The sequence below is a fragment of the Heterodontus francisci genome, chromosome 9 (genome assembly GCF_036365525.1).
Source record: "Heterodontus francisci isolate sHetFra1 chromosome 9, sHetFra1.hap1, whole genome shotgun sequence".
Lineage (NCBI taxonomy): Eukaryota > Metazoa > Chordata > Chondrichthyes > Heterodontiformes > Heterodontidae > Heterodontus > Heterodontus francisci.
Genome location: NC_090379.1, coordinates 90,669,623 through 90,948,526, shown reverse-complemented (window position 1 = coordinate 90,948,526; position 278,904 = coordinate 90,669,623). Strand labels below are relative to the sequence as shown.

The following is a 278,904-nucleotide window of genomic DNA, read 5'->3' as shown; positions in this document are numbered from 1 at the left end:
TCCCTCGGGTTGCAAATTGGAGTCACGAGCCCTGTCATCAGCAGATGGCCCTTGTCACCCAGCAGCCACTCTTTGGTTTCCCTGCTGGCTGAAATGCAGCTGGCACACTTTCTGGTACATGACAGAGCTGATATGCGGTGCCTGCAAAGCAAGGTGCATGCAGTCAATGGCACCCTGTACCATGAGGAAGCCTCAAACCTTGTAAACCCTCGCACTCATTCCACCTGCTTGTCTCTGACAAGGGGGAATAAAATGAAGTTATTCTCTTTGAATAGAGAGTTTCAATGCCCTCCCGTATGTCACAGTGGACTGCACAATGTTGTTAATATCTCCATGACCACCCTGGAAGAAGGCAGATGCATAAAATGTCATAGCCTTGCTCACCTTCACAGCCACTGGCAATGCAGTCCTTGCCCTGTGCTAAGATTGGAGTTGTGGCTGCAGCAGTTGGCAGATTTCACTGAAACCCTCTTTAGTGAAGATGTCTCAAACATTGGTAGTCGCTGAGTTTCATGTAGGAAAATTTCTCCCTGAACACCTGGGTGGATATGGCATCCTGCTGAGAGCCCTACTTCTCTCTCCCCTCCTCTCTCTTCGAGCAGCTTGTCCTTTTCTGGGCAGCTTCTGTTCATTCTCCCAGTTGTGTTTTATTCCAAGAAGAAGGCCTATTATTGCACCCATGTCTTGGAGCATTGGTTTGTGCAGAAGTCTTGAAATCAGCAAAACGTACTTCCACACCTGCCCCACTACTCCCTTTGGACCTTTGAAACAACCTTGAAAAGCATCAAAAACGTGTACAATTCTATCAACAGCCAGATGAAATCAACCAAAAACTAATCTGTAAGCAGCTGATGATCCCTTTAAATAGCACTGGTGGAGGGTGGGGGATCCTTCATGCTGCTGAAAGCATGTTCAGTTGTGCGAGCTTAAGAGCGGGCATGGAGCATGAAGCTCCAAAATGGCAGTGTTGGTGTCAAATCAGCATTGCATGGTAATTTAAGTCATGATATGCTGTGCTGCATACCTCTGGCAGGTGTTAACTTCTTGTGCTAATGCTTTGACCAAGATGGCATCTAGTACACTTCACATTAGAAGTGTGCATGTGCCTTGGGCAATATTTTGGATCCCTAATGGAATTCATAGTGTTCAAAAAAATGGGCGCTATCGGGCCCAATTTCTCATCCAGTTGATCTTAACTGTAACAGGTAGGCTAAAATAACTATTACTCCTAGATGAAAGTTCTATTCCACCATATGTGCTGAAGCACAACCCCTCCCACAACAAACCTGAGTAAAAGATCTATGGAATATATGCTAATCTGAGCGGGTATCAGACAGGCTGCCTTTATTCAGTAGCTCACAAGACTCAGACACCCACTAACCATGCCCAGTCTACCTTCCAAGCTCAGAATGAGATCACTAACTAACACTCTGCAGCACCCCACAGAGCTGTTGTGACCAATACTGCAGGTAGACAGAATCTTTGATAGCATTCTTGCTCAGTAAGTCACCAGATACTCATCAATTATCCTGACCCTAAATGTGTAGTTCTCAGTATGCGCACAACTAATGATAAACCTAAATGTGGCAACGCATTCTCTTCTATATGCGTGTGACAAAATGTACAGTGACTTTACAAAATAGATGTATTTATTTACCTCAAAGAATATGAAGAAAAAAGGGTATTTTGATCCATATAACTTTAAGAATCATCAAATACAATTGTATTTTCTAACAATATGAAAAATATTGTTTGGACTAATTTGAAGGCAGTGAATTCTGCTTGCTACCCTGCTTTTATAGGTGAATCCAAAAACAAAGCAGTACGGAGGGGAAGGAGGGCACTGTGTCATTGGTTCTTCAGCAAAATTAGAAAAATCAAATGATTAAAAATAAATTAAAAATCTGAGAGGATTCAGAAAAATTGCAGGTACTTCAGTTGAAATCTCATATTTAGTGAAAAGTACACAACTACATTATAGTTCCTACATTACAACAGTGACTACACTTCAAAAGTACTTCATTGGCTGTAAAGCACTTTGGGATGTCAGGTGGTCATGAAAGGTGTTATGTAAATGCAAGTCTTTTTTTCTTTTTTAAAATAGCCAAATACACTTAACTGCAGCTCAATGTAATATAACTCCTGTTTTCCTAAAATTTTTACCCATACAGTAAATTCAGTCAATTTTCCACCACACATGTCCATATACCAGCGGCACACACTGTGCAGACGAATGAATACCTTTAATCATAAAGTATTTCATCTCTATCTGCAAGTCAGATGATTGATTTTCTGACTTTCTCCTCTTGCCCAGGTCAGCAGAGAATAATACAAAATGGAAGGCAGACCTTCTATACAGAGAGGGAAAGAAAATCTGAAGGCAAATCACCTTGACCTGCTGTTCCAAAAATTCTAGCTCTTAGCAATGGTTACCATGAAAAAAGATGCATGTTGAGAATTCCTCTCTGTTGCTACCTTGTCAGGTTCTAAGAGTGACTTACAGGAAACCAAATTTTAGACATTACACAAAAGAAAACATGCATTTGAAAGCTGCACAGGTGGTCAATGACACATTGGGATAATGCAATATGGGCAAAATCCATAGTGAAAAGAGCTGCAGGCCTCAGTGGTGGGGGAGGGGGAATTTTCACAAAATACAAAAGGTTAATTAGCATCTGCTATATTCGTTTATTTTGTAATTAGTTTCCTGAGGATGATTTTTGTTTTTACTGGCTGACTTCCCATCTCTTTAAAGCTGCATTTAGGGCTGTATAAAAGGATCCATGAACTCGGTGTTTAGCTGCGACAGATTAGCGCTGACATTGGCAATACAACTAATTTTCTGCAAGTATACGTTGATGTGTCATTAAAATGCAACAAAATATTCACTGCTTATTTATTTGCAACTTCTGATGCTGTGATTAATTTACCTTTCACTAATTATTTTAAAAGTAGAATCTGACTCACTTTGAAGTCCTCCGCATAATGCTCCATTCCCAGCTGAGAGAGCAACAAAGCAATGAGATTCTGGGAACGTGTTGATGTTTCTTTTTAGCCTGTACTCGGAGGAATGCAAGAGACTCCTAGGTGATCAATCTTCTGATTCACTCTTCCTTGCTCACAGTGAGAAAACATATTACATCCATTGCGCATCTTCCCAGGACTCCTGACCAAGATCTGCAACTCACTCTGTGGAGAATCATGGATTTTCCCAACCAAAGCATAACACAGCACAACACATTGGAGTATCAATGCAATACCTTCAATTTAAAATTAATGGTTGAAGACTGAAATTAAAGATTGAAATTTTTCCATTGCCCCTTGCATGATAATGGCATCAATAAAATAAATGAAAAAGCCCAAACAAAATAGCCTGGAAGCTCAAAAATGAAATGTTAACTTTACATCTCAGTGACTGAAGAGCAAAATCCGAGCAGAAGCAGATAATTCAGCCTTCCTGCTGTCTGATAATGAAACTCACTGTTTTTCAACGCACAACATTACAATAGAACTTTCTGCTTATAGAAAAATGTAATCTTCAGGACAATGCCCATCAACTGGAGCTCTGTTTTACCCACGTGAACCCTCAAACCGGTCAGCATCAGACTTTTGTTGCAGAAAAGTTAAATCTGTTTCTTTCACATTTTCCCCTCGGAATTCTAGAGAGTATTAGTTGATTTAATGAAACTTGTTCTTGAATCTTATTTTTAGGGTAGACATCTGGAATATGGGTAGACATCTGGGCGGCGCAGTGGTTAGCACCGCAGCCTCACAGCTCCAGTGACCCGGGTTCAATTCTGGGTACTGCCTGTGTGGAGTTTGCAAGTTCTCCCTGTGTCTGCGTGGATTTTCGCCAGGTACTCCGGTTTCCTCCCACCACCAAAGACTTGCAGGTTGATAGGTAAATTGGCCATTATAAATTGCCCCTAGTATAGGTAGGTGGTAGGGGAATATAGGGACAGATGGGGATGTGGTAGGAATATGGGATTAGTGTAGGATTAGTATAAATGGGTGGTTGATGGTCGACACAGACTCGGTGGGCTGAAAGGCCTGTTTCAGTGCTGTATCTCTAAATTAAAAATAAAAATATATTGTCCATTAGAGATACCATTCTAATTTGCATCAATAGGTGAATAGATGATTGAATTAGAGAACCATCTGGCTTTGAAATAAGTATTAATTTGACAGAAAAGTAATATCTCAGCTCGGTGAAATATGAAATTACTGTTAAGTTATAAAAACAGAAAATGCTGGAAATGCTTATCAGGTCTGGCAGCATCTGTGGACAGATAGACAGAGTTAACGTTTCAAGTTGATTAACTTAACAGTTCTCGCGAAAGGTCATGTTGCCTGCTGTGAATCCATTGAACAAATCTGACACAAATAAATTGACTCAGTATAAGGAAAAGCAAAGAGTTCTCCCCCCACCCCCACCACCCCTCCCCGAACACTTCACTATACTGTGTATTTTTATGGAAGTTGTGTTGATAGTCTTCAACTACCTCACAATCCCTGCAAATTCTCTGATCATTATATTCATCTGCGAGTCTTGCCGAGTGAAGGGTATAATCTACGCTTTCTATTTGGGAGCAGAAATGTTTATAATTTTTGATTTAGATGCATGGTTGAACTATGTCCGAAGCTCAGTTGATGCCTATCAAAGTCCTTCTTTTTTTACTATTAACCATGAGTAAATTGCCTTTGAGGTGTTACGACCGGGTGAGGAAGGGGTCTCAGGCTCCCCTCTTGCCCCTTTCCTGGTTTGGCCGTAACAGGGTTCATCTTTTAAAATAGTGTTTTTAGCTTACCACCTCAGTGAGTCCTTGCTCACTGCTAATTGTAATTGCAAATCAGATAGGTTTTCTTAGCTTTAAACAATAAAGATGTAAGTTTATTAGCCTGATCACTATAACTCAATTAAAATTACTAAAATACGCGACGCAACCACGCTAGCATGCATACGAGATAAACACACACACAAATAGATACAGAGGAGGAGAAAGAATTGGTGCGGGGGTGCGTTGAAGCAGGGATGGCAATAAATAGAATTCAGTTACTGTCTTTTGTTTTTGCTGTAAAGTCCTTGGTTGAAGTTGAGTTTTCGCTAGGGTCCAATGCACAATTTCCGACTTTCTTCTCTGGTACCAGAAGGCTGAAGAGGTGATCTGTCTTGAGGCTTAAGCTGCTACCGTGGGTCCCTGGGACTTTTCTGGAGAGAGAGAGACCAATGGAAAGGGGCTTTCTCCTTTTAATTCAGTTGCAATCTCCCAAAAAAACCTTTCTGTGAGGCACAATTCCCAGTCTGGCCAGCAGGTAAGCCATGTGACCATCTCTTTGTTTGAGACAGCATCTTCTGGGAGGGTTATTGATTCTCAAAGCTCTCCAATCACACTTGATGGGGTGCAGAGTTCTGGCTCTTACACAGACAAAGAACGTTGATTATCATGATTGCCCAGACCAATCTTGTTAATTGAACGAGTGAGCATTCCCATTGTCTCTCTATTCAACTGTCTCTCAGAATGCAAATGTGCAACCATGTTTTCACTGTTCAACTCTGTGGTCTTTTTTTAAACAAGTTATGTGCAATGCCCAGTAAAAATGGTTCAAGTAGTGTTCCATATGACACAATTAATATGTTTCCATTTGGCAGGTGTGATTTCTGTCACAGAGGAGTGCATGAAGCAAATTGTTCTTCAGTGCCTTGGTTACCTGGTAGCTTGATATCCTTAAACTCTTAATGTTACGTTAGAAATTAGAAATATGCATAAAACTGAAATGCAGATAATTGATGATTATATTAGAGGATACATAAGAGAATATGCTGTAAGGGTATAATTGATCAAGGACAGAAAGGACATGCAATGGTTATAGAGGCCCATGAAAGGTGGGAGATAACATAAGGGTGGGCTCATCTCCATGGTTTAAACAAAGAACTCGACATTCCATTGGGCACCTTGTATTGAAGAGGAACCTTTATAGGACAATGCGGTTCTATCAATATAATACCCTAGGTCCACCCCTGAAAAAGGGTGTAAAGGAAAAGTTTTTGAAAGAAGCCATTGCAGTGGGGGGTGGAGAGGAACTCCTGAGGGTGGATCCATACTGATTTCAGTCTAACACTCTTGGGTAATTTGAGGAGAGTTTGAAAGAAGCAAGGCACAGAGAAGGGAAGAAAGAAAGGGAAGAGCTGTTTAGAACAGCTGACATGCACGCTCAACCTGGATCAGTACTCACTACTTGTCATGGTTGTATGTTTTTTGCTGTATCACATCTTATACTCTGATTAAACTCAACATACCTACCATATTAGTTGCAGTCGATCCCGATTTATTGAAACAACAAATTGTGCTTAAATTGAAACTCAAGAGATAAGAAATAAATTCTGGAAAAAAACATACATATGATGACTCACAATGGCTTCGAGGAACTCCACAGGGACACACCTTTTCAAGGTTATTTTTCTTTTTCTGGGCATTATGCTGGCTTTCCTGTATCTTTCTTCAGTCTATAATCATTATGTTGTGCACACCAAAAAGCAAAAATTTGAGAAGTATGGAATGAGTCCTAGATAGTTTCTTAAATTGTAAAGGAATGCAAACTACATGTGTCCCCAACACTAATCGCCCCATTACATCAGACGAGGAACACCATTGCAAATCTCCATTCTAGATTGTGGACATTCACGGAACAGGAAACAAGGGAACTCCATTGCAAATTGGACAAAATCTCCTACAAAATGAAAAAATCCACGTTTTCTTGTACATGTATCTCTGTGACCTCTCTCTTTTGTCACATGTGGTGAGCTCAAGCGGTAAGCCTCTATCAATGTTAATCCAAAGTAGGCACTTGTGTTAACTCATTGTCCAGTTTTCGATTCCTTAAGGGAGGGAAATCTGCTGTCCTTACCTGGTCTGGCCTATAGATGGATCTAGTCCCACACAAATGCAGTTGACTCTTAACTGCCCTCTGAAGTGGTCTAGCAAGTCACGCAGTTGTGTCAAACCACTTGCGGTTCAAGGAAGTAGCCCGTCACTACAACAGCACAACTAGGGATAGGCAATAAATACTACCCTTGCCGGTAATGCCCACATCTCAAGAATGAAAATTAATTTTAAAAATTCCACCTTATGGGGGAGTATCAGCCCTCTGCTCTGTGCATTTCCCAGTGTTTTAGATGGAAGCATCAGTACGTGAAAAATTATGGGGTCAGAATTACCATTCCATGATATTGTACATTGGGAAACCAACTTGCTGCACCATAAGCCATCCTGTTTGACTGAGTGTTAAATATTATTTGGAATTATTATTTTATAATAATTCAAGGGGTGAGTCCATGACCCCAGTGGAAAGTCACATTCACAGTGCGAATAAGTCGATAACGGGGACTCATTGTTATAGAACTATCTCCAATCTGCACTCCATATAAGCACAGTGTCCCATTGGGAGGGCAGGATTGTGGAACACTGCTTATGGGGGAAATCAGGTTGTTTCCTACATTTAACCACGTGTTATCAACATCTCTTATATCACAAGAAAAAAGTCAAAAAGTCAAAAAAGAAAAACGTTGAATGTTACTTGTACCTGAAACAGAGATAGTGCTACAAATGCAAGCCTTAGAGGGAATATGCACTACACGCTTTCTTATTTCATTCAAAAAATACACAGACATATATGTTTACAGTTTTGACACATTGTACTTAGTGGAGAATACAATAGAACACTACAGTTATCAATGTGCTTGTGCAAACAATGTGCACTGGTGGGAGGATCATTTAGCAAAAATTCCAGGAGTGTAGTTACATCAGGAAGGGGCCTTTTGGGCTTGGGTCATTGCTCTTTGTGGTTTTAGAATGATAATAGTTGTTAAAATGTGACCACTTCATACCTACTTGAGGAGGGAGGGAAGGGTCTTGCTTACATTATGTTAGCTCCAAAAAAAAGGCTCCAGTCAGCTTAGTACATCCACAGTGACAGGTTGAGTCCTCACTGAGGATGCTTTCTAACAGAACCATTGGTTCTATATCCAATTCTGGAGTTATTTTTTGCTCTGGTGTGTTCATCTAAATCTGAACACTGCACCTGAACAACATCGCAGATATGCCAAGCAATACAATTAACAAACTAAGTGTTTCAAAATACACATTATGAAATCTCTGCAAGAATTGCAACAAGACGGCCAGCCGCCCACACAGTATGAAACATCACCTAGACTCTGGTTTTCTAATTTCCTGAGCTGCCTTTTATATGTTGTGCACGAACACACAAGATATGACTCATGGTATTTAGCAGAGGGGTAATCGCACTTATCTCCGTGCAAAATTACCTTCATGCTGAACACAGAGATCATATCTACCACATTATGAAGAAGGTGATGTGCAATCTCAGAAGTAAACTTAAAATCCCAGCATGTAGTCTAGTTCTTTGCTGAATTCCTATGATCAAATGTTTCAAGAACCCTGAGATTTCCAGTCTTTTTTTTTAGGACTGGTAATGGTTTCAAGTGGCTTCTGACAATATACCCAAAGCCAATTAGCCCCCTCATATTTTTTGGGTTAATTATTCACTCATCAGTATTGGGATGTTCGGGCAAGGAATGGAGCACTTTCCACTGTTGATATCAAAAGCATTCTCAAGTCTGGTATAGTTCAGTTAAATAGAGAATAATATTTTATAAATTCTGCCCCAACAGTGTAAAGAAAGACAGAAAGACATGCATTCATATCACGCCTTCCACGATATTGATCTTAAAGCACTTTGAGATGTCCAATGAAGTACTTTTGAAGTGTACTCACTGTTGCAATGTAGGGAACACTGAAGCCAATTTTCACATAGCAAGCTTCCACAAACAGCAATGTGATAACGACCAGATAAGATGTTTTTTTGTAATGTTGATTAAGGGATAAATATTGTCCAGGACAGTGGGGATGACTCCCCTACTCTTCTTCGAAATAGTCCCATGGAGGTCAGATGGGGTCTCGGTATCACAATTCAAACCTCAGAAGAGCCCACCTACTGCACCAATGTGACAAATTTCCATTTCCCACACCAGCCATCTTGCAGCCTGTCTCAATGAAGATTGAGAGAGATGCAAAATGGGCAGCTGATTCACTATCGTCCATTTTACACCAAGGTCAAAAGTCAAAATGATCACCCTACTGTGCTATTAGTGAATTTGCCAACCTACATGGTCTTCCACAGGTATAAGTTTTCATAAACAATGAAAAAATACCTCATAAAAGACTCTAAAGTTCATTGTTTATACAGTTTCCAGGTTTTTATTTTAAAATGTCTCAAAAAATGTCCAGAGGAGAAAGATTTTTTTAACTAAATTTTCAACAAACTAAAGAGGGGAATGGCTTGCCATACCAGCATGGCCAGCAGACCATCTCGAGGAAGCTAATTTATCTTCCAACTGAATTTAAACCTCTTTGAAAAACAAGACAAGATCCCTTTTCAGTATTTCCAAGGAGAAAAAGAAACAAGTTTTCAATAAATAATGTCAACAAAAAAAACTCATAGGTTTCGTGTGCAGCATAAACACTGGCACCGACTTGTTTGGCCGAATGGCCTGTTTCTGTGCTATAAATACTATGTAAGACTAGGTGCTGCTGGTTGCTATCCCTGTGAGCGGTTCATAGCAGAAAAGGAGTAGTTAATATTTTAAATGTGAGACTTGCTTGAAATAAAGCTTTGAGAATTCAATCTCCAGTTTTTTGGATAAAGCAATACAACTGACAAATCTCCACCAGATGAGGAGATACACCATGTCCATCAATTCATGCTGGTAGTACATACTGGAAAATTCAGAACATTGCTCATGTTCTGAATACATAGTGATGCAAAATTTGAGAAGAGAGCATAGGACATTGTTTGGCTGGGGCTCTCTTTGAACGATGGCTTGGGATCAAAGTTCTTAAGTTTGAGAATTAAGGAACATTTTTAGTTGGTAGCAGATGTGTGAACGTCACAGCCAACAGCTGCAAGATTGCATGTTTTAAATATTTCAAAGCCAGCCTACAGCTGAGCTGAGCTGTTTTTCAAAAAGTCCTCTGTTTCACAAGGTAGGAAGTGAGTCTATATTTGAAGTCCATTTTTAGAGTGAAATCAAGTAGCACATTGATAATTTTTATTTGTGGACAATATTTGCAGACTTGTATATTTGATGGTGTAATATAGTTTATTGCTGATTCATTTGCCTTATGTAAATAAATCTATTGCTTTGTTCAAAACATGATTTATTGAGATAGGAGAATCAGGTGACAGCACATTATACATTCCACTAGCTAGGCTCCAGAGGCCAGAAGACTGGCTTTAAGTCATATGCATAAAACCTGGACTTTTTCACCACTTGTGGACAATGGTTGCAATTGCAAGTAATGTTTTGCTCACCACTGCTTTCAAGAATGTTCTGAAGGTTGCTGGATTTAGAGTGATGGGACATGGGTCTGCTTCTCTTCTATACCTGAAGGTCAAAGGGTGGCACTGGCACCCCAACAGAATATATATTCCTAGCAAGTTGTTGCTGTGTGCTTCTCTCTCATTTCTTTCACACAGAAGCTGAGGAAAGCAACGAGTAATATATTAAAAGTCTTTCGTTTGGCATATGCTTCCAGTCCATATTAACTTTACTTCATGACAAAAGAGCTGAATTCCAGAAGCGAGGCAAGAGTGACAGCCCTTGATATCAGGGCAGTATTTGACCGAGTTTGGCATCAAGGAGCCCTAGCAAATCTGGAGTCAATGGGAATCAGGGGGATAGCTTTCCGCTGGTTGGAGTCATACCAAACACAAAGGAAGATGGTTGTGGCTGTTGCAGGTCAATCACCTCAGTCCCAGGACATTACTGCAGGAGCTCCACAGGGTAATGTCTTAGGCCCAACCATCTTCAGCTGCTTTATCAATGACCTTCCTTCAATCATAAGGTCAGAAGTGGAGATGTTCACTGACGATTGCACAATGTTCAGCACCATTCGCCACTCCTCAGATACCGAAGCAGTCTATGTAGAAATGCAGCAAGATCTGGACAATACCCAGGCTTGGGCTAATAAGTGGCAAGTAACATTCGTGCCACAAAAGTGCCAGCAATGACCATCTCAAACAAGAGAGAATCTAACCATCTCCCCTTGACGTTCAATGGCATTACCACTATCAACATCCTGGGGGTCACCATTGACCAGAAGCTGAACTGGAACAGCCACATAAATGATGTGGCTACAAGAGCAGGTCAGAGGCTGGGAATTCTGCAGCGAGAAACTCACCTCCCTGACTCCCCAAAGCCTGTCCACCATCAAAAAAGTCAGGAGTGTGATGGAATACACTCCGCTTATCTGGATGGGTGCAGTTCCAACAACACTCAAGAAGCTCGACACCATCCAGGACAAAGCAGCCCATCCACCATCCTCAATATTCACTCCCTCCACCACCGACGCACAGTGGCAACAGTGTGTAACATCTACAAGATGCACTGCAGAACCTCACCAAGGCTCCTTCGACAGCACCTTCCAAACCCTTGACCTCTATCACCTAGGGCAAGGGCAGCAGATGCATGGGAACACCACCACCTGCAAGTTCCCCTCCAAGCCACAAACCAACCTGATTTGGAACTATATCGCTATTCCTTCACTGTCGCTGGGTCAAAATCCTGGAACTCCCTTCCTAACAGCACTGTTGGCATACCAACATCCCAAGGACTGCAGGGGTTCAAGAAGACAGCTCATCACCACCTTCTCAATGGCAATTAGGGATGGGCAACAAATGCTGGCCTAGCCAGCAACGCCCACATCCGCTGAATAAATTTTTAAGAAGTGTTACGAATCACACTTTTAACGTGAATATTTATCATGGGAAAACTATTTGTCAACATATCAATATTTCATGATGAGAAAATTCTACGCTAATATTTTGAAGCACACATTGCTGCTGCTCCAACTCAGTCAAAATTGTTGTTTGAGAAAAAAAAGCCAGTATTTTTTCTCAGTAACTGAAATTCTCAAGCCCCAAATTTTTTTTAAACAAAGTCAAAAATTATATATTCCATTTTGTGTCTTTCAATGCCTTCCTTAAATATTTTACTTCAAAGCTCAAAATGACATAAACAGAATTTCCAATCACATTTGTGCATTCTGAGCATGTACAGTTTGCAGACTGTCCCAGCAATGCTCTGTGTATTCTGAACATGTGCAATGCTCTGAATTTTCTAGTATGCACCCGCACAAATTAATGTACAAAGTGCATCCCCTTATCCTGTGAGGATATGTGAGTTGCTTTGCTTTTTCTAAAAGACTGAAGATTGAATTCTCAAAGCTTTATTTCAGGGGTGCCTCACATTTCAAGTCATATTTGGCCCCATTTCTGGTGTTTCTAGTAATAAGACTGTACATGTTGAATAAAATTCAGCGCAAATCCTTGACCAGTATGTTCTTGGGCCAACGAGAAAGGTGGTTTTGCTGAATTTGATACTGGGAAATGAGCTGGGTCAAGTGGACCAAGTGTCTGTGAGGGAACACTTGGGTAAGAGTGATCACCACATCCATTACTAATCTAAACCTTATGATAAGAGCGAGGAACAATCTAAAGTCGAACTTCTAAAGTGGAAGAGGGCTAATTTCAAAGGATGAGAGGGGATCTAGCCAATAGAAATAGAACCAAAGGCTGACAGGAAAAACAGTAACGAAACAATGGGTGATCTTTAAGGAGAAGATGTTTCAGGTACAGGCTAGGTACATTCCAACAAAGATGAAAGGTAGGGATGAGAGAGAGATAGAGAATATGAAGAAACAAAATAGAGGGTGTATGATGCATGTCAGGTGAATTCTTCAAGTGAGAACCAGGCTAAATACTCTCAGCTGAGAGGAGAAGTGAAGAGGAAAATAAGACTGGCAAAGAGAGAATATGAGAATAGAATAGCAAATAACATAAAAGGGAAGCCAAAAATGTAAACAGTAAGTGGTTAGTAAGAGACTGGGTAGGGCCTATTGGGGGAAAAGGTGATAAATGCTTGAGTGTAGGGTAAGGCTAGAATACTTAATGTGTACTTTGTATTGGGCTTTATTAAGGAAGAGGATGCTGAAAAAATATCAGTGGAAGCGGAGATGATAGAGGTAATGGATGGGGTGAAAATTGATAGGCAGGATGTCTTGGAAAGGTGGCTGCGCTTAGAGTGAACAAGTTGCTTAGTTCAGATGGCTTGCATCCAGGTTGCTAAAGCAAGTGGGCATGGAGATAGCGGAAGAGCTTGCCATAATTTTCCAATCTTCCCTTGATACAAGGGAGGTGCCAGAGGATTGGAGAGTGGTAAATGTGGCATGCTTAGTCAAGAAAGGATATAAGGACATTCCTAGTAACCACAGGCTGGTCAGTTTAACGTCAGTAGTGGTTCAGGTTTTAGAAACAATAATGAGGGGAAAAAATCAACAGGCAATGGAGAGATTTGAGTTAATTAAGGAGAGCCAGCATGGATTTGTAAAAGGCAGATTGTGCTTGACTAATTTAATTGATGAAGTAACAGAAGATTGATGAAGGGAATGCAATGGATGTTGTCTATATGGATTTTAAGAAAGTCTTTGACAAAATATCACTTAAAAGGATGGATAACAAAATTGAGGCTTGTGGAATAGGCGGGTGAGTGTCAGCTTGGATAAAAAATCTGGCTTCAGGGTAGTAAACAGCGTGTCATGGTAAATGGCTGTTTTTCAGGCTGGAGGATAGTGGATAGTGGGCTGAATTTTACCAGCCCTTTGGAGACGGGCTGAGAAGCAGGAGGGCTTGTAAAATGGTGGCAGAAGGCGTCAGGAGGCAAGCCTGATGTCTTCCCGCCACCACGAGATATTGCCAGAAGCGGAAATGGCAGCAGCATAGTCACATGCCAACCGGAGGCGGGCGGCCAATTAATTCAATTGTGGTCAATTAACAGCCAATTTTCATCCCCACCATGAGGGAGATCGCCAGGTAAATCATGGTGGTCTCGCAGTGGTTTCCAGGGGAGGTAGTGTGGGGGCCTTCCTTTCTGGGTACTGTGTGGCCCATGGAGGAGCCTCCCGGTGCCAATGGCCACTCCCCGCCCACTTGGCTCCGATGCTACCGCTGGAGGGCTCACCCCTCTGATCGCAGGGGCCTGCATGCTTAGCCTTACACATTAAAATAATTTCTTACACGCCCTTCTAGGGTGTATCAGCAGTGAGGCATTATCTCCTTCTCCCTGCAGCCTCAGCAGCACTGTGAGAATAGTGGGGGCCTCTTAATTGGCTGCCGCCTGGGAGCGGGACATCACTCTTGCCGGTAAAATTCTAGCCAGTGCTATTCCCCAAGGTTCAGTGCTCGGACCACTGCTGTTTTTTGACATATATAAGTGACTTGGCTATTGGAATACAGAGTAACATTTCAAAATTTACCAATGATACCAAACCTGGAGTTTGGCAAACAGTAAGGATGATACCAATCGACTGCAGTAGGACATAAATAGATGAGCAGAATGGCAAACAAATGGCAGATGGAATTTAATACAGGCAAGTGTGAGGTGATGCATTTTGGCAGAAGAATAAGGAGACGCAATTTAGATTTAATGGCACAGTTCCAAAGAGTGTTCAGGAACAGAGGGACTTTGGGGTCCATGTGCATTCACCTTGAAGGTGGCAGGACACATTGAGGGAGTAGTTAGCAAAGCATATGGGATCTTGGGCTTCATAAATAGAGGGAAGCTATGCTGAACTTTTATAAAGCTAAGGTGCTATATAAATGCAAGTTCTTCCTTTTGCAGCATGACTGGCATATTCCATGAAGAATGTACCAAATAAGGAGTTAATTCACAGCAGTCAGTTTAGGTTTCATGATCATAGGTCAAGTGACTGTTCGTTAGCATACTTAGCCATTATTAAGTAATTATGACCAATGCCAGTCCAAGATTAATGAAGTGTTACACTTTACCAATGTCTCTTTACAAGGAATGTGTGTGATTGGACACGAAAGTACATGTGGTTATGTGAAAAATAGATACAAAGAAAGAGTTGCATTTATGTAGCGCCTTTCATGACGCCAGGATGTTCCAAAGCCAATGAAGTACTTTTAAAATAAAGAACAGAAAATGCTGGAAATGCTCAGCAGGTCTGGCAGCATCTGTGGAGCGAGACAAAAAGTTAACATTTCAGGTCGATGACCTATCAAAGCAAAAGACTAATGAAAGTTCATCGACCTGAAATGCTGACTCGGTTTCTCTCTCTGTCAATGCTGCCTGGCCTGCCGAGTATTTCTAGCACTTTTTGTGTTTTGTTTCAGATTTCCAGCATCTGCAGCATTTTGATTTTGTTGAAGTACTTCCTGAAGTGTAGTAACTGTTGTAATGCAGAAAACACAGCAGCCAATTTGCATAATGTGATAATGACAAAATAATCTTTTTTTAAAAATGTTGATTGAAGGATAAATATTGACCAGGACACCAGGAAAAACTCCCTTGCTACTCTTCAAAATAGTCCCATGGGATCTTTTGCACCCACCTGATAAAGCAGACAGAGCCTTGGTTTAACATTTCATCCAACAATTCTGACAGTGCAGCGTTCTCTCAGTGCTGCACTGGACTGTCAACCTAGATTTTTGTGCTCAAGTCACTGGAATGGGACTTGAATTCACAATGTTCTGACTCAGAGGCAAGAGCCACAGCTGACAGCGATGTAGTTTCACTTTGGTATATACAGAGCGTCACTATCGGAACCACTTTTACTTTCCCTGCAATTTTCTTCCTCAAATTCCTTTCTCTTCATGCAGAGATGCAATTTGACTGATAGCAGTCATGGTCCAATATCTTGCCTGAGTAACCATTTTTCGTGAGTGCATGTGGCAACCGAATCAATGGTGGAGCTTACAGCCAAATCCCCCTGACCTCACTGGACGTCCAAACACATGCATGTTACAGCAAGGACCACTGATAGCTTTTAGCAGTGAGAACTGATTTTTAAAGAATTAAGTTTGAGATCCAAAATCCAGGGATAACCAGAAATTTGATCAATTCTCAGCAGAGGTTTCTGTTACATGTCTTGCGAATATTAAAATAAATTCTTAGCTTAATTCAAACACTTAACAGATCTTCAATAAGTAGATATTGAACTTGCATGAACAGGACTATGTCTTGGAATGTATAGATAGTGAGATGAGCAAGACTGAGATGAAAAGAATATTCCACTGAGAACAAAGAGTATCACAAAATTTGACAGTAAAATTCAGGATTTTAAACCTTTCAGCAATTGTGAGGCAGAGAGTTACTGGTGCATTAAATATGTGTGAACAGCAAGCTCGGGGTCTAGTAAGCTGTGCCAAGAATTGGTAGGACACAAACACTTGTTATTCTTAGGGCTATCATAGAAGGAGTGGCATTTATGATCAGTAAAAGTGATGCAGCTTACAAACCTGTTTATATATATTGAACAATAATATCTTTTAAAACAGGCTGTCTTTCTTCGCCAAAATGTACGAATCGCATCCATAAGAAACAACAATTGGTAGATCAGTGGATTCCTAACATGTTAGTTAAGCTTACACTCTCTGCTGCACTGGGGCATGGCCTATTGATTAGCCATGGAGAAGGAAGTGAAAGTCTTGAGGAGTCAACTAGAGAGGGGTTCATGCACTTCATTGCACAAAGCAGCACTGCAGAGGGCAGAGGTCTATGAGCAGATTAAGAGGGGAAATATGTGGAGAAAATTATTGCAGAAAAAATGTTTTTTATTGCAGTTATAAGGTAGACAATATAAAACAGTAAAACAAGTGTAAACTTGTTAATGTATTTATATTGAGCTTGACTGCAATGATTCCTATTGTTTCAAACGCCCCCTCCTGGAGGTTTGTCTAGCAACTCCACAGCTGACTTTAGACCCCAATTGTGCACTGTCTTTTTATTCTGTAGAAAACACGAGTTCAGATGACTCCATATGTGTTTTTTCATTCTTTCATGGGATGCGGGTACCACTGGCAAGGTCAGCATTTGTTGCCAATCCCTAATTGCCCTTGAAGAGGTGGTGGTGAGCTCCTTGAACCACTGCAGTCCATCTGGTGCGGGTACACCCACAGTGTTGTTAGGGAGAGAGTTCCAGGATTCTGATCCAGCGACAGTGAAGGAACAGCGATATAGTTCCAAGTCAGGATAATGTGTGGCTTGGAGGGGAACTCACAGGTGGTGGTGTTCCCATGCATCAGCTGCCTTTCTCCTTCTAGGAGGTAGTGGTCATGGGTTTAGAAGGTGCTGTCGAAGGAGCCTTGGTGAGTTGCTGCAGTGCATCTTGTAGATGGTACACACTGCTGCCACTGTGCGTCGATGGTGGAGTAAGTGAATGTTGAAAGTGGTGGATGGGATGCCAATCAAGTGGGCTGCTTTGTCCTGGATGCTTCGAGTGTTGTTGGAGTTGCACCCATCCAGGCAAGTGAAGAGTATCCCATCACAGTCCTGACTTGTGCCTTGTAGATGGTGGACAGGCATTGGAGAGTCACGAAGTGAGTTACTCGACGCAGAATTCCCAGCCTCTGACCTGCCCTTGCAGCAACAGCATTTATGTGGCTGTTCCAGTTCAGTTTCTGGTCAATGGTAACCCCCAGATTTTGATAGTGGGGGGTTTGAGTGATGGTAATGCCGTTGAAAGTCTAGGAGAGACAGTTAGATTCTCTCTTATTGGAGATGTTCATTGCCTGGCACTTGGGCGGTGGGAATGTTACTTGTCATTTATCAGCCCAAGCCTGAATGCTGTCCAGGTCTTGCTGCATATGGACATGGACTGCTTCAGCATCTGAGGAGTCGCGAATGGTGCTGAACCTCGTACGCTCATCAGCGAACATCCCCATTTCTGACCTTATGATGGAGAGAAGGTCATTGATGAAGCAGCTGAAGATGGTTGGGCCTCAGACACTACCCTGAGGAACGCCTGCAGCAATGTCCCAGGTATGACTCCAACCAGTGGAGAGTTTTCCCCTTGATCCCCATTGACTTCAGTTTGGCTCAGGCCTCTTGATGCCATACTCGATCAAATGCTGCCTTGATACCCAGGGAAATCACTCTCACCTCACCTCTGGAGTTCAGCTCTTTTGTCCAAGTCTAGATCAAGGCTGTAATGAGGTCAGGAGCCGAGTGGTCCTGGCGGAACCCAAACTGAGCATCGGTGAGCAGGTTATTGCTATTTAAGTGGTGCTAGATAGCACTGTCAACGACATCTTCCATCATTTTGCTGATGATTGAGAGTAGACTGATGGGGAAGTAATTGGCCAGATTGGATTTGTCCTGCTTTTTGTGCACAGAACGTACCAGGGCAATTTTCCACATTGTCGGGTAGATGCCAGTATTGTAGCTGTACTGGAATAGCTCGGCGAGGGGCGCAGCTAGTTCTGCAGCACAACAGCAGAAATGTTGCCAGGACCCATAGCCTTTACAGTGGCCAGTGCCTTCAGGAGTTTCTTCATATCACACGGAGTGAATCAGATTGACTGAAGACTAGCATCTGTGATGCTGGGGACCTCAGGAGGAGGCCGAGATGGATCACCCACTTGGCACTTCTGGCTGAAGATGGTTGCGAATGCTTCGGCCTTTTACTTTGCACTGAAGTGCTGGGCTTCCCCATCATTGAGGACGGGGATATTTGTGGAGCCTGCTCTTCCTGTTAGCTGTTTAATTGTCCACCACCATTCAGGACTAGGTGTGGCAGGACTGCAGAGCTTTGATCTAATCCGTTAGCTCTGTCTGTTACATGTTGCTTCCTCTGTTTGCAAGTAGTCTTGTTTTATGGCTTCACCAGGTTGACACCTCATTTTTAGGTATGCCTGGTGCTGCTCCTGGCATGCTCTCCTGCACTCCTCATTAAACTAGACCCCTGCTTGATGGTAATGGTAGAGGGTGGGATATGCCAGTCCATGAGGTTACAGATTGTGTTTGAATACAATTTTGCTTCTGCTGATGGTCCACAACACCTCATGTATGCCCAGTTTTGAGCTGCCAGATCTGTTCTGAATCTATCCCATTTAGCATGGTGGTAGTGCCACACAACATGATGGAGGGTATCCTCAGTGTGAAGATGGGACTTTGTTTCACAAGGATTGTGCGGTGGTCAGTGGCCAATTTAACCAATGCTGTCATGGACAGATGCATCTGCAACAGGTAGATTGGTGAGGACAAGGTGTAGTAGGTTTTTCCCTCTTGTTGGTTCTCTCACCGCCTTCCACAGGCCCTGTCTGGCAGATATGTCACTCAGGCCTTGGTCCATTCAGTCAGTAGTGGTGCTACCAAGCCACTCTTGGTGGACATTGAAGTCCCCACCCAGAGTACATTGTGTGTGCTTACCACCCTCAGTGCTTCTTCCAAGTGGTGTTCAACATGAGTCATCAGTTGAGGGAGGGCGTTAAGTGGTAATCAGCAGGAGGTTTCCTTGCCCATGTTTACCTGATGCCATGAGACTTCATGGGCTCCACAGTCAATGTTGAGAACTCCCAGGGCAACTCCCTCTTGACTGTATACCACTGTGCTGCCACATCTGGTGGGTCTGTCCTACCGGTGGGACAAGACATACCCAGGAATGTAATTGTGGTGTCTGGAACACTGGGTGTAAGATATGTTTCTGTGAGTATGACTATGTCAGGTGGTTGCTTGACTAGTCTGTGGGACAGCTTTCCCAAACTCGCAAGTCTCCCTTCACTAGCTGCAGTCCGTAGTGCAAACAATCCCATATTTCTTGTGTGGGCAGCACTGTAGACCTAGGGAATGTGGATCTACAACTTTGCTGTCAGTTTAAGATGCCTGTTGGAATAAACAGATGAGCCCAATTTTACTATCTTGGTCTCTGTATTAATGGCCGAGCCTAGGATGCCCACAGAAAAGAGTTTCCGGTGTGGAAATTAAAAGCAAAAAAGCAGCATCTGGAGGTTGCTCCTGTAACAGGATCATTGAACTAGAAGTTTAAGTGCTTAAGTAAAAGTGCCTCCAGAGAAATGGGAGGATATAGAAGGCTCTCTCTATATATATGAATATAGAATTGATATGATAAATAACCACCTGTATAATCATCAGAACCCAAAATACTAATGGATTTGATGAAAACCTTTAATTCAACCAAGTGGGTTCTGATGACTATGCAGACTGTTCTTGGGTAGTCTTAGATCTGTAGCAAGGTCTGATATTAAGTTGTTACCCGACCTGTATGTTCCAAGCCACCACCACCACCACCTTCTGCAAAAGGCAGCTTCCATAATCAGGCCACTCCACTTGGGTTCCTAAACTTAGCCTTCTGCTTGTACTTAGCCTTCTGCTTGCAAATGGCCACGGGACTAACAATGTGCCCTTTTGCTGCTCTGTTGGGTCGTAAGTATTATCTCTTGCATAATCCTGATCTCTCCAATAAGTGAAAAAACTGCATGCTGACAAATGCAAGAAGTATGTGCAGAAGCAAGCTGAGTCACCAGAGTAAGGAAGCAATAGAACACTTCCATTGGCACATCAAGCAGATTCAAAACAAAAGATGTTCCAAGACACAGTTCTCTTAAGTAACTTTTGAACACAAGATGACAAGCTTCGTGTGAGAAATGATTCCTTGTGGCGTCTTGATTCATCTGTTGTTTGATGCAGCACAGCAAAAACAGGAAAGCTGAAGAACTTGGGGCACCAGCACAGATCCCTCTTCTCTTTGATATCTAAGCTTGCATTATGAAAGATAAAAAGATATCCTTCACAATTAATACGAACTATCCCACTTCAAATTACTTCATGCAGTGATGAACCAGAGATAAAAGGAACTTGCAAATATAAACAACTTTAACAATGAGCCTTGCCAAGATTTATCTTGGACAATATTTATCCCTCAAATAACTTTGTTAAAAACAGACTGATCAGTATCTCACTTGCTGTGTGAAAGTTGCTACCATATAGACTACATTACAACAGTAACTACTGCAGAAGTACTTTGTGCGCGTAAAGTGCTTTGGGAAGTGCTTTGAGGTTGTAAAAGGTGCTATATAAATTCAAATTCTTAGTTCACCAACCTAGATTCAGATCATTGATAGTTGTTTGTGGATTCCCATTCTGATTCATGGGGCTGAATTTTATGATTTGCGGTGCACTCTGATCTCGGTCTGCCTGCGCGGATCCGCCATCTCAGAGACCCCGCAATATTTTGCACAGGAGCTCATTTAAATGGAGGTGTGGAATGACCGCTTCTGATGACGTCAAGGGGGTGGTTGATCCGTTCCTGACAACGGCATCCGGCACCACTGCGCAGGTGTGGCGCCATTTTTAAAGGGCTTCAAGCTCTTCAGGTGAATTAACATTTTTAAAGAGATATTAATTTGACATGGAGTTACAAATGTTCAATAAAAGATGAAAGCCCCTCTACCACCTGCCCAATGATCTCACACTTTATTTTTGGATCATTCCCACCAAAAAAAAAACTTTTTTCCCATCCCAAACTTTACCCCCTGAAATTAGTCACCTTTGCCTTCCCTTTCCCACCATCCCCTCAGCCAATGGAATAAGTTTTCTCTGCTTCCCCCACCTCCCGAACTGAAAATTAAACTTCTCCCCCCTCACCACCAATGTTTCGCCTCAAATCCCCAAATGGGGATCTGAAGGCGCGGGACTGCCGTCCACTGGCCGAGATATGGGCGTGGGAGGCCGCCTGGTCCAGCTAAGTTAATTTACATTTATTAGAATTAATCTGACTACGTAAATGAAGGCTCCGCTGCAGTGCAGCCAAGGGCCCGCATCGAGGCCTCATCGCCGCCCGGAAAATGCGGCGGGGCCATCTTGGCGTCGGGGTCGTGGCGGGCCTCTCCCGGAAGAATTTTCCGGGCCCCCCCCCCCAGCTACAATCCCCGACATTGGAGGGCTCGTAAAATTCAGCCCATGGTATTAAATAGTATAATAGTATTTACATCACAGGAACAGGCCATTCAGCCCAACTGGTCCATGCTTGTGTGTATGCTCCACATGAGCCTCCTCCCAGCTTACTTCATTAATTCCATTTAAGATATCCTTCTACTACTTTCTTCCTCGTGTGTCTATCTAACTTCTCCGTAAATGAATGTTTGCTAGTTGCCTCAACTACTCCTTGTGGTCGTGAGTTTTACATTCTAACCACTCTCTAGTTAAAGAGGTTTCCCCTCAATTCCCTATTGGAGTTATTAGTGATCGTCTTATATCTATGGCCCTTAGTTCTGGTCTCACTTGAAAGTGTAAACATCTTATATACCCTTTAAAACGCTCATAATCTTAAGGACTTCTATCAGGTCACCCCTCAAGGACTCACTGACAAAAGTCAATAAATCCTTCCCTTTCTTAGTTCACTTATGAAACATAAATGAATGGTCTCAAGCAAATAAGAAGCAATCCTTTCCACAGCCTAACATACCCTACCAAAGCTTTGAAATGACTTTGATATCGCCAAAATGCTCTGCAATTCAAAATGCCGATTTTTGCTTAAATAAAATCAAACAGATTAATCTCAATTACAAATACTGAGACACAGATCCGTTCATTACAATTGAGTCCCATCAGGTTTTACGAACAGTGACGACAGTAGGGAAAGCCACTAGTGCATCAATCCAATGTGCCTTGTACAGAGATTCATGTTCACAATTCTACACATAAATAGCTTACAACCTCTGACTGGGTTTTAGCTAATGGTGAGGGATGCGTTAGGAGGAGGGGTGAAGACATTAGATAAAGACAAACAGGAAAACAAGTTAAATCAAGCAGTGAATGTGCACTTCACAGTGGCTGGGTACAGAGCTATGCTGGTAAAGAATGGTCATCTGCCTTTATACATTCATCTAATAAATTATACAAAACCCAGGTATAATTTAAAGCAGGAAAATTATTGCAAAATAATAGTCTAATACATTTAAAAAATAAGTAGCTTTCAAAAGAACCACACTAAAATATACCTTGCTTCAGGGGAGAAACATTAAGAGGTTATAATTAATAACATTCCAATGTTTGTAAATGAGCCTTTACAAATATTCTCTTGAACAACAGGCACACGAAACACAGGAAGGCAAAGATTTCAAATTAAGATTAACAATTAAAATTGTTAAAAAATACTATGACTTACTTGTCATTCCAGGAACCAGTGCATTAGTGGGAGAAATTACTTTAGAAACAGGGAGTGGTGAATGCAGTGGTGTGGCAGGAGAAGCAGACGCAAGAGAAATAGGGCTGCACGGAATCTTCTGTGGCAGTGAGATGTTGCTCAATGATGGAGTTGCTATGGCGGCGGTGGGGTGGTTGACGGCAGCATATCATATTTTTGCAGCTGAAGGTAGTAGGCATCTGACCTTGGAACAGCAGCCCAACACACTTCAAGTGAATTTGTCTTGGCTCTGACCAGTAGTAGTAGTAGGCGCCTGTCCATCTCTGAAGACAATGACTCTGGCCAACTGCACTGGGAAAGACGGAGGGGACTTTCCTAAGGACAAAAGAAACTCCATTTCAAGTTATATTTAGGAAAACTGCATTTTAATATTTTTCTCACATCCCTCAGCCCAGACTCACATTTCTTAAGCCTGTATTTCCAAGAATTGCTGGCAAAGAAAACATGCAAGTAAAATTGCTGTCCTCCTTTATTCCAATGCCAACTTTATCCCAAACTGATTAGAAGTAGACTGGTACAGATGCACCATAAAACACTTATGTTTCTGATCTAAATTCCAACTCTCATACAATTTTCTACTTTGACGAACAGCTTTTATAACGTCATGTTACATTCCAGCCTCTGCGGCTTATACATTTATGGTCATGAGAAAGAATGCATCCCTTCTTTTGAAATAAAAGCTAAGCAGCTGAAATAGATATGGATACATACAAAATAGTTACAGATGAGAAAGGTCATTCTTCCGTCCAGAATTACCCTTTGGTTCCCTCCAGTGCAGCACCTAATTTTTTTTAAATGATTCCAGGATTTTTCCCTCCACTACTTATTCAGGGAGTCTGTTCACTTTGTGAGTGAAGAAGAATTTCCTGATATTAGTCCTAAAATTTCCCCTTGCCCGATTCTCACAATTTACTTTAAAGCAATTTTAAGCCCATTTTAACCAAAAAAAATTGTTCAGCTCAAGTTTAGCTTTAAGGACTAGGCAACACCCACCAGTTGCCAAATACCAAAGGTCTTTGCAGCAGACTTGATTGTTCCAAGCCTTTTGGTAGCCATCTCTTCCACTCCAGATATAAAGACGAGAGTGATTGGCAACAGCACAGTGGCTACCCCTGGCCCTTGGTACATTGTGCTCCAATGTGTTCGAAATTACAGGTGTCTAGATATTGTATCTAAATGCAAGTAAACAATTCAAACCAATTAGTTCTAGTTAAAAATGCAATTAACAGAAACCAGTTTATGTCTGTCTTTATTATGTAATGCTGTCATACAGAGGGGTGTATATTTCACCTTACCTACATGAGGCTGAAAGAGGACCTAACAGAAATGCAACCATGCTTTCCACTTTAAAAATCTCTTAGCCTGACCTTGTTTCAACTTAACTGAAAGAATATAACAGAAATGTTTAATATATTATAAAGATTTTATCTGATGAAACAGGGTGGATCTCCATTTCTTCAGATGTGCCTTCACTAACCTACAATCAGAATTTCTAAAAAATACTGTGCAATAGATTTAATAGCCCCATTGAACTGCCTGTTTAATAATTCGAAGCTGACACCCAATTGTTAAGTTATGTTTTTATTTAAACGTAAAACTTAATAACTGTAGTATTTGAGCAGCAGTATACAAGGCACAATTGAGAGTTATATTACTCCAGTGGGCCTTGGGTAGGGCTGTGATTTAGTTCCTCTAAATACCTTCATAAGCCTATATTCTAACAACTGTTATGACTAGAAGGGATTTTTTCCCTCTTTTAAATAGACAAACTTTTTTTGGGGGGTGGGCACCTCTGTGATCATCAAAATGAGGGATGACCATGCAGTGCAATGGTACACTTTCTGTTTCTATACTGCTACATCCTCATTAATATATAAAGGCAAGTTATAGCTCCAAGGTGCTGAAAATGCACTGTGAAGATTGTGAGAAGTTTTTGTAAAGCCATCATGGGTACAGTAATACTGTGACATAATTTATAGGAGAGTATAGTAAGCAATTTATTCATCAATTGGGAAGCAACAACATGCCACTGCTGGACTGCTGGAAAAGTTATACATTTAGCAAAAATGATCAGGCTAAAGCATTTGAACCAATAAAATTTTACTGAGCTTAAGAGAGCTCCACAGGCCTACAATGGTCAGTGGTTGGTCATTTAGCTGATCTTAGCTGTGCAGTATTAGGAAGGGGCAGCAGGTGGGGGGGTGGGTGGGCAGCGCTGGGGGTTGTTGGTGGGAATCGATAATTACCTTCAGCACCTCCGGATTAGGGAAGAGAAAAAAATTGACCATTATTCTCACTCCTGATGACTGTTGAAGGATTCTACTGGAAGTGCATGAGTGTGGATGTCAGGTGAGAACAGATTCAAGACTGTAATGCCCCGCCCCTGCTTACTGACACAGGTTAGGCTCACAAATAAAGAATTGTCTCTTGGATAAGTAGATGCAGAACCTTGTGAATTGCTGACTCCTGGAGTGGATAGTGAGAGTGAGAGAAAATGTCAGCAGAGTCAGTCTTATCTCCTTGTGATTGGTTGTAGTACAGGAGAAAGCAGCAAACTGCAATCTAGGCTCCCAGCAGAACTGTACATCATTAAGGAGTCAAGTAAGGAAAGATGGGGAAGATGAAAATTAGAGTGAGGAATTTTTAAAAACTGTATAGTTACAGGCTTTGGAATAAACCATCTAGCTGCTCTCTCAACTTTTAGACTTGAATGGAGACCAACAGAGATGAATAAAAGTAGGTGGTTGCATAGGATTATGTTACTGGGAGGATCAGGAAAACGATCAGTGTAGCAATCATGCTATAATCAGATGGGATGACTATGGAAGTGACAGACAATCATGTGAGGGTATTGCAGTATAATCCTTTACTGCGTTCTATCCCCATGCACAGTAATTTTAGTTGATGCCTCTATCTTAGAAACTAATAAAAGGAAATCATGAAAAAAAGCTTCTAGCATTTTCTGAAAGATGTTTCTATGTCTCTGCAGTATATATTTTAGTAAACAACTGTTTGACGTAATTGCATTTCTCCAGCTCTTTCTTCCTTCTCTTTTGTCTTCAAAGCAGTCTCTGTCCTCAACCTGTCCTGTGAGCACAATTCAAAAACCTTGGGCCAGCAGGTTAGTCATGTGATTAAAAAAAAAAACTCTCCTGCATTTTTGTGGCTTCCTTTCATCTTAGCAGACACCCGCAGTGTGGGGTGGTGGGGGGGGGGGGGGGGGGGGGGGAGTTCCACTTTCAATGTCTGGTCATCAAAATCCATTTGGGTTAATTGGATCAGGGAGCAGTTCCATTGTCTTTTCCTAGGCAACTGTCTCTTAGAGTGCAATTTTTTCCAGCCACTGCTGATGTCTTTAAACAATTCATCTCTTCAGTCCAGCAACAGTTTAAAATTAATGTTTCATATGATAAAATTAATATGCCTCATTCGTGGCAGGTGGGGTCTTCATGACATACCAGAATAACACCAAACTACTTAGGTGATTGAAAGACACAGAAACACCGCACCACACCCAAAGCAAATTTTAATAATATGAGCAATTAAAATACTCTGTTGCATTAGGTGCTTCTTCATATCTCAAATACAAGCCTTCCTCCCAGTTTAATGCAGGACATATATTTCACTTAAGCACTTCTTTATGCCATTTAGATTCTCTGAACTGTTGTTTCATGATACCACTATTGGTCTTTCATCTACGAGGTTGTGAGCAGGATAAATGCCCTGTATTGTTGATATTTCCTGCTCTCGCTGCTGTTCCACATTCAGCTACCAGGAGGTAGGCTGATTTCCTTTCCCTCCTACCTGTTCCAGATGAATTTACCTGCCACTATAAAGTAGTGCATCTGGTAACCATGCTGAAAGCCACCTTAACCCCACTTGAGTTCAAGTGTCATCTGAGACAAGAATTCGAACACAGGCTCTTGGACTGAGCTGTGATGCTGAAACTGATAAACTGCCTACTAATAGTGAAGGTCTTAATAAAGGTCATTTAGTCTGAGTGTTCACGAGGTTCTAGGAGATTAGAATAAATTTCCTTGGGAGCATTTACAAAGAACTTGATGACAAACATTCACAGAGCTGCATTCAGACCAATGAAGAAAAATTAAAATACCAACATTTTTTTACTGCAGAGTTCCAGACTCAAATAAGCTGTTATTAACAATGGCATGTATGCTAAATCATATCGTACATCAATGATGCTCTCCGTTCTCCTACTGAATGTTGGGAAAAAGAGAAATGCACCTTGCAAGGTAGTACTCTGCGATCTCAGCTGTGCAACCAAAGACAAGTGTCAAACAGAGGTGACGTTTCTTTTTGCTGCAGAGATATAGTGTTACTCCAGACCACACTTATCCCCTTGCTGGCAGGCGATTTCAGATTACCATTGGCTACAGGCTTAGAAACGGGTCAATTATCTCCTCGATAATAAAAGCAAAATACTGCTGATGCTGGAAATCTGAAATAAAAAGGGAAAGTGCTGGAAATACTAAGCAGGTCTGGCAGCATCTGTGGAGAGAGACAGAGTTAACATTTCAGGTCTGTTATGATGAAAGGTCACAGACGTGAAATGTTAACTCTGCTTCTCTCTCCACAATTATCACCTCTTCTGCCTACAAATAGTGCGTGGTGTACTGAAATCAATAGAAATATTCATGGAAACTCTTCTGTCCATGATATAGAACAGAGCTTTTTAATCACAGACATATTGTCCGCAGATTTTTTTCACAAACCTTTTTACCTTTTCAGTCCCATTTTACTACAAGAGGAACAAAATTAAGATGACGTCCTCCGAACAGCATTTCAGGGGGTGGTATAGAACAGTACCACAGGTAGAATGAGAGAGAGGAACCAGACTCTTACAAAAAAAAAATCCTGCGGATGAAACTGCCCTGCAGCATCAACATTGTCTATTGAAGTTAAAAATATAATTTTGTCGCTTTGCACTACTACCCAACTGGGGCCTCACCTTGTTTCCCAGATGGGTGCACTACACTGACAAGATGCACTTGGCAGATGCTGGGTGTTTCCAGCATTTTTCGTTTTTGTTTCAGATTTCCAGCATCTGCAGTTTTTTTTATAGTTAGGGGGACAGGCCTGTTATTAAAAGACATTAAAAAGACAGATTTTGGAAAACAGGAACAGCAGCTTGTATAGGTAGGACAGTCAGCAGACAAACAAAATGCATAGGCCACGTAATTCCATAAGGAAACAAGCAAGGGGTACGTGATGCACGATTAACATATGCCCGTTGCTTCTGACGCCGCCAGCATGCAAACGTCTTGATGCCTGCTCATTTGAATGAATGTAGCATGCAGTCAACATTAAGCATACTGTTGAGTGGCTTCACGCCTGAGCAGGGTGCGCAAAGCTGAGAGGCGCTGGCACCACATAATGTTCACCTGCAATACTTAAAGCCTGCACCTCTTAAAAGGGAAGTTCATTCCGGCTGGAGCAGGTACTAGAACTGGTTGCAGTAGACAGTGTGGGCAAGAAGAACACTGAATGATGCCACAATGTGGCAGACAGCAGGCCCCAAAATTATCCAACATTGCACTGAAGGCCTTGGTCTCGGAGGTGCTGAGGAGGAGAGATGTCATCAATCCACAGGGGCCATAAGGCCCTCCAGACAAACTTGCAAAAGCCAGTGGGAGCAGATTGCCGTGGCCATCAATGCCAGGAGTCGAGACCCGAGCATCTGGATGCAGTGCTCCAAGAAGTTCAAAAATCTCACGAGTGATCAGGGTCAGTGAATTCATCTTCAAATGCCATATCACAGCAACTGCCCCACTAGCCTCCCACAATGCTCAGTTCACCACATCCCCATCACTCACCTACCAACAATCTCTATCAATCAGGACTCAAACCTAATGTTCAGGTGCTTCACCTCACCCTCACACACTTAGCACTGCCGCAAGTCTCACACACACCTCTCACAGCTTGACACACTGACAGCTAATCAACCATGACAGCCACATCACCCAAACACATTGCACCACACTGACTGACACACTTCCGTCTCTCTTGCAGGCCAACTGCAGCATAAACAGAGAAAGCTGGTGTTACCCAATGAGGCACTCCCAGGGCAACTCCTTCCTGAATGTATACCACTGTACCACCAACTCTGGTGAGTCTGTCCTGCCAGTGGGACAGGACAAAGCCAGGGATGGTGATAGTCTGGGGCATTAGATGTATGGTATGTGTTCGTGAGTATGACTATGTCAGGCTGTTGCTTGATTAGTCTGTGGCACGGCTCTCTCAATTTTGGCACAAGCCTCCAGATGTTAGTAAGGAGAACTTTGCAGGGTCGACAGGGCTGGGTTTGACATTGTCATTTCCGGTCAGAGTAGCGAAAAATGGTAAAAAGACCATGTATGCAGCATTCGTAAAAAGATACATGAATTGATGGCACAAATAGGAATAAATGGATATGATTTGATAATCATTATAGAGACAGGGTTCCAAGGTGACCAAGGCCGGAAACTGAATATTCAAGTGTATTTGACATTTCAAAGGGATAGGAAGAAAGGAAAAGGAGCTGTGGTAGCACTGGTAATAAAGGATGAGATCAGTTCAATAATGAGAAATGATCTTGGCCGCGAAGATTTATAATCAGTTTGGGTCGAGATAAGAAATAGCAAGGGAAAGAAGTCACTGGTGGGAGTAGTTAATAGGTTCCGCAACAGTAGCTACACCGTAGGATAGAGTATAAATCAAGAAATAATGGAGGGCTGTTAGAAAGGTACTGCAATAATTGTGGGTGATTTTAATCTTCATATAGATTGTACAAATAAAATTGGCAAAGGTAGCCTTGAGGACAAATTCATAGTGCGTATTCAGGACAGCTTCTTAGAACACTACATTGTGGAACGAACCAGGGAACAGGCTATTTTAGACCTGGGAATGTGTTCTGAGACAGAGTTAATTAATTATCATAGGGAAGAGTGATCATAACATGATAGAATTTCACATTCAGTTTTTGGGTGAGAAACATAGGTCTAAAACTAGTGTCTTAAACTTAAATAAAGGCAATTACAAAGGTTTGAAACAGAGTTGGCTAAAGTGGACTGGAAAAATAGGTAAAAGCTAAGATGGTAGATAAGCAGTGGCAGACATTTAAGGAGATAATTCATAATTCTCAACAAAGACATATTCCATTGAACAAGAAAGACTCTACAAGAAGAATAAATCAACCATGGCTAACTAAGGAAGTTAAGGATGGTATTAAATTCAAAGAAAAGGCATACAATTCTGCTAAGATTATTAGTAGGACAAAAGACGGGGAAAATTTTAGAAACCAGTAGATGATGGCTAAAAAAAAAGAGGAAGAAATTAGAGTGAGAGTAAACAAGCAAGAAATATAAAAACAGAGAATAAGAACTTCCACGAGTATAGAAAAAGGAACAGAGTAACTAAAGCAACCATTGGTCCCATGGACAATAAGCCTGGGGAATTAATAATGGGAAACAAGGAAATGGCAGAGACTTTGAACAAGTATTTAGTATCTGTCTTCACAGTAGAAGACACTAAAAGCATCCCAAGAATAATAGAAAAATCAAGGGGCAAAAGGGAGGGAGGAACTTGAAACTATCACTACAGAAAAAGTATGAGGAAAACTAATGGGACTAAAGGCTGACCAGTCCTCCGGACGTGATAGCCTGCATCCTAGGGTTTTTTTATTCATTTAATGGGATGTGGGCGTCACTGGCCAGGCTAACATTTATGGCCCATCCCTAATTGCCCATGAGAAGGTTGTGGCGAGCTCAACCCAGCTGTTGTGACCAAGTGAGGAAGGGGTCTCAGGCTCCCCTCTTGCCCCTTTTCTGGTTTGGCTGTCACAGGGTTTATCTTTTACAACACAGTGATTTTTAGCTTACCCCCTCAGTGAGCCCTTGCTTACTGCACTTGTAATTGCAAATGAACCAATCTGACATGTTTTCTTAGGTTTAAAGAAGAAATATGCAAGTTTATTAGTCTTATCACTCCAACCCGGTTTAAATTAATAAAATAGGCTACACAACCAAGCTCACATGCATACGGAGGAAACACACACACACACACACACACACACTAATGGATACAGAGGGGAAGAAAGAGTTGGGGTGGGTTGAAGTAGAGTTGGCAATAAATGGAATACAGGTACTGTTTTTTGTGTCTTTGATGTAATGTCTTTGATTAAAGTTAAGGTCTTGGAGGTATCGCTGGGGGCTGGTGCTTCTCTGGTAACAGAAAGCTGAAGATATGATTTGTCTGTAGTCTTGCTGTTTACGCTGCCACCATGTGTACCCTGGGACTTTGCTGGAAAGAGAGAGAGAGGGCTTTTTTCTTCTGTCGGTCTAGTTGCAATCTTTTTCCTTTCTATCAGCACAATTCAAAAAACCCCAGTTTGGGCAGCAGGTAGGTCATGTGACGATCTTTGTTTGAAACAGCCACTTCTTAGAGGGTGGTTGGATTTCAGAGCCTCCCAGTCAAACTCGATGGGGGTGGAGTTTTTTCTCTTACAAAGTCAAAAGCTGTTGGTGTCTTTTGATCATCACTATTGTCCAGGCCAATCTTGCTAATTGAATCAAGTTGCACCCCCATTCTCTCTCCATTCATGTCTCTCAGAATGCAAATGTGCAACCATGTTTTCAGCCGCTCAGTTATTTTTTTTCACCAAGTTCTTTGAAACTTTCAAGTAGTGTCCGATAAGACAAAATTAATATGTTCCATTTGGCAGGTGTGATTTCTGTCATACAGTGGACTCCTTTCATGATATCCACTGCCGACAGTCAGTCCAACTCGTCGTGAGGGAAAGGTTGCTGAACGACATCTTAATTACATAAGCCGAAATGCATTGCCAAAGTCACTAGACATATCTGACATCAAAGCAACAAGACGAGGATTTGCAACTATATGTGAAGGCTATGGAATCAGGAAACTGTAGAGATGTGATTGAGCAAGTATCTACAAACGAAATTGCTCACACGCTACAAGATCTTTGCAATGTTTGAAATGAGCTCACAGTTACAAAAGTGTTTCTATATTTTTTGTTAAGTAAATGTTTTTGATAACTTGTATTTAAATTGTGGAGCTGGATTCATTGGAAGACTGAAGATTTCATAGAAGCTGGACTTTGCTTTGTTGTTGACAGTTCATTGAAAGGACACTGAGATGTTGTTTAAATACAGCCTTGCTGGAAGTCACGTTTATTTAAGCAATAAACAACAGAAACCTTGGTGACGTGGGGAGGATGTTTACTGAGAAGCGACAAGTCAAGATTTATAGGGGTCAGGAAGCTTGACTTGAGATATTGTTTTTGGTTTCACTTTGGACAGTGTGTTGAGGTGTGAACTGTTTTGAAGACAGCCAAGAGAGCAGCCACCATCAGCTCACCCTCTTCTATCTCTTTGAGAACTTCCTGAGAATCAAGTGTAAGAAATAGAGAAACTGATGCTGCATTTCTCCTGAAAAGACTGCCAGAAACTTCTGATGCTGCATTTCTCCTGGAAAGCCTGCAAACTGATCCTCAACGTCGCCTGAAAAGAACTGCTCTAGAAAGATCCCCTTGACAGCCGTCTACGTGTATTTGGGACGCCAGACCAAAAAGGGATGACTGACATCATTCTATATCTTTTTTTTTCTTCAAGAATTAGCAAGTATTTGGCCAAAGTATTTTGTGTTTTTTTTTGTAATAGACTGCGAGAGACAATTTCTGTATTTTTACCCCAGTGTGTATGTTAATTTGTGTGTGGGCAATTTAAAAAGGGAACTTTCATATGTCAATCTGTGTGTTAATGATTTGCTTCATTACTGGTTAAGTCTTGTTTTATAATAACCTGATCATTTTGTTCTTTGTTAAACCTGGTCGGTGTATTTTATTCTGGGATATGGAGTATATGATTGACTGCATCGGTAACTGGGTACACATTGAGAAAAATATGTTGTGACCTGTGGAGAAATGGAGCTAAAAAAGCCAGTGCACTCCTCCCAGCTCGCTTGTAACAACAACCACATCTGATCTTGTATTAAGCAACAACTGTACTGTCATTCCACACTCATTGAGAGAATGTGTTGTTGATACAGCACATAAAGGACACCAGGGCATAATCAAAACCAAACAACTCTTTGGCATGGCATGGTTCCCATGAATCAACCACATGGTAGAGCAAAAAATCAATCTGTGTTTGCCCTCTCAAACGGCCACAATGTCAAATTTTCATGATCCTCTCAAGATGTCCAAACTACCTCGAGATGATAGATTGAAGTCAGCTTTGATTTTGCAGATTTGCCGCAGGTACACACCTGCCTGTTGTCACTGACGACGACAGCAGATTCCCAATCGTGGAATTAGTTGTGTCAACTTCAATGAAAGCAGTCATCTTGACCGGATCTTTGCCTAGTTTGGAATCCCTCAAACGCTAAGAAGTGACAGTGAACCCCCATTCAACAGCGATGAGTTCAGTAAATTCGTAAACTACCTAGTGGAGAGATTTATGAAAACCTTGTAAAAAGTGATATATATAGCTACAGCTGAGAACAAGTCATGGGAGCAAAAGCTATATTACTTTCCTCATAATTACAGAGCGGCACCTCACTCAACTCCTGGAAAACCACCAACATTCATTTTTGCACATCCTATGCGCACACGTCTCCCTGAACTAACTAATGATCAATATGTACGTGACTGTAATTGAGAACAGAAGGATCGAAACATGAAATTTAGAGCTACACCGCTTAAGCCAGGAGATAAAGTACTTGTGAAACATGATGGTCATGTTAGAAAACAAGTAACCCCTTATGACATCCAACCATTTGTTGTGACCAATACAAAATGATCAATGATCACTGCTAAGTGTGGTTCACAAACCATCACAAGAAACAAGTCATTATTCAAAGCACTGAAAACACCACTTGTAAGTATTGAATCAGACTCTAACATCAACACCTCAAATGAAGAACATGAGTCAAATGAGACTACATCTGATGTCAAACATTATCCTACTCACGAGAGAAAATGCCCAACATACTTAAGTGACTATGTTATGACTATTTATGTTTAAGTTTATTGTTTACACTTTTGGAAACAAACCATTGAAACGTGCTATGTCTCTCATTTACTCAGAAGGGGAGGGATATAGTGTACTAATGTTTTGAAATTACAATTGAATTTTTCTTTGTGCACACTTGGGGCTGCTGTAGAACACACATGCTCTCAAAGGGAAAGTGAAAGTAAAACAGAATAAAGAAAACTCCATCATGTTCAACAGCTTGCTGCTTCTAAATCAATCTCTGTCTCACATATCGCACACTAAACTCTGCTAAACCTCAGTCCAGTCCTGAGGACATCACACTGAAAGGGCAAAATGGCCTACTTCTGCTCTGTGTTCTTCTTGTGTTATCTGAAAGCAGTTGACAATCTCCTTAAATAGCACTGGTGGGGATCCTTCCTGCCGCTGAATGCATGTTCAGCTGCGCATGGTGAAGCAATCGTGTTGGCTGGAGTGTTGAGCTCCAAAATGGGAGCGTGGCGTCAAATAAGCTTTCAACATTGATTCACATCACAATCTGCCTGCTCAATATACCTCTGGCGCCAACCTCCCTGTGCATGTGTGAATGTCCTCACCAAAATGGGGTCCAGCATGGCTGGCATCTGAAGTGTGTGTACGCTCTGCGGATGCCCTTTTGCAGGCAAACCTGCACCCATACAACCAAAAAAACTGGGGCAACATTCTGAATTTCTGCAGAGTGTTTAACAAGGTGGAGAGGTGATTACACAGCAGGAAGAGGAATTTGAGGGGAAGGGCAAGGGACCAAAGGCATAGCTGACAAGATGGTGTTTGCAGAGTTTTGTAGGCTGGGAAAGAGGAAGTAAGGAAATAAGTTTCAGGAAAAGAAGGGGCACATTGAAGATTCTGCCATCGTGGAGTGAGGAAGAAAAGAACATCCAGAATCAGAGGAGAGGGATGTATGGCTGAAGAAGAGTGATTTTTTAAAACTATAACTTGATGAGGAATGAGAGCACGTTAAATTAGCATATACAATAGGCCTTAAATAAATAAACATAACCAACAGAAATACTGCGAAAGACGGGGCAGGAAAAATCGCAGCAACTTTCAAACTCATAATAAATTCCACTGCAATTTTCTAACTTATCTCGAGTTATTCGTCAGGAGCAAGATTTTCCTCAAGCTACTTATTCAAGAACAACAGGTGTCCCTCACACAGCAGGGACAGCGAGTAACACAGCAGCCAAGAGACTGACAGATGTGAAAATGCCCACAAGAGGCGCAGAACGCGCTTGCGTATTTGTCGGGTGGTTTGTCCCACCCGAGCTTCTGTCCGAGCTGCCGGGTACTGGAAGGGATGCGGAGCAGAAGCTAAGCGTCCACGATCGATCCGCTCCTCAACCGCGCTCCCTTCGCTATGGCGGAGGCAACCAAGCCATTGAGATGCTTCCGGGAGGACCACTTCAAAGAGAAATTGAAAGACGACAATGTGGTGACGGTAACTTCGGTGGAGCAGGTGAGAAGAGGCGGGTGATTGGGGCGTGTGATGTGGGGAGGCCGGGTCGGGCCGTGCGGCATTCTGGGAAGTGTAGTTCACTCGCGGCGGAATTGCTGCCTGTTGGCGGGGCTGGGGACTACACTTCCCAGAATCCCCATCGCTAGTTCCCAGTCCTCCCTGGTGAAGTTCAGCAGTTCAAATGTGCTCCTCTTTTACAGAAAGGCAAACTAATGGGATTGGAGTTTCATGATAAAATGCTATTGATCTATTTGGATCTGATGAATTCACTGCAATTTACCTTCTTTGTCCAATTCTTTTGCGTGCTTAAATCAATTTAATTCAACAACTCTTTTGCCTGGTAGTCACAAAATCGCCATTGTTAGTTTTCTTAGCAGGATATCTCAGAATGCTTTATACGCGCGGAGAGAATAATACGGAGTAAGAGATGGGTGGAGGGGGGAATCTATAAAGCTCAGTCGGAGATTGGTCGTTACAGTAGGGGTGGGGGGGAAGAGATCACAAAGCAGAGGGGTAACTGAAGTAGTTGATGGACGACCGCAGAAGGTGGAGTGGCAGTCAGCAGGAAATAGTTTGAGGAGAAAGGATGTGGGCTGTCTGGCTGGTAAAGATAACTTGGAGCAGGAAGGGACTCTGGCAAAAAGTTCTGAGTTAACTAGTTTACGTAAAGTGGAAGAGGAGACGCTACATTTGAGAAATCTAACCACGCCAATCAATTATATTGCTGTAAATGCTTGTTTATAATTGACAATAACTGAACTGTGTGTGCAGATTGTTGATTTAGATCTACTGGACATGACCAAATGTAATGTATTTCTATTTAGCAACACATGCAAGGAGCTTATGGATTTCTTTGTCACCTAAAATTGAGAACATCTGATCAGCTGCCTCTGACACTTCCTGCCCATCCCCCTAACCCACCAGGCAAAGCTTTCTCTAAAGATTCTTCCCTGCTGTAGCACTGACATTGCACCATTTTCCAGTTTTTCTATCTTCCCTTATGCCCTCTCTGATCTCATTTTGTCAATGCGACCCATCTCTTCTCTCGACCCTACTCCCACTAAACTGCTGACCACCCAACCTCCCCTTCTGGTTCCCATATTAGCTGATATTGTTAATGGTTTGCTCTCCCCAGGTATTGTTTCCCCAGTCCGTCAGACCTGCCATTGTCACCCCTCTCCTTAAAAAGCAACCCTTGATCCCTCCTCCTTGTAATCTATCACCCCATCTCCTATATCCTTGAATATGTTATTGCTTCCCAGAGCTCATTATTTGAATCCCTCCAATCTGCCCCTGCCACAGTACTGAAATGGCTCTTAGCAAAGTCTCAAATGACATCCTGTGTGACTGTGACCAGGATGAACTATCTCTCCTCATCGTTCTCAACCTGCCTACAGCCTTTGGCATGCTTGATCACGCCATTCTCCTCCAGTGCCTCTCGACTGTCGTCCAGCTGGATGGGTTGCACTTTTAAATGGATTTCAACAGTAATTTCTACTTGTACAACACCTTTTACATATTCCTGGTTCTTGCATATTTGAGAAGCTATCTTTTTTCCCACCGTGTTGCAAGCAAGGTCTTACAAAGCTCTGCCTCATATAGTTTTTTTCTGTTTTGTGCAACTTTTTATAAATTTGATGATTGTCTTATGTTGACAGTGCGTCAAGAGTGGAGATTCCATCTGTAGATTTTACCCACAAGGTTAAGTTTCTGATCTTGGCCATTCCACCCAGAGGAAGTGCCCAGCAATAGTTCTATTTCTTTTGGACTGAGTGTGTTCACTTTTTCCAATTAGTACTTTTTTTTTTGCTCTTGTGCAAATCAGTCGCTAGCCAAAAGGATGGCCACTTGACTGATTTATTGGTATCAGTACTACTGGTTATTGTTGGGAAGTACGGAAGAGCACTTGAAATACTTGAGTTATAAAATGACTGTACTCAGCCTTCTATCTGATAAGCTGAACATTCCATGAATATCATTTCGCAGATATGCACCAATGCCTAACCACTCCATGTTCCAGCTTTTGGGTCACTGGTGTATTTTGTTTATGTGGTGGGGATGGGGTTTGGGGTGGGGTGTGGGTAGGTGACTGCAGTGGGTCAGGAGGAAATAATGTCTTTCAAAATCATGCAGAAAATAGTTTCTGCTTCCTGTTGTGAAAATTAGGATCCATGAACACAGTATTTCATCCTTATCTGTAAATAATTCTTGTGATGTGTGCCAACCGTATTTCCTTGAAAGAAATGTTTTTTTTTTTAAAAAAACGTTTTAATAAAAATGAGACTATGCTGCCACAAAACATGTCCATGGAAAGTGTGCCTTATTACCTGGGTTCAGTGGGAGTATGTGAGTTGTAACAAATTTTTTTTTCCTGAAGTGTATCCTCCATATCATTCCAGTTCAAGTCATTAAGAAGGTTCTCAGAAAAGCTACCATTTAAATGGTGAATAAAAATAAGCTTTTCAACAAATGTAAATTAAACATATCTTTCAGATGATAGATAATTCCAAAGAATTCATGAATTTTCTAGTTACAACCATCTACCAGTTGAATTTTGGACTCCAGCTTGTGATTGCTCCTTTTCTGCATACTTTGCTTCAAGAAGAACAGTTAAGTACTGTGCCACTTCCTTTCAAAACTGCTGTCATGACCTCCTTCAAAAAATCTACCTTTGCCCTCTCTGTCCTTGCAAAGAACTCCAGCCTCCATAAACTTCAGCTCATCCAAAACTCTGCCTGTATCCTATCCTGCACCAGGGTCTGATCACCCATATCCTTGCTGACTTACAAAACTACCAATTTAAAGTTCTGATTGTATTTAAATTGCTTCATGGCCACCTAATCTCTGTAATTTCCCACAGTCCTATAATTCTCCACTCCAAATTCTGTTACTTTGCCCTCTAGAGTATCCTCCTTCATTCTTCCTACCATTTGCTCTTATGCAATAAGCGATCTAGGCCCCATAGTTTGAAATTCTCTCCCCTACCCCTCCAACTGTTCGCCTCCCTACTCTCCTATGAGGCCCTCTCAAAAACCCAATTATTTGACTAAAGTTTGGCGAGCCAGTGCCCACAATATCTCCTTCCTTGGCTTGGTGTTCATTTTGTCTGATTACGCCTCTGTGAAGTGCCTTAGGATGTATTTCTCTGTTGAAGTCTCTGTAAATTGTTGAATGCTCCCAGTGATTTTACTGAAGATTTAAAGAGCGTTTTGTTCTGTAGTCCATGAAATCTTGCAGTTTGAAACATGATATAATTTACCACAAAACATTGAAGACCATAATTGCAAAAGTTAAATAGATTTTGTAGGAACTCAACCAAGTTGATCCAGCAGTTTGTTCACTGTGGCAATGGGTTTAAAGAGCGGGTTGAATGTCAGAAAGAAAGTTGCGAAAAGTTTTTTCACCTGCAGAGTAATAAAACAATGGAATAATGTACTATAGAAGATCATTGAAACAGACAGTACAATTGTGTTCTTGAGGCAGTTAGTTTTGTTTCTGCAGCGAGAAGGAATTGATGGATATAGTGAATAAAAAGGCAGATTATTATTTAGATGGAGAAAGACTACAAAATACTGCAGTACAGAGGGATCTGGGTGTTCTTCTACCAGAAACTCAAAAAGTCAGCATGCAGGTGCAACATGTAATTAGGAAGGCAAATGGAATTTTGGCCTTTATTGCTAGGGGGTTAGAGTTTAAAAATAGGGAAGTCTTATTACAACTGTACAGGGTGTTGTTGAGGCCACACCTGGAGTTCTGCGTACAGTTTTGGTCCCCATATTTAAGGAAGGATATGCTAGAATTGGAGGCAGTTCAGAAAAGGTTCAGTAGGCTGATCCCTGGGATGAAGGGGTTGTCTTATCAAGAACGGCTAAACAGGTTAGGCCTTTATTCATTGGAGTTTAGAAGATTGAGAGGTGATCTTATTGAAACATATAAGATTCTAAGGGGGCTTGTCAGGGTAGATGTTGAGAATATGTTTCCACTGGTGGGGGAATCTCGAACTAGGGGACATAGTTACAGAATAAGGGGACACACATTTAAAACTGAGATTCAAAGGAATTTCTTCTCAGACGGTAGTGAATCTCTGGAATTCTGTACCTCAGAGAGTTGTGGAGGCTAGGTCACTATTTAAGGAGGAGGTAGATAGATTTTTGAAATCTCGGGGAGTCGAGGGTTATGCAGAGCAGGCCTGAAAGAGGAGTTGAGGTCTGGGACAGATCAGCTATGATCTTATTGAATGGCGGGGCAGGCTCGAGGGGCTGAATGGCCTACTCCTGCTCCTACTTGTGTTCTTGTGTGAGACCATGGATGGTACTGATCTATCAAGGAATGAATGGGCATAGTTGTTTAAGGAAATAAACAATTATACCAAAGGGACCAGGAAGACTCCCAATGTAATCCACACCTAAATTAACTCAGTTGATTTTGATTTGGGCTGACAGTAATTGGCCTTTGCTTCCATGGATGAGGGAGGAGAAAATTGGCTGGGGTATCTCACTATCAGTAACCCTCTGTTGGTGGTATGCCCATGTGGATATCAGGTAAATGAAAAGATCAAGTTTGTTGTGATATCCTCCTTGAAATGAATAGCACACAGACACTTACATATGTCCACACACAGGAAGGCTGATACAAGAAGATAAAGCCTGGCTATCCGACCCGAACCCGACTAGACCTGACTACATGTATCGGGTTTGGGTCGGCTCGAAATTCCGAGTCCAGCATTCGGGCTCGGGTTGGGTCGAGTCGGGCTGGACACTGTTTCCGGAGGTCACGGGATCAGGCTTACCCATGATTCCCCGCAACTCCAGCTGCAGAAATAGCCTGCTGCCGGATCAGATGAAGGAGTTTCGTGTCATGTCGGGTCAGGCGCGAAGAAAAATTAAAGGACTCTGGTTCGGGTTGGCTGTGGTTGAGTTGGGCCCGGGTCAGGTTTTAATTTTATACCTGAGCCAGGCTTTACAAGAAGAATGTCCTATTTAGCGTAATGTTGACCTCTGGAACCGGCAATGATATCATTCCTTTCAGAAAAGGAGAAAGGGGAGGCGGCGGTTGGGGTTGAGAAAAATAGCACACAAATGAAAAGAATATCTTGTTTGTAATGCTTTTCTTCCCCTTTAAATAAAAGGCATATTGTGATTTGGTTATGAAATGGTTTACAGTAGATGTTTGAGGAATACTTGAAAAGACCTTGTTCACCATTTTTTTCTTGAGTTTGTTTCTCAAAATTCATAAGCAAAATGAAAGGATTTGTTAACTATTTGAGTGCAAAGGAGAGTTTTTTTAAATTTGGGGTTTACTTTAATTATTTTAAAGCTGTATATATTACAAGGGCACAATAAGTCAACGCTTGAACAGATGAAATATTTGACTCAGAGCAATCGTGCAGGGAATGGGAAAATATTTATGAGAGCATTCTATACTTGATACATTTCAGTTGAAAACGTGTGAAATGAAAATATTGAATACCTGGTGTTATTATGTCTGAAAAATATTGAACCATCGTAGCATATAATTGATGGTATGTTAAAATTGTGCTGTGCCCATCTATTTAGAACAGTACCTGCTGCTGATGAAAATGCTCATTCCTCACCTGTCACCATTGATAAGATTGTATTAATGTTTGCATTGCAGTCTTCCACAGAATGTACTACTTGTTTGTAAAGAACTTGAGAGCTGAAATTAATACTTTTAGTTCGTTGTAAATTTCCTATCATTCATGCTGTATATTGTAGTGATATTAAAGAATTTCATGGAAATTGTTTGCAAGGCAGATATGCATGTGTTTTTTAAATAAAGCCACTTGAAGAGGCAGAAAAAGTCATAATGCTATTATAGGATTGTGTGTTACAAAAAAAACCACATTTATCATACAATTCTTCTTCTTCTTTGGGCCTCCTTATCTCGAGAGACAATGGATACGCGCCTGGAGGTGGTCGGTGGTTTGTGAAGCAGCGCCTGGAGTGGCTATAAAGGCCAATTCTGGAGTGACAGGCTCTTCCACAGGTGCTGCAGAGAAATTTGTTTGTCGGGGCTGTTGCACAGTTGGCTCTCCCCTTGCGCCTCTGTCTTTTTTCCTGCCAACTACTAAGTCTCTTCGACTCGCCACAATTTAGCCCTGTCTTTATGGCTGCCCGCCAGCTCTGGCGAATGCTGGCAACTGACTCCCACGACTTGTGATCAATGTCACACGATTTCATGTCACGTTTGCAGACGTCTTTATAACGGAGACATGGACGGCCGGTGGGTCTGATACCAGTGGCGAGCTCGCTGTACAATGTGTCTTTGGGGATCCTGCCATCTTCCATGCGGCTCACATGGCCAAGCCATCTCAAGCGCCGCTGACTCAGTAGTGTGTATAAGCTGGGGGTGTTGGCCGCTTCAAGGACTTCTGTGTTGGAGATATAGTCCTGCCACCTGATGCCAAGTATTCTCCGAAGGCAGCGAAGATGGAATGAATTGAGACGTCGCTCTTGGCTGGCATACGTTGTCCAGGCCTCGCTGCCGTAGAGCAAGGTACTGAGGACACAGGCCTGATACACTCGGACTTTTGTGTTCCGTGTCAGTGCGCCATTTTCCCACACTCTCTTGGCCAGTCTGAACATAGCAGTGGAAGCCTTACCCATGCGCTTGTTGATTTCTGCATCTAGAGACAGGTTACTGGTGATAGTTGAGCCTAGGTAGGTGAACTCTTGAACCACTTCCAGAGCGTGGTCGCCAATATTGATGGATGGAGCATTTCTGACATCCTGCCCCATGATGTTCGTTTTCTTGAGGCTGATGGTTAGGCCAAATTCATTGCAGGCAGACGCAAACCTGTCGATGAGACTCTGCAGGCATTCTTCAGTGTGAGATGTTAAAGCAGCATCGTCAGCAAAGAGGAGTTCTCTGATGAGGACTTTCCGTACTTTGGACTTCGCTCTTAGACGGGCAAGGTTGAACAACCTGCCCCCTGATCTTGTGTGGAGGAAAATTCCTTCTTCAGAGGATTTGAACGCATGTGAAAGCAGCAGGGAGAAGAAAATCCCAAAAAGTGTGGGTGCGAGAACACAGCCCTGTTTCACACCACTCAGGATAGGATACAATAGAAAAGCAGATAATCACCAATAAATCCAATAGGGAATTCAGGAGAAACTCCTTTACCCAAAGAATGGTAAGAATGTGGGACTTGCTACTGCATGAAGTGAGTAAATAGAAACAAGATAAGCACTTGAGAGAGAAAGGAATAAAAGGATATGTTGATCAGGTTAGAAGATGAGGGGTGGAAGGAGGTCAGTGCCGATTTCGATCAGTTGGGTGAATGGCCTGTTTCTGAGTTGTAAATTCTATGTAACAGCGGTGGTAGTGCTGCTGCAAATACAACTATTTTGTGGTAGTAATGATGGTGAAACTGTCAGTGTTCGCCATCATTACTCCTCCTGAAACTAGCAGTAACATCTGAAGTCTGCACATGTGCAGTTAAACATGGAAGTACAGAAGTTGCTGTAAGTAATTCTGTGCTTCTGCATAGGGTGTGCCAGAGTCCCCAGAGACTGCAATCAATTAGAAATCACTGAACTGATGGGAGCTTCCCTTTTTACGCTGTAATATTGCTGTTAACCCCCTCCCCCAAAATAGCTACGCCTTGTTAATGAGATGTAACTGGGCTTTTAACGGTATACTGAGTCATAATTACTTATGAAGAACCTGATAATTCCAAGTTTTTAAATTTTTAAAAGTTTTGTTTGATATTTCAGCTTCTAATGTGTATGTGCCAATCTTTATTTTTCTCCTTTGTAAAATTTTTAAAAAGTGAAGGATCATCAGTGCATCTTATTTCATGGTTTGTTGTCCGTGGGGATACGTCAATGTGATTGGCTGCTAACCCTGCTTGATTACATCACTATTGCTCGTGTTTGGAGAGCCCCTTGATGTTTTGACTTGGTATTATATTCAAGTTAACTTCAAGAAAGGTGAAATCCATGCCACAAAGATCTGTAGACCTTTGCAGGCAACATTCTTTGAAGTCATCATTGAGCCCTGTTGCTTCACTGCTGACATGGGCTTTTTTTTCAATTGTTGTGATAAAGAATCTGACCGAAACAAATATTATTATCTTGGTTTTATTGCATTCTGTCATGGATCAGAACTGTCCAAAATGCATCATGAATTAAGTTGACATGTGCCAAATAAAATTATTCTTCCATTATTTTCTAATTGGAAACTGACAATTCATTAGGCTCATCAAAGCTTATGACATTTATTTTTCATGAACTTGGCATTGCTTTTTGAGATCATGGCAGGTGTTATCACATTTTTCATTACTTAGGTCCAACTCCAAATTTGTGAGGCTGTAAATTTTGAGAGATGCCTATCCTCTAATATCACTTTCCTTGGTCGAATGCTCTGAATCATGCTAATATGTTGAAAAAGAAATGACAGTTGTGTACGTGTCCTTTTTTAAAAAATCAATGGAAATGATGTGGTTATTTTGAGAAGATTTACTGTAGATTGCTAAATACTGTTGTGCTTCCAGATATGACTTTCCTTTACATGGCAGGCTTATAATTAATTTATGCACTTGGAACACTGTATAGCAAAAGTAATTTAAATAAAAGTATACAAATAGCATTGGTAAAAAAGTAGATTACTTGCTAATGGCAAGTTTTCCACATTGAGTAGCTTTGCCGCGATGTTACTTTGACACTTGATATAAACTGGTGTGAGTCAACAGCTGTAGAAGCAACCTGGGAGACCAATGAAGTTGTGTATTGCTACTGCAACCAAATGTTAGGAAGACTGAAGCCATTGTTTTTGTACCCTAGCTGCCGATTCCAGCCCTCTCCCTGGCAACTGCCTGAGGCTGAAGCAGGCCATTCACAACCTTGGTGTCAAATTTGACCTGGAGATGAGCTACTGGCCATATATCCGCACCTTGACTAAGACCGCCTGTTTTCACCTTTGCAGCATCGCCCGACTCTTCCCTTGCATCACCTCATCTACTGCTGAAACCGTCAACCATGTGAACATCTAGACTTGGCTATTCCAACGCACTCATAGCCTGTCTTCCATCTTCCACCTTCCATAAACTTAAAGTCATCCAAACTTAGACAGTCCGTATCTTAACTCTCACCAAGTCCCATTCACCCATCGCTCTTGTGCTTACTGACATACAGTGACTCCCAGTTAAGCAATTCCTTGATTTGAAAATTCTCATCCTTGTTTTCAGGCCCCTCCATGGTCTCGCCCTTCCTTATCTCTGTAACCTCCTCCAGCCCCACAATCCTCAGAGATCTTTACATTCCTTCAATTCTGGCATCTTCCAGTTCCCTGATTTTAATTGCTCTACCATTGGCGCCTGTGCCTTTTCTCCTTGCTACCTCTCTTTCTTTCCTTAAGACACTCCTTAAAACCTACCTAACTGCCCTAATATACCCTTATGTGGCTCAGTGTCATATTTTGTTTGACAATGCTCCTGCTAAAGATGCTATATAAATGCTCGTTGTTGGTGCAGTGTTAAGCGGCACATGCAGTTCTAAAATAATCACCTTACTCTGAGTAAAAGCAAAATGTGTGTAACTTTTAAAACAAATGCCAATTTGAGGAAAACCCAAAATTGGCATCAGAATTGATGATCAACTGAAATAAAAGATGTGTAAAACCTGAGTCAAGTGACTTCTTTGGGAGACAAAAATCCAAAGAAGTAATAAAAACTGAACTATTTGGTAGGTAAGCAAGGTCTTCTGCCTCATTTGGTACTGAACCAAACAATCTCGGAAGATTCCTAAGTGAGCAGATTTTCGCCTAGATGGTACTGGAATTTGGCATGACACATTGGCCTTCATTTTGCTAGGTTTAGGAGGGAGGAAAGTGCATATACTTGTAAAGAGAAAGACCGCGTTTGGCTCGGCTATGTTGTACCACCAGCAATAGGATTGCGTCTGCTATAAAAGCAGAAAATACTCCACAGATCAGGCAGCATCTGTGCAGAGAGAAACGTTAATTTTGCTTCTCCACAGATGCTGCTTGACCTGCTGAGTGGTTGCAGCATTTTCTGTCTTTAACCGCAGTATTTTACTATTTTTCTGGACTTAGTCCGTTGCCTGCCTGGAGAAAATAAACCATGCATTGGCTTCAAAACATGGTTGAGAATCAGCTGTTTAGAAAGGTCACAGATCCTTCTGCTTTTCAGGGATTCTTGAAGGGATAGCATTTCCAAAATGTTTTTGGTGCAGTCGAAGCATCTTTCTGGTGGATCTGCAGATTCTGACTTAATATGAGCAGGTTGAACAATTGAAAAATGAAAACCTTGTTTAAAATATTACTGATTGGACTGCGTTTGCTTGTGTTGTGTGCAGTGGATTTCTTGCTATGTTGCATACTATTTGATATGGAGCTATGTCCATATTTGAACATTTCGATATTTTTGTCTGCAAAATGAATGTATGTTTTGGTATAGGTGTTGGAACATTTAAACAAGGAGCGAAGGCCGTTTGATTTGTTGTGGTTTTCTTTGTCTTGACTTGAAAACTTTGAGACCAAATGAAACGTGAAGCTTTGTTTGGTCACCTTGTATATTAATGTCTAATTGAAAATGACAAATTTGAAGTGGTCCTGCTAACTGCATAGTTAAAAAATTAATTGGTTTCTGAGTCATAAGAGGGGAAACATACAAACTATGATCCAAGTTAACATCAAATTTAGCATGGAAGACTTGATACCAGTTCAAGTTGTTGACCTCTGATTCTTTTGTACATGTATAAACTGTCATTGCAGCCAATAATCTCAAGTGGGTCAATTTTGCTACTTCCGAAGGATGCTTTTTAAAAAATCTTCCATTGTGCCTCCTTTCTACATCAAAGCAGAGAGAGACATATAACCAAGTTGTTGCACCATGTTCTTCAGTTCACATCTTGCAACTATTTAACTTCACATTGTAACGGTGAGCCAACATTTGAAATACATTGGCTACCGTGCCATGGACCTTCTATGTGGGATCTTTGATCGTATCTTTAAGCTTAATTGAAGAATGTCGGAAGACTATTTTATGGATTCTGAACTGCTTACTATGTTGATAGAGAAACAGTTTTTAAGTACTGGTGAGAATGAGGGTATATTTTGTTTGCTTCTGTATAATACTGCTTACAACAAAACCTCATTGAGATTTTACCTTGCACTGCATGGTCATTCAGCATGGTGTTTGAAGCGATCTGGGCGCTAACTGAGCAGGGTATATTTTCAATTTATACCCTATGTGGATAAGGGTTTTGTCAATTACTTTGTGGCATGGTATCCAGTATATTTCACACTGAAGATTAAGTTTCAACTCTTAGTTCACAGATTTACATGCAGAGATTGCCTTTTGCAATGAGCACAGATAAATTTTAGGAAGAAGCTTGAATGCAACAGCTTACCAACTCTTCAGCATAAAGAAATAGATACTGTTTTATTTGTTTCTCCCTTGTTTTTAAATGTGCCTTTCACACGAGCATACAATACTGGTGACTATATTTATGCTGCACTGTTTCCTTTTGTGTGGTGCACTTTATAACAGTAAAAAAAAATAAGAGAAGGAAGAGAAAAGGATCTTTCTCTGCAGCCAGGTATGTGTATGCACGAGACTGTCATGAAACCAGTAATAATTGACAAAGAAAGTATTGTGATTAGAACATTGCGGTCGAGAATGCTGAAACCAAGAGTCCATTCAGACTTGTCTGGATTTCATAGACAAATACTGAATTGAAGGAGTCCAAATGAAAAAAACGTTAATACTATAATAATCTCTGTGCCTTCTGCACCCACTCATTGCAATCTTCAATACGCTTTGTAAATGCGGTGATTATACTCAAAATAAGTTGGTGACAGATCAATTTTTCACATCATTTATGACATTGAGACACCACACAGCTTGAAGCATTTATCTTTTACTTGAATATTTGACTGTCTTTTGGATCAGTGACTTAAAACTTAGTACAAAATGCAATACCATGGGACTTACAACGTCTGACTGATGCTTTCTAGTAATGAGAATTTCATGTTTACAGTTATTTATTTCCTGGATTCTTAAATGGTTTTATAATCGTAGTTTCATGAATGTTAACAAACAATTCCAAAGTTTGAAAGCAATTGATTTATGGTATTGTAACATTTTGTTGTGCAGGATAAATATTGAACTATATTTCAATATTCGATGTCCTCTTAGTCATGATAAAAACATCGAGACTAGAGAGAGGACGTTGACTGGGAGCTTGGTAAGTTCAAGAGAAAAGCATGGGAGGAACTAAAAATAAGGCAGAAATTGAAGTTTAATTATAACATAACTGAAAGAGTATAGCCAAGTAGCTTGCAGACTCTAGATCTGGCACAATAGTTTACACTGAATAAGAATCACATCAACATGATGTATGTTGAGACTAGAGTCTATGCATGATTTTTTTTTAATGGAGCCTCAATAACTCCTGTGGTCCTTGATGCAAATACAAATTAAATTAAACACAGCACAGAAAGTGAAAAATGCTGCCACATTACTGAGTAAAAGCATTTAGCCTTTCTGAATATTGGCCAAGAAATGGGGGCAAAAGTCTACATGAAATTGAGCAGCATGCAGGAGAAATGAAGTGAAATGAATTAAGACAAATACAGTTTCTATAAGTACATAATTACTTTGGGCCTTAAAACTACTAAGTGACCGAAATTACAGTATCAGCCTAACAGTTTTACCAGTGGTGCTCTATCATCAAAACTCCTGAAAACTAGTATTCAAAATTAACAGGCTTCACATAGACGTTCAGCTGTCTGTAAATGTTGATCTCACTGCTGAAATAATGGAGGTGCATGAAGTGTAACAGTTACACTTGCCTTAGCCTTGGGAGATTTCAAAGCTGAACCTTTAGTACCATGCAGTTTTGCTGAGCAAAGATGGACAGGAATTGTGCTTTTTTTTTCTGTTGACCTTGCAAGCCTCTTTCAATCCCCTGTGAGCCCCAGTTTAGTAAGAAAAGCTCCACACAGATGTAGATACTCAGACACATACATACTCAGACACATAAGTACACACTTACATACTCACTCAGACACATACAAATGCCGAGTGACAAACACATAAATTCAGACAGACATGCACACAAATATGGAAAACACATGCTGACTGTAATAAAGGCTAACTATCCCTCCTTGTCCTTCTCGACTTGTCTGCAGCCTTGACACATCTTTCCAGCTGGGTGGGACTGCGCTTGCCTGTTTCCATTCCTATCTAGCTAATCGTAGCCAGAGAATCTCCTGTAATGGCTTCTCTTCCCGCTACTGCACCATTACCTCTGATGTTCCCCTTGGCCCCCTCCTATTTCTCATCTACATGCTGCCCTCGGCGACATCATCCGTAAATACATCAATTTCCACATGTACGCAGACAACACCCAGTTCATCACCCACCTCTCAACTCCTCCGCTGTCTCTCAATTATCGGACTGCTTGTCCGACATCCAGAACTGGATGAGCAGAAATTTTTTCCAATTAAGTATTGGGAAGACTGAAACTATTGTCTTCGGTCCCCGCTACAAGCTCCGTTCCCTACCCACCAACTGCACCTCTCCCTCTCTGGCAACTGTCTGAGGCCGAACCAGACTGTTCGCAACCTCGGTGTCATATTTGACCTGAGATGAGCTGTCAACCACATATCCACACCATCACTAATACCGCCTATTTCCACCTCTGTAACATGACCCGATTTCACCCGCCACACATCTGTTGCTGAAACTTTGTTATCGTCAGACATGATTATTCTAACACGCTCCTGGCCAGTGTCCAACGTACTACCCTCCTCAAATTTGAGGTCATCCAAAACTCTGCTGCCCCTATCCTAATTCGCACCAAATCCCGTTCACTCATCACCCCATGTTCGCTGACCTATGTTGGTTCCCAGTTAAGCAACGGCTTGATGTTAAAATTCTCATCCTTGTTTTTAAACACCTCCCTGGCCTGGCCCCTCTATCTCTGTAATTTCTTTCAGTCCTACAACCCTTTGAGATCTCTGCCCTCCTCTAATTCAGGCCTCTTGAGCAACCCCGATTTTATTCTTTCCACCGTTGGCGGTCGTGCCTTCAACTGCCTCGGCAGTTCTAGAATCTAGAATTCCCTTTTGAAACGTCTCCGCCTCTCTATCTCACTTTCCTCCTTCAAGACATTCCTTAAACCTTCCTCTTTGACCAAGTTTTTGATTATCTGACCTAATATCTCCTCATATGGCTCAGTACCATATTTTGTTTTATAATGCCTCCGTGAAGTGTCTTGGGACATTTTATTACGTTAAAGGCACTATATAAATACAAGTTGTTGTATTATTCAACTGCTTAGCTGCAAAGCTGTACTTGGCTATTAAACTTCTGCATCACTGAACAAATTATGACAAAGAAAAAGATACGGCCAGAATTTTACGCAGGGCAGAGGCCCACCCACCGGTCAGAAAGTGGGGACGGACCCTCCTCCGCCGAGCCTGGGAGGCATGCCTTGATTTTATGTGGCCCAGGCCCTTAATTAGCCTTAGGCAGGACTTCTGCCCCTCCAACAGCTGCTGGCCAATCAGTGGGCCAGCAATGCCACTGGGAGCGGTGGCCACTGCTGGGACTGCCTCCAGCGAGAGGAGCAGCAATGGAGGAGGCCCCGGAATTAAGGTAAGGGTATGGGGCCTTGCTGGGAATAATTGGCTGGGGCCTGCCGAGGCAGGGAGGGTTGGCTGGTTGGGGGGGGGCGGGAGATGCTCCAGTGGGGGCGGCTTGTGCTGTGGGATGGGGGGGGGGCCTCCGTGGGGCAAAGGGTACCTGATCAGGAGGGCCCCCGAGCCTTTAGGAGGACTTACCCGCTACTGGTAAAGGTGAGAGGAAGACCTTAAGTGGCAAGTAATTGGTCACTTAAGGGCCTTGCGGCCTGGGGCAGACAGGCCTTTTGTCACCTTCCACATGTAAAATTGCAGCAGGGGTGGGAAGGAAATGGCACCCCCACCATCCACTCAATTTTACGCCCCCCACCACCACCACCACCTCCAGCTTGCTCCAGCGGAGGGTTGGGGTGGGGTGGGGTGGGGGGGGGGGTGCAAAATTCTGGCCTATATCCTAGTTTTAGCAGTATTTTTTGAAAAAAGATGCATTCAACTGGGCTTCAATATTTCTGAAATGCAGACTGGCACATTCAAAGTTATTTTATTGTTAATATGCACTGAAATCTCTTGACGTAGTAAAACAGGTTTTCTTTCAGACCTCATACATAGAAAATCATCGAATGGTTACAGCACAGAAGGAGGCCATTCTGCCCTTCATGTCCAAACCGGCTCTCTGTATGATCAACTCAACTAGTCCCACTCCCCTGCCCTTTCCTCTTAGCCCTACAATTTTTTTCTCTTGCAGGTACTTATCTGATTCCCTTTTGAGAGCCATGATTGAATCTGTCTCCACCACACTCAGGCAGTGCATTCCAGATCTTAATCACTCGCTGCAAAAAAAAGTTTTTCTTCATGTTGCCTCTGGTTCTCTTGCCATTCACCTTAGATCGGCGTTGTCTGGTTCTCGACTCTTCCATCAATGAGTACAGTTTCTCCCTCTCTACTCTGTCCAGACCCTTCATGATTTTGAACACTTGTATTAAATCTCCTCTCAATCTTCTCCAAGGAGAACAGCCCCAGGTTCTGCATTCTATCCATATAACTCCCTCATCCCTGGAACCACTCTCGTGAATCTTTTCTGCACCCTCTCTAATGCCTTCACAGCCTTCCTAAAGTGCAGTGCCCAGAATTGGACACAATGCTCCATTTGAAGGTTCATCATAACTTCCTTGCTTTAGTACTCTATACTGCAATTTATAAAAGCCAGAATCCTGTAAGTCTGATTAACTGCTTTCTCAACCTACCCTGCCACCTTCAACGATGTATGTGCATGCACCCCAGGTCCCACTGCTCCTGCACTCCCTTTAGTATTGTATCCTTTATTTTATGTTGCCTGTCCTCGTTCTTCCCATCAAAAAATGTATCACTTCACACTTCTGTGCGATAAAAATTTCATCTGCCACGTGTCCACCCATTCCATCAGCCTGTCTATGACCATGAAAAATGCATAGCATTATCAGACATGCTGTGGCTGACTGCCCACATTCTAATCTTTGGCATGCGCCCCATATGTGCTGTTTCACTTTAAATAAAAAAATCTGATCCTGAGCACTGTGCCACATTTTTTTATTTCAATTTGAAGATTGCATCTCCTTAAAATGTTTGTAGATTTGCTTCCTATTAGGAGGCGCCTTGCTAATTGTCTTAGTGGAATTGGGCCTGTGACCTATCTCACTAATTATTGGTCTGTGCAAAATACTACCTTTGGAAAAATTGCTTTCTGAACTGTTACCTTCTTGACAAATCATGGTACTTCCTATTTCTTGTAGTAACGGTGGTCAGTCCTCATGCCCCCGAGATTGTGTGTGATACCTAATCCTTTGGAGATTTGTGAAGGGTTTTGGTGATCCTTTATAGAATAGCTTTTCTGGGACAATAATATGGTTCTGAAATTATTTCTGAACATCACGTCGAATTGGGGAAGTTTGCTTAAGTGTTGTTGTTTTTAACACACTTGAAACAGAAAAGCAGTTTTTTTTACTTGCTAGCAGCCATGTATTCTTAACAATACTTCAACCTTTAAGTGGGATTCATCAGTGTACATTATTTACTGAATAAACTGTTGTGTTTAGCAAATGTTCTCTCTTCCTGCGTCCCAAAATAGTGGCGAGATAGAGGATATATTCATTTAAAAAAAAAATAGGCATTTTACTTTCTTTGAATCCAATTTTAATCTGAATAAAATGCGTAGAATTTACTTTTTCCTTTCTGTTTCCATATAACAGAAGACAGTAGAACTGAATGTGGAAGAGGCGTATGATGCCTTCAGAACTGATCGAAGCATGCTGCAGTAAGTACATGAATCGAAACTGCATCGACCCTGTAATAGTCCAAAATAATCACGAGGCAGTCTGTATATGTGCACTGGATTAACCTTCGAAGCACAGCTAACCCTAAATGAATTCACCAGTTTACCTTTCAAAGAACCTTGCATAAAAAATGTGCTTGCAACACTTGAAAAATGAAATATTTTGGTTACCTTATGATGTTTGAATTATTTAGTTTGTGGCATAGTTGGATCAAATAGCATAACACTATATTAACTGTGAAAATCATAATTTTGGCTCCAAGTTTTCTGCGGGTGGTGGCTGTGTATTTAATGTCAAACTGTCTGTTAGTAATTCTGATGCAGAGGAAATGCTCCCTTCAATCTGAGTGCAGACTTTGCTATTGTGCAAGGAAAAGTTATGTAAATAACCAGTGCTGCTGTATCAAACATTTCTCAAATAATATAGCAAGGTAATTGTACTTTCTCTTGGTTTACTCCTTGACCTTGAGGTAGACCATCCCTGAAATTTTTCTTGGAAAAAAAATTTGATGACTGTGGAATCACTGAGAGTGTTGAAGTTGTGAATATTCAAGTGAGAACTTCTGTTGTGTTTTCTGCCTGCCTCTGTGTTAAAACTATTTGAAACTCAGCTAGAAAATTGTTTAGCTTCATCACTGGAAGGAGTGACTCGGAAAATTGTTCCTAATGAGGCTATTTTGCCAGGTTCTTTCTACTTGACTATTAGTTTAAGTGACATATTTATATTTGTGTTTCTAATTTTTGTGAGAGTTCTCTCACAATTGATGTTTTTATTACTATAAGATTATTAATCCATGTAGGTGCACTCACTACATTCGGTGCAGCTGATCTGTGAGCAGTGTTAATATAATTTCTTATAGGGGTTGTATGCAGCATCTTAACTGAATAGATACAGTGAACTATTCCACTAAGTAGCAGATGTTTAGAACTCCAACCAGATGATCCATGTTGCTTTATAGAGCAACATGGTAAACTGGTTGAGTGTTTTCACAAAAAAAGGTCATTGTATGGATTAAAAACAGATAATGCTGGAAATACTTACCAGGTTAGGCAGCATCTGTGGAGGGTGAAGCAGAGTTCACATTTCAGGTTGATGAATTTTCGTCAGAACAGTGTTCAGCTACATCTTGGGAATTGTCTGATATCACTGCTCAACTTGGTAGACCATTCCAAAAGCTAAGTCTTTTGAGTAAATGCATTTTTTTTTTTTAGATCTGTTTTTAGGCAAGTCCTCTGGTCCAACCAGTCTGACTAACCTTAAGCATAATATTCTGTGTGTAACTTTGTGTTATCTCCTTTCCCTAACTGGCAGTTGGGCTTAAGCTTCTCTGACAGTTTCTTAGAACAATTCTTTCTGGAACCAACCAGGGGACAGACTATTTTAGACCTAGCAATGTAATGAGACAGGATTAATTAATGATCTCAAAGTAAAGGATCCTCTGGGCAAGAATGATCATAATATGATAGAATTTCACATTCCGTTTGAGAGTGAGAAACATGGGTCTGAAACTAGTATCTTAATCTTAAAACAAGGCAATACAAAGATATGAAGGCAGAGTTGGCTACAGTAGATTGGGAAAATAGGTTAAAAGGGAAGACAGTAGATAAGCAGTGGCAGTCATTTAAGGAGAAGAAAGAGAGAGTTCACTCAGACAGCGGGAAACAGCGAGAGCAGAGCCGGAGCACAAAGATACCGGGAAAGAGAGAGAGATAGAGAGTTCACTCAGACAGCGCCAGAGGTTTGAAAAATAGTCAACAGTGACATCATAGGAAAGCTGCAAGGTGATTGGTTGGTGAGTAACTGCTGTGAGGGAATAACTCCAAAGAGCTGGTTTTGTAACTAAACAGAAAGTTCTACAGGTAGTGTTTTTTGGGGGGGGAACCAAGGTACCTAGTGTAAGTCTAATTTTTGGGTAATTTAAGGGAGTAAAAACAGTGAGAGAAAAAAACAGTGACATCACAGGAAAATCGTAAGTTCGTTGGTTGGTAAGTAACTGCAAATTTGAATTACCTATTCTAAGTTGATTTCAGATTAAAGGTGAATAGGAGAAATATTTTAAAGATTATAAACTAAAGACCAGTCAGAAATTAAAAAAAAAAAATTAAAATCTAATTAAATAAAATAGAGATGCAAGGCCAGGCCATGTGTTGTACCTACATGATGTGGGAGCTGCTGCACCCATTGTGGTTCCTAGTGACCACATCTGTAGCAAGTGTTGGCTGCTCGAGGAACTCTGGCTCAGAGTTGATGAGCTGGAGTCTGAGCTTTGGACACTGCGATACATCAGGGAGGGGGATAGTTACCTGGACGCTGTGTTTCAGGAGGCAGTCACACCCCTTAGATTAACTACCTTGAATTAGGCCAGTGGTCAGGGACAGGAGGGTGTGACTGTGAGTGAGGCAGGTAAAGGGATCCAGGAGGTAGTGCTGCAGGAGCTTCAGCCATTGTCCTTGTCCAACAGGTTCGAGATTCTTGCTCCCTGTGTGGACGAGAGCAGGGACTGTCGGGAGGATGAGCAAACTGACCACAGCACCGTGGTACAGGGAGCTATTCAAGTAGGGGGAGAAAAGAGAAATGTAGTCGTAATCGGGGATAGTAGAGTTAGGGGCATAGGCACTGTTCTCTGTTGTCAGGATCGAGAGTCCTGAAGGCTCTGTTGCCTACCTGGTGCCAAGGTTCGGGGTGTATCATCTGGGCTGCAGAGGAACTTAGAGTGGGAGGGGAAAGATCCAATTGTCGTGGTCCATGTAGGTACCAACGATATAGGTAGAACGAGGTTAGAGGTTCTGCTGAAGAAATATGAGCAGCTAGGGGCTAAATTAAAAAGCAGAACCAAAAAGGTGGTAATCCCGGATTACTACCTGAGCCACGAGCAATTTGGCAAAGGGTCAATGAGATTAAAGAGGTAAATGTGTGGCTGAAAGATTGGTGTGGGAGAAATGGGTTTGAATTCGTGGGACATTGGCACCAGTACTGGGGAAGGAGGGAGCTGTTCCGACAGGAAGGGCTCCACCTGAATCATGCTGGGACCAGAGTCCTGGCGAATCGTATAACTAGGGCTTTAAACTAACTTCCCGTTTTTCCATGCAACTGAACCCTCCACCCCACTATTTAAAGGAAGAAGGTAGGAGTGCAGGTTCGTGGTGAGGCCGATTGTTACCAAATTGCAAGAAGTATACTGATTAAACCAGAAGAGAGAAATAATAAATGGGAGAATAAAGCATCAGTGCTGAGGGACAGGTTAGGGGGTATAGCCCAAATAAGAGTTCTGTGTACAAATGCACGGAGTGTAAGGAATAAATTAGATGAGCTGCAGGTGCAAATTCAAATGGAAGATTATGATGTGGTGGCCATTGCGGAGACGTGGCTGCAGGATGGTCGGGAACTAAATATACCTGGTTATAAAGTTTCCAGGAGGGACAGGGAAAATGGCAGAGGGGGTGGAGTAGCCTTACTGATTAGAAATAATATCACCTCATTGGTGAGGGAGGATATAATGAGGGGAAAGCATCCAGTGGAGACCTTATGGGTGGAATTGAGGAACAGAAAAGGATCTAAAACTGTAATAGGTGTTGTGTATAGACCCCCTGGTAGCAGTTCTGAGGTGTTAGATTGTATAAATGCACAAATTAGGCAAGTGTGTTACAAAGGCAGAGTAGGATTAATGGGGGATTTTAACTTACATATAGATTGGGAGAGGCAGGCTAGCACCTGTCAGAAATTTCTGGAATGTGTCCGGGATAGTTTCCTACAGCAATATGTCCTAGATGTAACAAGGGGACAGGCAATACTAAATTTAGTTATGAGTAATGAGCCACATTTAATTAGTAGCCTAACTGTGCGTGAACATTTATCAAATAGTGATCACAACATGACCGAATTCAAGGTAGCGTTTGAAAGTGAAAAGCACGAATCAGCTACTAGAATTTTAGACTTGGGTAAGGCTGACTTTACCGGGATGAGACCGAGACTGTCCACAGTAAACTGGGTAGATCTGTTAATGGGTCAAACGACTGAAGAACAGTGGAGAGTATTTAAAGAAACATTTAACGAAATACAGAGCGAGTAATTACCCCCGAGAGCAAAAAGCTCCACTTCACAGAAAAAAACAGCCATGGACAACTAAAGAGATTAGGGATAGCATAAAACAAAAAGAAATGGCTTACAAAAATGCAAAACGCAGCACAGATCCGGCTGAATGGGATCGATACAAAGACCAGCAAAGGGTCACAAAGCAACTTATAAGAGCTGCTAAAAGAGATTATGAAAGGAAACTTGCAAAGGACATCAAAATCGATAAGAAGAAATTTTATAGTTACATAAAAGGAAAACAGGTGTTTAGTTTAGTTTAGAGATACAGCACTGAAACAGGCCCTTCGGCCCACCGAGTCTGTGCCGACCATCAACCACCCATTTATACACATCCTACACTAATCCCATATTCCTACCACATCCCCACCTGTCCCTATATTTCCCTACCACCTACCTATACTAGGGGCAATTTATAATGGCCAATTTACCTACCAACCTGCAAGTCTTTTGGCTTGTGGGAGGAAACCGGAGCACCCAGAGAAAACCCACGCAGACACAGGGAGAACTTGCAAACTCCACACAGGCAGTACCCAGAACTGAACCCTGGTCGCTGAGCTGTGAGGCTGCGGTGCTAACCACTGCGCCACTGGTCAAGAGCAATGTAGGCTCACTAAAAGCTGAAAATGGAGGTACTGTCATTGATAATGGGGAACTGGCAGTCATGTTGAACAATTACTTTGCCTCAGTATTTACAGTTGAAAAGGAGGATAACTTGCCGGAAGTCCCGAAAAAATTAATAGCCGATAGAGGACAGGGACTTCATACAATTAACGTAAGTAAATCTTCAGTAACAAGGAAATTAATGGAACCGAAGAGTGGGAAATCCCCAGGACCTGATGGTTTCCATCCAAGGGTGTTAAAGGAAGTAGGGGAGCATATTGTAGATGCCCTAACGATAGTCTTTCAGAGCTCCCTAGATTCAGGAGTGGTCCCTCTGGATTGGAAAGTTGCACGTCACTCCACTTTTTAAGAAGGGTGAAAGGCGGAACCAAGGAAATTACAGACCAGTTAGCCTGACATTTGTGGTGGGCAAGTTGCTGGAGTCTATAATCAAGGATAGGGTGACTGAACACCGAGAGAAATTTCAGTTAATCAGGGACAGCCAGCATGGATTTATGATGGGAAGGTTATGCCTGACAAATCTCATTGAATTTTTTGAAGAGGTGACTAAGGTAGTGGACAGGGGAATGTCTGTGAATGTTATTTATATGGACTTCCAGAAGGCATTTGATAAAGTCCCACATAAGAGACTCTTGCCTAAGGTAGAAGTCCATGGAGTTGAGGGCAAATTATTGACATGGTTAGAAAGTTGGTTGAGTGGTAGGCGACAGAGAGTGGGGATAATGGGTAAGTACTCTGATTGGCAGGATGTGACTAGTGGTGTCCCACAGGGAGCTGTGATGGAGCCTCAATTATTCACATTATTCATTAACGACTTGGATGATGGCATAATAAGTCATTTATCCAAATTTGCTGGTGATACAAAGTTAGGCAGCATTGTAGACAGTCTAGATGATAGCATAAAATTGCAAAGAGATATTGACAGACTAGGTGAGTGGGCAAAACTGTGGCAGATGGATTTCAATGCAGGCAATTGTGAGGTTATCCATTTTGGACCAAAAAGGGTTACAGCAGGGTACTTTCTAAATGGGAAGAGGTTAAATACAGTGGATGTCCAAAGAGACTTGGGGGTTCAGGTGCATAGATCTTTAAAATGCCATGAGCAAGTGCAGAAAATAATCAAAAAGGCTAATGGAATGCTCGCCTTTATATCTGGAGGATTGGAGTATAAAGACACAGACGTTCTGCTGCAGCTGTACAAAACCCTGGATGACCCCACTTGGAGTACTGTGAGCAGTTCTGGTCACCACACCTTAGGAAGGATATATTGGCCTTGGAGGAAGTGCAACGTAGGTTTACAAGAATGATACCTGGACTACAGGGGTTAAGTTACGAGGAGAGATTACAAATTATGCCTGTTTTCGCCAGAAGTTTGAAGGTTAAGGGGTGATCTGATTGAAGTCTTCAAGATATTAACAGGAAAAGACAGGCTAGATGAAGATAAACTATTTCTACTGGTTGGAAATTCTAAAACTGGGGGGCCATAGTCGAAAAACTAGGACCAGACCATTCAGGAGAGATGTTAGGAAGCACTTCTTCACGCAAAGGGTGGTAGAGGTTTGGAACTCTCTTCCACAAACAGCAGTTGAAGCTAGAACAGTGTTAACAAAAATCTATCTATCTCAGATTTAAAATTAAGCAAAGATTTTAAGGGATATGGGCCAAAGGCAGGTATATGGAGTTAGGCCGTGGATCAGCCATGATCTCATTGAATGGCGGGATAGGCTTGAGGGGCTGAAAGGCCTACTCCTTCCTATATCTCATAACTGTCAACAAAGATTATGTACCATTGCAAAAGAAAGACTCCACAAGAAGGATGCACCATCCGTAGCTAATGAAGGAAGCTAAGAATGGTATCAAATTGAAAGAAAAGGCTTACAATACTGCAAAGATTAGTGGTAGGCCAGAAGATTGAGAAAAGTTTAAAAACCAGCAAAGGAGGACTACAAAAAGGGAGAAATGAGAATGTGAGAGTTAACTAGCAAGAAATATAAAAACAGACAGTAAAAGCTCTACAAGTATATAAAAAGGAAGATGGTAGTTAAAATAATCATTGCTCCCTTAGAGGATTAGACTGGGGAATTAATAATGGGAAACAAAGAAATTGCAGAGACTTTGAACAAGTATTTTGTATCTGTCTTCATGGACGAAAACACAAAAAAAACCCAAAATAGTAGAAAATGAAGGAGCAAAAAGGAGGGAGTAACTTGAAACAATCACTATCGCTAGAGGAAAAGCAGTGGAAAACTAATGGGACTAAAGGCTGACAAGTCCTCTGGACCTAATGGTAGTACCCTGGAAGTAGCTACAGAGAAATTGGATGCATTGGTTGCAATTGTCCAAAATTCCCTGGATTCTGAAAAGGTTCCAGCCTATTGGAAAACCGCAAATGTAACACCTCTATTCAAGAAAGGAGTGAAACAGAAAGAAGGAAACTGTAGGCCCGTTAGTCTAACATCTATCTTTGGGAAATTGCTGGAATCCGTTATTAAGGAATTAGTATCAGGACATTGTATTATGATTTTCTAAATCAGACAGATTCAACATGGTTTTGTGAAAGGAAAATAGTGTTTGTCAAATTTATTTGAGGACATAACGAGCAGGGTGGATAAAGGAAAACCAGTAGACGTAGTGTATTTGGATTTCCAAAAGGCATTCGATCAGGTGCCACATAAAAGGTTACTGCACAAGATTAAAAGCTTGTGGTGTTGGGTGTACTATATTCGCATGGATAGAGGATTGGCTAACTAGCAGGAAACAGGGAGTCGGTATAAATGGGTCTTTTTCAGGTTGGCAAACTCTAACTATTGGGGTGCCACAAGGATCAGTGCTGGGGCCTCAACTATTTACAGTCTATATTAATGACTTGGATGAAGGGACCAAGTGTATTCTCGCTAAATTTGCTGATCGAAAGATAGGTTGGAAAGGAAGTTATGAGGAGGACACAAAGAGGCTGCAAAGGGATTTAGATAGGTTAAGTGAGTGGGTAAAAATTTGGTAGATGGAGTATAATGTGGAAAAATGTGAGGTTGTCCACTTTGGCGGGAAGAATAGAAAAGCAAATATTATTTAAATAGAGAGACTGCAAAATGCTGCGGTACAGAGGGATCTGGGTGTGCTTGTATATGAATCACAAAAAGTCAGCATGCAGGTACAACAAGTTATTAGGAAGGCAAATAGAATGTTGGCCTGTATTGCAAGGGGAGGGTGAAGTCTTGCTGCAACTCTCCAGGGCGTTGGTGAGACCACACCTAGAGTACGTTGTACAGTTTTGGTCTTATTGTTTAAGGAGAAATCTATTTTAATTGGAGGTAGTTCAGAGAGGGTTCATGAGTTTGATTCCTTGGATGAAGGGGTTGTCTTATGAGAAAAAATTGAGCAGGTTGGGCCTATATTCATAGGAGTTTAGAAGAATGAGCGATGATCTTATTGTGGCATATAACATTTTGAGGGAGCTGACAGGGTAGATGCTGAGGGGATGTTTCTCCTCATGGAGGAATCTAGAACTGGGGGCACAGTTTAAAAATAAAAGGTCTCCCATTTAAGACCAAGATGAGGAGGCATTCTACCCCAACGAGCAGTGGGGGCTAGGTCATTGAATATATTGAAGGCTGAGCTAAACAGATTTTTGATCTTCAGGGGAGTAAACGGTTAAGGGGAGAGGGAGGGCAGGCAGGAAAGTAGAGTTGAGGCCACAATCAGATTAGCCATGATCTTATTGAATGGTGGAGCAGGCTTGAGGGTCCAAATGGCCGCCTCCTGCTCCAATTTCATACGTACTTATGCTTTTATATTTCCTTTATACTTAATGCCATTTGCATTCAGGATTATCCTAGCTGCTGTTCTCTGCACTGCCTCCAGTGCTTATATGTCTCTTTTGAAGTGTGGGGCTGAAAATTGAACATGCTGCTCCAATCGTGGTCTGTCCAATACATTCTAAAGCCTCAGCCTAATCTTTGTATATTTAAACTCCACTGTTGTGGCAATTTATCCCCATATTTTATTTGCATTTTTAGTTGCTTCTCCACATTGACATTGAAATCGACAAGCCCATTGTCACACACAGTTCCTTTCGGAGTGTCTCTCTGATAATTCTAAATCTTTCACCTCAGTCTTTGAATATGCAGTACTTGCACTTGAGAAGATTAAATTTGCATTATGTTGTCAGTCTTGGCTCAGTGCTAGCACTCTCATCTCTGATTCAGATGGTCATGGCTTCAAGCCCTACACCAGCACACATTTTTGTATCAACAAACGTGCTGACAGTGCTCCAGTGCCTTCATCCAGATTGTTAATATAGATAGTAAAATTCAATGCCGATCCCTGTGGGATTCCATTAGTAAACAGTCTGCACTCAGAACTACCACCATTAGTAACAACCCTCTGCCTATGAGAACGCACCTAATTCTTTTTATCCACCCCAGGACCTGCTTTCCAATCCCATTGGACTCATCCTATAAATTAACCTCGTGTGCGACACCTTGTCATAAGGTTTTTTGAAAATCCAAGAGTACTATGTTAGCTGAGCTAGTTTCACTATCCAACCTAAAAACCTTCTCAGAAAAGTTGAACTTGGTTGGTCAGACTTAACTTTTTCCAGAAACCATGTTGAGAATCTCAAAGCCCATTCCCTGTCCAGATGGACATGCAAAGTATGTTATATGCTCCCTTGCAACCTCGAACCAAACATTATAGAAAGCGGGTAAATAGAGTAGGTTTTCCTCCAACTAATTGTTGGAAGTTTTTGTTGAGTTTTTTCATCTTTTACCTCCCCATCCCCCGCCAAAACCCAGAACTTGGAGTGGATCAGTAATGTTTGGTATACTCCATGAGAACTACGCAGAAAATGAGGCACACCATGTACCAAAACACCCAGTGCTTCACACAAATGACAGAACTTGATGCATTTAAATTCAAATCTTTCAATTTGCTTTACTGTAAGTGTAGAACTTATCAACTGATTTTTGCAGCATATGAAATGTGCAGTAAATTAATGCACTCACTTGTCTTCGTATCTCTAGAATTTAATTTCTTCCTGGAAGTGATTTGATAGTATATCAATTAGGCTGCATTTGCTGACAACACAACCACTACGTGGCACTGTACTGGCACATGTGCAAATGTAGCCTGTTCAACTAAACCATCACAGTCTGCGACGTTCAGGCAGCTGCCAGGACTATAGATGGCGCTGCTCAAATAATCACAGAAAGCCAACGTAAACCCATGGCAGCACACAACGGCCAGACAGAGCGGGGGTGGAAAGCAGGGAGCAAGCGGCTGGAGAGAGCAGGCTGGGGTGCCAGGGGGAGCGAGCAGCCGGACAGAGCAGGGGAGTGGGGGGAGCGTGCGGCCTGCAGTCAGTGACCGGAGGGGTGGGTCGGGTGCTCTCTCCCCACGTTATGTGCTGAAATCGTCTGCGCATGCGCCAACGAATCCTGGCAATGTGGAACACAGCGAACGCACAGAGAGCAGGAGCCTGTTTGTGCATGTGCGCAGCTTGGTGCAGTCTGAGGATGTCTGTGGCCAGCTGTTTTGTCAGGAATCACTTTGCATCAGTTATGCTATTCTCTGCTTTGCTTGCATAATTCATTGTTGGCAGGCGAGTCTTTTTGATCATTTTTGGTCTGCGACTAAAATGAGTTAATTTTATTATTTTGAGTTCTTTATTATTTTAACTTGTCCTTGAAGTGCTGCTCTGCTGTAATGTCAACTTGTCAACCCTACTCTGACAATCATAATAGGGCGAAATTGGTTTGTAAGTTAGACACTAGCCTTTAAACTGGAGTGACTCCGTTCAGTTGCATTCCAGAGTGATGGGAAGAAAGTATTGGTGGGTAAAGTTCAGCTTTACTGCCACGCAGAGGCTGAAGGATGGTGATATAAAAGCAAAAGAATGCCTAAAATACTCTAGGTCAGGCAGCATCAGTAGAAAGAGACACAAAGTTAATATTTCAGATCAAAGACCTTTTGTCAGAACCTCTGATGAAATTCCATCAACCTGAAACGTTGGCCGGAATTTTACGTCCCCTGCAGGAGCGGGCTAGAGACGGTGGTGGGCGTAAAATTCAGTGGGACGCTGGGAGTACCGTTCCCATCGCCTTCCAGCCCCCGCAGCAAATTAACAAGCGATGGTGGAGGTGGCAAATGGCCCGCCCACCCGTGGCCCATTAAGGGCGTCTCCCGCTGCTGATGGTATATCAGCAGCAGGCGGACAGTTCAGTAGCTCAGAAGGCTGCCAGTAAAACCTAGTGGCCTTCTTGTGGGCTGTGGGGAGCCTCTCCTGAGCAGGCACCTTGTGCCCGACGGAAGGTCCCCACTGTGGCACAAGCCGTCCCTACTGGACCACCTCCATGGCCGCACCCTGAGCGACTGCCCCTTGCCTCGCTGGGGCCCAGCCAATTGTTCATGGCGAGGCCCAATGCACGTATCTGCATTCCAGGGCCTCCACTATGTTGCCAGTCCCGGCTGGGCTCAGTGCCAGCTGTGGCCACTGTTCCTGGTGGTGCTGCTGGGACTGAAGAGCTGCCGGCCCACTGATTAAAGTTGTCAGAGGGGCGGAAGTCCCCCCAAGGCCAATTATGGGACTGGACAACATAAAATCATGGTGTGGCTTCCAGGCACATAGAAACATAGAAATATTGGAGCAGAAGTAGGCCATTCGGCCCTTCGAGCCTGCACCGCCATTCGATACGATCATGGCTGATCATCCAAACTCAGTACCCTGTTCCTGCTTTCTCCCTGTATCTCTTGATCCCTTTAGCCCTAAGAACTATATCTAACTCTTTCTTGAATATATTAATGATTTGGCCTCAACTGCTTTCTGTGGTAGAGAATTCCACAGGTTCACCTCTCTCTGGGTGAAGAAATCCCTCCTCATCTCAGTCCGAAATGGCTTACCCCTTATCCTTAGACTGTGACCCCTGGTCCTGCACTCCCCCGCCATTGGGATCATCTTTCCTGCATCTGCACCTGCACGGCGGAGGTGTGCTCACCACCGACTTTTTCTGCCGATGGGTGGGACCTATGGCCCGATGTAAAATTCCAGCCGTTAACTCTGTTTCTTTGTCCACTGGTTCTGCGAGTCCTGAGCATTTCCAACATTTTCTGTTTTTATTTTTGATTTCCAGCATCTGCAGTATTTTGCTTTTGTGTGAAGCATTGTGGTATTGGAAATGGAAAATACTTGTGCTGGTGCTATGGAGGGTGTTTGTTTAGTTGGGGCAGACTAGATATCTTATTTTGATATGGGAGATATTGAGATTGAGTGGAAAGTGTTACCCAGCACTAACATTTCTTACCTGGAGATCAAAATTCATACAAAATTGCTGTAAAAAATCTGCAAACTCATTGCTTCAAGACAAGTAGGACACAACATGAGGCAGCTAGTGGAAGAATGTAGAAATGAATTCTAAGGTTTGGCCACTTAATTTGTAGTTGGTTGCTACCTATTAACTTAGTCTTGTGTAGTTAATCTCACAGTGCTGTTGTGTTAGGGATCGTACCTTTGACATTGTCGTTAGTGTCAGGACAATCTCTACATGTAAAGCAAATGCTATAACTATCCACAATGTGAATGCGGGCTTTAGTCCTGGTGTGGTGACCTTCAAATCCTGCATCATCTTGCAGCTGAACTTGTGCAAGATGGAAGACTTCTGATGGTTTTAGAGGGATTACTGTTCCTGTTGATTCCACATGGCATGCCACTGAGAAATGTGTCTGTGACCAGTCTGTTCATAAAGCTTCTCATCAGATGGAGGCAAAGAGGCAATTTACTTACTTTCTTAAACAAAAACAAGAAATGCTGGAATCACTCAGCAGGTCTGGCAGCATCTGTGGAAAGAGAAGCAGAGTTAACGTTTCAACGTTTCGGGTCAGTCACCCTTCTTCGGAACTGACAAATATTAGAAAAGTCACAGATTATAAGCAAGTGAGGTGGGGGTGGGGCAAGAGATAACAAAGGAGAAGGTGCAGATTGGACCAGGCCACATAGCTGACCAAAAGGTCACGGAGCAAAGGCAAACAATATGTTAATGGTGTGTTGAAAGACAAAGCATTAGTACAGATTAGGTGTGAATACACTGAATATTGAACAGCAGCAAGTGCAAACCTGAAAAAAACAGTGGGTAAGCAAACTGAACAAACTTAGATGAAATGAAATAAATGCAAAAAAAGATTGTAAAAAATGTAAAAAAGAATGTAAAAAAAATAACTAAAAATGAAAGTAAAATGGGGGGCTGTCATGCTCTGAAATTATTGAACTCGATGTTCAGTCCGGCAGGCTGTCGTGTGCCTAATCGGTAGATGAGATGCTGTTCCTCGAGCTTGCGTTGATGTTCACTGGAACACTGCAGCAATCCCAGGACAGAGATGTGAGCATGAGAGCAGGGGGGAGTGTTGAAATGGCAAGCAACCGGAAGCTCAGGGTCCTGCTTGCGGACTGAGCGGAGATGTTCCGCAAAGCGGTCACCCAGTCTGCGCTTGTTTGTTGTTTGTTTCTGTTTGTTTTACCCCTCAGTTGGATTTTGCTCTTAGAATTATCAGCTTGGTTTTAGGCAATCCTCGAATTGGTGCAAGTTTTCTCTTTCCGTATTGTTATCTGAAGTTATATTTCTTTTCATAAAGCAAACATTAGATCATTTTACGTTACGTTTTTCACTAATTGTGCCATTGATTTCTCCCAATTTTAGTAAAAAGACTCTTAAGCGAGGGTTAAACTGTAATCTTTGGATTTTCAGTCTAATGTTGATATAATTGGAATATATAAAGGGCATTGATTTCACCTGGCAGCAAGCTCGGCTTTATATCTCTTCTAATGAAGAAATCGAGACACTTGATGATTCGGTGAGTTTATTCACTTGAGACCAAGAATGCTCCAGGTTTGATTTCCCAGACTCTGCTAAGTTGAGTTAAGTTTCCCAGTGTTGGCTATCTAGCTGGCAGTAGGGCCATTACAATTGGCTTCAAAACCCTGAGGTTAGGAAAGGAAAAGCTGATCCCACTTGATTGCTAGCACCTGTTAAAAAATTTTTGTGTGTTGAGTTCAGCTGAAGGCAGGATTGAGCTGGGTTGTAATGCCCTTCGCAGTTTATTAGTCTACCAACAAATTAGTCTACCGACAGCAGCTGTCAAAGCCAAAGCAGGAATGATGGCCATTTGAAAAAGGTATTACGAGACGGTGACTGGTGCCTGTGGAACTGTACACTAGTGAGGATTCCATGCTTTTAGAAGAGAAGGGAGAAACTTTATAAGAAGGTTATGAAAAATCGCAAAACTAAATGCTTTCTGATTTTCATTCAAAGGCTTAAATATTTCAATTTGAGGAATCTGTATCTTGCCTGGTTTTAGAACCATTTAGAATTTCTTGTTATTGCCAATTTCATCTGTCAAGATTGTTCAGCATGTCCTATCAGAGCTGAAGTATTTTTAGCTCTGCACTACGTGAGTTAAATCGAAAATGCGTTGCACTGTAGGTTGCAAAGAAATTACAGTAACTCCACCAGGAGATACTTGGGTTGATGATGCTTTGCCATCATTAAGCTGCTGATGATTCATTTACCTATGTTGTCCCTCAGTAGAAGCCAAGCTTTTAAAAAGAGGAGGCTGTCACTGTGATCAGAAATCTGACGCTTCTGACCTTTCAGTTTCTATTAAAGCTGCCAAAATGCTGCAGATGAAACCATAAGTGACGTAAACTGGATGCTGGGCGATTACGCCACAGGCCACTATGATTCATGCAATGAACTGGGGATGGCAGTGTTGAGTTCCTGAGAGTTAGGACTGTGTGTTTCACTTTTCTTTGCCTTTATCTAAATTTTTAATTTTGTATTAATTAGAGAACTAAGATTGTCTGTGTAATTGGTGATGACGTTCAGAGAAATAACTGAGATTCAACTCAAAATGATTTAAAATTTTGAATAACTGTATGATACCACCAAGTAATGTTGTACTGCACCACAAAGACTTGGAAGGTCCCTAGGTTCAATTCTTGGTGCATGCTGTACCAATAAATGTCAAGGTAGTGCTTCAGGGTTCATGGACTAGGAAAGGAAAAAAAAATCCACAGGGGTTATTGCCTTCAATCAGTGTTAATAACCCTTGCAAAGAGAGTGGATGTCCGATTAAACATAATTGTACTTTGCTGCCCCTGATTTCTACTCTCAGAGAAGAATGTCCTCTCAAAATTCAGCATTTGGGCTCCCATGAAGGAAACACTTTGAAAGGTTGTCATTGTTTGTGGAACTGTGTCATGCCATGAATTACTACCTTCAAGAAAAGAGTGAGGAAATCTCAGCAGGAACTAATTTACTCAGTTAACTAAATTGATTTCAGAGTAATGTCATTCCATTCTATGGAACGGTTTGGCTTTGTCATCTGATTTGAGTTTATAAAGGTGCTCATTGACTTTTACTACACCACACAAAATAAGCACCATCAGCAGGAGGAAAAAACATTGAGTAAAATGGACCTATTTATATTCTCTGGAGTTGAGAAGAATGAGAGGTGATCTCATTCAAACATACGAAATTCTGAGAGGGCTTGGCAGGGCAGAAGCTGAGAGGCTGTTTCATTTGGCTGGAGATTCTAGAGTGTTAATTGTATATTACTTGTATATTAATTGTATGCAGGTGGTGGGCATTAACTGGGGATTCACTTGAGCACATATAAAGAGGCACTTATTGAAACTGTGGTTGGTTGAGTTAAGAGGTGTATGCTTGTAATATTTCACTCTGTAAATAAATGCAAGATTGTATAAAGATTGGCTCCATTACGATCCTTCACCAACTGGATTTCTGGATTAGAACATTGTAGCGGAGGATGGTTGCCTAAAGGTGAAGGTTGGAAGCTTAAAAAAAAAGACGACGACAATCCTAGTAGCCATTGTGAGAAATGGCAGAAAGTAAATGTAAATTGTTGGGGAATGAATATGAGGAAGCACTTTTTTACGCAGCAGGCAGTAATAACCTGGAACTCACTGCACAAAAGGATGGTGGAAGCAGAGACAATCAATGACTTCGAGAGGAAGTTGGATGGCCGCTTGAGGGAAATAGACTTGCAGGGCTGCGGAGATCGAGCGGGGGCGTGGGACTGACTGGCTAGCTCTGTGAAGAACCAACAGAGACTCGATGGGCCGAATGGTCTCCTTCTGGGCCTCCTTCGATGTTCTCAGAGTCTGAACCATATGACCAGTGGAAGAATGAAGTGAATATGTGGATAAGGGTTACGTCTCTACCAAGGAGGAAACAAGGTATGGCCTTGGCGTTGTCACTTCTTCCCAGAAGTAAAATCAGAAATAAAGTATCTTGTAAGCTGAATGACCATCAGTTGGATACTGATGCAGGTTTGGATCTTCTATTCGAATTCCTAGATGAAATTTTCTGGAAAGATGGTCTATTAAATGCCTACTAGGCATGGTCAGACTGCGATAGATTGCGGAAAACAAATGGTTATTCAATGGAGGAATCTATTGTGGACTTAAACAAACTGTGTAAAAGATTGAGGACATTCAATTTAGAGATCCCTGGTTCAGTGCTCGGATTTAAATTGCTAGATTGTGCTAAGGTGTCGCATATGTCCTGGTTCTAACTGGGGTTCAGTTCTCGGAGAGAGACTTCCTGTTGAATCAGCTGTCTGTTGCCTTGGAAAAAGATTCCTGGGGAACAATCATCTCGTGTCACCTTGAATGAACAAATGGGACATACCGCCATGACACAAGGAATACAGGACTCCGTGTTTGCTGGATTTCGAAATGGGCCAGATACTGGACGCAGGCATTAATACAATGGAGGTGTTACAGATAGGCAGAATTAGGATGAAAACACCTTTGGAAGATCAGGCTATTGCAGCTGAAAACAGATTTGGAATAGCGGTAATAGGCAAATGAATCCTAGGAATGCCCAAGGAACAGTTAATGGGTGCTTCAGTTGTGACTCAAAGTATCAGAGAGGCAGGATCCTTGAAATGACACATGACAAAGAGAATTCTGATGCATTCTGAATCCGAATGAATTGTACTAGTCACAAGGAGTTTTAGTCGTGGGCTCGTTCAACTGTGGTTAAAATGTTATCTAGATTCAGAAAGTAGTGAGGATTGATGCAAGTTAAGAAGTATAGAAATACTATTTGCTATAGGTTTAGTGATGACAACATATTGAGATCACCAAAGAGAGTTGTAATTCCATGCAAAATAGCTACTTTATCAGTATTGATGTAGTCTCTAGTGAGATACCTATTCTGTTGAGTAAACCTTCTATGAAAAAGGCACAAATGAAATTTGACATGGAACATGATGAGGCAATTATTTTTGGAAAGTCAGTGGATCTACAGTTTACTCAAACAGGATGTTACTGTATTCCCTTAACAAAACCTGATGCTTCTCATCAGAGTATTTAGACAAGTATTAATGGTGTCGGATGATAAGCATGAGAGAGTAAAAAAGCAAATTGTCTTAAAGTTGCATAAACAATTTGCTCACCCTACTTGTCAAAGATTGAAAACCCTGCTGAAGGATGCAGGTGTGGTTGATGAAGAATGTACGAGGCGAATAGAAGTTTGAAACCTGTTAAAAAAAAAAAAATAGTGGAAGACGCCGCCACATCCTATTGTAAGCCTTCCATTGGCACGGGATTTTAACCTTGCCATGGATCTAAAAGTATGGGACAAAGACAGAAATATTTTCACTCTATATTTTATGGACGTGGCAACCAGATTTGGTCTTTCTACAATACTGCTTAGTAAGGACAATAGGGTGATATATAGAAAAAAATCATGAGGTCACTAACACTCGAGAAAAATTACTAGGAAAACTAATGGGACGAAAAACTGACAAGTCCCTTCAACATGATGGCCTGCATCCTAGGGTCGTTAAAAGAAGTGACTTCAGAGATAGTGGATGCATTGGTTGTAATCTTCCAAAATTCCCTAGATTCTGGAAAGGTCCCAGCGCATTGGAAAACTGCAAATGCAACACCTTGGGCTGAATGTTATGAGCCCTCCAGCGTCAGGGATCGTGGCGGGGGCGGAAATTCCAGGAGAGGCCCACCACGACCCCCGATGCCAAGAAGGCCCCGCAGCATTTTACTGGCGGCGCAAGGCCTCTGTGCAGGCCCCCCCACCACCAAGCGGCGAGGCCTTCATTTGCCTATTAAAACTTATGCAAAAAAATGTTAATTAACTTAACTGGACTGGGTGGCCATCCCACGCTGATATTCCGGCCTGTGGCCAGAAGTCCCGTGCCTTCCGATCCCCATTTGGGAATTCGAGGCAAGACAGTGGTGGGGAGAGGGAAGGAGTGAAATTATCAGGGCGGGAAGCAGGGGGGAAAGTGGGAAAAACACTTTTTATTGGCCGTGGGGGTGGTGGGAAGGGTTTGAAGGACAAATATGACGAGGATATATTAATGCCAAAGGGATCAAGGGATATGGGGAGAAAGCGGGAACAAGGTACTGGATTAGACGATTAGCCATGATCTTTTTGAATGGCAGAGCAGGCCCCAAGGGCCAAATGGCCTCCTCCTGCTCCTATTTTCTATGTTTCCAGGTTGGTGGGGAAAGTTCGGTTTGGGAATAAAGTAAATTTTCGAGATATAGGTCAATTTAAAAAAAGCATTGTGGGGGGCGGGGGGTGGTTGGGAAAGGGTGTCCATCTTTTAATGATTTTTATAAAGAGAATGCACAGAAATGTAACTTCAAAAATTCAATTTTTTCCAAAGGGCCTGAAGTCCTTTAAAAATGTTGCCGCACCTGCATGGTGGCACTGCACACCGCAGCCAGGGTCAGAGCAGCCGCCCCCTCTACATCATTGGGTGTGGCCGCTCCTCCCCCTCCATTTAAATGAGTCCTCGTGTGAAATATAGTGGGGGCTCAGTGATGGTGCCTCCGCGCCTGAAGGCCACCGACTTCAAAGCGCAATGCCGTGATGTGTGGCGTGCTCATAAAATTCAGCCCCTTTATTCAAGAAAGGATTGAAACAGAAAGAAGGAAATATAGGCCAGCTAGCCAAACATTGTCAGTTGGAAAATGCTGGAATGCACTATTAAGCAAGTAGTAGCAGGACATTCAGAAAGTCATAATACAATCAAGCAGAGTCAACATGGTTTTATGAAAGGGAAATCATGCTTAACCAATTTATTAGTGTTCTTTGAGGATGTAACGAGCAAGTTTTTTGTGCCACGCTTCCCATCCGGCGACGAAGCCGCCCACCACATGGCAAATAGCGGCGGCGGTGGGCTAAGGCTCTTAATTGGGGATAATTGCTTAATTAAGGGCCTCAATTGGCAGTGGGGCAGGAAGATTGTTCACAGGCCTTCCTGCCCCGGACTAAATATTTGCGGAACCCCTGCTCCCCGCCACCGCCCCCTCCCCCCACTCCCCGGCACCATCCCATCCAATATTATGTTTTCTGCCCCTTCCAGTTGTGCCACAGGGGAGAGCATAAAATTCCCCCTGAAGCGTCTGCAAAGGGATATAGCTAGGTTAACTGAGTGGGCAAAAGTTTGGCAGATGGAGTATAATGTAGGAAAATGTGAGGTTGTCCGCTTAGGCAGGAAGAGTCGAAAAGCAGAATATTATTTAAATGGAGAGAGACTGCAGAATGCAGAGTGATCTGGGTGTCCTTGTACATGAATCACAAAAAAGTTAGCATGCAGGTACAGCACGTAATTAAGAAGGTAAATGGAGTGTTGACCTTTATTGCAAGGGTGTTGGAGTAGAAAAGTAGGGAACTCTTGCCACAACTGTAGAGGGCGTTGGTGCGACCATACTTAAGAGTACTACGTACAGTTTTGGTCTCCTTATTTAAGGAGGGATATACTTGCACTGGAGGCATTTTCAGAGAAGCTTCACTAGGTTGATTCCTGGAATGGAGCGGTTGCCTTATGAGGAAAGGTTGAGCAAGTTGGACCTATACTCACTGGAGTTTTGAAGAATGAGAGGTGTTCTTATTGAAATGTATAAGATTCTGAGGGAGCTTGATGGGATGGATGCTGAGAGGATGTTTCCCCTCATGGGGGAATTTAGAACGAGTGGCTACAGTTTCAAAATAAGGGGTCTCCCATTTAAGATGGAGATGAGGAGGGTCGTTAATCTTTGGAATTCTCTGCCCCAGAGAGCAGCAGAGGTTGGGTTATTAAATATGTTCACGGCTGAGCGAGACAGATTTTTGATCTACAAGGGAATAAAGGGTTATGGGGGACAGGCAGAAAAGTGGAGTTGAGGCCACAATCAGATCAGCCATGATCTTATTGAATGGCGGAGCAGGTGAGAGGGTCCAAGTGGTCTACTCCTCCTATTTCTTGTGTTCTTATGCTCTTGAATGGATAGGGACCGGACTTGGGACATTGTCGAAGTTCCTGTCTAATAATCAAGGTGAATTTGCCAGTGATGAGTTCAGAGACATTTGAAAACATGAACATTGTGGTCTTGAATACCACTGCTGAACGTTCTTCCAGCAAAGGACTCTGAAAGGAATCATGCAGTGATCGATGAAATGCTGCATAAAATCTTAGACTGATCAACCAGACTGCAAGTTGACAATGGGCGGTTTAAATAAAAAATTTGCTTCAGGTGGTTGGAGGGTCCAGTCCCTATCATTTGATCTTTGGGTGATATCCCAAATTGCCTTCTGTGCTGTGCAATAGCCTTCCTGCTCTCGAAGGGACTACAATTAGTTCCATTTTTTTATGCACATTTGAATGCTTTACATATGGGGAGATGGGCTTTCATCAAATCTGAGATGTCAGAGAAAATTCAGAGAGCTCTGAGGCATCATTTAAGACAATCTGAGACAGAATTTAATTTAGGAGGTTTGGTGTATTATAAAAGAGAGGGTCATAGTGGGAAAGCCATACTTATCAAACATGGCAAAGAAAATGTTACGGTTCGTTCCTTAAGACTAATTAGGATTAATCACAAAATCTTGGACTTTGAGCAGCTGATCGAAGTAAACGCGGCACCTCTACCTCAAGTGCTCATGTATTTTGTGATGAAGGTCCTGTGGAACAGAATATGGTCGATCATGGGCTAGATGGTGGTATTGTGAGTGATCATGACGTACAGGACCGAGCTATTGCATTGAAAAGCCAATTGCCTAGAGTGGGTACTCGGGTGACATATATTCCAGAGGGGTCGAATGAATGGAGGGATGTGACAGTTGTGGGACATAACTGGAAAATTAACTGGTAAGTTTAAATATTGGTTGAAGTTTCAGGATAATGGCCAAGAAGTGAACTCCATGGACTCGCAGAATGGGGTGAAAGTGGAGAATACTTAAGCGCATTGCAAGTTCTAATAGTGGCTCCAGAAGTGACTGTTGTGTCAGAAAACGATCACATACTGGAGAAAAAGTCTCCAGTCGTGTGAGAGGGAGATCTCACAGTAGTAGTCCCAACAGACATCAAAGTGCAAGTGCAGCCCGTACGTTGCTTGTATAGATTACACAATTAAATGAAGGCTACAGCACAGTCTCTGAACAGAACTAGAAGCAGAAGTCCTCATGACCATGAGGTTTTGGTGGCTGCCAATAAACTTGAGGATAAGCCAATAAACTTGAGGATTAGCTAATAAAAGAAGCAAAACAAAAGGAATTAGATAGTTGGATAGAGTTTGGAATATATTCTGAGGTACCAGATAAGGGGCAACCAGACTTTTCAAATAGGTGGATTTGTACTGAAAAAAGTCCTTGCAGGTGGGACTTATAATGCTAAGGCCAGGCTAGTTGTCGGGGTTTGAAGAGCAACTGAGTGATACAGCTGTCAGAGTGGCCTCTCCTACAGCTGGAAAAGTAATCTTGAAAATCCTTTTAACTCTTTTGACCACATATTTATGGAAGTGTAGATTCTATACAAGGTGCATACTGAAGATAGTATACTCATTGAATGTACATTCTATGAAAAGTGTGAGTGAGAAAAGGTTACAGATTGACCTGCTGGTTTGAAGCAAATACTGGAAAGAAAGGAAATCTCTTAAGTTTAAATGGGTGGATACAAGTCATCAATTGTACGATTGTTTTACAAAAAGAAGTACATGTACAAAGAGCTTGTTAGGGGTCCTAGAGAAGGGGCATCTTGCAATGTAATGCTTTGTATAGAATACACTTTTTTTGATCTGTCTTTAAATTTTGGTTGTGCATATTGTGATGGAAACCCCACCTGCCAAGAATGAGGCATATTAATTTCATCATATGAAACATTAATTTTAAACTGTTGCTGGACTGAAAAGATGACTTGTTGAAAGAGGTCACAGCAGTGGCTGGAAACATTTGCATTCTAAGAGACAGTTGGCTGGAGTAGTCAATGGACCTATTCCCTGATCCAGTTAACCTAAATGGATTTTGATCACCAGACATTGAATGTGTAAAAAGCCAGCATCCCATTTCCCCCCCCCCCCCACTGATGGGTCTGTGAAGATGGAGAATCCACAAAAACGCAGGAGAGTTTGTTTAAAAAAAAAAGCTGTTCACATGACTAACCTGCTGGCCCAGGTTTGGTTTTGAATTGTGTTAACAAGTTTGGGTCAGACTGCAACTGAACTCGAAGAAAGAGCATCTCTCCCTGGCTCTCTCTCTCCCTCTCACACAAAGACAGGGATCTATGGAAGAAACTACGCCAAGACAGAAAACCATTGATATAAGTTTGAAAGGGTACACTGCGCCCCCAACGAGACGGCATGATTGAGCTGCAATCAAAGATTCTACATCAAACTCAAAAGACAGTAAATGAACTCCAGCTATTGTTTCAAACCTTTTCCCCTTGATTCTTTCTCCCTTTTCTGTCTCTATCTGCGTGTATGTTTATCGCGTATGCATGCTAGCGTCCTCGCGTATTTTTAGTAGTTTTGACCGAATTAGAGTTTTAAGGTTAATAAACTTATACCTTTCTTGTTTAAATCTACGTAAACCTGTCTGGTTGATTTCTTTGCCATTACAATTGGAGAGCAGTGAACAAGGATTCACTGAGGGGAAGCTTAAAAACACGGTGTTTTAAAAATTAAGCCCTGTTAGGGTCAAACCAGCAAAAGGCTGAGAGGGAACCCCTGGACCCCTTTCTCACCTGGTCGTAACAAGATGAACTATTGTTTGAAGGGAAAGAAGGGAATCTGTTAATTGTATATAATTTGTGTTTAATTATATGCAGGTGGTGCGCATTAATTGGAGTTTCACTTGAGCACATATAAAGAGACAATTTTTGAAACCGTGGTGTGGTTGAATTAGGAGATGTATGCTTGTAACATTTCACTTTGTAAATAAAGGCACGGCTGAGTAAAAGATAGGCTTCTTCACCAACTAACTTTCAGGATTAGAACATAATGTTTCAGACTGAGGGGTTGGCCATTTAGGACTGAGATGAGAAATTTCTTCACTCAGTGGTTTGTAACTCTTTGGAATTCTTTACTCCAGAGGGCTGTGGATGTTCAGTTGTTCAACGTATTCAAGACTGAAATCAGTAGATTTTTGGACACCTAGGGGAATCAAGCAAAAGTGGAATTGCGGTAGATCAGCCATAAAATGAGTGGTGGAGTACGCTCAAGGGGCTGCATGGTCTACTCCTGCTCCTAATTCTTAGGTTCTTATGTTAAGAAGCAAACATCTTCCTGGCAAATTCCTAAAGGATTGTAACATCCTCATGAGGGCTGAGCTTTCTTTTCCAAATTGTGAAGTGCATCTCACTCCAGTATTATGCCCAGGCAAGGGGCGGGGGGAGCTCGGAACTCTGACCAGGTCTGTCTCTATAGTTTGTTTATGTAATTTATTTTGTATTAATGCAAGGCTATCATTTGAAAACTCTTGTTACTGTGCAATAAATTGGCTGTTTTATTCAAGTGATACTTCAACAAAGGCTCATGTAAATTGCATTTTTGCGCATCATCCCAGTAATTTAGTCTGCTAATGCTCGAATGTTAAGGCACACAGAAATATCATTAGATAACTGAATGCTGAACACTGAGTCTCTGATGTCCCAACTTGAACATGTACTGTTCCCCAGTAAATAAATCCTACATGTGGGTTGTTATGATCAGGTGAGAAGGGGTCGAAGGGCTCCCCTCTGTTCCCTCCTTGTTTGATGCCAACAGGTTTATTTCTTTTTGAAATGGATATACTTGCCAATTCAGTGACTTATGTGTGCCCGTGATCTTCAAAAAAAATCGTACAGGTTTTCCTGAGTTTAACAAAGAAAGAGAGTAGCTTTATTGTACTCAAACCTAAGTAAAATAATAAAATATGCTGCAACTTTCACACACACACTCGAAGATCATACACACACAAACACAAATAGGTTACAGAGTGGGGAAGGATAGATTGGTCGAATTAGAGTCTAGAGAAATAAAAGCGGTATACAATCTGTGGAGGTTGGTGACTCTGTTGGCTTCAGGCTGAATTCGGTGGTCGTGTGACTTTCCTTTGGTGGTCCTGACGCTTCCAATATGAAGATGAGGGTGGTTATCCTGGAGACAGCAACGCAGCTGATATTCTTCAAGGAGTGTCTGTCTGAAGCAGGGATATGCTTAGGCGGTCACGTTCAGCAGTCAGGGTTTGAAACGTCAATCTGAATTGGCGAAAGAGAAAGGAAGGAGTGACTCCACTTGGGCTTTCTTTTGTTGCTACCTAGCTGCTTGTCTCATTGCTGCAGGGAAATATCTGTCACCCAGTGATTCAAGCATGGTGGTTACCAGTATGTATTCCCTCTTGCAACTTAATCAGCCCATATCTAGGAATTTCCATCTCACAACCAGGGTCCCATTGTTCAAGTGATTAGGTTTGAGTGGTTCGTCTCCACCAGTTTAATATTCAGGTGATGGCCTTGACCTCCTGGAGAATCCTTGGCATCAGGTGGCAGGACCGTATCTCCAACATAGAAGTCCTCGAGGCAGCCAACATCCCCAGCTTATACACTCTACTGAGCCAGTGGCGCTTGAGATGGCTTGGCCGTGTGAGCCGCATGGAAGATGGCAGGATCCCCAAGGACGCATTGTACAGTGAGCTCATCACTGGTATCAGACCCACCAGCCGTCCATGTCTCCGCTTTAAAGACGTCTGCAAACGTGACATGAAGTCCTGTGACATTGACCACAAGTTGTGGGAGCCAGTTGCCAGTGATTGCCAGAGCTGGCGGCAGCCATAAAGGCGGGGCTAAAGAGTGGCGAGTCGAAGAGACTTGGCAGTTGGCAGGAAAAAAGACAGAAGCGCAAGGAGAGAGCCAACTGTGTAACAGCCCCGACAAACAATTTTATCTGCAGCACCTGTGGAAGAGTCTGTCGCTCTAGAATTGGCCTTTTTAGCCACTCTAGGTGCTGTTCCACAAACCACTGGCCACCTCTAGCTGCTTACCCATTATCTCTCGAGACAAGAAGGCCAAAGAAATAAAGAAAGAAAGATGGCTTTGATGCCTTGCTGATGGGAATAGGATAGGTAGTTCACTCAGATTCCCCAAGGTCATTGTTCTTGATGGGTCTGTGCAGACAATCCGTCTCCACCTCAATACATTGGAATGTGGAGTACGGTGATGCAAATTGGGGTGGCCATCTTCAGCTGCTAGAGTCACTTTTTATCTGTCTCTTTTTTTAAAAATTTACATCAGGTTTCCAGCCAGTGGATTCAAAATCATCATTCGACATAGCATGTTTTTGTGACACCTCAACACCATACAAAATGAAATGTGACAACAGGAATGGACTGTGACGATATCCCCTCTGAGATCTCTTTTTTTTTTACTTCAGGATTATGAGTCTATCGATATTCATTCTCTCAAAACCATTGATAATCTTGAAAACCTCTGTGTATATCCCCATTTACCTTTTCCAGTCTGATATAAATCATACCAATTTTTCAGGTATTTCTTGATAATGAGAATTTCTCATGCTTGGTATAATCTTGGTGTATCCTTCCTACAATAGCACACTGTGTTCCTGCTATGGAGTTACTAGTTTTGATTTTGGGACTCTACTGCCTGCTGTGATTGTGGAGAAAAGTTGAAAGTGGAACAAAACCAGTTCCACACACTTGATCTTTGTACATTTTTGTCATATTTGTTGTATAATTTTCCAAGCTCTCCTAGTTTAGGTAATAAATGGTTTGAGCTTTATTCTTGCAGGCTGTGACATCCTCTCAACCCATTTATGGATTTATATTTTGTAATACGCTCTAGCCTATGTATTGGCCAACATATGTATATTGTACTTTGCCAGGGTTAATTTCTTCTGCTCATACCTAACAATGGTGCAGTATTGCATGCTGTCAGTCGAGGTTCTGCTCTGAGATTTACAATGAACTGAACTGTGTGCTATCTATTTTGCTTGGACAGTTCAGCAGCTGCAGCACAAGCTCATCTTGTCTGATTAACTACAAGTGATGACCTCTTCAGATACTATTAAACTTTCAGTTACTTGAAACTAGTGCAATAAAATGAGATAGCCTTGGAAATAGCGACATATATAATTTGTTTCAGATGAATTATGACATCCTCACTCAAAGCTGTCGTGAATTCTGTGTCTGCAGTTCCATTTCTGAAACCTTTGAGGTGTACACTAAAAAATGCTCATTTATTGATAATTCCAGGAGGAAATTATATTTTATAATATTTTTCTTATTTTTTAATTAGTAATGGGTTGAAGGGTTATGGAGAACGGGCAGGAAAGTGGAGTTGAGTCCAAGATGAGATCAGCCATGATCGTATTGAATGGTGGAGCAGGCTCGAGGGGCTGAATTGCCTACTCCTGCTTCTAGTTTATTAAGGAAAAATAAAATGGGCAACAATATTGGTGAACAGCAATGGGAAACATTTATAACTGTTCAACAGAATGCAGGAAAAGTATATTCCCCTAAAAGGGAAGAACAAACTAAACACTGGTGAAACTTCATGGATGAATAAGGACAGAAAGGAACAGTTGAGGGTTAGGAAGAAGGCTTACATTAAAAGTACATAGACAGCAGAGGAGTGCATGATAAGAGAGCATCCTAAGATCTTAGGAGAAAAGTCAAAAATGCCATTAGGAAGGTAAAGAGGAACTATGAAATTAAATTATCAAGCAACATAAAACAAAATAGTAAAATATTTTACAGGCACATCAATTTTAAAAAAAATGGAAGGCTGGGATGGGAATTGGACCATCAGGCATAGACAGGATAATACCACAAGTAACAAGTAGAGAGATGGCAAAAATATTAGATAATTATTTCACTTCATTGTTTACCAGGGAGATAGAACAGGTAAACATGACATGGAATAATGAGATAAGTGCATTTAAAATAAAAAAGGGGATGTATTGAATTAACTCATCAAACTCAAAGAAGGTAAAGCCCCTGGTCGTGATGGATTGCATCTATGCATTTTAAAAGAATCTAGGGAAGAGCTAGCAGTGGCATTACTGAACATATTTAATAGTTCGTTAGAAAAAGATGTAATGCCAGAGGATTGGCAGATAGCTAACGTAATTCCGATAAGAAATTCTGATAACATGCCCAGGCAGTTATAGACGAGTCAGCTTGACGTTGGTGGGAGGAAAAATAATGGAATTCCTGCTGAAGGAGAGAATAGAAGAACATGCAGAAACAAAAAATATAATAATGAATAGTCAGCATGGATTTCAAAGGGAAAATCTTGCTTGACCAGCCTTATTGAATTTTTTGAGGCGGTCACAGAGTAGGTAATGGTAATGCAGGAGATGTAATTTATCTGGATTTTCAAAAGGCCTTCGATAAGGTACTCATTAATAGACTAATAAGATTAGAGAATGCGGAGTCAAGTGACAATGGATTTCTAGCTGATTTAAAGACAGCAGTTAGAGAGTGGGAGTAAAAAGTAGTTACTCAGAGTGGCAGAAGGTGGGAAGTGGTGTTCCACAAGTATCGGTGCTGGGACCACTGCTGTTCACAATTTACATTTGCAATTTAGACTTTGGAATCAAAAACCCCATTTCCAAATTTGCAGATGACACCAAATGGCGATAGTCAATACTGCGGACGATTGAAACAAATTACTGGAGGACATTAATAAACTTGCAGAATCAGCAAATAATTGGCAAATAAAGTTCAACATAGTTAAATATGAGGTAGTGCATTTTGGTAGGAAGAATTGGGAGGTCACTTATTATTTGGAAGGTGCGAGTCTGGGTTGCGTAGAGGAACAAAGGGATCTTGTGCAAATTCACCAATCACCAAGAGTTGTGTCACAGGTTAGCAAGGCCATAAAAAAAAAAGCAAGCATTAGATTTTAATTCTAGAGGGATAGAGTTGAAAAATAAGGAAATTATGTTAAACCTGTTTTAAACCTTGGTTAGACCACACTTAGAGCACTGTGTACAATTCTGGTCACCCTGTTATAAAAATGATTTAGAGGCATTGGAAAGGGTGCAGAGAAGATTTAGAAAAATGGTATCAGAAATGCGTGGGTATTCATATCAAGAAGAGATGAATAAGCTGGGTCTCTTGAAACAAGAAGGCTGAGGGGTGACCTCACAGAGATCTTCAAAGTTATGAAAGATTTTGATAGAGTGGATACCGAGGGAATGTTTTCAATTGTGGGGAAGAGCATAATTAGAGGACATCAGTAAAAGGTGGTCACCAAGAAATCCAATAGGGAATTCAAAAGAAACTTCTTTACCCAAAGAGTGGGAGAATGTGGAACTCACTACCGCAGGGAGTGGTTGAAGCAATGAGTCCAGATGCATTTAAGGGGAAGCTAGACAAGCATATGAGGAAGAAGGGAATCGAGGGTTACAAGGATATATTTAGATGAACAAAGACGGGAGAAGGCTTGAGTGGAACGTAAATGCCAGCATGGACTAGTTGGGCCGAATGGCCTGTTTCTGTGCTGTATTTCCTCTGTAAAGTTTCTAGTTTTTAAGAATTTTATGACCAGCCCCCTCTCTTTTATCAAGTAAGTCATGTATTCAATCTGTAACATACAGAGGGTATGAACTATCATTATGCTACAACCTAAATGCACTGTGTTTGGTCTCAGTGTCGCTGTGCAGCAATACTGTAATTTCTTTTATCTCACTTGGGTGTAAGAGAGCAAGATATTCAAGATTTACAAAATTGAATGGTAAAACGTTCAAAATTGAATGAATGCATCTATTCATGGTGTGGCTTTGGACCTTGTATTGCAGAACTGTGCACTTTGCAGCCTGCAACTGTCTGTTTATGAATCCTCAGTTTGAATATTGAGTATAGCCTTAATGCATTAATGAAAATATTAATTATACAGGAGTAGATAGTGCTGCCTAGATATCTGCATTGGTTCATTCAATTGTGTGTGCTGTTTTCCAGGCCTGTCCTTCAAAGGGAGAAACACTTCCAGTACTTGAAGAAAGGTCTGAGGCACCTCTCAGAGTCATATTCGGTAAGACTTCAGGCAAGGGAGGTGGAAGGGAAAGTATTGCATTCCTTGAATTTTTAATGTGTATGTTCAATGTGAAGTTTGGAACTTCGTAAAATGCATTGCTTTATGAGCACGTACTGATTTTCAAGTCCACTTTGAGTTCAGCTAAGGGGTTTTTGGATAGCCCAAATTTGAAGGGTTACAGTTAGCGTTGACTGTATTGAGAAGACTTTAACTTCTGATTTGAATCAAATTGAAATGCAAAAATATGTAACAAAAAACTAACCGATATTTTGTACAGACCTGATTCAAGAATAGTTGTTTATGTCTCTTCATACTCGATTTTAAGGAGGGTCTTAAAGGAGGAAAGTGAGGTGGAGAGGTGGAGAAGTAGGTATTCCAGAGCTTGGGGCCTAGGCAACTGAAGGTGTGGCCACCAATGGTGGAGTGATTAAAATCAGGGATGCACAAGAGGCTAGAATTACAGGAGCGCAGAGGGTTGGAGGGTTGTGGGGGCTGGAGGAGATTACAGACATAGGGAGCAGTGAGATAATAGAGGGATTTGAAAACAAGGATGAGAATTTTAAAATCAAAATGTTGCTTGACAGGGAGGCAATGTCAGTCAGCGTGCAAAGAGGTGATAGGGTAACAGGACTTGGTATGAGTTAAGGCAGTCATCAAACAGGCTGAGCACTTAATCAGATTGAAGAATTCCCTCAGAAGGCAAACTTGGAAGAAAAAAGCACTGGTTGTCATTCACCTTTTAATCACTTTACAAAAAGTGAAATAAAGATTGGGACTTTTTTTTATTGTATCATGGAATGTGAGCATCGCTGACAAGGCCAGTATTTGTTGCCCATCCCTAATTGCCCTTGAGAACGTGGTGGTGAGCTGGCTCTTGAACCTCTGCAGCCCATGTGGTGTAGGAACACCCAGAGTGCTGTTAGGAAGGGAGTTCCAGGTTTTTGACCCAGGAACAATGAAGGAACGATGATATAGTTCCAAGTCAGGATAATGTGTAGCTTGGAGTGGAACTTGCAGATGGTGGTGTTCCCATGCGTTTGCTGTTCTTGTCCTTCTAGGTGAATGATGAGTTGGTAAGGTGCTGTCAAAGGAGTTTTGGTGAGTTATTGCAGTGCATCTTGTAGATGGGACATACAGCTGCTACTGTGCACCACTGGTGGAGGGAGTAAACATTTAAGGTGGTGGATGGAGTGCCGATCAAGTGGGCTTTGAGTGTTGTTGTAGCTGCACTCATCCAGGCAAGTGGAGAGTATTCCATCACACTCCTCTCTTTTGCCTTGTAGATGGTGGCCAGACTTTTGAGAGTCAGGAGGTGAGTTACTCGCTGCAGAATTCACAGCCTCTGACTTGATCTGTCGCCATATTATTTATATAGCTGGTCCAGTTAAATTTCTGGTCACTGATGACCCCCAGGATGTTGATGGGGGTTTCGTTGATGGTAATGCTGTTGATTGTCAAGGGAAGGGGCGGGGGAGGTGTTGTTGGTTAGATTCTCTCTTGTTGAAGATGGCCATTGCCTGGCACAAATGTGACTTGCCCCTCATCAGCTCAAGTTTGAATGTTGTCCAGATCTTGCTGCATGTGAGCACGAACTACGTCAGTATCTGAGGAGTCTCAAATGGTACTGAACATTGTGCAATCATCAGCGAACATCCCCACTTCTGACTTTATGATGGAGGGAAGGTCATTTATGATGCAGCTGCATATGTTTGGGCTTGGGACGCTACCCTGAGGGACTCCCGCAGTGACGTCCAAGGGCTGAGATTGGCCTCCGACAACCACAACCATCTTCCTTTGTGCTAAATATGACTCCAACCAGTGGAGAATTTTCCCCCCCCAATTTTAATTGACTTCAATATTACTAGGGTTTCTTGATGCCATGCTTGGGTAAATGATCTGGAAGGGAAAAAAGGAGGGTGCGTCAGTATTGATCTGGCAGTGAAGATACTGTTGCCACACTAGAAACGGATGATGGCCTTGCGGGTTCAAAGAATCTATTTGGTTAGAAATGGGGGTACACTACAGACCACCAAATAGTGGGTAGGAGAATGGTGGGGATGTGGTAGGGAATATGGGGCTAATGTAGGATTAGTATAGTTGTGGAAAAGGACGAAGAAAAATCAAATGTGCAAATACTCAACTGGAGGAGGGCTAATTTCAGTGAATCAAAAAGGAACCTGTTCCAGGTGGATTGAATCAAAGGTTAACATATAAAACTATAAATGAGCAACGGGAGGCCTTGAAAGATGAAGTAGTTCAGGTACAGACAAGGCGGATTCCCATGAGGGGGGAAAGGAAGGGCATTCAAAGCTAGAGCTCCCTAAATGACTAAAGATATAGAGATTAAAATGAAACAGAAGAAGGCATGATAAGTTTGAAAGAGAGAATCAAGCTGAATACAAAGCGTACAGGAAAGAACTGAAAAAGGAAATAAGAGGGACAAAGAGAGCATATGAGGACAGTCTAGTGGGTAACATAAAGGTGAGCCCAAAAGTCTTTTATAAGCCAATAAATAGTAAAAAAGTAGTCAAAGGAAGGCTGAGACCAAATAGGGGCCAAAAAGGAGATCATATAGAGGCAGAGGACGTGGCTGATGTACTAATTGAGTACTTTGTATCTATCTTCACTTAACATGCAGATGCTGTCAATGGCACAGTACAGGATGAGGTCGTAGAGAAATTGGATAGGATAAAAATAAAGAGGAGATACTTAAAATATTGGCAGCACTCAAAGTCACGAAGTCACCCAGTCCGGATGGGATGCAGCCGAGGTTGCTGAGGGAAGTCAAGGTTGAAATTACGGAGGGTCTGGTCACAATCTTCCAATCCTCCTTAGATACGAGAGTGGTGCCAGAGGACTGGAGGATGGCAAATGCTGCACCCCCTGTTCAAAAAAGAGAGAGGGATTAAACCCTGAAATTACTGACCAATCAGCCTAACATTGATGGAAACCGAGAGACATTAATCTGGGACAAAATTAAAAGAAAAATATTAGTTAATAAATGAAAGCCACCACAGATTTCTTACAAGTAAATCATGTTTGACTAACTTGATTGAGTTCTTTGAACAGAGAGGGTGGATGAGGGTAATGCAGGTGCTGTTGTGTATTTGAGCTTTCAAAAGGCACTTGATAACCTTGATTACATAATACACTTGATAGCAAAATCGAAGCCCATGGGATTCAAGGGGCAATGGTTGCATGGATACGAAATTGACGAAGGGACAGAAAACGGGGAATGGAAGAATGATGAATGGATGGTTTCCAGACGAGAGGGAAGTGTGTAGTGGTGTCCCATTCTCCCACTCACCTTCAACCAGGGGTCAATGTTGGGACCACTGCTATCTTTGATCTGTATTAGTGACCTGAACTTGGGGATACAGGGCATAATTTCAAAGTTTGCAGATGACGCAAAACTTGGAAAGGTAGAAAGGTAGTAAACAATGAAGATGATAGCAACAGACTTCAGGAGGACATAGACAGATTGGATGAAATGGGCAGACATATGGCAGATGAAATTTAATGCAGAGAAGTGTGAAGTTATTTATTTTAGTAGGAAGAATGGGGCAAGGTAAAATAAAGTAAATAGTGCAGTTCTAAAAGGGGTGCAGTAACAGAGAAACCAGTGGGTGTATGTACTGAAGTCTTTGAAAGTGACAGGACAAGTTGAGAAAGCTGTTTTGAAAGTCTTATAGGATCCATGGCTTTTTAGATATGGCATATAGTACAAAAGCAAGGAAGTTATGTTGAACCTTTGTAAAACACTGATTAAGCCCCAGCTGGAGTATTGTGGCCATTTCTGGACACCACACTTTAGGAAGGAAGCCAAGGTCTCAAAGAGGGTGCAGGGAGATTTACTATAATGATACCAGGGACGAGGCACTTGGGTTATGTGGAGAGATCAGAGAACCTGGAGTTGCTTTCCCCAGAGCAGAGAAGGTTAAATGGAGATTTAATAGAGGTGTTCAAATCGTGAAGTACTTTGAGAGACTAAATAAGGAGAAGCTATTTCCTGTGGCAGGAAGGTTGGTAACCAGAGAACTACAATTTAATGTGATTGGCAAAAGAACCAGAGGTGACATGAGGAAACCTTTTTTCTTTTATTCAGCAAGTTATAATGATCTGGAAAGCTCTGTCTGAAAGGGGAATGGAAGGGGATTCAATAATAATTTTCAAACAGCAATTGGATAAATACTTGAAAAGGGAAAAGTTGCAAGGCTATGGGGAAATAGCGGAGGGAATGGATAATGACATTGCTCTTTCAAAGAGCCGGCACAGACACAATGGGCCAAATGGCCTCCTGCACAGTGTCATTCTATGATTCTACATAGTGTCCTCATACAAGCATCTCTGCAGATTTAACCGACAGCAGCACAGCTTTTCAAACTTAATTTGCTATACAGAGCAACATAGAAGTGATTACAATAAACTCATTTCCCTCTCTGGAGGAAATTAGAGGAGAAATGTTCAAGGTATATGTTATGGTACAGCACCCCATTATCTTCCTATTATTTCTCTCACGTGGACATGTTTCCATCTGGATTTATTACTTTTCTGGTCTTCAGTTTGTTGAAGTGTGAGAACTTGAGGATGGGCCGGTCCGATGTCTTAGACCTTCATTAGCTGCCATTTTGGAAGCATTCACTAAATATATTCTGTTTCGTTTACATTTTTAAGTTATTCTCTTGATCAGAGGATGTGTTTTGATCAGTATATGAGGACAGTTGATATGGTGTGGTTGCCTTATCTGATTAGTTTGAAATGTCTTAAGTCTACACATACTATATGTGACAGCAATCTGGTTCAGGAATTAGAAATAGTTAGCAGCGCAAAGATCAGAAATATGTAAGTACTACAATCAACTACCTCTACCAGTCAGCCAAGGGATAACCGTTGTTGAGAATGCAGCGGAGTAATGAGGTGATCAGCAATTTGTCGTATTTCCCAATTAGGTCTGATTGCATGACTGGAGACCAACACAACAATAATTAACACTTGGGAGTTCACAATCCAGTAAAAATTGAGTTCTAAAAATGTTAAGCTTGGATTTTGTTTTTCTTTTTCTCAACAACATCTCGGCTGGTGACCCTCCTTTTCCAGTCTGTACGATTCTGTGGGTAGTGAGAGGTGAGCAAATGTGACTTGTTACTTTTCACTTCCTACCTGAGGGGAATTGTTTGGCATCATTTTGTCCTGTTCAGATGCGACCACTAAGAGGTTACCCAGCCTATTGTTAATGCTCCTCCATCTCTTTTGTTACCCAAGGCACAAAGGCACCTTGGTGATTTGTTGAGCAGGTGGTTCAAGAGTAGAGATACTGGGCTATCCTTGAATCTTAAAGTCTTGATTGGCCTGAGCTTGTGTACTATCTCTAGCAATGGGTTTGGATGTAGATAAGTGTTAGCTGTTGAATTGGTATTTTCGCACGGAGGAAAGAAATTGCACAAACCCCCAAGTAAAGAAACTGGGCACTTACACAGAAAAAGCTTTTTTTTCAAAAGCAAAATACTGCAGATGATGAAAATCTGAAATAAAACCAGAACTGCAGGAAATACTCGGTTCAGACAGCATCTGTGGAGAGAGAAACAGAGGTCAGGATTGTTAGGTCCCAGTGGAGATGCCATGGCTGGCATGCCAGTTTTACATCATCTTCCTGCTGCTGGCAGTTTTCCTCAGGAAGGGGGAAGGTGGGCCCTGGAAACTTGCCCGATTTGAAGATGAGGCCAATTAATCTTGTTAACAAGCTCATTGTCAGCTCATTGAGGGCCAGTTTGGAATTTTGGTGGGGGTGCACAGGTTGCACGCTGGGTCAGGGACAGTCCAGGTGCATGGAGGTGGCAACACAGCGGAGCCAGTCGTGGCTGCACCATGGAATTAGGTGGGCCCATCAAAGGGAGCATGGCTGAGAGTGGAACTCTGCCATTGGCACACGGGTGCCATCAGGTGTGCAGAGGTTATGGCTAGTATGGTCTGCACGTGTTCGGGCAGTGGAGGGGGTCGTCACCCTCCTGGCATCACGGGGCCATGAGGAGGAGGTTAGGATTCCAAAAATTATTGCGAGTAGCTGAGTGCATTTAGGGCAACAGCTGGTAATGGAATTAGGGTTGTCAGATACTGCGTTGATTGGCGATGAGGATCAACATCCTCAGCAGCAGCAGCAGAGGAAGATCCCTGGGCATGAGGAGGGCAGAGGAGAGGATTGAAGGGCAGGAAGACAATGGAGGCCATTCCCTCAGCATAGGGTATACCGCCGAAGACGGAGCGACCTGGACATGTCAGAGATCCAGTGCTGCAGGAACCTGCACCTATCCAGGCAGATGGTCACTGAGATTTGTGCCCTTGTAGTGGAAGACCTCACATCTTGCAGCACTGCTCACCATGCCCTGCCAGTAGCCGTCAAAGTCACTGTGGCCTTGAACATCTTCGCCTCTGGCTTCTTCCAAGGATCAGCAGCGCACCTTGGTGGCATCTTTCAAGTGGCAGCACACCATTGCATCTCACAAGTCACTAATGCCCTAGTTGCAAAATCTGGGCAGTATGTACAATTTCAAACAGATGGGACCTCAGAGGCACAAAGGGCAGTGGGATCCACCTCTATCACTAGATTCCCGCAGGTTCAGGGCATCATCACTTGTACCCATGTGACCACCAATGCACCAAGTGGCTACCAGTGCGCCGAGTGAGCAACAAGTGAGATTCATCAACAGGAAGGGTATCCAATCCCTCACTGTGACCACAAGAGTTTCATGTAGTATGAGCTCACTATCCTGGCAGCTGCCATGACTCCTTTATTCTTCAGCAGTCTAGGGTGCCGCAGCTCTTCATTCCACCCCCCACACTTCGTGGATAGATTCTAGGGGACAAGGGATAGCCCTTGAAGAGATGGCTACTCATCCCTTTATGTGACCCTGGCAGAGCCATAGAGGTGCTACAACCGAAGCCATCTGCTCACAAGGATCAGCATTGAGCAGGCCAACAGACATCTAAAGATGTGGTTTTGGTGCCTGGATCGGTTGGTGGGGCGCCCTGTACTATACTCCTGCAAGTGTCTCGTTCATTGTGGTGGTCTGCTGCACTCTGCAGAACATGGCCCTCCAGAGAGGTGTGGATCTTGAAGAGGGTGAGGCCTGGAATGACGCAGCTCATTGGAGGAAGAGGAGAAACAGGCGGTCGAAGAGGAGGAAGATGCAGAGCAGAGAGATGCCCCAGTGCACAGAGAGGTGGGCAGGGCTGACGCAGGACTCCACGGTCTTGTCAGGATGCTGTCAACGTCAGGGAGCATCTGATCCAGGAATGTTTCAGCTGAACCCTTTGACCCAGAAGGATGGCATGCTCCAGAACTCACTTTGAGCTGCCTGTGAGAATACTTCCAGGGAAGTCGCAGCCTTGAATGGATCCATTCTTACTGCCAATGAATGATGCACATGTGGCAAGAGATCTTACTGTCCCCCTTCAAAGACCTTTGCTTCCCCTCACTGCTTCTTCCCTCTTTTCCAGTTTCGCCATTAAAGAATGGAAGTTCACATGTCTGGAGTCATGTATCAGTATTTAGTGTGTGTTCCAAAAATTACAAAGTGCAGATTTACAAGTGAAGCAAACCCCACTGACCCACTCAGTTCATTGCCTGACATGGTGACCTTCGCTCTTGTTCACTTCTACATGTTGCTCCCCTTGTGGCTTCAGATGAGGTGGAGGTAGCCTGCTTACCTATGTCTGCTTGCGGCTGAGATGCACGTGGCGGTCATACGCATTGTGGGACTGGCAGTGGAGGCACCTCCAGAGGCTGCTGCACTGGCGTCAGTTCAAGGCCAGCTTCCATTACAGCCCCCTGCTGGATAGATGGTCTCGCAGTCAGAAGGGCCAAGGAGGCCAATGATAATTGTAGTGTTTGATTGATATGGGTTTGGTTGTATTAGTCTATCCACTGATCAGTGTTCACTGTGTTTGATTGCTTAAGCTTATAAGTGGAGCTTAAGAGTTTGAAACTGAATCTAAAAAGAGACAGCCAGAATGTTCTACTAAACACAGACTGTTCTGAGAAGACATTGTACTAAAATCTTAAGTGCTAAGATATTTTAAGTACTGTAAATAAACCAGTTGGTGATTTAATAGAAGTGTGATAGCTACATCACTCTGAGATAAATCAAATATATAATACATCTAGCAACCTGGCGTAAACATAACAAAAACGTGGCTATGAGATGATTCAGCAAAGTTTAAGGTTATCTGCTCCAGAACCATTTCTTTCAATGCCGGGAAATCCTGGGAGCAATGGATTTCTGGGTTCAAGACCTACTTGCTTGCTACGGGGATAAACAGCCCAGAAAAAAACGTGGCTACGAGATGATTCAGCAAAGTTTAAGGTTATCTGCTCCAGTACTCAGCTGACTTGATGATGTCATCGTCCTCTGAAGGGACAAAGCTGAAAATGATCAATGCTTATCAGCAGTGCTCACTCGACGTGCAAAACACAATTTGATGCTAAACAAGGACAAATGCACATTTGCAGCACCCGAGATTGACTTTCTAGGTTAGAGAGTGACAGCAGCTGGAGTAAAGACAACACACTCTCTGACTGGAAAGATACCAGTCGAACTTACGATAGGTCATAACTTCCGCATGCCGCTGATTATTCTTAAGCCATCACGACCAGTTAACGAGAATGTCAGAGTGAAAGCAGATGACATTGCAAAGCGACAAGATAAAGTAAAAGCATACTTTGACAAATGTAGAGGTGCAGAGGAATCACAATTTAAATTTAGAGATTCGGTTTGAATCAAACAGTCAAATCACGACCACAAACTTGCTGCATCAGTATCTGGTCCAAAGCAGATTAAAAGTTTGCTAGATACCAATGCTTATCTGTTGGATGACAACACCAAGTGGAATGCGAGCCATTTGAAAGGGAGCAGACCAGGATATCTTGAGGTTAGTGGTTATGAGGATACATTTCTTTTTCCTATGAGTGATATTAATAATCGGTCTCATCAAGCTGATAAAACAGATCCACAACCTCAAATTCATAAATCAAACGCAGACCTAAGAGACCTTCCTATCTCAAAGACTATTTCTGTACTTAGAGAAAAGAGACCAGTTGAACACTAAGAACTTGATGCATATATGTTTGATGTTTAGAATACTTTAATTCAAAAATAATGTCTTCAGTCAAAAGGAGGGAAAATGTAGTGTTTGATCTGGGTTTGTTTGATTGGGTTTGATGTCCACTGATCAGTGTTCACTGTGTTTGATTGCTTAAGCCTATGAGTATAGCTTAAGAGTTTGAAACTGAAACTGAAAGAGACTGAGCTAGAATGTTCGACTAAACACAGACTGTTCTGAGAAGACATTGTACTGAAATCTTAAGTGTTGATATATTTTAAAGGGCTGTAAATAAATCAGTTGGTGATTTAATACAAGTGTGATATCTGCATTGCTTTGAGAATAATCAGAATATATATATATATAATATATGCAGCAACCTGGCGTAAACATAACAATAATGATGATGGTGCCCCATGAGGGGAGGCTCACTCATCCTCCTCGGTGTCTGTCTCAGCCCTTGAATTGTTGTAGGGGAGCACCAGCTTGGCCACAACTGGTATCCACTCCATGCATCTTCGCACTACCAGTACCATTGCATGCATCCTGTACATGTCAGTGCGCGGCTCCTGCATCCACTCAGAGTTCTGCAACATATGGCTCTCCATGAGGTTGGCCACTCTGTCAATGGAGGAGTTCATGCGTTCAAAGCCATGAACCATGGTGGCGCACCTGAGCTGAATGGACTCTTCCATTCTCAGTCCATGACTTTGCACTGCCTCAGGGAACACTGACATGTGGGTACACATCTGCTGTTGCTGGTCTAGGTAGTCTCCTTTCTTGTGACTCCTGATTCCTGCAACTGCAACCTGCTGGACATGGCTGTGTTGCCCTCCTGCCTCCGAGGGGGCTGCCCACTGCTGCCTCTGCCTCTCACACCTCCTCCTCACTAGTGCTGCGCTCTTCAAGCAGTGCCACCCTATCTAAAGTGTGTGTGAGGACCCACTGATGTGTGGTGCGCTCGTAAGATGTGATGGTGATGGCTCTGACGTCTTGGTTTCTTGAGGTGCCCCGGTGATGCAACAGAACTTGAGCGCTTGCCCTTCACGACTGACCCTGTGGGAGAAACAAGATGATGATCATGAGAACTAGCTATTGACAGCAGAAACCTCTACAGTGCTGAAGCTTCCCAATGCAGCTGAGTCTTTGGCATGCTGTCGGACAGGGGGGAGTGCACTCCACCCCCTTCAGAGAAGGGGAGAGAGAGCAGTGGGAGCAGTGCAGCGATTTTAAAAAGCGAGCCAAAGGATTGGAGGCCAGAGAGAGCACGGCGGGAGCAGAGCAGAGATGTAAAAAGCACGCCAAAGTGTCCGAGGCCGGAGAGAGAGCGGCAGGAGCAGAGAGGAGATTTAAAAAGCGCACCAAAGGGTCAGAGACCAGAGAGAGAGTAGCGGGAGCAGAGCAAGAGGGAAAAAAAATCACAACGTGACATCAGCGTGATGTCACAATCAACAGAGAGTGCAGGGAAACAGAAAGTAGCCAGAGTGAGTATACTGGTAAGCTTTTAATTTAATCTAAATCAATCAAATATGAAATAAGACCTGATCGATTCATTAGTATATAAACTTAAAAAGTAGGGCAGATTTGATAATTTATCAAGCAGAGTGAGAGAGACCAGCATGGAGTATATTGATTCAAATTAGGATCTGGGAAATTAAAAATATTCAACTGGGTAGTGTAACAGTAAGTGTTGTAATATGAGTATAAACACCCAGCATTAATACTAGAGGTATTAATTAAAATTGATGGTTTAAAGAGGTTATGAATTAGATTGTTAAAAAAGGGACTGAGTGCGACTTGAACAGAGTGCTGGGAGGTCGGTGAGTTGAGGGAATTGGGGAAGGAGGTGCTTCTTTGGTTTTTCTAATCTTTTCACCCTGTAGGATTTGGATCGTACTGTACTACAGGGGAAAAAAACTAGCTGTTTGGTGAGTATCTGCTAAGTGGTTAAGGTCTGTTCTATTTCGAAGGTTTAAAATAGTACAGGAGCTGCTCGTAAGGTAAATATATATATAAAAAAGGAAAATAAATAAGTGAATAAAATAATTAAGTAGTTAATTAAAGCACATTAAGGCTGGCAGGACAGGTGATGTGTCCCAGCTGCAGCATGTGGGAGCTCCTGGATGCTAGTGTGATCCAGGGCAAACACGTCTGCAGTAAGTGTTTGCGGTTCGAAGAGCTTCGGCTCAGTCATTCAGACACTGCGATGCATCAGGGAGGGGGAAAGTTAACTGGACACTTTGTACCAGGAGGCAGTCACACCCCTTAGGTTAGGGTCTTCTGATTTTATTTATTTTTTTATTTAGAGATACAGCACTGAAACAGGCCCTTCAGCCCACCGAGTCTGTGCCGACCAAGAACCACCCATTTATACTAACCCTACAGTAATCCCATATTCCCTACCACCTACCTACACTAGGGGCAATTTACAATGGCCAATTTACCTATCACCTGCAAGTCTTTGGCGGTGGGAGGAAACTGGAGCACCCGGCGAAAACCCACGTGGTCACAAGGAGAACTTGCAAACTCCGCACAGGCAGTACCCAGAATTGAACCTGGGTCCCTGGAGCTGTGAGGCTGCGGTGCTAACCACTGTGCCACTGTGCCGCCGTCAGTGGTCAACGACAGGCTGCAGCTGTGGCAGGTAAGGGGACCCGGAGTGCAGGAGTCTCAGCCTTTGCAATTATCCAACAGGTTTGAGGTTCTTTCAGCTTGTTTGGATGAGAGTGGGAGCTGCATGGTGGATGAGCTAACTGACCATGGCACTGTAGTACAGGAAGCCGTTCAAGTGGGCGAGCAAAAAGAATTAACAGAGCTGCCCCTCTACATTTTCCCTAGCTTCCTGTCATTCCTAAATGCCACGTATTTCAGGTCCCAATCTATGTCATCTTGCAGCCATGTCTCTGTAATGGCTATCGGATTGTACTTATGTATTTCTATTTGTGCTATCAGTGCATCTGTTTGTTTCAAATGGTAGTTGTAGTAGTGGTAGTAGGGGACAGTATAGTGAGAGGGATGACACTGTTCTCTGCAGCAAAGAGCGAGACTCCAGAAGCCTGTGTTGCCTGCCCAGTGCCAGGGTTCGGGACATCTGCTTGACGCTGGAGAGGAACTTATAATGGGAGGAGAAGGATCCAGTTGTCATGGTCCATGTAGGTAGAAACGAGATAGGCAGGACAAGGAAGGAGGTTCTGCATAGTCAGTATGAGGAGCTAGGCACTAAGTTATGAAGCAGAACGTCAAAGGTAATAATCTCCGGATTATTACCTGAGCCACGTGCAAATTAGCATAGGGCAAATAAGATTAGCGAAATGAATGCGTGGCTCACAGACTGGTGTGGCAGAAGTGAATTCCAGTTTGTGAGGCACTGGCACCAGTACTGGGGAAAGTGAGAGCTATACCGTTGGGATGATCTACACCTGAACCATCCTGGGGCTGGTGTTCCAGCGAGCCCCATAACTCGGGAAGTAGAGAGGGCAGAGAGCAGGCTATACTAGACCTGGCATTGTGCAATGAGAAAGGATGAATTAATTACCTCATTGTGAAGGCGGCCTTTGGTAGCAGTGATTATAATATAATTGAATTTTGCATTCAGTTTGAAGGAGAGAAGAATGGGTCCAAGACTAGTATTTTAACTGAAACAAGGGCAATTATGAGGGCGTGAAAGCAGAGTTAGCTAAAATGAACTGGTAAAGTAGGTTGAGGGATAGGTCAATAGAGATGCAGTGACAGACATTTAAGGAGATATTTCAGAATAAGGGAGGCAGTGGCATAGTGGAAATGTCACTGGACTAGTAATCCAGAGCCCAGGCCAGATGATCTGGGGACATGGGTTCGAATCCCACCACAGCAGATGGTGAAATTTGAATTCTATTCATAAATATGGAATTAAAAAGCTAGTCTAACAATGACCATGAAACAATTGTCGTTGATTGTTGTAAAAACCCATCTGGTTCACTAATGTCCTTTAGGTCACTAATGTCCTTTAGGGAAGGAAATCTGCTGTCCTTCCCTGGTTGTGACTCCAGACCCACAGCAATGTGGTTGACTCTTTAAAAAAAAAAAAGTACCCTCTGAAATGGCATAGAAAGCCACTCAATTCAAGGGCAATGAGGGATGGGCAACAAATGCTGGCGACACCCACATCCCACAAAACGAATTTTAAAAAAATACACAGAATAGATACGTCCCACTATCCGTTAATTAAAAAAGTTAATGATAGTGTCAAACTTAAAGAAAAAGCATAAAATTGCACAGAGATGGGTGGCAGGTCAGAAGATTGGACAGAATATAAAAAACAGCAAAGAATGACTAAAAGATTGATGAGGGAAAAATTAGAGTACGAAAGGAAGCTAGCTAGAAATATTAAAACGGATAGTAAGTGTTTCTGTAGATATATAAAAAAGAAAAGAGTGAGCATTGCTCCTATAGAAAGTGAGTCTGGGAAATTAATAAGGGAAAATAAGGAGATGGCAGATGAATTAAGCAGGTATTTTGCATCGGTCTACACCATAGAGGATACAAGTAACACCCCAGAAATAGCTGTAAATCAGGAAATGGAAGGGAGGGAAGAACTCACGAAAATTACAATCACCAGGGAAGTGGTACTGAGTAAATTGTTGGAGCTATGGGCTGACAAGTCCCCGGGTCCTGATGGACTTCATCCTAGGGTCCTAAAAGAAGTGGCTAGTGAGATAATTGATTGAGTTGGTTTTAGTTTTCCAAAATTACCTAGATTCGGGGAAGGTTCCATTAGATTGGAAAATAGCGGATGTAACTCCTTTATTCAAAAAGGGAGGGAGACGGAAAGCAGGAAACTGCAGGCCAGTTAGCTTACCATCTGTCTTAGGGAAAATGTTAGAAGCTGAAAGACATTATAGCAGGGCACTTAGAAAAATTCAAGATCAGGCAGAGTCAACATGGTTTTGTGAAAGGGAAATCATGTTTAACCAATTTATTGGAGTTCTTTGAAGAAGTAACATGTGCTGTGGATAAAGGGGAACTAGTGGATGTACTGTACTTAGATTTCTTGAAGACATTTAATACGGTACCGCATCAAAGGATATTGCGGAAAATAAAAGCTCATGGTGTAGGGGGTAACATATTGGCCTGGATAGAGGATTGGCTGGCTAACAAGAAAAAGAGAGTCGGCATAAATGGGTCATTTTCTGGTTGGCAAAATGTAACTAGTGGTGTGCTGCAGGGATCAGTGCTGGGGGCCTCAACTTTTTACAATTTATATAAATGACTTAGATGAAGGGACCGAAGGTATGGATGCTAAATTTGCTGATGTCACAAAGATAGGTAGGAAAGTAAGTTGTGAAGAGGACATAAGGAGGCCAACAAAGGGATAGAGGTAGCTTAAGTGAGTGGGCAATGATCTGGCAAATGGAGTATAATGTGGGAAAATGTAAAATTGTCCACTTTGGCAGGAAGAATAAAAAAGCAGATTATCTAAATGGTGAGAGATTGCAGAGCTCTTTGATGCAGAGGGATCTGGGTGTCCTAGTGCATGAATTGCAAAAGGTTAGTATGCAGGTGCAGCAAGTAATTGGGAAAGCTCATCGAATGTTATCGTGTATTGCAAGGGAATTGAATACAAAAGTAGGGAGGTTATGCTTCAGTATTGGTCTCCTTATTTAAGGAAGGATGTAAATGCATTGGATGCAGTTCAGAGGTTTACTAGACTAATGCCTGGAATGGGCAGGTTGGCTTACAAGGAAAGGTTGGACAGGCCAGGTATGTATCCGCTGGTGTTGAGAAGGGGAAGAGGTGACTTGATTGAAAGGTATAAGATCCTGAGGGATCTTGACAGGGTGGATGTGGAAGGGATGTTTCTCCTTGTGGGAGAATCTAGAATGAGCGGTCACTATTTAAAATTGAGGGGTCGCCCATTTAAGATTGAGATGAGGAGAATTTTTTCTTTAAAGATCGTGAGTCTTTGGAATTCTCTTCCTCAAAAGGCAGTGGAAGCAGAGTCTTTGAATATTTTTAAGGCAGAGGTAGATAGAGTCTTGATAAGGGGGTGAATGATACCGGGAGCAGGTGGGAATGTGGAGTCAATGTTACAATCCGATCAGCCCTGATCTTTTTGCATGGCGGAGTAGGCTTGAGGGGCCGAGTGGCCTACTCCTGCCCCTAATTCGTATGTTTATCTGCAGATTGCGGTATCTTTTCACTCTCTCCACCAGGAATGCCCATCTCTCCTTCCCAACTTGGTCCTGCGAGGCCACCGTAGCAATTTCCATGGCTCCTTCCCGCATGACAGTGACGATGGCTAGCTGGGACACTCCTCCTCCATTGAGAACCCTCTCCCTGACATCATGTGCCCTTTTGTCCTGCAATGACAAAAGAGAGATAAGGCAATGCTGGCCTCCCTGACCAATACCAGTGGCTCATATACCTAAGCAGCTGTACGTATCAGTGCTGGCAAGTCCTCAACAGGGCTAGGTCTCAGCCTTGCTGAGGCATCACTAAATACCCTTGGCACAAATTACTCTCCGGTTCAGGAGCAACGAGCACTGTCAGGCTCCTCGGTTGGTGTCTCTATTGGAGGTTTAATACCCAAGAGTCTTGTCAATGGGGTCTAGCATTGCACTCACCTCTCCAGAGCAAAGGTTCAATCTTTTCTGGCACTGCACCCAATTCATCTGGACTACTCTTCTGCTGCTGATTGTTTCAGCCAATTCCTGCCATGCCAGCCTTGTTTGACTGGATGGTCTTCTCCTTCCAACCTCTGGAAAGAGGACCTCCCTCCTCTGTCTCTCACACAGCCTCCATGAAGACTTTGAGGTCAGCATCTGAGAAGCAAGGTGTCAGGCCTCTGCTCTCCTTCTATCTCCCTGGTTCTTGCATTTCCTCTTTCAAATGGGTGCCGTGATGCCTTTAAATCGAGCCCACACTTCAACAGTCCCACCTCCATTCTGCACCCACAGCCAACAAGCCCTCCAGCCATTTAGCTGCCAGCCTCTGCAAAAATCACAGGCTGTGACTACTTCCACCCCCCCCCCCCCCTCCCCCTCTCAGGGTCAGGTCAGGACCCAGAAATGGCCCCAACGACAGTTTTCCTACCCCAGAGGCAAAATCCTGCCCCGAATTAACATTTCAGGTTGATGATCTTTCAGGTTTTTGTTTTGTTTGTCCTGCTCATTTTTGTGTTGAAGAAATATTTATCTTTTTCACAGGGCATTTCTTTGGACAAGCTTTACAACCTGAAGGTGCCTGATAGACATTATTAGACTAGCGATCAGAATAGAGGTCTCACAAGGTCAGAAACGAAGAGCAACTCTAGGCTTAGGTATGCAAGTGGTTGTGAGAGATAAGGAGAAAATACTGCCTTTTGCAATCTGTCTGCATGAGCCAACATATGCTAATGAATATAGGAGCAGGAGTAGGCCATTTAGCCCCTTAAGCCTGTTCGGCCATTCAATGAAATCATGGCTGATCTGTGACCTCACTCTATATACCTGCATTTGCCTCATATCCCTTGGTAGCTGTGGATAACAGCATTTTATCAATCTCAGCTTTAAAATTAACAATTGCCGTTTGTGCAAGAGCGTTCCAAACTTCTAATACTCTTTGTGTGAATAAGTGTTTCCTAATTTCACACCTGAAAGGTTTGGCTCCAATTTTTTGACAGTGCCCCTTACTCCTAGACTCCCCAGCTAGAGTAAGTAGTTTGTCCCAATCTACCCTGGGAATTTTGTGACAAGTAACCCACTTCCTGACTCCCCAAAACCTGTCCACCATCTGCAAGGCACAAGTCAGGAGTGTTTTGGTATACTCGCCACCTGCTTGGATGTGTGCAGCTCCAACAACACTCAAGAAGCTCGACACCATCAAGGACAAAGCAGCCTGCTTGATTGGCACCCCACCCACCAGCTTCAACATTAACTCCCTTCGCCACACCGTAGCAGCGGTGTGTGCTATCTACAAGATGCACTGCAGCAACTTGCCAAAGCTCCTTCGACAGCACTTTCCAAATCCATGACCTCTACCACCTTGAAGGACAAGGGCAGCAGATGCATGGGCACACCACCACTTGTATGTTCCCCTTCAAGTCTCACACCATCTTGACTTGAAGCTATATGGCTGTTCCTTCACTGTTACTGGGTCAAAATCCTGGAACTCCCTCCCCAACAACTCTTTGGGTGTACCTGCACCACAGGGACTCCAGCAGTTCAAGAAGGTGGCTGACCACTACTTGTTAAGGGCAGTTAGGATGGGCAATAAATGCTGGCCTTGCCAGCCATGCCCACGTTGCCATGGGTCTGGAGTCACATGTAGGCCAGACCAGATAAGAATGGTAGATTTCCTTCCCTACAGGACATTCATGAGGGAACGAGTTGGGTTTTTATGACAATCGATAGTTTCATGGCACCATTACTGAGACTAGCTTTCAATTCCAGATTTTTGTTAATTATTTGAATTTAAATTCCACCAGCTGCTGTGTCCCCAGGGCATTAGCCTGGGACTCTAGATTATTTGTCCAGTGACATTACTACTATGCCACCATCTCCCTGGGCTCCGAAGTCACTTTGGACCTTCGCTGTTTCTGGCTTTTCCCCATTTAGGAAGTACTCTGTCTATCTTTTTTAGGTCCAAAGTGGATAACCTCATATTTATTTACATTGTAATCCATTTCCCACAGTTTTGTCCATTCACTTAATCTATCTCTTTGTAATTTTATGCTTCCATTTACACTGCTTACGACACTGCCTATCTTTGTGCCATCTAGTCCTGTACATGATTTCCTCAACATGGGCATGATAAATTTCATACAAATATGTGCATCATTAAGGGTTCATCATACTTCATTATGTGTTTTTTTTAATGAAGGAAAATGAATCCACTGACCGCAGGACCCAAAAAGCTGAAGGCAATACTGAGTTATTTTGGCCATAACTCGAGCTTTCTTAATTCAAAAAATACCAAGTATTAATTTGTGTATGCAACAGGAATGACTACATTTTCCAATTTAAACTTGTTGCTGTTAAATGAGGATGTGGAGCGGAATGATGAAAGGGTTTATAAAAAATCAGAGGCATAAATCATTACCTTGCATACCATCTATACGTGTTATGTAAATGGAAATTCACAGCACTTTAGTAGTTCAATTTTGCTACAGCTGATGAAGGTCAAAATATTAGGCCTGAACATCATGACGTACTTGATCTTAAACAAGTTGCTAATGGTAAACAAACACTTCAGTAGTAACAACTAGCGCTCATGCAGTGCTTCATTGGTGGTGCGGGAGGTGGCTGAGAACATTTATTGAACAGTATTTGAGAGATATCCAAAGACTTGGTTAAGGAGAACGGCTTTGAGGAATTTTTGGAAGATTAGGAAGTATATAGCAAGGTAGGCCAGTTACAAACATGAAGTCCAGGGTGAGAAAAGGCCTTTCAGTCCATAATGCCTGCTTCTATTTATCACAGAATTGGCCCATTGTGTCTGCACTGGCTCTCCGAATGAGCAATTCACCTAATGCAATTCCCCTGCCTTCTCCCCATAACCCTGCTCATTCTTCTTTTTCAGATAACAGTCTCAATTGAACCTGCCTCCACCACACTCTCAGGCAGTGCATTCCAGGTCCTATTACTTGCTGCAGAAAGAATTTTTTCCTCATGTTGCTTGAAAGGCTCAAGCAACTGAACTTGTGTTTGCTGGAGAAACAAAAACTGTGGAAAGACATGGCACAGATCTTGTAACATAAGCTTCAGATAACAGTGAAGCAAGCAAATAATTTAACTTGGTCAGTGTGGATAGGACTGGAGGAAATAGTTACAAATTCATCAATCTCGAGTAAGGAAATAGAGTAGGAAAATAATATTCATGACCATTTTGTAGATATGTGGAACTTCTCCCAGCAAAAGTTGACTTGGGGTGAATTGAAACATTTAACAGAGTTCAATCAATATCCATGGAGGGTTGAAGGCTAGAGAGACCTGAATAGTATGAGATTTTTTTTCTCCAGGAAAATTTGGGGCAGAAAAATCATGCTGTTTAAAGAAGGGGGATCCACAGATGACAGTAATGTTGGCAGTGGTGCAGGGAGCAGGTGGGAAGTCCATGACCAGAAAGAAGCAGGAGGAGTGAGCACGTGAATTTGCCAAGGTGGTGGGTTTCCTAATGGCACAGGGTATAATTGACTCCATGCATGTGGCTCTGCGTGCTTCACGTTAACGGGGAGATGCTTCATAACAGAAGGGCTACCACTCTATTAACATTCAATTGGTATGTTGGTATGCCGCCATACCCAGAGATCCTCTCAGTGAATGCCTGCTATCCTGGCACCAACCATGACGCCGTCATCCTGCGACAGTCAGTTGTACCTGCCATCTGCACCACCATGAGAAATCAGACTCTGGTTACTGGGTGACAAGGGAGTTATGCTATCAACCTGGCTAATGTCTCCCCCAACCTGCCCCTTGCCAGTCAACCACATGAGGTTAGTGTGCCTAAAAGGAGAGCCCTTAGCAACACGGAATGTCCTGAGACGAGATTTCACTGCCTGGACTAGTCAGGAAGTGCCTTCCAGTGCTCACCAGAGTTAATATCCAAATTCATTGAGGTCTGCTGCATCCGCCCCAACCTAGCTATTATGAGGGTGCAGCCCTTGACGCCAGGCATTTGGAGAAGCAAGAGGCAGAGAAAGAAGAGGGAGAGGAGACACTGGAGAGGAATGCAGAACTCCTTCGCTCCAATCAGGCTGTCCGCAAGTGGATACTTGGACTCTGGTTCCCTAAGGTGATAGGAACAAGAGTGGGCCATTCAGCCCCTCGAGCCTGTCCCGCCATTCAATGAGATCATGACTGATCCGCGGCCTAACTCCATATACCTGCCTTTGCCCCATATCCCTTAATATCTTTGCTTAACAAAAATCTATCTATCTCAGATTTAAAATTAACAACTGTTCTAGCTTCAACTGCTGTTTGTGGGAGAGAGTTCCAAACCTCTACCACCCTTTGCATGAAGACGTGCTTCCTAACATCTCTCCTGAATGGTCTGCTCCTAATTTTTAGACTATGGCCCCTAGTTTTAGAATCTCCAACCAGTGGAAATAGTTTATCTTTATCTAGCCTGTCTTTTCCTGTTAATATCTTGAAGTCTTCGATCAGATCACCCCTTAATCTTCTAAATTCGAGCGAAAACAGGCCTAATTTGTGTAATCTCTCCTTGTAATTTAACCCCTGTAGTCCAGGTATCATTCTTGTAGACCTAGGTTGCACTCCCTCCAAGGCCAATATATCCTTCCTAAGGTGTGGTGACCAGAACTGCTCACAGTACTCCAAGTGGGGTCTAACCAGGGTTTTGTACAGCTGCAGCATAACCTCTGTGTCTTTATACTTCAATCCTCTAGATATAAAGGCTAGCATTCCATTAGCCTTTTTGATTATTTTCTGCACTTGCTTGTGGCATTTTAAAGATCTATGCACTTGAACCTCCAAGTCTCTTTGGCCATCCACTGTACTTAACCTCTTCCCATTTAGAAAGTACCCTGCTCGATCCTTTTTTGGTCCAAAATGGATAACCTCACACTTGCCCGCATTGAAATCCATCTGCCACAGTTTTGCCCACTTACCTTGTCTGTCAATATCTCTTTGCAATTTTATGCTATCATCTAGACTGTCTACAATGCCGCCTAACTTTTTATATTAGCAAATTTGGATATATGACTTACTATGCCATCATCCAAGTTGTTAATGAATAATGTGAATAATTGAGGCCCCAACACAGCTCCCTGCGGGACACCACTAGTCACATCCTGCCAATCGGAGTACTTACCCATTATCCCCACTCTCTGTCGCCTACCACTCAACCAACTTCCTAACCATGTCAATAATTTGCCCTCAACTCCATGGACTTCTACCTTAGTCAAGAGTCTCTTATGTGGGACTTCATCAAATGCCTTCTGGAAGTCCATATAAATAACATTCACAGACATTCCCCTGTCCACTACCTTAGTCACCTCTTCAAAAAATTCAATGAGATTTGTCAGGCATAACCTTCCCATCATAAATCCATGCTGGCTGTCCCTGATTAACTGAAATTTCTCTAGGTGTTCAGTCACCCTATCCTTGATTATAGACTCCAGCAACTTGCCCACCACAGATGTCAGGCTAACTGGTCTGTAATTTCCTTGGTTCCGCCTTTCACCCTTCTTAAAAAGTGGAGTGACGTGCAACTTTCCAATCCAGGTGGACCACTCCTGAATCTAGGGAGCTCTGAAAGACTATCGTTAGGGCATCTACAATGTGCTCCCCTACTTCCTTTAACACCCTTGGATGGAAACTGTCAGGTCCTGGGGATTTCCCACTCTTCAGTTCCATTAATTTCCTTGTTACTGAAGATTTACTTACGTTAATTGTATTAAGTCCCTGTCCTCTATCGGCTATTAATTTTTTCGGGACTTCCGGCAAGTTATCCTCCTTTTCAACTGTAAATACTGAGGCAAAGTAATTGTTCAACAGACTGCCAGTTCCCCATTATCAATGACAATATCTCCATTTTCAGCTTTTAGTGGGCCTACATTGCTCTTGACCAGTGGCGCAGTGGTTAGCACCGCAGCCTCACAGCTCCAGCGACCAGGGTTCAGTTCTGGGTACTGCCTGTGTGGAGTTTGCAAGTTCTCCCTGTGTCTGCGTGGGTTTTCTCCGGGTGCTCCGGTTTCCTCCCACAAGCCAAAAGACTTGCAGGTTGGTAGGTAAATTGGCCATTATAAATTGCCCCCAGTATAGGTAGGTGGTAGGGAAATATAGGGACAGGTGGGGATGTGGTAGGAATATGGGATTAGTGTAGGATGAGCATAAATGGGTGGTTGATGGTCGGCACAGACTCGGTGGGCCGAAGGGCCTGTTTCAGTGCTGTATCTCTAAACTAAACTAAACTAAACACCTGTTTTCCTTTTATGTAACTATAAAATTTCTTCTTATTGATTTTGATGTCCCTTGCAAGTTTCCTTTCATAATCTCTTTTAGTAGCTCTTATAAACTGCTTTGTGACCCTTTGCTGGTCTTTGTATCGATCCCATTCAGCCGGATCTGTGCTGCGTTTTGCATTTTTGTAAGCCATTTCTTTTTGTTTTATGCTATCCCTAATCTCTTTAGTTGTCCATGGCTGTTTTTTTCTGTGAAGTGGAGCTTTTTGCTCTCAGGGGTAATTACTCGCTCTGTATTTCGTTAAATGTTTCTTTAAATACTCTCCACTGTTCTTCAGTCGTTTGACCCATTAACAGATCTACCCAGTTTACCGTGGACAGTCTCTGCCTCATCCCGGTAAAGTGAGCCTTACCCAAGTTTAAAATTCTAGTAGCTGATGCATGCTTTTCACTTTCAAACGCTACCTTGAATTCGATCATGTTGTGATCACTATTTGATAAATGTTCACGCACAGTTAGGCTACTAATTTAATTTGGCTCTTTGCTCATAACTAAATCTAATATTGCCTGTCCCCTTGTTACATCTAGGACATATTGCTGTAGGAAACTATCCCGGACACATTCCAGAAGTTCACTACCTTTCTGACAGGTGCTAGTCTGCCTTTCCCAATCTATGTGTAAGTTGAAATCCCCCATTAATACTACTCTGCCTTTGTTACACACTTGCTTAATTTGTGCACTTATACAATCTAACACCTCAGAACTGCTACCAGGGGGTCTAAACACAACACCTATTACAGTTTTAGATCCTTTTCTGTTCCTCAATTCCACCCATAAGGTCTCCACTGGATGCTTTCCCCTCATTATATCCTCCCTCACCAATGAGGTGATATTATTTCTAATCAGTAAGGCTACTCCACCCCCTCTGCCATTTTCCCAGTCCCTCCTGGAAACTTTATAACCAGGTATATTTAGGTCCCAGTCCCGACCATCCTGCAGCCACGTCTCCGCAATGGCCACCACACCATAATCTTCCATTTGAATTTGCGCCTGCAGCTCATCTAGTTTAATCCTTACACTCCGTGCATTTGTATATAGAACTCTTATTTGGGCTGTACCCACTAACCTTTCCCTCAGCACTGGTGCTTTATTTGCCTGTTTATTATTTCTCTCTTCTGGTTTAACCAGTATACTTCTTGCAGTTTGGTAACAACTCACCACTAAGCTGTACTCCTACCTTCTCCTTTAACTTCCTGTTTCTCCATGCAACTGAACCCTCCCCCCCCCCCCCCCCCCCCCCCCCACTATTTAGTTTAAAGCCCTATCTACAGCCCTAGTTAAGCGATTCGCCAGGATCTGGTCCCAGCATGAACAGCTCCCTCCTTCCTCAGTACTGGTGCCAATGTCCCACGAATTCGAACCCATTTCTCCCACACTAATCTTTGAGCCACACATTTACCTCTTTAATTTTATTGACCCTTTGCCAATTTGCTCATGGCTCGGGTAGTAATCCAGAGATTATTACCTTTTTGGTTCTGCTTTTTAATTTAGCCGCTAGTTGCTCATATTCCCTCAGCAGAACCTTTAACCTCGTTCTACCTATATCGTTGGTGCCTACGCGGACCATGACAACTGGATCTTTCCCCTTCCACTCCAAGTTCCTCTGCAGCCCAGATGAGATATCCCGAACCCTGGCACCAGGTAGGCAACAGAGCCTTCGAGATTCTCGATCCTGGCCAGAGAGAACAGTGTCTATGCCCCTAACTCTACTATCCCCGATTACAACATTTCTCTTTTCTCCCCCTACTTGAATGGCTCCCTGTACCACGGTGCTGTGGTCAGTTTGCTCATTCTCCCTACAGTCCCTGCTCTCGTCCACACAGGGAGCAAGAATCTCGAACCTGTTGGACAAGGACAATGGCTGAGGCTCCTGCAGCACTACCTCCTGGATCCCTCTACCTGCCTCACTCACAGTCACACCCTCCTGTCCCTGACCACTGGCCTAATTCAAGGTAGTTAATCTGAGGGGTGTGACTGCCTCCTGAAACACAGCGTCCAGGTAACTCTCCCCCTCCCTGATGTATTGCAGTGTCTGAAGCTCAGACTCCAGCTCATCAACTCTGAGCTGGAGTTCCTCGAGCAGCCAACACTTGCTACAGATGTGGTCACTGGGAACCACAATGGGTGCACCAGCTCCCACATCATGCAGGTACAACACATGGCCTGGCCCTGCATCTCTATTTTATTTAATTAGATTTGAATTTGTTTTTTAAATTTCCAACTGGTCTTCAGTTTTTAATCTGTAAAATATTTCTCCTATTCACCTTTAATCTGAAATCAACTTAGAATAGGCAATTCAAATTAGCTGTTACTTACCAACCAATGAACTTACAGTTTTCCTGTGATGTCACTTTGGTTTTTTACTCTGTTTTTACTCCCTTAAATTCCAAAAATTAGTTTATTTACACTAGGAACCTTGATTCCACCCCCCCCCCCCCCCACCCCCGCCAAAAAGCACTACTTACTATATTAAAAAAGAACTGTGGACCTTTCTCTTTAGTTATGAAACCAGCTATTTAGAGTTACTCACCAACCAATCACCTTGCAGCTTTTCTGTGATGTCACTGTTGACTATTTTTCAAACCTCTGGCGCTGTCTGAGTGAACTCTCTCTCTTTTTCCCGGTCTCTTTGCGCTCCGGCTCTGCTCTTGCTGTTTCCTGCTGTATGAGTGAACTCTCGCTCTCTCTCCCAGTCTCTTTGTGCTCCGGCTCCGCTCTCGCTGCGTCCCACTGTCTGAGTCCTTTATTGGCCGAGGTATAGAATTCAAAAGCAGTGATGTAATGCTGGAACTGTATGAAACGCTGGTTAGGCCACAGTGGAGTATTGCGTACAGTTCTGGTCACCACATTTCAGAAAGGGCATAATTGCTCTGGAGAGAGTACAGAGGAGATTCACAAGAATGATGCCAGGGCTCGAAAGTTACTGCTATGAGGAAAGATTGGATCAGCTAGGATTGTTTTCCTTAGAACGGAGGAGGCTGAGGGGTGACTTAATTGAGGTGTACAAAATTATGAGGGGCCTAGGTAGAGTAGACAGGAAGACCTGTTTTCCTTGGCGGAGAGATCAATTACCAGGGGGCAAAGATTTAAGGTGATGGGTAGAAGGATTAGAGGGGACATGAGGAAAAACTTTTTCACCCAGAGGGTGGTGGGTGTTTGGAATTTGCTGCCAGGAACGGTGGTGGAGGCAGAAACCCTCAATTCTTTTAAAAGGTATCTGGACATGCACCTGAGGTGTTGTAACCTGCAAGGCTAGGGACCAGGTACTGGAAGGTGAGATTAGATTGGGTGGCTAGTTTTTTTGGCTGACATGGACACAACGGGCTGAATGGCCTTTTTCTGTGGTTCCATAACAACTTTATCCAACAATGTTTCCAATAAGACACAAAAAACAACTTTTCATCTTTGTGCATCCACTTAGTGCCTGTTTTGTGGGTGCCTTTGCCTGCCCTAGTGCTCCTACGCAGTGCTACCTGCAGCATGGCTGGTGGAAAGTTGCTGACTTTAACTGGGTGAGACTGCTGATAGTCTTGCAGGATGACCTCGAGCAACTCTGGGCCTGACTTCAGACTGCACCACCTCACCATGGGTGGCAGTAGTCTTAGCTGGCTGGCTGATAGGCAACAGCAAAAGCACTATAGAGTGGCAGTGGTGGGAGTACGAATGCTGTCAACCATTCAGTGGTTCAATGAAGAGTGCAGGAGGGCATGCCAGGAGCAGCACCAGGCATACCTTAAAATGAAGTGTCGACCTGGTGAAGCAACAACACAGGACTACTTGCATGCCAAACAGCGGAAGCAGTATGTAATAGACAGGGCTAAGCGATCCCACAGCCAACAGATCAGATCTAAGCTCTGCAGTCCTGCCACATATAGTCATGAATGGTGGTGGACAATTAAACAACTGACAAGAGGAGGCTTGACAAACATCCCCCATCCTCAATGATGGGAGAGCCTAGCACATCAGTGCAAAAGACAAGGCTGAAGCACTTGCACCCGTCTTCAGCCAGAAGCACCAAGTGGATGATCCATCTCTGCCTACTCCTGAGGTCCCCAGCATCACAGATGCCAGTTTCAGCCAATCCTATTCACTCCACATGATATCAAAAAATAGTTGAAGGTACTGGATACTGCAAAGGCTATGGGCCCTGACAAGATTCCGGCAATAGTACTGCCAGGAAAACCCTATATGTCAAATGGGAAATATTAATTTCATTGGTTGGAACACATTAGAGTTTTAAAGAGTCCTACAAGTTAACTTTTTTTTAAAAAAGCGACCCGGGTTCGGTTTTGGCTACTACCTGTGTGGAGTTTGCAAGTTCTCCCTGTGACTGCGTGGGTTTCCGCTGGGTACTCCGGTATCCTCCCACAGCCAAAGACTTGCAGGTTGATAAGGTAAATTGGCCAGTGTAAATTGCCCCTAGTGTAGGTAGGTGGGAGGAGAATTGAGGGAAGGTGGGGATGTGGTAGGGAATATGGGGTTAATGTCTTCTTTTTTTCTTCTTCTTTGGCTTCCTTGTCTCGGGAGACAATGGGTAAGCGCCTGCAGGTGGTCAGTGGTTTATGGAGCAGCGCCTGGAGTGGCTATAAAGGCCAATACTAGAGTGACAGACTCTTCCACAGGTGCTGCAGATAAAATTGGTTGTCAGGGCTGTTTGGCATTTGGCTCTCCCCTTGTGCTACTTTATTTTTACCTGCCAACTGCTAAGCCTCTTCGACTCGCCACACTTTAGCCCCACTTTTATGGCTGCCCGCCAGCTCTGGCGATCGCTAGCAACTGACTCCCATGACTTGTGATCAATGTCACAAGACTTCATGTCGCGTTTGCAGACGTCTTTAAAGTGGAGACATGGACAGCTGGTGGGTCTGATACCAGTGGCGAGCTCGCTGTACAATGTGTCCTTGGGGATCCTGCCATCTTCCATGCGGCTCACATGGCCAAGCCATCTCAAGCGCCGCTGACTCAGTAGTGTGTATAAGCTGGGGATGTTGGCCGCCTCGAGGACTTCTGTGTTGGAGATACGGTCCTGCCACCTGATGCCAAGGATTCTCCGGAGGCAGCGAAGATGGAATGAATTGAGATGTCGCTTTTGGCTGACATACGTTGTCCAGGCCTCGCTGCCGTAGAGCAAGGTACTGAGGACACAGGCTTTATGTGTTCTGTGTCAGTGCGCCATTTTCCCACACTCTCCTGGCCAGTCTGGACATAGCAGTGGAAGCCTTTCCCATGCGCTTGTTGATTTCTGCATTGAGAGACAGGTTACTGGTGATAGTTGAGCCTAGGTAGGTGAACTCTTGAACCACTTCCGGAGCGTGGTCGCCAATATTGATGGATGGAGCATTTCTGACGTCCTGTCCCATGATGTTCGTTTTCTTGAGGCTGATGGTTTGGCCAAATTCGTTGCAGGCAGCCGCAAACCTGTCGATGAGATTCTGCAGACACTCTTACGTGTGCGATGTTAATGCAGCATCGTCAGCAAAGAGAAGTTCCCTGATGAGGACTTTCCGTACTTTGGTCTTTGCTCTAAAACGGGCAAGGTTGAACAACTTGCCACCTGATCTTGCGTGCGGGAAAATTCCTTCTTCTGAAGACTTGAGCGCATGTGAGAGCAGCAGGGAGAAGAAGATCCCAAACAGTGTAGGTGCGAGAACACAGCCCTGTTTCACGCCACTCAGGATAGGAAAGGGGTCTGATGCGCCGCTGTGCTGAATTGTGCCTTTCATATTGTCATGGAATAAGGTGATGATACTTAGTAGCTTTGATGGACATCCGATCTTTTCTAGTAGTCTGAAGAGACCACGTCTGCTGACGAGGTCAAAGGCTTTGGTGAGATCAATGAAAGCAACGTAGAGGGGCATCTGTTGTTCGCAGCATTTCTCCTGTAGCTGACGAAGGGAGAACAGCATGTCAATGGTCGATCTCTCTGTTCGAAAGAGCAAAGCTACACCTTCTTCTGGCAGGGTAGGAATCCTGAAGAACCAAGACAGCATGGAGTGGGCTTCACCATCAGAAACTCTTTGCTCAGCATGATAGGGCCACCTTCAAATGGCTCAGAATGCATACTGTCCATCCGACTGCTCACCGCCTCTGGTCCAGTACACCTACTCAGCATCTATGCTCCAACACTCTGCTCCCCACCTGAAGCTAAAGACCAGTTCTACGAGGAATTCCATAATTAGTAGCATCCCCAATACCGAACATCTGTTCCTGCTGGGGGACTTTAATGCCAGGGTTGAGGCCCACCATGACTCATGGCCCTCCTGCCTTGGGCGCTATGGCATTGGAAGGATGAATGAGAATGGACAGAGACTGCTTGAGTTGTGTACCTATCATAACCTCTGCATCACCAACTTGTTCTTTCACAATAAGCCCTGTCACCAGGTTTCTTGGAGGCACCCAAGATCACGTTGTTGGCACCAGCTGGATCTCATCGTCACAAGGCGAGCCTCTTTAAACAGCGTTTAAACCACACGCAGCTTCCACAGTGCGGACTGCGACACCGACCACTCCCTGGTGTGCAGCAAGGTTAGACTCAAACCAAAGAAGCTGCATCATTCCAAGCAGAAGGGCCGCTGCGCATCAACACGAGGTTAATGTAGGATTAGTATAAATGGGTGGTTGATGGTCGGCACAGACTTGGTGGGCCGAAGGGCCTGTTTCAGTGCTGTATCACTCTATGACTCTATGACTAGCAGCCAAGATGGCCACTCCAATTTACATTTGAAACAGCAGGAGATTGAACTGGAGACGAGAAGTCTAACAAAGCCCTGCCAGAACAATGGTTTGCTCTAAGTGACTGAATTACCTAGAATGGTTTTATTAGCACAGCTGTCAGAGTTGTTAACTTTGAAAGAGCCAACACCCTCCAATAGTGACTGGACATCTTGAGGCATGTGAATTTTGAATTTCAGAGACGATTCCAGAACAAATCCTCATTAAAAACAAAGGAGTTCGATAGATGGAAATTTGTCTCACAGACAGCAGACAGGCAGTAACTGCAAAGCCAGCCACGAAGCAGGCTCTCTCTCTCTCTCTCTCTCTCTCTCTCTCTCTCTCATACTGTATTTAAATTCCATTTATTCCAGACTTTAATCCAACCACCAAATCTATTTCCCTCTAATCTTTTTGTGTGTGTGTGACTCGCGTGTGTGAATGTGTAGCGTATTTTAAATTGGGTTAGAATGTTAAGTGTAATAAACTTACCTCTTTTTTAAACTCAAGAAAACCTGTCTGGTTCTTTCACAATCACGTTAGAGGAACAAGAGTAAACACTCACTGAGGTGGTAAACTCAACCACTGTGTTAGAAAAGGCTAAAGCCTGTTGCGGTCAAACAAGAGAAAAGGCGAAAGGATAGCCTGAGATCCCCTCCTCACCTGGCCGTAACAGTACTGAAGACTTGTGCTTCAGAACTAGTTGTGCCCCTAGCCAAGCTGTTCCAGTACAGATACAATACTGGCATCTACCTGGCAATGTGGAAAATTGCCCAGGTATGTCCTGTGCACAAAAAACAGGATAAATCCAACCTGGCCTATTACCACCCTATAGGTCTGCTCCCTATCGTCAGCAAAGTGATGGAGGGGGTCATCGACAGCGCTATCAAGCAGCACTTGCTCAGCAATAACCTGCTCACTGATGCTCGGTTTGGGTTCTGCCAGGGCCACTCAGTATAAAGGAGCAGACCTGAGAGTGAGCACAAGATGACCAGTGGCGGTGTAAAGGAGTGGGCCGAGGGGAAGCACAATGAGACCAGCGGCAGCCTAAAGGAGCGGGCCTGAGAGGGAGCACAGCAAGACCGGGGGCAGTGTAAAGGAGCAGGCCGAGGGGAAGCACAGTCAGACCGGCAGCAGTGTAAATGAGCAGCCCTGAGAGGGAGCACAGTGAGACTGGGGGCAGTATAAAGGAGCAGGCCTGAGAGGGAGCACAGTGAGACCAGGGGCAATGTAAAGAAGCAGGCCGGAGAGGGAGCACAGTGACACCGGGGCAATGTAAAGGAGCAGGCCAGAGAGGGAGGTTTCGATTGACTGCATTCTAAAGTAGATCACAGTGTGACGTCACAGGGAAGAAGTCACCAGTCCAGTGATTGGTGAGTATTTTTTTATTTTCTCTCTCTAAACGAGGGTATTGGCTCAGAGTAGGAACTGGGAAATTAAAAATATTCAATCAGGCTAGTGTAACAGTAAGTGTTGTAATAAAAGTATAAGTACAGAGCAGGACAAGAGGTATTAATTAAAATTGATAGTTTAAACAGGGATACCAAAAAGATTGTTTAAAAAGGGACTGGAGAGTTTTTTTCCAGATCATGGATGGGCAGCTGCAACCTGTTGCTTGCAATTCCTGCGCGTGTGGGACTTCAGGCCATTTCATTTGTCTTGGACGATCACGTGTAGGAAGTGTCTCCAGCTGCTTCTGCTTGAGATCAGGATTTCTGAGCTTGCGGGGCAGCTAAAATCACTGCGGAGCATCAGAGAGCAGGAGAGATTCCTGGATCTTGCATTCCAGGAGGTGGTCACCCCACAGTCAGTAGGAGTTCAGGATAGTAGGTGGGCTGCCATCTGGAAGAGTAGAATGAGGCAGAAAGTGCAGGAGTCTGTGCGTGCTACTCTTAAGCCGGTACTCTGGTTTGGAGACTGCTGGGAGTGACGACACCTTGAAGGAGTGCAGTCCAGACGATGGCACCAATGGGCAAGAGACCGTAGAGGAGGGAGCAGCAAAATGCAGAAATGCAGTTGTTATAGGTGATTCCATAGTCACTGGAACGGATAAACATTTGTGTAACGCTTATCATGAGTCCCGCATGGCGTGTTTCCTCCCTGGTGCCAGAGTAAAGGACATCAGGGAGAGGTGCAGGATATTTTGCAGGGGGAAGGGAGTGAGCCAGAAGTTGTGGTACACATTGGTACCAACAATGTAGCAAGGGCAAATATTGAGGTCCTACGTTCGGATTTTTAGGAGCTAGGGAGCAGTTTAAAGAGTAGGACCTCAAAGATAGTAACCTCTGGATTACTCCCAGTGCCACATGCTAGCGAAAGTAAAAATAGGAAGATAGGGAGGATCAGTGCATGGCTTGAAGCATGGCACAGGAGAGAGGGCTTCAGATTCTTGGGGCATTGGGACCAATTCTGGGACAGAAGGCACCTATTCTAAAGAGATGAGTTGCACCACAACAGGACTGGGACCAATGTCCTTGTGGGGACATTCACTACTGTGGTTGGGAGGGTTTAAAATAAATTGGCAGGGGGATGGGCACCAGCACATAGAAGTAGAAAAGAGGAATAAGGTGCATAATGTGAAAGTGTTAGTACTAGAGAGGGGAGTAGTTTCGTATTAGATGGGAACGGACTGAGCAGGACTACTAGGAATGCAAAAGCAGGATTACAATACATGTGTTTAAACAGACAAAGTGTGGTGAATCAAGTTGGTGAGCTACAAGCACAAATAGCAGTATGCGAATATGATGTAGTGATAATAACAGAAACGTGGCTTAGAAATGGCGAGGACTGGGTGCTTAATATACAAGGATATAAAGTGTTCAGAAAAGATAAAGAAGGGAAAAAGGGAGGTGAGGTGGCAGTACTGATTAGGGAAGAGATTGCAGTGTTGGAAAGGGAGGATGTCCTCGAAGGGGCAAGGACAGAATCCATTTGGTTAGAGTTAAGGAGCAAAAAGGGTATGATCACGCTACTCGGGATATTCTCTAGGCCTGAAAATAGAGAGATGGAGGAGCAAATGTGGAGGGAAATCACAGAGATGTGCAAGAACTATAGAGTGGTGATATTGGGGAACTTTAATCACCCAAATATTGATTGGGAAAATTTTAGAGTAAAGGGTAAGGAACGAGAGGAATTTCTGAAAATTGTTCAGGAGAACTTCCTTGATCAGTATGTTCTCAGCCCAACTGAATGGAGGCATTGCTGGATCTGGTGCTGAGAAATGGGGTGGGCCAAGTCGGCTTGTATCCGCTGGAATTTAGAAGAGTAAGAGGCGACTTGATTGAAACATATAAGATCCTGAGGCGTCTTGACAGGGTGGATGTGGATAGGATGTTTTTCCCTGTGGGAGAATCTGGAACCAGGGGTTACTGTTTTAAAATAAGGGGTCGCCCATTGAAGACAGAGATGAGGAGAAGTTTTTTCTCGGAAGTTCGTGAGTCTTTGGAATTCTCTTCTTCAAAAGGTGGTGGAAGCAGAGTCCTTGAATATTTTTAAGGCAGAGGTAGATAGATTCTTGATAAGCAAGGGGGTGAAAGGTTATCGGGGGTAGGTGGAAATGTGGAGTAATCCGTTCAGCCATGAACTTATTGAATGGCAGAGCAGGCTCGAGGGGCAGAGTGGCCTGCTCTTGCTCCTAATTTGTATGTTTGTATGACCAAGTGTCTGTCGGGGAGCACTTGGGTCAGAGTGATCATCATATCAGAAGGTTTAGACTAGTAGTGAAGAGAAGTAAGGAATGAAATAAGGTAGAAGATCTAGATTGGAAGAGGGCTAATTTCAACATGATGAGAAGGGATTGGAAGAGGGCTAATTTCAACATGATGAGAAGGGATCTAGCCAGGGTAAATAGAACCAACAACTGACAGGAAGAGCTATATTGGAACAATGGGTTATCTTTAAGGAAAAGATGCTTCAGGTAAAGTCTAGGTACATTCTAATAAGGGTGAAAGGTAAGGGAACCAAAAATGGCTCCTTGGATGATGAGGGAGATAGAGATTATGATGAAACAAAAAAAGAGTGTGCATGATGCATGTCAGGTGAATTCTTCAGGTGAGAACCAGGTCAAATACAATCAGTTGAGAGGGGAGGTAAGGAGGGAAATAGACTGGAAAAAGAGAGAATGTGAGAATAGAATGGCAATCAACTTAAAAAGGAAGCCAAAAATGATCTGGTATGTAAATAGTAAGCGGGTAGTAAGAGGTGGAGTAGGACCTATAATGGACAAAGAGGATAATACATGCTTAGAGGCGCAGGACAAGGCTAATATAATTAATGAGTACTTTGTATCAGTGTTCACAAAGGAAGAGGAATCTGACAAAATATTGTTAGAAACGGAGAGAATTGAGGCAATGGATAGGGTAAAAATTGAGAGCGGGAGGTACTAAAAAGTCTGGCTGTGCTTAGGGTAGATAAGTCACCTGGTCCGGATAGCTTGTATCCAAGGCTGGGAAAGGAAGTTGAGGTGGAGATAGCGGAAGACCTTCCAATCTTCCCTGGATATAGGGAAGGTGCCAGAGGATAGGAGAGTGACAAATTTGACACCCTTATTCAAAAAAGGTGTAAGGACAGTCCTAGCAACTACAGGCCAGTTAGTTTAACATCAGTGTTGGGTAAAGGTTTAGAAACAATAACCTTGGAGAGGTTCGAGTTAATTAAGCAGAGCCAGCATGGATTTGTAAAAGGTAGATCATGATTGACTAATCTGATTGAATTTTTTGATGAACTAACAGAGAAGGTTGATGAAGGGAATGTGGTGTATGTTGTTCATATGAATTTTAAGAAAGCGTTTGATAACCAGCTTTTTATGTGGCATCTTAACAAAATTGAGGCTCATGGAATAGGAGGGTCAGTGTCCAATTGGATAAAAAAATTGGCGTAAGGACAGAAAACAGCGAATTGTAGTAAATTAAAAGCAAAATTGTAGTAAATGGTTGTTTTTCAGGCTGGAGGGTGGCAGACAGCAAACCACTGCTTTTTTTGCTATATGTAGATGACTTTGATCTTGGAATACAAAGTAGACTTTCAAAATTTGTCAATGACACCAAACTTGGAGTTGTGGCAAAAAGTGAGAATGATATGAACTTCCTGCAACAGGACGTAACAGGCTAGCAGAATGGGCAGACAGGTGGAAGATGGAATTTAATATTGACAAGTGTGAGGTGATGCATTTTGGCAGAAGGAATAGGGAGCGACACTATATGCTTGATGGCACAGTTCTAAAGAGTGTTCAGGAACAGAGGGGCCGAGAGGTGCATGTGCATCGATCTTTGAAGGTGGCAGAACCTATTGAGAGAGTAGTTCGTAAAGCATATGGGATTTTGGGCTTCATAAATCGAGACATTGAGTACAAAAGCAGGAAAGTTCTACTGAAGCTTTGGTTAGGCGCCAACTAGAGTATTGCATCCAGTTCGGATCACCATACGTCAGGGAGGATGTGAGGGTCCTTGAGAGGGTGCAAAGAAGATTTACCAGAATGATTCAAGAGATGGGGATTTTAGTTACAAGGTTAGGTTGGAAAAGCTTGGGTTGTTTTCCTAGAACAAAGGAGATTGATGGGAAATTTGATAGAAGTGTACAAGATTATGACAGGCTTAGATTAGTTAGATAAGGAAAAACTGTTCCCATTAATTAATGGTACAAAGACTAGAAGACACAGATTGAGGGTTTTTTGCAAGACATGCAGGGGAAATATGAGGAAGAACATTTTTACGCTGTGGGTGGTAATGACCTGGAAGCCACTGCCCATAACTGTGGTTGAAGCGGAGACAATAAATGTTTTCAAAAGGAAATTGGATGGCCACTTGAAAGAAATAAACTTACAGAGCTATGGGGATTGAATGGGGACGTGGGACTGACTGGATTGCTGTACAAAGAGCCAGCATGGACTTAGTGGGCTCTTTCTGTGCTGTAAATGACTCTGTGACTCGATGACATGCATAGTCCCAGTTTAAAACCAGCGTCAAGTGTTTTGTTTTCATAATGCTGCGGGTTGTGTTTTTTAAAATTTTTTCACGGGAGTGGACTTCTCTGGCTAGGCCAACATTTATTGCCCATCCCTCATTGCCCTTGAGAAGGTGGTGGTGAGCCACCTTCTTGAACCGCTGCAGTCCATGTGTTGTAGGTACACCCACAGTGCTGTTAGGAAGGGTTTTCTAGGATTTTGACCCAGTGACAGTGAAGGAACGGCGATATAGTTCCAAATCAGGATGGTGTTTGGCTTGGAGGGAAACTTGAAGGTGATGGAGTTCCCATGCATCTGCTGCCTTTGTCCTTCTAGGTGGTAGATGCCGCAGGTTTGGAAGGTGCTGTCAAAGGAGGCTTGGTAAGTTGCTGCAGTGCTTCTTGGAGATTGTACACACTGCTGCTACTGTGCATCAGTGCTGGAAGGATACAATGTTGGAGGTGGTGGATGGGGTGCCAATCAAGTGGGCTGCTTTGTCCTGGGTAGTGTTACGCTTCTTGAGTGTTGTTGGAGCTGCACTGACCTAGGCAAGTGGAGAGTATTCCATCACACTCCTGACTTGTGCCTTGTATTTGGTGGACAGGCTTTGGGGAGTCAGGAAGTCAGTTACTTGCCACAGAATTCCCAGCTTCAGACCTGCTCTTGTAGCCACAGTATTTATGTGGCTGGTCCAGTTCTGTTTCTGGTCAATGGTAACCCTCAGGATGTTGATAGTGGTGGATTCAGCGATGGTAGTGCCATTGAACATCAAGGGGAGATGATTGGATTCTCTCTTGTTTGAGATGGTCATTGCCTGGCACTTGTGTGGCACAAATGTAACATGCCACTTATCAGCCCAAGCCTGAATGTTATCCAGGTCTTGCTGCATTTCTACACAGGCTGTTTCAGTATCTGAGGAGTTGTGAATGGTGCTGAACGTTGTGCAATCATCAGCAAATATCCCCACTTCTGACCTTATGATGGAAGGAAGGTCATTTATGAAGCAGCTGAAGATGGTTGGGCCTGGTACACGACCCTGAGGAACCCCTGCAGCTGTGTCCTGGGACTGAGATGATTGACCTCCAACAACCACAACTGTCCTCCTTAATGACTCCAACCAGTGGAGAGTTTTCCCCGATTCCCATTGGCTGCAGTTTTGCTCAGGCTTCTTGATGCCATACTGGGTCAAATGCTGCCTTGATGTCAAGGGCAGTCACTCTCCTCACCTCTTGAGTTCAGCTCTTTTGTCCATGTTTGGACCAAGGCTATAATGAAGTCAGGAGCTAAGTGGCCCGGGCGGAACCCAAACTGAGCATCAGCGAACCGGTTATTGCTGAGTAAGTGCTGCTTGATAGCATTGTTGATGACATCTTCCATCACTTTGCTGATGATCGCGGGTAGACTGATGGGGCGGTAATTGGCTGGGTTGAATTTGTCGTGCTTTTTGTGTACAGGACATACCTAGGCAATTTTCCACATTGTCGGTTGTGTGCCCGTGTTGTAGCTGTACAGGAACAGCTTGGCTAGGGGTGCATTTTCATAGTGTTGTGGGTAAGAGTATTTTTATCTCAATCTAAAGTTTATATGTTGATGTCTGAGGATTGTTTTTGCTTTCAATATTCTAAATGAGCATTATTTATTTAATAAATACATTATATTTGGACAATCTTTCACTTTGTTTGATAATCTATGCATCTTCTTTTGCCTCCTTATCTCGAGAGACAATCGGTAAGCGCCTGGAGGTGGTTAGTGGTGTGTGGAACAGCACCTGGAGTGGCTATAAAGGCCAATTCGAGAGTGACAGGCTCTTCCACAGGTGCTGCAGAAAAATTTGTTTGTCGGGGCTGTTACACAGTTGGCTCTCCCCTTGCGCGCCTCTTTTTTCCTGCCAACTGCTAAATCTCTTCGACTCGCCACACTTTAGACCCGCCTTTATGGCTGCCCGCCAGTTCTGGCGGACGCTGGCAACTGACTCCCACGATTTGTGATCAATGTCACAGGACTTCATTTCGCGTTTGCAGACGTCTTTAAAGTGGAGACATGGACGGCCGGTGGGTCTGATACCAGTGGCGAGCTCGCTGTACAATGTGTCTTTGGGGATCCTGCCATCTTCCATGCGGCTCACATGGCCAAGCCATCTCAAGCCCCGCTGACTCAGTAGTGTGTATAAGCTGGGGATGTTGGCCGCCTCGAGGACGTCTGCGTTGGAGATACGGTCCTGCCACCTGATGCCAAGTATTCTCCGGAGGCAGCGAAGATGGAATGAATTGAGACGTCGCTCTTGGCTGACATACGTTGTCCAGGCCTACGTTTAATCTATGCATATATCAGGCATTTCTACATTTTTTCAGCTAAGTTTCTTTTGTTGTTATGTGGTTATAAATAATGTGTTTCTGGTTTTGTTTCAGTGTTTGGATGCAAGCCGGCCCTGGCTCTGTTACTGGATCCTGCACAGCTTGGAGCTTCTTGGTGAGCCACTTGATGAGTGTATGGCATCCAAGTGAGTATACACTAAACCTGCAAACCTTAACATCATTCTTGTAGTTGAAAGACCATTGTCGAATCTTTAGTTTTACATCATATTTTAAGTTTTATATTTATAGTTTGCATTTTTTAAAATTTCATGGGATGTGGGCATCGCTGGCAAGGTCAGCATTTATTGCCCTTCCCTATTTGCCCTTGACAACTGAGTGGCTTGCTAGGCCATTTCAGAGGGCAGTTAAGAGTCAACCACATTGCTGTTGGTCTGGAGTCACATATAGGCCAGAGAAGGTAAGGACAGCAGATTTCTTTCCCTAAAGGACATTAGCGAACCAGATAGGTTTTTACGCCAATCAAATTTCATGGCACCATTACTGAAACTAGCTTTCAATTGCAGATTTTTATTAATTAATTGGATTTATTAATAAATTGAATTGAAGTTCCACATTAGCCTGGGTCTCTGGATTACTAGTCCAGTGACATTACCACTATGCCACCATCTCCCCCATGAACCTCGTTTGTACAAAAACATTGTAATAACTTACCTAAGCAGAATATTTCAATCCATATCCCTTCTGAATTGTAACAAAGGATAACAACCATAGTTCACACAGTAGGTGCTGATATTTGGGGTGGGGGGTGGGTACTGATTTGAGGGAGTTAGTGAGGCTGGCAGTGTTAGAAATGAATTAACATTTTGAGAGAGAGCGTCCGCGAAACTTAACATGTTAACTTAGTTCATCCAAGCATTCACTGTTTTAAAGCAAAACGGAATGAGCATAGCTCGGCAAAAGGGTATAAGAATTGTAGAGGCTTTGCTTGATTCATAGTTTCTCATCATAATTGGCTTCTGCAACTGACACAACAAGGATTGTTTGTTAAACAATGCTTTATTTGTCCAACAGATGACTATAATATCCTAGTATGTCTTGAGTCAGATGTGGCATATGAATGAGGTCATATTGCATCACTTGCTCAGAATAGAGGCATCGAGTTGAACTTAAACTCAAAAGTTTCTTGCAAGCTCCTAACCCTTGGTTTCATGCTTGAACATCATGCAGCGCATAAGCCAGTCTTGAAGTCTTCAGAGACTGCTATCTCTGTTGCAGCTGACATTGCTTTGGCTGACACTTCTGTCCAGCTAACTTTCATGATTCTGCTCTTATTCATAGAAATTCTTGACTAAAGGTGTGTTAACAAATTGTGCTGTTTGACTGGTAATCCTTCAAGATTAGAACAGAAATGAAAGGCTGTTTGGTTTTAGTAGATCCCATTCCTCTCTGTTGTGTAATGATAGAATAATTTGCGTTGATTCCATGAAATTACTATGGACTGGTCTCTCAACTTATTGTTGGGTTGACTGGATATCCATTCAACCTTGGGACACATTTTGTGCCTTGGTTAGCATTTTGCAGTGTTGCCATAGAATCTGAATCATTGTCCTTTTTTTTCCTGGCGCATTTTGGTTTTCTGGTATTGAACCTACTGCTTTTCAGAATTCATCCATGAAAGTTGAAGAGCATGAAGACTGGAGGTTTTACTTACATCTGGAACTTTGTCTTATACTATGCAAGCCTTTGATTTCCAGTCAAACACACTTGCACATAATCTGTAGTTGCATCAATGCAATTGCACTCTTATCTCGAGGCTGTATGCTTAATAAATGCTATTTTATGGAGGATTTAGTGTTTTCTTGGCTCATTCTGAAGCAGGAGCTTTACCTTAAAAAAGATACCATCAAATTTTGGGGAAAAGGAAAATATTGCTCTTTGTGTCTAAATTGCTTAAAGCTTTATGAATTGTTCCATCTTTAACAATTGACAAAATCTGTAATTTAAAATTTTTAGTTCAAGTAACTTTTAGCCTTAAAAATGGGTTTAGTTCATGTAACACAGGCATAGCTTTCATGTGAAGAAGCCAATTATATTGCATAAGGTAGTAATTCTATACCACCTCTGTGGATACAAATTAATCTGACTCCATTTCATGCAGTCAAAATGGTGGAAATTGTCATGTGATAGGCTTATGGATTGAATTCTGCATAGGATTGTAGTTAACAAGAGTCAGCCCCTCGAGCCTGTCCCCCCATTCAGTGAGATCATGGCTTATCTGTATCCTAACTCCAACCACCTGCCTTGGCTCAAAATCATAGAAAAGTTTCAGGCACAGAAAGAGGTCACTTGGCCCATTGTGTCTGTGCCAGCTGAAAAACGATCCATCTATTCTAATCCCACCTTCCAGCATTTGGTCCGTAGCCCTGCAGCTTACGGCACTTGAGGTGCATATCCAGACTCCTTTTGAATGAGTTGAGGGTCTCTGCCTCAACTACCCTTTCAGGCAGTGAGTTCCAGACCATCACACCCTCTGGGTGAAAAAGTTTTTCCTCATCTCCCCTCTAATTTTTCTACCAATTACTTTAAATCTATGCCCACTTGTCACTGACCTCTCTGCTAAGATGAATAGACTCTTCACCTCCACTCTATCCAGGTCACTCAAAATTTTGTACATTTCAATCAGATCTCCCCTCAGCCTTTTCTGTTCCAAAGAGAACAACCCCAGCCTATCCAATCTTTCCTCATAGCTGCATTTTTCCAGTCCTCGTAAATCTCCTCTGTACCCTCTCTAGTGCAATTACATCCTTTCTGTAATGAGGTGACCAGCACTGCACACAGTACTCAAGTTGTGGCCTAACCAATGAGTTATACATTCCAGCATAACCTTCCTGCTCTTATATTCTATACCTCGGCAAATGAAAAAGAGGATTCCATATGCCTTCTTAACCACCTTATCGACCTATCCTGCTGCCTTCAGGGATCTGTGGACATTCACTCCAAGGTCCCTTACTTCCTCTACACTTCTCAGTATTTTCCCATTAATCGAGTATTCCTTTGCCTTGTTTGACCTCCCCAAATGCATCTCCTCACACTTCTCCAGATTGAATTCTATTTGCCACTTTTCTGCCCATCAATAACTTCCTGCAGCTATCCTCCTCGCTATCTACCACATGGACAATCTTTGTGTCATCCGCAAACTTCTTGATCATGCCCCCTACATTTACGCCCAAATCGTTAATATACACCACAAAAAGCAGGGGACCCAGTACTGAGCCCTGCGGAATGCCACTGGAAACAGCCCTCCAGTCACTACTTAATACTCTCAGCTAACAAAAATCTATCAATCTCGTATATAAAATTATCAATTGAGCTAGCATCTAATGTTTCTTGTGGGAGACAGTTCACACTTCTTCATGAAGAAGTATTTCCTAACTTCTCTCCTGAATGGCCTGGCTCTGATTTTCCCCCATCAGTGGGAAAAGTTTCTGTCTATCTACTGTACCAATTCCTCTCAACATCCTAAAACCCTCAATCAAACCATCCCTTTACCTGCTATATTCCAGGAATACAAGGCTAGTTTATGCAATCTCTCATAATCTAACCCTGGGAGCCCTGGTAACATTCTGGTGAATCTGCACTGCAATCTTTCCAAGGCTAATCTATATCTTTTCTAAGGTGTGGTGCCCTGATGGGTTTTAACCATCTGGTATAGCTGCAGCAAAACCGCCTCCCATTTTTATTCTAACCATCTAGTTATAAAGGCTAACATTCCATTAACCTTTTGATTTTTTTTTTGTACCTTACTATTATATTTTAGTAAACTATGTACATGTCAGCAATCTTTGTGTCATGGGCAAACTTGGAGATAAGGTTCATTATTGCAGTATCTATGTCATTAATAAATAGTGAATCGTTAAGGCCCCAACACAGATCTTTGGACACTATTAAAGTCACTTCCTTCCAATTGGAGTACATACCCAATGCCTGGATTTTGCAGCAGTAATGACAGCGAAACTGGCAGCATTCGCCATCATTATTCCTCTGAAACTGGTAGCAGCTTCCAGAGTCCGCATATGTGCAGAATATTGTGGAAATGGCAGAAGTTGCTGTCAGTGATTCTATACTTACCCATAGGATGTGCTGTTGAGGTCCGAGAGAATGCAATCAATTAAAAATCATTGAACTGGCGCAAACTTACACTCTTCGTCTCATTGTAAGAACCTTTGAAAAAGTTACACCATGTTGATTGGGGTGTAACTGTGTTTTGACAGGGTGCTGAGTTCGTCATTACTGCTAAACAACCTCACTGGGCCTGAAAGAGTCATTTTATATTTGTAGAATGTCAAATTTCTCAATTATGCCAAGAAATTCCACATGTTTAGAAAAGTTTATCATATTTTAGCTTCTACCTTTTAATCCCATGTGTAAATGTCCCAATTATTTATTTTGCTACCTGTAAAATTTAAAAATTCAGAGTGAAGGGATTCGATAGTTTTTACTTCCTGATTTGTTGTCAGCGAAAATACATTAATGTGATTGGCTATTCAACTTGCTTGATGATATCACTGTTGCTGGATGACCGGATATCCCTTTGACTTGGCTGCAGATTTAAACTGATGTGGGAAAGAGGAAGTCTGTGCCACAGTGATAGGCCTTTGTGGACATCTTTCTTTGGGGTCAGCAGCAAGTGCCATTGCTTCAATGCTGTCTGCAAAACCATCCCATCTTTTTTTATAAAGTCCGAATGTGCTACAGTAAATAGAGTTGAAACTTAAATTTTCATACTTGAAGAAGAAATATGTGGCAGGTGTTTGACACTTTTCTCGGGCCAGGATTGTTTCCACTGATTTATGCCCATTTTACCTTCCAGTGTATTCTAATGAGTTCGGCGCATACTTGGACACAACTTGACATCTGCAATAAGAGTGCAACGTTTGGTGCTTTTTCAGATCTAACTTTTGTGTTGTGCCCATTCAGGAAACTCCAGGCCATGGTGATCCCAGTTCAGAGCAGAGGGCAGCCAATGCAAAGATATTTTGTATAACAAGTATTGAGAAACTTCCTCTTTTAAATGAAATAGTTATTCCTGTTTATCAGTCACTGATGGTTTCTTTATAGAAATGTTAAAATCATATACTCTGCAACAAACTTATGTCTTGATAATGATTTGACTTTTTGGTTGTCAGTTCACAATTGCATTTTTCCTCCTTTCTAAATAGCATTTGTCAATTTCTGACACGATGTCAAAGTCCAAATGGTGGATTTGGTGGTGGACCAGGCCAAGAGCCACATCTTGCTCCAACATATGCGGCAGTAAATGCACTCTGTATTATAGGCACAGAAGAGGCATATAGTGTTATTAACAGGTAAGCATTATTAAAGCATAGTACAAAAAATGTCGTAATTGGGACAGAGTTGTGTTTTTATGGTGCTCCGAGCAAAACAAAATTTGGGTGTAAACTTTGTGCAGTGTATGATTATGTACCAAAAGACAGCAGGGAACTTTTATTCAAAATATAAGCATTCTTCAATTTAACTGGTATTAAAACAGCCATATGGAAATGTGCACCTCATTTGAAAAACATACTCAGACGACATATTCACACTCTGACTGGCTGCTGTAATCCAAAATAGAAATCAGCATTTTCCCCAATCTTGAATGGTAACCCCCAACATTTGAACCCAAGGTTGACGCCACCTTGGATTCAAGTGGCTGGATTAGCAGCCAGGAGCAGGAAATGGCGTTGATCACTCCCTCAGTCTATGGCAGCAGGCTGGAGATGACCCTGTTGGCATAATGTGTTTTCATGCAGCTACTTTTGCACAAGATAAATTAGAGAATTTTAGTCTCCTCTTCAGAGAACGCATTCTCTGTTTTTCCACAGTTTTTTTTATATATGAGGACGAATTGTACTTCCAAGCCATTGGTCTCTTTCCACAGTTCAAGGTAAAGCTTTTCTGCAATGCTTATGCAGCACTCAAAAATTCTTAAATTCCAGGCCATATTACAGAATGAACTTATTCTTCAACAGTTTATCATGTATGAGAGGAAATGGTACTCGTATATTGCTAAAAACGGCTCTTGTGAGATGACTGATTTTGATACTTCGGCTCATTTTTGATGGAATGCTTTTTGCTGATGGTGACCTTTAGATTTGATTTCCTTTCAAACAGATCATTGGGATTCAGGTGTTCTTTAGATACTTCTCTTTTGGCAGGAATCAAGTATTGCTCCCATAAGCAATTCCTTGTTACCTATAAATTAATATATGATGAATAATAAATCCCATAATACTGCTAATAAAAACTCTTTCAGTCTGTCCAGCTAACATTCTGACAAACCATGTATCCCGGTCTGAAAACTAGAAATCAGGTTTATTAATGGTCTGTTCTTCACACCTATTTGTGAAATGCCATGGCAAGTTTTTTTTACATCTGTGGTGTTATGTAAATACAAGTTGCTATTGAGTCAAATATACTAGTTATTTTGAACAAATGCGCAGCTTCTGTTTTGTAGATATTTGTGAAAGGAGCCCATTTTAAACTAATAAGCAGCAAACTGTGGAAAGAAAATATTCCATTTTTGTCACTACTTCCTTGCAGCAAAACAATTTATAGCTGCTTTTATTTAGGTACCACATTTTATTTCTAAAATTGTTGTTTATTTATTTATTTAGAGATACAGCACTGAAACAGGCCCTTCGGCCCACCGAGTCTGTGCCGACCATCAACCACCCATTTATACACATCCTACACTAATCCCATATTCCTACCATATCCCCACCTGTCCCTATATTCCCCTACCACCTACCTATACTAGGGGCAACTTATAATGGCCAATTTACCTATCAACCTGCAAGTCTTTGGTGCTGGGAAGAAACCGGAGCACCCGGCGAAAACCCACGCAGACACAGGGAGAACTTGCAAACTCCGCACAGGCAGTACCCACAATTGAACCCGGGTCGTTGGAGCTATGAGGCTGCGGTGCTAACTACTGCGCCACTGTGTTAGAAAATTAAAACTTGCCATTAGATGTAGAATATATCTTACCAGACATTAAGAGGCCAAATTATATAATTGATTAAGTGAACCAGAAAAATAATTTTTCAGTCAACTGCAGAGTACTTGAATCTAAATTTAAAAAGCTGACAATGATCCTGATTTACTATCCTACTGATATAATCATTGCATTGCAGTGTGCCTGTTGTTTAACATTGAGTTGAAATTGTGTCTTTCCAATGAGAGAAAATCACTGGGGTAACAACTAAACAACAGTAAAAGTAATCTTAAAATGAAAATTTGTAGACATCTGTACCAGTGAATGTGCGTTGTAAGTATTTACAGATTCTACTCCGTTGTTTAACTTCAAAGCCAGTTTTCATGGACAATCAAATTTAAAACTCATGATTGTAATGTGAAATGGTAAAGAACAGATTTGGGTCACTTTTGGTTTCAACTGCACAAACAGAAAAATCAAAAGAAACTCAAATGTTAGCTGCATGGGTTACCAACGTGTTTGCATACGATTGATATGTCCATTTCCTATTTGGTATTTTTGTCACCAATTGTCTTTTGTATTAAAAATGGTAGATGAGAAGCCCTTAATGGCACTGAACGAAGCTGTGATTATAATACAGGTCATTCTTTCTCCCAAACTACTCAGCATTAATCATCATTACAATTGGCGCCCATTTCTTTTCCGTCCAGGTACATCTGACAATTTAAGATCAAAATAAATATAGTAAAAATGTTGATGCATGGAATTCTGTACAATATAATTCCATAGGCATGACCGATCTAAAAGTTGCAAAATGTGTCTCAATTAAAAAAAAAACAATATTGATTCACTCCCACCTGTGGTAGAATTCCTAGCTTTGATTCCAAAATGAGTTACATGCGGCGCAGTGGTTAGCACCACAGCCTCACAGCTCCAGCGACCCGGGTTTGGTTCTGGGTGCTGCCTGTGCGGAGTTTGCAAGTTCTCCCTGTGACCGCGTGGATTTCCGCCGGGTGCTCCGGTTTTCTCCCACAGCCAAAGACTTGCAGATTGATAGGTAAATTGGCCATTGTATATTGCCCATAGTGTAGGTAGGTGGTAGGAGAATGGTGGGGATGTGGTAGGGAATATGGGATTAATGTAGGATTAGTATAAATGGGTGGTTGTTGGTCAGCACAGACTCGGTGGGCCGAAGGGCCTGTTTCAATGCTGTATCTCTCGCTATAGTTCTTGGATGCTTTAGAGCAGTCCTTGAGGTTACTTAGCACACACCAGGAATACGGAATGCACATAACATGAACAAAAGTAAAAGACTAGCTGGTCGATCGAGTTTTCCCCAGTCAACCATGTTGCAAAAATGCAATATGACTCCCACTACACCCCACCCAGCAGGGAGAAGCCGAAACCCAGGGCAATTCAGGGAATGAACAGAACTGCTGTAGCTTAGTGGGATCTATATGATGCTGATGCATCATATGCTTTGTGTGGAACTTATGCTTCACCCTTTCTGTTTGCATGCTTAATGTCCCCAAAATGTCAAATGTATTTTAGTGGTAGAACTTTTGGAAGTTGTAATTTTTAGTTTGAATGATGACCATTTCACAATGATATTGACTAACAAACAAGGATCTATCAAATTCACTGAATTATTGTATGCCATGGATTGATGGGGGAGAAGTTTGTGTTGAGTCCCTAACCTCTGTTATTTGTGGGAAGCGAATCACCTGCCCTCCTCCGTCTCTTTCTTTCCCACTTGCAACAACCAGATCTGCCCAAGTCACTATCAAACAACTGCTGTAAGTAATTAGAGGGGGACAATAGAAGAAGCTTGTGAGCATGTTTCCTGCTTATGGATGTGGTGCGTGCTATTGAAGTGACTGGGCTGTAAGAAGGGTCAAATCTTTCTGAATGTCGTGTCCTCTTTCTCAACCTTCTGTTTTATTCCATAAGTATCCCAGTACCACTAAACCATGCAGACATTGATTTCCAATTCTTCATCCATTGTAGCTGTACAACAATTTAAAAATAATTGAGCCTGGATGATTTTGCAGGACGCTTTTCATATGTTTTTGCTTTCAGAGTAAGGACGCTATCACTTCAAATATAAACTTTGATCATGACCAAAAATCCAAGCATGTTGCCTGATCATTTGAAGCAATGGATAACTTAAATTCAAAATATCATAAATTTAGTTAAGGCTGACTGCAGGTCTGTAGGTTATATCTTTGTTCTCTTTGTAGGGAAAAGCTGCTAGAATTTCTACACTCTGTGAAACATCCTAATGGTTCCTTCACAATGCATGTGAGCGGAGAAGTCGATGTCAGGTGAGTTTTGATTATGATTGGCTTCTTATTGGAAGGTCGTAAGCACTGAGGACTGTGTTTAAACATTGCTTAAAATAATTTAACCAGGCGACAGACATTGGACAGAGCAGTGATTCCTTTCAAATTAGGTCTAATTTATTCACTACGAAATAATATAATTCATTTTAAGTAAAATGAGCAAAATGATATGCATGATATTTGTGCCTTAGTCTCAATTTTTGGGCATTATCTAATTCTAAATTTGTTCTTTAAATGTTTGGATAATTTCCTTCATAGATCACATAAGAGCATCTTCCATTCTGTTTCTTTCCAATGCATAATTTTGCTTATAATATAGACAAATAAGACAGATTATCTGAATTCCCTTATCTTAACAGAACAACTTGCTGTCGGGTGAAAGAAAACTGCCATTCAAAGAAGCACTTTGGGGATCCTAGGTTTTAAATATACAATGAGTGGAATACCTAACAGACTCTCTATCTTAGTATGCATGGTCTCCATTTTGGTTGTTTTTGTCTTTTGGCAAAAGTTTTGTCTAATCTGATGCAAGCTAGTTTGACTTATATTACAATTATATGTTATATGTTTTTAATAATTTATTCAGTCACGGGATGTGGGTGTTGCTGGCAAGGCTATCATTCATTGTCCATCCCTAATTGCCTCTGAAAAGGTGGTGGTGAAACGCTGCAGTACATGTGGTGTTGATACACCCACAGTGCTGCTACGTAGAGAATTACAGGATTTTTACCCAGCAGTGATGAAGGAACAGCAATATAGTTTGAATTCAGGATGTTGTGTGACTTGGAAAGGAACTTGCTGGTGGTGATGTTCGCATGTACCAACTGCCCTTGCCCTTCTATGTGGTAAAGGTCACGGTTTTGGGAGGTGCTCTCAAAGAAACCTTGGTGAGTTGCTGCAGTGCATCTTGCAGATGGTGCACATTGTGCTGGTTGTGGAAGGAATGAATGTTTAAGTTGTCGGCTAGGCTACCAGTCAAGCAGACAGCTTTGTCCTGGATGTTGTCGAGCTTCTTGAGTGTTGGTTGGAGTTGCATTCATCCAGGCAGGTGGAGAGTACTCCTGACGTGTGCCTTGTAGCTGGTGGAAAGATTTGAGGGAGTCAGGTGGTGACTTGCTTTTGCAGCCACTGTATTTATGTGGCTGGTCCAGTTAAGTTTCTGGTCAATGGGACCCCCAGGATGTTGATGGTGGGAGATTCAACAATTTTAATACCACTGAATATCAAGGGGAGGTGATTAGACTCTCCCACTTGTTGAAGATGATCATTGCCTGGTACTTGTGTGGCATGAATATTACTTGCCATTGATCAGCCCAAACCTGGATGTTGTCCAGGTCTTCCTGCATGCGGGTGCAGACTGGTTATTATTTGACGGGTTGAGAATGGTACTGAACACTGCAATCATCAGCAAGCATACCCAATTATGACCTTAAGATTGGGGGAAAGTCATTGATGAAGCAACTGAAGATAGTTGGACCGAGGAGACTGACCTGAGCAACTCTTGCAGTGGTGTCCTGGACAGAGATGCTTGATCTCCAAATGCCGCAACAATCTTCCTTTGTACTAGATATGACTCCAGCCAGTAGGAAAGTTTTTCCCTGATTCACATTGACATCAATTTGACAAGGGCTCCTTGGTGCAACACACTGTCAAATCCTGTCTTGATGTCAATTGCAGTCCCTCTCACCTCATCTCAGGAATTCAGCTCTTTTGTCTATGTTTGTCCCAAGGTTGCAATGAGGTCTGGACCCAAATGGTCCTAACAGAACCCAAGCTGAGCATTGATGAGCAGGTTCTGGATGAGTAAGTGCTGCCTGATAGCACTGTCAATGATACCTTCCATTACTCTACTGATGATTGAGAGTAGGCTAATGGGGCAGTAATTGGGCAGATTGGATTTGTCCTGCTTTTTTGTGGAAAGGACATACCTAGGTAACTTTGAGTTTTCTCATGTCAGCTGCCAATGTCGTATCTGTACTGAACAGCTTGGCTAGAGGCACAGCTGGTTCTGGAACTCAAGTCTTCAGCCCTATAGCTGGGCTGTTGTCGGAGCCCATAACCTATGCTGTATCCACTTCTTGATATCATGTGGAGTGAATCCAGTTGGGTGAAGACTGGCAAAAAGGAGGCCAAGTTGGATCATCCACTTGGCAGTTCTGGCTGAATATGGTTGTGAACATTTCAGACTTGTCTTTTGCGTTCACATGCTGGGCACCATCATAGTTGAGGATGGGGATGCTTGTGGAGCCCCCTCCTCCTATTAGTTGTTTAATAGACCACCACCATTCAAGACCAGATGTGGCTGGACAGCAAAACTTTGATGCGATCAGTTAGTTGCGGGATCACTTAGCTCTGTCTATAGCATACTGCTTCTGCTCTTTTAATATGCCTGATGCTGCTTTTGGCATGCTCTTCTAAGTTTGTCATTGAACCAGGATTAGTTCGCTGACTTGATGGTAATGGTCAAGTGAGGAATATGCTAGGCCAGGAGATAAGAGATTCTAATGAAGCACATTTCTGCTGCTGATGGCCCAAAGTGTCTCCTGGTTGCCAAGTTTTGAGCTTCTAGATTTATTCTGAATCTATCCCATTTAGCACAGTGGTAGTGTTACATAATACAAAGGAGGATGTCCTTAGTGTGAAGATGGGGATTGTGCAGTGGTCACTTCTATCAATACTGTCCTGAACAGAGGCATCTGTGACAGCTAGATTGGTGTGGACGAGGTCAAGTAGTTGGTTCTCTTGCCACCTGCCGCAAAGCCAGTGTGGCAGATATGTCCTCCAGGACTCGACCAACTTAGTTGCTAATGGTGCTATCGAGCCACTCTTGGTGATGGACACTGAAATTCCCCCACCCAGAGTACATTCTGTGCCCTTGCTACCCTCAGTGTTTCTTCCTAGTGGTGTTCAACATGGAGGAGCACTGATTCGTCAGCTGAGAGAGGGGAGTAGGTGATAATCAGCATGAGGTTTCCTTGCCTATATTTGACCTGATGCCATGAAACCTTCAGAGTCAGTTGAGGACTCTAAGGGCCATTACCTCCCAACTGTATACCACTATGCTGCCACCTCAAATCTGTCTTCTTGTTAGGATAGGGCATACCCAGGGGTGGTGATGGAAGGGTCTGGGATGTTGTAGGAGGATTATTTAAGCAACGTCTGTGCATTCTGAATTTCATAAATTATCTTCCCCATACAATAAATGTATAGGGTCTGAGCTTCATGGATTTTTCAGTTGATAATTGCAGTAGTTATATGCTCAGAACAGGCACAGTGATGTTGAATGTAATCACTCTGTCCATTTGATGAAGCCTTTGCTGATTAGTAAATCTTTTTTTCTTGAAGAAAGAAAACCTGAGTAAATCTGATCTTCTTTGCCCTTCGTTGCCCATGGCAAATCATTTGCTTTTTTGCTTCTTTAACTCTTGCTGCATTTATGTGACATATCCAGGCTTCTACAGAATATATTTCTCTACCTGAGTATGGAGCTATCAATCAACACCTGGCTAGCTGATGTACCTGGTAGCTTGGAAATTACATCCACCTTTCAGCAGCTTCTGAGACAATGGCTACTTCCTGACTGAAGTCAGTTTCAAAGGCCATTGATACCTGAAGCTGCCTTTCAATTCTACCCACACCTGTGAATGTGGATTCTTTTTCAACCAGGAAATCATCTGCAGTGATGCATCTAAAATGGTAATTTCATAAACCATAAGATTCTTATGTCACTAAACAAGAACAAGAAACTTCTGATTTGATTCACAAAGCAATTTTCTGCTGTTGCATCATACCTTGAAGACAATCCTGCTGCTACAAAAGATTTTTGTCTGTGGAATGTCCAATTATTCTCCCATAGTTGTGGTGGCAAATAATTTTTGAAAGCTAATATTTTCTTTCTAGAAAAATTGAATTTAAAAAAATGTCCAGAAAAAAACTAGATAACATCTTAAATCAAAATGGACCATGCAGATTCCAAAAAGGTATTTCACAAGGAGGCTGTGAAGGACATTGTTAGCATTCTGTCCTTTCACTTCAAGGGCTAGAATTAGAGGGAGAATTGCGCTGTTTCACCTGGTTTATGTAGAAAGAGTTTGTCTCGTCTAAACCCAGACTGAACAGTCAGTTCACAGGACGAAAGTGCTAGTCATTTTTTGCAATTCTGCTGTGACGCTCCAAGGATAGCTGTTGAAATGAAAATGGAACATTTGCTGTTGTTCCATGGGCTGTGCTATTGGAACTTTGGGTTGAGATTCATTTATGGGACATGGCAGGGTGAGTATGACTCTACATATCACTGATGTTCCAGTTTGTTTTGGAGTACCTGATGCCGATGCTGAGTGCTCCTCTACGGACGTCTTGATGAATACAAAAATTCATTCAAAGTGGGAATTGCATCACCATCAGTGTTGCACTGTAACAAGACAATTGTCCTGAAGAATTAAGTTTTTTTCAGATTAAATATCTTTTTGTTTACATTAATGTTGCTACTGTTGTCTGGGGTGTAAGGGCTACAGAGTCTGACAATGCAAAGGAAGAAAATCAAACAGTTAATGTGCAGGATACTAAGCTTGAATGTTTTTCTCCTGTTGCTTGTTTAAAACTGCAGCTTCTGAAATTGCTTTTTTTGCAAGGGGAAAGACATTGTTCAAAGGCTTAAACTCCCTTTTTTGATGAAGTCTTGATGCCAGTAATATGAAGAATAAAAATTAAAAATTCATTATTTTAGAAGGTTCCCCACTGATTTTGAACATTGTTGATTAAATGATGCAGGAAACAAAGTCACTGTTCTACAATTTTCTAGGAGTACCTACTGTGCAGCATCTGTTGCATCCTTAACAAACATCATCACGCCTACACTGTTTGAGGGGACACCTGAGTGGGTGATAAGGTCAGTACCTTTCAGAGGAGAAAAATCAATAGACAACTCAATTGTTTTTACAAAGTTGTGAATTAACAGTGTTGACTTTCAAAATGTATTGCTTACATGTTGCTTCTAAATAATCAAGTAACGTGAGATGGCTAGATTTAAATTGCACCGATCTGCTTAGATCCTCTACTGGAGCTACACCGTTTATTAGATACTTCCATGCTGTCCTGAGTTGGGAGCTTGGGCAGTCCTGCTGAAGTGCATCCCATGACTTGATGACCCCAACAGGAGCAGCAGTTGAACTGTTGTGAAGAAAATTCTCTTTTCTAAGACTGAGATTTCATTCTCGCCCAAAGAACCTGACAAAGATGCAAAAACTTCTTAAACACAGTTGAGATTGTGATTGGAATTTGGGTCATCTCTCTGTTTAATCAAATTCTCTTTAGCCAAAATGCTGCTCATGTTCTTTGAATATGTTTGAGTTTCACTTGTAGCAGTTGATTGCGGAAATCTTAGTAAGTTGTACGTGCTGCTCTTTTGAGAGTATATTCTCTCTGCTGCCTCCTGCATCTAAGAATTATTCAGCTGATACCTCCAAAGTTATCGTGTAAGGAAGTATGGAAGATGATGTTAGAAGAGAGTCAAGTACCTCCTATTAAGTCTCTAAACTATTGTGATATAGATTTCTTTTATTCTTATTGCAATTCCCAAACATATTTAAATCTGGCTTCGAAATCTGATCCTGTTACTGTGTGATAAATAAGTTGCAAGTAAAATGCAAATCAAATAATTACAAATTTAAGCGAATTGCAGTATTTGAAAAAATTTGGTTACTAAGAGTGAACAAATATTCAAGAAATGATCTCTTCTTTTGAGAGACGGTGTTTTTGCAGTTTGCCCATGATTTTGGACCACTTTCAGGATTCACTGCTTAAAACTGATCATTTCATGTCAAAGCAAAAGGCTGAAACTACACAGGTAAATATGAAGAATATGTCAACCCAGAAAATTTAGCATAGCCTTGCACATATCTCTTAGCATGCCACTGCAGAAGGAAGGAGTACAGAGGGAAAATGCAAAACTGCTTTTGGCTACCTTTTGTAATACAGTGACAACTTTGTTTCCTTTGCAGATGTCAGAACTGGGAGGGTGGGATTGGTGGTGTACCTGGAATGGAAGCCCATGGTGGCTACACTTTCTGTGGTATGGCTGCCCTGGTCATCCTTAAAAAAGAGTGGATGTTGGACCTCAAAGCTTTGCTAGTAAGTCAGAACCTCTCTATCGTTTTGGTGTGTTTGTTTTGTTTAAAATAATAATCTCTTCAGTTAGGGATCTCAGCTGAAACAGCTGATGGTTCCCGATTGTAAGAACCAAAGTGACTGCCTTGGTAGTGATCATGGGATATCCAGACTGGCCTCCTATTTCTATCATGCTGGAGCACTGAACAACCTATCTAGTCAACAATAATGATCGAGCAGAATAACTAACTTTGCACTTCTTTGATCCTCCATTAATTGTTTTTGATTCCGTTTTCATTTATTCCAAAATTCTTACTGCAGCTTTCAAGAGATTATACATCGTAATGAAAATTATATTGTTTTAAGTGTGGTTTGTCATAACCAGTCATAACATTTTTATTCCACTCACTGAATATTAATCTCCACTAAATTCATAGAAATGTATATATTCATTCAAGCCAATTGAAATGGTGGCAGCTCATTTTTCTTCCCAAGTAAGAAGCATGCAAACCTATTAAAACTGGAGTTGGGATTGTTGTTAACAATTGTGGGGTCTTTTTTCTTTCCCAGAAAATGTGAATGTTGCTTGAAATAGGTGAGGTTTGACCTTTGGGATACAGCTGCTACAAGACTTCCCCAAAAAAATCCAAAAACTGGGTTGTATCTCCAGTGTCAACTGATTTGTCTTCTGTCAGAAGCCGTACCTTCATGATATTTTCTTGCGTGCAGTTTCCAGATCTGAACTATTTCACATTAAATCCTTGTCCACTCTTGGGTCTGGATTCCTGCAAGGATTGGAATCTGGCAAATGTAATGGCTAACTTGCGAATAATGCTATAGCCAACACGGTAACATTTATGGTTGGAATTTTCTGGGAATCTTCAATTCAAAATGATATTTGTAAATATCTGGATGAATAATTAACAAAGGATTTCGTAAAGAAAGATCAAAGTTGACAAATATGATGGAGCTTTTTGAGTTGCAGCTTTACTGGGTACAGGAACTGCAGTGATGTGGTACACTTGGATTTCAGAAGCCTTTGATAAGATACTGCACACAAAATTATAGAAGTTTGATTGGTATGCAATTGTGGGGAGGGTAGTAAATTTGATTTTTCTGTAAAAACTGGTTACCAGGGAGAAAGTAGAGTGATTTCTCATAGTGATTGCAATTGGGTTGCAGAGTTCTGTTTGGGGATTGTATGAATGATTTGAATATAGCGTCAAAGGAAGTGGTGTCCAAATTTTAAGATGATACTAAAATGGGAGGCATAGTAAATAATTGTGACGACTAAAGGAAGCACAAGGGGAAAATAATTAGGTAAAACAAAATATTGCAGATGCTTGAAATCTGAAATGAAAACAAAATGCTAGAAATGTTCAGCGGATCAGGGAGCATCTGTGGAGGGAGAAACAGATTTGATGTTTCAGGTTGATGACCTGTCATCAGAACTGGAAATAGTTAAATTGTTAAAAATAGTTGAAGAGATATAACATGTTTAAGGAAGTACAGAGGTAGGGAAAACTGTGGTTCGGGGGAGGAAAGAAGAAGAAGGTTTGTGATGGGGTGGAAGGCAGGAGAGATCAAATGACAAAAGGGATGCTGGTGCAAGGCAAAAGGGGATGGTAATGGGACAAGTAGAGTAACAAAAGATGGGTCTAGAGGAGGTGTAAATGGTAACAGTAGGACCATTGCCAGTAGCTGGTGCCCAAATATATGGGAGTGGTAGCTATGACCTGAAATTGTTAAAATCAATGTTGAGGCCAGAAGGATGTAAAGCGCCTAATGGATGAGGTGCTTTTCCTTGAGCTTCTATTGAGGTTCATTAGAACAGTGTAGGCAGCCAAGGACAGAGAAGCCAGAGTGGGAATAGGGCAAAGAATTAAAATGACAGGTGACCAGAAGCGCAGGGTCACACTTATGGACAGAGCAGAGATGTTCCACAAAGCATTCACCTAATCTGCACTTGACCTCCCCAATGTAGAGGAGATCGCAGTGTGACCAGCAAATACAGTATACTAATTTGAAAAAAAAACAACTAAATCACTGTTTCACCTGAAAGAGTGTTTGGGGCCCTGAAGGATGGGAAGGGAGGAGGTAAAAAGGCAGGTTTGCATCTCCTGCGCTTGCATGGGAAGGTGCATTGGAAGGGAAGAGGGTGTTAGGGATGATTGAAGAGTGCCCCAGGGTGTTGCGGAGTGAATGGTCCTTTCGGAATGCTGAAAGGAAAGGGAATGATTCATTTGGTGGTGGCATAATGCTGGAGGTGGCAGAAATGTTGAAGGATGATCCGTTGAATGTGGAGGCTGGTAGGGTGGAAGGTAAAGACAAGGGAAACCCGATTGTGGTTCTGGGAGGGAGGGGAAGGAGTAAGAGCAGCAGTGCGGGAAATGGCATGGACAAGGTCGAAAGCCCTGTCAATCATGGTCAAGGGGAATCTCTGGTTGAGGAAAAAGGAAGATGTATCTAGTGTCAGTGTCAAAACAGATGTGACTGAGAAGAAGAAAGTGGAGAATGAAATAGAGTACAAAAGCAAAATACTGCGGATGCTGGAAACCTGAAATAAAAACAGAGAATGCTGGAAATATACAGCAGGGCAAGCAGCATCTATGGAGAGAGATGCTGCCTGACCTGCTGAGTATTCCATTCCATTCTCCCAGTTTCTCCATCTCCGTCGCATTTGTTCTTGTGTTGCCACCTTCCATACCAGTGCTTTTTTGTTTATTCATGAATGGAATGTGTATGTCACTGGAAAGGCCAGCGTTTATTGCCCATTCTTTATTGCCCTTGGTGGTGGTGAGTTGCTGTCTTGAACCACTGCAGTCCATGTGCTGAAAGTATTCTGTAATGCTGTTGGGTAGGGAATTCCAGAATTTTGACCTGGCGGTGTTGAAGGAACAGTGATTATATTTCCAAGTCAGAGTGGATGGTGTGTGACTTGGAGGTGGTGGTGTTCCCATGCACCTGCTGCCCTCCACCTACATGGTAGATGTCATTGGTTTGGGAGGCGCTGTTGAAGAAACATTTGAGTGCACCGTGTAAATGCAGGCATGGTGCCCGGTGTTGGAAGGAGATGGGTAGTGGATAGGGTGCCAATCAAGTGGGTTGCTTTGTCCCAGTTGGTGTCGAGCTTCTTGAATGTTGTTAGAGCTGCACCCATCAAAACAAGTGGAGAGTATTCCATTACACTCCTGACTTGTGCCTTGTAGATGGTGGACAGGCTTTAGGGAGTCAGGAGATGAGTTACTTGCTGCAGAATTCCCAGCTTCTCACCTGCTCTTGTAACCACAGTATTTATGTGGCAGGTCTAGTTAAGTTTCTGGCCAACAGTGACCCAGGATGTTGGTGGAGGAATCAACAATTGTAATGCTGTTGAATGTCAAGGAGATGTAGTTAGTCTTTCTCTTTTTGGAGATAGTCAATGCCTGGCACTCATGTGGCACGGATGTTACTTGCCACTGCTCAACCCAAGCCTGAATGTTGTCCAGGTCTGTTGCATGCAGGCACAGATTGCTTCATTATCTAATGAGTTATGAATGGAACTGAACACTAAAATCTTCAGTGAACATTCCACTTCTGATCTTATGATGTAGGGAAGGTCATTATGAAGCAGCTCAATATAGTTGGGCCTGTTTTAGGGGACTCTGCAGCAAGTCCTTGGGATGAGATTATTGGCCTCCAACAACCACAACCTTGTACTGGTATGATTCCAGCCAGTGGAGAGTTCTCCCCCCCGATTTCCATTGACTTCAATTTCATGAGGACTTCTTGATGATACAGTTGGTCGTGCTGCCTTGATGTTGAGTGCAGTCACTCTCACCTCACCTTTCAAATTTAGCTCTATTGGCCATGTTTGCACCAAAACTGTAATGAGCTGAGTGGTTTTGGGGGAGCATTAGTGAGCAGGTTATTTGTAAATGCTGCTTGATATCACTATCGACGATACCTTCCATTACTTTGCTGATGATTGAGTGTAGACTGATGGGGTGATAATTGGGCAGATCGGATTTCTCCTGCTTTTTGTGAACAGGGTATACCTGGGCAATTTTCCACTTTGCCGGGTCAGTGTTAGTGTTATAGCTGTCTTGGAACACTTGGCTAGCGGCATGGCTAGTTCTGGAGCACAAAGCTTCATCTCGACAACTAGGATGTTGTCATGGAGCCTTCTCCTTCTTGTTAACATGCCGACAGAAGTCTTTAACATTCCTTTTTATGTTATCTACTTATCTATTCTCATACTCTGTCTTTGCCCCTCATTCCTTTTTTCACTTCTCTGTACTTTTCATATTCAGGCTGATTCTCCCTTGTATTATCAAGCTGATATGTGTCATATGCCCCCTTTTTCTGCTTCAACCTTATGTCTAGTTCATTCGTCATCCAGGAAGCTCTAGTTTGGTTGCCCTCCCTTTTCCCCCTTGCAGAAATTTACTTAGGCTGCACCTGAACCATTTCCTCTTTAAAGGCTGACCATTGCTCCATTGCATTTCTGCGTGCCAGACTTTGACTCCAGACCCCCCATCAAATCGCTGGAATTAGCCCCCCTCTGTTTAAGTATTTTTGATCTCAATTGCTGCTTGTCCTTCTTCATAACTAATCTAAACCTTCCGATACTATGATTACTGTTCCCGACTTGTTGCCTGACGGTGACATTCTCCACTGGACCCACTTCATTCCCCAGGACTGGATCCGGCAATGCCTTCTTCCTTGTTGGCCAGGAAACGTACTGATCAAAAAAATTCTCTTAAACATATTTTAGAAACTCCTCTTTTCTGCCCTTAACACAATCATTCAGTATTGGGGTAGTTAAAGTCTTCCATTATCACCACTCTATATTCTTGCACCGCTGAGTAATTTGTTTGCAAATCTGCTCCTCTATCTCCTTCCCACCATTTAGTGGCTTATAAAATACACCAAGTAGCATAATAGCTCCTTTATTGTTTTCTAACTCCAACCAAATAGATTTTGTCTTTGACCCCTCAAGGATATTCTCTCTCCTTAGCACTATAATATTTTGCTTAATCAAAAATGTTACCACACTACTTTTCTTTTTCCTTTCCTATCTTTCCTGAATACCTGGTACCTAGGAATATTAAGCATCCAGTCCTCCCCTTTCATGAGCGATGTCTCCATTATTGTCACTACATCATATTCTCGTGTAGCTATTTGCGTCTGGAACACACCAACCTTATTAACCACACTTTGTGCATTTACACACATGAAACCCCAACTTAACTTACACCTAAAACAAAAGCAAAATACTGCAGATACTGGAAATCTGAAATAAAATCAGAAAGTGCTGGAAATACTCAGCAGGTCTGGCAGCATCTGTGGAGTGAGAAACAGTTGATGTTTCGAGTTGGATATGACTCTTGTTCTGAAGAAGAGTTATGTCCGATTCAAACCGTCAGCTCTGTTTCTCTATCTACAGAAGCTGCCGGATCTGCTGAGTATTTCCAGAACTTCCATTTTTTATAAACTTAGATCTCTTTGTATTTTTTTATGGTCCTTCCTAATTCTATATTACTTCTAACAGCCTATTCCAGTCCTCTGTGAACCTTGTTTCTACTTTTTAATACTATATCTTGCCCCTGCAGCCCCCTGCCAAATTAGTTTAGACCCTTCCCCACACCACCCAATTACTATTTGTGAGGTCCTGCTTTTTACCTTCCTCTCTCGCTCCTGAAATCCTGATTTCAGGACCCCAACATACTTCCTCCCTACGTTGTTGGTTCCACCATGGGCCATGACTTCTGGTTCTTCCTCTTCCTCCACCCTTTCCCCTCTCTCCCCCCGCACACCTGTAGAATGCTCTGCACCCTCTCCGTGATGTCCCTTACCCTGGCACCAGGGAGGCAGTATGTACATCTCAAGTTGACAGGATCAGGACTGCCTTTTTGTTCCTGACTATTAAATCCCCAGTTACTGCTGCATTCCTACACTTTGCTGTACCTCCCTTTGCAGTCCTTTGCTTCACGGTACCAGGCTCCAGACTGCACTCCGTTCAGGTGCCATTACTCTCACTGGTATTCAGTTTGGGAATGCCACACTCCCAATGGATTCCTGCCTCTTCCTATCCTTCCAAGTGGCCACCCACTTGATATTCTGAATTCTATCTGGCTGTAGAATTACCACCTCCTGGAACCTGTGATCCAGGAAACATTCGGCCACCTGTGTTACCTGCACCTCAAGGTCAGAAACCCTCAGCGTGAGTTCAAGCAGCTGGAGGCACTTCCTGCAAACACGGGTGCCCAGGCTACAGGAGGTGCCTGAAGTTCCCGTGTAGTGCAGGAATTGCAGGCTATCGGTGACGTCATTTTAATTAGGAACTTAAAATAAACTCCTTTTATATAATTGCTGTTCTCCTTCTTAGGCAGTCCCTCGAGATCAAGGATGACTTGCTTCCATTCCAGCTCAGTGGGTTCTGAGATGGCTGACAAGACCAAAGTGTGATCTGCAGTCTCTGCCACATGAGGGGCAGCTAGTGTTTGAAGGGTCAGGTAGATGAGTAGTTTGGAGGTTTGTGTACTCCCTCCAATGCCTCGACTTAGCCTCTGCATGTTCCCAACAAAATCCCTCAAGGTGTACAATGCCTTCCCGAATGAGCTTTCTCCATCTAGGATGGTCACGAGCCAGGGATGCCCACGAGTGACGGGGATATTGGATCTCTTCAGGGATACGTTGAGGACATTTCTCAAGCATTTCTGCTGTCTTCCTAAGAGTCTTTTGCCGCAACCAATTTCTGAGTAGGACAGCTGCTTTGGGAGTCTGGTGTCAGGCATGCGGATGACATGTCCTGCCCAGCAGAACTGGTTTTGGGTGATTAGTGCCCTGATGCTGGGCAGGTTAGTTTGGGAGAGGATGCTGCTGTTGGACTACCTTTCTTGGCACTGGATTTGGAGGATCTTGCATAGGAACCTCTGATAGTACTTCTCCAGTGCTTTCCCAGGACAAACCATCACAGGCACCTCAAAATGCTGTTAACTAAGTCCAAACTGCACTGCTATTTTTCTGTTCGCTCCTCAAAGTGAACTGACCAAAAGTTAAATTATTTACTTATGCTTAACAAGAACCACTGAGTTACTAAACACAAAGAACCTAAATACTGGATATCGAGATATTCAACCTAGATCAACCTAGATAGTGTACCTAGGTTTGCTGATAACACAAAACTGGGTGGGAATGTAAGCTGTGAAGAGGACACAAAAAAGCTGCAAAGAGATATAGACAGGCTAACTGGGCAACAAGGTGGCAGATGGAGTATTATGTGGTAAGTGTGAGGTTATTCTTCTTGGTAGTAAGAACAGAAAATCAGAATATTTTTTACAATGTGTGGAACTTCTAAATGTTGATGTTCAGAGAGACTTGGGTGTACTCGTACAAGGAACACAAAAAGTTAGCACACAGGTACAGCAAGCAGTTAGGAAGGCAAATGGAATGTTGGCCTTTATTGCAAGGGGATTGGACTACAAGAATAAGGAAGTCTTGTGGCGCAGTGGTTAGCACTGCAGCCTCACAGCTCCAGCGACCCGGGTTCGGTTCTGGGTACTGCCTGTGCGGAGTTTGTAAGTTCTCCCTGTGACCACGTGGGTTTCCGCCGGGTGCTCCAGTTTCCTCCCACAGCCAAAGACTTGCAGGTTGATAGTTAAATTGGCCATTGTAAATTGTCCCTAATGTAGGTAGGTGGTAGGAGAATGGTAGGGTAGTTGGGGATGTGGTAGGGAATATGGGATTAATGTAGGATTAGTATAAATGGGTGGTTGATGGTTGGCACAGACTCGGTGGGCCGAAGGGCCTGTTTCAGTACTGTATCTCTCAATGATTCTACTTGTACAGGTCTTTGGTGAGACCACACCTGGAATACTATTTGCAGTTTTGGTCTTCACACTTGAGGAAGGATATACTTGCATTGGAGGCAGTACAGTGAAGGTTCACTAGATTAGTTCCTGGGATGAGAGGGTTCTCCTATGATGAGCAGCTGAGTAAATTGGGCCGATACTCTGTGGATGTAGAACGAGAGGTGATGTCATTGAAACATACAAGATTCTGAAGGGGCTTGACAGCTAGACACTGAGAGGTTGTTTCCCTTGGCTGGGGAATCTAAAACCTGGGGGCACAGGATAAGGGGTTGATCATTTAAGACTGAGGAGAAATTTCTTCACTTAAAAGGTTGGGAATCTTTGGAATTCTTTACCCAGAGGGCTGTGGATGCTCCATCGTTGAGTGTATTTAAGATGGACAGATTTTTTTGTCTCTTAGGGAATCAAGGGATATGGGGAGCAGGTGGGAAAGTGTTGAGGCAGAAGATCAGCCATAATTGTATTGAATGGTGGAGCTGGCTTGAGGGGTTGTATGGTCTACTCCTGCTCCTATTTCTTACGTTCTTATAATTAGAATCCTTGGGTTCTGCAGCTTCATTCCTTTTGAGTTGGGCGTGAAAAACCATTATCACCAAATTCTCAACTTCCATTCTGTTTTGCGATCCAGTCTGATTGTGATTCACCCAGCTCTTATCAAACTCTCTGGCCTGTTTCTCTGCTGCAAATTCTATGTAAGCTGTGACCATGTCAGCATTTAACAACAACAACTTGGCATCTATGTAGCACTCTTAACATAATAAAGCATCCCAAGGCATATCACAGTCATTTCTGGAGTCTTGTGAATTCGTGTGGCAGGATTTTCCACGTGGGCTTCTAAACTCTACCATCAGGCTGAAATGTGGGTCAGAAGCCCGCACTGTGGAAAACAGTCACTCATTGTAATTTTTCAGGGCGGTCAGTTAATAGCCAGAGGGCGGACTGGCCATCCAATTAAGGATAGTGGGTGGGCTCTCAAAGCTGGAGAGCCAACCTGAGGCCTTCCAGTTTGAAAGGAGCAATAGGCTGTAATGGAAGGCAAGTCAAAATGAAAGCACTCTATCTCCAACAGTTTAAAATTTAAATTAAAAAAGGCTTTTGCAGCCAAGTCACCACTGTTGGGGGTGTGGGGAGCCCATCTCCAGGGTGGCCTGCAGCTACTACAGCACCCAGGCAGGCAGAGAGGGTCTCTAGGGCTGCCTGCCTGGAGCACCGCTGCCACCTGTCTGCTGCTGGGAGACCACCTCCAAGCAATTAAACTGGCCCTTGTACTTGAGGGGATCTGGAGGCCAACTGGAAAATCCCAGTTGACTACCTTTAATTGGCCTTACTAGGCTGTTAATCACCCCCGCCCCCCTGCTCCCCCCATCCCGCCTCCACAAAAATGGCCCGGGGACGGGATGGAGCCGGGAAATCAGCACGCAGGCTGACGGTGCTATTTTTAGTGCCCGCGTGCCTCTGAACCTGGTCCCGGAGGGGCCTAAAAATTGAGCCCATAATTTGAAAAACAGTATGACTGATGGATTTTCTAAACCTATTTCTGAGTACTGTTGAATCATTCCTTTTAACTTTGTCAGATTGCTATTATTCAGAATTACAAAAGCATCTGTGGAAAAATTGTCTTTTTGCAAGTGACTTAATTATGGGATTAAAGTAAATTGTCCAGTCATTGTGGTTTTTAATTCCATATGTTGTTATAGTTTAGACGTGTAAATTGCCAGATTTATTATAGTCTTGCCTTTGGGCATGCTGGCGTTATTGATACCGAAGTAGACGTATGGCACCATCTAGTTTTTATGTTTAAATTGCAGCCCATTCCCTTAGGCATGCAAGTTTATACCAGGTACATCTCCTGAAATTCAAACTGTGATGAATGTTTAGTTATAGAGGAAATTGTACTAATTTGCTGTTCTATCCCAATCCTTTGTCTGACAGCCTTCATGTGTGTTGTTTCTCCATCTCTTGTTAGCAGATTGGCACAATATCATTGGTACAGCTTATGTTTTTGTATTGCTGGCCTTTTGCTTAGAAACTTGTTTAGAATGGGTTTGTATCCGAATATTAAATGTTGAATGGAATAAAAAGTAGTTTTTAAAAAAAATGAATACAGTGCAACCTAAACTTTGCCACTTGGAAAAGTATGAAGCAGGAATTTTTTTTTAAGGAAATCCAATTTTTGAACATTATTCATCAACACAAAGTTTCAATGAAATGAATTAAGTTAGTAACAAATAAAATAACACTACCGATGCTGAGGCCTTGGCACCAGGCTAGGAGGATACTGTCTCCACCAGTGGGAGATTAAATAAATAATTACTGACTAAATAAATGTCTAATAAACGACATGTTTACTGTTGGTAAGGGCTAATGTTTTTTGAAAAAAAAAGATTTTCAAGAATCTACATTTGCATATAAATTTGTTAAATTTATCTTTTAGGTTAGGTTACACAACACTTGCACGCGAAATACATTTTTTGGCATGATTGTGCTTGGGTTGGGATCAGTGAGATTTTGAGGGTCAAAGTCGTTAGTTCTTAGTAACAAGTTGATCTGGGTAAAGTTGCAGGGCATGCATTGTGCTCCTAAAAGATAGTTTGGTGGATGTTGGGTGGTGACTGAGTCTCCAAGAAACAATAATCAGGGATAGAAATCAACAGGCACTTGGAGTGGTTTGAGCTCATAAAGGAGAGCCAGCACAGATGTGTAAAAAGGTTTGACTAATCTAACTGAATTTTTTGAGGAAGTAACAGTAAGGTCGATGAAAGGAAAGCAATGGATATTGTCCATGTGGATTTTAAGAAAGCATTTGACAAAGTACCACGTAAAAGGCTGGTTACCAAAATTCAGGTTCATAGATTAGGAGGGTCATTGTCAGCTTGGATTAAAAAATTGGCTTCAGGACAGAAAACAGCAAGTCATGGTAAATGGGTGTTTTTCAGACTGGAGGAAGGTAGACAGTGGTGTTTCCCAAGGCTCAGTGCTGGAACCTTTTTCTTTTGATATATTTAAATGACTTGGATATTGGAATACAGACTAAAATTTCAAAATTTGCTGACGATGCCAAACTTGGAGGTGTGGCAGACAGTAAGGATGATACCATTCGACTGCAACAGGACGTAGATAGGCTACCTGAATGGGCAGACAAGTGGCAAATGGAACTGAATACAGAGAGGTGTGAGGTGATGCATTTTGGCAGAAGAGATGAGAGGCAATATAGACTAAATGGTACAGTTCTAAAGAGTGTGCAGCAACAGAGGACCTGAGGGTTAGAGTCATAGAGAGATACAGCACTGAAACAGGCCCTTCGGCCCACCAAGTCTGTGCCGACCAACAACCACCCATTTTTACTAATCCTACATTAATCCCATATTCCCTACCACATCCCCAGCATTCTCCTACCACCTACCTACACTAGGGGCAATTTACAATGGCCAATTTACCTATCAACCTGCAAGTCTTTGGCTGTGGGAGGAAAGGGAGCACCCGGCGGAAGCCCACACGGTCACAGGGAGAACTTGCAAACTCCGCACAGGCAGTACCCAGAATCGAACCCGGGTCGTTAGAGCTGTGAGGCTGCGGTGCAAGCCACTGTGCCGCCCCCTGTGGTTCCTGTGCATAGATCTTTGAAGGTGGCAGGACATATTGAGAGAGTAGTTAGCAAAACATCTTTGATCTTGGGCTTCATAAATAGAGGTATTGTGTACAAAAGCAGGGAAGGTATGCTGAACCCTTATAAGGCTCTGGTTCGACCCCAACTAGAGTATTGTCTCCAGTCTTGGTTACCACACTTAAGGAAGGATGTGAGGGTCCATGAAAGGGTGCAGAGGAGATTTACCAGAATGGTTCCAGGGATGAGAGATTTTAGTTACAAGGTTAGGTTGTAGAAGCAGGGGTTGTTCTCCTTGGAGAAAGGAGATTGCCAGAAGATTTGATAGAGGTTTACAAGATTATGACAGGTTCAAGTAAGTAGACAAAGGAAAGCTATTCCCATTTGCAGATAGTACAAGGACTAGGGGGCACAGATTTAAGGTTTTGGGCAAGAGATGGAGGAGGGATGTGAGGAAGAACCTTTTTACGCAGCATAGTAATGACCTGGAACTTGCTGCCTCTGAGGGTGGCGGAAATGGAGACAATGGATGACTTCAAAAGGAAGTTGGATGGGGACATGGAAATAAACTTGCAAATCTAAGGCGATAGAGTGGGGGGAATGGGACTGATTGTATTGCTGTACAGAGAGCAGGAATGGACTTGATAGGTCGGATGACTTTCTTCTGTGCTGTAGTGACTCTGTGAAAGCCCAGACTACTCTGCATATCCTCAGCTCAAAACAGAGGCTGAACAGCACTCTTTTGGATTGAGATATGTTGTACATTTGGTTGTGCAAGGTTGTACTCATCCCAATGGGGTTGCAGCTTCTTGCAGCTGGTAGCTAGACCTGTTTAGATTTTATGTTGTGCCGATCCAGTGGGTAGGCTCATCAGGCACTGGACTTCATTCTTGAGAATTACAGAAATGGTTATGATCCTTATGGTCTTCCAGAATGTGGAATGGCTCACAAACCTTTCTGTCCTTCTGGCTGCAGAACCTCCAACAATGATCTGGTAATAGAGGTGTGAAATTTATGGAGCTTGCATGGGACATCATGCATACAGCATATAATGTTGAGTGGACTTAATGCATTTTGCTGCAGGATTGTGTTGAGTATCTGGCTTATGGGGGAGGCGGTGACATAGTGGTAATGTCACTGGACTAGTAATCCAGAGCCCAGGCTAATGCTCTAGGGCAGACAGTGAAATTTGAATTCAATTAATAAATCTGCAATTAAAGTAGTCTAATGGTGACCACGAAACCATTGTCGATTGTTGTAAAAACCCATCTTGTTCACTAATGTCCTTTAGTTTAGTTTAGAGATACAGCACTGAAACAGGCCCTTCGGCCCACCGAGTCTGCGCCGACCATCAACCACCCATTTATACTAATCCTACACTAATCCCATATTCCTACCACATCCCCACCTGTCCCTATATTTCCCTACCATCTACCTATACTAGGGGAAGTCTGCCATCCTTACCTGGTCTGACCTACATGTGACTCCAGACCCACAGCAATGTGGTTGACTCTTAAAATGCCCTCTGAAATGGCTCAGTGCGCTCAGTTCAAAGGCAATGAAGGATATGCAATAAATACTGGCCTAGCCAGCGACGCCCATATCCCACAAATAAATTTTAAAAAAAAAACCTCTTGCCATTTCTCCTCCATTAACTGCTGGTCTACATCTTGTTTCCAGGTCTTCGAGGTTTTCTGGTTTTTTCTTGCACAGGAGTGGAGGTAGACCTCTGGGAGGCAGCTTCTGCTGAGCCTATAAAATATCGCTGAGTTCTGGGGAAATGTTGAATGCAGAGAGCGCACTAGTGATCGAGCTGGATGAAATTAAATTTGTCATTATTTAACTGATCGTTGCAAATGGGTTTTTATAAACGGGAATATAGACTTCAAAAGTAGTGGTGTTGTGACAAAAGCAATGACTAGGCCACAGTTGGAGCATAGTGCAGTTTGGCACGCCCCAGTGCGGCACAGTGGCGCAGTGGTTAGCACCGCAGCCTCACAGCTCCAGCGACCCGGGTTCAATTCTGGGTACTGCCTGTGTGGAGTTTGCAAGTTCTCCCTGTGTCTGCGTGGGTTTTCTCCGGGTGCTCCGGTTTCTTCCCACAAGCCAAAAGACTTGCAGGTTGGTAGGTAAATTGGCCATTATAAATTGCCCCTAGTATAGGTAGGTGGTAGGGAAATATAGGGACAGGTGGGGATGTGGTAGGAATATGGGATTAGTGTAGGATTAGTATATATGGGTGGTTGATGGTCGGCACAGACTCGGTGGGCCGAAGGGCCTGTTTCAGTGCTGTAAACTAAACTAATTATTATAAAGGGAGTGAAAGTCATAGAGCGTATAGAGTTGATTCACCCCGGGATAATAACCAGCATGGGAAACGCGAGGTACAGGGCTTATTTCCATTGGAGCTCAGAAGGACAAGAGGGATTCGGTACAGAGTTTTTAGTTGATTAAGGGTATTGATAGAGTGAATAAGGAAGACTGTTTTCTTCAATTGTGGGTTCACAGTGTCTGAGTGCATGGAGAGAAGTTAGCAGTGATTTGTTAATGCAGTGACTTTAAACATGAAAGACTTTACCACAGGGAGTAGTTAAGGCAGAGACCACTGCATCCTTTAAAAGGGAAGAACAGATGAACATTTAAAGGAAAGGGAAATATTGAGCTATGGGGAGTTCCCAAGTCGGGCTTTAAAAATCCTGCAAGGTAGCTGTCTGGCCTAGTGCTTTCTCAGATTGCTACTACTCATTGAATATTCAATGCCCTGAGATTAGGGCATTGAATAGTTTTGTGCACTTTCTGGGGTTGGGGGGAGGGGGGTAGTGGGGTGGACAGGTATCCTGTAGTTTTTGTTGCATAGACTAGGACTTGGACGTAGGAGAGCAAAGTGCAATGATTAAAAATTCTCAGCTGACCTCAGTGGTGTTGAAAATGAGGTTCCCAGTTTGCTTGAGTAATGCAACATTTGTGTTTTGCAATTGCCACTGTAAGGTGCAAGTTGGAAGCTTCCCCACTTGTCACTTATTGATGGTATTTGGCCCGAGTATGACTGGAGTAACTCTTCCCACCCACTAGACTATTTAGTTCCTGTGACAAAAATGAGATATGTTTGCCTTGTTTAGATTTACTGGCTGTACATGAAATCTAGTTGTAGTACATAAACATGTTAAAAAAACAACTGCAGTTTGCATTCTTGAGCCTATCTTATTTTGTAGTGTTGCAAGATTTGTTGATTTATAGAGGATGGAGAAGAGAATAATTCAAACTTTAACAATTTTGTATTATTTGGTTTCATTTATATAAGAATGACAGCTCCTTTCTAAGTTTAAGTGGGAGGATATTCAAAATCTAGGATGGCCTGGTAAGTCTTTTGTTGGGATTACAAAAGATGCTATGTCTAGTTTATAAATCTGAGAAGGAAATAAATTATTTGAAATTGCCAGGGAAAAATTCAGATCAACGGGGCTCCTACAGTGGAGAAATTCAATGAAAATAAACAATGTAATTTCAAAACTCAGTTTTTGAAGATTTTTGTCCATTCAAGGAAGCAGGTGGAAGAATGTCTGTCAGTACATGACTGTATGATATGATTACTTACTTGCTTATTTATCTTTTGTAAAATAAATTCACTTGATATTTTTAACTTAAAACTAGGTCTGATGTGATGCCCTACTACTTTCGAAACCTGGAGTGAAATCTTAGAGGCACAGAATAAATTCAGCAGCTAAAAGCAATTACCAAACAGAGTTTGCTGTTCGTTTCCCAGGCACATTACTGAAAGCCTAACTAGATGGCAAGGCAAAGGTAGACGCTGTCAAAGGTATGGGGAGTTGGAGCTCACCCACAAGTGATGTAAGTCAAGAGAGCCAAAATAATATCGAATAACAAGGTTAGAAAGGAACCAAAAATGTAACCGCTCCCCTTTTGGTGCTCTCTGTTCCGTACCTTTATATTTTGTATCAGATTCCTCTGGGTTTACAACCTCACTTTGGCAGATAAAGAACATGATGCGTTCCCTAAGGGCGACCCTGGCCATCTCCCACAATAGTGTAGAGCTCCTGCGTTTCGGCAATCTGGGAGGGAAGTTACTGAGAGAGAGTTGGAGGGTAACTGAAGAATGAACTGGGATGCTTATTGGCCCTATTACCAGAACGTGTGGCTCATATTAAGTCATAGAGTCATTACGGCACAGTAGGCCCATCAAGTCCATTCTGACTGTAGAGCAATCCAGTCAGTCCCATTCACCCCACTCTATCCCCATAGATCTGCAAGTTTATTTCCTTCAAGTGCCCATCCAATTTCCTTTTGAAATCATTGATTGTCTCCCTTTACACCACCCTCATAGGCAGAGAGTTCCAAGTCATTACTACTCGCTGTTTTTAAAAAAAGTTCTTCCTCACAATCCCCTGCATCTCTTGCCCAAAACCTTCAATCCGTGTCCCCAAGTCCTCGTACCATGTGCAAAATAGGAACAGCTTTTTTTTTTGTCTACCTTATCTGAACCTATCTTAATCTTGTACACTTATATCAAATCTCCCCGCAATCTCCTTTGTTCCAAGTAGAACAGCCCCAGCTTTTCCAACCTAACCTTGTAGCTAAAATCCCTCATCCCTGGAACCATTCTGGTAAATCTCCTCTGCACTCTTTCAGGGACCCTCACATCCTTCCTTAAGTGTGGTGACCAGAACTGGATGCAATACTCTAGTTGTGGTCTTACCAGAACTTTATAAAGGTTCAGCTTAACTTCCCTGCTTTTGTTCTCAATACCTCTACTTATGAAACCCAAGATCCCATAAGCTTTGCTAACTAGTCTCTCGATATGTCCTGCCACCTTCAGGGATCAGGTCCCTCTATTCCTGCAAAATCTAGAACTGTGTCATTAAGTCTATATTGACTCTCCATATCCCTTCTGCCAAAATGCATCACATCACACTTCTCTGTTTTAAATTCCACTGCCACTTGTCTGCCTATTCTTCTAACCTATCTATGTCCTGTTGCAGTCGATTGGTATCATCCTCACTGCTACGCCTACAAGTTTGGTATCATTGGCAAATTTTGAAATTTTGGTCTGTAAAAACAGTGGTTCTACCACTAAACCTTGGGAAACACCACCCTGTACTATCCTCCAGTCTGAAACAACCATTTACATCAACTTGCTGTTTTGATGTAACGTCAGCTGTGGCTCAGTTGGTATTACTCTCACCTCTGATTCTCAAGGTTCAGGGTTCAAGTCCACTCCAGGAAAGCACTTAACAACCAGTGCAGTACTTTTGAAGTGTAGTCACTGTTGTAGGAAATGCAGCAGATAATTTGTGCACAGCAAGTTCCCAGAAACAGCAGAATCACAGAATTGTTACAGCACAGAAGAAGGTCATTTGGCCTGTCATGTCTGCGCTGGCTCTCCAAAGGAGTAGTTTACCTAGTGCCATTCCCCCACCTTCTCCCCATAGCCATGCACATGCTTCCTTTTCAGATAAGCGAATTCCCTTTTGAATGTCCCGATTGAACCTGCCTCCACCACACTCTCAGGCAGTACATTCCAGATCCTAACCACTCGCTGTGTGAAAAAGTTTTTCCTCATGTCGCCATTGCTTCTTTTGCCAATTACCTTAAATCTGTGCCTTTTTGTTCTTGATCCTTCCATCAATGGGAACTGTTTTTCCCCATCTACTCTGTCCAGACCCCTCATGATTTTGAACACCTCTATCAAATCTCCTCTCAACCTTCTCTTCTCCAAGGAAAACAGATCCAACTTCTCCAATTAACCATGTAACTGAAGTTGCTCATCCCTGCAACCATTCTCATGAATCTTTTCTGCACTCTTTCTAACACCTTCATATTTTTTCTCAAGTGTCGTGCCCAGAACTGTACGCAATGCTCCAGTTGAGGCCCAACCAGTGTTTTATACAAATTTTAACATAACATTCTTGCTTTTTTACTCTATGCCCCGATTAATAAATCCGAGCATGTTGTATGTTTTATTAACCACACTCTCGACCTGTCCTGCCACTTTCAATGACTTATACACATATACACCCAGATCCCTCTGCTCCTGCACCCCCTTTAGAATTGTACCCTTTATTTTATGTTGTCTCTCTGTATTCTTCCTACCAAAATAAATCACTTCAACTTCTCTGCATTAAATTTCATCTGCTACTTGTCTGCCCATTCCACCAACCTGTCTTTTTGAAGTTCTACACCATCCTCCTCACAGTTCACAATGTCACAAGTTTAATATAATCTGCACATTTTGAAATTGTGCCCTGTACACCAGGGTCTAGGTCATTAATATATGTCAGGAAGGGCAACTCTTGGGGAACTCCACTGCAAATCTTCCTCTAGTCCGAAAAACATCCATTAACCACTACTCTCTATTTTCTGTCACTCAGCCAGGTTTGTACCCATGTTTACAAGGTAGATAGGGAGAAATTGTTCCCACTCATAAAAGGATCGAGAATGAGAGGGCACAGATTTAAAGTAATGGGTAGAGAAGCAAAAGCGACATGAGGAAAAACTTTTTCACTTAGCGAGTGCTTAAGGTCTGGAATGCATTGCCCGAAAGTGTGGTGGAGGCAGGTTGAATTGAAGCATTAAAAAGGGAATTAGACTGTTATATGAAAAAGAAGTTGGTGGCCTATGGACTACACCGAGCAATGTAATTAAACCTATTTTGTTCCTTAGCTCTAGCCAAATAGATTCTGTCCTTATCCCCTTTGGGACATCCTCTCTCTCTAGCACAGCAATGTTCTCAATACTGGCACCACCTCCCCCTTTCCTTCCCTATCTTTTGTGAACACCTGTATCCAGGAATATTTCATACCTAGTCTTGCCCTTTGTGCCAGGTCTCTGTTACAGCCACAACATCATATTTCCACATAGCAATCTGTGCCTGTAACTCACCAATATTATTTACCACACTCTGCGCATTTCATGCATGCACAGTAACTCTAATTTAGACTTTATTATTTTCTCCCTTACTCTCACCCCACCTGATAACTTACTATTTCCTACTCTAGTACTCTCTCCCAGTATTCTGTCCATCTTGATATTCCTCTCTGATATTTCCTCCTGGTTCCCACATCCCTGCAAGACCCAATTGCACTAGCAAATCACCCTGCCAGCAAATCGGTCCTGGCTCTGTTTAGGTGCAGCCAGTTCGGCCTGTACAGGTCCCATCTCCCCAGAGCTGATCCAGGTGCCCCAGGAATCTAAAGCCTTTCCTCCTGCACCATCTTTCCAGCCACGCATCCATCTGCTCTATCCTCCTATTTCTATACTCACTTGCGCATGGTTCTGGGAGTAAACTGGAGATTACTACCTTTGAAGTCCTGCTTGCTAATTTCCTACCTAGCTCACTAAATTCTGACTGCAGGACTACATCCCTCTTTCTGCCTATGTCATTGGTACCAATGTGGACCGTGACTGCCATCTGTACACACTCCCCCCTCAGGGTGCTCTGCAGCCATTCAGTGACATTTTTGACCCTGGCACCAGGGACGGAAGATACTGTCCTGGATTCATATCTGCAGCCACAGAAATTCCCGTCTATTGCCCTGACTATCGAATCTCCTATCACTATTGTTCTTCCAGTCTTCTTTGTGCCCCATCTGTGTAGCTAAGCTAACCGTGGTGCCATGGACTTGGCTCTGGCTGCACTCCCCAGATGAACCATCACTTTCATCAGTATTTGGAACTGGTTGGAGAGTGAGATGCACTCAGGACTCCAGCACTACCTGCCTGTTTCTTCTTGACTCTCTGGTCACCCATTCGCTCTCTCCATGCATATTTGTAAGCTGCGGGGTGACCACATCTATAAACTTGGTATTCAAGAAGCGCTCAACCTCACGGATGCACCGCAGTGACACCAGCTTTATTCAAGCTCTGAAACCCAGAGCTCGAGCTGCTGCAACTGATGACACTTCCTGTACATATGGTTATCTAGGACACAGCATGTGTACTCTAGAGGTCGCAGCAACCCTGCCATTCGTCTATCTATTCGATAATAAACATTTCTCCTAAGAAACCTTGCTACTACTAAAAATCTTACCACTTAAAAAATAAAAGCAAAGACTCAGCAGTGACTCATTTCCCTTCTCTTGGCATCCCTTAAAAATAGGGAAGCTAACCCTTCTTTTTAAAAAAAAAATTTGAATTTTTAATTTGCCAGTTCCTGAGACTAATTTCTTAACTTTGGAAAAAAGGAAGCAAAACTACAATAATCACGAGCCAATCAACTGAGCAGCCTTCCTGTGATGTCACCGTTTGATTTTTCTTTTTCTCTCTCACTTCAGTGATATCAGTCTGCTTCACCCTCCTCCCGCTCCGCTTCACCCTCCTCCCGCTCCGCTTCACCCTCCTCCCGCTCCGCTTCACAGTGATCCCTACCAATGTAGTAATCACCAGATAATCTGTTTTTATGTGATGTTAATTGAGGAATAAATATTGGCCAAGGCACTGAGGATTTGCAAAATAGTTCAATGGGATCTTTTACATTCACCTGACAGGTTCTGAAATTTCTGCCTTCAAGCTTCAGGGGCTGACTCATAAGCGGTGAGAATAGCCTTTTTTGCCATCTCATGATCTGCAGAAGCGTCCTCAGAAAGCATAAGCATAAACTTTGTGAGCTCTGCCCATCTACCTGCGTTGCATGAGCAGTGTTCAATTTTCCTTCGGCCACTTCATCTGTCTAGCTATCTTTTCAAAAGAAATGAAAAATGCCTCCACATCCCATTCCCAAACTTCGGGAGGACTTGCACAAATTTAAACAGTTCTCCGTTGGGTCCTGGGTTGGAATTAGGTCTTAACTCATCAGAATTTTCTTCAGGGTCTAGGCCACCGTTTTTTTTTCCAGTTCTAGCCTTTTTAATTGGAATATCCTTTCTTGCTCCCTTTCTTCTTTTTCTCTTTCTCCTGCCACTCTGCTTGCTCCCTTTGAAATTCTAGTTCCAAGTTTTCTCATTTCTTTTTTCTCTTTCAAGTTCAGTTTTTTTCATTTCATTTTCCTGTTCAAGCTGCTTCATCTGCAACTGAATTCTAGCTAATTCAGATCAATTACCATCTGGATTGCCTTTTACTTCTTCCAATTTCAAATGCTGTGCTATTACCTCAATTATGTCTGCTTTCTTAGCCCATGGTTTTAACTCGAACTCCAATTTTTCTGCCAATGCTTTTAGCCTGGCCTTGGTTAAGATTTGCAAATCACACAGGCTTAAATCCTCCGTCTCCAGAAAGGTTGGAGCAACTGACAAAGCCATTCCTGTAGTGTAAACTTTTACTCTAATGTACAAGAAACCTGGTGTTTTCCTTTTCCCCGTTTCGATCATTATTACTCCACTTACAGTTGCACATCGTCAGCTTTGGGTTAGCTTGCACAGAGCCCCCAAATATATGTTGCGACTAAGGCTGGAGGAGTTCCACTAGTTTCTCTAGTTCTGCTTCTCCATGGGTCAAAACATACATTCAAATGTTTTACCCAGTTACCAATACTGCCAATTTATCTATTTTAGTTTCAGAATAAAATTCACCAACCAGCTTTCTTTAATAAACAACAAAATTATTAATTTATTATAAAACAAAACTTCTGCAGTAAAGATGCAAAGCTTATTAACACTCAGGTTGAAATTTGAAAGTTCCCTTCCAAATTAACATACTCATCCATGCGCGCACACACCAGTTAAAGAAAAAATAAAGAAATTTTCTCTGCAGAGATCTCTTTACAAAAAAGACAAAAAAAAATACTTTGGCCATATACTTGTTAATTTTTGAAGAAAAAGGATAAGATCTGGTATGTTCCCAGGTGGTTCCTTATTCTGACATCCAAATACGCATAGACGGCTGTCACTGGGATCTTTTTGGAGCAGTTCCTTGCAGGCAACATCGAGGATTGGTCTGGCAGGCTTTCCAAGAGAATCACAGCATCAGGGGTTTCAGCTATCACACTGGATTCTCAGGGTTTCTCAGAGGTGGAAAAAGGATGAGCTGATGGTTTCTCTCTTAGCAGGCTTACCCCCAACTGAACCAAAACACTATCCAAAACGAAACCAACTCTTGACCACCATAAATCTTGACATGTCACTTCTCTGTAAACAATTCCTCTAGTCAGAAGACTCCTGTTGTTTACTTAGCTGAGGACAAGTGACTTCCAGTCAGTGTGTTTTTAAGCAAAGTCCCAAAGTCCTTCCAGTGACCTTTTTAAAAAAAAAAGTCCGGCATCTATGGAATCTCTTCAACCTTCCAAATGGATCAATTTCCAAAATTCTTAAACACGAGTTTGCAAAACACACAAAAAAAAAAATGGAAGCACTTTCACAACAAACTTCACAATCACAGAATTACTACAGCGCAAGAGGAGGCCTTTTGGGCCATCGTGTCTGCATCGGCTTTCCGAATGAGCAATTTACCTAGCCCCTTCTCCCCGTAACCCTGCACATTCTTCCTTTTCATATAACAGTCTAATTCCCTTTTGAATATTTCAATTGAACCTGTCTCCACCACACTCTCAGGCAGTGCATTCTAGACCTTAATCAATCGCTGCGTGAAAAAGTTTTTTCTCATGTTGCTTTTGCTTCTTTTACCAATTATTTTAAATCTGTGCCCTCTCGTTTTCGATCTTTTCACGAGTGGAAACAGTTTCTCCCTATCTACTATGTCCAGACTCTTCATGATTTTGAATACCTCTATAAAAAAAAAAAATCTCCTCTCAGCACTCTCTCCTCCAAGGAAAACAGTCCCAACTTCTCCAATCTATCTTCATAACTGAAGTTTCTCATCCCTGGAACCATTCTCATGAATCTTTTCTTCACCCCCTCTAACGTCGGCATATCCTTCCTGTAGCGCAGTGCCCGGAACTGGACACAATACTCCAGCCGAGATCAAACTAATGTCTTATACAAGTTTAAGATAACCTCCTTGCTCTTGTACTCTATGCCCCTATTAATAAAGCCCAGGATACGGTATGCTTTATTAACCATTCTCTCAATCTGCCCTACCACCTTCAGTGACTTATGCACATATACACCCAGGTGTATTCCTGCCAAAATGTATCGCTTCACGTTTTTCCACATTGAACTTCATCTGCCACCTGTCTGCCCATTCCACCAACTTGTCTATGTCCTTTTGAAGTTCTACACTATCTTCCTCACAATTCATCATGCTTCCAAGTTTTGTATTATCAGCAAACTTTGAAATTGTGCCCTGTACACCAAGGTCTAGGTCATTAATATATATATCAGGAAATGCAAGGGTCCCAACACTGACCCCACTTCTTTCATCGACTCTCCTGACTTCGGATCAACTCAGATTCATAAATGAGAAAAATTTCAGGTGGCTGAAGATAACTGCAAGTTTTTGTGCTTGTCCAGAGACAGGCTGACTTTCTTCCTGGAAAATGAATCCTTTCTTCATGAAGTGTTTAAGTATCTAATTGGCAAAGATATCACAAACAAGCTGTTCGGTGGAGCGTTTCATCTGTTGACTTTTTTTTATTAAAATAAAACCACCCAGTTTGTATAGTGGAACTCCACTACAAACCTTCCTCCAGCCCAGAAAACATCCATTAACCACTACTCTTTGTTTCCTGCACTCGGATAATTCCATATCCATGTTGCTTGTGTCCCGTTTATTCCATGAGCTATAACTTTGCTCGAAAGTCAGTTGTGCGGCACTGTATCAAACGTCTTTTGGAAGTCCATGTACACCATATCAACTGCATTGCCCTCATCAACCCTCTCTGTTATCTCTTCAAAAAAACTCCAGCAAGTTAGGTAAACATGATTTTCCCTTAAGAAATCCAAGCTGGCTTTCTTTAATTAACCTGCATTGTCCATGTGACTATTAATTTTGTCCCAAATTATTCTTTCTACAAGTTTCCCCACCACTGAAGTTAAACTGACCGGTCTGTAGTTGCTGGGCTTATGTTTACATCCTTTTTTGAACAAGGGTGTAGCGTTTGCAATTCTCCAGTCTTCTGGCACCACACCCGAGTCTAAGGAAGACTGAAAAATTATGGCGAGTGATTCCGCAATTTCCACTCTCTCTTCCCTCAGTATCCTTGGATGCATCTTATCCGGTCCTGGTGCATTATCCACTTTAAGTACAGACAGCCTATCCAATACCTCCTTCTGATCAATTTTAAACCCTTCTTGTGTTTGAATTACCTCCTCTTTCACCATTGTCTGGGGTTGCATCTTCTTCCTTAGTAAAGACAGATGCAAAGTATTCATTTGATACCTCAGCTATGCCCTCTGCCTCCATGCGCAAATCCCCTTTTTGGTCCTTAATCGGCCCCACTCTTCTTTTACCACCTTTTCACTATTATAGGCCTATAGAAACCTTTGGGATTCCTTTTGATGTTAGCTGCCTGTCGCTTTTCATACTCTGTCTTTGCTTCTCTTATTTGCTATATCACTTCCCCTCTGAACCTTCTATATTCAGCTTGGTTCTTAATAGTATTTTCTACCTGGCATCTGTTGTAAGCACACTTTTTCTTTATCTTAATCTCTATTTCTTCTGTCATCCGGGGGCTCTGGAATTGTTTACCCTACCTTTCCCCTTCCAGGGAACATATCTTGACTGTGCCCAAACCATATCTTCTTTGAAGGCAGCCCATTGTTCACTTACCATTTTTTTTGCCAACCTTTGATTCCAGTTTATTCATCCCAGATCCGTTCTTACTCCATTGAACTTGGTTACTTATTCTTACTCTGGTTTGTTCTTTGTCCTTTTCCATAGTTGGCCTAAACCTTATGATACAATGATCACTGTCCTCTAAATGTTCTCCTACTGACACTTGATCCACTTGGCCCACCTCATTCCCAAAAACTAGGTCTAGCAGTGCCTCCTTTCTTGGACTAGCAACCTACTGCTGTAGAAAATTTTCCTGAACACACTCCAGGAACCCTTGCCCCTCACTGCCTTTACGCTACTACTATCCCAGTCTATGTTTGGATAATTAAAGTCTCCCTATAATTTTTGCACCTCTCTGTGATTTCCTTGCAAGTTTGTTCCTCGACATCCTTCCCACTAGTTGGTGGCCTATAGATTACACTGAGCAATGTAACCGCACTGTTTTTGTTCCTTGGCTCTCGCCAAATTGATTCTGTCCTTGACCCCTCTGGGATATCCTTTTTCTCCAGCACTGCAATGCTGTCCTTAATCAATACTGCCACCCCTCCCCCTTTTATCCCTTTCCTATCTTGGACCAAGTGACTTTGATGAGAAGTTTTTATGAGAGAAGGGCAACCTACAGAGTTCTCTTTTCAGCCTCTGGCCCATATAGTGATACAGTAAAAGGGAACTGAGCACCAAAGACTCTATTCCCAGCACTGTCTCTCTTCTCTTTGATTCAAGCTGACACAAGTAAAGACAGAGAGAAAGCATTCATAATTAAATAAAGCTATAATGCACCATGAAACATTTCTTGAATGAAACCACTGAACAACCTCAACAACAAAAACTTGCATTTATATTACACTTTTAATGTAGTAAAACATCCCAAGATGTTGAAAGTCAGCTTTTCTTGGGTAACCATGTGGCCTTTGGATGCCAGACAACTTGTATACTTCATATCACAGCCATATTGCAAGAGTCTTGCATGCAAGATCCCCTGGGGTCATAAACAGGTCATTTTCAGGTTGGCAGATTGTAACTAGTGGGGTTCCACAAGAATCAATGCTTGGGCCCCAGCTGTTTACAATCTATAGCAATGACTTAGATGAGGGGATTGTATGTATGTATCCAATTTGCTGATTTTACAAACTAGGTGGGAAAGTTAAGCTGTGAGGAGAACTCAGAAATGATGCAAAAGGCTAGACAGTTTAAGTGTGTGGATCAGAAGGTGGTAGATGGAATATAATGTGTGAAAGGTAAAGATGTGGGATAAGGAAATTTGGTATGCAGAGGGATTTGGGTGTCCTTGTTCGTGAATCACAGAAAGTTAACATGAAGGTACAGCAAGCAATTAGGAAGGCAGATGGTATGTTCACCTTTATTGCAAGGGGGTTGAAGTAGAAGGGCAAGGAAGTCGTGCTGCAATTTTATAGGGCTTTGGTGAGACCACATCTGGAGTACCGCAGTTGGTCTTGTCGCCTTTTTTGAAGATGGTCACAATTACGGTGTCTCGGAGATCCCCTAACTTGCTCTCCTCCTTCCAAATGAGGAAGACTAGTCCATGTATTCATGTCAAGAGTGCCTCTCCACTGTGTTTTAGAATTTCGGCGGGAATTCCGTCTATGCCGGCAGCCTTATTATTTTTTAGCTGTCGGATGGCCTTTTCAGTCTCATGTCAGGCTTGCATTGTGCCGAGGTCATTGTCTACTAAGCTCATGGTCTACAGGGCCGTGTCAGAAGCACGGACACTATATGGCAGACATCTCAAAGTCCTGGAGATATATCACCAGCGGTGCCTCTGCAAGATCCTGCAAATTCAGTGGCAGGACAGGTGCTCCAATATCCGTGTCCTTTCTGAGGCCAACATCCCCAGTACCAAAACACTGGTCAGGGCTAGTCAGTTATGTTGGGTGGGCCACATCGTCGCATGCCTGACACAAGACTCCCAAAACAAGCTTTCTATTCTGGGCTCCGTCATGGCAAGAGGTTAACAGGAGGGCAGAGGAAGTTCTACAAGGATGTCTTTAAAGCCTCCTTGAAAAAATGTGACATCTCCACTGATTCGTGGGAATCTCTTGCCTGGAGAAGAAGCGTCTGAGAAGGTGCCAACCAGTTCAAACAACATCGGCATGCCCAGGCAGTGACCAAGCACAAACAATGGAAGGACCATTCGGAAATTCGAGCATCCCATCCACTCGCGTCATGAGACAACATCTGCCCCACCTGTGGCAGAGTGTGCAGATCCAGAATTGGACTATTCAGTCACCTAAGGACCCACAACCCTGGAGTGGAAGAAAGTCACCTGGTTCCCGAGAGACTGCCTATGAAGAAGAAGATGACAACGACGACATCAGGAGTACTGTGTATAATTTTAATCTCCTTATCTAAGGAAGGATATATTTGCCATAGAGGAGGTGCAATGAAGGTTTACTAGATTCATTCTTGAGCGGTTCTATTATGAGGAGAGATTGAGTAGATTGAACCTATATTCTCTGGAGTTTAGAAAAATGAAAGTTGATCTCATTGAAATTTATGAAGTTCTTAGTGGGTTTGACAGTGAAGATGCTGAGAGGTTGTTTACTCTGGCTGCAGAGACTTGATCTACGGGTCATGGTATCAGGATAAGGAGTCAGCCATTTAGGACTGAGATGAAAAACGTTGTCACTTAGAATTGTGAATCTTTGAAATTCTCTATCCCAGAGTGCTATGGTTGTTCAGGCGATGAGTTTGTTCAAGACTGAAACTGATAGATTTGTAGACACGAAGGGACCAGAGGGATATGGGAATAGGGCACAACAGTAGATTTGAGTTGTAAGATCAGCCATGATATTATTGAATGTTGAAGCTTGAGGGGCCTACTCCTATTCCTATGTCTTATGTTCTTATAAGTCAGTTGCCAAAGGTCATAGATTCATAGCCTAGTGAATAATAATCATTATTTTTGTTTGCTTATTTGTTGATGCAAAAACCAAGGAATGTACACAAATACTGTCAGATACTCCCTTTGAAGTTGATAGCTGTGCATTAAACAGCTTTGTGCATTTCTCACCTTCCCCCATAAATAGAAGTAAAGCTATCAAGAAAATCAGATAAAACATTTTTAAATTTAAAATATTGACAAGCTATAAATTACAAATGAAGTGAATATAAACTTATAGAAAGTTTTCTGGTCTGGCAGAAGCCTGATTGAGTGTGTCACAGCATACTGGCACTTCGTAACTACCTAGCTAGACATTGGAGGAAGTGGAGTATAACATACTCAGTTTGAGGGTCTGAAACATGAAGGAGCTATGTCATTTATAAAATGTGCACAAGGCTGCAAGGTGAATTGTTTTTATATACTCGTTGCTGTTCTTGTGTTTTGCCAACTGAGTTTGAAGGTGAAGGTGGGAACTGTGATAGGTGAAATACGCAGCTTCAGCAAAATGTCACAAAAGGATTATGGCCTTTTATCAAATTTCTTCATAATTTTAAACACCTCTATCACCTCGCCCCTTAACCTCTTTTTTTTTTCGGGAAAAGAGCCCCAGCCTGTTCAAACTTTACAGATGGGTATAATTTCTCAGTTCAGATATCAGCCTTGTCAATCCTTTTGCACCTTCTCCAGTGCCCCATATCCTTTTTGTAATATGGAGACCAGAACTGTGCACAGTACCTCATTGCCGTCTAGACAAGGTTCTACACAAGTACATAACTTCTCTGCTTTTCAGTTCTGTCCCTCTAGAAATGAACCCCAGTACTTTGTTTGCATTTTCTATGGCTTTCTTAACCTGCATCGCTAATTTTAATGATTTGTATACCTGTACCCCTAAGTCCCTTTGTTCCTCTATCCCCTTTATACACTATCCAACCAGTATGTGCTCTCCTTATTCTTCGTACCAAAATGCACCGCCTCACCTTTTTTAAAATTCATTCATGGGATGTGGGCAATGCTGGCCAGGCCAGCATTTATTGCCCATCCCTAATTGCCCTTGAGAAGGTGGTGGTGAGCTGCCTTCTTGAACCTCTGCAGTCCATTTGGGGTAGGTATACCCACAGTGCTGTTAGGAAGGGAGTTCCAGGATTTTGACCCAGTGACAGTGAAGGAACGGCGATGTAGTTCCGAGTCAGGATGGTGTGTGACTTGGAGGGGAACTTGCAGGTGGTGGTGTTCCCATGTATTTGCCCACCTTGTCCTTCTAGTTGGTAGAGGTTGCGGGTTTGGAAGGTGCTGTCAAAGGAGCTTTGGTGCATTGCTGCAGTGCATCTTGTAGATGGTACACTTTGCTGCCACTGTGCGTCGGTGGTGGAGGGAGTGAATGTTTGTAGATGGGGTGCCAATCAAGCGGGCTGCTTTGTCCTGGATGGTGTCGAGCTTCTTGAGTGTTGTTGGAGCTGCACCCATCCAGGCAAGTGGAGAGTATTCCAACACACCCCTGATTTGTGCCTTGTAGAAGGTGGACAGGCTTTGGGGAGTCATGAGGTGATTTACTCGCCTCAAGATTCCTCGCCTCTGATCTGCTCTTGTAGCCACAGTATTTATATGGCTACTCCAGTTCAGTTTCTGGTCAATGGTAACCCCTAGGATGTTGATAGTGGGGGATTCAGCGATGGTAATGCTGTTGAATGTCAAGGGGAAATGGTTAGATTCCCTCTTGTTGGAGATGATCATTGCCTGGCACTTGTGTGGTGCGAATGTTACTTGCCACTTCTCAGCCCAAGCCTGGATATTGTCCAGGTCTTGCTGCATTTCTGCACGGACTGCATCAGTATCTGAGGAGTCACTTAACCTCTTTTTTTTTTAGGGAAAAGAGCCCCAGCCTGTTCAAACTTTACAGATGGGTATATTGAACATTGTGCAATCATCCGCGAACATCCCCACTTCTGACCTTATGATTGAAGGAAGGTCATTGATGAAGCAGCTGAAGATGATTGGGCCTAGGACACTACCCGGAGGAACTCCTGCAGTGATGTCCTGGAGCTCAGATGATTGACCTCCAACAACCACAACCATCTTCCTTTGCGTTAGGTATGACTCCAGCCAGCGGAGGGTTTTCCCCCTGATTCCCATTGACCTCAGTTTTGCTAGGGCTCCTTGATGCCATACTCTGTCAATTGTTGCCTTGATGTCAAGGGCAGTCACTCTCACCTCACCTCTTGAGTTCAGCCCTTTTGTCCATGTTTGAACCAAGGCTGTAATGAGGTCAGGAGCTGAGTGGCCCTGGCGGAACCCAAACTGAGCATCACTGAACAGGTTATTGCTCAGCAAGTGCTGCTTGATGGCACTGTTGATGATGCCTTCCATCACTTTACTGATGATAGAGAGTAGGCTGATGGGGCAGTAATTGGCCGGGTTGGATTTGTCCTGCTTTTTGTGTACAGGACATACCTGGGCAATTTTCCACATTGCAGGGTAGATGCCAGTGTTGTAGCAATACTGGAACAGCTTGGCTAGGGGCGCGGCAAGTTCTGGAGCACAGGTCTTCAGTACTGTTGCTGGAATATTGTCAGGGCCCATAGCTTTTGCAGTATCCAGTGCCTCCAGTCGTTTCTTGATGTCATGCGGAGTGAATCGAATTGGCTGAAGTCTGGCATCTGTGATGCTGGGGACTTCAGGAGGAGGCCGAGATGGATCATCAACTCGGCACTTCTGGCTGAAGATTGTTGCAAATGCTTCAGCCTTATCTTTCGCACTGATGTGCTGGGCTCCCCCATCATTGAAGATGGGTATATTTGTGGAGCCACCTCCTCCAGTTAGTTGTTTAATTGTCCTCCACCATTCACAGCTGGATGTGACAGGAGTGCAGAGCTTAGATCTGATCCGTTGGTTATGGGATCACTTAGCTCTGTCTATCGCGTGCTAATTACGCAGTTTGGCACGCAGGTAGTCCAGTGTTGTTGCTTCACCAAGTTGACACCTCATTTTGAGGTATGCCTCGTGCTGCTCCTGGCATGCCCTCCTGCACTCTTCATTGAACCAGGTTTGGTCTCCTGGCTTGATGGTAATGGTAGAGTGGGGGATATGCCGGCCCTGAGGTTACAGATTGTGGTTGAGTACAATTCTGCTGCTGCTGATGGCCCACAGCGCCTCATGGATGCCCATTTTTGCATTGCTAGATCTGTTCGAAATCTATCCCATTTAGCACTGTGATAGTGCCACACAACACGATGGACGGTATCCTCAATGTGAAGGCGAGACTTCGTCTCGATAAGGACTGTACGGTGGTCACTCCTACCAATGCAGTCATGGACAGAAGCACCTGCAGCAGGCAGATTGGTGAGGACGAGGTCAAGTATGTTTTTCCCTCGTGTTGGTTCCCCCACCACCTGCCGCAGACCCAGGCGAGCAGCTATGTCCTTTAGGACTCGGCCAGCTTGGTCAGTAGTGGTGCTATCGAGCCACTCTTGGTGATGGACATTGAAGTCCCCCACCCAGAGTACATTTTGTGCCCTTGCCACCCTCAGTGCTTCCTCCAAGTGCTGTTCAACATGGTGGAGTACTGAGTCATCAGCTGAGGGAGGACGGTAGGTGGTAATCAGTAGGAGGTTACCTTGCCCATGTTTGACCTGATGCCATGAGACTTCATGGGGTCTGGAGTCGATGTTGAGGACTCCCAGGGCAACTCCCTCCCTACTGTATACCACTGTACCACCACCTCTGCTGGGTCTGTCCTGCCGATGGGACATTGTCTGTAAGGTATGATTCCGTGAGTATGACTGTGTCAGGCTGTTGCTTGACTAGTCTGTGGGACAGCTCTCCCAACTTTGGCACAAGCCCCCAAATGTTAGTAAGGAGGAATTTGCAGGGTCAACAGGGCTGGGTTTGCCTTTGTCATTTCCGGTGCCTAGGTCGATGCTGGGTGGTCTGTCCGGTTTCATTCCTTTTTATTAACTTCGTAGCGGTTAGGTACAACTGAGTGGCTTGCTAGGCCATTTCAGAGGGCATATAAGAGTTAACCACATTGCTGTGGGTCTGGAGTCACATGTAGGCCAGACCAGGTAAGGACAGCAGATTTCCTTCCCTCAAGGATATTAGTGAACCAGATGGGTTTTTACAACAATTGACAATGGTTTCATGGCCATCATTGGACTAGCTTTTAATTCCAGATTTATTAATTAAATTCAAATTCCATCTTCTGCTGTGGTGGGATTCGAACCCATGTCCCCAGAGAAATACCCTGGGTCTCTGGGTTATTAGTCCAGTGATAATACCACTACGCCACCGCCTACACTACCTTGACCATATTGAAATTCATTTGCCAATTACATTCCCATTCACCAAATTTACTCATGTCTTCTTGAATTTGTCACAGTCTGCCTCGCTATTCACTATACCTCTCAATTTGATGTAATCCGCAAATTTTGATTCCCAAGTTTAAATATTTGATGTAAATGGTGAACAACAATGGTCCCAGCACCAATCTTTGTGAAACACCACTTCCCACCCATTGCTGGTCTGAAGAGCTACCCTTAACCCCTACTGTCTCTTTTCTGTTTTGTCGGCAACGTGCTAGCCATTTTGCTACTTGTCCCCTAACTTCACCTGCTTTGGCCTTACTCATGAGTCTACAAGGTGGTACTTTGTGCATGTCTTTTGAAAATCCAAATATCTATTACATTGCCCTTCTCTACTTTCTCTGTTACTTCAAAGAATTCAATAAGGTTGATATCCATGCTGACTATTCTTAAATTTTTGGTTTCTAGATGTTTTTCTATTCCATTTTGTGAGTAAATATTACCTTATCCTTCCTACTATCAACATTAAGATAACTGGTCTATAGTTGCCTGGCCTTGTTCTAGCTTCCTTTTTAAATATAGGAATAACTTTAGCTGTCCACCAGTCCTCAGACACTGTTCCCTTTTTCAATGAATTTTTATGTAATCATGCCTCTGCTATCTGTTCTTGAACTTTTAACATGGGTGATGTAATCCATCCGGAATTGAGCGTTTTGTTGTCTCTGGTTAGTTTAAATGCAATTTACTGTTGTTGATTAAGAATGTGTTGTGATTGTTGATGTATGCAGATTGGATAATAAATGAGAAAGGAGAGCCAAACAGACTTACAGATCCAAAAAAATTATTGTGAAATTAACTTAAGTTGCCCTGCGAACTAGCAAAGTTGAGGTACACAGAAATGAATTTTAACTTGAAGGAGTGCATGGGTTTGGAAGCAGGTTGGGAGTTAAAAGCACAGAAATCGATACCATGTCAGGCGGCGCATGAGAGCAACCCCTCAGGAGAGGCCGGTTGCCAATTCTAATATGTTAATTGCTCAATTAGAACAGTATTAACATGGCTTTTGAATTTTACTCTGGGTGCATGGGTTTCCTGGGCTTCCTGAAACCTGGCAGTGAAAGCAAGGCAAGAACACAGTGGCAATTGAGGAAGCTGAAGACATGACAGGGAAAGATGCCAATAAGCACGAAATCTTACAGCAGATTTCTTACCTAATTGTGTGAAAGGCTTTGTTCACAGTACTTGTTCTGGGAGGTCACTTCCACAACTTCAGAGATTGGTTTGTCTAATCTCTAATGTTTGGAGCTGTGATCTGTCAGATCAGTATGGGTGCCCTTTATGCTGTTTTACTCAGATGAGGACTAAGATGACCAGCAGCATTAACAGGAGCAGCAGAGCACCAACAGCAGAAGCAGCAATAGACTGCTCCTCAAAGAGCTGCCACTCCATAGGATAGAGGAGATTACCAGAGAGGTACAGCTCACAGGAGGCCATACCCACAAGACAGGGTGTAAAGGCAGAGGATAAGCTTCCTTGACACTAGTGTCTCAGGAGGGCCAGGGTGTCAAGTCAGGTGATGGCAAACATTTGCAGTCTGCTGGAAAAAGACCTGCTGCCAACTGGCCCTGGTGGCAACACTTTACCAGTGGCTGTCAAAGTCACCATCACCCCCAGCTTCTTTCCTTCTGGCTCATTCCAGGGCTCTGTCAGAAACATTTGCTGGATCTCAGTCAGCTGCATAAGATAGGTAACCGATGACTTGATTATCAGGGCAGGCAATTATGCCAAATTTGCATGAATGATACCAGTCAGAGTGAGGGGAGCTCGGGTTTGTGGCTCTAGCTGGCTTCCCGCAGGTTCAGGGCCTCAAATAATTAAGGCACCAATAGATCACCCAGCAGATTTCGTCAACTGCAAAGGCTTCCACTCCATTAATGTGCTGCTGATGTGAAACCACAGATGTTTATGGAGGTGTACGCAAGATTCCCAGGCACCTGCCATGATTTCGTCGTGCAGCAGTGCACCCTTCCAAATCTCTTTGCACCTTGAAGGCATCAAGATCGGCGCAGGCTTGCAGGGCCGAATGGCCTGTTCCTGTGCTGTACTGTTCTTTGTTCTTTGTTGTTCTTTGAAGCAGACTTGCCAGCTGGCTGCGTGGTGTCAAGGGATACCCACTTAAAACGTGACTAATGACACCCGTGAGAAACCCAACCAATGAGACCCAGGAGCAATGAAATGAAAGTCATTTGACAACCAGATCATTGAGCAAGCCATCAGCATGCTGAAGATGTGCTTCAGGTGCCTGGACAAATCTGGAGGCCCCCTTCAATATGCATAACCCAGGGTCTGCAGAATGGTCATGATTTGCTGCATGCTGCAGCAAGGTTTGGACCTGCAGGAGGAATAAGGTACAGACCACAGAACCTCTTCAAGCAATTCTGAGGAGGAGGCTGAATATGATGCGGCTAAGTCACCAGCAACGGGCAAATTGCTGCCCGGGATGCCCTTAGGTTCACTCAGGTTCGACCAGTTCACCCATCTGACAGCCACACGTATAAGCCACTTCCCCTTCCCCCAACACAAAGCAGTCCTGCAAACAACTAGGCATCCCTTTCACAGCTGCCCTCCCATTGCTCGGCTTCAGTTCATGTCTTACCATTCATCACAAGTGAAAAGACCACTTGCCAGGAAGCAACCAAAAATGGACAACATGGGAAAGTGGTGAAAACAAATACTTTTTATGTGGCTCAGAAATTAAACTGAAACTTAACTTTCTAACATTGTGTAACACACCATTGTGCAAAACAAACTCATCCTTTTCCTGCATGGTGCAACCCCTGTGGCTTCAGTAGAGGTAAAGGCAGCCTGCTTAGATCCCTGTTGTGACTGCTAAGATGCGACTGGCCGATGACTTCTGGGTTTTGGAGCCCGCCAAAGACTACTCCAGGGGCAGACTCGGCCATCGGACACCAGGCAGCATGTGGGACTCTGACTGAGGTGGGGGAAACAGATGAGAAGTGGAAAAGCTTTGAGCCCAGTCCCCACTTCGGCGTCCCTTTCCACCACCATCCCTCTCATGGCCCACAAGCACTTCCCTGTTAGCCATGAGCTGGAGAGTACTTTGCTGCAGATCAGCGAGGTGATGAATGGCCAAGGCGAGGGTTTCATGAACCCTATTTAAGGTCATATTCATCGTCTGCAAGCCATTGGTGAGGGCCTGCTTGTGCTCGTTTGATTGCCCCATTCTATGCAGGTGGCCACTCTTTATGTTGATGAAGGTATCATCACAAAGGCCTTTGACATCATGCCACTCGTGCTTGAGATGACTCCTCCAGTCTTTCTAAGTGTGGACAGTGCAGCTGAAAAGCCTGCCAATATACTATGCATTATTTCCTTCTGCTCCAGAAGTATCCTCTTTGACAGCCTCCGAAGTGCAGCGTCTGTGTCCAGCTGAGCAGACCTCTGAGCATCTTGCGGCCTCTGAAGCGGACTCTCCATTGCTGTCCATCTCCACTGTATGCTCTTGCTCACTTATGATGTGTGAGTCACTGAAGTTTGAATATCTGAGCTGGTACATGGTCTACATGAGCCCTATGACTGTGCACCCTCAGAGTCAGTGGCCACCTCTGAGGAGTGATCGTTGTCGTCCTCCTCCTACAGGATACCTGAAAGCCCTATGGGAGATTAAAGACATGAATGGAACTGTCAAATTAAGAATGTTTTAACTGATCAGTATGCAAATGATCATATTCTACTTGCTGCTGACATCAAGTCAATTTGAGCAAGTGTTGTATGCCATGTGGCTGTCCAATATTTAATTCTGTCACCAAAAAGGGGGCAGTCACTTGGCTGGGCATGTACTACAGGCCTCCAAACAGTCAGGGAGAGATAGAGGAACAGATATGCAGGCAAATCTCAGAGAGGTGTCAAAATAATAGGGTAATAATAGTAGGGGATTTCAACTTACCTCATATCAAATGGGACAAAGGCTTAAAGCGGGAGGAATTCTTAAAATGCATACAGGAGAGCTTTTTGAGCCAGTACGTAGAAAGTCCTACAAGAGAAGGGGCAGTACTGGACCTAATCCTAGGGAATGAAGCTGGACAAGTGGTAGAAGTGGCAGTGGGGGAGCATTTTGGGGATAGCGACCATAACTCTAAGATTTAAGGTAGTTATGGAAAAGGACAAAGATGGGCCAGAAATAAAGGTACTGAATTGGGGGAAGACCAATTTCAATTTGATAAAACAGGATCTGGCCAAAGTGGACTGGGAGCAGCTACTTGTAGGAAAGTCTACATCAGGCCAGTGGGAGTCATTCAAAGAGGAAATAGTGAGGGTTCAGAGCAAACATGTACCCGTTAAGGTGAAGGGTAAGACCATCAAGTCCAGGGAACCCTGGATGTCAAGGGATATAGAGGATTGGATCAGGAAAAAAAAGGAGGCTTATGGCAGATTTGGAGCACTGAAAACAGCGGATGCATTGGAGGAGTATAGAAAGTGTAGGGGGGTACTTAAAAAAAAAAAGTGATTAGGAGAGCAAAGCGGGGACATGAAAAAACATAGGCGGGCAAGATAAAGCAAGAAAAGGGGTTTTATAAGTATATTAAGGGCAAGAGGATAACCAGGGAAAGAGTAGGGCCCATTTGGGCCCAAAGTGGCAATCTGTGTGTGGAGCCAGAGGACATAGGTGAGGTTTTAAATGATTACTTTTCATCTGTGTTCACCGTGGAGAATGACGATATAGGTGTAGAGATCAGGGAAGGGAATTGTGATATACTTGAACATATTAACATTGAAAGGGAGAAAGCATTAGATGTTTTAGTGGGCTTAAAAGTGGATAAATCCCCAGGCCCAGGTGAGATGTATCCCTGGCTGTTATGTGAGGAAAGGGAGGAGATAGCAGTGGCTCTAACACAAATTTTCAAATCCAGTCTGGCCACGGGAGAGGTGCCAGAGAACTGGAGTACAGCGAATGTGGTACCATTATTCAAGAAGGGTAGCAGGGATAGACCGGGTAATTACAGGCCGGTAAGTCTAACATCAGTGGTTGGGAAACTATTGGAAAAAATTCTGAGGGACAGGATTAATCTCCACTTGGAGAGGCAGGGATTAATCAGGGATAGTCAGCACGGCTTTGTCAGGGGAGATTGTGTCTAACTAACTTGATTGAATTTTTTGAGGAGGTGACTAGATGTGTAGGTGAGGGTAAAGCAGTTGATGTAGTCTACATGGACTTCAGTAAGGCTTTTGATAAGGTCCCGCATGGGAGATTGGTTAAGAAGGTAAGAGCCCATGGGATCCAGGACAATTTGGCAAATTGGATCCAAAATTGGCTTAGTGGCAGGAAACAGAGGGTCATGGTCGAGGGTTGTTTTTGCGATTGGAATCCTGTGGCCAGTGGTGTACCACAAGGATCGGTGCTGGGACCCTTGCTGTTTGTAGTGTACATTAATGATTTATATGTGACTATAGGAGGTATGATCAGTAACTTTGCGAAAATTAGTGGTGTCATAACTAGTGAGGATGAAAGGCTTAGATTACAGGGAGATATAGATGGGCTGGTAAGATGGGCGGAGCTGTGGCAGATGGAATTTAATCTTGAGAAGTGTGAGGTGATGCACTTTGGGAAGACTAACAAGGGAAGGGAATATACAATGGATGGTAGAAGCCTAGGAAGTACAGAGGGTCAGAGGGACCTTGGTGTACTTGTCCATAGATCACTGAAGGCAGAAGCACAGGTAGATAAGGTGGTTAGGAAGGCATATGGGATACTTGCCTTTATTAGCCGAGGCATTGAATATAAGAGCAGGGAGGTTATGAAAGAGCTGTATAAAATGCTAGTTCGGCCACAGCTGGAGTATTGTGTACAGTTCTGGGCACCACACTATAGGAAGGATGTGATTGCACTGGAGAGGGTACAGAGGAGATTCACCAGGATGTTGCCTGGGCTGGAGCATTTCAGCTATGAAGAGAGACTGGATAGGTTAGGGTTGTTTTCCTTAGAGCAGAGAAGGCTGAGGGGGGACCTGATTTGAGGTATACATAATTATGAGGGCCATGAGAGGTTAGAGAGGAATAAACTTTTTCCCTTTAGTGGAGGGGTCAATAACCAGGGGGCATAGGTTTAAGGTAAGGGCCAGGAGGTTTAGAGGGGATTTGAGGAAAAAACATTTCACCCAGAGGGTGGTTGGAATCTGGAATGCACTGCCTGAAGGGGTGGTAGAGGCAGGAACCCTCACAACATTTAAGAAGTATTTAGATGAGCACTTGAAACGCCATAGCATACAAGGCTACGGACCAAGTGCTGGAAAATGGGACTAGAATAGTTAGGTGCTTGATGGCCGGCACAGACACGATGGGCCGAACGGCCTGTTTCTGTGCTGTATATCTCTATGACTCTAGTTAGCTGGCAAAGTATGCTGAGACTCCACTGATGTCCAGCGGTGTCTCCTCCACAGCTGTGAGTTGGCTGGAAGGCCACCTCCAGTTCTCTGCCTCTTGTTTGCTGTGCTCTCTTCTGCAAGGAGGGAAAGAATAGACCTATGAATGAGGGTATGGCATGTGTAGAACGAATGGATGGCGAGCATTTGTTGAGGGTGACTATGAGGGGGGAGGCATGGCATTGCATCAAGATGAGGGTGAATGACAGTGGTGGATGGACAGATGGGGATGTGTGAATGTGCACAGACAGAGAAGGATGGGTGCATCTACAAAATAAGTTGGTGTGAGGAGTGATATGCTGGAATAGGCTTGAGAAAGCAGAGTGAAGGGGTTGGCATGATACACACATCAGTAGTTGAATGTGCCACTGTACTCACCTTTCCTGTCTTGCTGAGGTCATTAAACTGTGTTTGTCATTGATTCCAGGGGCATTGTACCACACCCCTGCTGCTGACCTCCACTACCTCCAGTCACACCTAAGCTTATCCCTTCGTCCAATAGGGAACAATGTCTCCCTGCAGGTCCTTACAGCCCCCAGCATCACATCCGGAGAGGCACAACCTTTGAATGTGTGCACTCCATTCTGTTATTTCCTTGTGTCCTGCTCCAACTGCAGAATCCATGAAATTCTATGTTTACAATGCCTCTCCAAATACTGGAATTAAAATCTCCTTATGCAGGTCACCATCATGCCCGTTCAATCTAATTGGTCAGCAAACCTGGAAATAATGTGTTAATCAATGACTGGGTTAAAACGCCACTGACTGACGTGCTGCACTTACTTTTACTCTTTCCACGTGCTACTGCTTCCTTCCCTTTCCCACTCCCACTCCCAGCACATCTCACAGTTAAAATCCAAACCATAAGGTTCAGGCGTATCCAGGTAATAAAAAATAAGAGCAATTAATTTACGCAGCAGTTTTGTGTTGTTTTTTGTGAGGGGGATGGGGGGGGGGAGGTGGTGGAGAAAGAGCTGGTAGGTTGAAAGTTAGTCCTGAATTCTCACTTCACTATAATGAGAATGAACTAATTTTGCAACATATGGGCTCTTTGCATTATGAAAGTGTATGATTACTTTACCCTTCTATAGGGAGCTGAGGAGGGTTCTGACTAAAGCATAGATGTACTTGTGCCTATAAAATTGGTGTTAGGCGATAATGGATAGGCTGACAACAGTATATTGGGTAAATGTTGGGATCTGTTTAAAAATAATTTAAACTTTGGGAAGCTATAATGATTTTGTGAGAACAGTGCTACCTTGATATTCTACACAATGGCATTCTGTTTCAGCGCTGGGTGACAAGTCGGCAGATGCGGTTTGAAGGTGGATTTCAAGGTCGGTGCAACAAGTTGGTGGATGGTTGTTACTCATTCTGGCAAGCTGGACTCTTACCACTTCTGCACCGTGCACTACATGCAGATGGTGAGTGTAAAAGCATTTGGTAAATAATGCTGCATGCTAATTATCATGTCACGCTTCCATATACTGCAGTTAATACTCAAATTGACAAATAGAGCAAATATTGGTTTTCAAAACCATCAGCCAAGAGAACTTGGGCTTTATCTATTGAAATTATGGAGCAGGCTTGCTGTAAATTCTTTTTTGCACGTTTCCACTTTGGTGGCAGTGTTCTCCAGTTCACTGTATAGGTCATCTGGAAGAACAGCAGTTTTATCATGTAAATACTTAAGACTTTAGCATTGTTTTTTGTCCAGAGTTAACCACAAACTTGCGCCAAGTCCAAGGTTTGATACTTGCTGGAAATAGAATTGTGAACTGAACATACCTGTTCAGAGATTTTTAAAAATTGGCTCGTAACTTAATTCACTGCTGAGACATTGTAAGTGAAACAACAAGACTTGCACATATACAGCACCTTTAATATTTAAAAAAATACCAAGGCGCTTTACATAGGTGTATGGAAAGCCAAAGGACAAATATGGAGGTGCGATCAAAAGCTTGGTTAAAGAGGTGGGTTTGAAGGTGGGCCTTGAAGGTAGTTAGGGAGATAATTCCAGAGAATGGGACTGGGGCAGTTAAAGACCTCAGTGGTGGGGAAAAGGGAGAGGGTGAGGGAATTGCTGGGCTCAAGGAGATTACAGAAATTGGAAGGGGAAAAGCCGTGAAGGGATTCAAATTTGAAAGTTGAGGCATGGGGGGGATCAGGACTTGTGGATGTCCATGAGGACAGGGTGACGGTTGAGCGGGACTTGGTGTGAGATAGAATATGGGCAGTAGAGTATTGGATGAACTGAGGTTTATGGAGGGTGGAGAATAGGAGACTGATTAGGAAGGCATTTGAATAGTCAAGTCTGGAGGCAGCAGAAGTAAGGATGAAGATTTGAGTAGTAGATGAGCTGGAGGAAAGTGATAAGAAAGTGGCTGTCAGCAGTCTTTGTGATGGAGATGATTAGAAATTGGGAACTCCGCTCACGGTGTAATCGCGCCTCATGGGGGGAAACATTCTGGTTCAGGCTGGGGAGGTGGATAGAATCGTTGGCATGGGCACACAGCTTGTGGTGGGGAGTTTTAACATGAGTGAGCATGTGGGATTGGGAAAGGGCTAAGTCGGAAAAAATTCTGAGTGGATTGGGGAGCTGCCTTCAATCCACTGACTTCTGGATTTACCAAGATAGGAAACTCGGCAGCTGAAGTAAGGTGAGGAAGCTCTGGGGAGAAGTGCCTTTTCAGCACTGCTTGTGGTCCAGAAGGAGCAGGAATGCTTTCCCTCGAGCTTCTCCCACCCCCATTCAGAGTCCCTCGGGAGTGTGTTCAGACCTACCCTTGGTCATGTGACCTGCTTCAGAGTGCTCCCTGCCCAACTGGAAGCTGATTTAGGGGTGTCAGGGTCGAAAGACACGTTATAGAATTAAAACTCCACAACATGCAGTGAAACCCAGACATGGAAATTTCCCATCCGAAACTCTGCACCTTGTCTACCTAACCCGCCCCAGTAAATATCCAGTCCTATGTCAATTTTATCAGATTTTAGCTCATCCATGACTGGATATTGACCAAGTGGTCCGACAAGAGGATAGTAGCATAGTGGTAATGTTACTGGCCTAGAATGCAGAGGCCTGGTCTAATGCTCCGGAGATGTGCATTCAAATCCCACCATGACAGCTGGGGGAAATTTAAATTCAATTAATTAATAAATCTGGAATAAAATGCTAGTCTCATTAATAATGATCATGAAACTGGATTGTCGTAAAAACCCATCTGGTTTACTAATATCCTTAGGGGAGGAAATCTGCTAACTCTAACCGGTCTGGCCTAAAGACCCCAGACCCACAGCAATGCAGTTGACTCTTAACTGCCCTCTAAAATAGCCTAGTAAACCACTCAGTTGTTTCAAACCAGTATAGAAAAGTCAAATAAGAATAAAACCAGACGGACCACCCAGCATCAAACTAGGTACTGGAAACGACCAAAGTCACACCCTGCCCAATTGACCCTGCAAAGTCCTCTTCACTAACATCTGGGGACTTGTGCCAAAATTAGTCCCATAAACTAATCAAGCAACAGCCTGACATAATCATACTCACCGAATCATACCTTACAGCCAATATCCCAGATTCCTCCATCACCAGAGGTGGTGGCACAATGGAATACAGTTGGGAGGGAGTGGCCTTGGGAGTCCTCAACATTGACTCAGGACCCCATGAAGTCTTATGGCATCAGGTTAAAAATGGGCAAGGAAACCACCTGCCGATTGCCACTTATCGTCCTCCCTCAGCTGATGAATCAGTGGTCCTCCATGTTGAACACACTTGGAAGAAGCAATGAGGGTAGCAAGGGCACAGAATGTCCTCTGGGTGGGGGACTTCAATGGCCATTACCAAGTGTAGCCCGGTAGCATTACTACTGACTGAGCTGGCTGAGTCCTGGAGGACATATCTGCCAGACTGGGCCTGCGGCAGGTGGTGAGAGAACCAAGAGGGAAAAACCTACCTGTCCTCATCCTCACAAATCTACCTATCATGATGCATCTGTCCATGACAGTATTGGTATGAGTGAGCACCGCACAGTCCTTGTGGAGACGAAGTCCTGTCTTCACACTGAAGACACCCTCCATCGTGTTGTGTGGCACTACCACCGTATATGGAATAGATTCAGAACAGATCTAGCAGGTCAAAACTGGGCATCCATGAGGCTATGGGCCATCAGCAGCATCAGAATTGTATTCAGCCACAATCTGCAACCTCATGGCTAGGCACATCCCTCTCTCTACCATTACTATCAAACCTGGGGACCAACCTGGTTCGATCAGGAGTGCATGCCAGGGGCAGCACAAGGCACACTTAAAAAATGGGGTGCCAACCTGATGAAGCAGTAACCCAGAATTACATGCATGCTAAACAGCGGAAGCAGCATTCTATAGACAGAGCTAAGCAATCCCACAACCAACAGATCAGATCTAAGCTCTGCAGTCCTGCCACATCCAGTCGTGAATACTGGTGGACCATTAAATAACTAACTGGAGGAGGAGGCTCCAAAAACATTCCCGTCTCAATGATGGGGGAGCCCAGCAAGTTAATGCAAAAGACACGGCTGAAGCATTTGCAGCCATCTTCAGCTAGGAGTGCCGAGTGGATGATCCATCTCAGCCTCCTCCTGAGGCTCCCACCATTGTGGTTGCCAGTCTTCAGATAATACAGTTCACTCCACATGATATCAAGAAATGGCTGAAGGCACTGGATGCAGCAAAGGTTATGGCTCCTGACAACATCACAGCCATAGTACTGAAGACTAGCCACGCCCCCTAACCAAACTGTTCCAGTACAGCTACAATACTGGCATCTACCCGACAATGTGGAAAATTTTCCCAGGTATGATCTGTCCACAAAAAGCAGGGAAGTTATGTTGAACCTTTTTAAAGCTCTGGTTAGGCCACAACTAGAGTATTGCGTCCAGTTCTGGGCACCACACTTTCAGAAGGATGTGAGGTGCAGAGGAGATTTACCAGAATGGTTCCAGGGCTGAGGGATTTTAGCTGCAAGGTTAGGTTGGAGAAACTGGAGCTGTTCTTAGAGCAAAAGAGATTGAGGGGGGGTGTACACGATTATGACAGGCTTAGATAAGGTAGACAAAGAAAAGCAGTTCCCATTAGCTGATGGTTCAAGGATTAAGAGACACAGATTTATGGTTTTGTGCGAGAGATGCATGGGGGAATGTGAGGAAGAACTTTTTTACGCTGTGAGTGGTAATGTCCTGGAACCCGCTGCCGACAGGGTGGTGGAAGTGGAGATGAATGATTTCAAAAGGAAATTGGGATGACACTTGAGGGAAATAAACCTACAGGATAGAGTTGGTGGGGGAATGGGACATCATTGGATTGCTCTACAGAGAGCCAGCATGGACACAGTGGGCCAAATGGCCTCCTTCTGTGCCATAATGACTCTTTGACTAAATCCAATCCAGCCAATTACTGCCCTATCAGTCCACTCTCAATCGTCAGCAAAATGATGGTAGGTCTCATCGACAGTGCTATTAAGTGACACTTACTCAGCAACAACCTGCTCACCAGCACTCAGTTTGGGTTCCACCTTGGTCCAAGCATGGACAAATGAGCTGAATTCTAGGGGTGAGGTAAGAATGATTGCCCTTGACATCAAGGCAGCATTTGGCTGAGTGTGGCATCAAGGAGACCAAGCAAAATTGAAGTCAGCGGGAAACAGGGAAACTCTCCACTGTGTTAGGAGTCATACCTAGCACAAAGGAAGATAGTTATGGTTGTTGGAGGCCAATCATCTCAGCCCCAGCACATCGCTGCAGGAGTTCCTCAGGGTAGTGTCCTTGGCCCAACCATCTTCAGCTGCTTCATCAATGTTCTTCCCTCCAACATAAGGTCAGAAATGGGGATGTTCACTGATTGCACAGTGTTCACAACTCTTCAGATGCTGAAGCAGTCCGTGTGTGCATGTAGCAAGACCTGGACAACATCCAGGCTTGGTCTGATAAGTGGCAAGTGACATTTGCGCCACACAAGTGCCAGGCAATGATGATCTCCAATAAGAAAGAATCTAACCCTCTCCCCATGACATTCAATGGCATTACCATCACTGAATCCCCCACCATCAACATCCTGGAGGTTACCATTGACCAATCTATCAAAGACTGTGGCTACTAGAGCAGGTCAAAGGCTGGGAATTCTGTGTCGAATAACTCACCACCTGACTCCTCAAAGCATGTCCACCATCTACAAGGCACAAGTCAGGAGTGTGATGGAATACTCTCCACTTGCCTGGATGGGTGCAGTTCCAACAACACTCAAGAAGCTTAACACCATCCAGGACAAAGGAGCCTGCTTGATTGGTACTCCATCCACAACTTTTAACATTCACTCCCTTCACCACCGACGCATAGTAGAAGCAGTGTGTATCATCTACAAGATTCACTATAGCAACTCGCCAAGGCTCCTGCAACAGCACCATGACCTCTACCACCTAGAAAGACATGGGCAGCAGATGTGCGGGAACACCACCACCTGCAAGTTTCCCTCCAGGTCACGCACCATCCTGCCTTAGAACTATATCACTGTTCCTTCACTGTCGCTGAGTCAAAATCCTGAGCTCCCTTCCTAACGACACTGTGGGTGTACCTATTGCACATGGACTGCAACAATTCAAGGCGGCGGCTCACCCCCACTTCTCGAGGGCAATTAGGGATGGGCAATAAATGTTGACCTTGTCAGCGATGCCCACATCTCAAGAATGAATTTTTAAAAAACAGTTAAGGAGTTGAGGGAGGTGGCAGGGAGGCAGAGCCATTGTTGTGAGCAGACATGTGGATGTTTATACCATGTCTTTGGATGATGTTGCCGAAATGAAGCAAACAGATGAAGAAATGTGGAAAGGAAAAATGCTTGGTGGACTCTGGAAGTAATGATGCAGGCAGAGGAAAAGAAACCACTGCAGGAGATTCTCTGGCTGCAGTTTAATAGCTGAAACTAGAACCAAGCAAAGGTAGTCTCACTAAGTTGGACAAAGGAGTGTCCTTGGAGGAGGATAGTCAAAAACTGCAGAGCAGTTGGAAAGGATGAGGAGGAAAAATGCACCACAGTCACAATCACAGAGGACGTCATTTGTGTCTTGGGTTAGGGCTGCTTTGACACTGTGACAGAGCTAGAAACCCGATTCAAAGATTGAGTTGAGGAAGGATAGGCATGGATTTTGGAGGCTGCAGAACTTTGGATCTTTGAAGAGGAAGGGGAGATTAGAAACAGGAAGCTGGTCTAGTAGATGAACTTGGAGAGGAAATGAGGTCACATGGGAGAGAAATTAGAGAAAGATGCAGGTTCTGGCTAGGGCAGGAAGTTGGGGTAGGTTTGTTTTGCTGCAAAAGGAGAAAGGGGGGATGCGGAAGAGACAGCTGAATGAATGGTTTCACCCTTAATGACAGTGATGTTCATGAGTGCAAGGGAGAGAGGTTCAAAGAGACAGTTGGTAGTGGAGAAAAGAAAACGGGGTTATCTTTGTTTTTCAGGCTCAACCTAGTGGAATGGGTGTTTTTGGAAGAAGAGAGTGAAGCCCTATGAGGTGGTTCAGCAGGATCTGGTGATGAATGGCTAAACCAGTTGTGTGCCAGGTACACTCAAGAATGCATCCCTTTCACTTGAGTGAGTGACGGTGTGGGCCCCTCTAAGGGGCACAATCAGGATGGAAAAGAGTAATGGTTTTCCTGGGGACCAAACCATCAAAGATGGAGGTGAAGGAGTCATTGAGTAAATGGGCATAGAAATATTGTGGTGATTGGAAGGCCAAAGGCCAACTAGTAGTTGAGAGCTTTCAGGTGCAGTTGTAAATGACTTGGGAGGGGAAGATTTTTTCAAAGGTAGATGCAGAAGGAGGTGGAGTTAGAAGAAGGTTAGGGGTGCGGATGGTGATGGATACAAGGAAGTGGGCAGAGATGGCCATAGTTAGTAGCATTGTAACTTAATTTCAGCAGCTGAGTTATGTAGGCATCAGTGTTTTTATCTCTGAATTTTTTGTGAATGTGTTGAATTTGTTTTTGACTTTTGGCAAGGAGTGGAGGATTTGTTTCTCTCACAGTGAGCGGGAGAATGCAGTTTTCTTTTGGTCTTCCACCTTTCCTTATTCAGGATATCCAAAAATCCTGCTTGAACCTCAACCTCTGAAGGTTTCCCCATTATACCAATTTTGTATTTCCATTCCAATTTCTCACTTACTTTTATAAGTAATTAGGCCAAAGCAGCACAAACTTAGTTCAATAAGAGGTTATATCCTTTAGAGGAAGCAGCATTTCATTCTGTTACTCTTGACTGGATTCAAGCCTAGATTCCAGAAGGACAGTGCTCCAAGTTACCGTGCTACACATTCCTTGTAATTCAAATAGATGTCAAGGCACTGACTTCAGTAGACACAAGTATTTTTATTCAGTTCAAAACATTTGGTTCTTAAACTCAGAATATGCTTCTTTATTAATTCAATAGGTTGTCATTTTTTTCCTTGTTTAAATTAGATGTGTACTAATTTTACTCTGCTGTGATACTTTTGTAGGGAAAGATTCTCTCAGTATGACACACTGGATGTTCCATCAAGAAGCACTACAAGAGTACATCCTACTCTGCTGCCAGAATTCCACTGGAGGACTGCTAGACAAACCTGGCAAGTGAGTGCTAATTCTATACTGGTTGCACAGAACATTGTCACTTGACTTGATACAGCCGAGGTATGGACTTACCAGTTCCTGACTGTTGAAGTAAAATACTAATTGGAGGATGCATCCTCAATGTGAGACTCTGCCAGAACCATGCACATAAAGTGCCGACTTGACAACTTGATTGCGAAATGAACTGTAACATAGGGGACCTAGAAGTTGGCCAAGAAACTAAAAACTTAGTTGGTGGGAAAGGAGACCTGTTTAACATTTTGTGGCATACTGTGCTACTGAAGTGTAAACAAAAATTACCGTACAAGATCTGGTTGTCTTGATTCAGTGTCAGACAAGAATGATATATAGTGATTCATCACGCAGAATGTTGTGTCTTGATTAAAAATTGTCCCCTAAACTTTTAGGTACACCTCAGCATTAGTTCTGAATTGCGGCCAATTATTTTCTGTTCCATAAAGCATTCGATCTTTTTTTGTCAATGTTTGAATATTGATGCTAGTTAATTGGATCTACCCTTGAACACAAACATACTTTCTTGTTTGCTGGTCAGGCTCACCAAGTCTGGCCGATTGCAGGTTTTGTTGGCTTCGAAGATATGTAAGGGACATTAACTATTTTATTTTAATGGAGAATTGCAGAAACAGGATAACTACAGTTAATAATAATGTTGCAGTAACCTGCAATAAAGAAAACCAGTTCTATCATTTGTAAAGAACAATACAATGTCAAGACCTTGGTGTTGATTATTATCAGGTGTAGTCTGGCAGTTTGCTGTAATAGTAAAATCAAACCCTAATGGTGAGTTTTTTTCTCTCATTACTCAGATCTCCCAATAGATTTAACTAAAGGAGACTCCATGAGTACAGAAATAAATGTGGTCCATTGCACATACCGGCTTTCATGGAGCAAATGATCTTAATTCATACTTGCATGCTGTGGTGTTGAACCTTGTCAAATATTTACCCCCTCAGATCAAGGGATTTTTACCATACCTGCTATTGTCTAAGTGGGCTTTCGATAGCACAGCATTTCGGTGGTGGAGAACTTCTGCATGATGTTATTGTGGGTGATGTAAACAACCGGCTGGTAAGCAATGTTTGGTGCATTGAAGAAATAGGAAACAAGTAAATAAAGCCTTCCTGAAAGGATGGTCATGAAATATGCAATCAATTTTACTCAAAAGTTTTAGTGAACAATCGAGCTCAAATATTTTTTCCCCCATCTCATTTTTAATATAACATTTGTGATGTAGATGTATTTTACAGTTTTGCCTTGAATAAAGAAGTTTTTATATAGTTAGCATTGAGCTATATTTGTCAAACCTTAACTATATCTTCCTAAATTGTAGTTTGTTTCTCCTGACACAGTTAGCCATTCAATATCTAAGTTGGACACTAACACTTGTTAACAGGAAATATTTTATGCAAAATTTGCATGCTGGTCAAACTGCAAGCAGAATGGCAGAGATCTCCAGAATTCCTCCACTGTCACCCTCCATGCTGACTAAGTTTAAAGCAATAACTCTCACATAGTTCAGCTGAAAATGTTTTCCTCCTTCACAGTTTTTAAATAATCTTGGCTACAGATCCCAGGTTCTGATGACACACAGCCATGTTCAAAGCTCTTGATTAATAGCTACTTATTGTCTTTGTACATGCTCTCATTGAACCCATGTAAGTTCCAGTCACCATCACCAGCTTTGTAATAATTGCAACATTTTTCAAGTAATCATTAGTTCTTTCTATATAGTCAGATCTTAGATTTCACTTTGTCAGCTGTGGCTCAGTTGGTAACTCTCTCACCTCTTCAGTCAGAATGTTGTGGATTCGAGTCCCACTCTATGGCTTGAGGACAAAAATCTAGGGCTGACACTTCAGTGCAGGATTGAGGGAGTAAAATATCCCATAGCACTGTTTCGAAGAAGAGTAGGGGAGTTATCCCTGATATCCTAACCCATCAATATCATAAAGACAGATTATCTGGTCATTTTGCTGTTTGTGGGAGCCTGCTGTGTGCAAATTGGCTACTGTGCGTCTTGCATTACAACAGTAATTACACTTCAAAAGTACTTAATTGGCGATAAAGTGCTTCAGAACATCATGAAAGGCGTATTTTAAATGCAAGTGTTTTTTAGATGAAAATTCTATAAGTGATTATATTTATTTTGTCACCCTCATAGATTATCCAAACAATTTGGCCATTAAGATTCCCCCCCACCCTCTCCATTTGCATTTGGAATGTTGCTAACAAGAAAGCAGTGATAGATATTTGGAATTAGTCTCTGTTGCAGTTTTATTTATATTTACATACATGGAATGGATGTGGGAGTACATATTGTAAAATTTCTTTTTTTCAACAGGAACCAACCCATCCTGTATACAACATTAGTCCTGAAAAAGTTGCACAAGCTGTCATGCACTTCCTCAAGCTGCCAGTTCCACAGATGAAGAATAATTCAAATTAAATTTATTATGCATTCAAATTAACTAAATTTCCAAGTACTGATTGTGTAACCTGCGTGCAAAGAATTGTGGTTTACAAAGTAAAATGGTTCAACATGGAGCAGGTACTAGTAACAAGTTATTTGCTTCTTGCAACAACAAAAAAAGCCATCGGCAATGCCTATAGTGTGGCTGACTAGTCCTGTCTATGATCTGCAACTTGCTCCTGAATGCTGCAGAATCAGAGACTGGTATCTGTAAGTGTTCTTAGTTTCATGAGTGAATTTCTCAAAAAAAAAAAGTGAATTGATTAGGGCAAATACAGCACTGTGCTTTTTACTGGCTTCAGAGGTAATTTATCACGTTTGCAATAAAAAATAATCTTTTCAAGCTTTCCATTTTGTCTGGATTAATTTTCACTGTTTCAGAACAGTTCTTTGTGCTTTCTTTTTCGAAAGAAAAGGCTTGTGTTGCAAAATGAATAACTAGAAAATTGTAGACTTGTGTCGAGCAGTTTGCTGTGTTACGACCAGGTGAGAAAGGTGTCCAAGGGACCCTCTCAGTCTTCACCTGGTCTTAATTTTTAAATTAATTTTAATTTTTAAAACACCATGCTTTTAGCTGCCCCTTGGTGAATCCTTGTTCACCGCTTTCCAATTATAAGGCAAAGAAACCAGCACAAACAGATTTTCTTAGATTTAAAGATGAAAAGTTGAAATTTATTAAACTTGAACTTAAACTCTAATTCGGTTGACACCTACAGATACATAACACGCCCACGTTAACATGCATACGCGATACACACATGCAAATAGAGACAGAAAAGAGCAGAACAAAATAAAATGGAAAAGTTTGAGGCAATATCTGAAGAATTTTTGTTACGGTTCTTCGAACTCACTGTAGAGTCCTTGATTGTAGGTAGATCTTGCTTTTGATTGGGGCCCAGTATTCTTCTTAAACCTTGATAGCCTTCAGGAATCCTATTACATTTTCCTGCACTTGTAGTAGTAAGCTTCTTGGGTTGCACTCTAACTGCAGTTACAGCCACAGCTTGTTCTGCTGTGCTTTCCATCAGGGTACTGTCTTCACTAAGCAGGTGTGCCCTGATTAACCCTACAGGTTTTCTCTTTAGTTTCCATCAGTCAGTTCTTAAATGCCCTGCTTTATTACAATGGAAGCACACTGGTCTCCAGGTCTCCTTCTTGCTCCCAACACCTTCCTATTTGCCTGGAGGTGGGCTCCTTGTGTCTCCTGCTTCTCTTTCTCTCCCAGGACTGCTTGGGTTCCTATCACCTTCCCACCCTTTGTCCTTTTTGATTTGTGGGGATGATTAGGAAAGGTTACCCCCTGGGAAACCGACTTTTATAGATTAAAGCAAACTCATCGGCCAGAACAGCCGCTTGCCTGGCTCTCTCAACCCGCTGCTCCTCGACATGTGTCTTTATGGAGAGTGGGAGAGAGTTTTTTAATTCCTCGAACAGAATTACTTCCCTGAGATTCTTATAGCTGAGCTGTACTTTAAGAGTCAAAAGCCAGCTGCTTATTTCTTTCAAACTCCAGATAAGTTTGATTAGCTTGCTTCCAGAGGGTTCTAAACTTTTAGCGATAGGCTTCGGGTACTAATTCATATGCCCTGAAGATAGTATTGTTTGTCAGTTCACAATTTGATGAACTCTCATCTGGCAACAGGGAATAAACCTGATGGGCTTTTCCAGTTAGCTTGCTTTGTAATAAAAGAGGCCAGGTCTCAGCTGGCCATTTTAGCTGCCTTGCCAGTTTCTCAAAGGACACAAAAAAATGTTTCTGCATCCTCCTCATTGAATTTTGGAATTAGTTGAGCTAGTTTCAACAATTCTGAACCCAGCCCTGAATTACGCTGCTCCATTTTGGCCATGCTTTCACTGGGGTTACTCTGTTGCACCCGCCCTCCCCCCCCCAATTAACTCGAGCTGCTTCAGCCCACTTTCTTTGCATTCTTTCTGGAAGGTTCTCTCTCTCTCCAGTCTCTCTCTCTCTCCTGTCTCTCTCTTTCTCTGTCTTCTAATTCAAGTTTTCTCTGTTCCAATTGTATCTTTGCTAACAATACCCTGTCTGGGTCTACTTCTAACCCTGTTTCTGGTTCTTCAAGTTCGTGGGAAAAATGGTTGGCCGATAGCCTTAGGAGTTCAGACTTCCTAGCCTTACCACATACAGTGATCCCACACTGCTCATCCATTTTCCTCAACTCCTCCATAGACAGTGCTTTCAACTTATCCCAAGTTACTTCACCCTGGCTTGGAGAGCTACTAGCTTCAGTTGCAAACATGTTAGTATTCAAACACACATAACCACAGGAAAACCTGTAGTGAAATCTTGCTTTTTTTGACTGAGTACAATTTGGCTTCCCACTTCCAATTTCTCTAGTTTGTCTGTAGGTAAAATCCAGGACAGTAGCCCCTAAATTTCTGTTACGACCAGGTGAGAAAGGTGTCTAGGGGTCCCTCTTAGCCTTCACCTGGTCTTGCTGAAACAGGGTTTAATTTTTAAAACACAAGGTTTTTAGCTCCCCCTTGTTCACTGCTTTCCAATTATAAGGCAAAGAAACCAGCACAAACAGGCTTTCTTAGGTTTAAAGAAGAAAAGTTGAAATTTATTAAACTTGAACTTGAACTCTAATTCGGTTGATACCTACGGAAGCAGGACGCCCCCACGCTATCATGCATACGCGATACACACATGCAAATAGAGACAGAAAAGAGCAGAATAACAAAATAAAATGGAAAAGTTTGAGGCAATATCTGAAGAATTTTTGCTACGGCTCTTCGAGCTCACTGTAGAGTCCTTGATTGTAGGTAGATTTTGCTTTTCATTGGGGCCCAGTATTCTTCTTAAACCTTGTTCGCTGTAGGAGACTTTTTCTCTCTTGGGGTTCATGTGTCTTCAGTGGATTCAGAGGCTTGTGAGAAAGAGATGGGAGCAGATAGGAGAGATTTTCTCAGTCCAGGAGCAAACAGTCTTTCTCTCAGTTCAAACTCTCTGTGGCCATTTCAAAAAATCACCCCAGCAGGCCCTGGAATGCGGTTCCCCACTTCCTCATTGTCCGATGATCAACACCCATTGTGGGTTGAATGTGTCGGGGAATGGTCCTTTGTCTACACAAGCACCGTCTGTTAATATGAAAATGTTTTCCATCCAAGTCTAGCAGCCCTTGCAACAGGCCTTCTCTTCCCAGCAACAATTTGAAATTTAATGTCCATATGGCAAAATTAATATGCCTCATTCTTAGCAACATAGAAAATAGGAGCAGGAGTAGGCCATTCGGACTTCAGGACTGCTCTGCCATTCAAAAAAGATCATGACTGATCGTCTAATTCAGTACCCTATTCCTGCTTTCTCCCCATATCCCTTGATCCCTTTGGCATTAAGAAATATACCTATCTCCTTCTTGAATATATTTAATGATGTGGCCTCCACTGCCTTCTGCGGTAGAGAATTCCACAGGTTCAATACCCTCTGAGTGAAGTAATTTCTCCTTATCTCGGTTCTAAATGGCAAACCCCATATCCTGAGACTGTGACCCCTGGTTCTGGACTCCCCAGCCATCGGGAACAACCTCCCTGCAACTAGCCTGTCTAGTCCTGTTAGAATGTTATAGGTTTATTGGTTTCATTCTTGGCAGGTGGGGGCCTAGCATGTCAACTCTGTGTTTTGCTAATTACAGCATCATAAGTTGGGTTTAACTGGGAGAATTATTAGTCATAGGACCTTGTATGTGAAAATCGTATTCTGAAATCAATTTTTTTAAACTTTGCCTCTATGTTTTATGCTATAAGTGAAGCCCCCCCAGCACTGTTTAACAACAAAAACATGCAAGACTATTTGTGGTTCAAAGACAAGCTGTAGCCTTGCTGAGTGCACGGTTGTATCACCTGGCACTGTTCATACCACTCTCCTCTCTCTCTTTCTCTCGCACACGCGCACACACACGGCACACACACACACATTGTAAACATAAAAGTCCCAAACGTTTCTGAGAATTGCAATTGACAGTCCAGGTTTCAAAGCATCTGTGTTTACTGGAACTTGAACGAGAAAGATATTACTCAGTCATTTGGGTATACAAACCATTCCAATTATGGCCAGGTCATGACTGGAATCATTTCTGTATGCAAGTAGCATGCTCTGTTGTCCTCTGGAAAGATCTAGCATTGTGAGAATTATGTTTTTCTAATTGCAGTTGGTAGTATTTGTACAGTGTGAATAAAATTCCCTCTCTCAATAGATTTGTTGTTAAGTCATGTTAACAGATAAGTGCCTGACCCTCACTTGGTGCCTCCTCACTGCATTTTGTCTGTGGTTGCAATCCTACTGTGCCCATGATAGAAGGGTGTTCCAACTGTTGCACTAAAACTTTTCCTCTTTTAAAGTCTCTTCAGATAACTTTTCAACAATTTGATTGCAGTTATAAATATTGAACTTCAGACTTGGCTATGGCCATGAGAATGATTTTATCCTGATAGCATTAGCTAATTTTTAAAAATGAGTAAGTGCTCTCTGAAGACTGAATGAAAATTTGACAAATGCAATGCCATGTTTGGTTTGCTTGCCACCAAAATTAAACTTCCCATAGGTTGTAAAGAATTATTAATGTGTTCCATGTGTGTGTGTTTTTCTAAAGGAAAAAGGCGTCAGAAATGACAGTGTTGAAACATGGCAAGTGAGGATTTATTTAAATGAAACATTCGCTAAGAAATTGTGGTTTTGACCTTCATCCAACCTCATCTTGTGAACTTGTGTGTTTGATCACAAAGATGTGCAATTTTTTAATACATTTTTTGGCTGTTTAATAAAATAAAGTAAAATATTGCCCTTGTTTTGAATTTCTAATCTTACAAAAGGTTTACATCTTGATATCTAAATCAGAGGGTGAACCAGATTTGCTCTTAAAATAACATCAAATGCTATTGGACAGTTGCAGGTTCATGCCTGATTGGCACAACAGCAATATCTGTTTTACAAAATATCATGAATTCTGAGGTAATTAATGCAGCATGTATATTTTATTTCAATATACAGCTTTTCACGCTTTGCCCTTATCTGACATATGTTAATAGAAGTTGACTTTTTGCTTAATGCAAAGGCTTACTGGCCTGGAATTTGCAGTTGTAATGACAGCAAAGCTGTCAGTGGTAAATGCAGAAATTCAGAAGTTGCTGTCTGTGATTCCCGGTTTCTCCAGGGGATGCCTTTGCAGTTCCCACCGATGAAATCTTTAGAAATCACTTGAATTAAAGTGAACTTCCACTTTTACACCAATACAAAAGCAAAATACTGTGGATGCTGGAAATCTTTTTTTTAAAAAAACAATGCTGGAAATATTCTGCATATCTGGCTGCATCTGCGGAGAAAAAATGAGTTAATGACCTTTCATCAGTTCAATCCAGCATTTTCTGGGGGTTTTGCCCCCACTTTTACACTATCATTCTTATGGTAAAAACCTTTGATAAAAGTTATGCCATGTTGAATGAGGTGTAAATTGGGTTTTTAATGGTGTACTAAGTTCATAATTACTGCTGAACAACCTCTCTGACCCTGAAAATCTAATTATTTGTGGAATGTCAAATTTCTCCACAATATAAATTCCATAGGTTTTTAATAATTGTTTTAAAGTTTGTTTATGATATTTCAGCATCTACTTTAATTCCATGTGTATGTCTTGATCTTTATTTCACTCTCTGTAAAATGATTAAAAAGGGAAGGATAATCAGTGCATTTTATGTCCTGGTTTGATGTCTGTGCGAATTCTTCGGTCGGATTGGCTGCTTAACCTTGCTGCCATTACTGTTGCTAGATGCCAGAGAACCCTTATCGTTGGCACCAGAATCAAAATAATGTTGGGAAAGGTGAAATCCACATCACAGAGATTGCTAGATTACCACTGACCACAAAATCCAGAACATTACCTTGAGTAATGTTATTTTGTTCAATAAACACGATAAAATTCTTCTGTGTATTGTAGTTGAATTTTAAATAGAACATAAGCAGAAATACAGATCAATTCTCTTATACTTCCAGCTATTGTGGTGAACAAAGTAAGGCAATTTCCAACATTTTCTGCTTATATTTCAGATTTCTAGCATCTGCAGTATTTTGTAAAAGTAGGGCAATTGCTTCAACAAGGCTTTATGCAAAGTTAATACTGAAGATGCTTTGGTTCCAGTTATTTACTCATGATTTTAAGTATTGTCAAAGCAGAATAAAATACAACATGTTTTCAAAATAACAGGGCTATTATTTGATCACGTCAACTTAATACACCTTAGTTCTTCAGTCACCTGATTTTCCTGGATTTTGCTCAAAAATTGTCTCAAATCAACTAATGAAATATTTTTCAGTTCAAAAGTAAAACTCAGAAAATTTTGAATTTAATAGACAGCTTTTTTGGAATAAACATCAAGTACCTAATGAATAATAAAATAAAAACAAAATACTGCGGATGCTGGAAATCTGAAACAAAAACAAGAAATGCTGGATTCACTCAGCAGGTCTGGCAGCATCTGTGGAAAGAGAAGCAGAGTTAACGTTTCGGGTCAGTGACCCTTCTTCGGAACTGACAAATATTAGAAAAGTCACAGATTATAAACAAGTGAGGTGGGGGTTGGGCAAGAGATAACAAAGGAGAAGGTGCAGATTGGACCAGGCCACATAGCTGACCAAAAGGTCACGGAGCAAAGGCAAACAATATGTTAATGGTGTGTTGAAAGACAAAGCATTAGTACAGATTAGGTGTGAATATACTGAATATTGAACAGCAGCAAGTGCAAACCTGAAGAAAAACAACCTGAAAAAAAGTGGGTAAGCAAACTGAACAAACTAAGATGAAATGAAATAAATGCAAAAAAAGATTGTAAAAATGTAAAAAGGAATGTAAAAAAAAAAGAAGGAAGAAAAAATAACTAAAAATGACTAAAAATGAAAGTAAAGTGGGGGGCTGTCATGCTCTGAAATTATTGAACTCAATGTTCAGTCCGGCAGGCTGTAGTGTGCCTAATCGGTAGATGAGATGCTGTTCCTCGAGCTTGCGTTGATGTTCACTGGAACACTGCAGCAATCCCAGGACAGAGATGTGAGCATGAGAGCAGGGGGGAGTGTTGAAATGGCAAGCAACCGGAAGCTCAGGGTCCTGCTTGCGGACTGAGCGGAGATGTTCCGCAAAGCGGTCACCCAGTCTGCGCTTGGTCTCCCCAATGTAGAGGAGACCACACTGTGAGCAGCGAATACAGTATACTACATTGAAAGAAGTACAAGTAAATCGCTGCTTCACCTGAAAGGAGTGTTTGGGGCCTGGGATAGTGAGGAGAGAGGAGGTAAATGGGCAGGTATTACACCTCCTGCGATTGCAAGGGAAGGTGCCCTGGGACGGGGACGAGGTGGTGGGGGTAATGGAGGAGTGGACCAGGGTGTCGCGGAGGGAACGATCCCTTCGGAATGCTGACTGGGGAAGGGAGGGGAAGATGCGACTGGTAGTGGCATCACGCTGGAGGTGGCGAAAATGGCGGAGGATGATCCTTTGGATATGGAGGCTGGTGGGATGAAAAGTGAGGACAAGGGGAACCCTGTCACGGTTCTGGGAGGGAGGGGAAGGGGTGAGGGTAGAGGTGCGGGGAATGGGTCGGACACGGTTGAGGGCCCTGTCAACCACAGTGGGGGGAAATCCTCGGTTGAGGAAAAAGGAGGTCATATCAGAAGCACCGTCATGGAAGGTAGCATGGAAGAGTATCTAATGAACATTTCCAACTGTCTTCATCAAGTCCAAATCTAATGTGTGCATCATTAGTTGCATCCTCAGTACCTTCGGCCCTGGAATTTAATTCAGTGCCTGTATTTGATGCAGGAGTTGAGTTAAGTAGAGAAGGTTTCTTTCCACTGGTTGGTGAATTATTATCGGCATCAGCATCCACATCACCAAAGGAGTGAATTTGGAGAATTTGAAGAAATGTTTCCACTCAGAAGTTATGAAGTGAAAATGCTTTACAGTAACTGGCTATTAAAGCAGAGATGATAACCAGAGATAATTTAAAAAAGAGAATATAAAGGGAAAGGATTTGGAGTAGATGACTCACTGGCACAGGTGAAAAAGCCAATATTAAAGATGCAATGCAATTAAGCAAGAAGTGATCTGATCAGGGTAGCCATTGTCACACAGGATGTCTTTGATTTGCCCTATTTCAGCATCCTGATCAGATCATTTCTCGCTGTATATCGCGCAAACTTATGAATGGGCCTAAGGCAGTCATTTTCAACCCTGAAAAGTACTCAGTCTACCTCAAATTACCCTGGAAGAGTAATGCGTCCCAAAAATTTGAGTAACAGGTGAAGTTACCTGTTTTACGCTGCTACTATGCAGTAGCAACATATGTGGTGTTCGCCACTAACAGGATGCTGCCGTCAAGCCAAAAAGACGTCCTGTCTATCACACAAATGAATAATGTGATATATGAATTTCAGTGCCAGTGTGATGCTAAGTATATAGACCGTATGTCCCAAAGACTGGTGCATTGTATCAAACAACATGTCCCTTCCGCTGTTCGCAACAGGTAAGGTCCAGGCCGTACCCAACCAGCCCGTGCTTGCAAAACTCAAAATACTGTGTGCAACATTAGATGTGATTCAGCGATTGGACAAGATTTGCTAAATAATCCTCAGTGTGCTAAGAATTATGCTGACAATCAATTTAAGATTGTCAGTAGGGCTTGCAGTGTGACGCATTTGCACATACTGGAAGCTACATATATTAATACACAGCCCTGTTCTTTGCAGACAGAAAGAACATGTACAAACATTGTGCCTGTTTCAGCTAAACAAAATAAGTGACAACCATTTGCTGGCTCATTCCTCAGGGCAATCCTTGGGCTACTTGACCAATCAGTCAAGCTGCCTGGTTTAAATTTCAAACAAAGCTTGGCAGTCAACTGTCAGTCACTGTAAACTAGTGCATTCTCCATGGCAATGCCTCTACCAATCAGAGTTCACTTGGCACTCTCTTCTCATACAGTATAAAGTTGTTGTTTTCCCTTATATGGGTATTCTTGCAGATTGTTCTGATGAGTCCAAGATTAAAAGTTTCGACATGTCTCAAGGAACAAAAGCCCCACGGGAAAAGTGGTCCAACTGTGGCTAAGAGAAGTTAAAGATAGTATTAGACACCAAAAAGAGTAGTAAGCCCAAGGATTGGGAGGATTTTAAAATTCAGTAAAGGACGACTAAGAAATTGGAAAAGAGAAAATAGGATATGAGAGTAAACAAGCAAGAGACAAAGAAACAGACTGTTAAAGCTTCTATAGGTGTGTAAAAAGGAAGAGTTTAGCAAGAGTAAACATGAGTTCCTTCGAGGCAGAGACAGGAGGATTTATAATGGCGAATAAGGAAATAGCAGGGACATTAAACAAATACTTTGTTTCTTATACCATGAAGACAGACAAAAACAGTCTGGAAGTAGTGGGGAACCAAGGGTCAAGTGAAAATGATGAACTTAAAGATATTGGTATTAATAAATAGCACTGGAGAAATTAATGGGACCAAAAGCCAGCAAATCTCCTTGACCTGATGGCCGACATCCTACGGTTTTAAAAGAGATGGTTACAGAGATAGTGGATGCATTGGTTTTGATCATCCGGAATTTCCTAGATTCTAGAACAATCCTCATGGACTGGAAGGTAGAAAACATATCCCTTCCATTCAAGAAAGGAGGGAGAAATTCAAAAGGAAATTATAGGCCAGTTAGCCTGATACCAGTAGCATGGAAAATGCTAGAATCTATTATTAGAAAAGCATTAACAGGATACTTAGAAGATCAAAATATAATTGGGCAGAGTCATCACAGATTTATGAAAGGCAATTCATGTTTGACAAGTCTGTTGAGTCTTTTAAGGTTGTAACTAGCAGGGTAGATGAGGGGAAACCAGTGGATGTAGTGTATTTGAATTTTCAAAAAGCATTCGATAAGGTGCCACACAAAATGTTTTTACATAAAATAATGGATCATGGATTTGGGGGTAATTTATTAGCATGGATTGAGGACTGGTTAATGGACAGAAACAGAGTAGTAATAAACAGCATATTTTTGGGTTGGCAGGCTATAACTAGTGGTGTACCGCAAGGATCAGTGCTTGATGCTCAGCTATTTACGATCTATATTAATGAATTAGATGAGGGGGACTGTGTTCAATACATCCAAGTTTTCTGACGAGGTGGGAAAGTAAGCTCTGAGGAGGAAGTAAAGAGGTTGTAAAGGATTTAGATGGTTTAAGTGAATGGGCAAGAATGTGGCAGATGGACTATAAAGTGGAGAAATGTGAAGTAATCCACTTTGGTAGGGAAAAATAGAAAAGCAGAATTGTTTTTAACTGGTGAGAGACTGGGAAATTTGGTATTCAGAGGGATCTGGGTGTCCTTGTACACGAATCACAGAAAGTTAACATGCAAGTACATCAATCAATTCGGAAATCAACTGGTATGTTAGCCTTTAATTCAAAGGGATTGGAATATAAGAGTAAAGAAGTACTCCTGCAATAGTATAAGGCTTTGGTGAGACCACACCTGGAGTACTGGTCTCCTTACCGAAGGAAGGATATATTTGCCTTAGAGGGAGGGCAACAAAGATTCACCAGTCTGATCCCTGGGATTACGAGATTGTCCAATGAGAAGAGATTGGGTAGATTAAGCCTACATTCCCCAGCATTTAGAATAATAAGATCGTATTGAAACATATAAAATTCTTAAGGGGCTTGACAGGGTAGATGCTGGGAGGATGTTTCCCCTGACTTGAGAGCGTAGAACTGGGGGTCACAGTCTCAGAATGAGGGGTCGGCTATTTAGGACTATGAGGAGCAATTTCTTCACTCAAAGGGTTGTGTACCTTTGGAATTTTCTACGCCAGAGAGCTGTGAATGCTCAGTTGTTAAGTCTATCCAAGACAGAATCGATCAATTTTTGATTATTAAGGGAATCAAGGGATATGGGGATAGTACAGGAAGGTGTAGCTGAGGTAGAAGATCAGTCATGATATTGAATAGCGGAGCAGGCTCAAGGGACTGACTCCTGCACCTAGCTCTTTTCTTATGTTCTTATGGATGGGAAACTCTCATTATGAGGAAAGACGCAAGACGATTTCCACTGGAACTGAGAATGCTAAGAAGCAATTTACTTGAAAGTTATTAAACTTAGAATTTGATTGTGTGAATAGGGAAAAGCTTTCCTCTGGTTGGGGTAATCAAGGGGGCCCATAATTCTATGCCTTACTATCCAAGCTGTAAATGATCTCCTTATTTTTCCTACCAAAATGCACCACCTCACCCTTACCATTATTATTTGTTTGCCAGTTACATGCCCATTCACCAAGTTTACTAATGTCTTCTTGAATTTGTCACAGTCTTCTTCACTATTCACTGTACCTCTCAATTTGATGTCATCTGCAAATTTTGAAATTGTATTTCTGATTCCCAAGTCCAAATCGTTGATGTAAATGGTGAACAACAGTGGTCCCAGCACTGATCTTTGTGGGACACCACTTCCCACCCACTGCCAGACTGAATAGCTACCTTTAAACCCTACTGTTTCTTTTCTGTTTTGTCGGCAACATGCTAGCCATTTTGTGACTTGTCCCCTGACTTCACATGCTTTGACCTTACTCATGAGTCTACAAGGTAGTACTTTGTGGAATGTCTTTTGAAAATCCAAATATACTGCATCTATTGCATTACCCTTGTCTACTTGCTCTCTTACTTCAAAGAATTCAATAATGTTGATCAAGCATGACCTTTCCTTTTGAAATCCATGCTGACAATTCTTTGATATATTTCTAGTATTTAGATGTTATTCTGTTCCATCTTTTGAGTCAATATTACCTTATCCTTCCTACCATCGACATTAAGCTAACTGGCCTATAGTTACCTGGATGTGTTCTAGCTTCCTTTTAAATATAGGAATGACACTAGCTGTCCGTCAGTCCTCTGACATTATTCCATTTCCTAATGAATTTTTATATTGTTATGACCAAGGCAGGAGTTAATTCAGTCCCACTACTCCACAGGTCACGGCATATGAGTAAAGTTTCCCCACCTACTAGAAAACAGCCAAATTAAACACTCTATTTGTCCCCCAGAATAAAGCACACCAGACCAGGTTTCTTTAAATAACAAAATTAACTATTTATTAATAAACTAAGTTTTAAACGATAATGAGATAAATCTATACATATGAAAAGATTTTATAACTTATTCTTCCTAACCCTCATGCACAGACTCATACATTCAAAAACCGATTAACCGGGGAAAAAGAATGTATTGATTTTTGATTCGTCTGCAGCAGGCGTCACACAAGGTCTTCCATCCGGGGTGCAGCAATAGGTGTCAGCTTTCACACTCAATGCGAAAGCCCTTTTTTAAGAAATGCTAGATTTCTGCCAGTTCAGGACCTCTTCAAACACAGGAGGCAGCTTGATGAGAAACAGATTCTGGGCTATCTTTCTGTCAGATCTAGCAGAACCGGAACTCAATCCAAAAGTGAAACGAACTTTCAACAGTCAAGTCATGTAACAGTCATAAATCTTGGAAACCAGTCTGCGCTCTTCGAACACGAAGTTTCAGCATTCAATGTTCATAGAAAGTCCTTTTTTTCTCAGTTTCTAAAAGCACACAGAACTCTTAGCTTTCAATAAAAAAACAAAGCTCTTGTGACAATATATATGTAATCATGCCTCATGTTCTGAACTTCTTTTAATATAGGCAATTTTCTGTTTGTTGATTAAGAATGCAATATCATTGTTGATATATGTTGATAAGATAATAATTGAGGAAAGAGCATCCAAAAATTGTTGTGAAGCTAACTTAAATTGATCTGCGAACCATTAAAGTTGAAGTACATCGGGGTGAATTTTAACGTGCATGAATGCATGGGAGTGGGCGCGGGTGGGGAGTTAAAAGCACATAAATTGATACCACACCAGGAAGCCAGTTCAGACCTACCAACGTAGGTACCCTGCTAGTTACAACCTTAAAAGACTCAACAGACTTCCACTCCCGATACAAAAAGCCATTGGAGATTTGTATTCAGTAAACAGCATCTCATAAAAGGAGTGACGACCTGAGGCCTGAGAGCAGTGGTGAGAGCAGAAGCAGAGGTCAGGGTGGGTATAAAAAGAGGAGCTGCAGAGAAAGAACAAAAGAACTCGAGGAGTGACATCACAGAACAACAGATAGAAACATGGAAACGTAGAAAATAGGAGCAGGAGTAGGCCATTCGGCCCTTCGAGGCTGCTCCGCCATTTATTATGATCATGGCTGATCATCCAACTCAGTAGCCTGTTCCGGCTTTCGCCCCATGCCCTTTGATCCCTTTACACCCAACAGCTATATCTAACTCCTTTTTGAAAACATTCAATGTTTTGGCCTCAACTGCTTCCTGTGGTAGCGAATTCCACAGGCGCACCACTCTCTGGATGAAGAAATTTCTCCTCATCTCAGTACTGAAAGGTTTACCCCGTATCCTTAGACAATGACCCCTGGTTCAGGACTCCCCCACCGTCGGTAACATCTTTCCTGCATCTACCCTGTCAAGTCCTTTTAGAATTTTATAGGTTTCTATGAGATCCCCCCTTGCTCTTCTGAACTCCAGCGAATATAATCCTAACTGACTCAATCTCTCCTCATACGTCAGTCCCGCCATCCCAGGAATCAGTCTAGTAAACCTTCGCTGCACTCCCTCTATAGCAAGAACATCCTTCCTCAGATAAGGAGACCAAAACTGCACACAATATTCCAGGTGTGGCCTCACCAAGGCCCTGTGTAATTGCAGCAAGACATCCCTGCTTCTGTACTCGAATCCTCTCGCTATGAAGGCCAACATACCATTTGCCTTTTTTACCTCCTGTTGCACCTGCATGTTTACCTTCAGCGACTTGTGTACGAGAACACCCAGGTCTTGCTGCATATTCCCCTCTCTGTTTATAGCCATTCAGATAATAATCTGCCCTCCTGTTTTTCTACCAAAGTGGATAACCTCACATTTATCCACATTATACTGCATCTGCCAAGCATTAACCCATTCACTCAACTTGTCCAAATCACCCTGAAGCCTCTCTGCATCCTCCTCACAACTCACCCTCCCACCCAGTTTTGTGTCATCTGCAAATTTGGAGATATTACATTTAGTTCCCTCATCTAAATCATTAATATATATTGTGAATAGCTGGGGTCCTAGCACCGATCCCTGTGGTACTCCACTAGTCACTGCCTGCCATTCGAAAAAAGACCCATTTATCCCTACACTTTGTTTCCTGTCTGCCAACCAATTTTCTATCCATCGCAACACACTACCGCCAATCCCATGCGCTTTACTTTTACTTGCTAATCTCTTATGTGGGACTTTGTCGACAGCCTTCTGAAAGTCCATATAAACCACATCCACTGGCTCCCCCTCATCAACTCTACTAGTTACATCCTCGATGAATTCTAGTAGATTTGTCAAGCATGATTTCCCTTTCATAAATCCATGCTGACTCTGTCCAATTCTACCACTGATCTCCAAGTGCTCTGCTATAAAATCTTTAATAATGGACTCTAGCTTTCCCCACTACCAACGTCAGACTGACTGGTCTTTCATTCCCTGTTTTCTCTCTACCTCCCTTTTTAAATAGTGCGGTTACATTAGCTACCCTCCAATCTGTAGGAACTGTTCCAGAGTCCATAGAATCTTGTAAGATGATGACCAATGCATCCACTATTTCTAGGGCCACTTCCTTAGGTGATTGGTTGGTGAATGTTACACTATTTTTGTCACTCAAAGGGGCAGTTGTATGAACTAAGAGCTGGAGAAATACATCTATTATTTTATTCAATTGCTCCCCTTCCCCCTCCCCCACCTCCCAGTTGTCAAAGAGCATACAGAGTAGGATGAGGCAAAAAGCTTAATATTGCAGAAAGCCTAGAGGAGTATAGAAAATGCAGGGCTGAAATTAAAACAGGAATTTTCTGATGCAAGGTCACAGACCTGAAACGTTAACTCTGCTTCTCTCTCCACAGATGCTGCCAGACCTGCTGAGTATTTCCAGCACTTTCTGCTTTTATTTCAGACTTCCAAAAGGCATTTGATACAGTGCCGCACAACAAACCGGTGAGCAAAGTTATAGCTCATGCAATATTCAGGACAATAGCAACATGGATACGGAATTAGCTGAGTGACAGGAAACAAAGAGTAGTGACTAATGGATGTTTTTTGGGCTGGAGGAAGGGTTTTAGTGGAGTATCCCAGGGGTCAGCGTTGGGCCCTTGATCTTCCTGATATGTATTCATGACCTAGACCTTAGCGTACAGGACACAATTTCAAAGTTTGTGGATGATACAGAATTTGGAAGCATTATGAACTGTGAGGACGATAGTGTAGAACTCCAAAAGAACATGAACAAGCTGTTGGAATGGGCAGACAGGTGGCAGATGAAGTTCAATGCGGAGAAATGTGAAGTGATACATTTTGGTAGGAAGAACATGGAGAGACAATATGAAATAAAGGGTACAGTTCTAAATGGGGTGCAGGAGCAGAGCGACCTGGGTGTACACGTGCATAAGTCATTGAAGGTGGCAGGAGAGGTTGAGAGAGTGGTTTATAAAGAATACAGTCTCCTGGGCTTTATTAGTAGGGGCATAGAGTACAAGAGCAAGGAGGTTATGTTGAACTTGTATGAGACACTAGTTCAGCCTCAGCCAGAGTACTGCGTCCAGGTCTTGGCACTGCACTTTAGGAAGGGTGTGAAGGCGTTAGAGACCGTGGGATGCCAGTCTGAAATAGACTGACATCTGTATCATCTCCTCCCAGTGAACTGTCCATCCAGTTCACCCCAACTCCAATGTGCACATGGTGAGCAGCTACATGCTTGATCATCTTCTAAAGTAAACCTCTACATATTTTGTTCCTCTTCCCTCAACCCATATCCCATCTCACTTCACTTCCCACCACCCAAATCCAATAACCTTGGCTTGCCCCATGGCATTCTCTCCTCTCTTTCCTATCATTCTTATGTGGTGCAGCCCCACCCTCACTTTATCTTCTCTCCTTTCAGCCTTCTTATCTCCGTACAATTGCCAGAGCAAAACTGCTTTCTTCGTACTATGCTAGGAAACCCACAATAGGAAAGCACAGCAATGGAGACGACAAAGGCAGGGGAAGCAGTGAGAATAGACAGCAGAGCCTGGAGCTGAGGGAGCAAAGGCAGGGGGAAGAGACCTAAGCAAAGAGGATAAAGGTGGGTAGACATAGGTCTGAGTGGGCCAGGATAGGACAAGGGGAGCACCCCAGTGCAGAGTCATAATCTTGGCTGCCAGTCATAGAGTGATACAGCACTGAAACAGGCCCTTTGGCCCACCGAGTCTGTGCCGACCATCAACCACCCATTTATACTAATCTTACATTAATCCCATATTCCCTACCACATCCCCACCTTCCCTCAATTCACCTACCACCTACCTACACTAGGGGCAATTTACAAAGGCCAATTTACCTATCAACCTGCAAGTCTTTGGCTGTGTGAGGAAACCGGAGCACCCGGCAGAAACCCACACGGTCACAGGGAGAACTTACAAATTCTGCACAGGCAGTACCCAGAACCGAACCCAGGTCGCTGGAGCTGTGAGGCTGCGGTGCTAACCACTGCACCGCCCCTAGTAAAACCAACAATTTAATATTTGTAACATTGGAACAGGTCCTGGAAGAGAACCAAGGCCGAGAACTCAAGCTCTGCGATAGATGGCATTCAGCAATTGGACTTTGGTAGTACAGCAGTCTCACCTCGCACGGTGGGGGGGGGGGCCTGGAAGGAAACAAGTGGTCAGTATATTAATGACACAAACCTTACAATTCAAAATTCTAGGTGTTATATTATGGCTGGATGTATTAATCTATATCAATGGCTTGGATGAAGGGACAGAATGCATGGTTGCTAAATTTGCTGATGACACAAAGATAGTTGGAGAGTAAGTTATGAAGAGGACATAAGTCTGCAAAGGGATTTAGATAGGTTAAGTGAGTGGGAAAAAATTTTGCAAATGGAGTATAATGTGGGAAAGTGTGAACTTGTTTATTTAAATGGAAACCGATTGCAGAACTCGAAGATGCAGAGGGATCTGAGTGTCCTAGTACACGAAACACAAATCTAAATCTGAAACATCAAACTCTTATTGTAGCAGAGGGCATCGAAGGAGTCACAAATATAGGTGGACAATGGGAGAAACATTTATTTTATCTAGATTTAATTCCATCAGGAACAGGGTGAAACAATCAGTCCTGTTCTTGTATCTTGGACACAAGGTGCAGGGTTGTGGAATGAGATTGGGTCATCCACCTAAAACTCTGTTTCTCTCTCTCCACAGGTGCTGCCAGACCTGCTGAGTTTTTCCAACATTTTCTGTACTTATTTGCTTTTCTTGCTTTCTTGGGTTGAATAAAAGTAGACTGTAAAATTACAGTTTATGGATGTTTGAGACACTAGTACCAAAATAGCAGCTGAATGCATGCTGTTGTGTCGTTGCAACTATTTTAAAAATCTCAGCAAGACTGAATTACATAAAAGGTCATTCTAAGCAAACGACTATGGAACAAATTAAGGCTATGCGTTTAAATTTTTGAACACTATCAAAGTATTTTAATGCCATTGCTGTTGGGAGTTGTTCAATCTATCTTAATTCAATCGCCAGATTCTGTCAAAAACCTAGTTTTGTTCCCAAGCTGACTAGGATCAAATAACATGGTGAGGATAAATCCTAGAACTTGAGATTTTTTTTTTAAAAAGCTACTTTGTTTTGAACCATTTAAAGTAGGTCACAAAAACCTATCAAGTATTTTGTAAGTACAGTTCTATTTATAAGTTTGATTAACAAAACATTTTCAATCATTCCATGCATTACCTCCATCCAGGCACTTCAATTTTCTGATGTGTTTTACTACTAGGATTTACATATGCTATAGTGCTGCCAGTATTTATCCTTTGAAACTCATTGCTACTTTCGCTGTTTGAAGGAAATGAACTGGTTAAAGTATGGAGTTAGATATAGAGCCAACTGAGGGAGTGGCTTCTTCAGTAAAAGGTGATTTACAAAAATAGCATATAGATTTCCCACCCCCCATACGGATGACAGAACCTATTTTTTTGTGCAGTGATTGCGGTCCATTGCAAGTGACAAGATTACAGTGCCAGTGGAGTTGCAATCTGATGTTAACTTGGAAAAGATTAAGCCATCCTAAAGATGGAAAACTAAGTTCACCTGCAACATTTACCGGTTATTAAATGTTTTGGAGAACTCAACATCGTGGTTAGCTGTGTGCGTCACTCATGGATAGTGCTGTGTTCCATACAGTTGCGAATTCAGACTGGACATTTTATGCAGCATTCCTGATAAAAATGTGGGTAACATTTGGCAGTGTTCAACTTTCACAGGAAGAGACTTAAAGAGATATTACCCCCACCGAGTGCACCTGAACCATAATAGGGAACAACTGTCATGTACTAGCAAGTGCTGAGAGAAATTGGTTCATCAAAATAATTCTCCTTTTCAGTACTAGACTCATCTAAACATGATAAATCAGTTATAAGTATCAGCTAATGAGGTCTTTAAAATGATGAAGGGGTTTGAGAAGGTCGATGCAGCAAAGACGTTTTCCACTTATGAGACCAAAACTATTGGATGTGCAAAACCAATAAATCCAACTGGGAATTCAGAGAAACTTCAGCAGAGGGGTAGTTGCGTTTAACATAGATGCAATGAAGGAGAAAGGAATAGAAGATTATGCTGATAATGTTAGATGAAGATTTTTTTATAGCCATTCTTGGGATGTGGGCGACGCTGGCCAAGCCAGCATTTATTGCCCATCCCTAATTGCCCTTGAGAAGGTGGTGGTGAGCCACCTTCTTGAACCGCTGCAGTCCATTTGGGGTAGGTATACCCACAGTGCTGTTAGAAAGGGAGTTCCAGGATTTTGGCCCAGCGACAGTGAAGGAACGGCGATATAGTTCCATGTCAGGATGGTGTGCGACTTGGAGGGGAACTTGCAGGTGGTGGTGTTCCCATGTATTTGCTGCCCTTGTCCTTCTAGTTGGTAGAGGTCGCGGGTTTGGAAGATGCTGTCTAAGGAGCCTTGGTGCATTGCTGCAGTGCATCTTGTAGATGGTACACACTGCTGCCATTGTGCGTCGGTGGTGGAGGGAGTGAATGTTTGTAGATAGGATGCCAATCAAGCGGGCTGCTTTGTTCCAGATAGTGTCGAGCTTCTTGAGTGTTGTTGGAGCTGCATCCATCCAGGCAAGTGGAGAGTATTCCATCACACTCCTGACTTGTGCCTTGTAGATGGTGGACAGGCTTTGGGGAAGTCAGGAGGTGAATTACCCGCCTCAGAATTCGTAGCCTCTGACCTGCTCTTGTAGCCACAGTATTTATATGACTACTCCAGTTCAGTTTCTGGTCAATGGTAACTCCTAGGATGTTGATAGTGGGGGATTCAGTGATGGTAATGCTGTTGAATGTCAAGGGGAGATGGTTCGATTCTCTCTTGTTGGAGATGGTCATTACCTGGCACTTGTGTGGCACGAATGTTACTTGCCACATATCAGCCCAAGCTGGGATATTGTCCAGGTCTTGCTGCATTTCTACATGGACTGCTTCAGGTACCTGAGGAGTCACGAATGGTGCTGAACATTGTGCAACCATCTGCAAACATCCCCACTTCTGACCTTATGATTGAAGGAAGGTCATTGATGAAGCAGCTGAAGATGATTGGGCCTAGGACACTACCCTGAGGAACTCCTGCAGTGATGTCCTGGAGCTCAGATGATTGACCTCCAATAACCACAACCATCTTCCTTTCCGCTAGGTATGACTCCAGCCAGTGGAGGATTTTCCCCCATTCCCATTGACCTTAGTTTTGCTAGGGCTCCTTGATGCCATACTCGGTCAAATGCTGCCTTGATGTCAAGGGCAGTCACTCTCAGCTCACGAGTTCAGCCCTTTTGTCCATGTTTGAACCAAGTCTGTAATGAGGTCAGAAGCTGAGTGGCCCTGGCGGAACCCAAACTGAGCATCACTGAGCAGGTTATTGCCAAGCAAGTGCTGCTTGATGGCACTGTTGATGACACCTTCCATCATTTTACTGATAATAGAGAGTAGGCTGATGTGGCGGTAATTGGCCAGGTTGGATTTGTCCTGCTTTGTGTGTACAGGACATACCAGGGCAATTTTCCACATTGCAGGGTAGATGCCAGTGTTGTAGCTGTACTGGGACAGCTTGGCTAGGGGCGTGGCAAGTTCTGGAGCACAGGTCTTCAGTACTATTGCCTTAATATTGTCAGGGCCCATAGCCTTTGCAGTATGCAATGCCTTCAGTCGTCTCTTGATATCACGCGGAGTGAATCGAATTGGCTGAAGTCTGGCATCTGTGATGCTGGGGACTTCAGGAGGAGGCCGAGATGGAACAACTCGGCACTTCTGGCTGAAGATTGTTGCAAATGCTTCAGCCTTCTCTTCTGCACTGATGTGCTGGGCTCCCCCATCATTGAGGATGGGGATATTTGTGGAGCCACCTCCTCCAGTTAGTTGTTTAATTGTCCACCACCATTCATGGCTGGATGTGGCAGGACTGCAGAGCTTAGATCTGATCTGTTGGTTATGGGATTACTTAGTTCTATCGCATGCTGCTTACGCAGTTTGGCATACAGATAGTCCTGTGTTGTAGCTTCACCAGGCTGACACCTCATTTTGAGGTATGCCTGGTGCTGCTCCTGGCATGCCCTCCTGCACTCTTCATTGAACCAGGGTTGGTCTCCTGGCTTGATGGTAATGGTAGAGTGGGGGATATGCCGGGCCATGAGGTTACAGATTGTGGTTGAGTACAATTCTGCTGCTGCTGATGGCCCACAGCACCTCATGGATGCCCATTTTTGCATTGCTAGATCCGTTCGAAATCTGTCCCATTTAGCATGGTGATAGTGCCACATAAAATGGACGGTATCCTCAATGTGAAGGTGGGACTTCGTCTCCACAAGGACTGTGCGGATTGGTGAGGACAAGGTCAAGTATGTTTTTCCCTCGTATTGGTTCCCCCACCACCTGCCGCAGACCCAGTCTAGCAACTGTCCTTTAGGACTCGGCCACACAGTGGGAAGAGGCTCACGTGGAGCATAAACTCCAGTAGAGACCAGTTGGCCCAAATGGCTTGTTTCTGTGTAGACTATGTAAAATGCAGCACAAGTGGAAAGGTTACTACCAAAAATCCATGCTAGAAAAGTAAATATACAATGGGTCCTGAAGGCTGAACCCCATGACTGGGCAAGCTACATGACTTTTTGTGGAAGTGTTGTGGGAACTAGACTTTTCCTTGGTTGTGAAGTATTTTCCATTCCTGACCGTCTCAGATTCCTCTCTCCAGAAGGCTTCGAAAGCTACCCATTTTTCAAGTTTGAAGCCAATTATCTAATTAGACATTACTCCTATTTCATGACATCTTACTGAAACATTAACTGTTTATATGGTCCTGTGATATGTTGAGTCATGTAAAATTGCTAATGAGAACCAGGTCTGATTATACAAAATGCTGTTCGGTGAACATATTAAGCATGTCGCAAACCAGCTTGATTCTCAATTTATGAACTTCCTACTGTTGGACCTATTAACATTCCTTCAATTGTTGCATCCCACTCCCCAGGATAAACCCCAAGCTGTGTTGTTGCACACCCTTGCTTTAAACATTCAGATCAGACATCTTCCCCAACCAAGTGCTAATTCAGAATTTGTTGGCTCAGAAGTCTCTGTTCCCTTGCACAGTTGAAATTTATATAATTTAAGAGGGCAATGTGAAGTGAAGGATGCCAGTTTTGTAACATCTTGAGCCAAGACAGCAGGAAAAATGTAAAGCACCTAGTATAAGCCAGCAGTGTGCTTCTATACTTGTTCCTCAACCCAAGAGGAAATTTTACACCAGCCTAATAGTTCATCACCCATATCCTCTTGGTATGTGTAAAATGAAAACTTGTGGGTAGATTGGATTTATATCTTCAATCAAAAATTTTTTTTTTTACTACCCAAACTAATTTTATGTATAATTTTACAACCAGTGGAGAAGAGACACTTTAATGACTTCAGTCTGGATTGTATTCAAGTTTAAGAACTGTTTAAATCTCTACAAGTAGTAAGTTCAATTTCTCCATGAAGAAATTTCCAATTTAGCAAGTGAATTTAAGGACTGAAGTCACCCTATGCATCAGAATTTCTATTCTAAAACAAATACCCCAGTTATTCTCCACCTCAGCTGCCATGGGTGGAGTATTCCATTCAGATTTTTTCCTCCAGTGCATTTGCAGTCCTGTGGTCATTTGGTCACAGGTGTGTACAATACCTTTCACATTTAAAAAAAATCTTTTCCAAACTAGTTTTACTTATCATTCAATTAGAAGGATTTTCTGAAGTTGCCAACAGATTTTGTTTAAATCTACAGTTGTAAATATAAATAACTGCAGAAGTATCCTCGAGACAATTTCCCTACAGTACAACAGTGATTCAATTTCAAAAATACTTCATTGACTGGAGAATTTCAGTATGTGCAATGATGAAGAAAAGTACTGCATAACTAAGTTCTTTTCCTTCTTAGAAATATAAAATCACATTGTTCACCTTAAAAGCGACTGTTACTGCACAAACTACTCGGCAAAATAGGTGCACTTTGTATTTTGAAGTAACACGAATCCCATATTTCCCCCTCTATGTAACTAAACAGGAAGTTAACGTTTACTCCGATCTAAGTAGGTTGAATTAAGCTAATACCAAAAGTAAAAACACATTAAAGCATCACAAATAACAAGGATAAAATAGTTTTTATTTATAGTCTCATAGTAAAGGTCAGCCTCAACTTGCAAGACAATTCTTGGCAGTATGTACAACATACCTGTAATTTCCATGGAATGGAATCAAATAACAAGAGACAAATCTACATAATGCTACAAGCTAGTTTAAGCTTAGACCAATAATTGAAAAGGCAGAGACAGACAAATGTACACACACCCCCCCGACACAGCCTGAATGGTGCTTGGCAGCCAGTTGATTGTACAAACATCAATAATTAGCAGTTAGGTAAAACAATTTAATTTTGTACATTGTATTATGCAGACTGAGGCTTAAATACAATTATTTTGGTTCCTGCTAAAACACAAATTTAACATACCCATTTTGGATGTCTTGACAGTTGATATTTCGGTCCCATTGAGCATTGCTTTTGGGCACTTAAACTGTTCCATCATTTTGCAGGGTTACATAAAAGCAACTGAAGGCACAGAATATTTGAGGTTTTTTTAATCTGTAAAACACTGAATTTGAAAAATAAAACTGAAGTGAAGTTTTGAAGTCCATGACTTTCTCATACTAAGTGACACGGAACTTCGGTTTCATAATTGAAATGAATAAAAGAGCAAAAGGGTCTCAAACTAAGATTAAAGATTGGTCATATATGAACAACAGTTTGTAGTATACATCCATACAGATTAATAGTGCATCAAATAACTTGTGCCTTGCTTCCTTATTTTTAATAAAATACATATTCAAATCTAGTCTTTTTCCATTGGGTGCCACAGCTAATGAATAAGTCTTAACTGCTGCAAAGTTCCTGTTGCAGCAGGTGGAGTCCATAATAGTTTGACAGCTGCCATTTCGTAATTTCACCAAGAGCAGGTAGTCCTTCTACTGATGAAACGAGATGCTATCCTGCTAACAGCATCTGTTATAATCCTTAGAGCACAAAGGGGTCTGACAGAAGACAAACTGAAAAGTAAAGCTATACACAAGAATCCCTAGTAAAAGCCAGCCAGTTTATTGCCTAAACGGGTTCAGCTTGCCTCCATCCGCAGTTTCTTTCTGGTCTGGGGTTCTTCGGTTTCCGACTCCGAAGTTGAGTCAGAGCCTCCGTCAAAGGCAGAAACTGCACTGCCCTTGGGATTGGTGTATAAACTGCTGTCGGAGGACGAAAAGTTGGCCTGTAGCTGGGCGGCTGCCCGTGCCTTTTCCAGTGCACGTACTGTAAGAGAAAGGCAGTTCACTGATAAAAAAAAAAACACTCATTCACTACACATGGTCATAGTAAAATCCTTTGCTACAGCTGATTTCCACTCTGTACAGATCTAAAATTCCTGAACTTTAGCTTGACATACTGAGATGCTAATTGCACCCTGATATTTTATAAACAAGTGAATTGATGCTGAATACTGCAGGAATGGTCTCGGTTCAGCAGGCACCAGACTTGCAATCTCTTTGCCAATGTAGTGTGAAGTGAACCTCGAAGGGAGGTTGGAATGTTTAAAACAACCTTCCATCCCTCAAATTTAGATAATCTCAATAACTTCACATCACCTACTCCCCACCTATGCAGTGTTTAGCTTGCAGCTACAGTTTTGTATTAATCCATATTCATTCTGGTAGCAACTACCTTTGTATTCTATATTCTGTATAGGCTCAGGATAGTCACACAAGTTTGTGGTGACACTACTCCAGGTTTGATGAAGCTTTAAGTAAATCACAACAAGGTTTTATTTCAGTATATTAAACCTGAATTATTTTCATTGCTTAATTGTGCATGAACCATCTCCACTGTACTACTGCTACCACCTTGTGGTACAGCAGTTAAGTTGTACAGGACCAGTCTACAGTCGGGCCTGCTACATAAAGAAAATTTACATGGAAGCTTAATACAAAACCTGAAAAGAATCAATCTTTTTCTATATCAAATAACAGAAGCATTCAAACACAAGATAGAACCCACTACAATGTGTACATGCAGCTGCAGGGAACATGTTGCAAGGGCAAAACACTTGGTCAACATAAAGGGCTTTGTGTGACAAGAAAATAACTAAAAAAAATCTTACTAATTTTATTTAATAAAATTGAGGGGTAGGTTGTTTGTGGATCTACACAAGAACAGGGAACAGTGCATGTAATATATTTACAAGTTTTATGGCATTGTAACATTGCCATTTTAATGTTGACCAGGATGTCTTTCGGAGAATTGAGGCACTGACTGATGAGAACATTTTAGGTTCCGGTGAAATTCTGATACAAGTGGTTACATTTCAGAACATGAATACAAAAGTGCAAATCAAATTAGGTGCAGAATTAAGTAATTTTGTAAGATTTCACCAATCCATTTGTGTAAGACAGCTGTTTAAAGTTAAAAGTTTCTTTCACCATGCTTTATAGAATGACTTTTAAATGATTTACTGCTGGGGCTAATATGTCCCTAATAGTACAAACAGGAATTGCTAAGTTTGGGAGGCAGCCCAAAACACATATCTTTCTGTACTAGCAATTTAATTAATGATTGGGCACGGTTATTTTGTACAATTCAGCTGATTTGCACACCAGATTTTAACTGAAAGTATCGTAAGCAAGGAATACTTTTCTACAGCAATATAATAAAAGCAAAATACTGCGGATGCTGGAAATCTGAAACAAAAACAAGAAATGCTGGATTCACTCAGCAGGTCTGGCAGCATCTGTGGAAAGAGAAGCAGAGTTAACGTTTCGGGTCAGTGACCCTTCTTCGGAACTGACAAATATTAGAAAAGTCACAGATTATAAACAAGTGAGGTGGGGGTTGGGTAAGAGATAACAAAGGAGAAGGTGCTGATTGGACCAGGCCACATAGCTGACCAAAAGGTCACGGAGCAAAGGCAAACAATATGTTAATGGTGTGTTGAAAGACAAAGCATTAGTACAGATTAGGTGTGAATATACTGAATATTGAACATCAGCAAGTGCAAACCTGAAGAAAAACAACCTGAAAAAAACAGTGGGTAAGCAAACTGAACAAACTAAGATGAAATGAAATAAATGCAAAAAAAGATTGTAAAAAATGTAAAAAGGAATGCAAAAAAAGGAAGAAAAAATAACTAAAAATGAAAGTAAAGTGGGGGGCTGTCATGCTCTGAAATTATTGAACTCAATGTTCAGTCCGGCAGGCTGTAGTGTGCCTAATCGGTAGATGAGATGCTGTTCCTCGATCTTGCGTTGATGTTCACTGGAACACTGCAGCAATCCCAGGACAGAGATGTGAGCATGAGAGCAGGGGGGAGTGTTGAAATGGCAAGCAACCGGAAGCTCAGGGTCCTGCTTGCGGACTGAGCGGAGATGTTCCGCAAAGCGGTCACCCAGTCTGCGCTTGGTCTCCCCAATGTAGAGGAGACCACACTGTGAGCAGCGAATACAGTATACTACATTGAAAGAAGTACAAGTAAATCGCTGCTTCACCTGAAAGGAGTGTTTGGGGCCTGGGATAGTGAGGAGAGAGGAGGTAAATGGGCAGGTATTACACCTCCTGCGATTGCAAGGGAAGGTGCCCTGGGATGGGGACGAGGTGGTGGGGGTAATGGAGGAGTGGACCAGGGTGTCGCGGAGGGAACGATCCCTTCGGAATGCTGACAGGGGAAGGGAGGGGAAGATGCAACTGGTAGTGGCATCACGCTGGAGGTGGCGAAAATGGCGGAGGATGATCCTTTGGATATGGAGGCTGGTGGGATGAAAAGTGAGGACAAGGGGAACCCTGTCACGGTTCTGGGAGGGAGGGGAAGGGGTGAGGGTAGAGGTGCGGGGAATGGGTCGGACACGGTTGAGGGCCCTGTCAACCACAGTGGGGGGAAATCCTCGGTTGAGGAAAAAGGAGGTCACATCAGAAGCACCGTCATGGAAGGTAGCATCATCAGAGCAGATGCGTCGGAGACGGAGAAACTGGGAGAATGGAATGGAGTCCTTACAGGAGGTAGGGTGTGAAGAAGTGTAGTCGAGGTAGCTGTGGGAGTCAGTGGGCTTATAATGGATATTGGTAGACAACCTATCCCCAGAGATGGAGACAGAGAAGTCGAGGAAGGGAAGGGAAGTGTCAGAGATGGACCATGTAAAGGTGAGAGAAGGGTGGAAATTGGAAGCAAAGTTGATAAAGTTTTCTAGTTCGGGGCGGGAGCAGGAAACGGCACCGATACAGTCATCAATGTACCGGAAAAAGAGTTGGGGGAGGGGGCCTGAGTAGGACTGGAACAAAGAATGCTCGACATATCCCACAAAAAGACAGGCATAACTAGGACCCATGCGGGTACCCATAGCGACACCTTTTACTTGAAGGAAATGCATGGAGTTGAAGGAGAAGTTGTTCAGCTTTTCTACAGTACCTTTCCTAACCACAGGATGTCCCAAAGGACTTTAAAATGAAGTACCTTAAGTGTTGTCACTGTTGTAATGTAGGAAACGCAACAGCCAATTTGTGCACACCCAGCTGCCACAAACAGCGTGATGACCACCAGATAATCTGTTTTTATGATGACGTTGATTGAGGGATAAATATTAGCCACAACACTGCATACAATTCCCCATCTCTTTAAAAAGAGTGTCATGGGATCTTTTACATCCATCAGAGGGGACCTTGATGTAACGTCTCATCCAACAGTGCAGCACTCCTTCAGTACTAAACTGGAATGAGACTTGAACCTACAACTTTCTAACTCAGAGGAATGTTACTAACTGAGCCACAGATGGCAATAGCAGCGTTGAAACACCCCACAAGTTAATGGACAACTGTACTGATAACTTTTTGATGCTGTTCAGAAAAAGATACAAATAAAAGCACAATACTGCAGATGCTGGAAATGTGAGATAAAAACAAAGTGCTGGAAATGCTCAGGTCAGGCAGCATCTGTAGAGAGAGAAGCAGAGTTAACGTTTCAAATCTGTAACCAGACCTGAAGTGTTAACTCTGCTTCTCTCTCTTCACAGATGCTGCCTGAACTGAGTATTTCCAGCACTTTATTTCAGAAAAAGATTGTGTTGATTCATCAACAGCAATCTTGGTGTTAGATATGTTTCTACGAATATCAAGTAATGCAGCTACTGAGTGACAGTGCCAGTGGAAGCTTGAAACATTCATATTTTTATTCCCAAGGGTGGTAGACAAAGAAAAACCTTCAAAATCTAATCCCTTTCAATTTTCAGTACAGAATTGTTCCCATCATGAAACATTAGACCAAAACCTGTCAGTCAAATCATTAGAAAAGCCAGCGCCATATAAGACAAGACCCTTGAAGGAACCTCAGACATGGAAAAAGAGAAGGGCTCGTGGTCTGATTAGTTATTTTTATTGACTGCATCGCTGGGTTTCCGAGCTTCTCATCTGAAGTCACATGGTGCTAGATACTGATTCAGGGGAATGTGCAAGTCAGCTTGTTTACATGATTGAGAATACACTTCTGCAGTTAACTATTAAACCAGGCATATTATTTCTGGGTAAACGAACGTGAAGGAAAAACAGTGGAAGGAATATGTTAAAAATATTTCCAATGGAAAGGCAGAACAGGCTTGAGGGGTTGAATTGCCTACTCCTGTTATGTTTTACGAACCTCATCAAATGTTATGAACGATGGCATCATTAAAAGTGCGGAGGGAATATTTTACATGGTACAGGAAGGGACTATCACATTCTACAACTGCAATAGTCTAAAGTATATGAATATAAAATACAAAATCACTGCTACAATTTCCTAATTTAAGATCTACATAGTTGCTCATAGTGACATGTAGAAGCAGTGTATATTTAAACAGTCAATGTGTCCATCTTAAATATAAATTTAAATCAGTTCTTCAATGAGGTAACCCTTTTCCTTTACGGAATTGCAAAACAGAAAAATCACGTTACAACTTCGAAACCGGTGTCCTGATGTTTCAAATAGATTTTTTTAAAAAATACCTATTGCCAATCACACCTAGTTACTGCATGCCAGCCTACATGCTAAGCTGCCAAAGAACAAGTATCAACACAAATTTTAAATTTAGAACATGTTCAAAATAGTTCTAATTGATTTTCTATTATTGAGCTTTCCAAAGGTTCTCAGACCACTTGTAAATTCTTTCCAGCACCCCTTAGATCAAAAACAGTGGATTATTCTGACTACCCACTTTAAAAGATTTAGTCTGGTCATTCTGAAAAATAAAACATCCACAACAAGCTACACTTGGACTGTTCATTATTAAAGCAGTTGAACAGACAGCTACAGTACTTCTCAAACAACCTACATGTTGCATTCAAATCAAACAGCCATTTTTAGATTAGATTAGAGATACAGCACTGAAACAGGCCCTTCGGCCCACCGAATCTGTGCCGACCATCAACCACCCATTTATACTAATCCTACACTAATCCCGTATTCCTACCAAACATCCCCACCTGTCCCTATATTTCCCTACCACCTACCTATACTAGTGACAATTTATAATGGCCAATTTACCTATCAACCTGCAAGTCTTTTTGGCTTGTGGGAGGAAACCGGAGCACCCGGAGAAAACCCACGCAGACACAGGGAGAACTTGCAAACTCTACACAGGCAGTACCCAGAATCGAACCCGGGTCCCTGGAGCTGTGAGGCTGCAGTGCTAACCACTGCGCCACTGTGCCGCCATTGATCCATATAACCCAGCCAATTAAACGCCCATAAAGAGATGACCTGCAGTCATTAGTATTTGGTTGCAATTCAACATTAAATAGATTTCCTCAATATAGAGGAAATTTCTATTCAAATATTCTTCAAACCCCAAATGCAGGTTCTCTTATCCTAACTCCCTGGAACATATAAAACTGCAACTGATGCCTTTGAGCAGCACAGAGAAGGATTAGAAGCCTTGCCCATGACAACTTGGTAATAAGAGGAATTAACAAAATGAGTGTTTTCTAAAGTCTTTTGTTTTAATAAGACTGCGAGGAAAGGTTATTTTTTTTTTAAGTTTTGCAATTATATTCAGTTTATTTTTGGAAAAGTATTTTGTATGAAGATAGGTATGAGCTGCACCATCTTAGCAAAACTATATATACAAACACTTTCTGCATTAAACAGATAATCTGTTACTAGATAAACAAAAAAAAGGTACATTGTACAAAATTTTAGTTAGAATAACTAAGCCCATAACAATTTCCAGACTGGGAAATCAAAACATGAGTGGCCTCAACCAGCACATTTCTTTCAAAAAGACTCAACATAATAGAACTTTACCTTGCTGCTCAAGCAGAGTATTCTGTCGCTTCAGATCATCAATGTCCTGCTGATGTGTGTGGTTTTTCCGTCGCATATACTGAATATACTCTGTGGCTTTATCTAAGATTTGGGCACGGGATGCCTATTGAAACAAGTTTCAGTAAAGTGCAAGTTAAAGCTATTGAACTGCTCTGCGTGGCATCAATTCAAGTTCAAAATCATTTCATCAAGGAAGCAAATCGTAGTTACTATTCAACGACAAAACCAAACGAAACATTTGTTACCAAAAGAACCACACAATGCAGATTTTTAATCAATATGGACTTAAACATGTGAAATAGATGAGCTTCCAGTACTTGAGTTTATCCAGTGAGCACTGAATCAGACAAGCAAGGGTGTAGGTTCAATGACCGTTCTATGCCAAGTTACTATTTAATCTGGCAGGAGGGACGGAGGGTGGCAGGCCAATACAGTTGGCCTAACAAGAGGAAAATAAGCTCTTCTCTTTTCAGAGAAGTCCACAAATGAAAATGGATTCGGTTCCCCTGTTCCAGGTCCAACAGTTGGTGATACAAGGCTCACATGACAACTCCTTGTGAGGTATTGGAATATAACTGGAACTCAGACCTATATCAAAGAATCTCAAGTCTTCTAGAGGAAGGTAGGGAAAAGAAAAAAAAACAGGTGAAGTATCTTAAAATGACACACCATATTAGTCTTATTCAGTTATACACACTTGTCTTGTACCACAGGTACATATTGGATTGCAGCCTAAAAAATGAATGTTAAAAACAAATCTTTACGAAAACAGTTATGAAAGTATTTATCATTTATAAGTATTTATGAATTCTCAATGATGCACATAATATCCCTATAAATAATGGTCTAAAAACAAAACACTAACAACTGCTTTTGCGCCAATCTGGAGTTAGATACCCCTTTCCCATGGTTAATGCACACTATTCTTATCCTTCCTAAACTAATATTGCTCATTATGGTGTATTCATGTCTTGTACAACTATGTTGCATGTGCCAAACTATCAAGTATCTTGCCTGAGTTACTGAGACTGACTGCATTATTTTGCCTTTCTTCCATATTGCTCTACTTCTAGTGGCTCCGAGAAACATTGCTATTGTATTTAATTATGAGTACCATATTGAAGCAGTTAGGAATACCAAAAATACGACCAAAAAGCAAAAATGATGCAAAAAGAGATTTACACACCCATCAATATTGAAGCTTCTGTTCTACAAGTACTCTATTAAAAATGGTCATATGCTGTCAAATTCTTGTAGTGAAGACTATCTTTCACGATTAGGACCTTTATTTGTTCTTCCTTTATAGCTACATATCGTAAAATTATATCAATATTCCCAACAAAATGGGTAGTAGCCAAGCAATTATAAAAATATATAAATGCAAAAATTAGTCAACAGTTCGCCAACAAGAACGATCATTTAGTCTTTATTCAAAAGCAAACTGGAAATCAAAGAATCACACCTATAACTAACCAATGTTGCCATATACCTCAAAAAGTTAAAGAAAACCATGTTTTCGGAACAAGGCAAACATGTTGCAATAACCAGCACTACCCCAAACTCCATTTCTCACTATCTATCTCCACCACAACCAAATTTGTAAAATGCACTCTCATGGTGACACTTAACCTTTGCAACCAAGAAACAATTAGTTTTGAATTCTAATACAAGTTTCCTTGCTGCTGTTGCTATTATAAACATATTGAACAAAGATCTTTCAGTTGGGAAAAAAGTTAATAACTTTCCAGCCATGTTCCACTAACCTCTACTTTGAAGTTCTTACATGTGTACACATAACTGTCGGCAAATTGAATGGGGGAAAGTCTAATCTGGCAAAATCCTTAGTGCACATTTTGGGTTAGCCTTACGATATTTCATCTGGTACAGTGATGCAGGTCACTGCAAGCAGTCTGAGCATGTTCGATGCAGGAGTGTGTCTACATTGTCTAATAATTATGCAAAATGTACTAGTAAGCAGGTTAAAAATATTACTTGTAATTTAAAATAAGTGTCTCGACTGATTCCTGGGATAAGAGGGTTATCTTACGAGGAAAGGTTAGACAGGTTGACTCTGCATTCATTGGAATTTAGAAGGATGAGAAGCGATCTTAAACACAAGATCCTGAGGGGACTTGACAGGGTGGATGTTGAAAGGATGTTTCCCCTTGTGGGAGAGAATAAAACTAGGGGACACAGTTTAAAAATAAGGGGTCTCCCATTTAACGGAGATAAGGAGAAATCTTTTCTGAGTCATGAGTCTGTGGAATTCTTTTTCCCCCCCCAGAGAGCAGTGGAGGCAGGGTCATTGAATGTTTTTAAGGTAGACTGTCACAACCTGTAGTTATTTTTGCTCCTCAGATTAAAAAAAGTGTGCGCGCCTTTAAGACTGTTATAAACAGTGCACCTTTAAGGGAGAGAAGGTTCTGGAGACACTGTGCCACAGCTGCATTTGTGTTAGCCTGGGCAACAGCTGGAGAGAGAGGGGTCACGTGGCAATATTTCCACTTGGCTGTGTGAGGAACTGGCAGAAACCAGTTAGTTCGGAGAGATCTTCCAGCGAGGTGCACTGTTTATTCTCAGCAGAAAATTCTACAAGGAGCTAGAAGCTAAGTTAATTCAGAGTAAAGAAAATCATTTGTATTGCTGTGCTCATCGTTCAAAGAACTGTTTAATGCTTGCTGCAGCCGAAGATTTGAATGCCTATCTGCTGAAGGACTATTTGCATCAAATCCACGTGAAGACTGAGTGACCTTTTGACTAATTTCACATAAGACGAACTCATTCACCAGGAACGTAACACGCAAAGACTTTATTTTCTTTATTCTTGACACAGCTAATTTTTAAAAACTCCACTTTTAAAACCGGTTAACTTAGGTTTTAAGCGAGAGAATGCGAGAATTAGGTTAAAATAAGTTATAAGCTCTTAGACACAACTTTACCTTCATAGCATTTAAGGTAGTTTTTTTTTAAATAGTTAATTTGTTGTCATCTGAAGATACCTGGTTTGGCCAGTTTCATTCTGGGGTTACTAGAGTGTTTAATTCAGCGTGAAAGCTCAATAATATGCTGCGACCTTTGGAATGACGGGACTGAATTGACAGTGCGTTGCTCACGCAGCGGTCATAACAGATTCTCGACAAACAAGGGAGTCAAAGGGGGTAGGCAGGAAAATGGATTGAGTCCACAAACAGATCAGCCATGATCTTATAGAATGGCACAGCAGGCTCGAGGGGCTGAATAGCCTACTCAGAGTACGTATATTCATAAAGAATATGAAATGCAAAAATTCACAATAGGGCAAATATCACAAAGTGATGGCCATAAACAAATTAATCTTGCACAACCACTTTTATGCTAATCTGGATTTAATTATTGCCTTTTCCCCTAGTTTTTGCATATTACAACCCAGGGATCCAACAGAATTCTCTGGTGATCCGAACTGGGAATCTTGACTTGAGTGCCCGCACGTGCACTTTTCCAAGTTTGTCAAAGGTAAAATGCTCCATGAGACGAGGCTAGTTGATTTCAAAGTAAACTACACCAATTTAACCAAATCTCACTTCTTTCCTTGAGAAATGGGAAAATATGATAAATCTTGCAGCCTGCCCCTTTTGTGGAAGGGGGGGGGGGGGGAAAAACTTGATTTTGGTATCCCCTTTGATTATTTCCTACTGCAAAAATTGACTTCCTGCATTTTAGTTCCCAGTCGCAGCCTTACATCTCATTGTCCCTTTACTCTGTTACACAGGAACAGGCATAGGCTATTTGGTCCCTTGAGCCTGTTCCAACTTTCACCAAGATGATAGCTGATCTACCTGCCTTGGTTCTGTAACCCTCAAAACTCCTTAATAGATGGGAAGTTCTTCAGTGTCCTGGCCAAAGTTTATCCCTCAAACATCACAAAAAAAAACTGCCATTTTATTTTATTTTTATTTAGAGATAAAAACCAACATTGTAAAAACCAACTTTGATTACTAGCTTTATACTATATAACATAAAATTTGTATGAGTATTTTGTGACTCATTCACATTGAATGAAACAGGAATAAAAGGATCAGAACAGGGGTGGATCATTCAGCCAAATCGAGACTGTTCCACCATTCAATTAGATCATGGCTGCTCTATATCTTAACTCCATTTATCTGACTTGGTTCCATATCCCTTAATCCCCTTACCTAACAAAAATTTCAGTTTTTAACATTGCAATTGACCTAGCCTCAGCAACAATTTGTAGTTATATAGCTCCTTTAATTTAGTAAAACATCAAGGCATTTATCAAAACAAAATTCGACACAGACACAGAAGTAAATATTAGGGCAGATACCAAAAGCTTGGTCAGAGAGGTATGTTTTAAGGAGCATCTTAAAAAGGAGCAAAGAAGGGTGAAGGAGGTTTTCGGGAGGGAGTTAAACAGATTGGGACCTAGACAGCTGAGGGCATGGCCACCAATGATGCAGTGATTTAAATCAGGGATGCTCAAGGAAGTCAGAATTGGTGCAGTGCAGATATTTAAGGTTGTAGTGCTGGATGATCTCAAGTTTACAAATATAAATGTGGGAGGCGAGCTAGGAGTGCATTGGAATAGTCTGGCCTAGAGGTAACAAACTTGAATGAGGATTTTGGCGGATGAGCTGAGGCACAGGCAGAGTCGGACAATGTTATGTATAGAAGGCGGCATTCTTTGTGAATGCATGGATGTTTTGTTGGAAGCTCTTCTTGGGGTCAAATATGACACCAAGGTTGCGAACAAGGTTGACAGGGAGAGGGATGGAGTCAGTGGCCAGGGAAAGAGTTTGTGAAGGGGACTTAAGGTAATGACTTCAGTATTCCCAATATTTAGTTGGAGGAAATTTCTGCTTATCCAGTACTTTTTGGGAATGTTCCACTACCCTTTGAAGTAGTGTTTCCTGACATCACCCCTGAACTGCATAGCTCTAATTTTAAAAGGTTATGCCCCTTGATCTTGAAATCCCCCAGAGAAAATGGTTTCTCTCCACCAACTCTTACAAATCTTACGATCTTAAAACACCTCAATTAAATTATCCTTTTTTATATTTAAGGGAACATAGGCCTAGTCCATGCAACCCGACTTCATAACCCTTTTTGCCCCAGTATGATTCTGAATATGCTGCACCCACTCCAAAGCCAATATCCTTCCTGATGTAGTGCCCAGAGAATATAATCCTCCACAATGCTCTGTACCTCTGTAACATGACTTCTAACCCTTTATAGTCCAGCCCCCTTGCAATAAAGGCCAACATTCCATTAGTCCTCACAATCATTTTTGAACCTGTCCTCTAGTTTTGAGATTTCTGTACTTGGACCCCCGAATATCTCTGCTCCTTCACAGTGCCTAGCTTCTTGCCATTTAGAAAATACTGTGAGCTTTCTTAGCTCCAGATTCGATGACCTTTCACTCTCCCACATTAAACTCCATCTGCTGCAGTTTTGCCCACACACTTAATCCATCAATGTCCCTTTGCAATATTCAGCTCCCATCTAAGACAACTTCAATGCAATAAAATGTCCTAAGGCACTTCAAGTTTACAATTCTGCGAGCGAGGTGTCAGCTGGGAAGGTGAGTTTCAGTTTTAAGTAACTTACCTTTTGTTTCGGCGGACATGGGGACTGCTGGGTAAGTAAACTTATATTCGGGCAGTGGCTAAACCCGAAACACTACACGTGTAGTGTCTCCCACCCATCCTCCTCCTCTAACCAAAAAAAAAGGACTCTTGTGTGGAGGGTTTGGTAAGGTAAGGTTTTCCATTATTTTTTTTTTTAAATCTCTTGTCAATTTAGTGCAGAGGGGATGGAAGCTAGGGCAGTTGCATGCTCCTCTGGCAGGATGTGGGAGGTGAGGGTCACCACTGGTGTCCGTGCTGACTTCACCAGAGAGAAGTGCACCCAACTCCAGCTCCTCGCAGACCGCGTTAGGGAACTGGAGCTGGATGAACTTCGGATCATTTAGGATGCTGAGGGGGTGATAGAGAGCAGTTATGGGGAAGTAGTGACACCTAAGTTACAGGATAAAGGTAGCTGGGTGACCGTCAGGGAGGGAAAGGGAATAGGCGCACAGTGCAGTGATCCCCTGTGGCCGTTCCCCTCAATAATAAGTATACCGTTTTGGATACGGTTGAGGGGGACGACCTACCGGGGAAAGCCACATTGGCCAGGTCTCTGGCACTGAGCCTGGCCCAGTGGCTCAGAAGGGAAGGGGGGAGAATAGGAGAGAGATAGTGATAGGAGATTCAGTGGTTAGAGGAACAGACAGGAGATTCTGTGGTCGCGAACGCGACTCCCGGATGGTATGTTGCCTCCCGGGTGCCAGGGTCAGGGAGGTCTTGGACCGAGTCTACAGGATTCTTAAGGGGGAAGGGGAGCAGCCAGAGGTCATGGTACATATCGGTACCAATGACATAGCTAGGAAAAGGGATGAGGACCTGAAAAGCGAATATAGGGAGTTAGGTTGGAAGCTGAAAGGCAGGACGAGCAGAGTAGTATTCTCAGGATTGTTACCGGTACCACGTGCTAGTGAGGCTAGAAACAGAGAGCGAGTGCAGCTGAACACGTGGCTATAGAACTGGTGTAGGAGGGAGGGATTCAGTTATGTGGATCATTGGGATACCTTCTGGGGAAAGTAGGACCTGTACAAGAAGGACAGGTTGCATCTGAACTGGAGGGGCACCAATATCCTGGGCGGGAGGTTTGCTAGAGCTCTTCGGGAGGGTTTAAACTAGTTTGGCAGGGGGATGGGAACCAGAGCTACGGATCAGTGGATGGGGTAGCTGTTGAACAGGCAGATACCGAGTGCAGAGAGTCTGTGAGGAAGGTTAGACAGTTGACAGGGCAAAGTTGCAGCCAGTATGATGGGTTGAGGTGTGTCTATTTTAACTCAAGAAGTGTCAGGAATAAGGGTGATGAACTTAGAGCATGGATCAGTACTTGGAGCTACGATGTTGTGGCCATTACGGAGACGTGGATATCACAGGGGCAGGAATGGATGTTGGATGTTCCGGGGTTTAGATGTTTCAAAAGGAATAGGGAGGGAGGTAAAAGAGGTGAGGGAGTGGCATTGCTAATCAGGGATAGTATCACAGCTGCAGAAAGGGAGGTCGTCGAGGTCTACTGAGTCATTATGGGTGGAAGTCAGAAACAGGAAAAGGAGCAGTCACTTTGTTGGGAGTTTTCTAATAGACCCCCCAATAGCAACAGAGACACGGAGGAACAGATTGGGAGGCAGATTTTGGAAAGATTAGAGATACAGCACTGAAACAGGCCCTTCGGCCCGAGTCTGTGCCGAACATCAACCACCCATTTATACTAATCCTACACTAATCCCATATTCCTACCAAACATCCCCACCTGTCCCTATATTTCCCTACCACCTACCTATACTAGTGACAATTTATAATGGCCAATTTACCTATCAACCTGCAAGTCTTTTGGCTTGTGGGAGGAAACCGGAGCACCCGGAGAAAACCCACGCAGACACAGGGAGACCTTGCAAACTCCACACAGGCAGTACCCGGAATCGAACCCGGGTCCCTGGAGCTATGAGGCTGCGGTGCTAACCACTGCGCCACTGTGCCGGAGAAGGTGCAGAAGTAACACGGTTGTTGTCATGGGTGACTTCAACTTCCCTAATATTGATTGGAACCTCCTTAGTGCAAATAGTTTGGATGGAGCAGTTTTTGTCAGGTGTGTCCAGGAAGGTTTCCTGACTCAATATGTAGATAGGCCGACTAGAGGGGAGACTGTGTTGGACTTGGTGCTTGGCAACGAACCAGGCCAGGTGGCAGATCTATCGGTGGGAGAGCATTTCGGTGATAGTGATCACAACTCCGACCTTTACTATAGTCATGGAGAGGGACAGGAGCAGACGGGATGGGAAAATATTTAATTGGAAGAGGGGGAATTACAATGCTATTAGGCAGGAACTGGGGAGCATAAATTGGGAACAGATGTTCTCAGGGAAATGCACGACAGAAATGTGGAGGTTGTTTAGGGAGCACTTGCTGCGACTGCTGGATAGGTTTGTCCCAATGAGGCAGGGAAGGGATGGTAGGGTGAAGGAACCTTGGATGACAAGAGATGTGGAACAACTAGTCAAGAGGAAGAAGGATTTAAGGTTGAGGAAGCAAGGATCAGACAGGGCTCTAGAGGGTTACAAGGTAGCCAGGAAGGAACTGAAGAATGGACTTAGGAAAGCTAGAAGGGGACAAGAAAAAGTCTTGGCGGGTAGGATTAAGGAAAATCCCAAGGCGTTCTACACTTATGTGAGGAACAAGAGGATGGCCAGAGTGAGGGTAGGACCGATCAGGGATAGTGGAGGGAACATGTGCCTGGAGTCGGAGGAGGTAGGGGAGGTCCTAAATGAATACTTTGCTTCAGTATTCACCAGTGAGAGGGACATGGTCGTTTGTGAGGACAGCGTGGAAGAGGCTGACATGCTCGAACAGGTTGAGGTTAAGAGGGAGGATGTGCTGGAAATTTTGAATGATATGAGGACAGATAAGTCCCGGGGCCAGATGGGATATACCCAAGGATATTACGGGAAGCGAGGGAAGAGATTGCTGCACCTTTGGCGATGATCTTTGCGTCTTCACTGTCCACTGGAGTAGTGCCGGATGATTGGAGGGTGGCAAATGCTGTTCCCTTGTTCAAGAAAGGGAATAGGGATAACCCTGGGAATTATAGACCAGTCAGTCTTACGTCGGTAGTGGGCAAATTATTGGAGAGGATTCTGAGAGACAGGATTTATGATTATTTGGAAAAGCATAGTTTGATTAGAGACAGTCAGCATAGCTTTGAGAGGGGCGGGTCATGCCTCACAAGCCTTATTGAATTCTTTGAAGATGTGACAAAACACATTGATGAAGGAAGAGCAGTGGATGTGGTGTATATGGATTTTAGCAAGGCGTTTGATAAGGTTCCCCATGGAAGGCTCATTCAGAAAGTAAGGAGGCATGGGATTCAGGGAAAGTTGGCTGTCTGGATACAGAATTGGCTGGCCCATATAAGTCAGAGGGTGGTAGTAGATGGAAACTATTCAGCATGGAGCTCGGTGACCAGTGGTGTTCCACAAGGTTCTGTTCTGGGACCTCTGCTCTTTGTGGTTTTTATAAATGACTTGGATGAGGAAGTGGAAGGCTGGGTTAGCAAGTTTGCCGATGACACGAAGGTTGGAGTTGTGGATAGTGTGGAAGGCTGTTGTAGGTTGCAACGGGACATTGACAGGATGCAGAGCTGGGCTGAGAAGTGGCAGATGGAGTTCAACCTGGAAAAGTGTGAAGTGATTCATTTTGGAAGGTTGAATTTGAATGCGGAATACAGGCTTAAAGACAGGATTCTTGGTAGTGTGGAGGAACAGAGGGATCTTGAGGTCCATGTCCATAGATCGCTCAAAGTTGCCACCCAAGTTGATAGGGTTAAGAAGGCGTATGGTGTGTTGGCTTTCATTAACAGGGGGATTGAGTTTAAGAGCCGCGAGGTTATGCTGCAGCTCTATAAGGCCCTGGTTCGACCACACTTGGAATATTGTGTTCAGTTCTGGTCGCCTCATTATAGGAAGGATGTGGAAGCTTTAGAGAGGGTGCAGAGGAGATTTACCAGGATGCTGCCTGGACTGGAGAGCATGTCCTACGAAGAAAGATTGAGGGAGCTGGGGCTTTTCTCATTGGAGCGAAGAAGGATGAGAGGTGACTTGATAGAGGGGTACAAGATGATGAGAGGCATAGATAGAGTGGATAGTCAGAGACTTTTTCCCAGGGTGGAAAGGGCTATCACCAGGGGGCATAATTTTAAGGTGATTGGAGGAAGGTTTCGGGGAGATGTCAAAGGTAGGTTCTTTACACAGAGAGTGGTGGGTGCGTGGAATGCGCTGCCAGCGGTAGTAGTAGCAGATACATTAGGGGCATTTAAGCAACTCTTGGATAGGTACATGGATGATAGTAGAATGAAGGGTAGTTAGTTTGATCTTAGAGTAGGTTAAAGGTTCGGCACAACATCGTGGGCCGAAGGGCCTGTACTGTGCTGTACTGTTCTATGTTCTATTTACTGTGCCACCTAATTTAGTATAGTCAGCGTTCTTGGATATATGGTTCTTTATATTTAGGACTTAGATAAAAAGGAATAACGAAAAGCCAACGCCCCATTACTGATCCCTGGCTGCACCACAGGTATTATTGCCAATTTAAGTATATAATTAATAGCCCTATTAATGATTCTATTAGTGATCCTGTGAAGAAACAACCGACCGTGACGGTATCAATTATGTAATTCCACAAGCTGGTTTCCACACTTTAATACAACCTTTCAATGCCTGCAGCTTTTTAAAAAACTTGAGTGAATTCAGTGTTAAAACAAACAAATCAAAATTCTTGACATGAAGAAACATCATGGTACTATGTTGAGATTAATGGAATTGTGGCATGGAGCATTAAAATCAAGTACAGTTACTTAAAGCAAATATACCATTGGACGTTCATGGACAGGATCCATTTTGAGTTCGTCACACTTGGGCCACTCATTGTCTCCATCTCGACTTTTCCCATTGAGCCACAAAGTGCAGTTTCACTTGGCAGGGACAGCAAAATATCCTGATTACTCTACCCACAACCCCACCATTCCACAAGATGTAGTCTTCTGAATATATCAAGGGCTAAAGCATTTAAATTTCAATTAACATTAGAAACCCCATAAACTAATTGTCAGGGGCTTCGGCTCCAATAATTTTGGCTCTAACGCAAAATACTTCCATCCCTAACAAACTGAAAGAATTTCTTGCTCTCAACAAGAATAGCAATATAGAGTGGTTTACTACAGGATAATAAATTGATTCAAATATCATTCTTCCTTAAAGAACTTTGCCCATTACAGTCATCTACGATAGACTGTTTTAAAAGCATATGTAATATACTGAATCCTCTCTGGCATGTCACAATTACAATTCTCCCAATTTAGTTATAGCACAATAAACTCCAAATTATATGTACACAAACTTTTTTTTTAAAAAGACAGACAGTCACTGGCCTAGAGCCTGAAATTTACCTAATGACCTGGCAATTACCTCAGCATTTTATAACCAGCTATTATCTATACTTTGTTTAGAGAATGGTTTGAAAGGAATAGGTCATTTAGCAGCTAAATCATCACAACTATGCTCCAGACTCTGGCTAGCCATGAACTGTCATGTGTTTGTGTAATCTTGAGCAACACAATAAGGTTGGTGGATTCCAGTTTCTTCAAGATCTCTAAAAGGTTTATTAACAGCTAAAACTAATACATGCAATCCAGAGCAAACTATATACAGAACCTGTGTCCAGGGTGTTGCAGTGCAGAGTGTCTATGGCTGAGAGTCACAAGACTACATCCTGGTAGTTCTTAAAGTGATAAAACAACATTCCCTTGTCCCCCCGAAGATAAATCATGTACGCTACAAGTAAAAATATATAAAATAGGATATCAAAATTAGTCGTTTAGTAGTACAGAACTTGAGTATTGCTGAAAATAGAGAGACATGTCGTCAAAGCTTTTCCTTTTGCACTCATCAGGACAATCGCAAGAATAATCAATTTAAGGGAAAACAACTTATCCTGCATGAGAAGAGAGTGCTGATTGGTTGACAAGTGAATTCTGGTAGAGGCGTTGCCATGGCGAATGCACCAGTTTACAGTGACTGACAGGTAACTATCAAGCTTTATTTAAAATTTAAACTAGGCAGCTTGACTCTGGTCAAGGCATTGCACTTAGAGAACAGTGGTAGAATCCGACAGAGTCAGCATGGATTTACAAAAGGGAAATTATGCTGGACAAATCTACTAGAATTCTTCGAGGATGTCATAGTAGAGTTGATGAGGGGGAGCCAGTGGATGTGGTTTATTTGGACTTTCAGAAGGCTTTCAACAAAGCTCCACATAAGAGTAAAAGTAAAGCGCATGGGATTGGGGGTAGTGTATTGCGATGGATAGAAAATTTGTTGGCAGACAGGAAACAAAGAGTAGGGATAAATGGGTCTTTTTCCAAATGGCAAGCAGTGACTAGTGGAGTACCACAGGGATCGGTGCCAGGACCCCAGCTATTCACAATATATATTAATGATTTAGATGAGGGAACTAAATGTAATATCTCCAAATTTGCAGATGACACAAAACTGGGTGGGAGGGTGAGTTGTGAGGAGGATGCAGAGAGGCTTCAGGGTGATTTGGACGAGTGAGTGGACTAATGCATGGCAGATGCAGTATAATGTGGATAAATGTGAGGTTATCCACTTTGGCAGCAAAAACAGGAAGGCAGATGATCTGAACAGCTATCAACAGAGAGGGGAATATGCAGCGAGACCTGGGTGTTCTCGTACACCAGTCGCTGAAGGCAAGCATGCAGGTGCAACAGGAGGTAAAAAAGGCAAATGGTATGTTGGCCTTCATAGCGAGAGGATTTGAGTACAGAAGCAGGGATGTCTTGCTGCAATTATACAGGGCCTTGGTGAGGCCACACCTGGAATAGTATGCGCAGTTTTGGTCTCCTTATCTGAGGAAGTATGTTCTTGCTATACAGGGAGTGCAGCGAAAGTTTACCAGACTGAATCCTGGGATGGTGGGACTAACATATGAGGAGAGATCGAGTCGGTTAGGATTATATTCGCTGGAGTTCAGAAGAGTGGTTTGGGGGGGGGGGGGGGGAGAAGAAATCTCAGAAACCTATGACGTTCTAACATGACTTGACAGGGTAGATGCAGGAAGGATGTTCCCGATGGTGGGCGAGTCCAGAACCAGGGGTCATCGTCTAAGGATACAGGGTTAACCTTTCAGTACTGAGAGGAGGAGAAATTTCTTCACCCAGAGAGTGTTGAGCCACTACCACAGAAAGCAGTTCAGACCAAAACATTGTATGTTTTCAAGGAGTTAGATATAGCTCTTGGGTCTAAAGGGATCAAAAAGGATATGGGGCGAAAGTGGGAACAGGCTGCTGAGTTTTGGATGATCAGCCATGATCATAATGAATGGTGGAGCAGCCTCGAACGGCCAAATGGCCTACTCCTGCTCCTATTTTCTATGTTTCTTTGAGCCAGTCGTCTCGTTCGCTCTAGACCCAAATGGCCTTGAAGTTATGTTAAGACGTCCTGTCGGAGCCCTTTCGGCACAAACACTTGTTTTCCTTTGACTGCCTCAAGAAATGGAGTTCATCTCTATGAGGCCAAAAGCATCTGAGTGTTTCTGGCACCTCTTATATCAAGCCAACCTTTGATGAAGACTCTCCAGTGCCTTCAGTTGTGGGTCATTGGCTGTTTCGGATTGCAGTTGGTCCCAATTTGCGCTGACCAAAATGCAATGAATTGATTTTGAGTACATCTCCCACCTTGATGATCATACTGTCTACTTGTAGATCCAGTGGGATCTTTTCATTCTAGCAATCTGCTCAACATATCCGAGGTGACCATTTTGGTACCCAAGTCATACCCCTGTACTTGCACTCGAAGTCACTGTAGTCAGGGTGATGCACTTGTCAATGGCTTGCGCCAGATTATCTCCAGTGGTTGATGATCAGTTTCCACAGTGAACTGTTTCCCGAACAGGTAGTTGTGGAACCTTGTGATCCCAAACACCTAAGCAAGTGTTTCACACTCTGTTTAAGTAATTGGATTGCGTTGAGGATAAACATTTGGATCTAGTTTACCAACCTGCAGGATGCATGCTCCTAGCCCTGTGAAGCGTCAACTTCCAGGATTGTCTTCTTCCTTGGATAACAGTATGGCAGAGTACAGGTTTCTGCTGGCAATGCTTGTTTGAGAGACTAACATATGCTGATGGTCCTCCTGCCACACATGCTGCATCTTTCTTTTAGGAGCTCTCTCAATGATGCTTTGTCAGAAAAATTTGGAATGTACGGTGCCAAGAAGTGGAGAAATCCAAGGCATCTCTGCAGATATTCCTTGTCTTGTGGGGTTGGCATAGGCCTTACATATTCGACTGTCTGGGTCAGGATGGATTCTGCAACCTGAACAAACAGAGCCAAAGAAATTGAATTGACATTCACCTGCACTTCTTGCTGTTAAAAACAAGCCCTTTGCGATGAATTATTGCCAGTGAATGAAGATTTTGATCATGCTCTTTACTTTTGCCCATTTCCACAATATCAGCAGTGCATGTACATCCAGGCACGTTTTCTGTAATTCTGTCCATTTTCTGCTGAAACACGTCTTGACTGTGATAAACCGAAGAGTAGTCTCGGGAAGCAACATCTTCCAAATGGTGTTCTGAAGGTGGAGACTTCCTGAGATTCCTTAGCTAGGTGTACCAACCAATATCCATGTTTGGCATCCAACTTGGAGGAGAATTTGGTTCCTGTGAACTTGGGAATCAATTCCTCTCGTGTTGGAATCTTGTGGGGGCATCTCTTTAGGGAAAGGGTTAGACACCTCAAATCTGGACATACCCTAATTGCTCTATCCTTCATTAGCATACACGTAATTGAACTACACCAGTCTGTGTGATGACGCACACGACGGATGATGCCACTGCATTCCATGTCATCTAGCTCGCATTTAAGCTTTTCCTGTACGTTGCATGTTGCACTCTGGGAGGGTTGACTGACTGAATTGCATCCTCTGAGGTGAAGTATGGCATCACCTTTGAAATCTATGGTGTCGAACCTGTCCAGGTACAACTGTTGTAAGTCCTGGACTGACTGGGTACCCTTGGTCTCTTCTGCTTTAACGGGTACCTCGGTGATCTCATGGATAGTCACAATGTTGAGGTCCATATATGCTGGTAGCCCTGCCACTGCAGGTCTGCTCGTGTCTACTAGGTAAAATATTTGTGGTTTCCATGTCGACTTGCCATAGCTGTATTGCATTGTTAGTGTGCCACTGCAAGGGATATGGGTAACCCATTGTGTGCAGTTAATTTTGTCAGTTGTACCATTAAGTTTCCAACAATCCTGTATTCTTCAGGATTCCGACTGGCAGGATATTTGCACGATCTCCTGTGTCAGTCCTGAATGTGTTTGCCAACTTTGTTTGGGCACATATCAATAGGAGCAAAAGCTTCAGTTGTTTGACTTCAACACCATGTGTCAGGTTCACAATGTGAGACGCCTGCTCATCGCTCCACTGTCTCGTCTCAGGTCTATTTTGCTGTGGACTTGTGTATCAGCTTGCATTTCCGCAGGTCTCTGGTGCTCTCCTTGCTGCTGCTGCGTTTGTGACTCTGGCTGCGCCTTTGGAGCCAGACTTCTGGCATAGGTGGGCCCAGTTTCCTTTTGCACGGCATGCCTTAGAGATTTTGGAATGCTGGTCAGTTTCACAGTGAGTGGGACAAACCACACAGTTAGCTTGCTTTTTGATCTGGTTACTGTGCCGATACTGCCAGCTGCACCAGTACTTGCAGATGCTATTGTCCGGCTACAATGGCTTCATATTTCCTGCCATATTCTAGTAGCACATCAAGGCTGTGACCTTTCTCCCCCCCCCCACCAAAAAGAGGTTTTTTGAAACACTAATAGGTGTTGAGAACCAGCTCGATTATTTGCTCCGACAGTTCAGTTTCTGAAAAATCGCTTTAGTTGCCCTTACTATGGCAACTACTGACAAACTGATCTATGTGGCTGCTGCATGTAGGACATCAATTCCAGGCATTGAATTCTAAAATTTACTCATACCCAAATCTGATCATCTGGAACATTCCATATATTTACAGGATCTTTCTGGTCCTCTTCCATAAGCCAGAGGTATTGACACTGTGTAACCCCTCATTTCCAACTGCTGGCAGCATTTTTACAACCTGCTTCTTTGGTTCTGCAACAGCTTAGTCTATGAGGCATAACTGCATTCTTTTAAAAAGTTTGAACTCGGATAGGACATCAAAAGCCATCCTTCTGCTGTTCTTTTGCCTTTTTGGCACTATGGATATGCAAAGATGTTTCAGTAATCCTATTGCTATAAGGATCTCCATATGTGCTTTCTGCTTTAGATTTCACTTTGTTCAGCTGTGTATGCCTTCAGCACTGTACTTACGATGGCTTTTCTATTGGTGATTTAAAACTTGTTCTATTGACTCTGCACTGTCCCCAATTACAGCCCGCTCTTTTTTCTCTGTTTAAATTTAGGCGTGCTTTTTCTTCATTCAGCACGGGGCTCCCGACAGCCCTTTACATTTTAAATAGCATGGTCCCAACTCAGCTGGCTGCTTGCCCAGTCGTGCCCAGTTCAAATATACTCTGTTTGTGGATTAAGTATGCCTTATTTTCTTCAGTTTTTTGTACTATGGGAACTTTTGACTTCTGGTACTGCTTTTAAATCTTGTTTGCTGTTTCACCTGTGGTCTTCAAGCTTGTATCTTGTCTTTTAAAGAAATAAATCACCATATAATGCATTTCTTTGTGTTATCTTAAGCAACACAATGAGGTCCGTGGATTCCAGTTTCTTGAAGATCTCTAGAAGGTTTATTAACAGCTAAAACTAATACACGCAATACAGAGCAAACTGTATACAGAACCCGAGTTCAGGGTGTTGCAGTGCAGAGTGCCTATGGCTTCTAGTCTCAAGACTACATACTGGTATTTCACTTATTAGCATACTGAGTTCTTAAAGGGCCATCACTCTTAAAGCGATAATACATGAACGGTTGATCTGCCAGTATTGCTGTAAATGATATCTTAAAACACCAATTATTCTTATGTTTAAAAGAATGTTTCCGAAAAGAACTTGGTCTTCAACTTACATTACTGACAGATATTAGCCCCGAATTAATTGGGGTGGGGGATTTGGGGGTGGCTGAGGTTTTACGGGGCAGGGGCGTTTGCAGATTAGCTCATTGAGACTGGGGGAAAACACTCCTGTTCCTCCTTGCGCAGAAGTAGTGCTGTAAAGGCACTTACCTGATGGCCCTTCTCACCTCCTTTGACCTGCTGCTTTCCCAATGCCTGGGAAACATGGTCAACAAAAATAGAAACCCTGTAAAAATAGCACGCAGCTTTCTTAAAAAAGGCAACAATTCACCCACCTCCCGAGAGCGGACTGGTTGCCCGCCCATTGTCTCATCAGTTAAAACCAGAATTGGGTGGGCTCGAGTCCTATTTCGGATTTTTAAACTTTTTAAACCTCTCACCCAAACCAACCCCACCCATTCTGGGGGTTAAAATTGCCCCATTGTTTTTTTAAAAATCTAAAACATCTCACTATTGCTCCTTAACTTAGCTAAGAAGGGGACTACTGTTTCATTTTAGTCTTTCAAAACTTAAGTTATTCTGTGACAATTTGTCAAAAGGCTCAAACATCTTACTTCTGTACAGGTACTTAAATCTCAAGTAAAATTAGGAATATAATTTAGCCTTCACTTGATACGTTGTAACTATATCTAGTGCATGACTAACCTGACAGTGCACCTTAGCCCTCACCTCAAGACTAATTCCTACATCAGGTCATTGAGTGTCCTGGAAATAAATTCACTTTGGACTGTATTATAATTAAAATGAATTAATTTAGAGAGCCACTAATTTTTTTTTTAAAAAGTAGTTTGAGATTTAGCTTGCTTCTTGAATTTTGTTTTAATTTTTAGTTGGATAATTGACATTAGACCCATCAAAGCCATGCTTTCAACAGCCCAACCCAATGTTGTTTCTTCTTTTGATAACGTCCCTTAACACTGCTTGAAGTCATGCAAGCCCTTTTGGATCCATGCGCTTAATCTTCGACAATGCGACTTCAACGCTAATGAAATTTAGAAAGCCAAATGGAATTCACAAGTCACAAGCACCTTGTGAAAGACTCTATGCAGAAGATCCCTGGTTTCAATCTTCAAAGTTCATAAGCAACCCTAAACCTCATCTGCACAGATCACAGCAGATACAGATACTTGATGCAAAAATGGAAAATTAAAAACTCTCCAGTGTGCGACTGTGGTTACCCAGACCAGTCCATGAAACATCTAACCACTCAATACAGATTTACAAATACACAGGAGGCATCAGTAATACACTTCATTATACCTGATGCTTAACCAACTGAATGTAAAATTATATTTGATGTTTTACATCTATATCAGCAATAGGGCGAGATCACAAAGTGTCAGATAATTTTACATAAATATCACTAGTTTAAGCATGCACCCCAACAAGGTAACAGATGTAGGCACAGCAACCGATATTCATAGTAGCTGACAGTTGTCTGTATTTGTACTAATAGTGTCATAAAATAGGGACAGAAAACCAAAAGATCAATTTTCTCTCCCTACATCATTTCAACATAACTAGACATTTCCCATCTACTTTTCTCCCCCAAAAAGTTGTTCTTTTAATTAACACCAAAATACAAATTAAGAAAGTGTAAAAAAAGCGGAACTTAACTAGAACACCGACCTTTTCGCCCTGGAGTGATGGTACGGAGTCACGTAAACTATGAAAGCTGTCTTTAATGTGATCCCTGCGTTTGCGCTCCAATGCATTGTGGTGTGCTCTTTTATCTGCCTGAAAAAAGTGTTACACTACTGTTTAGTTGAGGAATTACTTTTCAGAAAAGCATAAACACAAAAGTTCATATGCATCGCATGTCAATTATATTTAACATTGCTGAAATTGCACGTTACTTTGGCCAAATAGGTTAAATAATGCAACTTTTGAATCAAAGATCAACAGAATCTGAAGACCAAGGGCTTTAGATTTTTTCTGCAAACCTTGTCCTGCCCACGCCCCCCCAACTTTACTGCATCACATATAGGGGCCCTACCGCATCACTTTTATCAAGTCCCAATTTCTATTAATTATCAAAAATTCAGAAAATTCTCAATCCAGGCTACGTTCCATTTTCTGCTCTTCGGCATTTAACACAACTTGGTTCTCATATATGCAAACAAACTTTAGCTGTTTTCGGGTGATATTAATTTCAACAGTCCAAGTTCCTTAGCGAATGAACTTGTTTTCATGTTTTTATTTTTCTTCTTTAGAACGTGTATGCTCACTGCTGCAGAATCAGATTACCATGACCACTGAAGTTCCAGCAATTTACATTCTTAGCAATTTCAGATTTGCTAGCTATAGATTTTATCAATGAACTTCACAGATTTCACAAAGTCCTGTATTTAAAATCTTAGTACACTTAAAGTTCTGATCAACATGCTTAAAAAGCCACATTTTTGGTAACTGTAATTCTTATGGATCAGGTCACTTTTGTGAACTTTGCAATGGAATAGCAGATATTACAATGGTAGAAGAAAACCAGTTATTTAATAAAGTTTTGCTCCCCGCTGCATCTCAAACAAAATATTTTTAAAACATTTCTACATTGGAGAAAAAAGGCCAAAAGGTACTTGAGAAAGATACCATTCTGGTTCACAGCTATTAGGTTAACACATCCATCACAATCAAATCACCTGCTTCCCCATCAGAACAGCTGACATTTAACAAAAGCATTTATCAACAGAGGTAGATAATACTTTGTTAATGAGATGTCTATGATTAACTATAAATGTACACTATTTTAATGAACTAAAAACCCTGTTAACAAGATGAAGCAATGGATAGGGAATGGCACAAACTTTAAGGCGTGTAACTATATGGTCAAAACCAATGCAAATATCCTGTAGTTCAATAAAAATACATCTTTTACTCAGGTAACATTTGTGACATGCTTACATTAAAACTGGCACAAAATAAAATGTAACTTCCAGTTTGGTTAATGGTTTATGCAGTGGTAAGGAAAGTAACAGGCAAATAAAAGCATTAAATGCAGGAACTGTGCTGAGCACACAAGACTAGATGTACACACACTCTAAGAAAAGTGAGTACAGCCATATTGTAGGACAACCAAGTACTACTCTGACTTGATGTGCCATCTTTCAAATTCTTGAACTCAGCCACACCAACCGGGGTAATGGTGGGATGTCAGACACATTCCACAATGTGGAAAAAATGAGGACCAAACATTTCTGGGTAGTTTTGCACATCTAGGGCGGCACAGTGGCGCAGTGGTTAGCACCGCAGCCTCACAGCTCCAGGGACCTGGGTTCGATTCCGGGTACTGCCTGTGTGGAGTTTGCAAGTTCTCCCTGTGTCTGCGTGGGTTTTCTCCGGGTGCTCCGGTTTCCTCCCACAAGCCAAAAGACTTGCAGGTTGATAGGTAAATTGGCCATTATAAATTGTCACTAGTATAGGTAGGTGGTAGGGAAATATAGGGACAGGTGGGGATGTTTGGTGGGAATATGGGATTAGTGTAGGATTAGTCTAAATGGGTGGTTGATGTTCGGCACGGACTCGGTGGGCCGAAGGGCCTGTTTCAGTGCTGTATCTCTAATCTAATCTAGTGATGTCAGTTTAAGATTAGAAGCAGGTATGATAGTGGAAGACTTAATCAATGTGAAAAACAAAAATAACTGCATAAACATTTGAACAGAACTTACAGAAGCAAATTCTGTATCAAAAAAGTTCCCATGGTTCAATTACTTAGCAAACTATGAAGGACATAGTAAATACATAGGGCTTTGACCAAACAGGATGCCAATGTATATTAAGAGTTTGGCCAGTTAATATAAGTATTGACAAACCAAATACTCCACTTTTACCAACAGAACTTCACATTTTATGAACGCTCAACGCCCGCAAGTTTCTTGTTGCAATAGGACCATATTCCTACCTGATTAGCAAACAAAACTGTCTTGCAACTAAAGCCATCAGCTCAGAAAACCTGACAATTGTATTTTTCTGATTAATTTCTAACAAAATCTTTGGTACATTTAAACAGTTGGGAACCAAATGTCCTAATAACTACACCTAGGATTTGCATGGGTATTTTTCCTCATAATTGCAACCATTTGGAACTCAAAATGTGATAAATGAATTGCAGCCTTAGCTCCTTTTAAGTACTAAACCTATTTGGTACAGTAGTATCATAGTTTTATCAAATGAGAATATACTTTTGGGGCACAAAATTTGCTTCCCTCCATAGCCAGCAGTATATACAAGCATTCATAACTAATTTCTCACTATATATAGTACCCCTTAATCCTTCTATTCCCAGTCATATCCCTCACATTTAGAAGGCTCAAGTTCTGATTCCTTTTCCTTAAGTCAAGAGCCATTTACCTTTTGTCTTGATGTTTGAATATTAGTAACAATGAATTAAGACAAAATTTTACTCAATTGTGGTCAATTGGTAATATTTCTCCCATCATTTCCTTAAACATTTCTTACTTCACTTAGTGCAGGAGGTTAGGCAAATAGGTCGCAGACTCTTCCACAACTTTCAGTGCCATTGTCCCTTTGTGCTTAGCTTACAGGAGATGTAACTTGGAGTAAATTTCACCTATTGAGGCCAGATATTCCTTGGGAGGGCTAAGAATCAATGATACAAACACAATGTACAGAATGGAGGACCCAAAAATCAGTCAATACCAGGACTTCAACCCACCAATCAGCAGGGCATTTGGCATCTTAGCTATTTATAAGCAGCTTGGCAGACATATGCAAATGAGATATAGACAGCTGTACATCACAAAAGTGAGGTACAACTTTCCATGATCTCTAACTTGTCTCACCAACTTCTGATACTTTAGAATTTAATATTGCATATAAGCTTGGATCATTTTCTGAACTAAAAAGCCAGTTAGCATCTTTCAAAAAGACTGCTTTTTAAAATGCATCATTCTACTACAGTGACCTGATCAAGAATTAAATACACACTTCCTGGAGTCCATTTTGTGTTACACACAAAAAAAAATTGGATATCTATCTTAATTATTTACATTTGTTGATGATTTTTTTAAAATGTTACTTGAAGAACACGAATAAGGATCGTTTTCAGCAGCTGGTCATCCGAAGCCACTGTATGAAATACGTTTACAGAACTAGAAAAGAGGGAAGGAGGAAAAAAAAAAGCGTCACAACGAATTTCACGTTTATTGCTTTTCTCATTAGTGCAGGTTTTTCAATTTGTTAACCCCCTTTCATGTGAAAAGTGGGAGGAAGACAAGGGGAAGCAGAGACAAAAAATACAAAATGCTAGCGATTTCCAGTAAATGTATTTGTTTGGCTTCATTACAAGAGTTGAAGCTTCGATGCATGTCGATAGGACGCGCTGAGGCTTGTGGGGCAAAATGGACTGTTTTTAAAAACATTACACTCTGAAAAAAATCTCCCAATATAACAAAAGAAAATCGACACGCAAGAGATATAGGAAGATTAAAAACAGAATTAAGACAGCTACGGTTAAACTGCCATATTTAGAGGTGTTTTGCGATGTGGCTGTTGGCCTTTGTAATGTATAATAAAATACACGGTATCACTAACTATCTCCCGAGGCCTCGGTTGGATGCTCGCCCAGAGCCAGGCTGTGTGGAAGGCAGCAGAGGCCTTGACTTACACATTCCCAGTCCCTCCTCACTCTAGTCTCCGAATCTCTCGGCCTCCTACAGTGGGATTAAACCCCCCCCCCCAAAACCCAAGATTTAAAAAAAGGGCCTGAGGCGGGGGGGGGGGGGGGGGAAGGGAGATTGTTTTTATTGATTTTAAGCACAGAAGCAAATTAGTTTATGGGGTTTTCGAAATAGTTTTAAGTATTATTTTTTAAAATCAAGGCGTCGAGACGGAGTTTATGTTAATCCTCCGTTACGTACCGCTGTCTGAAACCTCGGCTGTTCTTCCTGAAAAAGAGACAAGTGCACAAAATGATCACACAGCCGGAGAGTTGGCGCTTCACAAAAAAAATATCGAGAGAGAGAAGGGGAGGAAATCCGTAACTACAGAGAAAGGAAAAGAAATTTCATAATCAGGAGGAAAAAAATCCCAACACGTTAAAAAAAATTTTAAACACAAATTTAATAAAGAAAATAACAGACAAGGCAAGACTTACGTCACTTTCGACCTCGATATCATCGTTATCGCTCATACTTTTAAACCAAAAATAACAAACGCAGCTATTTTAAAACGGAAATTAAACTCCACAGACGCACGCAAATAACACCAATTAATGTTGGGAGGAAAAAAAAGCACAAAACAACGCACACACAAAGTGAATGGAGGAACCAACAGAGATCACTCGTGACTCGAACCCCAACTCCGCCCGACAGGCCACGGCCCCCACACACACACACACGGGACATTTACCTCCCGGCCCCACTACGCATGGGCGCTGGGCACCGCCGGGAGTTGTAGTTCCTTCCTCCATTATCGAGCTGTATCGGCTCGAGGCACATAAACTACATTTCCCATAACAATCTCTTATTTTCGCCCTTCACCGTGTTGGAAAGGGGGGGGGAATACGGCGGAAGTTCCGCGAGACGCCGGATGTTTCACGTTGCCATTGAGCGCAGGGTATTGTGGGAATTGTAGTTTTATCCTCCCCGGGCCCGTCTTTCCCGGGATTCATAGCGGTAGGAGAGCAACATGGCCGCTGGAGGATTGGCTTGATAACAGGCGCAAATTGTTCATGACAGTGAAGGCGAAAGCATTCGGAAGGGGTGATATGTCGCTAAATTTAGTATGGATTCCGAAGTTTCTTTATACCTGTAATTTTCTCTTAAGCGGCTAATTTATTCTGTTTCATGCAAAATATACAAGTAGGTAAATAACTTAGTACTTTGCCACAACAACCTGCTGGGGAATGTTAGATATGTTACTGATACCGAGGTGTTTGTTTTATTAAATTATTGTGTACAATGCAATGGCTGGGATACTGGTCACAGTATCGCTAATCCAACATTTGACCCGGACCCGACAATCTCAGCTTCACAAGATCTGTCGGTTCGACTGACCCCAAAGGACGAAAATAACCTGACAGTCGGAGAAATTTGAATGTACACTAATTCTGAATAAATACCATAAAAACAGAAAATGCTGAGTATTTCCAGTGTTTTCTGTTTTTAGTTTGGAATGAATATTGTTGCACAACTGTTATATGCATGCAGCTTTCGCAGTTTTGAGTATGTGCTATTTGCTAGGATATATCAGTAGTACTTACTCAGCTCCAATGTAGATATGTTTCTTTACACCCTCCAGCAATTCCTGTTTGGTTATTTGAAGAAAAGCTAAAAGAGAAACTTCAAACATTTATACTGACTTTTTAAAAATAAAAAACAAGAAGCTATGTGTAAAAACAGCACCCATTTCAAACATACGCATCTGTTGTAGCTTTTGTTATTTTCTGAATTATAAACATTTGCTTTTTATTGAAAAAAACTTATTTCTCTGTCCTTAACAATATGTGTACTTTTGAAAAGTATTAGAATAGAAACTGGATGATTAATGTTAACAGGTTTACTAGAATTTTTTTAAAATCTGAAAGTGTATCAAATTGAGAGACACAGAAAGACAGTATCTATCCCAATCTGACTTTTCTTCAAACAGGTATGTTGAATTTTGAAAGTTTAGGGGACTGTTGTGACCAGGTGAGAAAAGTGTTCAGGGGTATGTTGCTGACTTCGCCTGGTCTTAATGTAACGGGGTTTAATTTTAAACACACTGTGTTTTGAGCTCCCCTTTTTGTGAATCCTTGTACACAGTTTTCAATTATAAGGCAAAGAAATGAACACACCAGGTTTTCTCAGGTTTAAAGAAGAAAAAATGAAATTTATTAAACCTTAAACTTAAATTCTAATATGGTTCACTCCTACGGATATACGACGCGCCCACGCTAGCATGCACATGTAATGTACACATGCAGATAGGGATAGAAAAGAGAAGAAGAAAAGATAAGGTGGAACAGTTTGAGGCAATATCTTGCTATGGTGCTTTGAGCTCACAGTTTAGTCCTTTTGTAAATGGTCTTGCTTTCATTGGGGCCCAGTGTTCTTGAACCTTGTTCACATAGGAGACTTTTCTCTCTTTGAGTCTCACGTGTTTTCACAAGATTCAGTTCTGTGGGAAGGAGATGGGAGTAGGCAGAAAGGAGAGGCTATAATTCTGACTACACCAAGTGTATTTGTATTAGAGTTTAGCCCCTTGGTGTTTTATTTTTCAAATAAACAGACAGCGACAGGTCTTCTTGTAGGTTTTAAAAACAGTAAGTCAATTGTTTATTGATCAATAAGCCTTACCCTGAAATTGTCACAACCGCATCCATTCACGCATTCGCTCGCGCACACACTCGAGACAGATAGAGAAGGGAAAAAGGAAGGTGACTTTGAGTGGGGTGGGGGGAAGGTTACAATAAATCTGTTCAATTCTCTTGGAAATCGAGTTTTTGATGGATACAGGACTCAGATGATTGTTGATTTCTCTCGATTAAAGGTTCGTTTGGAGACGGCGGGTTACTTCTAGCTCTCACTGCTGTATAACGTAGATGTCGGATTCTCCAGCAGAGCACGTGCTTTTTCAGGCTTGGCCAGAACACAAGCTGTTAGGATGTTTTCTCTCTCTCTCTCGCTCTCTCTCTCTCTCTCTCTTTCTGACTGTCTTTTTTTAAGGCAAAACTGTTATGTCTCACCTCCTGTTAGGAGACACTCTGGTCTCTTCCCATGATGATTGCACAATGGCACAGGACATGGCTACTTCATACCTCCTTTGTTTCAGGGGAAGAGATTCAATTGTGGAAAGTTTTGGGATAGGTGTAGGATGGATTCAATTTACACCTCAGCTTTGAAGATGTGTCCTTTGTCTTTCTCAGACACTTTGAATACACAAAAGGCCAATCCCTTTATTTGGTGGCCATTTTGGGCAGTTGTTCACTTTTTAAACTGAAGGTTCATTTTTTTAAAGACTAAGTCAGTTTTTCATAACTCTTCAGAGTTAGTTTGTGATTGTTCTATCATCACACTTCTGGTGTGTGTGTGACAGTATAATAGAATTCATGACAGCTGTGAGACAAATGCACAGAAATGTGCAGAATCAATTTTGTAGAGGTATCTTGAAGACTTACAAAACAGAGCTGTCAATCTTCGGCCTATGGTGCTATCAGGCTGGTCCCATCCCTCTTTGCTCACTGAGGACAGACGCCAGGAATCTGGCTGTGAGGCAAATGTCACATTCCATCTCCAGGTCTGCCAAACCTCAGGATCCCCCTCCCTGCACAATGCTGTCATATTCTAATACAACCCCCCCAGTGCTGCCAAAGCCTATTACTGCCTTATCCTGCAACTACACCCTCACTTCTTTTCTCATTACTTCTAAATACCTGCATTGTAACTCCAACTAAATAAAGCTCTTATAATTTTATAATGAGATAAGCCGAGGCCAACAGTCAGACTAATTACAGTCCTCCTTACACTAGGTGACATTCTTGCAAGCCCCATGTATTGCAAGATCCCCAAAGTAATTATAAGCCCTGCCTTTGCTGCCCACACAACTGTAAGTAAGCATAATTTTTCCAGAGCTTTGTTTTTGTTAATATATTAACCCATTTAAAATAAAACTGGCAGTTAGCTCGCCCACTCCTGCCCCAAAGGCTGCTGCTAAAATGCTTTGTCAACCCTGTCCCTTTTTTTTTCCCTTAATTCATTTATGGGATGTGGTTGCAACTGACAAGGCTGGCATTTATTGTCCATCCCCAATTGTCCTTGAGGAGGTGGTGCTGGGCCCCATTCTTGAACTGCTGTAGTTCACGTTGTAAAGATAGTCCCATTGTACTATTAGGTGGAGAGTTCCAGGATTTTGAGCCCGACATCATGAAAGTACTGTTACGACCAGGTGAGGAAGGGGTCTCAGGCTCCCCTTTCACCCCTTCTCTTCTTTGACCGCAACAGAGTTTATCCTTTTAACACAGTGATTTAACTTAATTCAGTGAGCACTTGCTCCTGTTACTCTAATATATACTTGCAAATGAACCAATCAGACAGGTTTTCTTGAGTTTAAACAAGAAAGATGCAAGTTTATTAACCTTATCACTCTAAGCTGGTTAAAATGACAAAATATGTGACTCATCCATGCTCACATTCATACGAGAGGCGCATACATACATACAAATAGATACAGAGGGGAAAAATCAGAGTTGGGAGGTTGGAGTAGAGTTCTTAGTAAAAATGGGATTTAAATAAGGAAGTGTAGTCCCAGTGTCTTTAAGTGAAATTGAAGTCTTGAAGTCCTCGCTGGGCCACATGCACAATTTGGGCTTGCTTCTCTGGTTCCAGAAGGCAGAGAGAGGCTTTTACCGTCCTCCTTGTTGATGACTGTGAGGATCTGTAGATTTGAGTTTTAGCTGCTGCTCAGGCTTCCCTGGGACTTTGCTGGAGAGGGAGACAGGAAAGAGCGATTTTCCTTCCTTGGGTTCAGTAACTGTCTGCTTTCAGAGGCACAATTCACACTCTTAGAGTTACACAGGCAAGCATGTCATGTGACCACCTCTGTTTGAATCAAGTTTCTGGATGATTTTTTTGAAATTCAATGTTCTTCTCTCAAGCTGTGCAAACATACTTGGTGGGGGGGGGGCGCGGTTTGGCTCTTTCAAAGTCAATGGGTGTCGATGGCATTTGACGATCAACACTGACAAAACCATTCTAGGTAATTTAATCAGAGTACCCCCATTGTTCTGGCGAGACTGGGCAATCACCTTTGTCTCCAGTCGGCCTTTGGCTTTTCATGTGCAAATTCATGCGTGGCCATCTTTGCTGCTCTGTTCTGTTTTTTAAAAAAGTTATTTTGAACAATTTCAGGAAAGGTCTCAGGCAAAGTTCCATATGATGAAATTAATATTTTCCATTTGGCATGTGGGATTTCCGTCACAGTACGAAGATATAAGTGCAAGACAGGATGGTTAATGACTTTGAGGGGAACTTGGAGATGAGGGTTAAAAACAAGAAATGCTGGAAATACTCAGCAGGTCTGGCAGCATCTATGGAGAGAGAAGCAGAGTTAACATTTCAGGTCAGTGACCCTTCATCAGAACTGGCAGAGGCTAGAAATGTAATAGGTTTTAAGCAAATAAAGCGGGGGTGGGGCAAGAGATAACCAAAGAGAAGGTGTAGATAGGACAGAGGGTCACAGAGAATAACTGACCAGAAGGTCATGGAGCAAAGGCAAACAGTATGTTAATAGTGTGGTGAAAGACAAAGTGTGAGTGCAGAGAGGGTGTTAATTGACAGAAAAATAAAACAACCTGGCCCAAAGCACAAACATAACAAAAAACGCAGTGGGTAGACAGTGGGTCATTGCCCGAAAAGTGGACTGCAACACCGCACCAAACAACATGAAAGAAGGTACCAGCCCTTCGCTTTGCAAGCTGGAACGTCAGAACTATGTGTCCTGGCCTGTCAGAAGACCTTACACAAATCAACGATTCTCGGAAGACCGCCATCATTAACAACGAGCTCAGTAGATTCAATGTAGACATTGCAGCACTTCAGGAGACACGCCTCCCCGCGAGTGGATCTCTAGCAGAGCAAGACTATACCTTCTTCTGGCAGGGTAGGGATCCTGAAGAACCAAGACAGCATGGAGTGGGCTTCGCCATCAGAAACACCTTGCTCAGCACGATAGAGCCTCCCTCAAATGGCTCGGAACGCATACTGTCCATCCGACTGCTCACCACCTCTGGTCCAGTACACCTACTCAGCATCTATGCTCCAACACTCTGCTCCCCACCTGAAGCTAAAGACCAGTTCTACGAGGAACTCCATAATACCATTAGTAGCATTCCCAACACCGAACACCTGTTCCTGCTGGGGGACTTTAATGCCAGGGTTGGGGCCGACCATGACTCATGGCCCTCCTGCCTTGGGCGCTATGGCGTTGGAAGGATGAATGAGAATGGACAGAGACTGCTTGAGTTGTGTACTTATCATAACCTCTGCATCACCAACTCGTTCTTTCACACTAAACCCTGTCACCAGGTTTCATGGAGGCACCCAAGATCGCGTCGTTGGCACCAGCTAGACCTCATCGTCACAAGGCGAGCCTCCTTAAACAGTGTTCAAATCACACGCAGCTTCCACAGTGCGGACTGCGACACCGACCACTCCCTGGTGTGCAGCAAGGTTAGACTCAGACCAAAGAAGTTGCATCATTCCAAGCAGAAGGGCCGCCCGCGCATCAACACGAGCAGTATTTCTCATCCACAGCTGTTACAAACAGTTCTAAATTCACTTGTAACAGCCCTTCAAAACCTCCCACAGGGGATGCAGAGACCAAGTGGGCCCACATCAGAGACGCCATCTATGAGTCAGCTTTGACCACCTACGGCAAACGTGTGAAGAGGAATGCAGACTGGTTTCAATCTCATATTGAAGAGCTGGAACATGTCATAGCCGCTAAGCGCATTGCACTGTTGAACTACAAGAAAGCCCCCAGCGAGTTAACATCCGTGCCACTTAAAGCAGCCAGAAGCACTGCACAAAGAACAGCCAGACGCTGCGCAAGTGACTACTGGCAACACCTATGCAGTCATATTCAGCTGGTCTCCGACACCGGAAACATCAGAGGAATGTATGATGGCATTAAAAGAGCTTTTGGGCCAACCATCAAGAAGATCGCCCCCCTCAAATCTAAATCAGGGAACATAATCACTGACCAACGCAAGCAAATGGGCCGCTGGGTTGAGCACTACCTGGAACTATACTCCAGGGAGAACGTTGTCACTGAGACTGCCCTCAATGCAGCCCAGCCTCTACCAGTCATGGATGAGCTGGACGTATAGCCAACAAAATCGGAACTCAGTGATGCCATTGATTCTCTAGCCAGCGGAAAAGCCCCTGGGAAGGACAGCATTACCCCTGAAATAATCAAGAGTGCCAAGCCTGCTATATTCTCAGCACTACATGAACTGCTTTGCCTGTGCTGGGATGAGGGAGCAGTACCTCAGGACATGCGCGATGCCAATATCATCACCCTCTATAAAAACAAAGGTGACCGCGGTGACTGCAACAACTACCGTGGAATCTCCCTGTTCAGCATAGTGGGGGAAGTCTTTGCTCGAGTTGCTTTAAACAGGCTCCAGAAGCTGGCCGAGCGTGTCTTCCCTGAGGCACAGTGTGGCTTTCGTGCAGAGAGATCAACCATTGACATGCTGTTCTCCCTTCGTCAGATACAGGAGAAATGCCGCGAACAACAGATTGCTTTCATTGATCTCACCAAAGCCTTTGACCTCGTCAGCAGACGTGGTCGCTTCAGACTACTAGATAAGATTGGATGTCCACCAAAGCTACTAAGTATCATCACCTCATTCCATGACAATATGAAAGGCACAATTCAACATAGCGGCACCTCATCAGACCCCTTTCCTAACCTGAGTGGCGTGAAACAGGGCTGTGTTCTCGCACCCACACCTTTTGGGATTTTCTTCTCCCTGCTGCTCTCACATGCGTTCAAGTCTTCAGAAGAAGGAATTTTCCTCCACACAAGATCAAGGGGGCAGGTTGTTCAACCTTGCCCGTCTTAGAGCGAAGTCCAAAGTACGGAAAGTCCTCATCAGGGAACTCCTCTTTGCTGACAATGCTGCTTTAACATCTCACACTGAAGAGTGTCTGCAGAGTCTCATCGACAGGTTTGCAGCTGCCCACAACGAATTTGGCCTAACCATCAGCCTCAAGAAAACGAACATCATGGGACAGGAAGTCAGAAATGCTCCATCCATCAATATTGGCGACCACGCTCTGGAAGTGGTTCAAGAGTTCACCAACCTAGGCTCAACTATCACCAGTAACCTGCCTTTAGATGCAGAAATCAACAAGCGCATGGGAAAGGCTTCCACTGCTATGTCCAGACTGGCCAAGAGAGTGTGGGAAAATGGCGCACTGACACGGAACACAAAAGTCCGAGTGTATCAATCCTGTGTCCCCAGTACCTTGCTCTATGGCAGCGAGGCCTGGACAACGTATGTCAGCCAAGAGCGACGTCTCAATTCATTCCATCTTCGCTGCCTCCGGAGAATACTTGGCATCAGGTGGCAGGACCGTAACTCCAACACAGAAGTCCTCGAGGCGGCCAACATCCCCAGCTTATACACACTACTGAGTCAGCGGCGCTTGAGATGGCTTGGCCATGTGAGCCGCATGGAAGATGGCACGATCCCCAAAGACACATTATACAGTGAGCTCGTCACTGGTATCAGACCCACTGGCTGTCCATGTCTCCGCTTTAAAGACGTCTGCAAACGCGACATGAAGTCCTGTGACATTGATCACAAGTCATGGGAGTCAGTTGCCAGCGATCGCCAGAGCTGGCAGGCAGCCATAAAGGCGGGGCTAAAGTGTGGCGAGTCGAAGAGACTTAGCAGTTGGCAGGAAAAAAGACAGAAGCGCAAGGGGAGAGCCAACTGTGTAACAGCCCCGACAAACAAATTTTTCTGCAGCACCTGTGGAAGAGTCTGTCACTCTAGAATTGGCCTTTACAGCCACTCCAGGCGCTGCTCCACACACAACTGACCACCTCCAGGCACTTACCCATTGTCTCTCGAGATAAGAAGACACTTGGTAAAAAAAAATGAATGATGAAACAAAATGAAATAAATAAAAAATTGCTTAAAATAAAATTCTCTCTCCACAGATGCTGCCAGACCTACTGAGTATTTCCAGCATTTCTTGTTTTTATTTCAGATTTCAGAGCATGATGGGCCCCCCTTTTTATTTTTAGCTTATTTTTTTTCATTTTTATTTGATAAATTTTATTTCATTTTGTTCCATCATTTATGCCATGGTTCCCTATGCTAGTCTCCCCGACACCCCAGCTTTGGACCCTTGGCTAGCACCTGGCCCGAGTTAGCCATTACCCTAGGATCCTCTGCCCGTTGAATAATCAGGGGATCCGACCAGTTTCGATGAGCTTTGGATCCTTCCCTAGCGTCCTCACCTGTGTCCTAGTGACCAGGCTTAGTCTGGGATTGATAATTTGTATTATTCTACATAAATTATAGCAATTTTAGTCAAGCCTGCAGTACTCCCAGGGTACACCACTTCAGTCCCCCCTTTTGGCTCTAGGCACTAGCAAGATGGCCAACTAACGCTAAGTGCTCCTTGCTCCATCACTGTTGGCCAGACTGGTGGCTAGATTTGCACGGTTACATTTTGTAAGTTATGTCGAACATCTCAATTTAGGTGCCAGGGTACACCATTCAACCATAAGTCTGATAGCAGTTAGCAACTGCACCGCTACCAGTACATGGGAATCAATTCTAATCCAGGGGGGAACGTCCACCCTAATACCCTAGTCCCAAACCGTCTCCCAGCACGATGTGTCCTGCAGTTCGGCTACCACATCCTCTCCCAGTTGCTTGACCTCCTGTTGGATTTGGTGTCCTGGCCACTTCCTTCACCTTCAGTAGATGTTCCAGCAGTTTAGGGATTCACTTCCCCTCAGGAAGCAGATATCTCAGCAAGTCCTCTGTTAGATCATCGGTTATGCTCATCCACTCCGTACAGGGAAGCTGGATGTGAGTTATCGCCGAATGTCTGATTGTCGTTGGGGTCCGAGGGTGGAAGCAGAAAGTCGAGTTGATCACTAGGCAATGGATGTTACCGTACTGATAATAAGGTTCGCTGGTGGTCACGTATTCCCCTTCTCCACAATGTGCCACCTGTGTCAGTTCATGGCAGGCGCTGGAAACTTCAAGGGTACAGTTTAGGGTGGTATTAAAACCATACGCAGTTCTCGTCTCTATCCCTGTGGTATGTGGACAGACAACATTATTCCCCACACCCATCCAGTGAGATCCCGTCAGGAGGGAATCTCTCTCGGTCACATATTTGGGTACGAGGTAGTACTTTGGCCAATTGCTATCTCCCGTGATCCCTGTATTTTCTGCCCGAGAAGGGTATGGATGCCCCTGGTTTTTTAGTGTTTTGCTAGCATGTTGGTTAAATTCAAATCTAACTTAAAATTCCATTTAAACATTGCTTTGCTCAATATGATTTAGAAGTCAGCAAGCTCATTGTAGCTAACAGCCGGAATTAATTAATAAATACTGACTGACTCTACACAATTATTCTAGCAATTCAATTTTTTTAAATTAAGAGTTACAATTGAATGAGTGAATCTGGCTATGCAGTTCAGCCACGAAGCTAGCCAATGTGCTCATGTACACTTAATGGAGTCTAACAACCTCTCTCATTCAGGATACAAATAATGAACAGATTACCCAAAATGGGACTGCCGTCAACATTCACATTGGTTCGACAATTTAATAACAAATAACTTGAATAGAACTTAATCAAACAATTAACTGCATACAGATAGAATAGGGGTTATAAAGTTAGAACTGCAGTGGGTGATACTGACGCTAGATTTATGCATGACTGCTTTAAGTATAAAGGGAACCTTCAATACCATGCTTTTCAACTTCAGGCACTGCTGTTCCCAATTCCCAACTTGCCCTGAGCTATTCCTTAGGTATAATAGTTTGTTAACCGTGACATTTAACGTTCCACGCATCTGATCACAATTGGCATTGCTCAAGTTCTGATAGAACAGGCCTAGTTGGGTCCCCCAGTCAACCGACTTGGTTCTTTCCATGCTCGTGGTTGCCAGACATATCAGTAGTACTGCGGTTTTCATGGTCCTGAAGAGAGAACATAGCAGACACCGGTCGTCACCAGTTAGTCCGCATTCTTTGCATTTCCATACTCCTTGATCTGTGTCCAGTGTTTCCACCGGCCTTTCCCTTCCACATCCACATGTACAAGAGTTGCTGGTCATCAGGACTTCGGAAGGTCCTTGCCAGCGAGATGCTAAGCCTGTTTTTTGCAAGTAGGACCCTAACAATCACTTGATCCCCTACTCCTGGCAACTTCTCCCTGTCCTTTAGAATAACTTCCAAGTTCTGACGTTCACTACTTAACCACATTTGAATTGCGTCTTTAACTTGCTGCAAAAGTTTGAAAGGCTAAAATTGGGTTTCTGCCGGACTTATCTTTATATTTGGTAAACAAACTGGAGCTTCATCCCCACTTGCCAATAGTTTATGTCAGTATGTTTCAGTTTTAAAATTGCACTGAAAATCACAAATTCAAGCACACAAACATCATGTGCCCAAATAAAATAAATAAATTCACACACACCCACAGACAGAAAAGAGTAGCACGTGCGTTTAAAGGAAGGGAAACAAGAATAAATCAATTACATCAAAGGTCCCAATTCTCCCTCCTTCAAAAGTATTGCAACAACTCAAATCCTCTCTGGCCACAGGACAGGTACCAGAGGACTGGAGGACAGTGAATGTGGTATCATTATTCAAGAAGGGTAGCAAGGATAAACCAGGTAATTACAGGCCGGTGAGTCTAACATCAGTGGTTGGGAAACTATTGGAAAAAATTCTGAGAGACGGGATTAATCTCCACTTGGAGAGGCAGGGATTAATCAGGGATACTCAGCATGGCTTTGTCAGGGGGAAATCGGGTCTAACTAACTCGATTGAATTTTTTGAGGAGGTGACTAGATGTGTAGATGAGGGTAAAGCAGTTGATGTAGTCTATATGGACTTCAGTAAGGCTTTTGATAAGGTCCCGCATGGGAGATTGGTTAACAAGGTAAGAGCCCATGGGATCCAGGGCAATTTGGCAAACTGGTGGCAGGAGGTAGAGGGTGATGGTCGAGGGTTGTTTCTGTGAGTGGAATCCTGTGACCAATGGTGTACCACAGGGATCGGTGCTGGGACCCTTGCTATTTGTAGTGTACATTAATGATTTTGATGTGAATATAGGAGGTATGATCAGTAAGTTCACGGATGACACGAAAATTGGTGGTGTCGTAAATAGTGAGGAGGAAAGCTTTAGATTACAGGGCGATATGGATGGGCTGGTAAGATGGGCAGAGCAGTGGCAAATGGAATTTAATCCTGAGAAGTATGAGGTGATGCATTTTGGGAGGACTAACAAGGCAAGGGAATATACAAAGGATGGTAGGACCCTAGGAAGTACGGAATGTCAGAGGGACCTTGGTGTACTCGTCCATAGATCACTGCAGGCAGCACCACAGGTAGATAAGGTGGTTAAGAAGGCATATGGGATACTTGCCTTTATTAGCCGAGGCTAATATAAGAGCAGGGAGGTTGTGATGGAGCTGTATAAAATGCTAGTTAGGCCACAGCTGGAGTACTGTGTTCAGTTCTGGGCACCACACTATAGGAAGGATGTGATTGCACTGGAGAGGGTGCAGAGGAGATTCACCAGGATGTTGCCTTGGCTGGAGCATTTCAGCTATGAAGAGAGACTGAAAAGGCTAGTGTTGTTTTCCTTAGTGCAGAGAAGGCTGAGGGGGGACATGATTGAGGTGTACAAAATTATGAGGGGCCTTGATAGATTAGATAGGAAGAAACTTTTTCCCTTAGCGGAGCAGTCAATAACCAGGGGGCATAGATTTAAGGTAAGGGCCAGGAGGTTTAGAGGAGATTTGAGGAAAAAAAATTTCACCCAGAGGGTGATTGTAATCTGGAATGCACTGCCTGAAAGGGTGGTAGGGGCAGGAACCATCACAACATTTAAGAAGTATTTCGATGAGCACTTGAAACACCATAGCATACAAGGCCAAGTGCTGGAAAATGGGATTAGAATAGGCAGGCGCTTGATGGCTGGCACAGACACGATGGGCCGAAGGGCCTGTTTCTGTGCTGTCTGACTCTAACTATAATTAGAAACTAAAAGAAAAAGATAAACTCTCACAAGCAGACAAATTCCAAGAGGTTATGCAGCAGCCTTTCACAGTCATTATTTGATGAGTATTCTGAACTAGCTGATATGCGTCCCCTTTTCTGAGGCCCATTGCCCTAGCTACCCAAGTCTTAATTTCGTCCCAGGTGACTCGAGCCATTCTCCCTTCCTCTGGTAGGGCTGAATAAATCTCGGTCTTGCTCAGCTTCACTACACCGCTACTTCAACACTCTCTCGTCTGCCTCCCTCTTTTCCCTTTCCCCTGATATATCTGCACAATATGCCTTCAGGAACTCCATTTTCCCAGCCTACCGAGTTGTCTCTTCTATGTCTGGGTTGTTCCTCCTTTCGTTTATCGCTTTCTTCCTGTAACTGACTCTTTGTCCTGTCAACCATCTTCCTTCTCTTTCCTTAATTTACTTAATTCTAACTCCGACTGTCTACGCTTTCACTTAGCCTGATACACCAACAGCCAGACTGCTTTAATTTATCTGTCTTTACGTGTGGACCCCTGCATCTACTGTTCTGCCTCACCGATAAGGTCATCTGAAATCCATACAACCCGGACCCACCCTATAAATCTCACTACCACCAATGCTTTCTCCTCTTTATCATAACTTCTTCTAGCTTCTTCTTTCAACTTACACCAATTTAATACAACTTCACTCAGACGCTTCACATACATTCACATTTCCCATTCAACAATTTCTGAACACACAAAGAGACCAAACACCAACATAGACTTACACACACACACACACACACACACACACATGTTTTTCTTCTTTTGTCCTTTCAACAGCATTTTAAACTACTGTGGTAATTCCAATGTAATTTCTACCAATCGTTTCCTGAAACTTGTTTCTATCTCTGGACTTGTTTCTGGACTGGCTGTTAATTTGTTTCTGCTTTTGGAAATGCTTGTGCACTCACCGGCAGAGTCCCATATAAGAATTGATTCTGATCCTAATTGCCTTATCTTGCAGACCTTTCTTTTGACCCTTCCACCATTCTTTTTGTTTTTCTGGGGGGGGGGGGGGGGGGGGGTCATTAGATTTTCACCCATCTTTTTTTCATTTTACTGGTCAAGTTCTCATCTGCTATAAACCTGGTAAGGGACCCCTCCGATCCCCAATCTAGACCTTCTGCGCTATTGGTCATTCTATCAGTCTGCCCGAGTGGTATTGATCTCCGGGATACCCTTTAAATCCACTGGGCAGTATTGACTTGCGGGATGCCCTTTAAATCCCCTACATGTATATGGACCTATGGGATACCCTTTAAATCCCCTGCACAGCTCGACCTCTTGTGAAGGTATGCTTTGCGGTCTCTCTCCGCATGATCTCCTGCGTGGTAACAGCCTTCGGGATACCTCTAAATCCCCTGCGCAGCTTCACCTACTATGTGGCTCTGCGCTGCGGCTTTCTCAGCATGGCTGTCTGCCCAGTTTTCTCAACTTGTGACCTACTATCCTGACGCGTTCTTTGATCGCTCGGCACTCAGAGTCTCCAGGCATTGGTTCTTTGATACCCACTTAAAGTATCTGTCCCGTGACTGTGGGGTAGACCTTTCCTAACTATGGGTGGTAAAATAAAAGGTACTCACCCCTTGATTGGTCGTCTCACTGTCGCAGCCCCAATGTGGTGTATCCTGCCGTCTACGCTTAATGTCAGGGTGAGGGCTTGCTCCGGTACCCAAAAATGCCACGAGAGTCGATGTCTTGAACAAACAAGTAATCTTTATTTACGAACATGCAAAGAGAAGTCCTGCTCTCACGAATGACTATTGGGGTTCTGCTAGTACATTGTTCCAGTAGTCATTTTATATAGTTTTACAGGAGGTTTACTTGGTAAACTGTTTCTTAATTACATCATCTCCCATCTATTGCCTTCCCGGATCTCATCCTGCCTTGGTTATATGATTCACCTCGTCAACCTGTTGATTATTCATAGGATTTTGGTGTCTCCCTCCTGAGCCCGTTTCCTTCTGATTAGGCTATTCATAGGATTCAGGTGTCTCCCTCCTTAGCTCATTACCTTCTGATTAGGTATTCATATAATTCATGTGTCTATCAGGCAAGCTTTCTCAAGTTACAGGGACCTAAGTTACATCAAGTATCCTATGGTTCCCTATGCCAGTCTCCCCTACAGAAAGATATCCTTTGTTTTGGTTTGGTGTCCCAAATTCGTATAGATGGCTGTCAAAGGGATCTTCCTAGAACAGTTTTTTCCATGTGATATTGAAGATCAGTTTGGGTAGACTTTCCAAGAGATGCAGCTACAGAGGTCTTGCAGCAGGAATGCAGCAACAAGGTTTCAGTTCTCACATTCGATACAAGGTTCCTTCAGACATGCAGGTTTTCTTCAAATACAGGAGGAAATAGGAAACTGCTACACTGTATGCAGGGTTTCTTTCAAGCGAGAAGCTGTCTTCTCTGGCAGGCTAGAAGCAACTGGATTTTTAACAGTTCAAATTGAAACTAAAACTTTCCAGAAGTCAAGTCTCCTGATCTCTATAAATCCTGGCCTGTCACTCCTTTGTAAACATCTCTCCAAGTCAAAAACAATCCCTTGCCTTCCAGTAACCGTTTACAGTTCAAACTCAGTCCAAACTTTCTGGTGACCTTTTTAAAAAAAAAACACCCAAAGTTCCAGCATCTATGGAATCCTTTTCAATTTTAAAACACAAATTCTCAAAATTTAACAAAAAAAATAGAAACACTCGTAGCAATACATATTCTAGAAGATATTTTGGTGAATTCACAATGAGACAATGAGAACATGTAAAACAATGCACAAGTAATTAGAGGCATTACTTAAAGGAATGAATAGCTCTGGCGAAAGTTTTATCAACCTGAAAGTTTAAAATATGTTTCTGTCTCCACAGTTGCTACCTGACCTGTTGAATATTTCCAACATTTTATGTTTAAGTACAAATCATGCGTTGCAGCCAAAATCTACCACCCATAAGGCTTCTGTCTGGAGGGTAATGCTTAATTGTGGGTCCTAACAGGCACTTATCTGATTCCCAATTTAGTCATTTTGTTTGGTATGAGGTGAAATGTTAACTGCCAACCCGGGGGATAATAATCCTCCAAAATAGGTGTGTTTGGGTCAGATAGAAAGTTAAAATGTTAAAAATCTGAAAAAAGGAACCACCCTACCTTGAACTTGTCCATTTCAGGTTTTAACAGAGGAGGGTCAAGGGATGGGTAACCAATCCGCTCCAAGGAAGTAGGTTGGTTGTTGAAATCGTTTAAGGAGGCTGCATGCCTTCAATTTAACAGGATTTCTATTTTTAACCAGAGTTGGCTGGGTTTCTCAGGCCTTGGGAAACCTGGCAGGTAGAAGGAAGCAAATAGGCTTGGATCCATCAGGTACAGCACTGCTTGTGGGCCAGGAGGAGCAGGAATGTTTCCTCCAGACTCAACAATATAACCTATAAACACTGCCCCCCTGCCCCAATCACCTCGACAATCTCCTTCCCTGATACCCCCACCCGTTATCATCAACTCCTCCCCCCAACTGTGATCACAGACCCGCACCTCGCGGTCCCTGGTGCCACCCATCTCTGATTCCCCCACCTCATTTCTTCTAACCTCCAACTCTCCCAACCGCCCCCACCCCCAAATTACCCCCATCTCTGACCCTGGTCTCCAGTCTGCTCCACCTCTGATTTCTCCCCACACTTCTGTCCCTGATTTCTAACCTCCCTTGCATCTCTCTCTGACACCCTCCAATCTCTCCCTGAACCCCTGTATCTGAAACTTAAACTAACAGCCGCATCTCTGACCCCCACCCCCCCACCGCCACCTCTGACCTGTCCCTAGTTCTCCGAGGCTTGTTCCAAGCAGGGAACATGTTCAAAAAAAAGCACATGGCACGAAGTTAAAACTCCACACAAATCCTGACACCATCCTTGTTCCAAAACCTAGTCCCAGTAAATATTGGGGCCATGGTGTAACCTTATAGGTAGTGTTATGGACAGGCAGGATGTGATTGGGGTGGTTTCCCTTTTCACCACTCAACTGACTGAAGGCAGTGTGTTTTTATTAGAATTGTGTCTTAACCCTTGGATGTTTTAATGGTCAATAAACAGACAAATGACAGGTTTTCTGGTAGGTTTAAAGGAAGATAAATGTTGATTAACCAAAACCCAAAAATTTGCAACATCATCCAATCAAACACATGCACGCACACAAGAAAAGATAGAGATTAAAACATAGCATGCATTTTGGTCTGGTATTTCTAAAATGAGTGAAACCTTGTTTGTTTCATCGGGAGGAAAATTTAAATAGTACAGGCCTGGTTTTTCTTTTCCTGGTTCACTGAAGGAAAACTTGGAATGTTTCAGGTGGACAGATGCTTTGCTGCAGACTTCTTTGGTTAAATCTCAGTCACAGTCCGATGGTGAAAAATCCTGTCCAGTAGTGAGTTTCCAAGGTCACCTTCAATCTCTACCTTGAGGTAATTTTAAAATGGTATTTGGGCAGGGTCATCTTCTTTGCGGGAATAGATCTCTCTCAGCCTCCTGGCTTTCTGTCTGTCTGGCTCAGCAATGTGTCTTATTAAAACCTCCTTATCAGAGACTTGGGGTCGAACTTTATGCTCTCCCCTGTGGTGGGTTTGGAGATGGGGAGAGCATAAAATCGGGTGGGATGGTGGTGGGGGCTACCCCACCACCATCTCACCTCTGCAGAAATTTAGTCTGGGGCAGAAAGGCCTGTGAATGGCCTTCCCACCCCACCACCAATTGAGGCCCTTAACTGGGTCATTAACCCTGATTGAAGGGCCTCTTCCAGCTGCAGCTGCAATTACCCTTGCAGCAAGCAGCCCTGTTGCCGCATGGGAAGCACGGCACGAAAAGCCATGCGGGCTGCTTCCTGGCTGCGGGGGGGGGGGGGGGCGGTCAGTGTCTGAACGAGGGACCCGGCATCGGGAAGCGAGGGGCCCGCTGAGGGCCTGCCCTTGCTGGTGAACCCCAGCCCGTGAGACCCATCCCGCCTTGACCATCCTTGAGCCTGGTTCCAGCACTGCTCCTCGGTATCTGGTTACTGCAGCCACAGCAGCAGCCACCGCCTCCACGGTGGAGCTGCAGCTGCCAGCCTCTGATTGGGTGGGCTGGGACTTCCAGCGGCAGGGTCCTAAATGTAATGGAAGGTCCACCACTGTCCAGTTAAGTGCCTGATTGACACTAAATTCGGCGAGCCTTCCTTACAAGAGCTAACGCATGGATCTCAACGTCGGTTTCCCCAACATCGAGACCCCTGCTGTTGTGACCAAGGCAGGAGTAATGCAATGTTAATTCAGTCCCACTCCTCCATAGGTCACATTATATTGGTAAAGTATCCCACCTATTGGAAAATAGCCAAATTAATCCTCCAGAATAAGGCACACCAAACCAGGTTTATTTAAATAACAACAAAATTATCTATTTATTAATAAACCAAGTTTTAAACGATAATGAGATAAATCTATATGTATGAAAAGATTTTATAACTCCTTAATCTTCCTAACCCTCATGCACACACATACATTCAATAACCAATGGTTAAGCGGTTTTTAAAATGTAATTTTCAGTTGTTATGGTTTCTTAGAAATAATAAAATAATTAATTATCACAGTCTGGTAAGATATTTCTGATTGGTGAGGAGACCCAGAGTCGAATAGTCGGATGCCACTCGAAAACTCTCCAGGTGAGATTAATGAACACTCTGTGACGGATAGGCGTTCAAGGCAATGCAGGCGACACACAAATCTTTCAGAAAAAGGTTGCAGCAACAGGTCTACTTAAATTTTTAAGGAGCAGTCTGACAGTAGAAACTTTCTTGAGATTTCAGGAACTTCCAAAAACACAAAAGGCAACAGGACACACTCTTGAGGCAGAGATTTTCCACAGACTGGAGACAATAGGAATTTTGCTACCTTTAACAATACAAGCTTCCTCTCAGCAAAGGAGCCTTTCTCCACAGAGCAACTCCTCTCCAGCGTTTTTTTTCTCTCTCCAGGCAGAATACAGCCCCAATTCAAATGCAAGATTCCTGTTTTTTACAAAAAAGACAAGTCTTCCTTTCAGGGAGAGTTCTTTTTCTGGTCTGCCAACCCAGGTCTCGAACATCGACTGGCTTCTCAAACCAAAAGCGAAACTAAAAACTTTTCACAACCTAGTCACAAGACAGTCATAAAATCTTTCTGGTTGCTTGGATACAAACTTTACAGGCTGCAGTTCAAACACCAAGTCTCAGCAGTCACTGTTCACAGAAAGTTCTTTTTCTTAGTCTTAAAGGCACACAGACCTCTTAATTAAAAAAAAAATGAAACTCTTGTGACACCGCCACCAGCACAAAATTCCACCCTGTAACTTACTCCATCGTCCCTCCTTGTGCTGTGACGTCACTTTGCAATTTTTCTCCCAGTCCACACTCAAATTGAGACTACTGTTTTCAATATTTATACTCATGAGGCCACTCTCTCCCAATCTTTCTCCTGCCACTTTATACTCAAGGACCACACTATCTCATACGGCTTTCTACTCTTGGGGCTGTTCGTTCTCCTGCCGCTTGATACTTTTGGGACACCTCTGTATCGCACCACTTTATACTCTTGGGATTGCTCTCTTTCTTTCTCTCTCCTCCCTGCTGTTGTATACTCTAGCGACTGCTCTATCTCTTCTGCTGCTTTGTACTGGGCTGGAGTTTGTGGTCCCACTGCCGGGAGTGGCAGCGGGTGCAGAAAATGGCAGCCACCCTGCATGGGAACCGCACTGCCATGGTTATGTGGCAGGTGGCCACTTAACATATTGACGGTGGCAGCCCACCCCAAACACGTGGCGGGGACGGGCACGGCATCACCTGAAGCCGGAGCAGGGGCTGGCGCCATTTTTAAAATGCTGCCAGCCATGCAAACAGTTCTAAATAATGCAGAGTTGACCCCTTCCCCCACTATGCACTAAATAATGCAGAGTTGACCCCCCCCCCCCCCCACCCCATACACTAAATCATGCAGAGTTGCCCCCTTCCCTACCTCATTGGCACCAGCTTCTCCTGGATGGGAAAGTGAAGGCGCGTGAGTACTGCACAACGTGATCAAGATTGGGAACTGAAGGTAAGATCGCGGGGAATTAAATTTAAATTTATGCAGTGAGGTATTTTAAATGTTTAAAATAGGGTCCCATTGCAGAGCAGCGAGGGGGCTGCCACGGAGCCTTGCTGCTGCCGGGAAGATTGGGCTCTGTGGTGGCCACTGCCACTCCAATTCACTGGCCTCCCCACACCCCCCCCGCCCCCACCACTCCCCACCATGAAACCCGACGTCGGGCTGGGAACAAAATCCAGCCCACTCTATGGGTTGCTTGCTCTCCTGCTGCTTTATACTATTGGAGCCACTTGCACCCTTTCCTGCTACTGTACACTATCGTGATCACTCTTTTTCTCACAGCACTCTATATTCTTGGGATCAAGCTTTTTTTTCCTCACATCCCCCCTGCTGCTTAATGCTCTATGGGCAGTCTCTCTCTCTCCTTCTCTGTCCCCCCCGATTGCTTTAAACTCCAGGAGCTGCACTGTGTGCTCCCGTCCCACACCCACCACTTTATAAGCTATGGGCCTCTCACTCTTCCAGCACTTAATACTCATTCTTCACTATTCCACAGGTAGGCAGCAGGGGAGGGGGAGGGTGTTATGGGGTTCACAGAAGGTTAGAATCAGAGGAGCAGAGATGAGGATAAAGGTCTGGAGGAGATGACAGAGATGGGGACGGGACGAGGCCACAACGGGATTTGGACATGAAGACGAGAACTTTAAATTAGAGGTATGGGGCTGTCTGGGAGCCATTGTAGGTCAGCAAGGACAGGGTGATAGATGAGTGTGACCTGGCGCAGAGTTTTAAGTGAGTTGATATTTACAGAGGATGGAGGATGGGATACCAACCAAGATAGTATTGGAAAAGTTGAGCTTGGAGGAGATAAAGGCATGGATGAGGGTTTCAGAGTCAGATGAGCTGAGGTAGGACCAGAGGCTAATGATGCTACAGAGGTTGAAATAGGGAACTTTGTGTTGGAAAGGATATAGAAACAGAGTCCCAGCTTCCTTCAGGTATTTACAACAGAAGATACAAACAATATGCTCGCTGTAAACGGTGATAGACGTTAGATGAATGATTTTGTTATAAATGAGATGTAAGTCTGAAGACAGGCTAAAGAGTCTGAAAAGCCCTGAGATAGCTGGTATTGGTTCCAGAGTTCTCAGACTAAGGAGGAGACGCTGATAATCATTATGAGAGTCAATTGATACTTGGGAGGTATCAGTAGTCACAAGGGCAATAACATCCTAAAGTTTTTATATATCAATGGGAAAAATTAATTTCCTTGAAAATACTCTTCTTCTTTGGTCTCCTTGTCTCGAGAGACAATGCGTTAGCGCCTAGAGGTGGTCAGTGGTTTGTGGAGCACCGCCTGAAGTGGCTATAAAGGCCAATTCTAGAGTGACAGACTTTTCCACAGGTGCTGCAGATAAAATTGGTTGTCGGGGCTGTTAAACTGTTGGCTCTCTCCTTGCACTTCTGTCCTTTTTCCTGCCAACTGCTAAGTCTCTTTGACTCGCCACTCTTTAGCCCTGCCTTAATGGCTGCCCGCCAGCTCTGGCGATCACTGGCAACTGACTCCCACGACTTGTGATCGATGTTACAGGACTTCATGTCACGTTTGCAGACTTCTTTAAAGCGGAGACATGGACGGCCGGTAAGTCTGATACCAGTGGCGAGCTCGCTGTACAATGTGTCCTTGGGGATCCTGCCATCTTCCATGCGGCTCACATGGCCAAGCCATCTCAAGTGCCGCTGTCTCAGTAGTGTATATAAGCTGGGGATGTTGGCCGCCTCGAGGACTACTGTGTTGGAGATGCGGTCCTGCCACCTGATGCCAAAGATTCTCCGAAGATGGAATGAATTGAGACATTGCTCTTGGCTGACATACGTTGTCCAGGCCTCGCTGCTATAGAGCAAGGTACTGAGGACACAGGCTTGATACACTCGGACTTTTGTGTTCCGTGTCAGTGCGCCATTTACCCACACTCTCTTGGCCAGTCTAGACACAGCAGTGGAAGCCTTTCCCATGCGCTTGTTGATTTCTGCATTGAGAGACAGGTTACTGGTGATAGTTGAGACTAGGTAGGTGAACTCTTGAACCACTTCCAGAGCGTGGCCGCCAATGTTAATGGATGGAGCATTTCTGACCGCCTGTCCCATGATGTTCGTTTTCTTGAGGCTGATGGTTAGGCCAAATTCGTTGCAGGAAGCCACAAACCTGTCGATGAGACTCTGCAGACACTCTTCAGTGTGAGATGTTAATGCAGCATCGTCAGCAAAGAGGAGTTCCCTGATGAGGACTTTCTGTATCTTCGCTCTTAGGCGGGCAAGGTTGAACAACCTGCCACCTGATCTTGTGTGGAGGAAAATTCCTTCTTCTGAAGACTTGAACGCGTGTGAGAGCAGCAAGGAGAACAAAATCCCAAATAGTGTAGGTGCGAGAACACAGCCCTGTTTCACGCCACTCAGGATAGGAAAGGGGCCTGAAGAGGCACCGCGTTGCTGAATTGTGCCTTTCATATTGTCATGGAATGAGGTGATGATACTTAGTAGCTTTGGTGGACATCCGATCTTTTCTAGTAGTCTGAAGAGACCACGTCTGCTGACGAGGTCAAAGGCTTTGGTGAGATCAATGAAAGCAACGTGGAGGGGCATCTGTTGTTCGCGGCATCTCTCCTGTAGCTGACGGAGGGAGAACAGCATGTCAATGGTCGATCTCTCTGCTCGAAAGCCACACTGTGCCTCAGGGTAGACATGCTTGGCCAGCTTCTGGAGCCTGTTTAAAGCGACTCGAGCAAAGACTTTCCCCATTATGCTGAGCAGGGAGATTCCACGGTAGTTTCTTTTTGCAGCGGCCACACGGAGAGCGAGGTGGCAGCTGGGTAAGTAAGTCCTATATATTTGGGCAGCGGCTGAACCCGAGACACTACACCTGTAGTGTCTCGCACCCGCCCTCCTCCTCTAACCAAAAAAAAGGACTCGGTGGTGTGTAGATAAGGTAAGGCTTTTTCTATTTCTTTTTTTTTCTCGTGTGATTGGTAAAAACTTTTCGTTCCTGTTTCATTTATCTAAGTTAAGACTAAGTTAAGCTTAAGATTAAAAATGGCAGGAAATCTCAGACCCGTGTTTTGCTCCTCTTGCTCAATGTGGGTGCTCAGGGACACGGCTGATCTCCCTGACTCCTTCACATGCTGGAAGTGTGTCCAGCTGCAGCTCTTGTTAGACCGCATGACGGCTCTGGAGCTGCGGATGGACTCACTTTGGAGCATCCGCGATGCTGAGGAGGTCGTGGATAGCACGTTTAGCGAATTGGTCACACCGCAGATTAGGATTGCTGAGGGAGAAAGGAAATGGGTGACCAAAAGGCAGAGAAAGAGCAGGAAGGCAGAGCAGGTGTCCCCTGCGGTCATCTCCCTCCAAAACAGGTATACCGTTTTGGATACTGCTGGGGGAGATGGCTCACCAGGGGAAGGCAGCAGTAGCCAGGTTCATGGCACCGTGGCTGGCTCTGCTGTTCAGAAGGGCGGGAAAAAGAGTGGAAGGGCTATAGTCAAAGGGGATTCGATTGTAAGGGGAGTAGATAGGCGGTTCTGTGGTCGAAAACGAGACTCCCGAATGGTATGTTGCCTCCCAGGTGCACGGGTCAGGGATGTCTCAGATCGGCTGCAGAACATTCTGAAGGGGGAGGGTGAACAGCCAGTTGTCGTTGTGCACATAGGCACCAATGATATAGGTAAAAAACGGGATGAGGTCCAACAAGCAGAATTTAGGGAGTTAGGAGCCAAGTTAAAAAGTAGGACCTCAGAGGTAGTAATCTCAGGATTGCTACCAGTGCCACGTGCTAGTCAGAGTAGAAATCAAAGAATAGTCAGGATGAATGCGTGGCTTGAGAGATGGTGCAGGAGGGAGGGGTTCAAATTTTTGGGACATTGGGACCGGTTCTCGGGGAGGTGGGACTATTACAAATTGGACGGTCTACACCTGGGCCGGACTGGAACCAATGTCCTTGGGGGTACTTTTGCTAACGCTGTTGGGGAGGGTTTAAACTAATGTGGCAGGGGGATGGGAACCAAATGAGGAGGTCAGTGGACAGTAAGGAGGTAGTAACTAAAGCCTGTAAGGGACTAGATAATGAAGTCAGCGTGACTAAGGGGAAGAGTAGGCAGGGAGCAGATGATGAACGCAAAGGGACTGGTGGTCTGAGGTGCATTTGTTTTAATGCAAGAAGTGTAGTAGGTAAGGCAGATGAACTTAGGGCTTGGATTAGTACCTGGGAGTATGATATTGCTATTACTGAGACTTGGTTGAGGGATGGGCACGATTGGCAACTAAATATCCCAGGATATCGATGCTTCAGGCGGGATAGAGAGGGAGGTAAAAGGGGTGGAGGAGTTGCAGTACTGGTCAAAGAGGATATCACAGCTGTGCTGAAGGAGGGCACCATGGAGGACTTGAGCTGTGAGGCAATATGGGCAGAACTCAGAAATAGGAAGGGTGCGGTAACAATGTTGGGGCTGTACTACAGGCCTCCCAATAGCGAGCGTGAGATAGAGGTACAAATATGTAAACAGATTATGGAAAGCTGTAGGAGCAACAGGGTGGTGGTGATAGGAGATTTTAATTTTCCCAACATTGACTGGGATTCACTTAGTGTTAGAGGTCTAGATGGAGCAGAATTTGTAAGGAGCATCCAGGTGGGTTTTCTGGAGCAGTATGTAAATAGTCCAACTCGGGAAGGGGCCATACTGGACCTGGTGTTGGGGAATGAGCCCGGCCAGGTGGTTGAAGTTTCAGCAGGGGACTACTTTGGGAATAGTGATCACAATTCCGTAAGTTTTAGAATACTCATGGACAAAGACGAGAGTGGTCCTAAAGGAAGAGTGCTAAATTGGGGGAAGGTCAACTATACCAAAATTCGGCAGGAGCTGGGGAATGTAGATTGGGAGCAGCTGTTTGAAGATAAATCCACATTTGATATGTGGGAGGCTTTTAAAGAGAGGTTGATTAGCGTGCAGGAGAGACATGTTCCTGTGAAAATGAGGGATAGAAATGGCAAGATTAAGGAACCATGGATGACAGGTGAAATTGTGAAACTAGCTAAGAGGAAAAAGGAAGCATACATAAAGTCTAGGCGGCTGAAGAAAGACGAAGCTTTGGAAGAATATCGGGAATGTAGGACCAATCTGAAACGAGGAATTAAAAGGGCTAAAAGAGGTCATGAAATATCTTTAGCAAACAGGGTTAAGGAAAATCCCAAAGCCTTTTATTCATATATAAGGAGCAAGAGGGTAACAAGAGAAAGGATTGGCCCACTCAAGGACAAAGGAGGAAAATTATGCGTGGAGTCAGAGAAAATGGGTGAGATTCTAAACGAGTACTTTGCATCGGTATTCACCGAGGAGAGGGACATGACGGATGTTGAGGGTAGGGATAGATGTTTGATTACTCTCGGTCAAGTCGGCATAAGGAGGGAGGAAGTGTTGGGTATTCTAAAAGGCATTAAGGTGGACAAGTCCCCAGGTCCGGATGGGATCTATCCCAGGTTACTGAGGGAAGTGAGAGAGGAAATAGCTGGGGCCTTAACAGATATCTTTGCAGCATCCTTAAACACGGGTGAGGTCCCGGAGGACTGGAGAATTGCTAATGTTGTCCCCTTGTTTAAGAAGGGTAGCAGGGATAATCCAGGTAATTATAGACCGGTGAGCCTGATGTCAGTGGTAGGGAAGCTGCTGGAGAAGATACTGAGGGATAGGATCTATTCCCATTTGGAAGAAAATGGGCTTATCAGTGAAAAGCAACATGGTTTTGTGCAGGGAAGGTCATGTCTTACCAACTTAATAGAATTCTTTGAGGAAGTGACAAAGTTGATTGATGAGGGAAGGGCTGTAGATGTCATATACATGGACTTCAGTAAGGCGTTTGATAAGGTTCCCCATGGTAGGTTGATGGAGAAAGTGAAGTCGCATGGGGTCCAGGGTGTACTAGCTAGATGGATAAAGAACTGGCTGGGCAACAGGAGACAGAGAATAGCAGTGGAAGGGAGTTTCTCAAAATGGAGACGTGTGACCAGTGGTGTTCCACAGGGATCCGTGCTGGGACCACTGTTGTTTGTGATATACATAAATGATTTGGAGGAAAGTATAGGTGGTCTGATTAGCAAGTTTGCAGACGACACTAAGATTGGTGGAGTAGCAGATAGTGAAGGGGACTGTCAGAGAATACAGCAGAATATAGATAGATTGGAGAGTTGGGCAGAGAAATGGCAGATGGAGTTCACTCCGGGCAAATGTGAGGTGATGCATTTTGGTAGATCCAATTCAAGAGTGAACTATACAATAAATGGAAAAGTCCTGGGGAAAATTGATGTGCAGAGAGATTTGAGTGTTCAGGTCCATTGTTCCCTGAAGGTGGCAACGTAGGTCAATAGAGTGGTCAAGAAGGCATACGGCATGCTTTCCTTCATCGGACGGGGTATTGAGTACAAGAGTTGGCAGGTCATGTTACAGTTGTATAAGACTATGGTTCGGCCACATTTGGAATACTGCGTGCAGTTCTGGTCGCCACATTACCAAAAGGATGTAGATGCTTTGGAGAGGGTGCAGAGGAGGTTCACCAGGATGTTGCCTGGTATGGAGGGCGCTAGCTATGAAGAGAGGTTGAGTAGATTAGGATTATTTTCATTAGAAAGACGGAGGTTGAGGGGGAACCTGATTGAGGTGTACAAAATCATGAGAGGTATAGACAGGGTGGATAGCAAGAAGCTTTTTCCCAGAGTGGGGGATTCAATTACTAGGGGTCACGAGTTTAAAGTGAGAGGGGAAACGTTTAGGGGGGATATGCGTGGAAAGTTCTTTACGCAGAGGGTGGTGGGTGCCTGGAACGCGTTGCCAGCGGAGGTGGTAGACGCGGGCACGATAGCGTCTTTTAAGATGTATCTAGACAGATACGTGAATGGGCAGGAAGCAAAGAGATACAGACCATTAGAAAATAGGCGAAAGGTTTATATAGAGGATCTGGATCGGTGCAGGCTTGGAGGGCCGAAGGGCCTGTTCCTGTGCTGTAATTTTCTTTGTTCTTTGTTCAGTCACCGCGGTCACCTTTGTTTTTATAGAGGGTGATGATATCGGCGTCGCGCCCTTGTCCCAGCACAGGCAAAGCAGTTCATGGAGTGCTGAGAATATAGCAGGCTTGGCACTCTTGCTTATTTCAGGGGTTATGCCGTCCTTCCCAGGGGCTTTTCCGCTGGCTAGAGAATCAATGGCATCACTGAGTTCCGATTTTGCTGGCTGTACATCCAGCTCATCCATGACTGGTAGAGGCCGGGCTGCATTGAGGGCGGTCTCAGTGAGAACATTCTCCCTGGAGTACAGTTCTCGGTAGTGCTCAACCCAGCGGTCCATTTGCTTGCAACAAAAACAAGAAATGCTGGATTCACTCAGCAGGTCTGGCAGCATCTGTGGAAAGAGAAGCAGAGTTAATGTTTCGGGTCAGTGACCCTTCTTCGGTCCAATAGTCCATTTGCTTGCGTTGGTCAGTGATTGTGTCCCCTGATTTAGATTTGAGGGGGGCGATCTTCTTGATGGTTGGCCCAAAAGCTCTCTTAATGCCATCATACATTCCTCTGATGTTTCCGGTGTCGGAGGCCGGCTGAATATGACTGCATAGTGTTGCTAGTAGTCATTTGTGCAGCGTCCGGCTGTTCTTTGTGCAGCGCTTCTGGCTGTTTTAGTGCTACAGTTAACTCACTGGGGGCTTTTTTGTAGTTCAGCAGTGCAATGCGCTTAGCGGCTATGACATGTTCCAGCTCTTCAAAATGAGATTGAAACCAGTCTGCATTCCGCTTCACACGTTTGACATAGGTGGTCATGGCTGACTGTTAGCGGGAATGAATCGAGAAGAATCACTCGACACTCAGGTCTGCTCCAGTGTCAAACAGTTTATTTAGTTATGCCAGCGGGGAGCTGGTCACTGGTCTGTCCAGATGCCTCTCCACCGAACAAAGGAAAATCCACAACGGATATACAGTTACTCAGCCCATCCCGGCTGGACATAATCCAATCATAACGGTTATTAATTACATACATTATACATATTACCAATTAGATTACTCATTAGGCATCATGTGGCTACGTGATCAGCTCATGCAAGCCCCCTGATCATCTTGTGATGTTTCCCAGACCCCCTTATCAACTATCCTTGAGTCTTCACAATGAATCCTTCTCCCTTTATCAAACTTGCATTCCTGATTGCTTCGTGCAGTCTGCAGTTACACAAAGCAACTGTCTTATACACTGATATGAGGGGCCTCCTTGGTCAGCCTAACTGTCTGGGTCTCACGGTACCATTCCCAGGGATATGACTTAGCCAATCTTGTTCCCACAGTGCCTTGGATGAGTACTCCATTTTGTAACAATATGTGGCTATACTTTCAACTTGTATATGAGTGTATATATATATATTCACTAGGATTATATGAATCTACTTACTCAAATAACATTTAAACAGTATGATATTTACTGCAGGTGCCTCTGCGCTTGGGAATACTCTGCAACAATCCCCCCTTTCGGTAGGAGACTAACCCTAGTCTCCTCAACCGACACTATTTATTATGTTGCTCTTTTTTTTTATTCGCCCGGTATTCCTTGCCTCGGACGTGTTGGCCAGTCAGGTGATTTCAGGAATTCCGGTCTTACTATATCACATTAATGTGATCCAAATGACTTATTCCCCTAGATAGATGAATTGTCACCCTTGCCTTTACTCTAGGTTTTATCCTCCTTCGCTGCACATATCGCCTGCATGATCGGCAGGCCAGTATGCCCCACGTTATAGCCAGTATTAACTGTATTCCAACTAACACATGAGAAATTATCCTAATCCAAGGGTGGATATTCAAATTCATCCCCCAATCCCAAATTTTCTCCCACCAACTCTGTTCCTGCAATTCTGTGACTGTATCTTCCTCTAACCTTTTGATTTTTGTCTGCAGTTGGTGGTAGATTTTTACTGATTGGCCCACCCTGAGCCTTAATTCCCTCAGTACCTCAGCTAGGTGTGGGATGGGGGCTGGCTCTGGTTCCTCGTAATCCTGCAGGTGGTCATGGAGATAATCGGTGACGTTAAGGGTCATGGTACCTCTGCGTCGAACCTGGATAATTCGGGCTTGCCCTATCGTGACTGGTCGTAAAGGCATAAAGCAAAAATTAGAAAATGGGATGGGGCACTGTAGATTATTATAACGGTAGGAACTTTCTGTAGTGGAAATGCAATATTTCCCTTTACCTCCGTAGCCTGTCCTTGCAAAATGCTTTGGGGCAGGCGTGACCTCTACAACACAACCATCTGTTCGATTAAACCCACATTCATCCAATTCTCCCTGTCCCACTGAGTGGGGACATACTGTAATATCTCCCCTCTGCTTACATTCCGTAAGTGAAATTCCATATAGCGTGTTATTTCTAAGTATGGCAGAGGCTTCAGTTAGATAGTATCGGAGGGAGGTGTTATCACGTACAACCCCAATATTTTCCACCTGGTAGTGGGGGAATGGCCCAGAGTCCTGTGTGACTACAGGGATCATCAGGACCATTCCCACTCCGGTGGATTTACCCAACTCACAGTCTGGGATCACTGGGTATACTCTGGTGAGTCCCTTTAGTGTACAGTTGTCCAGTGTCCCTTTCCTCTCGGCCAGTTGAGCCAAATGTAGGCTGTCTATCCAGTCGGGCACCTCCCCACTTTGGATCTGATCGAGATTGTGTCGTATTTGTCCCACCATCCATAAGCCATAAGCGTGACAGAGTTGCCCCTGTCTTAATTTTCCGGCATCTTCCCGTTCTCTATCTGTGAGGTGATTGACGGTTCTGGCGTGTGCCTCTAATATTGTGATTCCGTCTAATTGTATCTCCATGCCCTCTTCTCCCAGATTGGTCTGATCCTCCTGATTTTTCTCTGCTCTCTTTAAAAGTCCCTTCATTTCTCCTTTAAGATGTTCTATCTTTTCATTCAGACCGTGTATATCTAATGAGTTTACTATGGAGGCACCGGTATTGAATCCGGTGGCAACGTCATTAACTATCCCTCTCTTTGTCCTATAAAGTTGATTCTGACCTCGAAATTTGACGGCACCCATGGCATCGGCAGCCTGCTGCATTACAACCTTACTTAACACACTATACATATTTCTTGCCTGTTCCGTACAATATCCTGGCATTTGCATCCCTGAGATATTGACCAGGACAGGCACAATCTCATTTTTAACATTATCATATAACATCTCTCCTTCATTAAAAAGCACTATTCCGTTTTCAGGCCCTTCGATAATTAAGAGGCATGGTAATTCCTCGGGTTGTGTGGTGGTTATTACGGGGGGTGGCATTAAAGGGGGAGGAAAACACACGTATCTTCCCGCCTAATGCAGCACCTCTCAGTTTTTCCCCGTCGGATGCAGCGGGCCCATGCTGATCTGATGGTTAACCCGGCCGAACACTGTACACATATCTCATCCCTTCCCGGGTGAGCACGTCGCCATGCAGCAAAAGAGTTCTCGTCACCCGCGTCCATTGTCGCTGGGATACACACACCATCAGCAAAATTGTACAAAGCCCCAAAGTTCATATAGTCCATATTAATACTCCTTTCATTAATCCGTTGTGCATCCATTACCGGGTCTTTGTTCTTCCTCTCCGGATATTAGCATCAGGCCTCATAGCCACTGCAGTCCGGTTCTTTCCCATTCGCCACTAGTGGTTATATCTGTAATTTAAACACACTGCCCTGCTGGTCACCAGGTGTTAGTACTTGTCCATGTTGTGAGTATCCCCTAACGAGGGATACATGTCTACTTGTGGGGACCGAACATGTCCTGGGGAATCCAGGAGTTAATTTATATTCTTATCATCTCTACTCTTTTGAAATTATCTATATGGTCCCGTTGTGCTCGGGTTTCATTCCCCACAATCCTTGCCCAGTTAGTAACCCATCTAATAATAATCCAAATGCCTATCAATACTACCATTATTCCCTTGATTATATTTTTTCAGTTGGGACCATGTATTTCCATCGGCCCTTCCCTTTACCATTACTTTGTCTCCCACAACAGGCACCTTTGTCTGTTCCTCTTTCATGTCTGTGTCTATAGAATCTCCTGCCTCAGCTCATGCAGTTGTCTGCACAGCTCCTTCACAAATCTTTTAACCCTTTCTCTCGTGGGTCCTACTTCCTCACTACCTGCTACGACATACCTTGACAGTCTCATCACCCTTCCTATCATTAGTCCTGATGTCTCAGGTTATGGCCAGACTTTCAAATGTAACTCTCTTAAAAACTCATATCTCCAAGAGAAAACTATCAATTGCTTGTCTTATCTACACTTTCCTGACTTTCACTGGAAAATTCTAGACTTCCTGGAAATTTCACACGATATTATTTTAGCTGTTTGAATTCTAATTTCACCATTTGTTTATATCCAGAATTCCTTTATTAGCTCTTGCATCAGCCAGATCTAATTGCCAATTCCTATTAATTATAATTCTATTTCATTTTGAGCCCTGGAGAACCTTTACAATCAATATTCATAATTCCTTAAAACAGAAAACAAACATTTCCATTTGATTCCAGACATTAGTGTATATCGTTTGTGTTTTTTTTTAAACCTTCGATGACATTTTAATTCCTTAAATAACTTGTCAAATTAAACTGGATTTTCGACATCTCAGATTATTCCAAATTCAAATAACAGTAAATTTCCCTTTGAATGCTTTAATTAACCACTGATATCAATTTAATTTTGTTTATCGGTTCCAATTTCTTATGCCCAGACTTGGTGATATTGCATTTTTTTTTTAGTAAAGACAGAAGTGCTTGCAACTATTTCTCCTTCTCAAGCACTTTGTCTCATTGATAAAGATAGTTGCAGCAAGGTTAATTTCTTGCTTGTCTCCAAATGGGCGTCGCTTTACGTAACCCTTTTGTTTTATCGAAAAGAACTAAACTCCATTTTAAATGGTTTTTGGTATCCTTAGGATTTTCAAACAACAAAATCTGTAGTAACATTATCAACTTCAAAGGAAACCATCTTCATCAGGAAAGACAGCATTTTAGATTAAACTCCAATTGTTTCCAAACTTTTAGCATTTTTTGTAAGAGGTTTCTAATCCAAGGATTTTTTATAAAACAAAGATGATTCCAAATTCCAATTTACTGCAATAAATATTTAAAAATCAAAACTGCCGATGTTATATGAGTGAGTCTTATGTCCGGAACTTAAGACTCCCCCAAAACTCGACATGCTAAACTTGAAAGTTCATTGTGGTTGCAAATGACATTTCCAGTTTTTTTAAAATTTAACAGGTCAATTAACCTTAACAGTATTAATTTAATTCAGACTTATTAACTTAAAATACTTATTAACTACACACAGAACAGAATAGCACGTGCTTTTAAAAAAAAAAAGATAGGTAAATTACGTCATTTTTCTTGTTCTTCAGGCGCCTTTTCAAATGACTGTAATAAAACCAAAAACTAAAGAAAAAGTTATTTAACATTCTTACAACAAAAGACTTAACACCAGCTCCTTACACAAACTTTAATCTTTCCCATTATCTCCTTTGCTTATCCTTCTCTCCCTTAAAACCAATATCCAATTCCTGACATTTGCTACTTAAAACAGTCAGTAAAACATGTCTTTAATTTAAACTCCAAAAAAACTAGAACAGATTTTAAACTGGAACTCCAATTAAACCAGGAGTTGTAAACTTCAAATTGGATTTCTGCCAAACATCTTCAGACCTTCAAGGCTGAAGCTTATCTCTTAGAAAATTGTTCATTGCCTTTTCACAGTTGCAAAACCAACTTTTAAAATCAAAATAAAATTTTTAACTTAAAATATAATTCAATTTTACATCCCATTCCTGGGTGCACAATCTTAAATCGAAATGAACACACTCAACAATCACTTTTCACACTCATTCAATTCCAAACAACTTAATAGACTCATGCTTTCAACATTAAAGCCAGACAACAACGAGGTAACGACAGTCAGTTCTACAGAACACAAGCTGTACAGAACACAAGCTGTACATCCCAGACATTCAATTCATTCGTGGACGCTTCCAACAATCACACATTCGAATCAAAGACACAGTAACTTGTTTTTACTCTAAAACATAGTCCTTTGTGTCACTCTGCCATAAACTTAGTGAATGCTTTTTTTTCCTTTTTGTTTCTCTGCCAGTTGGCAGGTAATGGACCCCTCCGGTCCCCACTCGAGCTCTATTTTTTCACTGGCCATACTTGGGTAGGATTAGAACCGTTAGAATCTACTCTCAGAGGTCCACCTTTAACCTAGCGCAACTTGTAGTAGACCGTCTCCTGGCTATCTGTCGGGTCACAAGTCTGTCCGTACTTCATACAACAAGCTTATGATATATATACGCATACATATATTCCAAACCCTCCTTGACAGTGCCTACGTCTCTTAACGAACTACCTACCACCATTTGACCATTGTTCAGATCCTGTTCACAAACTTGGCATTCGTTGGTCGCAAAACACCACCCGGCCCCGGGATAAGCTTCTGTTAGATACTCACCCGGTATTCCTGATGGCATCAAGCGACTGCCGAATCCTGTTCTCAAGTTCGGCATCACGCTCCAGCCAACTCTCCCTTGCCCCCTTTGTTCCCTTCGCCCATTCCTGGCCTTCACGTGGGACTCTTAATTCCGGCTCAGGCTGGGTGATTGGGATATCAGGGTCGCAGAAGAGCTGACTTACCCCTGATCCTGCCGACTACGCCAATTGTTATCGGGAATGAATCGAGAAGAATCACTCGACACTCAGGTCTGCTCCAATGTCAAACAGTTTATTTGGTTATGCCAGCGGGGAGCAGGTCACTGGTCTGTCCAGATGCCTCTCCACCGAACAAAGGAAAATCCACAACGGATATACAGTTACTCAGCCCATCCCGGCTGGACATAATCCAATCATAACGGTTATTGATTACATACATTACACATATTACCAATTAGATTACTCATTAGGCATCATGTGGCTACGTGATCAGCTCATGCAAGCCCCCTGATCATCTTGTGATGTTTCCCAGACCCCCTTATCAACTATCCTTGAGTCTTCACAATGAATCCTTCTCCCTTTATCAAACTTGCATTCCTGATTGCTTCGTGCAGTCTGCAGTTACACAAAGCAACTGTCTTATACACTGATATGAGGGGCCTCCTTGGTCAGCCTAACTGTCTGGGTCTCACGGTACCATTCCCAGGGATATGACTTAGCCAATCTTGTTTCCACAGTGCCTTGGATGAGTACTCCATTTTGTAACAATATGTGGCTATACTTTCAACTTGTATATGAGTGTGTGTGTATATATATATATATATATATATATATATATATATATATATATATATATATTCACTAGGAACTCGCAACATGTCCCATTCACCATCATCCTTCTGCTTGCTGACAATGGGCTGAATTTTACCTTAGGCAGATGGGAATTCGCCACCGACATGAAAGTCGGTGGCGAACCCGCTTCCTTCTAGCCCGGGGATCCGTCCCGTATTTTACAGGTCCCTAGATTTTAATTGTCCCAAGGCGTGACTTCTACCCACTTGAGGGAGGAGATCCCGCCTCCGTGAGCTGCCGGCCAATCAGTGGGTTGGCAGCTCATAGTCCCAGCAGCATCACCAGGAGCGGTGGCCACTGCTGGGACTGCAGCCCAGCTGACGTCAAGGAGCCTGGACAGAAGGTAAGTTAAGGTTGCCTCACCAGGAGGATCAGTACTTCCTTGGTGAGGCTGAAGTGGTTGCTGGATGGCCTTTCACGTCCCCAGCAAGCCTGCTTGCTATGGGTAAAATACCCATGGAGGAGGGCGAGGGCCCTTAAGTGATGGTTAAGTGGCCACTTAAGGGCCTTGATTGGCCTCGGGCGGGCGGGCCATTTCCCACCCCCCGCCTGATGCCGTAAACTTGTCCGGAGGCAGAAGCAGGGTGGTTAGGCCTCCCGGAGCCTGCCGCTCAATTTTACGCTGCCCCCACGCCACCATCCAACCCGCTGGGGCAGCGCAAAATTCAGCCCAATGTCTCAGTTTTAAAATACTTATCCTTGTTCTCTATCTCTGTAATTTCCTCAGGCCCTCCAACTCTATGAGATGTTTGTGCTCCTCTGGCCATTTGTACGTGCCTGGTTTCCTTCAACCATCATTGTTGGCCATGGCTTCAGTTGTCTATACCCTAAGCTCTGGAATTCCTTCCCTTAACTTTTCAGCATAGCTATATCTCTCTCCTTTAAGGCGTTCCTTAAAACCTACCTTTTTGACCACCCTTTTGGTCACCCCTGTCCTAATGTCTCGAAGTGGCTCAGTATCAATTTTATTTCTGATGAGGCTTCAGTGAATTACCTGGGACATTTTGCTGCATTAAACGCATTACTACAAATGCAAGTTGTTGTTGTTATACCTATTTATCATGAGAACATCTTGTGGGTCTAGAATTTTTGGCACAGCAGCAACTGAGTGCAAGCCTCTGTGAGACAGGCATACCTACATTACTATTTTGCTAAAGTGAGAGCAGATTGCTGCATTATTTGCAGAGATTCAGAAGGAAACGTCAATTGAAGGACTAATTTGAATTTCCAGTCAGGAAATGTGTGTATATTTTGAGCTCAGACATAGATCATGGTTAGCTTTTATGAAGCACATTATGCCAATTTGAATGCTTCTCTTGTTGAAATTCATGCTTAATGTGCTTCTCCCAAAGAGATAAATAAATCCACCAACAATCTTACAAGCAGCTGAATGCATAATTTCAATTCAAAAGTCACAAGTATATTTTCAACTTGCTTCGTGCTAAATATTGTATGTCTTATCATACATGAGACAGACTGTTTTCTTGACTTTGTTCGCAAAGGGCTGCAGGCCTGCTGATAATTTCCTTCACAGTTTATTTGATTGCATTGCTAATGTCCTGCTACAAGTAAGTGTTGAGAGTGTGTGTCCAAATCTTCTGCTCAGTTGTTGCTGATGTAAGATACTCACTAATCTTTGGAGGAAATATAAATGAAGCCCCCTGCAGAATGTAAAATAATTTATTTCAAAGCTTCAGCTTCAAGAGCTCAATCAAAGACTTCCATGATGATTCAATATGCTTTATCCAGCATGTCATTAAGCTACACAGCCTTTGACAGTCCAAGTTTCCATCTGTGATTGGCACTGTGTTAGCTAAAACCAATTCCCTTGGTTTAAGGAGGGAAAAATTGGACAGGGCTTCTTGTACTTTGAGGACTTAATATGGTATTTGAAGTTGGCAAGATTGAGGGTTTATTGCTGGTGATTCTTTGGCTATGACTGGATTGATAAGAATCCAACCAAGAGATGTAGTGCCATGCAGTTGGACATTGGAGGAGAGACATTGCAGGAGGATGGTCCAGTCAACCATGTTACAGGTTGCAGACAGGTCAAGAAGGATGTAGAGGGATTGCTTACTGTGTGCACAATTACAATGTATCATTTGTGACTTTGATAAGGGCCTTTTCAGTGCTGAGGCAAGGGCAGAAACTCAATTGGAGGGATTCGAACATCAAATTGCAGGAAAGATGGGCATGGATTTGAGAAGCAATGTGTTCAAGGACTTTGGAGAGGAGGTTGGAGATAGTAGAGAAGTTTGGGTGCAGGTTAACTACCCCTTTTCCTTTATTAGATAGTGATAGGCTGGAGCCTAATAGGCTGAGAATGTACTAAATGGTAGGGAAAGAATGACATTTCTGATTATCCTCGAAATGGATGCTATGCTCAGATACAATAGAGACAGATTGAAGTGATCACTGGCAGGTTATCAGATTGGATCCTGCAGCATGAAACAGCTATTGGAACTTTGAAGGAACGAACAAGAGGTGAGATGAGGCATGAAGCACAAAAGAGAAACAAGAAGATCAATGGTTTTAAAAAGAGAATTTTAAATGGGTTTTCACTGAGCAACTGTTCTTGGCAAGGTAAAATATCTCCAGGAGCAATTCACTCGTTTGATCGAACCCTCTGTGATTTTTTTTTATGGGATGTGGGTGTTGTCGGCAAGGCCAGCATTTGTTGCCCAACCCTAATTGCCCTGGACAACAAAGTAGCTTGCTAGGCCATTTCAGAGTCAACCACATTACTGTGGGGCTGGAGTCACATGTTGGCCAGCTGAGGTAAGGATGGCAAATTTCCTTTCTTAAAGGACATTAGTGAACCAGATGGGTTTTTATGACAATTGATAGTCTCATAGCACTATTACTGAGACTGTCTTTCAATTCCAGATTTTTTAAATTCATTGAACTTATTAATTAATTGAATTTAAATTCTACCAGCTGCCGTGGTGGGATTTGAACCCCTGTCCCCAGAGGCCTGGGTCTCTGGATTACTAGCTCAGTGACATTACCATTACGCCACGATCTCTCCCTACTCTGATTTGAGTGCTTTGTCCATAATTCTTCAGATCTTGTGATGGGAATAATTTTATCAAGTATACACATTTGGAAAAGGAGGGCTGGTAGACTGCATATTAAGTTTAACACTGCGGGAAATAACTCATTTGAGAACAACTTCAAATACTTAACATAGAATGTCTGTCTGTTGGGAATATTATGTGGGGTTCATTGTACAACATGCCTTGCATTGTTCAGAATGTATCCTTACTCTGATTATTATTTAGATTAAATATGTCAATGGAAAAGGTGGGGAAGGGAAAAATTGGGAGCTGCCGCAGGGAAGTCATAGAAAGGCTGTTGAGCAGGAGGCAAATGAAAGAACTTGCAACTTCATAGAGAGAGAGACTTGGAGAGGCACACGTTTATTTGGAGGGATGGGAAAAGACAATAGTCAGAAAAAGAAAGCCTCAAAGTTTATTTAAAGGCAGGACAAGGAATGTAAAGTTCGAGTGGAGCATAAACACCAATGTGGACTGGTTGGGCAGAATGGCCTGTTTCCATGCTGTTTGTTCTCTGTATTACAGAAAGAAGGCTAAGCTTGGGATGAGCAGACAGTTTGAGCTTTTGCATATAATTGCATGTATTAGTAATAACATAACTAACAAAACCCCTGAATGAGAGGGATGTAATAATTGTATCAAATGTGATTAAAACCAAGATGAACTGAGCTTAAGGTTTTTAACTGAGGGCTTAATTGCAAATTACTTTTCATTTGGCAGCCCTTTTTTAAAATAAAAAAAGATGGTAATTAAAGCTTGTGAAACTCAATTGGGGAAAAAACTGTTGGGAGTGGAGGAAGAAAGATACAGAAAAAAATGAAAAGCAAAATACTGCAGATGCTGGAAATGTGGAATAAAAACAGAAAATGCTGGAAACACTCAGCAGGTCTGGCAGCATCTGTGGAGCGAGAAACAGAGTTAATGTTTCAGGTCCATGACCTTAAAAAAAAAAAAGCCAATTTGAAAACAATAATAGAAAACCAGCAAAATAAAGTACAGGTGCTGGTAAAGGTTTCTCTACCTGTCTCTGTTTGCATTAATCTTTGTCACTCGCTAGTCCAGTGGTCTCTGAAATGAAAAACAATCAAGATGAAATGTACCGGTATAGTTTCAAATCATTTTGAGAAACTCATAAATCCTCTTAGTAGTTTGAAAGATACATCATTCTAGTCGCACTGAATTATATTAATACATGCTGAGATATTTGTCATACTGCACCCATTCAGATTGCTGCAATATGGCAACAGCAGTTACAGATCTAGTTGGTAACTCTCCTCTATTGATAGAAGAGTATCAATTCCAATTACAATCCCAATCTCAGCTTTGAGCCTCTGAACAAAAGTTTAGTGAAGAGACCATCATGTCCAGTAAAGACATATCATATATTCCTACTTTTAAGATCTGAACTTTATTCAGTGTGGACTTTTTTGAAATTGATTTCTCATTTTTAAAAAGTGGACAGTGAGCTGCAAGATGGCTGCTAAAGGTCAGGTAACCTGGCCTGTGTATTCAAAAATTGCCTCACTAGCTCAGAAGAACAGAAATATACATTCCAAACTAAGAGATGCTAATTACACTCATCCTGAAACCATCAAGTGACATTCCTGAATTGAATGGATTTCTTCTGAGACAAAAAAGGTGTGAAGTAGACACATCATAACAGAATATTAGTCATCCAGACATTAATGGATGGCCATGGATGCCGCAGCCTGGTCCATTGTGTGGTCCATTGTGTGGAGACCATGTGTCAGGTACCAGAAATGGTAATATGATGAATTGTGACCTTAAAAGATAACCCTCTGGAGAGAGAAGAGATCACAGAAAGGGAGTCCAGCCAAGGGTTGTGGAAAGATCCAGCTTAAACAAGAAGAAGGCCTGCTGCTAATTCTACACTTGAACTCAGTGCAGCATTGAAAGTGACAGCGCCTTCAGTCTGAAATCTTAACCACCAGAAATCTACAACACCTCAAGTTTAAGAATACAAACACCCAGGCCTGCATATTTAAGTGAGACTATTCTACTTAGAAGATTCAATAGGTTTACTGTAAACTATGAACATCTACCACACCTTGAACTCTTCGCCTTTACCTTCTATCTATTTTCTCTTGAGAGTACATGTGAGATGAATGCATGCATGAGTGGTGTTGTGAACATTTCGTGGAATGAATATTGTTCAATAAATAGTTATTCTTAGGTTTTCTTATAGGTTTAACACAGGTCGCTGTCTGTTTGTTTATTTGGCAAGTAAAGTACTCGGGCCAACTCATCATTAAACAAAACACAATTGCGGTCAATTGGGAGGTGAACAGTGGGGAGCACCCACACCCCTTACCACCTGTCCATAGCTACCTAAAGATACAAAATAAAATTCTATTGCTGAGTAATATTGAAAATATTTCATATTTCACATCTTGATTATCTGACAAACCTGACTTTCAACATTAGAAATTCAGTGCCTGAAGGGAAAATAGGGCTTTGAAAGTGGTTGAGATTCAGCTTTAGTAGATTTTTGAGAGTCTGTGCAATTACAAGTGAGGTAGAATAGCAATAAAGTTGTAATAAATTTTCAAAAATATTTTGTCAATGCAAAAGTGTAACTTAGCTGATAGGAACTGTGCAGATTTAATATCTTATTAGTGGGTAGACAGATACAAAAGTCTTCCATATGGAGTTCATTAGTTACATTTTGAAGTGTCAAAGGTATAAAAAAGGCAATTAGTTAATGCTGGTTTCTTCTGACCTGGAGCTGCTTAGCAGCAACCAATCTGCAAACTTCCCTGAATGATAATTGTATGAGGTATAGAAGCATAGTGGTGTTAATGGACTAGTCATCCAGAGGCCTGGATTGATGATCTGGAGAGATGAGTTAAAATCCCAACACAACAGCTGAGGAGTTTAAGTTCAGTTAATTAAACTGGAATAAAATGCGAGTATCAGTAATGGTACCCATGTAACCACAGAACTGTCATTTTAAAAACTCATCTAGTTCACTAAGAACATAAATAGGAGCAGGAGCAGGCCACTTGGCCCCTTGAGCCTGCTCCACCAATCAATAATATTATGGCTGATTATGGCTTAATTCCACTTCCCTGTCTGCCCCCATAACCCTTGACTCCTTTGTCAATCAAAAATCTGTCTAACTCAGCCTTGAATATGTTCAATGAAACTATTCACTGGGGAAGAGAATTCCAAACACTAATGATCCTCTAATGTCCTTTAGGGAAGGAAATCTGCTGTCCTTATTCAGTCTGCCCTATAAGTGACTTCAGACCCACAGCAATGTCGTTGCTCTTAGCTGCCCTCTAAAATGGCCTAGCAAGTCACTCAGTTATACCAAATCAATACAACAAAGTTCAATCGCCAGTAGGACTGCAGCAATTCAAGATGATATTTCCAAGGGTAATTAGCAATGGGCTAAAAATGCTGGCTTTGCCAATTATGCTCGCATTCCATGAATGAAGAATAAAAATGATCCAGTTATTAAGATGTGCCTGTTCACAATTAGACTTGGTCATCTTAATGGGATAGACCAAGTTAAATACAGCTGTGCTTTCACACCATAATGGTACATTGTATGTTACATGATGTATGTTATAAGTCACCATGAGAAAAGTGATAGGAGTCCCACCAGTATAGCGATTGATATGACCAAGGTGGGAGGAGTGCACTGTTTTTCTAGTTCTGCTTCTCCACAGGTCACAACATATATTTACATTTTTTTCCCATTTACCAATACAGTCAATCATAGACTCTTTTTATCCCAGAATAAAATACACCAACCAGGATTCTTAATTTTGTTTAATCAGTTTATTATAAAACAAGTCTTAACCAGTAATGATGCAAAGCATTAACACACAGTTTGAAATATAAAAATTCCCTTTTTACCGTAGCCCTTCACACACACACCCCACTAAACCAAAAAGTAGATATATACTCTTCAGAGCTCTATTGCAAAAAAAGAATACTTTGGTCAAATACTTGCTAATTCTTGAAGGAAAAAAAGAGAAGATATGGAAAGATATCAGATGTCCTTTGTTTTGGTTTGGCGTCCCAAATACACGTTAGCAGCTGTCACTGGGATCTTCCTAGAATAGTTCTTGTCTGAGAACATTGAAGATCAGTTTGGGCAGGCATTCGGGAAAAATTTCTGTCCGTTTCTTACACTTGCTTCTCAGAGATGGAAAACCGGTAGGCTTTTCAAAGAGCTGGAACAAGCTGAGGTGGGGTTTGCTCCCTTTGCAAGTTTTCTCCAACACTGTCCGTATCCCAACTTACTCCAAAATAAAGCCAAAAACATCTCCAGGAGTCAAGCCGCCTGACTCCTATAAATCTTGACCTGTCACTACTTTGTAAACATCTTTCCCCAAGTTAAACAAACCCTACTGGGTAATTACCTGGTAACAGGTGCCTTCCAGTAACTCTTGTTTGTAGGCTCAGTCCAAAAGACCTCTGATCACCTCTTTTTTTATTAAAAAAAACCCCAAAGTTCCAACATCTATGGAATCTTTTTCAGTTTTAAAACACAAATCCTCATAATTTAACAAAAAAATGGTAGCACTCTTAACATCTCCACCCTTGGAAGAATGAAACAGCATTTTTAAATGTGTTTCATTACAAAGTATGGAAAAACAGAAGATGAAAAATTTTGAAACATATTTGCACATTCATTCTCATTCACTCTTTACCCACAGTTAATACAGTTCTGTTTGTACCATTTTTGCACTCATAACTCAAAGCAAAGTTAGATTCTAGGTAAAGCATATGCAATTACATCATTTTTGCCTGCAATGTGGATAATCTTTAAGTGAAAAGGTTGCAATAGTAAACTCCATTGGAACAGTCTGGCATTCTGTTTTTTGAATTTTTCCACAAAGTCTATGAGGTTATGATTAGTATATACTAAAGTCTCGCTAGTCGTGGTGGACATAGATTTCAAAATGCTTAAGAGCCAATAATAAACCTAGGGTTTATTTTCCACCATTGAATATCTTTTTTGGTGTTGATTTAGCTTTTTGGAAAAGTATCCCACTGACCTTTCTATGCCTGATTCATTGTGTTTTAACAGGACTGCACCATAAAGGCCTGCTACCCAACCCTAACCCGACGGGACTTGACGACATGTGTCGGGCTCGGGTCAGATCGGGCCCCTCTTCCAGGTCCGGCTTTCGGGCCCGGGTCAGGTCAGGCTGAGTCCGGGTCGGGCTCGGGTCGGGTCAGGCCGTACACACACGTTAAGTGCTTTGCTGGAGAGTATTGAAATTTAAAAACTTACCTGAGCTGGGAGTCCGAGACGAAACTGAGTTTGCGCAGTGAGAGAGTGATGTCACTATGACGTCATCACGCATGCGCTGCAGCTTCCTAGAGGTTCCCAGTCGGAAGGTAAGTAAAGGGATGGTCGGATCAGGCTCGGGTCGGGTCAAGTCAGGGCCGGGCTTGGCTCGGGGCAAAATTGGAGGGACTCGGGCTGGGTCGGGCTTGGGCCCGCTGTGGATTGGTCAGGTTCGGGTCGGGTTCGTTTTCCCGACCTGAGCAGGTCTTTACTGCGCCAACCCTCAGGGTCACTAGCATCTATTGCTACCTTGAAGGGCTTAGTGAAATTTGGAGCAGGCAACACTGGTTCATTAATCAAAATGGCTTTCGCCCTCTCAAAAGATGCTTAGCACTCCCCTGATCACACTACCTCGGTTTTCTTATTTGTAGCAAATTGGTCAGTGGAGCAGCTATAGTACTAAAATTTGGTACAAACTTGCGGGAGAAACCACATTTCCCCCAAAACCTCATGATTTCTCACTTAGGCCGAGGGATGGGGAACTCCACTAATACTTATACTTTCGCTGTTCTTGGCAACATTTGTCCTTGCCCTACTATATGCCTGAGGTAGGTTACTCTGGCTATTGCAAATTCACTTTTGTAAAGGCT

The 278,904-nt window shown here is 42.8% G+C and overlaps 2 protein-coding genes across 5 annotated transcripts; one reads left to right on the top strand and one right to left on the bottom strand.

Moving 5' to 3' along the window:
• The first annotated feature begins 35,405 nt into the window (after nt 1-35,405).
• On the top strand, nt 35,406-188,774 carry fntb (farnesyltransferase, CAAX box, subunit beta). The gene is made up of 12 exons (XM_068039475.1): nt 35,406-35,606; nt 52,463-52,527; nt 81,517-81,589; nt 118,689-118,780; nt 123,815-123,961; nt 127,833-127,916; nt 132,736-132,822; nt 133,934-134,063; nt 173,049-173,181; nt 180,279-180,390; nt 181,365-181,479; nt 182,753-188,774. Exons 1-12 carry the CDS (start codon nt 35,508-35,510, stop codon nt 182,855-182,857), a joined length of 1,242 nt encoding a protein of 413 aa, XP_067895576.1. The 5' UTR covers nt 35,406-35,507; the 3' UTR covers nt 182,858-188,774.
• Nucleotides 188,775-205,700: 16,926 nt separating this feature from the next.
• On the bottom strand, nt 205,701-236,006 carry max (myc associated factor X). Of its 4 annotated transcripts, XM_068039474.1 has the most exons (5): nt 235,927-236,006; nt 235,775-235,811; nt 231,280-231,399; nt 212,917-213,040; nt 205,701-206,933 (listed from the first exon to the last, which is right to left on the bottom strand). In XM_068039474.1, exons 2-5 carry the CDS (start codon nt 235,808-235,810, stop codon nt 206,725-206,727), a joined length of 489 nt encoding a protein of 162 aa, XP_067895575.1. In that variant the 5' UTR covers nt 235,811; nt 235,927-236,006; the 3' UTR covers nt 205,701-206,724. The 4 variants fall into 4 exon arrangements, with proteins under 4 accessions (XP_067895575.1, XP_067895573.1, XP_067895572.1 ...); XM_068039472.1 differs by lacking the exon at nt 235,927-236,006 and having other exon boundaries at nt 205,701-206,912; XM_068039471.1 differs by lacking the exon at nt 235,927-236,006 and having other exon boundaries at nt 231,292-231,399.
• Between the last annotated feature and the right edge of the window lie 42,898 nt (nt 236,007-278,904).

Bases quoted from the DNA above. Each gene is read 5' to 3' on its own strand.
- max (XM_068039474.1), bottom strand. From the start codon at position 235,810: ATGAGCGATAACGATGATATCGAGGTCGAAAGTGAC. The intron at 231,400-235,774 runs GTAAGTCTTGCC...CACTTTTTTCAG, and splicing joins ATATCGAGGTCGAAAGTGAC to GCAGATAAAAGAGCACACCA. The intron at 213,041-231,279 runs GTTAAGTTCCGC...TTGTTTCAATAG, and splicing joins GCGAAAAGGTCGGTGTTCTA to GCATCCCGTGCCCAAATCTT.
- fntb (XM_068039475.1), top strand. From the start codon at position 35,508: ATGGCGGAGGCAACCAAGCCATTGAGATGCTTCCGGGAGGACCACTTC. The intron at 81,590-118,688 runs GTAAGACTTCAG...GTTTTGTTTCAG, and splicing joins ACCTCTCAGAGTCATATTCG to TGTTTGGATGCAAGCCGGCC. The intron at 181,480-182,752 runs GTAAGCAATGTT...TTTTTTCAACAG, and splicing joins GTGATGTAAACAACCGGCTG to GAACCAACCCATCCTGTATA.